The sequence below is a fragment of the Alligator mississippiensis genome, chromosome 4 (genome assembly GCF_030867095.1).
Source record: "Alligator mississippiensis isolate rAllMis1 chromosome 4, rAllMis1, whole genome shotgun sequence".
Lineage (NCBI taxonomy): Eukaryota > Metazoa > Chordata > Crocodylia > Alligatoridae > Alligator > Alligator mississippiensis.
Genome location: NC_081827.1, coordinates 171,121,599 through 171,365,391, shown reverse-complemented (window position 1 = coordinate 171,365,391; position 243,793 = coordinate 171,121,599). Strand labels below are relative to the sequence as shown.

The following is a 243,793-nucleotide window of genomic DNA, read 5'->3' as shown; positions in this document are numbered from 1 at the left end:
GATTTGGGTCAGAGGAAAGAGATGGAAACTATACAGCACTCATTCCAACATTATAGTAGCTATAGAATTGATTCATTTACTATGGGAAGGGAAAACGAACAATGGAGCAGCCCTTGAGAGAAGGGAAGGATAGGACAGTTACCTACTCACTTCAGAGTTTATAGCCACCAGGATTATGGAGCAAGAGATGCCTATACAGAACAAGTGCTTTTCAACTATGGCTAATTTAAGTGAAAGAAAATGTAAACATGGATGGGATTTTTGAAAATGCTTAGCACTGACCCCCATGGAAGCAAATTTACTGTCAATTTAAATAGGAGTAGAATTAGGCCAACACTGCATGCTGCTAAAAATTCCCAGAAGCAAATAGCTTGACAGAAAGATGCCCTTTTAATATATAGGTGCATATGAAACACAATGCATGAGAATAAAATTGCTATTTGAATTGTAAAATCATCTAAGAATGGATATGTTACATTTTCCAAGGAAGCTTCTGAGGCTGCTACCAAATAGTCTTTTGGTTGTATGAAGATAACTCTAACAAAAATTCAAGAGCCTCTCTTCATGTTCAAGTTTCACTTAAAGATAATCAAATGCAGCAGAGTCAGAAGCAGAGTCCTGATTTTTTTTCACTTTATGAACAACACATCCATTATGCAGTTGTATGTATGTGTATCTACATATTTTTAATAATTCTAAGATCTATAGTCTCTTTTTCACAGTAGTATTTTTTTGTGACTGAAGGCACCACTGGTATTTGAAGCAATGTCCATTAATGTATCACAGAGCAAGTCTAGACCAGGGGTGGACAATTATTTGGGCTGGAGGGCTACTTAGAGGGAGTTTAGGTAAGCTGTTGTGGACTGGGTCAGGATCCCCACTCCCACCCCATAACCATGCACCAAAAATCCCTAAGTGGCCCTCTGGCCCAAATAATTGCCCACCCCTGATATAAGGGCAGAGAGAACAAAGCTTAGGGGAACCTAACCTTTGTTTCCCACTTCCCCCTGCACCCTCTTCCCTACCCCAAGTCCCCAGCATGCGACTGGGCCAGTGCTATGCTGTATTCTTGTGTACTGCCTCAGGCCAGATGGGCACAACTGGCACGGCTGCTGCCTAACCCAGGGACTTGGGGCAGGGGAGGAGGTGCAGGAAAAGTGGGGAAACAGAGCATGGCACTGGCCCAGCTGGGCTTGGATGACTTGCAGCTATTGGCCCCCTTCCTCCACCTTGAGTCCCTGGTACACGGCTGGGTCAGACAGGAGCCATGCCAGCTGTGTCCACGCGGCACAAGAAGTGCACAGGAACACAGTGTGGCACCAGCTCATCTGTGCGCCAGAGACTCAGGGCAGGGGAGGGGGTGCAGGGAGAAGGGGGCTGGGAGCTGCAGGTTACCTGGGCCTGGCCAGGCTAGTGCCATGCTATGTTCCTCCCCACTCCCCAATCTCCCTGCACCCGCTCCCCCACCCCAAGTCCCGGGCACGTGGCTGGGTTAGACAGGCAGAGCTGGCTCCTATGTGGCCTGAGGCAGTATGCAGGAACATGGCATGGCAGCATGTTAGCAGCACCCACGTGCCTACCAGGCCCCAGACTGGCACAGCTGGGATAACCTGTGGCTCCTGGCATTCTTCCTCTTACACCCTCTCCCTTACCAGTAGGGGGAACCTTACCTGAGCTTTGACTTGCCAGGGGCCTGCTGTCTGGTCTGCAAATGGCCACAGGATTGGAGCAGTGCAGACAGTCTTGCCAGGCAGAAACCTGGCCAACAGCTCAGCACCCCCTACCCTGGAGGTACACTGGGGGTTGGGGGGCAGGACAAGGCTGGTTGGCTCAGGAAGGGAGTGAGTGGCTGTTGCTGCTGCAGCTGGTTGAAATGGGGAAGGGAGAAGGGTGAGAGGCACCTAAAGCCAGGGCAGCCAGATACAATTTTCCTTCCAAGGAGCAGCTGCAGGCTGGATAGAATCATTTGGCAGGCCAGGTTTGCCTTATGGGCTGTATTTTGCCCACCCCTGGTCTAGAGTACTGTAGAGTATGGTGAAAATGGTTATGCAATACTAGCACTCCTGCTTGCTAGCACCATTTCCCTTGCTTTTCTCTGCCACCAAAGGCAACACTAATAGACAAAGTCCCAAAAGACACTACACTGTACAAAGTTAAGATGCATTGGGATGAAAAATTGCTCTGGATAAGACAAAGCAAGGACCTGAACACAAGTGGACCTCTTTTTAGGCCAGCCCACACAGTATGAGTGACACGTGCACCCAGACATGCATTTCCCAGAACAGTTTGAAAGGTTGTTTTCATTCCATGTTGTGGTAGAACAAAAATGTCTAGAAGTCATCACAAAATGGAACTGCTGCTCTTCGGTCAGCTCAGATTTGTTTTTTCCAGAGCTCCCAGATTAGGTTAATTGAAAACTAAGTTGTCTTTCTTCTATCAGTTTAACTTTATATGATGCTTGATAAAGTTACACAGCCAAACTTCACAGACAATAGCCCCATCAGCAAAATCAAGTTGACACTTCCTTAAGCTATAATGGATCTACAGCCCTAACAAGGTGGGGGGAGAACCTTGTTTACAACATTATAGTAATGGGCCAATTATCTCAAGGGAAGGGGGGTGGGAATGCGAGGACCAAGCAAATGTTTAGTAAAATCAGCACTATTTTTCTGGGGTTGTAATTGTATCCTAACTCTTTCCTTATGCCTTGGTACTAAAGACCAAGTAATGATGTTATTCTCAGGATACTGAAAGAGAAGGGACAGAGCCACATAATTCCAAGCTTCTTTTCTGCGTTTTCCCCTCTCACGCAACTTTTACAAACTAAATTTGAAAAAAACTTCCTGTAAACTGAGTCATTCTAATAGAAAGGAAAACATCTGGGATTAATTTTGGACAAGTTCTAGCGCTCATGAAATTGGCCAGAACAATTCTCTATTAGAGAGGAACAATGTATTCATTTTCAAGTGATATGACATGACAGAGGCATCAGCAGTGCAAGCTGGTTACAGGAAAAGGGATCATTGGTTTATGTCATCGTATCCCATTGGCATCAGCAAATAACGAGAACTTGCTGCAAGCCCCATGTGCTTGCTTATGCTTTCATATCAAAAACAAAGGGGGATATTACAGTTCTCCAGACTTTGGGAAAGACAAAGCAGGAAATCCCACAGAACATACCATGGACATTACCATGAAGTCGTATATGTAGATACCACAGTACTGGGGCTATAAAAAAACCCAAAAGCAGAATAACCTTTTACTGTAAGTCTGGGCTTAGCAATAGCATGAATGAAGGGAAATAAAAAAGGATAGAGAGCCTAAGCTAATAAATGATCCCATCTGTACTTTTTTGAATCTGTACTTTTTTTTTAAAATGTCTTCTTGAGCTAAGGGGAAAAGAGGGCTACTGCTAGCCTATACATAGGATATATCAGGCCCCTACTACGTATTACACTTATGGCATGATTAACCAGTTAATCACATCTTAAGTTGCAAACTAGACACAGGTTAAAGCAGGGGTGGATAAAATATGGCCTGTAGGCCAGATCTAGCCCACCGATTGGATTTAGCTTGTGGATGGTGCCTGCCAATTGATTGATATAGCCTGTGGCTGCCCCAAGGGCAGCCTGCGCTGTACTGCCACCCATGCAGATGGCCCCAGCCCTAGCCTGTGCACAGTTCCCCTGAAGGGCTCCTCCTGGTGCAGGTGCAGCCACCCAGCTGCTGCTCAGCTCCCCCTGCTTCCAGCAACTCCTCCTCCTCCTGCCCCTGCTGCACCACTCCAGGGAGGGGGGAAACTGCAGCTGGGTAGCTCCTGCCCCTGTGCACCGGGCTTCAGCTCCAGACTGCCTTCCACCTGCTTAGCTGCCTGCAGGGGGCTGCTCATCACACTGGGCAGGCAGAGTGAGTAGAAGGCAGCCAGGAGCTGGAACCAGAGCCCTGTGTGTTGGGACAGGAGCTGCCAGGCTACAGTTCCCCCCTGCCTGGAGTGGCGCAGCAGGGGTAGGAAGAGGATCCATTGGAGGTGGTGGGGAGCAAAGCACTACCTGGGTGGCTGCAGTCCCACTAGGAAGTTGTGTGTACTGGACAGGGCTAGGACCATCTGGCAGGAGCGGGCAAGAGCACAGCACAGCATGGGCTGCCCCAGGTGGGCTCAGCCCCATGTAGAGCACCATGAACCAGTTGGAGGGGGAGGGCACAGAACACACCTGCACTGCACTGCCCCAGCAAGCTCTGTTGCATGTGCCCCCTGCCTCCTCTCAGCCCCTAGGTTCTGAGATCCTAGCATCCAGGCAGCACCCCCACATAACACAACATACAAGAGTTAGACTTTATTTTGAGTACTGCAATTGACTCTATATATACACTACTCAAAAAAGCACAATCAGGACAAAAGAGATTTTTTTAAATAAAATTAAAATGTTAGAGTAGATGTTTGATTTTTAGCATGATTTTATCTATAATTTGTTAAAATGGTATCTTCTAAAAGATTGTGTGTACGGCCCTTGGCAGTTCACTAAAACTCATTAAGTGGCCCTCCAGCTGAAATAACCACCCACCCCTGTATTAAAGCACAAATAGCATCATAAAACAAGGAATAAAAGTCACAAAGTCATTCCACAAAAAATATGTAATAACTTTGTGGCTGATTCCTAGGATGCATTAACTGAATGCATAGCCACATGTACTCCCATGACTGGGAGCCCAGATCAGCTGACAGGGCTCCCAGCTACAGGAGCTTAGTACTTGCCAGTGCAGGGGGAGGACAGGATCCTGATTCTAGGCTCCCCCTGCACCAACAGCAATGCATGATAGGATCTGATGTATGATTCCACAATCATGCCTCCTGTGATTGTGTGCATCGCACATCAGATCCCACCATGCCCTGACCATGTATGGGGAGGGAGGGAGGGAGGGGGGGGCTTCGTTCTGACACCTGAATAGGCAGTTACCCATACCTAAAATATATATATTGCCTATTTATTTCCTGCTTCATTTCCCATGTCAATGCTAGAGTAACAAATCCAGCAGAAAGGAGCAGGCCTTGCATCCGTCAAATTTGTGGTGCTAATTCTAGATCAGTGATTCTCAACCAGGGTGCTGCAGCACCCAGAGGTGCCTTGAGATCAGGATGCTATGCAACGTTAGCACTGTTACATGTGCAGAATGGGTCACAAGATAAACCCAGAAGTTTAAAATGGGAATTCATAGTGTTAAAAACATTCTGACCTGTTGTAGTCTTCCCAAGTTCTTTATAGCAAAATAATTGCCCTATTACTTTTCCATAAAGTTAAACTAAGAGATGGAATTTTCCAAGGGGTATCTGAAGCCTCTTGAACAAATGAAGAAGGATGCAAGTAATTTTGGGTGCTTTAGTTATTTGGGGAAATTAATTGCAGAGAAAAAAAAAAAAAAGAAGCAGAGTTTGTATTTTCCAGCAGGTAGAGAGAATATATTTTCCATGTTGGGTAGATAGATAAAGGATTTTCATGTGAAGAAGTTGGCCACCAATTTGAATAAATTGAGTTTTAAAGGGTTTGCCTCAACTTATTTTAAATCCTAGGACAGGGCCACATATGGACAAGAGAAGCTAGCAAGTCTCCCCTAAGTCATAAGATTTCATTTGGCTGCAAGGCAACAGCATGTTAGTGTACAGAAATCAGTTAGTCTAACCTAAATCAGAATTCACTTTCAAGGTTGCTTGCAATCGCACTGAAAACTGCTCCCCTCTCTGGGGCAGCTGACGCTTTTGGGTCAGTAACTTTTACTTGTACAATTTCTTGTTGTGATGATACCATTAGATGAGACGCAGCAGCTCACTCATGACACTTTCAAAAGTAAATAATTTAACATGGTCCTTCATCCTACGTAGAATAGCCTGCATAGCAATTAGGATTGAATAGGCTAGTGGGATCCCTGCAAATTGTTATCAATTTAGACAGGTACAGAGATGCAGATTCTGTACTGAGGTGTACCTAGTCCATGTTATTAGTTTAGTTTCCTTTTACTTTATAACACATAGACAAGCTGAGTGGCCCATTTTCTTAAAAGAGAAGTGGCTCAAATCCCTTCCCAGAGACTATATAATTTCATTTAATTATCTATAATATGGGCTCTCTATAAAATGCGATTACCCTGCTGCATAATTCCTCTTAAAATTGCTGCAGAATTAAAGCTTGAGGATTTGATCTTTCACTGTAAAAAACTGAACGGTTCAGTTCTTCACTGCCTTGCACCTTAAAATAGTTACCAACACCCCTATAAATCATATACATACAGTATTACCAAACTACAGAAATAAACCATTCTACCAGGTGCTGGACTGTGTCAATTCAGGTCTTCAGTCCCCCACACTTCTGCAATTATAAACACAATCTTAAAAAAACCAAACCTTCAGCAAACAGGTCAGTTATCTGTCTGTACTGATCAACACCTTCATTCAGGTATGCCAACTCTGGAATATAATGATTATAGGTTTGGTGTCACTATTAGTTTCACTGACCATTATAGAAGAACTATCAAGCTAATGCACTTATCCAAATAAAAAAAATTATGTAGAATGCTGTTTTATATGGTTACATAAAAACCTGCAGCATTTTTTAAGATTTAGGGCAGTAGTTCTCAACCTTTTTAGACGCAAGGCATCCCCTGCATACCTTTTGTGAAGTGAATAGCACTTCATTTCAAAAACTGATTTATTAGTGTTTATCCTTGCAAAGGGGCCTGGGTGATGCAGGCAGGGGAAAGGCCAGGAAAGGAAGCCCGTATCTGTGCTTCTTCCCTAAAACCTGCTCATTTCTTGTGGTTATCTCCTTATCTCAGGGCACCCTTCAAAGGATCTGGAGGCACCCTGGGTGAAACCTGGATTCAGGGACAGATTAAGGTAAATTCTATTTAATTTGATTCACCATCCTAGGAGGAAAGGCAGAGCCAAACAATTCCAAGATTTTCTGCATGACTTGGCAGTAATGTGTTGTCTTGGATGGTGGAGCCTGGCTTTTAAATGTTTCACTGAAACATGTTAAATAAAAGAACACAGATAAAACACATTTTTGCTTATTATAAAAGTAATAAGATTTAAGGAAAACAAAAAAAATGTAGCAGCACAGAATAATCTTTGTAAAAATCCTGATCTCTTAGACTTCTATTTAGCCACTGAGATGTTCATAGCATTTTTCTCATTGGGATGAATTATCTAGGACAGTTCCTGAGCAGCACATACATAATTTATCTCAGACTGTTGGGGAAGTGATTATATTAATAGTGAAGAGGATATTGAAGCCTCATGCCTGTAAAGATTTGTATTTGAAAATACATTTTTAATAAAAGAGACTAAGGGCATCATAACCAAGATTTCCATCTTGTCATGGATAATTGTACCTGTCTGCTGATTCAGGTTTATTATACAATTTTACTAGGCCAGCAAGAGAACAAATGGCCTGTAAATTCTCAGTATTTGTATTGGCCAAGAGTTCCATTTGCATTGAGGTCTTGACAGTGAAAAAACAGCATGGGCTACACCAGCTTCACAAATACCCACCAATCCTGACCTACCAAGGAAAAGCAGTGTGCGCCACACAGGAATATGGCCAAAAATGGGACTCTGATATACTGAATCAGAGCATCTCTTGAGCAGCTCTGTCCAGTAGGGGCACCATACCTCTTCCCATAGTGGAACTTTAAAAGGTGACTATGGTGTTCTCCAGACAGTGAGGGGGAAGGGAAAGGAATACATTTTACCTCTTCTATACCAACATGGTGAACTACAGCAATTGTTTAACATTTTCATTATAGAGAGTCAACATATCTGTTTACATTGAACCAATTAAAATGTATGAATGTAGTTAAATGGGAAAAGCTGGACAATAAATTATCTGATGCAGAAAATCATTATAAAAACCTACAGCTATCATAAGATAACAAATGTCTTCCAAGCCAGACAGAGCACCTGTCATCTTGGTTAAGAAGAATATAAAATGGCTTATAGAAATAATAAGAAAAAAGAATGCATCAGGTTATAAGCAAAAGTAATCTGTACTAAGTGGTGGGAAAAAAGATTAAGTTTACTTATCCGTTGTAAACTCCATATTTCAAGATCAACTATTAGTCTTCTGAAATCTCATGCTAATATATCTACTACCCAGAAACAATTACATTTAATAGCAGAAATAACTCAAGTAATAATTCTATAATAGGAAAAAGCTTTCCTTTTTTAGCTTATTCATTAGGCTGTTGATGAATATGATCCTTTGTATTTAAGTGGCAAAAAACTGAGTTACTCTAAGGCTTGGTCATGACAACAATGACAATCTGGAAGGTAACTCCTATTACTTCAAAACACATGCATCTCAATTTTGTCAGTCATTCTGTAATCATCACTTCCAAATTCCAAACGTTTATCATGACCATTGCACTGTACATAGCTGAGAAAGTAGCTCATCCATTCTATACATGCATTTTCCCAAAATTCTTATAAATAACTATTTACAACGTTAGAGCAGGAGGAGCAGTATGACAGGTTTTGAACCCATCTTTATAGACAATCACTATAAGAACATTTAAGCTTAAAAAAAAAAAAAAAAAAAGGTTGAGAATACCAGATTTTCTTTTCTTTTACTGGTTATAAACTGAACATAATTCAATGAATGTAGAAATGTTACAGAAATGAGTTACGTGCCAACAAACTGGAATAAGGTAAAACAAAACTTGGCTCAAAAATCTATACAAAAGGCAAGTTTTTTTATTATCACAAGAAATGACTGTAAGAGTAAAGGACATATTGTGACCTCATCAATTAGAGGAATTATAAAAGGTTAGTGGCCTTCCTAGGAGCAGAGACAATTGAAATACTCTGTTCTAGGAAAACACAGGAGATGGCTGTCAAATTCATCTTCCACTTGCCCTCCCTCTCAGTACAGGAAGGTTCTGAAGAAGAACTTAAGGGAAACTGTTCCAGAGAATAGTATGAGAAGCAGAGACCAAAAGGGTTCAATTTTCCCTCTTAGTCTTCTTGCTCTTTGATTTTCTTCTTCTTCTTCTTCTTCTCTGAACTCTGAAAATTAAACAAAAATATTGATATAAGCAAACAATAATAGAACAGATAACAAAGCACAGCAGTATGCACAAGCAGGAAGAAGGCTCATGTTTGAAGGGGCTTAGTAGGCATTAACAGTCATTAGGGACACACATCACATTAATTTCCTTCCTTAAGACTTCAAAAAGTATGCTCACAAAACTGTTAACCTTGGGTTCATGTAATGCAAAACAGGGCATGATGAAGCCTGGAACCAAATCAGGGCATTTAACACTTGCAAAACAAGACACTCTCCTCCTAAACCCACATGGGAGTAAACTGCCAGCTATAACATCAATCTGTCATTTAGGTTTTGCCACATATTTCAGAACTTGGCAGAACCAGAGCTGGTTTGTAACTCAGGCTATGGCCACAGGAACATTCTGAATGGTACCATTTACAATTCTAGCCTACACTGTGCATTACGTGCATTTACATTTAGGTGGCTGCATCATCAACATTCTCAAGCCTTCTGATCCACAGCGCGCACACAACGATTTTAAAAAAGTCATCTTTTCTCCAGTTGCTGTTCCTCCATCCACTGAAGTACTAGAGAGCTGTGGGATTTAGGCCACAGAAAGAAAGATAAAGAATTTTGGGATTCAGGGTTCCATTGGGGGCTGCAGTGGAGTTGGAGTTGCAGCCTCGGTGGTGCTTCTCTTGGCTCTGCCCCTGCTTGACACTGGGATTCAAAAGTGCTGTGAAAATGGTCTGGATGCTGTGCCAGGACTGCAAAAGTGGAGGCAGCCTCCATGATTTAGGTAGGTCCCTACTTATAGCTCTCAAAAATGTCTTATCCCCCACGGTGGGAGAAACTGCTAGCACAGGGGTAGGCATGGCACACAAAGGCATTTTGCTTGGCATGTGTGCATCAGGGTAAACAATGGGGGGACCTGCAAGCGGCCTGAACCTTGTGGCAGTGCAACCCCAGCCCCATTGGTGATGCACAGGGGGTGCACACAGGTGCATGTGCACCCCTTGTGAAAAGGCACAGCTGACACTGCCAGCAGCGCCTGTGGGCTGTCGCTACTTGCCACCCTCTGCCCCCTCACCGGGTGGTGGAGGGGTGTGTGTGTGTTTGCCACTGGCTGACGCTGCTGACGCCATCTGTGGGTGGTCGCCAACCGCTGGTCAGTGCTCCCCCCCACCCGCCCCCCCAACAGTGCCGTGGCCGCCTGAGGGAGCTTACCGTGCCCCCCCCCAGTCTCCAAGGGCACTTGGCATTCATGCCTAGCCCCTTCCCTGCCACGACGTACGTACACACTCACTGCCAGCAACAAGTGCACCTCAGGGCAGACAGTGGGCAAGGGGTCAGGGCTGCACTGCCACAACAAGGATTGGGCCTCTCCCAGCTCTCCCCCGCACCTGCTCCTGGCATGCCAACATCTTACAAGTTGAGGATGTGGATGTTTTTGGAGCTTTGCCCAAAAACGCTGCTGACCCCTGTACTAGTAGCTCACAACTTTAGCTAGCATGGGTGCCCGAAACAGATGGAAGGAAAATCCCCTTTTAAAGAACATCATCTACTTAGTACTTCAAAATTCTGCAGCTAGATCCATTCAGTGGCTGCACACAACTACCATTTAGGAGACTAAAGGATTCACAGCACCATGTACTTGCACTCCAGCTTGAGGGGTGCAGGAATCCTGACTAATTTAGAGATGCCTCATTTGTTCTGGAGGATGCCCTGCCCAGTCATCTCAAAGAAAGGTGGCCATTACACCAGGCTTAGAAGGTGGAGTTGTAAGTCTGGGAATGGGATGTAATTGTATGGAAGAAGAGGAAAAGATGTTTTACTTGGAGACGATCTTGAATTTCTTATATTTTACTTTCTAACTTGAGCCTTCTAGTATGCTACAAGACCGAACATTACAAAATAAAATGAACAAAGGAACAAACAGCCCTCTCCACAGAGCTATGGGTATTCCCCCTCTTCCCCATGTTTTGGGAAGAATATCTTCCTGAATTGTACCACAGTAAGCATTTAGAATAATTCCCATCTCACCTCAACTTCTGTACTAGTGCATGGCTCCTCAGCCAAAGCGGCCTCTTCCTCAGCTCTATGTTTTTTCTCTTTTTTCTTTTTCTTCTTTTTCACAACTTCGCCTTCTTCTGCATTTGCCTGTTCTGTACCAGGGAGAAAAGGAAAAGGAGATGATATCAGTGCTCGTGAATATTTTACAGCAGAAGGATAGCTTGCATTCTCTGCTTGAGGCTCAAACACCCCAAATAGATCCGCATGCCTTTACCACTTATCAAAGTACTTCAACTTGTTTTTGAATTATCCTGGGGGCACAGTCCTTAACAGGAGAGGTCTTCCCCAGCATTAGGAGTTTAAGACTATTTTGACCACAACTATAATCAGCTGAAGGACACCAAAATCCAAACACAAATTCACTGAGCCAGTAGCAGATTTCAACTGAGTCCAGCATCAAGATATAAGAAATATACCAATGCCTACACATTAAAGATAGACAGGAATACTTTAATAACAGGTGGACTTACACAAACAGAAGTATTTGCAATTAACATTTCAACATTTTGCTAATGTGCAAGACTGAGCAAACCTAGAAATACGTCCCCTGTTCAGACAGAATAAAGACAGGGACATATACTGGATATATAGTGAAAATTCTATTTACTAAAAATGACCTATAGGATGCTGGCTAGCCCAGGTACACTCTTGCCTCTCTAATTTAACCTTTCATAGTTCATGACACCAGACTCTGGAATAGACTCCCCAGGGGTCGGGAGTGAGGATGTGTGCAAGCACCTACCCTGAAGATCTTCAAAAGGAGACTGCTGGGTCATTTGACCCCAGCAGTCTTTCCTGCCCAGAGCAAGGGGTTGGACCTGATGATCTCACGAGGTCCCTTCCAGCCCTAAACTTCTGTGAACCTTATTATTCAGACCCATCTTCCAACAGTTATCTTATCAGAATACACAGGCAAGTACAGTATAAGTTACTACTAGTGACAACAGAACTTTAGGAACCTGCAGATAAGCAGAAATTATTGCTGATCTGACACCTTATGTGGCACTTGTGCTCCAACTGGCACCCTACCAAATCACATGTTTTGCTTAACTAAATCAGACTTGAATACTAGGTTCCATAGTGTCACACCTTGCTATGCATAAGTTCAGGATGCATCAATCAATTCTTCATCATCCACAGAACTGGCATGCTGACACCAGCAGCATCTGTGATGCTGTACAGATGCTGCCAGAAATGCAACTTGAGGAAACAACACTTCTCACAACACTCTCCAAAAAGTAAAAAGAGAATCTATTTTGAAAGCATAGGAGAGCTAACACATTAACACCTGCAAAAGATAAAAGCAAGCCTCACACACAAAAAACCCAAGTGATAATACACGACCTTCTATTAGTTCTGCTGCAATTTCACAAATTTAGATCCTCAGAGTAACAAACAAGACACAGAACTCAAAAAGACTGCATCAATATCTACCTCAAGTCCAATCTTAAGACAAAAATAGCATAGGTAAACAAAATGTTTGGCTTTGTCTACAGCAGAACACAGTTAATATCTGCACTTTTCCAACATAAAAGATGTTTAAAGCCACATTGGTTTTAGAGGGTTCCAGATTAAGGAATTAGTATGTACAATATATTAATGTTATATTGTGCGTCAGCCAGGTAAGTCCAGCATGCAAATACACGGCTTCTAATACATGCAAAAACAATCATAGGATCACTTGTGACTGTTCATAACATGCACAAAGAAAAACCTGAAACAAATGGTATGTGTACAATTATTTTGGTATACATTGGGGGCATACATTATTTTCTGAGTCACCATTGCTGTACTGCAAGTTTTCATTCATCTGGACTACTAAGTGAAAGAGCGTATTTTCAGACACAGTGCTGGGTGTTACCTTGGAAAATGAGCCTGTACTATTACTGTGCGTGTCATCAGCCTGACATACTAGGCAAAGGGAACCTGTCACACAAATTACTATGGGAGCTAATATATTCAACACTCGTGAGCCTTGTCAAGTTGCTGGCGGAAGGCTGCCTTCATAAAGGTTTAAACTACTTGTTTCCAGCAGAGCTCATCACAAGATTTCAAATGTTTGTACCAGGACAGAGTAAAGATAAAGGCTCCTGGGACTCTGTTCTTTCCCCCCAGTCCAGCACTTAAGTCATTCAGCTCAGTGGGGTTTCTTTGCAATACACGGTAGTTGACAAGAACGCCAAACACCTTTTCCATCAGGCACTGAAACTCAACAGCACTGCAATAACTGAGCTTGACTAATGTCATTACACTGTGCTGGGACTGTACCCCAAGTTCCATTCATGCACGTCCACTGTTCAGTCTTTTAATAATACCCATTTACATACCAAGCTTTTGTATATAGATCATTTCATTTCTTCCAGCATGCATGACAGGTCAAATGGTATATGGCTAAGTACACAACACTATGATATACAACCCTGTCATTTAAAGCTGCATACCCTGCAGGGTTCACCCCATTAATTTCTTTAGGATGACAGTTCTCTCTCAAAAGTCCTGTCTTGCAAGCAGAAGTCATACCAGTGTACTATATGAGCTTTAATGAAAGCAAAATGCTTTACTGCAAGTGCTGGCTAGCCCTAGTGCTAGCAAGAGCCTCAATTATTCTGTCTAACCATGTAAGCTTCTAAGGATTCATACCATTTTCCCCCCACTGGTTTAAAAACAGGCTGGTGTTAAAGGGACAATAACAATTAAAAAGTATTAGAATTTAGCTCAGGTATTGCCCCTTCCCCTGAATATCCCTGCCATCCTTGGGGAATTTAAGAGACTTTTAAAAAAGGTTCTTCCCAGTGTGGGTTATTAAGAGACAAGGACTCAAGTTGGTGTCTGTATAATGCTGGAACACAAGAGAAAAAGAATTAGACTACTACATTTAAAAAAAAGATTTGAAAGCCCAGAGAACCCTAAATGAACTTCCTGAATGTGCTCCAGTTTTGTACACTTTATGACACACAACTATTTGCCAAAATTGTGAAACTGTTCTCTACTGGAAGAGAGTTATGTCAAAGTCGGTCTAGAACGCCAAAATTACATTTTAGTGGATGGTCAGATGGTAAAGTAGAGAGAATTTACAGTGGATATCTAGTTGAATAGACTGCTGAAAGGAGTAGGATGTACATTGAGAAAACAAGAATACAGGTACTTTTCTAAGCAAAGATCTATTTTGTAATTATACACACAGAGAAGACAGTGATTCTTAGTTTCTAATAGTTCAACGGTGACTTGGAAGTGTGCATTGTGAAATAAGTAGACACAAAAGGTGAGTATTAACATTATGAGTGTGAATTTAAGAAGCATAAGGCAGTGGTTCTCAACATTTTTGAATTCGAGGCACCACTCGGAAAACACCAGCTTTTAGCTTTCACTAATTTTTTGACTATGGAAAAAAATAACAGAGCAAGTCTGTTGCAACGAAGAAAAAACCACAACAGGTCAGAATGCTTTTGACACAATGGATTTTTATATGAAATTTCTGGGTTTATCTTGTGAATCATGTTGGCATTTGCGCACCTAATGGTGCTAATATTGTACGACACCCTTGAGAGAATCTCATGGCACCATTAAGAGAACCATTGGTATAAGGGGACAATGAGAAGGGACTGGTCTGCATAAAAAAGGTAAACAAAACCTTGGAAACTATGACTGCCTTGGTTTGTACAGCACCCAGCATTTTAGGGCCTCAGTTCTCATCTGAAACAAGAAAATAAAGACAGCTCGTCTAAATGGAGCTGACAAAAGGGTTAGCTGAAAATGGTAGGCTTGTAAACATTAGTGCAAAACCTATACACTGCTAATACTGGCCGTTACAAGAGAAGTACACCTTTATTTTGGTGAAGGAGGAGAGAAATAAAAGGATGGCATGAGACAAGTTTGAAATGCCCTCCACTTTGTGTTCCAATATCTCAGACTCTTTGTCTACCTTAACTTTTTTTTATTTACTTTTAAGAACATTTTAAAGAAATTCTTCCTAAAAAAATCTGTCTTTAGTTCTTGTTTAATAAAATTTGCCTGGGGATCATCCTAGCTTTTAGATTGTATATCCAGCTATTATTTCCCACTTCATTGGGAACAAACAGAACTCTCTCTGCCTTGTACATGGGATTATGAGAAATCCAAGGGCCCTGGTCAGCACAACTTAACTTTGCCAAATCACTCAATCAGCCTGAAGTCACTCCTGCCCAGGAAATTCTTGGTGGTTCAAGTTTTCCAGTGGCTATAGTTAAGCTCTACACACTCCTCCAGATGCTGAAAGAGGCACCAGTACTCAATGAGCCTAAATCAAGCTGACAGATACAGTGTTTCTAACTGAAGGTATGACATTTATTAATATGCTTGTGAACAATAAAACTCACCTTCCAGAGCCCACAAATATTTACACTAGAACTGCAAATATAATTCCAACCCCCAACCCCCACGAGGGATTATATATTGCAAGAAACATCTGCAAGGCAATACATTTTCGGAGGAAGTCTTGGGGAAGAGGTATAAGGATGTATAAAACAGGTTTTTATACTATAGCATTATTTCCATAATCTGCCTTTACATGAAAATAAGACTATAATCAAGAGAGTTAATTTGACACTGGGAACACATTCAGAAGGATCTTAGAAACAGCAGTGAGCAGAAGACTCATGTACTTCAAAAGCAAATCAGAGTACATCCTTATTCTATCACAGGGGTCAGCAACCCCTGGCACATGTGCCAAGCATGGCACGCAAGGCCATTTTGCTCGGCATGCCATGGCCAGGCCTGGCTCTGGGTTGCTGCCGCCAGCAACGGAACCCAGGCTGCCAGCTGGCAGCAGCTACCCAGAGCTGGGGCTGACTGCAGACGGGAGGCTCCAAACAGCCGTGTCGAGCTCCAGCATCAGCTTCCTACTGGCGTGTGCGTCCATGCCTCGGTGCGGGTGGTAGGGGAGGGGCCTGAGGCAGTGCAGCCCCAGTCTCTCCCCTGCTCCCAGCACAGAGGTGATGGCAGGGTTCCGGAGCCCGGCACAGCTGTTTGGAGCCTCCTAGCTGCAGCTGGCCCTGGGTAGCTGCTGCCAGCCGGGAGCCTGGGCTGGGGGATAAAGAGAAGCATCTCTGTGCTCTGGCAACACTTATAGGCTTTGCCAGCTGGGACGAGCAGTGCAGTTGCTAACTTAACTTGAAGCAGCTCACAGCCAACCTTAACTCAAACACATGCAAAAGTGAGTGGGGTTAAAGAGATCTCTTTCCCCTCCTGAATTACTGTGTTCTCCTTTGATACAGAGAGGATTAAAACATCTATTTTGAGTCTTTACATGCATATGTGCATGTCTGCATCCATGCACGCCTGGAGAAAATGAGAACTTTTTAGTGGCACCCTGTAACAGGGAGCCTGGGGCTCTTGTCACTTTAAGAGGAGAGAAAGCTGCAGTTAGGACCCAGGGCAGCTGAACAGAGTCTAGCTGCAAGAGGACAGGCAGCCAGGAATGCCGGGAGCTGCATTAAGGGGAGCGGAACACCTGCAGCCAGTCAAGAGACTACCTAACTATTAATGAACTGGCCACCAGCAAACAGACAGGCAGCAAGCTGCAGGCAGACCTGCCCTCAGAGGGTAACTTCCTTGGGGAGAAGCAGCAGAGTAGCAAATTGTACCCAGACAGACAGGTAAGGGCCCAGAAGCAAAGGACGGCTGGCTACTGAGCTAAGCCCTCACTGAGAAAGCAGGCAGGTCAGACACAAGAAGGGAATGCACCTTTTGGGAGCTGCAGAGTTGCATGACTGGTCAGGGCAGGGCTCAGCAGGTGCATAAAGCCAGTGCTTGACAGCAGACAAACAGTCTGGCCCTGCAAGCTACTATGCATGGAAGAAGCTGTGGACCAGGAAGTCTACAAGGGAGTGAGTGCATGGCTGGCTGCTTTGGAGCCATCAGTAATGCTCTGAGGACTTGCAGCGAGGGGAAGCTGCCCAGAGTAAGGGAAGCTTTGTTCATAGAGCCAGCAAGCTGGGGGTTATGCTAAGAGTCAGTGAGGGGGACTGTTCTGGGTTACAGCCCAAGGGCTTTTAGTTTAGTTACTGCTGGAAGGCTTGCCTTTTGAATATATTTAGATGTTGGTTTGGGCTTCAAACTATTGGGGAGGTGGAGATCCCAGCTGTGCCTGAGGGGCACATGACTGTTGTGAGCCCAGCCAGCAAGAGTAGTGAAGAAAGGGCTAAGGGTCCAGTGGCCAAATAGGGTGAGAACTAGGGCCAGTGACCTGTAGCCCGAAAGGCATGAAAACCAGGGATCAGGGACCTGCAGCTCAAGAAGAGCAAAACAAGTGCCCAACAGGGGTGAGAACTAGGGTCAGGGGCCTGTAGCCCAAGAGGGGCAAACTCATAGCCCAACAGGGGCAAGAACCATAGCCCAGGAAGGAAGAGATCAGTCGTCCAGCTGCTCAGAAGGGCAAATTCTGGGGCCAGGGGCCCACAGCTAGAGAAAAGGGCTAGAGGCCCAGAGATCCCACCAACTGACAGGGCTGAAGGCAAGAAGGCTGGACCTGAATCACTGGGCCAGGGCTGAAGGCTTGCAGCCAGAGAAAAGGTGGAGGCTTCTACAAGGGACAGAATGGTATTGAGTAAAACCTACAAGGCTTGGGCACAGCTGTAGCGGAGGTTTCATAGTAGCTAGGGTCAGGAGGGACCCAAACAGATCATCTAGCCTGACCCCCTGCCACAGGCAGGAATGAATGCTGGGTTCACAAGACCCCGGACAGGTGATCATCCAACCTCCTCTTGAATATGTCCAAGGTAGGGGCGAGGACCACTTCCCTGGGAAGTTGGTTCCAGATTTTGGCCACCCTAACTGTAAAATATTGCCTTCTGATCTTGAACCTAAACCTATTCCTCCATCAGCTTATGACCATTGTTCCTCGTCACTCCAGGTGGTGCTGGGGAGAAAAGAGCTCTGCCTATTTGCTGTCGATCCCCCTTGATGAGCTTGTAGGCAGCCACCAGGTCCCCCCTCAGCCTCCTCTTGCTGAGGCTGAACAGGTTCAGGTTCTTCAGTCTCTCCTCATAGGGCCTGTCCTGCTGCTCTCTCACCAAGCAGGTGGCCCTCCTCTGAACCCTCTCCAGGCTGGCCACATCCCTTTTGAAGTGCAGTGCCCAGTACTGGACACAGTACTCCAACTGCGGCCTGACCAAAGTCGCATAGGAGAGGGAGTATCACCTCTCCGGACTGGCTTGAGATGCACCTTTGGATGCATGACAAGGTATGGCTGGCCTTGCTGGCTGCGGTCTGGCATTGGCGGCTCATGTTCATCTTGGAGTCAATAATGACTCCGAGATCCCTTTCCGCCTCTGTGCTTTCAAGAAGGGAACTCCCCAGCCTGTATGTATGCTGTAGATTCCTTCTCCCAAGGTGCAGCACCCTGCAGTTGTCTACGTTGAACCCCATCCTATTCTCATCTGCCCACTTTTATAGTCTGTCTAAATCTAGTTGCAGCCTCTCTCTCCCTTCAAGTGTGTCCATCTCGCCCCACATCTTAGTGTCATCAGCAAACTTGGACAGCGTGCTTTCCACCCCCTTGTCCAAGTCGCTGATGAAGATGTTAAACAGTACAGGCCCGAGGACCGAGCCCTGGGGTACCCCACTGCTCACACCTTGCCAGGCTGAGTACAACCCATCCACCACTACTCTCTGGGTGTGCCCCAGCCAATTTTTTACCCATCCAACTGTGCAGGCATCAATGGCACAGTCACTTAATTTATTGATGAGGATGGGGTGAGAGACAGTGTCAAAGGCCTTCTTAAAGTTTAGAAAGACTACGTCCACAGCAACACCATCATCCAAGGATTTAGTTACTTGGTCGTAAAAGGCAATCAGGTTGGTCTGGCAGGACCTGCCTTTGGTGAACCTATGCTGATTGCCCCTGAGCATGATCTCCCCTGCAGGCCCCCTGCAGATATGCTCCTTGATGATCTTCTCCAAGAGCTTCCCGAGCACCGAGGTGAGGCTTACAGGCCTATAATTACTTGGGTCCTCCAGGTTGGAGGCCCCGAATAGCCATTAAGGTAACAGGTGCCCTGAGGCACGTATGGGCCAGGACAGCTCATCTAGTGAAGGGCTGAATTTGGGCTAGCAGGGTCCAGGAGGGGAGTTGCTAACGAAGGTAGGACAAGGGCTCTGGGGCAGCTTTTCTTTGAAAAATCAATTATTACATCAAAGTGTGGCAGGAAAGTGTAAAGGGAGAGTATCTAGAGCTAGTGCAGAGCAGTAGCCTTTGGGACACCAGGGGCATCATGGATTTGGGACACCGGGGGCACCTTTATTATAGAAACTAATGGTCCCACAAAAATTAGAATCCAAGGTCTTTTACCTGGTAACTCATGACAGAATGAACTGGTAACTGTGTTTAGATTTATCACTGTACAGTAGAACATATATATTTGTTCATTTTAAAACACGTCTAGGTGCAAAATCTCCTTATAACATTTTTATAGGTCCTTTATTTTATCTGAAATTCTATTTTTTCTCTATTTTGGACATAGTCCCCTGGCCACTGGATAATATTTATCCATATTAGTAAAAAAAACACACCAAAAACAAATCTCCCACATTAAAACCTATAAAAAGTTAGCACACTGATGTAATTCTGTAACTTACAGTCAAGGCCAGAGTTTTAAATCCCCTCCACCCAAAAACACTTCAATGCTACAAAGAAAGTACAGTTTTGTATGAGCAATCTAATTACAGTCCATTTTTAGACCATATTTTGGTTTTTCCTTTTCTTAAATGTAATGTCTATAGACTTTGGAAAACAAATGCAAATACTGACAGGCTAAACATCACCCTAAATCTCATCATAAAATGCATACACCAGAGAGATGCAGACACCAACCTTTGGGTTCCAGTTTGATCTTCTTTGCTTTTATTTTAACCTCTGTCTCCTCTTCTTCCACCTCCTCAATTTTGCGCTTCTTTGCAACAGTAGGAAGCGTAGAGTCACCAGATGGGTCAAATGTTTTCACTTCACTGGAATGAAGAGAACAAAGTCAGTTGTTAAATTAAAAAGGAAGGAAGAAAGTGACAGCATAACAGATGAGATCAAAGAGGTGACATGCTCACTTTCTACTGCCTATCAACATTATCTCACTGGAAAAGTCTCAGTGAAAATGGCATAACTAAGAGTCAGAAGGACTAGTGGTAGCCAGGTCTGTTTGCAGAGACAGGACAGCTACTGGGATTATATTCTACAAAACACAACTTTCATTTGCAAGGAAAGGCCCAGTTCAAATTAAAGTAATTTTTGCTTGCATTAGAAGGGTCAAAGATTTCCAATTCTACTCTGATCAAAGAGTTCAAATGACCCATTCAGTTGATTTCTAAGTAGTTAAGGCTTTTCCCTTCACATAGATTTCTAGAGTCGGAAGGGACCTGGTAGATCAGGTCCTCTGCTTGGTAGCGTGCACAAGCATTCCCAGAAATACAGAAAGGACGTGCTGTTGTTTAAACAAGGGAGAGATATGCAAAGTACAATTAGATAAGCCATTCCAATCAGAGCCCAGAACTATCCTCCCAAATACTGCAGGTCCTCCCTCTGACAGCCTTTGCTTAGTTCCAGCTTCTTTTAGAACCTTCCAATACAGCTACCCACATTAGCGCATGTCCACAATTCTCTACCCTTCCCACTCCTGTTGTCAGACATCTTCTATATTACAACATCTTTTCCAACCCTTGGAGCAATCAAAGGGTTATCTTAACTAATGGCAGGTACTTGCTAAGGTGCCTCGTCTGAAGACAAATCAGTTAGCAGTAATTTCTACTGACTGACCTGTGGTTTAAACACAGAATCCCAAATTACATAAAAGGAGCTATGTTAAGAGAACATAATGCGTACAAAGTCACGCATTCTAAAGTAAGGAAACACTGGAATTAAGGTACAGTCATAATTCAGGCTCTTCAGGCATACACATTACAATACATTTATATGACCACAGAAGTAAAGATTGTTTTTTCAACCTGTTCTGGAGACCAATATAAGCTGCATACTGAGGAGGCTCTGGCCTCAATAACTGCAGAAGACAGAATGCATGCAGCAAATATTACATGGGTTACAGGTACTGAAGGGCAGTCTCACGATTCAAGCAGATGAACGGTGCACTAGAGAAATGGATTCTAACCCATCACAGAGCACATGCTACTTAACTGAAACTTTTCCAAGGCAGTTATGAACTGCACAGCAATTACTGTCTGGCTGTCCATGCTGAAACCCTAAGGAAACATTTGCAGAAGTGCTGAGCACTCACAGCTGCAAATGAAGTCAATGGAAGCTGTGCTTTGGCAATCAAAGTGCTACAAAACAGCTTTGTATTTGGAAAAAAATAGGGCCCCAGGTGTTTCAAACTAAACACCCAAAATTAATACTTCAGGCCTTAATCTCTGTACCTCAATTTTATCACTGTAAAGTGGGAATAAACACTTCTCTCAAAAAGGTGTTTGAAAGAGATTAAGTGCTTCACATATATCTATTACGACACTGGTATAAATTAATGCAGTTCATGAGGAAAACAAACAACCGTTTTCAAAGTGTGGTTTTAACACAATGAGCAGCAGAGTACACATTTTTTCCTCCTCTGTTCAATCCGCTTATTAATTGATGACTCAATGTGTCACGGGTCCTGCTGACATAACAGCATGGTCCTGTGATTAAGGACTACATGTAATGCACACACAAAGGGGATCAAATAAAAGTGGCATTGGAAACCTTGATTCTGGCATTTCCCAACCTCTGACTGCTTGACTTGACAATCATAATTCTCTTGCAGCACTTCTACATTATCCTAGACTTTTAAAAATGTAAAAAGCAGCTTTATCAAATAGCATGATACTGACAGACTAGCAGGTCAGAGAGCTGGGTTCCCCAGGTGGATCTTCTAACCTTAGTGCCGTTCCCTACCCCACCTCCATCTGTCTTTTCAGAGTTCTCTATCAACAACCCAAATACTTGGCATCTTCATCTCTCATAGGAAAGGGAAAGGGAAGATGTCCCTCATCCGTCACCACCCCCAGCGCTCCTCTGTGATGGTCTCAATTTGGCAAGATAAATGTTCCCTTTAGCTTTATCCCACCAGTTAAACAAAATACTTTGGCTGAAACTTTTCCCCCAAAAAAACATCCCACAGCAGACACCCAGCATGGAGAACTTCAGCCAAAAAAGCAGTTTGACAAAATAGTAAGCAACTGAAATCAGGGTCTTACGTTGGGTAGTGTCTGGCAACCTTATTGTGGAGTGTGTAGTGCTGCCTATTGCGTATATCCAGTATATATTTTTTAGATATGTACACCACTTCTGCCTAATACAACCTATGCTTCACTTTGTGAAAACAGGAAGAAAACAGATTAAACTAACCCTCTTCTTGGTCATCACTACAGTGCTATTTACAATCAATGAGCTTTAACCTGCTATTACAGATGGTCAAATTTAACCCCTTGTAAGGCTCCCTCTGTCCTTTAGAAGGACATGCTTGGATGCTTTATCTGAAACCCACCTCAACTAAATACATTAGGACTGATTTTAAGATTCACTGTATGCACATGGGTGCCACAAGAAACAATTATGGATCCACTCTCAAAAGAAACTGTACTCCTACTGCTTATGGATAACTGCACAGTGGCAGTATCATAGCCCATGAGGCTTGGCCGAGGCGCGATTATTGCTAGTTGAACTTTCATATAGCAGAAATTCTTGTCATCCTAAATGAAGTGTGAAAAGGGTATTTCTGAGGAGACTAGCCGTTGCCACCTTGCTCAGGAATTAGCTGAGCATGACTGGGAAGACAGGGGCTCTGTCAGATTATAACAGATGCTCATATCCTGCTTCAACATTGGCTCAGTTGTGATAAGAACGATCACTTAACACTCCCAACACCCAGTATCCAAGATTCTTTCTGCCAAACCCAGATTACTGCAGGGCAGAAGCTGATTTGCAGTTTATGGGCCTTGAGTTCCTGCCATGAGAAATGCTGTTACTTTTCAGGAACATGGCCACCTCTGAAGAAAAAATTAAGGAACACTGTGTTTCAGAGTTTACTCATGAGATATGCTTCTTACAAGCATTTTGAGATGGTGAGACTGAAGCACAGCTGGAAATTATTTTGAGCACCTCCATCCTGTCTTGGAGTCCCTTGGCTAGTGTAGACAAGTTCTGCAAACATATCATGACAGAACATCGAGAGACCCTTTTTCAGTAGGCTATGGTATACTAGGATCATATCATAGGTATCATTCCCCTTTAAAATCCACTGATGTTTCACTACTGCTATGGCTGCATTTTCAAAGGCTTCTCTATACTTCAAGTCCTACCATAAATCACAATATGAAAACCATCACCATCATTAGATATGCTACTGGTGGGGTTTTGGAGGGCGATGGGAGTCTTTTGCCCTGGGTTTTGTTTTTCTGAAGATTTGCAGCTTTTGCAGACAGGACTGGGGCAGCTGCTTGGTGACTGCACATGGGTGTAGCATCATTAGTTAATTCCTAATGGAACTATTCATGCATTCATGCTTCTGCTACACATATGACCAATGGCCACCTGCAACAAATGATCCAACAGAATAAAAACGCAAAGTTTAACATTAGTTTCTATTACTTTTCCTTACCTCGCATGTAAAAATCTATCTAGTGTAAACCCTTTTTCACCATCATTTCCTATATTTAGATGTTCAGCCTCCTGAGCTACAATTTGCTAACATCACTAGATACCAGAAACTGAATGTTTAAACAATGTCGTGTCCAGCTTCCCACCACGTACTGCCAAGGATACAGTAATATTAATTGCAGAGTAAACCAAAACAGAAGACAATGATAAGGGTTTTTTGGAAGTGGTGCCCTGAAAGCAGGTTTCCAATGACACTTTCAAAAGTGGCATGAAGTACAAAACCAAGCATTTTTTAAAGTTTAACTCATTCCAACTTCCATTAAATAAAAGAGTAATGCATTACTTCCCAGAGCTATGAGACTTTCAGAGCAAAGGCCGATAAACCTTAAACGTGCTGTTTGTTCCCTGAGAATGTGAGCAACCTGCACTGAGAGTATAAAGCAGTTACCCTAACCCAGCTGTTTTACGATACTTACATTATATATACATACACATATACATGCGCAAGCACACACACTAGATGGCATTTAACAATGGGAACAAAGTCAGTATTTGGAGCATGGAAAATGTTTCCTGGAACTGAAGTCTACTCAGCTAAAAACCTAAGTCTGTGTAATAAAAATAAAGATTTATACTAAGCCAAGCTGAGCAGAAAACTACCCACCTCTTGTGCTGATATTTGTCTGCCCTGGCCAAGGCCTTTCCTGTGCCACTTATTCTTCTTATCTGAGACAAAAATTTAGAAAAGAAAACAAATTACTCATAATGAAAACAATTGAGAACACAAACTCCACAGCCCTTGAAAGGAATTAAAACTGGGAAGATAGGCATGCAATGCCTGGCAAGAAACTAGATGCTCTCAGCTACAAATAAAGCTTAACACCACTTACTTTTGGGACAAAGGTAAAAAGCAAAAAAAGCATATAATCTGGGTCTGGAAAAGCAGATACCAAGTGCACTTCGTTTCCACAGGGACTAGCAATAATCCAGGACATACTCCTGGAGTGCAGAGGCCTATTTTGCACTTTACTGGTGCCTTCACAGAACTTCTGACCTCTAGTTGGTGTATCCAGTAAAGTTTAACAGGTCCACCACCTTGGGGCAGCATGCAACATTCCACCCAGAAGACAGTGATCTCTGCATGAGTACAATGCTTTGTACAGATATATGCAATACTATTGTGAAGCAAGGTGATTAGTGCTCAGTGGTGGAAGATTACTGCTCAGAAGAAAGGTGATTAGTGCTCAGTAGAGGTCTGCATGTCTTCTTTGGGCAAGAGCTGCACTGTTTATAGGCTCCAGAGGTATGAAGACTAAGTATGGTTGAGCACAATGGAAGATGCTTAGAGATAGGAGAAGCCAAGTGGGAAACACTTGATGAAAAGGTCCTCAAGCTCCAAGGAGCTTCCTTCCTTGAAATAAAAGATGCCACAGACCATCAAGCTGCCCTTTGCAATTTGTTAATAGAGGAGTGATGCAGTGTAATGTAAGGGTGTCTCACTTCCTCTCTTGCTAAGAAATAAAGCTTTCCAATGCATCTAAGTATAGATAAAGAAAAGCTAAAACAAAGAGAAGAACAGGGTCAACTTGAAATTCCCCACCTGCTCCAGCCAGTACCTCAGGGTAAAACTTTACAAAGGAATATACTACAGTCTTACACGGGAAACACATTTGGAGTTTATCTGAAGAACCACAATCTGAACACAGGCAGCTTTAATGTAGTTACCCTTACAATCCTGGCATCCCAGACTCACCCCCTTCTCTTCTAATTGTCTCATTCTGGTCTCTACTTTTAATCTGCTCTCAGCTCCCAGTTCAGCACTGCTGTCTTCTCCAAGGGCATCATACCGAATAGACAAGGCTGTTTTGGCTGCTAGCATTCGAGAGATCTGGGGGGAAAAAAAGAAGAGAATGTTAAATGCTGAGACTGAACACTAGGTGATAATTCACTCTGCACACGGATCTAGAAATCTTGCCAGAAAATAGAAGACTAGACTGCCCCTTAAGCAGGAGTGCTTTGTCCAAGAAAACACGATACATACCATGTGACCTTTACTTGTGTGCTGAGATCCCTGATAAGGTAATTGTGCATTTAAATGCTAAGTTAGGACATAGTGAATGCGGTAAACTGTTTCTAGTCAGGTTGTCTTGATCTGAATGAGGTGGATGGTGACCAATCTGCCTTTCAAATATGACACTGAATAACTTTTTCCACTACGTGAACACATCCTCCCCACTACTGTATTATTAAAAACACCTTTAAAATTCCTTGTGTCCTATAAATATAAGAAGCGAGCTCCAGTAAGAGTAGGAGTCTGATTTCAAGGATTTCCTCTGAAATCAAGGAAGCCTAATGCTCTCACCAGCTTATTTTATATTAAATTTCTTCGGTACTGTTTGTAACTCAGTTCTGATTATGACATAGTGGGAGTATCTACGCATGCCCCTACAGTGATGTTGTTACTGCGCCGTCATTTAGTATGAAATGATGGTGCAGTAACATCCCATACTGACCTGTGTGTATAGCGTGTGGTTATTTTTAGCTGCTACATCAGCCTAGTGATGCAATATACCGAGGGACTGCGTCATTATGGTAATGCATCTGCAGCGTCATGGTTTTTCCCCATGGATGCTACGTCACACAGACGCGCCCACTGAAGGGAGGATCAAGGAGGGAGCGCAGTGGTGCAGCTGCACCCTCCTTGGATTCTTGCTCCACCCAAACTTTAAAACCAATTGCCTGGGAGGGGTAGTGGCATTTTTATTCAGGCAGCAATGGAGTCAACTGAATTCATGGCTCATTATAATCTCCCCAATTCCTGCCTTTGGCTCTTCATTCCAGAGGTGTTGTTAATGACCATCTATTCTTTTTAATGGTCTTAATGTTTCACTAATCAAGCTATCCTTTCATCTGCAATTTTGCTGCTTGCAATGTCACTATTCTATTTCACAGCCCTGTGGACTGTTTTGAGTACTAGCTAAAAACCTTAATTCAGGTGTAGAAATGACAGACAGCAAAGTATTGGAGGTGCAGTCAAGATGTTCAAGACAACTAGATTTTGTTTTACAAATTTGAACAGGAGATGTACATTTAATCATAATGACTACAGGACTAATGAACTCTTGACTTTTGACCATTTTTTGCCTAGTTTCCTGTGTTTTTTAAACTTAATACATAATCAAACAAATTAATGAACATTCCAATAAAGTTATATTTATTTTTGCTTTGATCTTAAAAGAGAATACAGAGCTACACCCACAGCTCTTATTAGTAAAGCTTCTAGTTTCTCTAACTGGAGAAAAATGTGTGCTGTTTATATCTGATGATGCACCATACCATTTATACATACCTTTTCAAAATCCTAGATTCACACATGGACATACCCACCAGTAATATATCCATCACCATCGTTACTCAGTCTTCCATACTGACAACCCAATTCCCTTTATTCCCACAAAAGAGGAATGAATGGCAGCTGAATGAACAAGCTGACCTGCAGGGGATGGTCTACTCATGAAAGAAGCTATAGCAACCCATGGAAAAATCCTCCTTAGAATTCTTAAATAGTTGATCCTTAATCTTTGGAGATATTCATCTATTCAGGGGGAAAAAAGACAATTAACAGAATGAAACATCCCAACAACTCACCTTTCCTTTGTTCTTGGGTGTTGTTTGACCCACAAGGGAAGCATGATAGATGAGGCCAAACTTGGGTGTGTCTCGCTTAGACTTCAAGGCCCGGAAGAGTGCTTTCTCAGCACCCAGAATCTGAACAGTGGAAGCTGGGTGTTTCGCCAGATTCAAAAGGGAACCTAGGGCAGAAAAAGTTACAGCATACTGGAATACAACCAGTCTAAAGAGGGAGACACACATGACAGACACTAAAATATGACTGAAAAATTGGTAGACAAATTTCAAGCTTTGATGGCCATGGTTTTCTGGGCTGATTTACAAGTCTCCTGAGAGGAGAAAATTCCACTGATCCTCTGCTCCTTAAACAAATTCTGTATTTCTGGGCTGGATGGGGGAGGAAAGATTATCTTAACACAAACCAGTCCACAGGATTAATGTTTTGTACTGACAACACTCTGCAGTAAGAATGCTGACACTAGCACTTTAGAAACGTGAGAGACAGATAACACAAGTCAATCTGTCTGACCACACAAACTTATACCCAACCTTCTAATATAATATTTTAACTCTGACATGATTGAACTGTTGGCAATAGGCTCAGAAAGCGTCTCAGAAGAGGTAGTGACTGAAGTTGCCCCTCATGTTTTCAAAAAAGATTCAGGCCAACTGAAACAGATATCATCACTGACAGCTTCTGTGCTCATGCCAACATCTTCTGCCTTTTCTTAAGAGACCTAACAGCAAAGTCCTACAATGCTTTCCACTGACCAGATCCTTAGCAAGAGCTGTTGCTTGACTTCTTTCTTGAAGCTAATTCATATCTAACTTACAAATGTACTTGAATCAATATGTAGCAACCTACCTGCATGTGCAATAAGCCTTGCTCCAACCAATTCCCCAACCATGACAGTGAGGTTAGGTGCGATGGCCATCATTCTGTTCTTCAGATAGTCATACAGCTGTGTACGGTACTCTGAGATTTCAATCACCTGGCACAATCACACAGGAAAATCAGCAACAGGAAATAATAACAAACAAGCAACTGCACGAGCATTAGGACAGTGGTGTCAAACCTACCTGGCCCCCTGGGCTAGCTAAATTGTGTGGGGCTGGATTGGGCCCATAGACCCCCCCCCTCAGAAATAACTGATCTAGTGGCTTTCCCAGCCAGTCTGGGACCTGCACTGCAAATCCTGGGGCAGCTGTAAAGGGTGCTGCATGCAGGATAGTCTGGCCAGAGCAGCAGCAACACTACATGCAGTAGTAGCCCCAGCCAGACTGTTCTACAACTGGTGCCTGCTCTGGCAGCTCCAGGACTGCGCTGCATGTAGCACCTGCTCCAGCCAGTTTGGGACTCGCGTGCGCTTGCAAGTGCTTTGCTCAGCACAGGTCCTAGACTGGCTGGTGCAGGCACCATATGCAGAATGCATCCCAGAGCAGGCACCATGCGCAGTTCAGTCAGGCCACTCTAGAATCCATGCTGCACACACCATGGTTCCCAGACCAGCTAGAACAGTCACTGGATCAAGTATGCTGGCGGAGAGGGAGGGAGCCCATGGACCACATTTGGCCTGTGGACTAGTCCTGTGCCATGAGCATATACTGTGCCCTGGATGGGGTCTGATAAGAACCAGGGGGAGCATCAGGGGCCAGATGGCAGGGCTCCACAAGCCATATATATGACACCCCTGCATTAGCAACTCTGTCAAAAGCAAAAGAATGGAGGATTCTGATAAAAGAGGCTCTAGCTAAATTAAAGAACAGGTTGGGCCACACAACAGGGTATGAAATGCCCAGCAATTCAGGAAGGAGAGTTAGTGGAAAGCTTTATAGAAGCAACTGTACAAAAAGATCTACATGAATGACAGGCTGAAATCCTATACATTAGGTTCTTTATATGACTCATTTTCTCATTAAAACTCCTGATAAAGGATACCTACTCAAACCCCCTAAAAGAGCATAAGGAACATGACCATGAGGAATTTAGAAAGAAGAAAACAGAAGGCATGTTTCCATATGAATGTTCCTGAATCTTATCTTTTCACATTCCCTCTCTTCTTTTTCACTTACTTGCTCATCTCTTCTCCCTGATATCAATCTCACCCTGAAGAATGATTTGATTAAAAAAATTAAAAGAGCAGGTAGTGCTGTCCAGAGAACCACAAACAAGACTACAAGCAAAGAGCTTACTACTATTAATCATCTCAACCTTTTCATCCCTTGAATTGACTTTGATACAGTAGTAAAAACACATATTAAAAACTTATTCCAGTGTCTTCCCAAATAATTCTGGAGGAATGTGGAGCAGGACATAAAACACAACAATTTCTCCAGAGGAAATGCTGTTTCACCTTTCACCCTGGTTATGCAGAAGTAGAGGGTAAATTACTCCAGAATAATTGTCATGCAACAGCACCCTAGACTACGAAGGGGGACTTAGCAATACTGAATTGAATTTTACATCAGACCTGAATTCGAGCAAGACTAGGACCTTGGCCTCTGTTTTCATCCTACAAAAATGGGACTACCATCACACTTTTGCAACGCATGATACTGTCAGTTGAAAAGTGGTGTATAACTAAAAATGTGGTAGTTTCTTCTATGGATCTTAAACCACTTTAAGAAATACTAAATTAATACTTCTGCCCCAAAAATCACACCCAACAGACTCCAATTCATTTAGAAACGTCAGCAATCTAAGACGGCATCAGATGAGGTAGTGACTGTGCACCCTCATATCTGTACATCAGGAGAGCAACAGTATAGGTATCATCACTGCCATCAAAAGAGTGTACTGAAATTGCTATAGAAAAATCTACAGAAGAGGAGCCCCTAGTATCACACACTTTAGATTCAAACTACAAATATGATGCTAAATATTGTCCATGCCTATGTACCTGCTCACAGAGATGCAGTATATTGCTTATGTCTTCTTCTGATACTTCTGTCCCCATGGAGATCTCTGCAGCAGCCTTCACATCCACCTCAATCTCCTCAGGCAAGATGTCAGAGAGGTCAGAGGAAGAAAAGTTTTTTCTGTCTCCTGCAGGGTGAGATTGATGCCAGGCAGAGAAGACGAACAAGTAAATAACAGAAGACAGGGAGTGTAAAAAGCCAAGATTCAAGAGCATCAATATAGAACCAAGCCTACCATATTTTTTTCTAAATTCATTATGTTTAAAATCAGCAGGTAGACCAATGAAACAAGTTCAAATTGAAATGCCTACCTGTAATGATTTAATACATCCATTAACTTTACCTTAAAAAGCTAGCAGATAGTGAAAGACTAAATTATCTTTCTGCCACAGAATTATGAAATGATTAGGAAGTGAACAAATGGCACCAGGATTAAAGATCACCCACAATGACATACTCCAGCATTTTAAGATATGGGCTCAAGCTCTAAACAAGGAGTGAGCAAAATATGGCTCATGGACCACATCTGGCCCCCCAGACTTCATCCAGCCTGTGGGCAGGTGCCCACCAATTAATTGTATCCTGCCCAGCTGGCAGCTGCCCCTCCTGCACTCACATGAGGCCCGAGCCCCACCCACTCCCGCTGGGGCAGAGTGCTGTGTTCCCACCCGTGTGCAGGGGACAGCCCCGGCCACCACATAGCTCCCTGGTGGGGCCACGGGATGGATCCCTGTTCAGCTTCCCTGGTTCCTCGTCATGGCCCTGCTGCAATGCTCTGGGCAGCAAGTAGGGAATCATTGAGGGGGGAAAGGAGACAGGGGCTCCTTACGGTTCATGTGCGGCTCCTGGGACCTGTGTACCACCGGAGGGGGGGGGGGTGTGAGTGAGTGAGTGAGTGAGTGAGTGAGTGAGTGAGTGAGTGAGTGAGTGAGTGAGTGAGTGAGTGAGTGAGTGAGTGAGTGAGTGTAGTCCTGTGCGATGAAGCTGCTGGCCTTTGCTGCTCCCTGCTTCCACGTGCAAGTTCCGGGACTCTGTTGGAAGTTGTACGGAGCCCCATGCAACGGAGCTAGGTCAGCTCAGTCCTGCTCCCTGTACAAGTCTTGGGAGTTGCACATGGTGGCAGGCAGCGGGGACAGGCCACTGGCTCCACTGCATGGGGTTCCCCCTGTGTGGCACATCTGGCCAGGTCCTGGGAGCTGCATGCAACACATGAGGAGCCTCATGCAATGGAGGCAGGGTAGCCTGGCCGCGCTCCCTGCCACCATGTGCAGTTCCTGCAAGGGGCCGGAGCTGTATGCTGCTAGCGGCTTCACCTGCATGGTGCTTGAGTGCACCGAGAGCCTGGTGCTTCCTCCTGCCTCTGGCAGCAGGGGCTGTGCGCCACGTGGGGGGGGATGCATGTGTGCACACCCCTCACAACCACACCTGCCCATACCCCTCCCCCACAGACCATATCTGCTCATGCCCCCCCTCCCATAAACCCTACAGGCACCCACACACATACACACAATAAAATCTTACTCTTGTGTATTTTTGAGCTAGTAGGCAATCAAAGCGCCGCTATATACACTATGCAAATACATGTTAATTTGGACAAAAATATTTTCTGAAATAAAATTAAAATGTTATAGTAGATGTTTGATTTTTAGCATATGATTTGCTTTCTTTTTTTTTCCAGTTCCAAGATGGCAACCCTCCCCTGCTTCCCAAAAGGGGTACTTCTGGGTAAGGCAAGGGACTTCTGGTCCCAAGATGGGAACCAGGAGCAGGGCATGTCAAGGGGTGGGGCTACACTTGCAGGCCTCGACAGCTCACCAAAACTTAGTAAGCAGCCCTTCAGCTGAAATAATTGCCCACCCATGCTCTAGACCCACCAGACAAAAGGAAAATTCCAGGAAGAGTTAAGTCAGTTTACCACTAACCCATTCTACTTTATTTTACTCAGATACCACTATATAAAAGTCTTTTAAAGCCACAAGTTTTTCTCTGTACAGCAAACCTGCCACACTGCTGTAACAATCAATAAAAAATGGTTACAAGTTGCAAAGCAAGTGCCCATAAGAGCAACCATTACTTCTGCTCCAAGGAATAAATATAACCAGCTGTGGTCTCAGTGAACACCCACAAAGAGCCAGCTCAGCTTTTATCTTGACATCAGTTTTAGCTAGTTCATTCCCAAGGTGTGGTCTGTCAACTTATGGTGATCTAAAGGGGACTTGCTGGTAGTCTGCAGAAAGCTGGCATTAGCTGGTATTAACCCTTCCTTGTTTCTGTACCACTAAATTGCATCAAAATGGGAGTTGGGGGAAGGGAAGGAAAACTATATAAAAGCCATTTCTTGAATTGTCACTGGAGCAGATGTGATGAAGAACAGTAGGACTGGTGTACATAAGCAGCGAATAACAGGTTAGCGGATCCACATGGCACTATTACATTGTGGTCTGTACTAATGCTCAGCATTTGACCACACAAGACCAGCATTACTCACCGACTTTCTGCACACATTTACAGTATGTTAAGTTATCTGTAATGATCTTGCCCAGTTCAGGGAAGTGCCAGCCATACCATTCCCTACAACGCATGATATAGTTATTCAGCTCTTTATCCAGATCATCAAGAAGGGCTGTGGAGGACAAAACAACAGACATGGTTTAAACCCCCCCCAAAAAAAACAGAGTTAAAGGAATATGGCAATTCAAGTCAATAGCTCTGAAGCTGCAAAGGAAATAGAGGCGTTTCACAGCACTTCTCTGATATGAAAAACTGCAATTTTAAGATTGGTCAACATTACTCAACAACTTTTAAATTACTTCAGAATCTTCCAGAAAAAACATATTTTAACCAGTCAAACTGCATGCAAAGAGCTATGCTAAAAGAATATTACTCAGGTTGCACTCAAATGTTTGGAAATGGTGGATTTGAAGCTGGACAGGCACATGCATGATAAAACTCTCCTTCGTGACATGATCTCACACTATTTCCACAGGACTCTTGCCTTATTCAACACAGAAGATGGGTGGTACTCCCTTCAACAAGCCAATAGTCAGTATTTTGTTTTCTTCTCATTCTTTGGTGTTTCCCCATATCTTAGCAGTATTCAATTTAAACCCTGCTCTGAAAAGAGTGTATAATTCTGTCCTTAAATGGCAGAGTGCCACAGTAAAGCTGAGTGCTTCACAAGTAGTGCCTTAATTTTCAAACAAATCTGTGAACTGAGAGCAGACTACTACACATTTTACAGATAGGTAATTTAATTTATGGTCAATTAATTTGAGGTCAAAAACCAAGATCTACCAATTTTGGGATCCAATTTTGAAGGCATCTAGCACCTGATCTTTTTAAGCATATACAGCACTATACAGTATTTTACACAGTTCAAATAAAGCTTTAGTTGCAGTCAAGAGCACACCAGTGTTCTGCCAATGAGAATTTAAGGTCTGGATCCAGAGGACAGAAAATAAGAAATACCTACCCCTGATAGATAAAGAGTTTGGTTAAGGATCTTAACTAGCAACACAAAGCTTAAGCTGGTCGCCGTAAAATCCAGTTTGCTAAGGAAGCATTTAACTGCTTTAACCACAACACCATTTTTTTTTCTGCTTCGTTCACTGCATACCTTCCATCTTCTGCAACCAATGAGACAGTATGGGTTCTCTGGTCTCCTTACTACACAGCTCTAGTTCAAAGCTGGGCATTGTGCATCACAGAACACGTGGATCCCATGGAATGAAACAGTGGTGGCTGTTAAAACTACACTGACAGCTGTAATTCTGGCCTGTCCCAACTCCTTACCGCTTGTTTTTGCAACCTTAATAATGTTGATTCAATGTAATTTTTGTTATGTAATTTACTAGATTTTCAACTAGCACACTGAAAGTACAAGAATGACATCAGGTGACAAATATTGCAACCTGCTGGCCATCCAGTACAAATATCTTAGCCAACTGAAAGAGCAGAGCAACCAAGTTCACATGCTGTCAACAGCAAAGGGAAGTGGGGCACACACTTAACCAGAGTTTCAATTAGACTGTTCCTTTGATGTCAACAAGGTTTTGAAACCTAGGCTCTATTCTATGCTCTAGAGAGGAAAGAGAACTCTAGCGAATCAAGTATTTATTACCTGCAACAGCTCTACCAAGTACATGGAAAATGCATTTTTTCAAAGTCTTAAAACTGGCAACATTTGGGTGGATTTTCTTTGGTATAGCAGAAGTTACCAGTGACATGAAGAATCATCTTCCTGCCAAATTCTGCATGCCAAGTCCAACCCAAAAAGCAGTAAACTACTCAAAAGAAACAAAAAGATTATCAGAACCTTCTCAAGTGAGGGAAGGGAAAAAATCCCCAATATTTTTCATTGGCTTCATCTCAGGGAGGGCCAATGGTTCATCCTAAGTAGTATGTTTGGCAAAATTTTAAGCAACTGAAAACAATCAAGCACATTTAAAGGTGGGGCTGCCATGCCTGCCAAGGTAAGATGTCAGTTTGTGAAAAGGAAGCTGAAATTGTAGGAACAAGGAAAAATTCCCAATAATTACTTCATTTGCCTTTCATCTTCAGATAAATTATACTGCTGGAACCAGGTATTTTTTTCCAAGATTAATTTTATTGGGCCATGTGCACTACACTGTTACACACAAAGCTACTCTGAAAGACATTTTGAAAAGTTTAACTGGTGTCAATGGGCTTGGCACACTTCACCTAGAAAGAGTTCCATTTAAATGTGCAAACGGGAATTCAGAATTATGAACTGCATTCTATTCTTAGCCTGTCCTGCTGCGCTTTGGTTTTATACTTCTGAGAACAAATGATCACCAAGATAATAATTTTTATTACTTTTTAATCACAAGGGCTCGGTGGTGGTAGAGTGATGCTGTAGTTGTGATAATCAAAAGAACTATGCAAGAGTCAAGGATTTTTGTGGAAAGAAACTTTTGAATAGAAGGCAGGTAGGTGACCTAATGCAGAATGTCTTACATTAGAAAGCTTGTCTAATTATCCCAACCATGCAGTTGGTCTAATATCACCCACAAAAATCCTTGCCTATCGCAAGGGCTCATCATGCAAATGACAGGTTTTTTCTATGTAGGCTACAATGCATCTCCCCATTGGTGGTAGCAGCAGCATTGAAAATTTTGCTCCTCCTTTCCTTATCTGGCAACTGTCAGGCAGGCATTCAGGAGGATAGACTAGAAGCACCTCAGGCACCTCAGGTGTAAACTGTAACAATTTAATTGCTTTGAAAAAAAAAAAAAAAAAAGGATACAATTGCCAATAGCTACCCTCTTCCACTACTTGATATATAAATTATACTGGCACCTTGAAGCTCAGAGGAGGACTTGGGCCTCTCTGACGTAAGATACTGTACAACCAGAGATAGATACAAACAGTGGAAGGGTATTACAATGTTCAAGTTGCTATAAAATCAGGGGTGGGAAAAGTTTGGCCTGCAGGCCAGATCTAGCCAGTAGTAGACTCTATTTCCCAGCAGCCCCTGTCCACGTGACTGAGGCAGGCTTCCATGAAGACCCCAGCAGTAACCACTCTGCTATAGTGCAGGGCCTGGGTTTCCATGGAGACCAACCCCAGCAGTGCTGGCAGGCAGCTTTTCGGGGGGGGGGGGGGGGGAGGGCGTGCTGCAGGCAGAAACAGGGTGGGCAGCAGTGGCACCACTGGGAGAGGTGGCTATGGGGAATTTTGGGGTGACTATAGCCCCCCAAACCCTCCCTCCAATGCTGCCCCTGCTGGCAGGGTGCAAAGCTGTTCTGCAGCCGGGCTGGGATCTTGGGACAGTGACAGTGTGGTCCAGAGCTGGGGCAGAGTCATGATCTGCAGCCTGTATGCCCCAGGCAGGGGTGTGCAGGCTGAAGATCACAGCTCTGTCCCAGGTCTGGACTATGCTGTCACTGCTGCAAGATCCCAGTCCAGCCGCAGAGGAGCTCCACACCCTGGCCAGCACTGCTAGGGCCAGTCCCCATGGAAACCCTGGCCCCACACTATCGCAGTGCAGCTGCTGGTGGGGCTTTCATGGAAACTAGCCCCAGCCATGTAAGCAGGGGCTGCTGCGAAATGGAATCCGGCCGCCAGCCAGATTTACCATTTTGCCCACCCCTGCTATAAATGAACAGTAAACTATTTCCAGGCATTTGCTTGGCTTCAATGAACCGTGTTCCAGATTAAATTCAAGTCACAATTTGTGTCCAAGGTCAGCAAGAAAAGATCACAAAAGCTTCAAAAATGTAATTATGAAAGTAAGAGCCAATAAAATACTTAGCTGTCAAGATGCCAGGTTTAAGTCCATAGGGGGGAAAAAAGTTTTTAGCTGTGATGACTGAGTCATGTGAACTGATTTAAAATGGTAACAAACAAGAACTAAAGCAACAGGCTCCCTTCTCCATGTAGTGTCTCTTCAGTTAGCAGATGAGTTATATTCTTATTTACATTACAACAACGTAAAACACTTACTGCATATATTCCACCTAACTCCCAAGGCTACAGCATTTTTTTTTAATTCAACACCAGCATTCCCATGTGTTGTCTCAGTGGTAGTGACGAAAGGCTGAATAACATCATTATTTTCAGTTGAACAAGATTCCATCATTGACAACAGTATGGGTTTTGAAGTGCCAAACAGTTTCATTCAACACTGCTTGACAATGCATACTTGTTTCGTGGATAAAGGACAATGGCTCCCAATACTACTCAACTTGTACCTTTGCAAGCAAAAACTTTAGCTTAGTTGAGGCAAAATGCCCAGGTGTACTATGTTAGTAGAAATTAAGACATTAACATGATATGTAGCTGTCCTCAACAGAATCCTGAAACATTTAAAACCCAAATGTACTCACAGATTGCCTGGACGATCATTGTATCCACTTTGTCTGGACTGAATTTCAACTTGTATCGGGAGAGGCTGAGAACAAAGCAACATTTATTAAATTGCATCCTTTACTGCCCTGGCATTCCATTAAGGAGACCATATATTTTCCACCTGTTTCATTTTGAATGAATGAGTCTAGCTGTAAACTGATTCACACTTGCTTAATTTTATACCTTGGATTGGCCTCTGCTGTGCAATGCAAGAAGCTTGGAGAAGAACTGCTGCTATCTGCTCCCACAACAGCTGCTGCATACACACAACAGCCACTGTGTATGGCAGAACCAAGCCTGCCTGTACTATGCATGACAGTGGCAACAAATTTGTTGGCCATCTGTTCCTGCAAATGTTGTCACAAAAATTAACTGACAGCACTATATCCTATTCTGCAACAGCTTGGCTCTATCCACAAGAAAAGGTCTGCACAGTAGTGAAACTAAAAAAGTATGACTGAGGCATTCCAAGACAAAAATCAACATCTAAACTTGTGAGTTACTCTGTAGAAGCCCTCTCCACCACTAATCATTGTTTTCTCTGTTAAAAATCCAAAATTCTCTGATAACACCCCTGTCTACTTTTCTGTGATTAAAATGAAATGCCACCATATATAGAAATATCAGTAAAACCATTGTGTTCAACTGATACATTCACAATTTTAAAGTGATTTGGAAGTCTACCAGTGCCTCCTCAATCATTACAATACAATAAATTCTAAATACCTATATTTTGGCACTTGATTTTCTATTTTTTAATCATGAAAAAAACAAAGCTCTGCCTCCCCCCCTTCATTCAGCAGGATGCGGGCCTAGCTGTGACTGTCTCCTCCACTGTTTTGTGGTGCTGAGTAGCCCTGGTATACTGTTGCCCCTCAGTCCAGACTCAGAGTCCCCCATCCCCTCCAGCCTAACACGCTGCCCTCAGCGTGGGAGGGTGGAATGGGGTGGGGAAGCTCGAAGCTGCCACTGCCACCAGAAGCTCCTAGCCTGACAGGGTGAGGTGTCCCCTGCCCACACACCAACGGTGCACAACTTTAAATGGACAACTTTAAAGGACCATTAATACATTAAAGGCAGAGTTCTTGCAGAGCTGTAGTTTTGCACAGAGAATTACAGGTGACACAGGGTATCTGCTTCAGTTTAAATTTTGAAATGAAACTAATTACCTCTCTCACTGAACCATGGATTTTCCCTTCTAAAGAAGAAAGCCAACTTTTTTCTCCTCTAAAGGAGAAAACTCATATTTTTCCGCAGGAAATGTGTAATAGGCTGGGCTTTTAGGGTTGGGTCTCAGTACTGGCCGCCTGCTTGTTCAGGGCTAAACCTCTGCCTTGCTCGCCTACCATGCCTTGATGAAAAATAATAGGATTACAGGAGGCTGCCCATTGCTCACCCTTGATGCCAAGGGCCCTGGTACATGCTCCAACCTTCCCTTACACATCCCATGCCTTGCTGATATTGATTTTCACATCCAGTCTTCCCATATTACCAGCGATCACATCCAGTATTTCCCTACTTCACAATTCAGTAATTCTGCCCCTCACTAGGGCCACTCATCTTGACTGCCCTCAACTGGGCCACTTCACTATCGCTCGGCCCCACTCTGGATCTTCTGTCCCTTCCTAGGGCCACACAGCCTCACTCCAGGCCACTTCTGTTGCTCAGCCCCTCTGGGCTGCTTCACTGTCACCCTCCTCACTGAGGCCACTTGGGTTTTGCACCCTGTGAGGATCAGGTGGCTGCCGCCATGCCTGGCCCCACTACTCTGGGCTCAGGTGTACCCCTCTGGGTTTGCCTGGCCCAGGTTTCTTCCCTTGTTGGTAACCCGCCCATAGGCAGGGGCTGAGGTTTTCAGGAGCCCCTCCTTGCCTTTCACCAGGGAGATAACTGGCCTGGCATTTCCTTGGGACTCCCCCACCACAGGGAGTCCCACCAGGCCACCCTTCCCTGGCAGAGTGCAGTTTCAGGTCACGCCCAGGACCAGGAGCCTCCAAACCATCCCCATAACTCCTGCCCTTACCTCCAAGGTCTTCCAGGAGCAGCTCAGACTGATGTTGCCTCCTTGCCTGCTCAGCTCAGACTGCTGCTTCTCTCTCTCTCTCTCTCTGAGGGCCTGGGTTAAAATGGAGGCTGCTCCACCCCCCTCAGCCAAACCCAGGGTCGTGTGCTAGCCTTGATGAAGCTAGCACCCACCTGCCAGCTGCTCCACTGCCAAGTACAAACCTTCAAGTGTCAGGCACTGCAGGTGCCCTGCCACAAAATGGAAAACCCAGATCTCTGCTCATCACATATTTGGGTTATGTGGAAAAAAATCAACTAAAGCAGATAGATACTAGGTCTGTTCGAGCCGGCAGCAATCCGATCTGGAGCTCTGGACCGGGTTTCCGCCTCCATCTGGCTGAACTTTCGGAGCCACGTCGGAAATCCGGCCATAGGGTATAATGGGGGAATCAATGAAATATCTAGAACTTTGTTGTTTTTGTCCGATTTGAATGAAACTTGCAGGGATGGTAGCCTCTGCTGAGAGCACGAAGCCTGCCAAATTTCAAGAAGATCAGTGCAGGGGTTTGGGGGGAACTGTACCCCAAATTCTTGAAAGCCAAACTCATGTCACGGCTGTGTGTTACACCACAGGGGTGTCAAAGCTGCAGGGCTGGTAGCTCTTACTGAGGCCACAAAGCCTGCCACGTTTCAAGGAGATCTGTGCAGGGGTTTGTGGGGAACTGCATCTCAAACTGCAGACAAGCAAAACTCGTGCCATGGGTGACCCTGTGTGTGTTAAGGTGTAGCGGGGTGACAGCTGCGGGGGTGGTGGCCCTGCTGTGACACCTGCCAGCTGTGGAGATCGGTGCAGGGGGGGTTCTGGGGCCCTGCACCCCTAGCTGCTGACAGGCAAAACATGTGCCAAGATTGTGTCCATCTTGGGGCAGCTGATTGTCTGTACTGATTCTTTCCTCTCCTTAGCCTGGTTTTGTAGGTGCTATTTGATGCTTGTTAAGTCATTATGTAGTAGCTAGGTCCTGTGTACTGAGCTGGTCCCCAAGTGAATCATGATTGATTGACTGGTAACTGGTAACACAGCAGCTTAGCAGCCAGGACTGCAGCAATGTCTCCCCTCCCCACCCCAAGACACAGTCAGTCCCACAAGCACCCATGGCACCAGTTTTGCTTGTCTGCAGTTTGAGGGGCAGTTCCTCCCAAACCCCTGCACTGATCTTGAAACTTGGCAGGCTTTGTGGTCTCAGCATAGGCTACCACCCCTGCAGTTTTCACCCCACTATGTTGTAACGTCTAGACGTGACAAGAGTTTTGTTTTCAAGAATTTGGGGTGCTGTTCCCCCCCCAAACCCCTGTACCAATCTTCTTGAAACTTGGCAGGATTTATCCTCTCTGCAGAGTCTACCACCCCTGAAACTTTTATCCAAATCGGACAAAAAAACAACGAAGTTATAGGTATTTTATTGTTTCCCCATTATACCCTATGGCCAGATCTCAGAGGTTGCTCCAAGGCGGCTCCAAACCACTTTGGGAAGCCTAATGAGGCCAGCGCTTTGACCCCGATGTGCTGCTTCAGATCCCGAAGCATCGGAAGCTTCTCCACATCCGAAGCCTCACACAGCCCTAATAGATAACCTGTGCCACCTGTAATTCTCTGTGTAAAACTACACAGCTCTGCAAGAACTCTACAGAAAATCATACAAATTAAAAGAAGATATTTTGGGTTAAGCCTAAACAAATATGTATGGGCCATGTATACACCCATGGGCAATAATCACCATTAATGGCACAAGCACTTGCTTCCAGAGCATAACCCTATATATCAATGGGCTTATATTTAGGATCAAATCCCATGCTCATCCCATACCCAAGATTCACTAATATCTAAGGAAGCTTTGGGTACACAAAGACGTAGAAGTGGGGCAAAGATAGTGGAAGGAAGCAAAAATTGCCGCCACTGGCAACTCACCTGTGTGCCAATCCTAGGCACATTGCTGCCATTTCCCGTGAAGGAAGGCCTGTGATAAGCCCCTCAATTTGTGAACGTATGCCCCTCATCAACTCTGTAACCATTGGACTATGGATACAACTTAAGTTCAGTTTGTCCTAAAGAATGAAGGATAGGAATTAACCAAATGAAATCCTGTTAAAAGATTTTCCCTTTGGAGCAACATTAGATTCTTACAGTTGTTCCCCTACTGGAGTACACTGGTTACCCAACTACACAACAATTTCTCTGACATCAGAGACAGCAAATAAACAACAAATATCAACATTCCCAGCCCTGTATGTGCCAATGCCTCAGTAGTTACCAAATTTTCTGGACAAGTGGTGGCCCCTTAAATTACCTGGGAATCATCATGCGCCCTTCTCAAACTTCACTGAAAACACTAGAAAGGGAAGCAGGACCCAGTGCAATCACAGACTAATTACCATGGCCTTGGAGACCATCAGCAGTTGTGGAGCAGTTTAGAAATACTTTCCCTTCCTCACCTCAAGATCAGATTCCAGGAACAAGATCTATGACCAAGGTCTTAGGTATTCTGCAGATACCCAGAATACTGTAGCCGATTAGAAATTTTCTGGCAAGTTATAAAAGAAATCAAAGGGATTTAATTTTTAATGGATTATGAACACATTATTTCAGTATTCCTTGTGTCACTTGATTCACTGCCTACAATTCATGATAATTTTCGGTTTCTACAGATTTTTGTTTTGACAATTTGTGGAACCGTTGCAAACCAGAATAGATCAGATAGCAAGCACAAGGCTTGGGCATCAGGGTTTGCTGCTCAGTAAGGCACAAGACAGTCTGAGGATCCAACACCAAGAATTTTAGAACCAGGAAACCAGTGCATCTCCCTTTACTTCTTCCATTTTGTGGGCAAGGATTGGAGAACATATGATATATTTAGCAGTTAGGTAAGGAGGTGAACTCCCAGTAGACCTTGCCATAGCTAATCAACAATGAACAGTGTAAATATCCAGGCTAATGTTCTTAAAGGATAAACAGAAAAATAGTTCATATTGACATTTGCTAGATTAATGAGTTGAAACCATAATACAATGGCAAGTTCACTCACATCAATCCATTTCCAGGCTATTCATTCACACACAAGAAAACAATGTCTTATCCGTCTAAATTCAGTTCACACATGGAAGTTTCTCTCTCCAAACAGGCTGGAATTTTCTTTACACCAAAACCTAGCATCTGTAGCACATTACATGGCTACATTATTGCCAAACACAAGGGTCCTGTTCATAAGATCTCAGTAGCACAAAAAAGGAATATTACAGTAAAGCCAATTTTCACCTTTATGACACCTCCAAGTTTGGCATCTGCTATAGCCAGTTGCTCATGGGCATCTTTTGCTACTATCTTCTTCAGAATTTTCTTCAAGTTCTTGCTGAGTTTGCCTTCTACCAGAGCTGTGGATGCTGTAGAAGGGGAAAAACGTACAAAGATGCAACAACAACAGCTTTCTAAAATCTGCTAAGAATAAGTAATGAAAAAAAAAATTTCAGATACAGCTTGACACATTCCCATTCACCCTATTGCAAAACACAACAATCAAAATCTCAGCTGTAATGATTTTTGCCCTGTGGTGGCTTAAATGGAACAAAGAAAAATAAAGTAAGATGCTTGCATGGCTGTACTTTAATTCAAGAATAGTTCTCCCCCACATCCTTAAACTATCTATATAAAAAATCATGCTTACATTCCAATTCTGCCAAAAGTTTGTTAAAGGGATTCTACAAACACTTCCAATATACTTTAGCTAGATCACGAATATTCAACGAAACCAGTCTGGGGTATCAGCAAGTAATTTAATTGCCCAAATCCTTTCCTGCTCTTTAAAGTCATGGTCATAAACTCCCATTACATAAGATCTCAGTTAAAATTTTTGCTGCTTAATGTTGCATCCTCCATGAGAGTTTACTGAAGCGTGAAGTTTAATTGTGGTAGAGCAGAAAACAATCAGATATAGACCTTGTTAATGTATGTTGTGTTGATTTGAAAATGAAAGGCTTTTTTAAAACTCTACAAATATTAATAGAACTGTAAAAGCTTGATAATCCCACACTATATACTTTAAGAAGGCACTTACACAACTCCCTTGACAGGTGAGCTCCATGCTCCAGTGAAGTTCTTTGGTTGATGTGACACCCCCAACATAACTCATAGAAAAGTTAATGATCTGTGATTTCAAAAAACCTTAAAGGAACAGAATAAAATCGAACTGCTTTGATCAATGTCCCGCTGACCAGTGCTATTTGGGATACTGGCAGTGCAGCTTTTATGCTGACCAGCAATTCTTAATGCACTTAATAATATTTAAGCAGTGCTTAACTGCATATATAATATACCTAAAAAGCAGTTTACAAACTGAATGCTAACAATATTTCTGTGAGATAGATAAAACAAGTATCCTTTATTTCACAAAAGTAAAAAAACTGGAAAAGAGGAAGTGGATAAATTATGCAAGTCAGTCTGTAGCAGACTAAATGATCGGAACCCTAGGACTGCTGGTACCATTCTGGATTAGGTACATCCAACTTACCCCGTCCAAACCTTTGGGGGCTGGATCCAGATGCAATGGCGATTGTGGAGGTTAATGCAGCTATCATTCAACACCCTCCTCAGGTCCCCACCCCGCAGCATAGCCTCCCGACTGGCTTCTATACCCTGCCCCAAATTCCAGACCTCTCTGAGCTCCATGCATAGCAAATTCAACACCTCTGCTCTAGATAGTCTGCAGAAGGATACGCAGGAAAAAAAGAGCAACTTGAGCTTCTTATTTCCTTGCATCCCAAGTGTAAAGGCTTTTTAATATACTTCCCTTGGTTTATTTTTTTAAACTTATCCCAACTACTCCAGGGCAGTGAGGACTCACTGCCAGATATGCCATTTAATCACCAAAACATTTATCAACTGAATTTACATAGCACCACATACTATTCAAACAAAAGTCAGGCCACAACTAAATGATCGTTTAGCCTGTGTTCTTTCAGGACTTGATTATGCAGTGTCTGTAATATAAAATTCCCCAATTACTAAGAAACAACGAAGTGCCAGAATTTGCGCGTGGCTACAAATAATTTCAGAATGCAACTACCTGAAGAGAATTAAGCATTTTATACACTAGCCTAACCTGTACAAAATGTACTCCCCTAACACAATGACATAGCAGTCCTATTATATTTAGGACAGTATTTATCTGTTGTCTCAGTGGTAGTGACGAAATGTTGAACCAAATCATTTAGAATCAGTTGCAACAATAATGCATCATTAACAACAGAGTATAGAAGAACACACAGAACATAGTTATCCAAATGTTCTTTCATTGATTGTCTGTGTGCTGCCTGGGCAATTGACACTGGAGCAAAAACTAGACTTCAGTATTGTTTATCTAGCTCCCAGAGGCTTGAGATTGGCCTCATAAAACACAAAAAGAAGAAACAGACTATTTTCTAAAGAGTTGCAACTTAAAATTAAACCTAGACAACATAAGGGGATAAGAGGAAGAATACCTAATGGGCATTTATTTAAAAAGAACCCACTGAAAAGATCACAGTCAATTCTCTTATCTGTACTTACCAGCAAGTGCTTCTGTTGTATCCTGAAACTTTTCAAAATGTTTCAGCTTCACTCTAGATCAAAAAAAAAAGTTATTTTAATATTATAGTTGACAGACTAATCTCTATTTAAACAAGCTGCATCATCTTTCCTATCCTATGCATCATAAAAGAAATGGATGAGGTATCAACTTCCCTGATTCCCATCAAATATGTGGGATCCTACCTCCTTCTAAAAGCACAGGAGGTAGAAGTCTGAGTTTTGCCATCTCCCAACCACCAATTAAGGTGGAAGGGGTGCTCAGTCTTGACCTTCCTGATCAAGCTTCAGACTTGTATGTTTTCATCACCCAGGTCTCTCCAAACAACGTCCTCAGATCTCCAAATAAGAGACCTGCGATCAAACATTTTTATTGGAAAATCACAAGGAAGCAGGGGGGAGGGAAGGGGGGGGGGAGAAAAACTTGAAGCTGTGCTTTCTATTTGATAGTTCACAATGAAAGACAGGCATCAACGATTTAATTGCAACACTGGTCCTTTGATTAACTTGCACCCTCATTGTTGACTGACAAGTGACATTTCCTATCTCCCTAACTTTTAAACCGAATACTCTGCCTCTAGAGCAATTTAAGTATCAGGTAGCAAAGACACAATGTAAATTCTGACTGGGTTTATTTTCACCAAAAGATTTTAAGCATGAACTACATTTTCACACACAGATGTCCCAACTCTTCCCAGCAAAATAGATGTTTGAATGTATTTTCAAACTTATAGCTCAAAACTGGGGACACACTTTGAGTTCATGTATAGAAAAGATTTCCTATCTTCTCATCCATTTACTCAACCCAGGCAACATATGAACAACAGTTCTTAGCTAAATTACCTCGTTAACTCCCCAGATTCAACCTCCTCTCCCTGCTCCTATAATCATCTTCCTCTTCAGTATCTAGAGAATTGCAGTTAAGAAGCCATCTCGACCCAGAACAATTTTATCAGGGCTCTAAGCCAGTTGTGATTAAACAGTTCTTTCTGAGACAGATATCCACAACAGAAGCAAGGTCATACCCTCTAGAGTTACACTTGCATCAGCTCAAGGATTACGCTAATGCTCTCTCAGGAACATAAAAAAGACTGAAATCCTTAGTGGATCAGACCTAAGGGCCATCTAAGGCAGCAAGGGATGTGGTGATAGCTCAGTGGATAAAACTGCTTTCTGACTTCAGAGGATCTCCTAGCTGGAAATATAGCAGATCTGATTAACGAATGGGCACCTGGAGACCTGGTCGGTCTGTTCAGGGCTAAAAACCCCAGAAGACCCAGCACCTGCTCTGTTAAATTGATATTCACTATTGGTATCAGCAATGACACTTTGGGAAGCTTCCAGTTCACTGCAAGTGTGATAGGATCTAAAACCAAACAACTAAAGTAAATTTCTTGAGAAGCAGAAACCTGGCTTTTTGGTCAGCTCCAACTATAATGTTGGATATTGTTATCTGTATAAATATCTGCTCCCTTTTGGAACACTCTTAAGTCCTAGGCCTCAGCTCCTCCAAGTGGCAGCAAGTTCCACAGTTTATTACATGTTGTTGGGAAAAGTATTTCTTTTTATGGGTTTTGAATTTTTGCACTTATTTTCTCATACACCCACATGGTCTTGTTTCAGATCATTTCTTTCACACTGAAGAACCTCAAACAATACTGGAGAATATAATAAGATCTGCCCCACAAATCTCAGATGTACAGACTTGCTTTTCCAAAGCCAGGATGCTACTGCCTCATGGAAGTGCTTACATTTTGTTTGCTTTTTCAGGAGTTTCAAATTCTTTCCATAAGCTGTCAACTTCTTGGAGCTTCTTCTCATCCAGGACCTGCAAATAAAACAATTCTATTATTAAACTGATTTTTTTTTCAGACTTTGGGATCAGCATTCATTATAGAAGCCCTTTTCCTGTGCCTAAAAGCTATCATTAATGGAGTAAATAATAATTTTCATTGCTGATAAAGGCTGGGCCTCCTCTCAACTAGAATGTTAAAGCAATTTGATTTTCTTAAAAAAACCCCCAAAAAACTATACTCAGTTCAGTCTCTTTTTGGCAAAGCCTTCTACCCAATGTCCTGGAAACAAACTGTCTACAGATTCATGAATACTGGAACTCAAAACAAGTTGTCTTCATAACAAGAGAGGCCATTTTTAATAACACATCTTCCTCTTAACAGCATAATATAGATGTTAACACAACACCCAATCTGATTTCTGAAAGCACTTGATTTAGGTAACCAATACCTCAGTTTAGTTTTTGTACAAAAAAGAATTCCTCTGCCCTTTTACTACAAGAAAACTTTATTAAATATCTGTAAGCTCGCTTAATTTGTAGCATGCTGTCAATTCCTATACCACCACTATGGATCACAGCACTGTTTATTTTTTCAAAAATTATCAAAATACAACTCCTTAACATACTGTTTAAAACCTCTTGAGGTTTGTCCCCACAACTAAAATACAGAATAACTACAACTGTCAACTACAACTTGATTAATCAAGTCTACTGAAGCATGTTAATTTGCACGCTCCAGCAGTCTTGCCGTCACATGTATTCAGTGCCCCCGTGCTTCAAAGTGTCCACTCCTCCCACCCTGAGCATGTGTAAAGATGCCCAGAGTCTGTGATCTTTCTTACAGACATACAAAGAGGTAGCAATAACACAATGACAACCTAAAAAAGGAAGCAGCAGCCACCAGGAGAAAATTCAATAAAATCCAAATTAGAGGCAACTCAGAGATTAGTTGGAGAAGCTTTGTAGAGCTACAGTTGTGATGCAGGGTGAACTGGATACTTCTCTACCTGACCCCTGTGAGATCCCATAGGAAAGCAATAAATAACCCTGAGCCCAGCCTCACTTCACAGCTGCACTCTCTGGAGTGACTCATTGGATACCAGGGGTTTTCTTGCCACAGGTGGTGTCAGCAGTCAGGTGGAAAATGAATGTGATCTGTTGATTTAATGGAAGCTAAGTAAAAGTACAAGGGTAGGTGGCATCATGTGTATAAGTCACCAATCCTATATTGCCTTACTTTCAGAAGTTTCAGTTTTGCCAAACTCTTGAGATATCACAAGGGACCATACTTCTGCATTAACAGTTGTTTTAGTAACTATTTTTTCTAGATTTATTTTTAATGATATATATTTATTATAGAAACTGTCATTTATTGAGATGTAACTATCACACAGGTTTGTAGTTGAGGCACTAACACAACTAGGTAAAGGATACTCCGCAGTTCAAGTCCTCCTGACTATCCTAATGCTTTGCTCTGACAATGTGGGTGGGCCTTGTAGTCATGCACTGGGATGCTTGAACTGTGCCACTAACTAACAGAGCCAAGAAGAGAAACTGTTTTGTCATATTAAAAAAAATTTGACCAGTTCCACTAGGCCATACTTCTCAAGCCACAAAAGTCTTCAACTTTTTGCTCGCAGTTCTTTGTAGAACAGGTTAGCATTTTTTTAACTACATTAATTGCACTGTGTAAAGAACATGAATAAGATCATGCATTAGGGCTCCTCTGTTATAACTCTGTCCAACAACCCTGTAGGGCAGCGTTTCTCAACCTGTGGGTTGCAACCCAGAAACGGGTCACAAGAATATATGAAAGGGTTGCAAATAAACCTTAAAAATGGAATCTCCTTTAAAGGAGAAAAATGTGGGAAACCATGGTTTTTTCCCCCTTGCAGGCTGGCGCACTCACCCACCTCCTGCCTCATACATGGGGGTGGGGGGCTGGGGCCAGGAGGCAGAGAGCAGCTGGTTGGGCTTAAGGGGCACTGGCAGGGCCAGGGGGCTGTTTTCTACTTATTTACTGGCTTAGGATTGGCCACTGATGTTTACAAAGGAGTCTTAGTACAAAAAAGGTTGAGAACCCCTGCTCTAGGGTGTGCTATTCCACCCCCCTCCCCCCAGCTCTTAAACAGGAATACTTGTACTGCAGTTCACATGAGAGCATATATGCTGCTGTGGCTCCTTGGCTAATACTGACAGCTTGCATGGCTCCTGAATCATGAGTTCTTGAGTGTTATAAAATGGTAGTTACACTTGCTTTAAGCAGAAGATTGACATGCTTTATTTTCTCTGCTTGTGCACACTCTGCCCCATCCCCCCTGCAGCAATTTCTTTTGACAGGTCAGCCTCCTCCCCTTTCCATCTATATTAAACCACTAGAAAGAAAAAATCTGGCGCCCTCTGCTGCCTCCTACAGATATCAAAGACAACATCTTACCGGAAGGGCACACATACATACACTTCCTTGGTTGCACAGCTCAAGCATAAAACCAAGCCTTGAATCTCCACCAGGCCCCTTAAGATGAACTCTACCTCTGATCCCAGTTTCAAAAAGCCTTTTCACTCTCTCCAGACAATTCACCCCACTATAAGCCAGCATGACACAAACCATATAACTGTACTCTCTCGCAAACAGAAATTTATATCTGAGCTAAGATGCCATGGATACTGGCACTCATGAGGGAGGATGGAGTAGGGGTGGAAAGAGAGGCCAGATCTTAAGCAGCAGGCTTGCAACAATTTGTAGAACTCAACTCTTTGCTGAAAACAGTCAAATATGTCATAGCAGGTGCTATGAACTGGCTAGGCTAAGTGTTGAATAATCAAGACTCCCAAGGTCCCAATCAGAGCCGTTATCCAGTTTCCTAGGTGTGTGCACCCCCCCCCATAACAACAGAACAACACACAAAACCCCCTAACCACAAATGTCAACTTGAAAAAAGTGTGCTTTTTCTAGGGGTGCACCAATAGAGATTTTTGGGCTGATACTGATAGCCAATATTTAAATAGGCATATCCGCGGATACTGATACAATTTCTGATACAGCTGCCTCCAGCTGGTCAGTCCAGTGTGGTGGAAGAGGGGGAGGGAAAGGGAGGGGTGTGTGTGGGGGGGCATAGATCAATGGCCCCCATGGTGAGGGAGGGGGCAGGGGCTGCCCAGGCAAGGCAGGGGCACACCAGAGCTGCAGCTCTTTTGGGGGGAAAGGGGGGGGTGGAAAACAACATGCAGCTCCTGCTTTTGCTTGCACCCTGGGAGGGTGTGGCATGGGCCCCCCAGATCCACGCAGGGGCTCTTCTTGGTGGGGGCTGGACTCTGAGTGGGCACCGACAGTGCTGGGAGGATGCTTCATCTATTCCAAATTTTGCTGCCGCTCTGCTCCCAGTGCCACTGCCACCAGCCATAGCCCCGGCTCTTCCCTGCACGTGGGTGGAGGTGAGATGTTGGGGCAGGGCTGTGCCAGTTAGCTGGCAAAATTTGGGGTGGATGCAGTATCCTGCCAGTGCTGCCAGCACCTGCTCCAAGCCCAGCCCCCACTGAAAAGAGCCCTGCACAAACCCAGCTGCCCCAATCGGGAGGGGTGGGGGGGAAGGAGGACATGGCCAGGACGGGGACAGACATGCCCCTCCCCCACAGCCCTCCCAGGGTGCAAGCAGCAGTGGGAGCTGCCTCCCCCTGACAAGCTGTGGCTCTGGTCCCACCCCTCTCCCTCACCACAGGGTAGGGGTGGTGGTGGTGGTGGTGTTGATCTGCCCCTCCTGTCCTTCCCCTCCCTTCCCCCTCTCCTTCCACCACACTGGACTTCCCAGCTGGAGGCAGCTCTCCACGCTGAGGGCTCTACTCCTCTCTACTCCTCGCTGCCTGAGTGCTGTTCTGCGGCTGCGAGCAGCACGGGCATTTATCAGCCAAGTTATTGGCCCCATCAGGCCAATATCCAATAAAGTACCGATCCAATATCAGACTGATGTATCGGTGCACCTCTAGTTTTTTCGTCTGAGAACACTTCATCTTATTCAAATGGCCTACAGTTTGGATCAGCATGGGCATATATCTACACTACCTCTGTGACAAACCTGGGAGTCCTGCTAAAGAGGATTACCTATCCACTTGCTCTCACTCGCCATGCACCAAAGACCAGAAATTATGCCAAGCCTAGCTGTGTTAACAGAGCCCGGAGAATAAGCCCAGAGCTGCTTTCAGGTTCTGTCTTGGAGGAGCTTCTTGGTTTATGCTCATGCAAAGGCAGAGCAGAGCTGCACCTTGTAGATTAGTTAAACCAGAGATGCATAAGCTTTTTTAAACAAAGGATTTCCTTCATCAGATGATATGAACAGACTGCAAAAAGCAGAGCTTCTAAATAGAAAGCAGTGATTCGAATAAAACAGATACAAAAGAGAGGAAAATGGAGAGGGCACTGCTGTAAAAAAAAAAGTCACAGAATAGAGAATAACACAAAGCAGTTAACTCATTACAGGACATGGGGTTATAAATGCTAATCCAGGTAATGGGACAACAGTCCCTATTTATGCTACCCAATCTCTGGGCACTGGTGCTTTCTGAGCAGGTTGGAGTGGGAAGGATTTGATGGACAAAAAAAAGAAGGTGGTTGAAGAAAAATTTAGTTTTCTTCCTCTTTTGAGGAAGAAAAGAAAAAAAACCTGTTCTTTAAACAGAAATAAGTTTCTCATTTCAACTTTAGCAGGAAGCCAGCTCTGCTCTGAAGGGGTGAAGGCAGTTACCAAATTCCACATGAGATTAGCTCAGGAAGACCCTAACGCAGGTCTGAACCCCTGCCCAGGATCACAACACAAAAAAAGATCCAGCCACCCAGGAACCTTGGTTATCCACTTAGGAGCAATGGTCTCCCATCTTCACTGACCCTTCTCCAAAGGACATCATTTGTCTCGTCATCTCCTCAACCTGTTTTCGCTTTTTGACTTTTTGTAGCTGTCAGGAATATCGGACAGCCTTGCAGGCTCCCATGAGGTATGGGTTAGGGCCCACTGCTTATACACCGAGATACAGATGAGGCCACATGCCAAATAAAATAGAAAAGGGAAATATAATCTTTTCCTTGAGTGTAACAGCAGACTTTGTCACCACTACCCCAGTTTTTGTGTACCATTTTAACAGGCACAGATACTTCTCCCAAGCCAAAAGCCTTTTATAGATCATTCATATTCAATCTGCTCTAAAAGTCAACATGCCTTGTAAACTTGTGTTTTGATACCACGCGTGCCTTACACTTATTTAAAGACAACAGGTGCAAAATATCCCTCCAGCCTTTTTAAGTGCCAGAGGCTTGCTACACCCAGGCTAAGAACATTGCAGAAACATACACTGCACGGACTTGGGGGAGCCTGCAACCAAGAGAAAGAGAGGGAGAGGAAACAGGGGGAGGACAATGAACCGCACTGGTTTTGTAAGTACTGCGGGTCGGGGTGGCGGCCCGCGGGCCCGGCGGAGGAGGGAGCGGCTGCGTGGAGCGGCGCTGCCCCGCGCGGGACCCCACGGGCTGCGAGCGCGCCGGGGGGTGGGGGCAAGGCCACCCCTCAACGGCGCTGCCTGCCAGCCAGCGCCCTCGCGGCGGAGCCCAGGCCTGGCACAGACACCATGGCCACGTGCGCCCGGGCCTGGGCCCGAGCCCGGGCCCGCGCCAGGCCGGTCGGAGCAGGGCCGGCGCAGCAGGCGGAGAGCGGGAAGTGGGCGCCGGCGCCCCGGCCTCCGCCCACACGCGGCGCAGGAGGAGCTCGCCACGCCGGGGCATCAGTCAATGCGGAGCCGCCCGCACCCCACGGCAGAGGCCCCGGCCCGAGCGCGGCGACAGCGCTCAGCTCCCGGCTCGCCTCCTGCTGACCTTGAAGATAGCGTAGCCGGCCGCGGTCTCGAACAGCACCAGCATCGTGCGGCCACGTGTCCAGCCGCTGCGGGCTCGGCTGCATGCGAGCCACAGTCCGGAAGTGCGACGGCCGGAAGTGAGCAGCGCGCGAAGCTGGGGTGGGGGCGGGGCTGGGTGTAAAGTGGGCAGGGGGTGGGGTGGGGAAGATGCATTTCCGCTTCTTCCGCCTGGGCCTAGGCTTTTCCCAGCTTACGTGGCGGGAGGTGGAGGGTGGTGCTAACGTCACGGCCCTCTGAGAGTCGTTAGTCTCGTTCCCCTGAAGGCGGGGCGGGGTTTCGGCGCCGCCTCTGCAGCCGGAGGACGAGGCGTTGTCCTTGCTTGTGGCGGCGCCCGGAGGGCCCCGCGCAGCTCTCGCCCTTCTCGTCCTGGCCGTGGGAGTGGGGTTTGGGTCTCCCCTCATAGCCGTCTTGGCCCACGCGCCCGCTGCCTGTAGCTGAGACCAGGGCAGCCCAGCCCTCCTGCCCGCCCCCCTGCTCCCCCGGGTGGTTTTGCTTTAACGCGTTCAGATAAAAATGGCTCATTTTGGCTAAGATCAAGTGTACTCATTCCTGGCCTTTTATAAGCTAAGAGCACGTGTAGTCCACGAAGGCTCAGGACAAGCCTAGCGGCTTCTTAACCTGGCAGGGGAAATACCACGTAACTGTTCAAGTAGGCAGCTTTCCTGGACTGCTTCACAGGGGTACTGCTCTTCTGGCATGGTCCAGTCCCTGCCGAGCTGCAGCAGCTTTAAGCCCACTTCATGGAAATGGGAGTCTCCTCCTGTTTGCTCTGAGGGATTTACGACTGAGGGCAAGCGAAACTCAGGGGCATCCGAACCCCAAGCCTCGGGGCTTGGGCCTGCAAGTAGGATGCCCGCTGCAGGGTTTGGAAACGTCTGAAGCCCCAGATGGGGATGGAGGATATTTGCTGGTAGTAGGGCCACTTATGGTTTTGGACTCTTGGATTTGAATTTGGTTTTGGCTAATTCGGCCTTGGATACAAATTAAATAAAAATAAATAAATAAATAAAAAAATTCTTACCTGGCGGAGGAAATATAATCACCAGGCCTCTTGTGGGCTAGCAAGTGGTTTTCCGAGGCCTGTCCCTTGTTGCACTCCAGGCACCCCCAGACCCCTGTGAGTTTCCCTAAATGTAGGAGACTTGACTGCAGAATCTTGTGGTAAAGGGGGACTGCTTTTTTGCTTTCCTCCTGGTTTGCTCCTTGACTTTTTGGCTAAGAGCAAGCAAAACTAGGATGCATCTGAACCCCAGGGTCCCTGGGTTGGCACATACCATGTTGGCTACAGATTTGAGGAGTATCTGAAGCCCAAGATGGGTGATGTGAGGCTAGGAAGGAGGATACTTGCCCAGTGGTAGAGCCACATGGACTTGAATGATGGCTCTGCTCAGTTGAAACTTGGAACTTGACTCTTGCGTTTTGTCCAATAGAATTTGGAACTGATTTGGCTCTTCTTCCGTATGGCTTTAGGAGCAAGAGCTGTCGTCACCATTTTAATTCCACATTTCCCAACCAGACCAATGCCCTGCTGGAAAGTAAGTGCAACTCCAAGACGTCTTCCTCAAACTTGTATCTGGGGCAGGATGTTATTATGTGCTCCATGGTTTGGTCAGGGTTTCCAGTCTCAGCCAGGGGAGGTTTTGAGGTGCTTCTACTTCAGATGGCCACACCAGCCAAGTCTAGTGCATATCCTATTAAGGGTTGTCCATGTGCTCTATGGAAGGTTGAAGCTTGGTTGTTGCATTGTTGGGTTGGAAATGAGGTGTTTGTTTAGGAAAGTGTTTTCTGCCCATGCTTTCCTCCGAGGTTCTTCAGTGTTGTGGTATAGCAGGTGCTCGGTTAGTGTCCAAAAGGGTTTTTGTGAGATCATGTGACAAGTTGGGGGATCTTGAAGGATGATCTCTGTGGATGGGAAGCTCCAGATTACTATTGATACACATTATTTCCCTGTATATTGCTGCATCCCATTGAACAGAGGGAGGAGTAATGTATGAAATTACTGGCAGCCACTGCACTGGAGTTGATATCAAAATTCCAGAGATGGTCCTCGTTACTGAGAAGAGTTGTGTGTCGGTGAATTTGGTATGTCAACTTGAGGCCCAAATGGGTGCACGGTACTCAGCTGTTGAGAAGACCAGGGCTTTGGCAGAAGTGCAGAGGGTGGTGGCTTGTGCACCTCAGCTTGTGCTTTTGTTTTCATGGCAGTCTTTCAGAGATGATAATGGTAGGTTAGGAAGCAGTCAAGGTCTACCCAAAGGTAGGTAGGAGTCAGGTTGTGACGCACTTTTTCTTTACAAAAGGTGACATTGAGGGTGTTATGTGCCTTGTGATTGTCAAGATGGAATGTGGAGACAATGAACTTGGTTGGATTTGGTTGTAATCTGCACTTGTGGAAGTATTCAGCCATTATTGATAAATCAGAGTTCAGTGTGGCTTCGATAGCCTGAAAAAAATTTGCTTGTGTGGTCAAAGTGATATCATCGGCTTAGGTACATTGATGATGTGTAGGGCATATCACTTGTATAGATATTAAAAACTATCGGTGCCAGAACACTACCCTGTGGCAGGCTGTTGTTGAATATTCTTGGAGTCAGGCTGACCTTATCTCATAGGTAGATCTTCATCCTTCTGTTGCTCATCAAAGTCAACAGCAGCCGAAGTAATTTGTCACATGGTAGTAGCAGAGACAGTTTGAGCATCAGTCCATGTTCCCACACAGTATCATAAGCTGAGGAAAGATCTGTGAAGGTGGCCCCAGTCTTTAGCTTGTGGTGAAAACCAGTCTCAATGTAATGATGGCAAGGACTTGTTCGCAGCAGCTACAGTGGGGTCTAAAGCCAGCTTGCCTGTTCTTGGGGGAGAAGTAGGTTGATGATGGGGCTGATTCTTAGAAGGATGAGCTGCTCCAGGAACTTATAGGTTGTGCAGAGCAAAGAGATGGGCCTGTAGCTCCCAGGGTCATGTACTAGCTTTCCTAGTTTTGGCAGGGCTATCACCATTGCCTCATGCCAGATTTGTGAAGTATGGCCATTCTCCATCACAGTTGAAAAGAGCCAGAAGCCATTGTTTTGCCAGTGGGTCAAGATGGTGGAGGAATTCTGGTGGAATACCATCTTTCCTAGCAGCTTTGCCCTTCTTTGTGGATGCTAGGCCAGCATCCAGTTCCGCAGGAGTGAAACGGGGTGGATAGTGACAGCCTTGTTATGGCCCACCCTATTAAGCAGTTTCTTGACTTCTTTAATTTCTTGAATCTCTGAATTTTTTAATTCCTGAGTCCACAACTAATGTCACTGGAACAGCAACTGAATGCTTTTAACTGGCCTCCTGGTCAGTGAAGCAAAACTAAACACTTGACATGATTACAACAATCCCTTTCAAGACTAAGCACCCCCAAATTTTGGCCCTTGATCCAAAAAAAAAAGAGAAACCCATTTTCTTTGTTTAATTGAATGCTCCTGTCATGCAGCTGTTTAGTTCTTAATTATTTCTCCTTTTAAAATGTTCAAATTGACCTTCAGAATATCTTGTGTCAATACATGCTCTTGGGCCCCTGCAGCACGTAACATTTGTTGCACAATAAGCTGGTGAGTCAGTCACGCCATAAATTTATACCAGATACACAGGCAAAATAATTCTCACACCAGAAAAATGACTGTCCCATTATAAAAATAGCTGACCAGCTGAAAAGCTAGTGCTTGAAAATGTCTAGCAACTTGATAGCTGGTTTCTATCCAGAAATAATTTGAAGGTATAACAGTGCCCTGATGTATGTGCTTGTGTGTGTGTGTGTGTATTACACTGCAGCAGTCTGGTTCAGCTTCATTGGATGACCAGATTGGCATGTCCTGAGTTGACCTTTTGGCTTAACAAGTTACTGATATGGAGTTGCACTTCTCTTGTTAACAGGCAATCCAGGTGAATTTGTGTATGGACTAGAAATACTTGTCCTAGTTTTTTTTGCTTGGACATGGTTACATTTATGCACATTCAGATCTTGAGTGTTAAGTTGTATGTGAATGTATGGCTGCTCTTCCTGCACAACCTGTAAAATCAACATGCTTTTTCAGTACAGGGGAATGTGGCCAAATTGGATTGCTTTCAAATGTTCATTTGTTCCACCTAATGGTTCACTGTGAAAGTGCATCCTTACTATGTATGATGGTACTTGACCTACTTTCCTATATGCGTTGAATAATTTAAAGGCTGAGTATTAAATGATAAAATAGAAGGGGCCTAAATCAGCCCTTGCTTTAGGTTACCTCCCTTGACTTCATCTTCAGTATTACCTGAATAAAGGAAAAGATTGGGTTCCCAGTACAAAGGGAAAATGAAGGAAGATGGGTTGGGGAGGGGGAAGAAGTTAAGAATCTTAAGAATTGGGTCATACTAAAGGTTGTGTAGCTCAGTGGCCTGTTTCTGACTATGGTGAATACTGGATACATTAGAGGAAGTGTATAATAAACAGCATAGAGCAATCCCTCCACTTTCATACCTTCCAGTCACCTTAAATAGGTTGTGTCCTTGACTGTTCTATTTAATAGACTCCAATGAAGCTATCATCCCTAAACTCACCTGTTCCCTTTGCACTATTGCCCCCCCTCCATCAATGTGGCAGTGAGTTTCACATGTTAATTATGCAGTATTTTTTAAAACCTGTTGCCTGATGATTTCACATGCAGTGAGGCATAGTAAATAACAGTTCCCTATTTACTTCTTCCATACCGTTCATATTTTTATATACCTCTTTAATTTCTCTCCTTGGTCTTCTTTTTTCCAAGCTGAAGAATTGCAGGCTTTTCAGCCTCTCTTCAGATCCTGTTTATCTTCGTTATCTTTCTTTTTTACTTTTTCCTGTTCTAGCATGCCCTGTCTGAGATGACGTGGCAAGAATTGCATGAAGTATTCAAGAGGTGGGTGCACCATGGATTTATATAATGGCATAATGGTTTTCTGTTTTGTCTTCCATTCCTTTCTTAATGATTCCTAACACTTTATTTGCCCTTTGGATCAACACTGCACACTGAGCCAATATTTTTAGAGCACTCTCCACAATGGTGAAGAGTTCTTTCTGATCCTATGATAACTTAGTCTCTTTGCTTTTAGTTAGTGGTCCTCGTCAAAAAAATATGAAAATCTAGTACATTATATAAACTAAGTGGAAGTGCTCCCACCTCCAAGTATCTCTGTTGTGAAGGTAAGTTAATGGATGTTTGCACTTCTTTAGCAGCTTCCATATCTGAATTCCAAAGTGCCTTAATAAACTACTGCTGTTTTTGTATGCATATGTGACAAGGATAAGAAACTTCTGGAAGTGTTAACGTTTTAATCATGACCTGTCCATTTTACTCATACAGGTAATGTTGCTGGAGGTAGAGCTCTCTAATTATTCAAGCAACCACGATCTGTCTCCTCGTCAAAGGGGTTTTAATCACTCCGGGTATGTTAATTACTTATTATCCAGAAGTCTGAATTTGAGTGAAAGAAAAATAGCTAAGTATGTGAAAATAGTCTGAAACAGCTTCTCCAGAAAAGATCAATCCCAAGGTTTTAAAGCCAAATAACTGATAGTCCTCTAGGTCTAGGAAGAGAGAGGTAGTTAGCCATATTAATTTCTTATGTGCCACCCTGCCCTACCTTCTTAGGTCTAGGAGAGGTGTTTCGGTCAGTTGCAAAGAGGATTCACCATCCTCCAAAGGTACACAAGGTGTTTCTATCCCTGATGATTCAGAAACTTTTTAGTGTAGCCCTGCCAATAGGTTAGATCTGAATAGTTCTCATCTCTGTCACCTAGTTTTGTGCTGCTACCCAACACTGTAGTGTTTAAGCTCCTCACTGGTTAATAGGGTGATATGTTAGCTACCACTTGCATAAATGGTGCTGAATCATATGGCATCAGACAGTTGATTTGAATTGAAGGTGAGGAAGGAAAGGTGATATGAAATGCCTTAGAATGAAATGGAAGAGGGGTCATAGGTAGAAGTATCTTTGGAGAAAAGATGCTGTCCTCTTTGGAGGGTTATTTTGCTCTTGCCTGAAAGAAACCCTCAATAGGTATACTTGGGTCTTAAAACACAGACTATTTCTGTTGTATTTTAGTTGTATTTTATATTACTGAAGGTACTTGAGCTCTAGCTAAGGTTTATACTGGTTTATCTACTCTGTTTTATTTGTATCATTGTAGTTCCTAGAGACCCAACTGATATCCAAACCCCATTGTATTAGGATTGATAAATATATGGAAAAAGGCAGTTTCTGCTCTAAAATATTTACTTTGTGCGAGCAAGATGAACAAACATTAAGCAAAAGGGAGGTGGTATTATCACTAATTAAAGGAGAGCAATTTGAGATACAGAAAGACTGAGTGACTTACCCAAGGTTATACAGATGGTAAATCTGAAATGAATTTAGATAATCTCAGTCCCAATCTGGTCCCAAAATAATAACAATCGCCCCATAATAATAACCATGATAACCTTGCCTCCACAAGGAAGAAAAACTGAATATACAGGGCCACACTGAACTTTTCTTCAGACTTGCCCTTGCAACAGTCAGGGCCACAATTAAATAGTCTTTCCTTCCCTTTTAATTTTTCATCATATAAGCAATTTTTTTGGAGGTGACATACTGCACCCTCCTCTTGACTGATGGATGGCTGTCCCTTGGTGCAGTTATTTATAGCAGACATGATTAGTGAAACCTAGCACTGCAGATGTAGAAACAGTTTCTCTGTTGCCCTTCAATTTTTGTGTTGCACCAAGGTAAAGAAAGGATTATACAAAGGTATGCTGCATCAAACTTCTTGTCCATGGTATTTGCCTCTTCAGTAAATAGTTGTTTCAGTAAAGTTAAAAGTCTAGCCAAATAGGAGAGATCTATTCTTATTTTTTTAATAGGAAAAAATTTGATATCTAATTTATTCTAAAATGCTTCCAGGGTCCCTTCCCAATCAGTTCTTCCTACATGTAGGCAGGACACAGTAGCATCTTAGAGACAAGCTGCTTCAGAGATGCACAGATTTTTGTAGGCGGTAGCCTACTTTTATCAGATGCATCTGACAATGTAGGTCAGTGGTCGACCCCTACTCCTGCGTCCAGGCGTTTTGTAACCTGGTCATAAAAAGGGACTAGATTAGTCAGGCATGATCTACCTGCTGTGAACCCGTGCTGGTTTCCCCTCAGCATAATTCTTCCTGCCGGGCTCTCGCAAATGTGAGCCTTGATAATTTTTTCAAAGGCTTTGCCAAGGATGGAGGCGAGACTGACTGGCCTATAGTTGCCCGGGTCCTCCTTCCTCCCCTTCTTGAAAATGGGGACCACATTGGCCCTTTTCCAGTCCTCCGGGACCTGGCCCATGTGCCCCGAGTGTTCAAATATTCCCGCCAGTGGCTGCGCAATGACGTCAGCCAGTGCCTTCAGTACCCTCGGATGGAGCTCATCCGGGCCTGCCGACTTAAATGCATCCAGTTCCTCCAAGTGACTCTGCACCATCTCAGGGTCTACGCATGGTAGTCTGGCGTCCTGCTGCTGCCTCTCTACAATCCCAGTGAGAGCCTTGTCTTGCCCCTCACTTAGGAACACTGAGGCAAAGAACTCATTGAGGAGTTCAGCCTTGTCCCCCCTGTCCGTCACCAATTGCTTCTGCCCATTTAGTAGGGGTCCTATTCCACCCTGGGCCTTCCTTTTACTCCCTATATATCTAAAAAAACAATTTCTTGTTATCCTTAACTTGGGATGCCATCCTCAGCTCCATGGTAGCTTTGGCCCGTCTAACTGCCTCCCTACAAGCGCGAGCAGAGGAGGTATACTCCTCTTTAGTAATCTCTCCCTGTTTCCACTTTTTATATGCTCCCCTTTTAGTCTGTAGGCTGCTCTGGACTTCTCTGGTCAGCCAGGGAAGCTTTCTGGCCCCTTTCCCTCTTTTTCCTTGCATCGGGATCGTCTCCCTTTGTGCCTGAAGGATCATTTCCTTAAGGCACAGCCACCCTTCCTGGGCTCCCATCTCTTCAAAACTCCTACTCTGCAGTGCGTCCTTGACTAATCGCCTGAGTTCATTTAAATCAGCTTTCCTAAAGTCTAGCACTTTCACCCTACTAGTTACCTTACCCACTCGGCATCTTATGATGAATTCTATTATTTGGTGATGACTGTCCCCCAGGTGACCACCTATCTGTAGGTCCCCTACCATGTCATCCCCCATTGCCAATACCAGGTCCAGTAAGGCATTCCTCCTAGTGGGACCATGTACCTCCTGCAGCAGGTGGAGGTCCTGTACACAGGATAGGAACCTGCGTGAATGGTGGGACTTTGCTGTCTGCATCTCCCAGCAGATGTCTGGGTAGTTTAGGTCCCCCATGACTACTGCCTCCTGTTTTTATGGTCTCTGAGAGCTGCCTCAGGAGCCCCAAATCTAGCTCTTCCCCTTGGTGTGGGGGTCTGTAGCAGACCCCTACCACCAAATCCCTTTCTCCTTGACCCCCATGTAACCTAACCCACAATCCTTCTACTTTCTCCTCCTTCGATTCCATCTTGATAAGGGTTGATGTGTATTGCTCAGTGACAGATCCTAGTGTCTGAATCCTAGAGAAGCAGTGCTGCAAAGGGACCCCCAGAGGCATGGGCGACTAGCGCAACCTTAGTTGGGAGTGGGGTGGGGGGGTGGCGATCAGTCAGTGACTGGGTGGGGGGAGGGGTCCCCTGTGGCAAAACTCACTGACTGGGAAGCGGCCATGGCGCTTCCAGAAGTTGCTGCGGTGCTAGAGCGATACCAGTGCTCTTGCCTGCCCATTGGCTAAGCGGAGAGCATGGCTAGTCAGGGCGTGCACCAGCGCTCTCAGGGGATGCAAGTGCACCCCCTATTCATTGCCACTGCCCAGAGGTCATCTAGTCTAGTAGCTCTCAACCTTTTTTTGGCCCAGGACCCATTTGTAAACATCAATGGCCAGTCCTGACCCGGTGGCCCTCATCTCTGACCTGCTCCCCCCCCCCCCCCCCCCCCCCCCCGGCCCCAGCCCCCCAATGTGGGGGGAGACATGGGGTGGCCCTAAGCAGCCCCTGGCAGGCTGGACTGCTGTGGTTTCTCACTTTTTTCTCCTTTAAAAGTGATTCAATTTTTAAAGTTGATTTGCAACCCTTTCATGTATTCTTTTGACCCACTTTTGGGTCACGACCCACAGGCTGAGAAATGCTGATCTAGTCCAGGACCTTCCCTGTCCAAACCAGCCCCGACAGCCCTCATTTGCACTGTAGGGAGGGCTGCCTTTGGCCCTGGGAGGTTTCCAGGGCATGGCGTCTTGTGGCAGTCCAGGGCGCTGTTAAGTCTCCTCTGGGAAGCTCGGTGCGAGGCCCAGCTCTGCGCCCGCTCTGGCGGGGTGCCGGGTTTGCAATGCACTTCACCATCACTAGTGTCGTTGTTTATTATGGCAGCCGCGAGGCCCTTGGGACAAGGTATTCGTAGTTCTGGCAGGCGTGGCGCGTGAGGCCAGGCTCCCCCTCCGCCAGCGGCGCGGGCAGGGCTCCCCCCGGCCCCGGGCGGGCTTCCTGAGCCCCCCTGCAGCCGCGAGGGCGGTGACTGTAGGACATGGGGCAGCAGGAAGGCCGCGCTCGGCGTGTGGAAGCGCGCAGAGAGGAGAGGGTTAACCCGCGGGGGGAACGTTGGGGGCGGCGGAAGTGACGTCAGCCGCGCCGGAAGTCCCGGTCCTGGCCTGTGTTGTGCTGTGGGGGACAGAAAGGAGCCGCGATTCCCGGGGCCGCCCGAGCTACCGCGACTAGGGGCGAAGCCATGTCTGATCAGGTGCGCGCGGGCCCGGCGGGGCGGGGCCAGGCCGCGGGGTCGGCGGGGCGGGGCGGGGCGGGGCGGAGGAGCTGGGCGAGGAGGCCTGGGTCAGGCCCGCGCCCCAGCCTCGGTGGCAGCCGGAGCCTCGGTTGTTCCGGGCCGGCCGGGGAGGCGCGGGCTGCGGCTTGAGCCGGCCTGCGGGGTCGCCTTCCCGGGCTGCGGCTGGGTGCGGCCGCGGGGGGCAAAGCCCGGCGGCGTTGGGGACGCGTGGGCGCCTTCCTCCTAAGCGGATCGGGGAGACGGGGGCGGTGGGTCTCGACCTCTTTACACTGTGGGTTCCCCGTTTGAAGCCCTCGTCAGTGGACTTATTCCCCACAACCCTCCCCCAGCCCCGTGCCCCTTTCCCTCTTCAGTCTTTTTCTTGTAGCCAAAAAATAAAATGACACAAAAGTGGTTTTCTTGCAAAGAGGTGGGAAAGCCCACGGCAAGGCAGGGTGGTTTTAATGCTCTAGATTCCTATTTAAAATCTGTGGGGTTCGTCTTGGCCATCCTGTTAGTGCAGTGTGCCGGGCCAACATGGCATAGTCCCGTGCCCTCTGAGAGGGTCTGAAGGCATCCCTGGGTGCTGCAGTCCCTGGTTGGGAACCACTGCCTTGGAGACTAATTTGTGTGGAGAGGCCTGAGCTTTCACCTACAAAAAGCATATAAAAGCTCAGGCCTCTCTGAACTAGCTAGTATATATGGTGCCATCCTGCCCTGCCTGTCTTCCAAAAATTTGAGAAAAGTAGGGAAGGAAAGCACGGGACATCACCTAGTTCCCTTCTCTAGGCATAGTCATCTCTGTCTAAACCAGAGATGTCAAGATGTAGCTCATGAGCTGCATCAGACTTGTGGAGCAGTGTCATCAGGATATGGGCTGCTGGAGGGGCTGGGACTTGGGGGTGAGCCTACCACTGAACTCTGGCATCTGGAGCTCCTTTCAGGATGCATTTCAGCAGTAGTCAGGTGAGTGACAGCTGTGTTAATCCCTGCGTCTCCCTAGCTGACACAGCAGTTCAGGAACGTGTGCCAGTTAACACTGCTGTTGCTTTACTGCACTGCCAGAGTTGGGTCTGAATCCAGTTTGCAAGGCTCTTCACAGCCCAGATCAGACCTGAGGACCAAGAGAGTTTGACACCCCTGGTCTAAACCATCCCAGATAAACATGCGGCTAATCTGTTCTTAAAAACCTGTAGTAAAAGAAATTCCACAACCTGCCAAGGTAATCCATTCCAGAGTTTCGCCACTCTCATAGGTACAGCTCTTCCTGATATCTAACCTACATCTTCCTCCTTGCAGTTTAAGCCTGGTATTTTTCTGTCCTGTCTTTTGTGGCTGAAGATCTGATCATCTTAATAGGTTTTAAATAATAATAATAAAAAAAGATAATCTAATGAAATACAAAGAAGTGTTATAAAGAGGATGGTGAGTGAAATGGAAAAGCTTAGAAATTCTGTTAGCTTGATTGTCGGAAAATTAAAAATGGTCAGAAATGAAAAGTGAATTTACCAGGCACCATTTTCTGGATTGAGAACTTGTTCCAGTTATTGTCTCTGCTACCGATAGTGTAATGTCCCTGTTGTGGATAGGGAAAATGACTATTTATGTAAGTTGACTTTACCTTACTTTCAAGCTGAAGAAAACTCATCTACTACAAATAATGGCATTCCTTGTCTTTGTTAAATGTTTGTGCTGGTACAGCTGTGTTAGGTGGCTGTCTGTCAGTGGTTGTGGTGAGAACAAATTCCCTATCCAGACAAGGCTCAAAGAAAATGCCGGAATATAAGATAGCATTATAAAGGGGCAAGAGGGGGAAAGGGCCAAATTTTGTAAACTTGTTTTCTCATTTTCTTTACTTCTGTAAATCGTTCCACTGATGCTGATTCCACTGCTTTAATGAATAAGAGCTATTCAGGTTGTTAGTAGTTTCCAGGATTCAGCCTTATTTTAAAGATTTGTTTTTTCATTTTTAATTTAAGGCTAATAAAAACATGGATAACTTGCCGGAGGTTTTAGTGTCTCAGTAAATCACTATGCTTCATTCATTAGATTCTAACTGTATCTGCTCTGAATAAAGCTTTTGTTGTCTTACAAACAGCAGCCTTCAGTAGGTATTCATTTCTAAGGCACAGGTCTTGCAAAGACTCATGTGTGTGCTTAATGAGTAGAAGTACTTATAGTGCATAACATTTTAGAATGCATGTAATATTCTGCAATTTAGGGTATGTATGACTTTTCTACATGGTAAACTTACTGTATTTGGGATCAGTGCTCTCAAGCATGCAGTTTTGCTCCTGTTGGGGTGTCTCCAAATAAAAGTGATGAGCTATGCCCACATGGCACATAAGGTTTACTCCTTAGAAGAGCCAGTTAATCTTCTTTCACACTAAGTAACTTGTAACTGGTACCTTAGAGGTGTGGCAGCACTAGTTTTGGTCCAGAACAGAATAGTGTGCTTGAAGAATCTGCTGCTGGACATAGTAAGTTTACTATGTGGGCATGGTTTAGGGCCTAAATCCTACAGACATTTAAGCCTATGCTTAATTTTACTGTTTTTAGTTACTGTCATTTAAACCAGTGACCACGTGGCCGGAGTAAAGCCTCTTCTTGATGACAGCAGAAATACGGTTAAGTTGTATTACATTTTCTTGGAATTAGCTACGTTGCTTGAAAACTTACAGTTATTCCCTTCATTTGGGGAGTGTGTGCACATGCTAGAAATATTAAAATGAACCCCCCCCCCCAAAAAAAAAATTCTGACTTGTATTTTTGAATATGCAATAAAAATATGAAGTACAAAAGTTTAGTGTGTTGGGAACTAAGTTATAGGTTGATTCTGCATATAAATCGAGTTCATTTTTTTACAGTTCATTTTGAGGAAAAAATGTAGGCTTAGAATAATAGTAGTTAGTGTTTTATGGCCTGCCTTAATGTAAACAATAGGATGTAATTGGCTTAAAGTTATTTTTGTTTTGCTTTTTTTGTTGCGGGGAGGGATTGTGTGTGGATTTTTTTTGTTTTGTTTTTTGTACTGGGGAAAGAAAAGACCTCTTTCCTAAGAAAAAAGGTTAAGAGCAGACAAAAAGTAATAAATATATGGATCTTAGCTGTGATCCCAGAATAGTGAAAATAAAGTTCTAGGGGATAGGTTTGGAGACCACTAGTTCCTAGTTTTCCCAGGCCCATGGGCAACAATACTGAGCAAGGTCTAGTTTACCCAGCAAAGTTTTGCCACTACAGTTATGTTGGCTATGGGGTACAGAAAGATTGAATCCTCCGGTGTGATATGCTGTACTTCTTTCTGTGGGATGGGGGTGGGAGCTTTGTAAAAGTGGGAAAGAAACCCTTCTGGGCCTCCACTAGGGGGCTCTGCTGACATAGCTATGCTAGCATTGTTGTAGTGGCAGTAGCTCCATAATGTAGACTAGGGGTGGTTAACTTGTGGTGTGCGTGTCATAAGTGGCACAAACAGCCTGTGTGTGTGGTACCTGGTTCAAATCGGGGAGGGGATAGGCAGCAGCAGGTATGACAGGGAGCAGAAAGCAGAGCAAGAAATTGGGCAGGGATCACAGGGAAAGGAACAGAAAGCAGAGCAGCTGATTGGGCAGGGGAAGGGGATTGGAGTGGCATTTGGGGCGGGTGTGGGGCAAAAAAAGATTGACCCTCTGTGATGTAGACAGGCTTCAGGTAACACTGCATCCCTGTCCCTGTCAACCTTAGTTTTAACTTTGCTCACAGTCACAGGAATCTGTTTTTAAGGGCTCTGCAGGTTTTGTACTGTCTGAGTTCTGGACTGGGGATTACTTGGGCAGAGGTAATTAACAAAGGGAAAATAAGGATTTCAGAGGATCAACAAAAGCAGCTTTATTTCTAAGAAGAAATGGATGAATCAGCAAAATGCTTGCTTCAGGGAGCATCTTTTTACCTGTAATATAGCAGACTGCTAGGAGGATAAGTAAAATGCATAAATTAAAACACGTGAGCTAGTTTAAGTGCCAGCAGTTGCAGTGTGGCAATCAATCTCTTTATCATGGTTAAAGAAGAGAGTCTTTGTTGCAGATGTTAATTTTTAAAACCAGAAATTGAACCTCAGATATCTTAAAAATAAACAAACAAATCCAACATCCCCTTACCAGATGAATACTTTTTGTTACTGGCAAATTAAGTTACAGCATCTGGTAATGTGTTTGTGGTTTTATTAGGTGCAATAATAAATACTTGGCACTTCAATGCCTTTCATTCAGTGACCTTAAAGTGATTTGCAAACACTAATTAATTAAACTTCAAGATCTAAGTCTAAGGTAGGTACTGGACTACTTATTCTTGTAGCCATTATTTTACAACAGCATAAAATTTCATGACCTTATTAAGAGGTAGGAGTTTGATTCAGAGGGTTGTATTTTGGGATCTCTCTTGCCACTTTTTAAAGTTTAATATTTAAACATAAACACTTTTTTCAATAATACAGTGGAGAACACCTGGTTTTCTAACCTTTCAATTTGAAGTGATGGGGACTTGGATATAAACCACTGATTGTATGTATGAACAAAGATTTAACTGGGTGGGGATAACATGGAACAGTTGAAGCACTTGTAACTGTTCATGTGCCTGGAAGGATCTGTGATGAGTAAAAGCTAAACTGGGTTGCCTTCATCCTAAGTGAAATGCCGGTAAGTTCCCCAAGTTCAACAGTTATGTTGTGATTGCAGGGGATATGAAGAGTTATCCCACTTCATTCATTTGGCAGTAAGTCACTGTCTGTATTAACTCACTTGTTTATATTAATTGTATACATCTTGTGAGATGTTAATATGCAAATGAAGCATATTTTTTGGTTACCCTCAGTTCTAAATAACATCACGTCCTCTACTCAGCTTTTCTACCTTTAAAATTCATGACAGGTAAATGTCTTCCAGATTTTCCTGCTCTTGTTTGAAGCATTTAATGCCATTATTGACTACCCCAAAACTTCATCTATGCTATGGCTCTAATTTGATGGATTGTGTGGTTGCCTAAGACTTGAGTCTTCCATTCTTTGTGTCAGACTGGTTTAACACTCAGCTTCCAATTCTTACTCATTCAAAGATGTGAGTTTTCTGGAAAATTTTGAATTGAAAAATTTTCCAATGCCCTAAATAGTGCGTGATCTGATTTAACATGTTTATTTGACTTGTTTGGTAAAAAGAACTAAAAAAGTACCCCCATGTTAATTTTGTCCTAATAGCCGCAAGTATTTGAACTGAAATATTCGATTGGGAAAAAATTAAATATAGCACACTTAATGTGGTTTAAATGTTATATTCAAACAAATTCAAACCTTTATGTGGAAAGAAATTATTTTTATTGGAATACTTGTAAAAATGTAAAGACAGTATACAATAGCATGTACTTCTCTTACATTGTTTGCTTAAATTTAAGAACCCTCCCCCCCCCCCGAAGGCACTGAAAACTGTTGACACACTAATTTTAGCACACTCAAAGAACTGTGCATGATATGCCGTGGTTGCCCACTCATCTACTCCACTGAGGTCATTGCAGCACCTCCAGTTTCACTGTCACTATCTGGAGAATCACTTGCATTACTTATTAGTTCCATTTCAAAATCAGGTTGAGGCAAATCTGATTCAGAACTACTTGAACCACATTGTCTTTTGCTAAAGGATGGTTTTACCAATGAGTCTATGGGCAAGGGCAACTTATCTTCACACTGTATCTTTTTCACTAATTATGCTTCTGACTGATTCTCCAGAAGCAAGAGATTCTGAGACTTAGAAACAAGTTTAGCAGTACGTTCATTTGTTAGTCTATTCCTCTTTTTTGTCTTGATTGAGCTGAAAGCTCTCCAGTTCCGTTCACAAGAGGCTGCTTTTGGTGGAATGCTTAGGATCCTTAGAGCAATCCTGGACAACAGTTGGATGTTACAGTTTCCCTTCTGCCATGTGAGAGGAGACATATTCTCTGCTGCAAATGTCTTTGCTCCAAAGTTTTTTGGGGTTTTTTTTTGTGTGCGGTACTCGGCAATGTCAGTCATCACAGCTATTGGTATCCATTCATTGTTACTAATGAATTTTATGAAAAAATGAATTTTTAGAAATGGAAAATTTCCCACAGAAAAATAAAGCACTGGAAAATTTTCTGGAAATCTCTGCTCTGTTTGCATTTTGATTTACGTCGCTTTACTTTACTTTACTGTAGCTGTGGCTGGGTATTGAGTCTCTAAAGATCATTGCTTTCCACTTGTATCATCCAGAGAGGGCTGTCATGGTGACAACAGTACTTTATGATACTTCATGCAAGAGCTCAGACACTCTGAGGAGAGCTAAATCAGTAGGCTTGTTATAAGAGTTAACCTATTTTGATCCTCTGTCTGGTGATAAAGTCCTATGTTACTAGGACAGAAGTCTGATTTGTCATTAAGTTTTCCTCTGTAGTAAACAGAGGTAGTATTATATACAGCCTGTTAAATGTGATGAGCAGTTGGATATAAATAATTTTGTTAGGTTTTTGTTAGCGTAAATGACAAATAAGCATGAAGACCTAGGCTTTAATGGGAATGTAGAGATGATTGTCTCCCTTTTAAAAAATGTTAGGGTCACAGGTTTCTAGAATTCCATAGCTTGCAAACACTCAGAACACTCTATTCCTGAAGGAGAACGGTTGTAAAGGATATATGTGATGCACATTTGTTGTTATGGTTCTTTTAGAGCCAAAAAAGAGGGGGGAGGGCACAAGAGCCAAACTATCTTGTGTCTCCTATAAGTAGTTCCTTGAAATGAGAGTTGATGCACATTTCCAGTGTGCACAGAGATGGGCGACATGTTAAAGAGGACAAAGGAGGCTTTATTTCTGAAGAGGAAAAATCTGGGATGGATCTTGTAGATGTTTTTCTTGTTTTTCCTACACTGCTAAGTAGCACCAGACTGAAGGAAAGGGTTTGAAATATGATCTAGAGTCTGAGATTTTCTTCTCAGACACTTTTTGAGGCATTTCTCCATTAGGCATCTGATTGAACTTATTAGGCATTGAGTAGGGGTGTAATTGTTTTCAGTACCATGTTAAATTGCACTGACAAGAATGTGCAAATTTGCAAGCATCATTCAGTGTATGCAGTGATGTGCAGGATGGGACTAGATGTAAGGAATTCTTTGACTTGTATCTAACCTGTCAGTAATTAATGTGAAAACTTCTGCTTAACACACTTGGTAGAGTTATTTACCTTTTCGCTTTTGTTGAAGAGCTTATTGCTTGAGTTAATTCATCAGACTTGCCTGTAAAATGTCATACTTTTATCGAAAGAGAGATTAAAAATATTTAATGATTAAGAATGTTAAGTCTGTTTTAAAATATATAAGTTACTTAGCACAAAAAGTCGTAGGCAAGGTTGCATGATTAGCTTATAATGAGCATGCTATGACATGCTATGACATTAGCTTATAATGAGCATGCTGAGTTAGTTGGGGAGAAGGCAAGTATTCTTAGTGCCACAAGATTTAAACAAAATTGGTGTTGGTCTTACACTGCTGTTACTGCATGCAACAATTTTTTTTTCTGCTGCTTGCTTAGTTCTTTTTTTTTTTGTGTCAAACAACGGAGGTCTTCTAATACTTTCTCCACACTTCTGTTTTCCGAGTCTTTCTTCTGTGGGAGTTATACTTGGCTAAAATTGCACTTTTTTTTTTCTCTCTATTGGATTTCTCCCTCCTCCCCCCAACCTTTTTCCTTTTCTCTTGTTCATTCAAAGCTGATATGGCTATAGTCACTGTGGTGTTTCCCCACTCACTGAATTAATATATCAGAGTGAAGACAAGCATCTTTTCATGGTATTTTTGCTGCCAATTTCATGGATAGAAGGAAAGTTTTTTGTGCCTTTTTGTAATTTTGATTTATTGTAGTAAGAGAGGTTGTTGGGTTACTGTCCAATGAAAATAATGAAGAACTAGAATTTATCACTATCTTTGTGGAATGTTTTGTTTCTTTTTTTTTTTTTTTTTTTTACAGGAAGCAAAACCTTCTGCTGAGGAGTTGGGGGATAAGAAAGAGGGAGAATATATTAAACTCAAAGTCATTGGACAGGTGAGTTTTTACATAGTTAGTTACTGGTGGTATTTGGTAGTTTGAGAATGTGTAGATGAATGATTTCCTTGTTTTACATGTGAACACAAATTTTGACACCTACACTATTTTAATTTGTAGTTTTTCCCCAAAATTACCTTCCTTAACTTACCAGTGATAGCTGTCATCTGAGGGCATCTCAGACTAATAAATTTATTCTTGCAACTTCCTGGTTGGTTTAGTATTAGCCTTGTCATACAGATAGGGGCACTAATGCACAAGGCCATTTGAGTGGTTGTCTCAGATTGGCCTTGTGCCTTAGGACAGGAATAAGATGCAAAAATGATCTTGACAAATTGGGAAAAATAGACTTATGTGCAAAATATAGCATATAGGAGGAATGTAGAAATGGAAAACGGAGAATGGTTGACTAGGCTGTAATACTGCAAAGAAGACCTGAATGTTATAATGGACAGCATGAGTCAGCAGTAATATAGCTTAAAAACACTGCTATCATACTGAGATATGTTAACAGGAGTCCTTTATGCAAGACATTGAAGGTGTTTGTGTTCTTCTGTTGAACATTGGTGAAGCATCACCTCATACTGTGTCCAGTTTGGGGCTACTGCATTTCAAAGAAGATGTGTAAAAAAACGTGGAGAGTCTCTTGAGCGTAAGTGAGCAAGATCAGAAGCCCAACAAACTTACAAGGACAGGTTGAAGAAATTAGTATTATTCTAGAGAGCAGTAGTTATGTCTAGAGGACATGACCTTCAAATAAAAACGGGAATGTTACAAAAATGATGTTGATCGATTATTAGTACCCACAGGGGAAAGGAGGAAGCACAACTTGGAGATAGGCGTTAAATACTAGCAAGAATTTTTCTAACTGTGAGGATGGTTAAGCAGTGGAATAGACTCCCTAGAGAGGCTGTGAAATCTCCATCACTGGAACTCTTTAAATACAAATTAGGTAAACATTTTGTTTGGATGTTTTAGACAGCTATTCCTGCCTGGTGTAGGGAGTTAGAATAGATGACCTTCTGCAGTTTCTTTGTTTTTTATGATGTGCCCAGTCACTTCCTCCTTTTGTCCTTGTGACAAAATATATAGTAGAATTTGCAAATTTGTTGGAATCTGACAGGACTGCACTGTGAGCATTTCTGATACGGCCTTGTGTTTTCAGCCTCTGGGCTGTCAACCATGTGCCTTAGCATCTGTGCCACCCCCACCCAGTCACTTAGGAAGACCAAAGACAGTAACTCAGTTCCAGATTTCTTCACTCTGTGTAGGATGTTTAACCAGAATGTGTTCCTATATGTGGATAGAGAGAAGCAGCCGTTTGTTGATTACCAGTTCTGGGGAGAAGAGTCTGTAGGTGGCTATTCTTTCCTCTTGAAGAAAAGCCTATAACTTTAAATAGTTCAGGCAATGAGAGTCTTGGGATCCTTGAACTGAAGTAATTCTGCACAAAGCCACAGAGTGCTGCTTCACCTGCTAGTTCATTTAAGGTCTCTTAATATTGTCTGTGTTAGACTTGTTAGCTGGATAGCTTGTGGGCTGGAATCTGGGAACCAAATTTAGTTCTGGCATAAGCTGCCTTAACTCCTATTAATATAATTGGAAATTACCATTGCATATCCAGCAGCTGAATGTAGCCTGTCGACCATAAGAGCAAAAGGTTTTTTAGATGTTTGCATTTATAGGCATTTTTTCAATCTTCAACTTTTCAATGAGGGTTTCTAGATTTGTGGAATAACAAATCCTTTCAGGCTTCCCTTTAAATTACTGTTGTATTACTGAGTCGGCCGGTATCTTAATTTATTCTAAATAAGCAGGGTTTTAGTTACATATTTTGGAGTGTGAGTTTTAATTTCTCTCTTGGTACCTGAGACCAGAGATCATTTGTGCCTCTTTCTTCTTTAGTAGGTGCATCGGCTGATAAATATGGAAATAAAGACTTATGAACTCAAGTATGGTGACATTTAATATTTAAAAATTCAGAATGTCTGATGAACCCCAGGCCATATCATACTATCTGTTTTAAAAATAGGACTCCAGGTGAATGGAGGGTTTCACTTACATCTGTCATAATATAATCCTGTAATAGGACAACTTGCTGTGGGTTAAGATAAACACATCAAACTGTCAAACTGTAATAAAGTTGGTGTTGGGCAGGTTTTGTAATAGTAGGTAAGTGTAAAAATTAACACCTATTTCAAACAAATAAGTTATTAAAAAGGAGGATAACTTCTTTCTGCTCTGTTCTTAGGACAGCAGTGAAATTCACTTCAAGGTGAAAATGACGACGCATCTCAAGAAACTCAAAGAATCGTACTGTCAAAGACAGGTTTGTGGAAGAAATGGCTAAATCTCATTACAAAAAATAATTTGCTTTCCATGCCTTTTTCCTAAAGTAAAAGCATTTTGGCAGGCTAGGAAGACTCTTAGGAGCATGCATGCATACAATAGTCCAAGTATGGTGGTTTGCCTAAGTAAATTGACATACTGGTATTTACACAGGACAGCAAGGTGTGATCTTGTCCAACTCCAGTGGGGTTGACATTTATTAGTTAAAATGATCTGGCAGCTTTTAGAAACAGCAAATATTACCTTTTTAATATGCTCATACATGCACTTATGGCTACTGTTAAGGTAAAATTTCCTTACAGTTGTGAAATACTTAAATGGCCATGTAGGGGTAGAGTTGGATATGTACCTACTATCGTTAATGACATGGCAATAAACTAATACTATGTAATTTGATATGTGACTCCTAAGTCCATTGCATTAAATGCTTACTTTTGTTAAATAGGAACTGCTGCATAGTACATGATCAGATTTTGTTGAAATTACTATTGGACCACTGGAAAAGTATCTTGTCTCATTTGTGGTTAGCTTTTGGATTAGCTGCTCTTCCACTGATAGTGTTCTTCAGGCTTACTTTACCAGCTTTGACCTTAATGAAAACTTAGTTTGTTTCAACAGTGAATAGAAAAAGGTAAGTGTGGAATAGCTTTTCTTTACTTCAGTTATCTAATGTTTTCATTTCTTTGTGCATTTGGGGTCAGTATCATGTACTGTACATATATGATGTACTGCTACACGAGCTAAAAAGAGTATCCTTAGTTTGCTGCATATATAGCTTCAAAAGTATTATAAGTAATTTACAGGCTAATGTGAAAATCTTGCCAGGAGGAGCTTAATTTTAAGGCATGGTTGGGTAAATCTTTTCCATGAAATAACCCCACTGAATCTCTAGTATACATGCACAAATAATGTAAAGCTGTAAAACAACTTTTTGGTTTTTGTACCAGCTGAGCTAAAACTTGGCCCCATAACTGGAGTCATTTTCAAGTTTCTTTATTCAGCTGCAGTTGCAGGCCCATGTCACCATCCCATTTCTATGGCAAGAAGATTTTTAATATAGTTTCCTCTAGGCCAGAGGTTCTTTGACCCCTGGAGCTATGTTATCCAGCCCAAGGGGCTTCCCATAGGTCCTGAATTTTGGAAGCAAGTGAGCAGCACTGGGGGGTCTGAGGCCCGATCCTGGCACACGGCTCTGGGACTCAATCCCGGTATGCTGGGTTGAAACATTGAATACCGCTACTCAAAGCAGTTCAGAAGGAATTTTACACTACAATGACTGTAGCCTCTTTTGAAGATAACATTTCAAATTTTATAATCAGAAACTACTTAATATTTTGTTGATGGCCTAAAACAGAATATTGGAATGTGTGTTTGGTTATTTGGTAGCTGCATTGGCATAGTTACAGGAGAGTAATAATACAAGGAAGGTTGGGTTCAATTTTGTCGTTACTGTTCAGCCCACATGGAAAAGCGCAGTGCATCTGCCCTCAGTTTTCAGCATACATTCTCCATAGGAAGCTGGGATTTTTAAAGATTTTGAGGTAATTCTGCTAATTTTATATGTCCCAATTGTTAAAATTGGCCTTAAAAAATTTATAATCTAGTCCATGATTTTATTTTTTGTCCTTCTCCAGCTTAAAGACTACAAACTAGAGGAAAACTGAAAAAATATAGATAGTATAGGTTTTTCTCTGGACCCATGTAATTTTTTTCTCTTAATTAGTGCTAAGCACTGTAACCAGCCCATTATGCTTCAGGTAGCAGATAAAGCACACCATTTGTCAGCTCCTGTACTTTAGTATGATGTGACAAAACATTTTTTTGAACAACTGAGGAAATGCATCCATAACTAGTACAAATAAGTGAACAAAACTAGATTTTAGTACTTTTAGGGTAGTGGTTGGCAGCATTTTTGAGTGGTGGGCTAGAACAACCAAACTTGGGTCCAAGGCAAGACAGCACTTCTGACCCTGTGGCTGTTGCTTCTTTTGTGCCATGGCCAGGCAGCAGATAGAGAGAGCCCCCGGCTGCTAAAGCCTCCCAGTTTTGTGGGCTGGATCCGATGGGTTTGAGATCTGGACCCAGCCTACAGGTAGGAGTTTGGTGCTCTGCTCCTCTCCTCTCCTCTCCCCCCCATTCTAGAGCATTTCATTACTGAACTTTCTCGCTTTGAGAAGGCAGTGGCTTCTCTGAACAATGGGGTGTCACAGTGGGTGTGTCTACATGAGGTGCTTTACTGCATTAATCTAGTCTGCACAGTAAAGGGTCACTGTCTACTTATGTGCAGCAATTACTGTGCAGCAAATTAGCCTAATGCACAGTTCGCTAGTACCTGTGGATATAGGTACTAGATTAACCGCAATTAGGTACTACTGCGCAGTAGTGTATGTATAGACAGCTGACTGGCAGCAAATTGCTTCTGGTTAACCCGGGCAGCATGGGATGGGGAGCTGCTTCCCAGCTGCATGTCCTGATCTGCATAGGGACAGTCCCAACAAGGGAGGTTCCCTGCCCCATGCAGTTTGGGGTATGGGTCTGGGAGGCAGCTCCCAGGGAGCCTGGTTAGCTCCCTATTCCCTGCCTCATGCAGGGAATATAGGGGTGTGGGGCTGGGAAGCAGCTGCTTGGGAGACTGGACAGCTTCTTCCTCCCCTGGGAGCCCAGGGCTGACCCCTGTGCCCCCTACTCACCCTGGCTGCTGTAGGGGGACAGAGCAGAGCAGGGCACAAGCAAACCTGCACAGAACTGCTCCCACAAAAGTTCAAAATAAGTGACCTCTAAATAAAACAAGCCCAAAAAATCGTAACCCGTGACACTCAAAAAATTAAAGTGACTTAAAAAAAACAAGCCCACTTCCGCTTATAATAAGCAGACTTGGCAACCTTGGTTGTGCTGTATCTAGCTGATTTCAAAAACTTAACTTAGATTTCCAGAGCAAACAAATTTCTATTTTTGAACCCGGTAGGAAAGATGCTGCCTATGCCTATTCTTAATGCCCCACTGATGCCATGAATCATCCTAATAGGAGTGTCAGGTTTTCCAGTGCAGGGAGCATTTATGTTCTGTTTTAGGTGAAGACTACTGACCAAAACAGAAGACATGAAGACCTCTTTCTGATACAGGGTCTCTTGGGATGCTTGAAGAGTTCTTCTGTGAAAGTGCATAGCTTGCTGCAGAACAGAGGTCCTGAACTAATTAGGCACTTACACAAAGATCAGGCTTTATGAAATTGCCAGCTGCTTTGTTGGAGGTTTTGATTTAATCCTGGGGGGGTGATGGTATTAGGAAACTCATGCAGACAACTGTTTTGTATTTCACTTAAGGTTGGTTTGTGCATAACATATCAAAATCACAAAAGGAAAAGAAAAAATAACATCTTTAACCATTCATACCTTCTGCTCCTACAGTCATACACTTAACCACTACCACAACCACATTGATTGGATGACTTAACTCGAGTGGCCTCCCGCACTGTTTTCTACCAAAACTGTGTGCAACTTCCCCCTCTAGGGGAAGGCAGAGGGATATATCTAGTCTATTTGTGCTGGTTTTGAGCTGGGAATGGGAGGAGTGCAGGAAAGCACATCATTGACATAAAAATCCTGCTCTCATTTCTTATGGGTGATATGCAGGTCAGAAGGAACCCAATCCAACCATCAAATCCTAGGCTGAATTTCGTGGGGGAGGGTGGAAGTCTTTAAAAAAGCCAGCTTGTAAACTGAAAAAAACATCATCTGGTAATAGAGAGGACTTCAGAGGTCTAGTTTGATTTTGGAGTAAAGCTGTGATTTTAAAGGTAACATTCAGCTTAACCAGTGTATTTGGTGTGCAGTAAAACACAAATATTCGAGACCCTTGCACATCCAGGGGTTGAGGCCTCATCTTCAACTTTCATTAGAAGCAAGGACTTGGAAAACTTATTTATGTACCAGATGGGCTTTACTAAGGCTTATTTGTTTGTGTTTTGTGCGTGTGTTGTTTTTTAGGGAGTTCCAATGAATTCACTCAGGTTCCTCTTTGAGGGTCAGAGAATTACCGATAATCATACCCCCAAAGAGGTGAGTTCCTTTTCTTTCTGGAAAATGACAGGGGACAGTTTAAAAAAAATGCTCCCCAGACATAACTAGAAATAAAAAAGGTACTACTTATCTCTAGGGGTTTTGCTTTAGCTAGTGCCTTCATTCTTTTGTTTGTTTGTTTTATTTATTTTTAAAACAAGCAGATGAGTCATTTTTATCATAAAGAAATGTATACAAACACCAGCTCATTTTCTATTCGTTATTCATATGATTTGTATCGTGATTGTTGCAAATGTTTTTTTCTGTTGTTTCAATATTTATACCATAACACTGACCTTTGGGGATCAGAAATGGGATGATATATTGTCAATATAGTCATTTTAAACTTTCAGTTCACTTGGGGGAAGAGTTGGAAACAAGTTATTAATTGAAAACTTTAGATTTCAGCTGAGGCCCTAGAGGTGAAAATGCTTTGTTACACAAGTTAGCCAAATGGCTCTGTAACTTAATGGTTTACGTATACAACAGTTACACAAGAAGAATAAAATTAAAAAAGTAAATACCTATATATTGCATTAATAGGTAGCAAATGTATGCATATAGCAAATGTGCTCTTGGATAATGCTGTTTACTGCTCTGGAAATAGATTTGATCTCCCTAGACAATGTTGCTGACTTTGAACTAGATGTACTGCAAAGATGAAACATGGGACTTAGGGAAGAGGACTAAATCAACTCATTAGTTTTGGCTAATGAGATACTGATTCAGGATTATATTTTTTTTTCACCCTTTTGTCCTTTGAGGAAATGTTTTCTTCCTCCATCCAATCATTTAACACTCCTACCTTGGTTCAGATTGTCTGTAGCTCCTTGACATATATGATTGGTAACCATTTTTGTGTTTTTCCCCCCCCTTACTCTTACAGCTGGGGATGGAGGAGGAAGATGTGATTGAAGTCTATCAGGAACAGACAGGAGGTCATTCAGCAGTTTAGATCCTTCTGTTTTGTTTTTTCTTTCCCCTTAATCCTTTTTTATTTTTAAATAATAGTTCTTTTGTAATGTGGTGTTCAACACTGAATTGAAACTGGCATCCCATCTCTGGGAGTTTATTTGCAAAGTCTGGTATTTTGAATTCTCGTGCTCATTATACACTATCATTTCTGTTTCTCATTGTGTTGAACTCTTGTGATCCGGCTGCAGCCCTGCCTCCTCCCCCCCACCCCCAATCTGCCCACCCTTTTAAAAATATGCATACACACATGCATTTGTATATTCACTGGGAGCGTGCGTTTTGGGCACGATGGTTGTAACATCTACCAGATGTGCAAGTGTTCTTAATGACTTCTGTATCGGCCCTGAAGTTTTGATATGTGACTGTTTCACTCCTGGACTATAACTTTCAGTGGGAGATGAAGTTTTTCAGAAAATCAAATGGCGAAGAAATTGTTTCCATAATTCAGCACTGTTTTCCTTAAATTGTGCTGATGGCCCAGGAAAGAAGACTGTTCAGTTGGAAATGGAAAAGTAAGAACTGGTGTCATCTACCTTATTCCAGAGATGGCTTCACTGAAGACAAAATTGAAAATCCTTAATGTTGACAGAGGAGCCCAAGAAAGTTCTAACTTCCATATAGCAACTAATACACAGGCATTCATGCAAGAATGTACACAGCAGACAACTGGTATTATTTTAGATGCTTGTGTTTGTACCTTTTGGCCTGGGACATGGGTTTTGAATGGACATTGTCTGTACCAGCTTCATTAAAATAAACAAGAAAAAACAATTTTATAAACAGCAACAATTTGCATTTTCTTTTCAAATATTTGGAGATGAGAGAGCAAGAGACTAAGTGGAAAACAATAAAAAGTGGAACATGGCTGTCTAGTAAATGAGATCAGAACCAGAAAATAATACAACCAGAAAAATTTACCCTGTAAACTAATATTCTTTTGTTCCCTGCTCTCTCCAAGTATTAACTTCTCACTAATTGTTTTAAACAGTAATCAGCATTCCTTTTTCTTGAAACTAACTGTTTCTATACTGCTCTGATGTTAAAAACATATGTAAATATACACACTGCAGCTTCATGTTAAATTTTAAAGTTTAGAGGTTAGCTTGTATCCTGTAACTTGGGAAGGGACTATTAAACACATCATTAATATCTTACCTCTAGGTCATTGCATCTCCTGGCACAAGTCAGTAGTGTCCTAAATTAATTACTGTCAGATGAGTGAATGTCTCATCTAAAATGAGATGTGAGCTTACTGCAGTTTCTAACCAGGTATTCATCTTTGAAGAGGTACCACCATAGTGGTTACTCCTATTGGTACTCTCAACAGCTAGACACAATCATGACGAGGCATAGCCTGAACTGACCCGTATCAGAATGGGTCCTAAAATTCAGGAAGGTGGGTTGGCTTGACAGTGCAGGAAAAAAGTGCACTGCTGTGCTTCTGCTTAGTATATCCCACAAATAAATGGGACTTATTTAGTTTAAAAAACAAACGTATTAATAGAATTCTAAACTCACTTTAAAACATGTATTTTAGCAGTGGTAATACTCATATATTAGAAGTGGGTTTTGAATCAAGTTTCTTACAGTGCTCATTGTAAAATTATAAATGGACTTCCTTTCATGCTTGTGGTTTCAGTGTCCCATTTCTTATCTAGTATTACACTTCTTTTGTACACATAGTCGCACTAAATCATTTTTTTAAAAATTAAAATTTTTGTTTACAAAATTTCAGAGAATATGGGATTTTTTAAGTGTTATGTTTAACCAAAGCATTCTTACAAGGGAAAAAGTATGTATTTGCAACAATTGACCACCAATATTACACATGATGGGGCAAAATACCATTTCCTTGGAGGATTCAGTGTTTGTTTTACAGAATACCTAAAATAGATACATTTGTCATATACACAAGTCATCCTTGCCTTGGGATTTGAACACCTCTCAGTTTGTTTAATGAATGTATCCTCACAACATTGCTCTGAAATGGGGTGGTGGTGAGATCCATATGTAGATGGGCAACTGAAGCACTGGGGATTAGACCTGTGTCTCAAGTCGCTGGCTGCCTCCATCACTACTAGACCACCATACTTGGTTTCTCCAGCTTCCCCCTTCTCTTCTGTTTTACATGGTGAAAAAGGATGGCATGGAAATCTCTCAGTAGTTTGGTGGCTGGCAGGCTTACTGTTGAGGTATTTATGGAATTGCAACTTCAGTGGGATGCTTGTGAGAATGCCAAGGTCCTTTCTTTACTAGAATTTTTTCCTAAAAAATTGACTGTTATAGACATGCTGGTGGCTAACCATAATTTATCCACTCAACTTGCTCTGAACTGTTGGATAGCCTACTATTTAGATCTCTACTTGCTGCTCTATAGTAGTGCATCTTTGAGGATTAGTCAAAGTAATGCATCCTATTTTTTTTCCTCTTAGCCAGGTATTACTGAAAAACATTTAAACTTGCATGGAACATTTGTATGTCATCAGCCAGGGACATATTGAATTCACAGCAGAAGTGGGGTGCTCTGTGGCTCTTATGCCCCCCAAGGCTAAAACTGTGGTTTTAAATATGACACCATTTTTGCCTCGTGCCACTGATGGGCACCATATGGCACTGCTGTTTGTTGTTAACTGGCAGGGAGGCAGAAACAATGCCATGTTAAAAGTCACAGTTTTAGCTTCCCTGATGAGCAGGAGGGAGTGGTGGGGCCCTCCATTAATCAGCATGAGGGGAAAGGGCGAGGTGCATATGGGGGAACATGCAAGATTAAAGGAGCTGCCATGCACTCTACTTCTGCTGTGAATTTAGTAGGTTACTAGAATCATCACTGACCATACTGCTGTTTTTCAATGCAGTCTTCTCCTTAAATTATCGTTTTTCCATGAGTGAACAAGAGCCTATATCTGATTTAAAAGACCTTGTCCTTATTGTGTAGCCACTGTCCCATTGCTCAGTCACCCCCAAAATGTTGTCTCACAGTCTGTCCTTCATTCTCCAGGTTGTACAAAAGATGGGGTAGTACAGTCCATCAAGACAAAGGTATTACCTCTGTTGTATGCAAACTGCTGTGTGGGCAAGTGTGTGCAGAAGCAACACCTCACTCTTGGAGCAGGTTCTTTGAATATGATATTTTAGCTCCTTCAGAAACTGATGGAACTTCATAGATCCCTGAGTTTACTTTGGCCTCAGACAAGAAATGAAGAAAAACACACTCCTGTCTATGGCTGGCTCTGGAGATAAAAATTAGCAGGCATTACTTTCTTACTGTCAGACAATGTTGGGATACATGCCCTGGTTTGCAGGTGGAGGGGCGGGGAAAGGCCGTTGAGGGAGGAGACTAAATTGAAAAATAGATGTGGGCTCAGTGATGATGTACAAAGAAGGCTCAGATCAAGTGTTTTCTCAGTAATATTGGTTGAGGCATTACTTTCTGACATGCTGTAACAGTGGGAAACTTCAGGTAAAAGACATAACTGGAAACTGAACTCAGACTTCTTGGAGAATAATAGGTTGCACAGACCCATGACTAACTTTAATGGTGATTATCCTTTTAAGTATAGTGACAAAATCTGCATTTCCAACACCTATGACATATACCTTATGCAGACATTTGAAATCTCTTTCTGGAAGGAATTAGTGTCTGGATAGAAGCATTTTTTGTCTGAAAATATGATTCAGGCAGTCCTGTTAGCTGAAAAGAGGGGCTGGCCTTTGCAAATGCATTCTGTGGGCAGGAACAGAGGGGGGGGGGGGAAACAATTTTAATCTGACCTTTCAAAAATGTCTATCTTGATATGTACAAGATATGCATTTTTCTTGTAAGTCTGTAACATATTGCATCCGTAGTAGAATATGAATGGCGCCTGTGTATTAGCAGAACTACCAGTGAATCTGATGGAATAGCTTGCAGTTGTATATGTTCTTTTTCATTATAATTTAGTTGAATTGAAAATGAGACCAGAGAGCTATCCCTACTGAGTTTGCTCCACAAAGGAAGGAAGCTAATTTTTCTTCGCTGCCATCTGTTAAGTTCTATTAATAATTACTATAGTAGCACCTAAATGCCACATCTTTCAGATTGAATTGCATTGTTAGGTGCTGTACAAAAATAATATATCAGCTGCTGCTCAAAAGATCTTATGGTGTTAAAGGATCTATAAGTTTTTATCATTTTGTGATTAAAGTTTGACCTTAAATGTGTCTCCTTAAAGTAGTGCAGTTAAGCACATGTGAAAGTTTGCAAGGTCTGAACCACTGTTAGAACAACATCCAACACCAACTCTTGGATGCTTGAAGTAAGATCTCTTTCTACCAGTTGTTTATCTTTTGGAAATGCTCTGTATACTTGCTGCACTTCTCAACTTTGCCTCAGGCATTTAAAAAAAGAGGGTTTTTGTGTATGTATATTTGTGCCAACCTTTGTGTCCACTGCCCCTGTACTCGGAGTTACCTGTATACCACCAAGCACATGTTAATGAGAGGAGGTTCAGCTGCAGGCAGTCCATGCGCAGAGTTGAAGGAATTATGTAAATTAGGACAAGTCCTATAAATCCATTTATTTTGCTTCTAGCACCACTAATTAGTGCATATTTAATTTGAATTAAAATGAAGTCCGTCTCCAGTTCAATAACAGCATAAAAGACTTAATGATTATAATATGTAGGTTTTTTCTAAATGTTTTGAAATTGTGCAATATGGTTTGCATTTAATGTAATACTCTCTGACAGCATGTAGCAAGAAAAATAGTACAGAAGAAAACATGACAAATGTGATTGTGGGAGCAAGAACTTGTCTCTCTTGGCACTTTTCCAATCTTTATTTGGAGTCTTTGTTGGCTTCTTAAACATTGCATGGTGCTGATAGGCATAAACATTTAAACTTTTGAATCAGTAACAGCACAGGTAAATCTGTAGGCTGGGGATCCTTCAGAAAGTAAATCCTGAGGCTCTTGTGCTTCTACAATTCCTGTGTGGAAAGTTTCCACACCGTCCTTCTACTGAACGTGGGAAAGAGGAAATAACACAGGGTAGAAGAGGCCCACTTACGGGTCTCACATAATTGTATGGCAAGTTTGGACTGCCAGAGAGATTTTCTACCGGCTGATGAAACATCTTGTTTAAGGTTGAATGTTTGTTTGTGTTACTGTTTGTAGGAAAGTGGCTTTATGAGAAAAAAGAGCATTTCCCAAGTAAAGGAGTGGGGAACCACTAGGTTCTGTTTTGGACTTCTCCTTAGGTTACATTAACAGAAACTTCTAACTGGATTTGAGGAATTGCAGTGGGCTCTTCCAAGAACTCCCCTTCCCCCAAGTATCCGAGTATTATTTGTTCTCTTCTGTTGTCTCCAAGCCTAGTATTTGGAGCAGCTGAAAATAAGAATAAACCCATGGCCGTGATATATCCTGTGTATGTTCTAGTCCAGTGGCTTCCATTAGCAGTTTCTGCTGGAACTGTAGGTGCTTCTCCAGAGCTGTTCTTTGCCTACAAAGTGAGAATTCAAATATTTAAAGATGAAAAGCCATTACAAAGGCAGATAATATTCCTTATCTGTATCTTGACAAGGAATACTATATGCCAAGAAGTCTGACAAGCAGCAGGTGAATACACTGCAGTCTAAAACCACTACAAAGTAAATAGGATGAAGTCCTCTAAGCTGTAATTTCTTTGATATCATATTAGGGAAACCTGGTTATTATGTTCTACTTTGTAGTAGGTGGGATGTTAATTGTGCTCTTGAGGTGTTGTAAAGTCTTTGATATAAAGCTTGCGGAGCTTTAGTATAGGTTGGAGATACAAGAAAAGATGGTTGAATTGGGTTGGTCTAATAAAAGAGATCAAATTCACCCAAGGAACCTTGTCTGTGTTATAACTTGGAGTTGTTAGGAAGATCTTCCAATTAGTAGTGTGAGTCACTGAAGGTAACTCATGCAGAATAAAATGGATAGGAAATGAGTTGCAGCCTTATAAATATTTTTTGTTTGCATTGGCACCATGTGACTAGTATTAACTATTAACCTGTTGGTGTTCAACAAGAATAGTTTCCTTTTCTGAATAAGTCTATGTACCTGGCTAGAAGTTGTGCTTGTTTCTTGGCCTCCTCCAAAGCTAATTTAGCTTCTTCCTCTGCTTTCCTCCTCTTCTCCTCAGCATCACGCCTTGCCTGCTCTTCTGCCTCACATTTTCTTCTCTCATACTCTAGGCGTTCCTCTTCTGCCATCTCTGCCAGTCGTTGGCGTTCTTCTTCAAGCCACATTTCTCTTTCTTTCTGTCTACATTTTTCTGCCTCTAGGGAACAAGTAATCAGACAATTATTATCTATTAACATTTCCTAATTGAGAAATGAATTGCTAATGTGCTAAAACTAGAGATATCGCTGTCATAGTAATGTTGCTCTAAACATTTTAAAACGTCCTAAAAAAAAACCAACCTCACCATGCATACCAATTTAAAAAATGTTTTGGTGTCTTTAGCTGTCAGCTGGTTGTTCAGCATTTAGGTTTTATGTTTTTCAAATTTTTTCTGCAAACATTGGGGCTAGAAAGTCCCTGCTGCAGCCCCCTCTCCTTTCCCCGAAACAGATTCTCGTAGTTATCCCAGAGTAGAGAGAGCTAGTTAGCTATGTTAGTCTGAAGTAAGACAAGAGTCAGAGCAGGGTGACAAATTATAGACAAGTTCGGGGAAGCATAAGCTTTCATAAGCAACAGCTTGCTTCTCATAAACTTTTGTAAGCAACAGCTTGCTTCATCAGATGTTTAACTTCATCACAGCATTCTGACGAAGTAAGTTGTTGCTTATTAAAGTTTATGCTTTCTGAATCAGTTAGTCTACAAGGTGCCACTCTGCCCTGCCTTATGTAGTTATGTTACTGTTTAAGACAAAATACCAAATGTCGTGTGAACTGCAGTGAAATCACAATGCTTAAGACTGCTATTATCATTGGGATATTAAATGACTGTCACTATGCAGTTTTGAAAGTCACCTGCGGCAACTTCTGTGGAGACAACTAACAGGATAGAGCAGGGGTGGGCAAAATGTGGCCCGGGGGCCGGATGTGGCCCACCAGGCCATTCTATCTGGCCTGTGGGTCTCCTAAAAAAATTAAAAAATTAATATTTATCTGCCCTGGGCTGCCTGTCATGTGGCCCTTGATGGCTTGCTGAAACTCAGTAAGCGGCCTTCTGCCCAAAATAATTGCCCGCCCCTGGGATAGAGCCTTTATTCTTTTTGGCTGTTTCCTTGTTGTTTAGCTTGTAATGGTGGTTGTAGGTTTTTCTGATGCTTTATAATATCCGGGATCAAACCCAAATTCTCTGTATTTCTACATTGTCTTTCTTCCAAGCATCTTAATATTTTACACACTTTAATTAAACATATTACTCTTTATAATATTTTGTGTAGCAAAATATTAATTTTCTTCTATTTGTCTAATGGGGATGAGGAGACATGGTTTAAGTGAATTGTGTAAGATTGTAGCAAATGAGTGGCAAACCCAGGAATAGAATCCACACGTTTTGATGAAGCTCTAGAATAATTCCTTCTCATTGTCATGGTAAGGACAGAACAATGGGCTCAAGGACATAGTCAGTAGAACTGAACTTATGTCCAGTTCTTCATATGTTTCTACAAGAACCTACACTGTAAAAAGGGAAGGCCTATGTGGCAAAGTTTCTTTCTTTACCATTTGTGATCCAGGAGTTACTATTAGCTACATAAAGTCCTCTCAAAAGCCATCACTTCACTTTTTGTAGGAAAAGCTGAAGTACAAACAGAAGGCAGGGCTTTTTTTGCCCCTCACCTTTATGCTGTTGGCAATTTCTCTCACCATCAGAACAGAGACAGGGAGAGTTTCCTTGGAATGCAATATTCTGAGAGGGAGTTTGTAGCATGTTGTCAGGTAACACTCCACAGTCTATTTTTCTGGGGCAAGCTTGCCCCACAGGAATCAACATAAAGTATGAAACAACAACTATGTAAACAATAAATGGCTAAACCAAATTTTGCAGTCTTTCCCCAGACCCTGAGTAGTTGGCTCAGTGCTGCAGCCTCTCGCCATGCTGCCTTCCCTCTCTTCCCTGGGAGCTTTTAGCTTCCTCTGGGCCAGCCAATTATCCTAATCAACTGGCCCAGTTCTCCTAGACAGGCTTGGCACCTTATTGTTGGCAGTTGGGCTGCAACCCCTGAGGTGTACAGCCTGCTACAGAGTTAAACGTTGGATCCTAACTGGTGGCTGAAATAATTGTATTGAACCAATGTGGGATTTTATGTCTCAGCAGGCTCTACTTTATACTTACTAAGTGGGACTGCTTAAGAAAGCTCCCTGCAATGAGACTGTAAGCTATTCCTGCTGTGGTTCATTCATTACAATAACTATAAAGATATTTAAAGAAGCTTCTAAGTATTTGCCTTACCGTAGGATCTAAAAGCCTGAGAGGAATTAATTTATTCACTCTCACTGTGTTTGTGTGAAGAAGGGGATTATCATCATCATCGCCATTTTACAGATTGGGATGTGAGCCACAGATATATTAAGAACTTTGTCTGGGGTGTCAAGAATTCTATGACAGAACAAGGAACTTTGGAGTCTGAGTTGAGTGTCTTATTCTGGGTAAGTTATTTGTAGATACAGTAAGCACCTGCCCGCTCTTGCTCCTCTTGCTGCTTTTTCTTCTGTAGTTCCAGAAGTTTTCTGCGATATTCCTCTTGCTGCTGCCGAACACGTTCCTGGGCTGCCTTCTCCTCTTGTAACTTCCTTGCTGCCGCCTCCTCCTGGCGCTGGTGCTCTTCTTCTAGCTGTTGTTTCAGTAAACTAAGAAAAAAATAATTAACTGCAATAGTATTGAAAGTCTGCTGAGTGCTTTATAGACCAGATGAAGAGTTGGTTTCCAGCCCAAAGATCTAAGTAGCCTGCACAAATGAAGATGGGATGGAATTAAGAAATAGCAGATAGGGTGTTTAATGATGCTTAATTTGTATCCTGTGTGGTTTGAAAATTTTATTTTATTTTGAAAATGTATTTTATTGTGCAATTTTATCTTTCCTTGAGAGGTTGCAGGACAAGGGTTTTAAGTCTTCTAGACATAAGTGTTTTTAAGGGAAGGATAGGAAGCAGACAGGGCTAAGGAGGTAGTTGCAGATGCATGGGCAGTGTGGAATGGAAGGCATAGAGGTACGTGTGAGGAAGACACCTGGGGCAGGTCCCAACGTGCAGAGATGTGTGCTTGTAGCCACACCCCTGCACATGCACTTTGGCATGCAGCAAATTGCCCCGGACAGAAATAGGGGAGGCTGGGGCCAGCACCTGTGCTGGTCCCAGCAGTACTACCTGGTGTCCTGGTACAGCAAGCGTGTAGATTTGGTAGCTCAGAGCCTGGCTAGCAGCCAGAGCATTGCAGCCAGCCCTCCATTTGTTCCAGTGCGTGCTACTGATGTGTACTCTGCCACTTTTTTCCCCAGAGTTGTTGTTTTTGCTCCTGGGATTTCCTAGTAGCAATTTTTTCCACCATATTGCAAATTTGCATGTCGTTTGTGGTGTCATAAACCGCACACCCTTGTATGTGGGGACCTGCCCTAGGAATCGGTTAGGTATATATCACAGAAATCTCAGCAGGGGCAATGATTATGGAAATAGATGGAGCAAACAGAGACACAGACAGACTGAGTTGTGTAGGTGCTTGAAGACAATTAAATTAGGGCTTTAAATATGGTGCAGAAGGCAAAAGGATCACAGTGAAAGGATTTGAAGAAGATTTGGGTACAGTTAAAGCAACAGACAAGCATTTTCTGCAGCAGGATTTGGATGAATGTGGGAGGAGTTAGATAGAAGTCCAGAAGGAAACTTCACAAGTCAAGGTAAGAGGTAGAGCTTGGGCAAGGGCTTGGACTGCGCAGGAGGAGAAATGGCTAATGGACAAAAAAAGCAAACAAAAAAAATCACTGTTAGGGAAGAGACCTGTGGGGGTTGGTTTTGTTCAATATTTTCATCAGTGATCTGGAAGTTGGGATGGAGTGTGCCCTCAGCAAGCTTGCAGATGACACTAAACTGTGGGGAGTAGTAGATGCACTGGAAAGTAGGGCTAGGATTCAGAGACACCTAGACAAATTGGAGAATTAGACCAAAATAAATCTCGTGAAGTTCAACAAGACAAGTACGAAGTCCTGCACTTAGGACACAACAATCCCATGCACTAGTACAGGCTGGGGACCAAATGGCTGAGCAACAGCTCTGCAGAAAAGTGCCTGGGGGTTATAGTGGACAGTACGCTGAATATGAGCCAACAGTGTGCCCTTGTTGTGAAGAAGGCTAACAACATACTGAGTTTCATCAGTAGGACTTGCCAGAAGATTGAGGGAAATGATTATTCCTCTATTTGGCATTGATGAGGCCACATCTAGAGTACTGTCCAGTTTTGGGCCCCGACTACAGAAAGGGTTTGGTCAAATTGGAAAGTCCAGTGGAGAGCAACAAAAATGGTTAGGGGACTGGGGCACATGACTTCTGAGGAGAGGCTGAGGGAACTGGGCTTATTTAGTCTGAAGAAGAGAAGACTAAGAGAGGATTTAATAGCAGCCCACAACTATCCAAAGAGGATGGAGCTAAACTGTTCTCAGTGGTGGCAGATAACAGAACAAGGATCAACAGTCTCAAGTTGCAGCAAAGGAAGTTTAGGTTAGATATTGGGGAAAAACTCTCATGAGGAGGGTAGTAAAGCACCGGAACAGGTTACCCAGGGAGGCTGGGGAATCTCCATCCATTTAAGACCCAAGTAGACAAAGCCTTGGCTGAGATAATACAGTTAGGGGTAGTCCTGCTTTGAGCAGGGGGTTGGACTAGATGATAACCTGAGGTCTCTTCCAACCCTAGTTTTCTATGATTCTATGATATTGTAACTAGTTATTTCTGATAGAGGTCAGTTCTACCTAACTGAAGAAAATACAAAACCTATATGAAATCCCCTAGCTAGCTATGCAGTACCATGATGGTTGCTTGGGAAGGGGGAAGAAAAAACAGTTGTTAATATGTACTGATGTTTAGACATTCATACACTTAATCTGCATTTTGAGTTCTTATAATTGCAGATGATATTCAGATATTCAGTTCCTAATCAATTTCTGAAGCATATTACACTATTTGTCTCAACTTCCTACCATAGTGAGTTCCACAGGTAATCATATATTGAATTTAAACATGTTCCCTTTCCCTTTTTTTTTTAAGGTACCTGTGTTCTCTTGTTTTTGCATTATAATGATTTGCATTGTAACAATAACCATTTGTGGGGAGAGGGGAATGAGTAATAAGAACAAAGCCAAGGGTAAAGATCTTTCTCGCTCTTATATGGTGATTTTTTTTTCATTGCCCTATTATTTGGCAATCTGGAGTACAAGTCAGTTTGCTGGTTCCCTAGCACTGGGCTAGCTGATTATTTTCCTGATGTCACCAGGAAGATACTTGCTAGTTTATCCCCAACCTACCTCTGTTTCAACATGAGAAAACATAAAAGTGCTGGATGTAATGTTTCTTACACAGTAAATAAGCAAAGCAAAAAACAGGGCATTCTATGTTTTCGTTTCACCCAAACATTCCCCTGTCCGGCTAGACTCTTGTTTCCAATTACCGCATCTCCTCAATTCTTCTCTGTTGTTCCTGTTCCAGTTCTTCCTTCATTTTTTCCATTCGCTCCTGCTGCTCTTGCTGTTTGCGTTTCTGTTCCTCCTGTTCCCTTCTTTTCCGCTCTACCTCTAGCCGTCTTCTTTCTGCCTTCTCTGCTCGCATTCTTTCCCGTGATGATTTCTCATGCTGGTTTTCAGGCAGATTCTGACCATATATAAAGAAAGGATGGTTACTTAATGAAGTCTGGAGTCTTCTAATAATTTATGGCTTGAATCTGGTCCACTGTTGTCAACGAGATTCACAATCCTTGAAATGGAGGCACTTACAGAGGTATGAAATGGATGCATCACTGTCAAAAGTGATGGACTTTACCTATGCTCTTTTTACAGTAAATATACTTGTCATTCTCTTTCTAGCAGATGCTTGCCCTTGGGACATTGGAGCATTGCAATGCTCTCCCTGGGCGCATTCAGACAAGTACAGTCATGCAGTATGTGGCACTACAAATATGTATGCAGCGACACATACCGTGTTCTCCATGTTGGATATCCAGGGATCAGAAAAACCCATGGAAAAAAAAATGGTGCAGTGCACGCTTGGGCAGCAAGCACTGCTGAAAAGCAGAGCCAGGCTGCCCAGAGCCACACTGCTGCCAGCCAGGCTCCGCGCAGCAGAATCACTGTGCCTGCAGACCCAGGAGGCCCCCAGGACTCGAGGTAAGGCTGCTGGGGCCAGCCCAGTGCTGCTGAGACCCCACCCAGGGCAACTTTATCCTGACTTTTTTTCTGCACTGTTGTATACTGAATCCTATGACGTTTTTCTCAAGCTCAGATACGAACTTTAGTACCTTCTGAATGCTTTACCTGTTTAATATGTCGAGAAGGAGCAAAAGAGATAGTAAAAGTTTACTCTGAGACTCTAACATTGTCTTGCAATGTGGAGAAACTGGTAGGAATGGTGTTTCATTTGCGAGGCAAAAAATGTTAATAAAAGAGCAAATGTAGTAACTAAATACAATCATTGTAATAAAAGTAGGAGGACATAAATATTTTCTGTATAGAAACTCTTCCTGCTTATGCTCTTAAGTTACAGGATCTAGATGGATTAAGCACTCTGCAGCAACATGGAATCCAAGGAGTCACAGTACTAGATGGGACCGTTGTCTTAGTCTGCTAGCCCATTTCTGGCAGGAGCCAACATCTAATGCTCCAGAGAGACTCCCTCTCTTTACATAATACACTTCCCTTTGTGCATTTCTGTACATGCTCAGGGAGAAAGAAGGCTTTCCTGAGCCTGTGATAATGTGACTCTTTGAAGCATGATATCTATTAGCCTGGGGCGGAGCAGTTCTTTTGTGGGCTTGAGGTTCAGTGTTGGCTTGTCTAGGGGCCATGTGCAAGTGCTTCAGAGGAGGAGATGGAGAGGCCATCCAAATCTTGAAAGGAGAAACTGAGCCTGCTTGACCCTGCAGGAGGGGATTAAGGGATTTGGCTTGAGGGCCAGTTTACCTTTCTAGCCTTAGGAAGGGCATCTTGAAGCAGCAACTGCCTCAGCAGGCCCTGCTGTGGCTAAAGTGTGACCGATAACTTACTGCTTTGCTAACAGACCTACACATGTTGCAGCTGGCCACAAGCACTCGGACATTTTAAAATCTCATCTTACACAATTTAAAACCCTGGCGCCATGTGACCATAAGGGCCACAGGCTGACTATACTGCTGCAATCTCCTCTACTTGTTTATATCAACCGTATAACTGCTTGTGCTATTAGACTGGGATTGCTACCAGGCAAATGACCTGCTGAATTCATGGTAAATTAAACATTCTTGTCAGAGGATGATATGGTCCTTGCAGCGGATTTGGGATCAGCTGCACTGGTGCCAAGCGGTGTGAGGAGCGAGGATGAGAACTGTGGGTGGCTGTGAGGAGGCCCGCAGAGGCAGAGCAGGGCAGCTGGCACTTTGGTCAGATGGGGAACCAGGGGAGTAGGCAGGACAGCGGGGAGTTTCGAAAGAGGCCCTGGGAGGGAAAGTCAAGGTGGCTGAGTGTACAGTGGGGCAGCAAGCCCAGTTGTTCAGGGCTCCCATGTGCAGGACTCCACTGACAGCCCTGAGCCCTTCCTGGGAGGGCTGAGAAACTGCTTCTGCTGCCACCTAGTGAGGTGCTGCAGTGAGCACAGCTGAGGAGGGAAACATGGAGCCAGCGGTCAGGACCCAAAACAGCTGAAGCTGAGCTGAGGGCTGTAGGAGAGTTGGGTGACGGGGGCGCACGGAGAGCCCAGGCCCTCGGGAAGGAAGGGCTGGGACTGTCTGACCAAAGAGCACTCGTCCTGATCCCTCGCTCTGGGCTTTGCCACCACAGAAGAAGCCAACTTGTGGTGTGGCTGGAGGGCTAGGTCAGCAGAGCTGCGACAGCTGAGGCAAGGGGCGGACACACAGCCAGACCAGGTACGTCCCTCTGTCAGTCCTACAACATAAAAGGCAGTTCAGTATCTGTCCCTCTCTCCAACCATAAAGGAGGACTCCAGTTCTTACCTCTGAGACCTCCCTGCTTTGGCCCCCCATAGATTCAGTGTCACACACTTTGGTGATCAGAGGAGGGGCTGGAGTAAATCTCTTGTCAGCAGGAGCTGAACCAAAGGCAGGAGGATAGCTGCAATCCTCAGTAGAAAGCTGGTGGCCATCAGGAGGATGTTCCTGGTCTTTAACAGAAGAGTTGGAAGGAGAAAGGCTGCTGTCATCTCCTGCCTCTTCATCTCCAGCAGTAGCAGCACTGCTCTCATCTGTTTGCCCTCCTGCTTCCTGATGCGACTCGTGGGTGGTCTTTGGTCTTTTGATTCCTGTAGCCTTTTTCTTAAGAGAGACTTTTCTTTTCTCATCAGCTTTTTTCTCTTTTGGTTTTCCTGTAAAAACACAGTCCTTTACAACTCTAGATTTGTTTTTGCTGACGTAGCCAAACCACTGCCACCTGATTATCACTAGTCATAGGGTGCATCTACACAAGAAGCTTTACTGTGAAGCAGTGTTGTTTATGGCACAGTAAGCATGCAGTAAGCAGGTGTGTCTACACATGCGCATGCTTACTGTGCAGTAAACCTCACTAATCGAGTAAATTTGCTACCTGCAAAGGCAAGTAGCAAATTTACTTGTGATTAGTTACTGTGCAGTAGACCTCATATAGATGCCTGACCAGGAGCAAATTTGCTCTTGGTCAGCCAACCACCAGGGGGTGAGAGATTGCTCCCTGCCCCCAGGAGCTGTCTACTGCTGGGGTGGGGGTCTGCCACTGGAGCCCAGGCAGGGACCGTGTCCCTCTGCCCCAGCAGCAGGGAGCACCAAGCCCCCTCTCTGAGATCGTGATCAGGGAGTGGGGGCTGGGAGATCCTTATCTCCCAGTCCCCACTTTGTGATACTGGGGCTGGCACTGGAAAATCCTTATCCCCTAGCCTGAGCCCTGTGACCATGATCTCAGAGCCAGGGGCTTGGTGCTCCCTGCTGTAAGGGTAGGGGGACATTATGCCTGCCCAGGCTCCAGTGGTGGCAGCAGGCAGCTCCCTAGGGGCACAGAGCAATGTCCCAGCCCTGACCAGGACGCAGCTATCTCCTGGCCCAGTGCTCCCTGCCAGTCCCTGGGCTAGTGCTCAGAGGAAGCCTAAAGCTCCCCCTGGTGGTGGCAGAGGCCCACTGTAGGGCCCCAGGAAGCAGAAGCAGTTTGCTGCCAATTAGCATCAAATCTGCTCCAACTTCCCTACATGTATAGGTGCCTGCCCAAGAGTGTTTTTCATGAGTAGTTTACTCATGAGTAGTTTACTCATGAGTAAACTGCTCCCGGATCTAATGTTATGTGTAGACACACCCATAGAGAAGCAGGGCTGGAAGAGATCTCTAGAGGTAATTTAGTCCAACCCCCTGCCTGAGCCAGCATCATCCCTATCAAAAACATCCCATACAACCATAATTTAAACTCTACATGAGACTACCATCAACCCTGATACAACATAGACTTAACACCCTAACCTGCCACAGGTAAAGCTGGGGAACCATGGCAGCCAGGGTCCTGCTTCTATAAAATGTTGTCAAGAGGTATATAAAATATATGCTCAAGAGGTCTCTGGTAGAGGGCCATGTCCCACATTACAGAGGAAGGCAAAGCCCTCCACAGTCCACGTTAACCTGACCATGGGATAAAATTCCTTCCTGAACTCAAATATTGTGATCAGTTTGATCCTGAGTGGAGGGGAAAGATCCTCTAGCCTGAAACCTCTTTGTTCCTAGCAGAAGAATCTGCACACCCCAGTTGAAGTCCCTTGCTTTGCTGTAACCAACACCTAATGCCTCTGGGAAGGTTTAAAAACACCTGACACATTTGCAGTGGTACATCACTTACACTGTAGGTAGCTGTACAGACATATACAACAACATCTATCTCCCACTGTCTGAGTACCTAAATATAGAGGTAAATCTGTTCCTTGTATTGATACTGTAATTGTGGTAGTTACAGCATATTTGTGATGGGCAATAAACATTGAAGTTGGAGAACATAGTAGAAATATTAGGTATAATAATTTTATCAAATAATACTTATTCTAAACATGAAAATAAAACTGCTTATCCAGAGAATTTGGTGAATCCAAAAATAAGAGTTTGGTGCTTTGCCCTTTTTTTGGTCTGTCTTGGTTCCTGCTTAGCTTAACTTAAGCACTAGGACTGTGCAAAGCTTGTCGCTGATTTGATTTGGTGGAGATTTGGCCCAATTTGGTGGCCAAATCTCCAAATCCAAATCAAATCAGGAGACCCTTTAATCTGTCCGAATCGAGTCGGAACCCTCCAAATCGATTCGGAGAGATTCGGCAATTCGGACATAGATGTAGCTTTAAATGTTTTTTCTACATACCTCAAGGTAGCAGATGGCTTATGATCGCTGCGATGCTGGGCTGCATAGCGCATCCCACAGGAGTGCAGGGGGCTTCTCAGCGTGGTCAGCAGCAGACCTGGAATGGACCAGAAGGACTTCCGGTCCACTTCTGGGTCTGCCAGAGAGCATGCTGGGAGTGCCCACCACACTCACCTGTCTCGGCAACTAGTGTCTCTTAGCTCTGGAGCACACCTGGGGTCCCCCCATGGCTGATTGCTGAGCCAGGGGGCATGGGAGTGGGGGGGCCTGCGCACTCCCTGGTGGACCTGGAAGTGGACTGGAAACACTTTCAGTCCACTTCTGGGTTCACCGCTGAGCATGCAGGGTCCCCGTCCCCCCTCCCCCCCCCGTGCTCCTGTTGGGGACGCTCCAACCCCCTCACCATTTTAGCATTCATGAGCTGTGCCTGGTACCTTGAGGTTTGTAGAAAAAACATTTAAAGCTGTATCTATGGCCAAATTGCTGATTCTCCGAATCAGCATCAAATCTTCAGATTCAGCTGAATACAATTAGGGACAGTGATCTGAATCAATGAATTGAATCACTGTCCCTGATTTGGGCTAAATTTGAATTGAATAGGGCCCATTTTGCACACCCCTATTAAACACCCCAAACATTATGCCTTTCTTTGACTAATACAATTCGTTTGAAAATTAAGCTAGCTCTGGCAATGATTAGGTGAATGTCTACAAAGTCTTCTAGATTTTGAGACTACCAACTGTAATTTAATATTTAATGACAAACTTCATACAAAACATAGAGCTGGATTTAGGTTTTTCCCTCCTCTCCTCTCCCTCTTCTTCTCAGGATAAATTTGTGGCCTTACTTCTCTAGGTAAAATGTTACAGGAGATGTTGAGATTGACTTGTTTTTCAGACGTGTTCTCTTTTGATGTCAGAAAGCAGTGTGGTCTGGTGGATGGGACATTGGACAGAAACTCTGGGATCCTGAGTTCTATGTCCAGCTCTGCCAATGACCTGTTGGGGTGCATACACACATACTAAGTCAACTTAAAATAAGGTGACTTTAAGTCAACTTAACTAAATTGACTTAAGTTAAGCTTCTCGGAACATACACACATACAGCTCCTTGACATGATGGTGACCATCTTGTGAGCTAAGTTGACTTAACTAATATGACTCAGTATACCTCGGGGGTGCATTATCTTGTGCCACATGTAAGTGCTTCACATGTGTGTGTATGCTCTGATAGTTAAGTTGACTTTAAAAAATTAAGTTGGCTTAGCTGTCAGAAAGTTAGTATGTGTGTACACACCCCTGGTTAGCTTTAGACAAGTCAGTTCATCGAATCAACTTGAATCGTGCTGTGTTACATCTGTCAAGGCACAGGGTCAGTTTCTAAATGAGTTCAAATTTTTCCCAGGAAAAATAGGGCCCTTGGCTTCTAAGTACTACTGGAAAACAAGCAAGCAATAAAACAAAATCAAAACAAAATGTCTGTTGCTATATGTGTACATATTTCATGTGTCAAGTTTTTGGTTTGGGGTTATTTTTTGCTTCACCAAAATTATTTTTAGAGGGGAAAACTTAGTTACAAACCCTGCCTATTCATATAACTACATATAATTTTTACTTACTTGCAAACAGACAGATTTTCCTTCCAGGCAAGCATAATTACAATGTATCCATCTATTACTACACTAACTACTGCCCATATTTGATTCCAGGCTAAATAACAAAGTAAATTAATACAAGCTGATCACACATTTAAAACTAACACCTGAATGCCAGAATTTCTCTTGGACTTTTGATCTTCTGATACTCTCCTGGTAATACTTCTATTACATCTCCCATTGATATAACTTAATCTGTGGGTGTGAGGAAAGCAAGTTAAAGAAGTTAAAGCTCCTCCGGCTGGCTTTAAACTAGGCTCATCGGGGGGAGGGGAGTACGAGGGCAGGGGAAGCTGTGGACCACCAAACCATGTGGCACCCACAAGGACAGCCCAGCCTGAAGAAGGAGAACATTGGAAACCTGAAAGCCATGGGGAGACCAGCACTACAGAACAGGTAAGAAACAATGGGCCCCTTGGGACTCAGAGTGGGGGGGCAGCAAAGGCACCAGTCGCAGGGCTCAAGTGCCTATATACTAATGCTAGGAGCATGGGGAACAAGCAGGATGAATTAGCGCTCCTGCTTGCACTAAACACCTATGACTTAGTGGGGCTAAGAGAGACCTGGTGGGATTCATCCCATGACTGGGCAGTACATATTGAGGGCTATAGATTGTATAGAAAGGACAGGTCGGGGAAGAAAGGGGTGGGGGGGGTTGCACTTTATGTCAGTGAGCAATATACATCAACCCTCATCAAGACAGAATCCAAGGTTGAGGAAGTAGAAGGATTGTGGGTTAGGCTACATGGGGGGCAAGGAGAAAGGGATTTGGTGGTAGGGGTCTGCTACAGACCCCCACACCAAGGGGAAGAAATAGATGCAGGGCTCCTGAGGCAACTCTCGGAGACCATAAAAGCTAACGAGGCGGTAGTCATGGGGGACCTAAACTACCCAGACATCTGCTGGGAGACGCAGACAGCAAGGTCCCATCGCTCACGCAGGTTTCTAACCTGTATACAGGACCTCTACCTAACACAGGAGGTGCATGGTCCCACTAGGGGGAATGCCATACTGGATCTGGTATTGGCAACAGGAGATGACATGATAGGGGACCTCCAGATTGGTAGCCATTTGGGAGACAGTGATCACCTAATAATAGAATTCTAACATAAGACGGCGAGTGGGTAAGGTAACTAGTAGGGTGAAAGTGCTAGACTTTAGGAAAGCTGATCTCAATGCACTCAGGCGATTAGTCAAGGAAGCACTGCAGAGTAGGAGTTTTGAAGGGATGGGAGCCCAAGAAGGGTGGCTGTGCCTAAAGGAAATGATCCTTCGGGCACAAAGCAAGACGATCCCCGAGCGAGGCAAAAAAGGGAAAGGGGCCAGGAGGCTTCCATGGCTGACCAGAGAAATCCAGGGCAGCCTAAGGGCCAAAAGGGGAGCACATAAAAAGTGGAAACAGGGCGAGATCACTAAAGATGAATATACCTCCTCTGCTCGTGCTTGTAGGGAGGCAGTTAGGCAGGCCAAAGCTACCATGGAGCTGAGGATGGCAACCCAAGTAAAAGACAACAAGAAATTGTTTTTTAGATATATTGGGAGTAAAAGGAAGGCCCAGGGAAGAATAGGACCACTGCTAAATGGGCAGAAACAATTGGTGACAGATAGGGGGGACAAGGCTGAACTCCTCAACGAGTTCTTTGCCTCAGTGTTCCTAAGTGAGGGGCACGACAAGTCTCTCACTGGGGTTGTAGAGAGGCAGCAGCAAGGCGCCAGACTTCCATACGTAGATCCTGAGGTGGTGCAGAGTCATTTGGAAGAACTGGATGCCTTTAAATCGGCAGGCCCGGATGGGCTCCATCCGAGGGTGCTGAAGGCACTGGCTGACATCATTGCAGAGCCACTGGCAGGAATATTCGAATGCTCGTGGTGCACGGGCCAAGTCCCGGAGGACTGGAAAAGGGCTAACGTGGTCCCCATTTTCAAAAAGGGGAGGAAGGAGGACCCAGGCAACTATAGGCCAGTCAGTCTCACCTCCATCCTTGGTAAAGTCTTTGAAAAAATTATCAAGGCTCACATTTGTGAGAGCCCAGCAGGGCAAATTATGCTGAGGGGAAACCAGCATGGGTTTGTGGCAGGCAGATCGTGCCTGACCAATCTAGTCTCTTTCTATGACCAGGTTACGAAACGCCTGGACACAGGAGGAGGGGTGGATGTCGTATACTTAGACTTCAGGAAGGCCTTCGATACGGTATCCCACCCCATACTGGTGAACAAGCTAAGAGGCTGTGATGTGGATGACTGCACAGTCCGGTGGGTGGCGAATTGGCTAGAGGGTCACACCCAAAGAGTCGTGGTGGATGGGTCGGTCTCGACCTGGAAGGGTGTGGGCAGTGGGTCCCGCAGGGCTCGGTCCTTGGACCAATACTCTTTAATGTCTTCATCAGCGACTTGGATGAGGGAGTCAAATGTACTCTGTCCAAGTTTGCAGATGACACAAAGCTATGGGGAGAAGTGGACACGCAGGAGGGCAGGGAACAGCTGCAGGCAGACCTGGATAGGTTGGACAAGTGGGCAGAAAACAACAGGATGCAGTTCAACAAGGAGAAATGCAAAGTGCTGCACCTAGGGAGGAAAAATGTCCAGCACACCTACAGCCTAGGAAATGACCTGCTGGGTGGCACAGAGGTGGAAAGGGATCTTGGAGTCCTAGTGGACTCCAAGATGAACATGAGTCGGCAGTGTGACGAAGCCATCAGAAAAGCCAATGGCACTTTATCGTGCATCAGCAGATGCATGACGAATAGGTCCAGGGAGGTGATACTTCCCCTCTATAGGGCGCTGGTCAGACTGCAGTTGGAGTACTGCGTGCAATTCTGGGTGCCACACTTCAAGAAGGATGCGGATAACCTGGAGAGGGTCCAGAGAAGGGCAACTCGTATGGTCAAGGGCCTGCAGACCAAGCCCTATGAGGAGAGACTAGAGAAACTGGACCTTTTCAGCCTCCGCAAGAGAAGGTTGAGGCGCGACCTTGTGGCTGCCTTTAAGTTCATCACGGGGGCACAGAAGGGAATTGGTGAGTATTTATTCACCAAGGCGCCCCCGGGGGTCACAAGAAACAATGGCCACAAGCTAGCAGAGAGCATATTTAGATTGGACATTAGGAAGAACTTCTTCACAGTTCGAGTGGCCAAGGTCTGGAACGGGCTCCCAAGGGAGGTGGTGCTCTCCCCTACCCTGGGGGTCTTCAAGAGGATGATAAGCATCTAGCTGGGGTCATCTAGACCCAGCACTCTTTCCTGCCTATGCAGGGGGTCGGACTCGATGATCTATTGAGGTCCCTTCCGACCCTAACATCTATGAATCTATAAGAGTTTTGTGTATCAATGCCAGTGTGTTCTTACATACTTACCTACAACAAATTCTTCCCTGATGTAGTGTTTATCTTTGTTACTACTCTCTTTCTGTGTAGTGGATTCTGGGTTCATCTTCATGAACTTATTTCTCTCTCTTTTCATGGGTTTGTTCTGTGAAACTTCTGTATCCTGGAAACAGAATTGAAAGTAAGAATTTACTTTTTTATGAACTAAATAAAACTTGAAAGTTCTCATACCTTGGAAACCCTGTTCAAAAAGCAGTCATAGAAAAAAGCCCTTTCCTTAATTTTGGTGGGGACACTGGTACTTCACTACAACTGCAACAATAACATATGTTGTTCTTGGAGCATCCCAAATAAAGGGATTTCCTATGTCACTATTCAAAAAAAAAATCATACTTTAACCAATTTAAAAATGGCCTTACCCTGTAAGTTTTACCTGTGTGCTGCTGACAGTTACCCAGTAGGATCTAGGGGAAAATCGGTTCCACCACAAGTTGTTTCTTGCTAGTGCTATAAGCAAAGCCATATACTTATTATTTGGGTGAAAACTCTGTCAAAAAAGATGGATTTACTCTCAATAGTCTCATCCAGAGGTGACACTGGCTAGTACTGTGCCCTGAGTGGCAGCAGCACATGCTGCAGCAGCCAAAATTATGCTGCTGCTGGGGGGAATGTCACCTCCTTTTTTGCTCCTGAGATGCATGTTGAGACACGGTTTTTGGGTGTCAAAAAAGGAGGTGCCATCTTCACCAGCAGCAAAAACCCTCCATCTGGGTGCCATCGTCGCTTCTTTGCTCTCCTTGCTGTTGGAGCTGCTGCGAGAAGGTGCAGGGCATTGGGAGGGAGGAGAGGGTGAGTGAGGTGCACCACTAACTTTATTCTGGTTCTGCCCCCCTCCCCCCACAAACGCTTAAGTAGTGCTGAGGGCTTGTGCCCTGCTTGCCCACCCATCATTACACTAGTAGCCTCCTCATGGGTGATTTCCACTAGTATTAGTAACTTTCATCATCCCTGGTACTCTGCCCCTGATGTTTTACATCACTCTGCCCTCTTTCAACAGCTTCCTAAATCAACTGGAGACAGTATGGAAAAAATGGAATTTTTTTTTGAAATGTTGGTTCATAGCACTCACTTGTTTCTCTTTGTAGTATTTTAACCAGGTTGCTTGGCCTCAAGCAGTGCACCTAGACATTAGTGTTGGATTATAGGGCTGGAAGAGGGATTCTATGAGGTCCTCTAGTCCAGTGGTTCTCAACATTTTTTGTACTAGGATCCATTTGTTAAACATCAATGGCCAGTCCTGACCCAGTGCCTCTCACTCTTGACCCACTACCCTCTACTCCCAGCCCCCTAGTATGTGGGGCAGAGGGTGGGTGTGTAGGGCAGGGGATGTGTATGTGGAGTATGGGGGGCCCCAAGCAGCTCCTTGCAGGCTGGAACTCTGTCAGCCTGCAAGGGAAAAGCCCAGTTTCCCATGTTTGTCTCCTTTAAAGGTAAATCCATTTTTAAAGTTTGTTCATAACCCTTTCATATATTCTTGCAATCCACTTTTGCGTCACATCCCACAGGTTGAGAAATGCTGCTCTAGTCCAGCCCCCTGCTCAAGACAGGATCATCCCAGACTAAAAGCCAGCCCAACCAAGAGTGTGTCTAACCTTCTCTTGAAAATTTCCAGAAACATGACATTCCACATCCTATCTAGGTAGCCTATTCTAATGCTCAATCACCCTCACAGTGAGAAAATTCTTCCTAATCTCTAACCTAAATTTCCTTTGCTGCAGTTTAATGCCTTTACTCCTAGTTCTGTCCCCTATGGCCACAGAGAATAGTTTACCTCCATCCTCTTTTATAATCACCCTTCAGGTATTTGAAGATTGTTATCAAATCCCCCCTCAGTCTAGGTCTGAGTTCTTCTTGTTTGCCCTTTGTTTACAGTGGAGATAATCTGGAAGTGGGCTAGGTTGGCTTTCCTGATTCCATTCTGCAGGGTGTAAAGCAGGGTCTTACTTGGTGACATCAGTCAGAGACCACTTCTTATACTACAGTCTGTTTCTCAGCTATCCTGTAAGAAGTGAAATCAGCGTATCTAATTTAGTTCTAATATAATTAACTACAGTTAACCACATTAACTCTCTTAAACCCATTCCAGGAGGATGGTGCAATGAGTTCTGCTACTGGAACAGTGGCCTGTGATACTTACAGAACTGAAGCTGGCAGCAGTTTGCTCACCAGGCTCCTCTGGCAGGGTTGTCTCTTCTATCTCTGTTAGAAGCTGTTTTTCAGAATGACTCTCACTTGCTCCAGCCTTCTCTTCTAGCATCAACCCATGGCTGGGAGGTCCCACGATTTGGTTTCCAGATTCAGAGGCTCTAACCCTCTTAGAGGTGCTGTTGGGGAAGCATTCAAATAAACTGGACCAAAAGACTTCAGAATCTCAGTGATAAGATCTCTCCTTGGACTGGAGTAGGAAAAGCTGGAGGTTTTTCTCTTTTGTTCCTCTGTAAGCCCTGAAACCTTTACAGCAATTTGTCAGTGCCATATAATGAAGAACAGCTCATGTAATTGTAATGGCCCCAGCAGGTAGCTGCTTTTCTCCTCAGAGGTCTCATCTCATTACTGAGGAAAGCAAGTACTATTTTCTCTCATGCTGCAACAAAGATCCCAGAACTCATTGGCAGGTGTCTTGCATATTTAATAATAAAATCATAATTATTAAATTATTCTGTGTTTCTGTAACACTTATCATCAAAGGTTCTCAGAGCATTTTACAATCATTAATGGCCTGACATTTTTAGAAGTGCCATGCACCCATAACTTCCACTGAAGTCAGTGGTAGTTGTAAGTACTCAGTTCCTCTGAAAAAATAGGACACACAAAACCTCTTAGTATTTCTGTGACAGAGGTTTTTGTATATATTTTCTGAATACTTAATTTTGTTTGTAAAACCTTATTGTATTTGATGCATTTGGCTACCCTGCAGATAAGTAATGCTGCACATATCTGAATTAACAAATTAAGGGAGAGTTAAAACTTTGCCTAGAGTCTCATAGATAAGATTCTCGGCTCTCACACTGGTTCACCCAAGACACATGAATCCAGTCCATTTTCTGAGCAAAACTTACCTAATTCCACATTTCAGTCACAGAAATTACTAATGACCATTTCTAACAGATGTAACAGTTACAGCTCAGCATAGGTGTTCCATGTTTAAAAATATTTTTTTTATAAAGGTGAGGGGGCAGGGCAAGGATGAAAATACATATTAGAAAAATGACAAGCCATAATGTTAAATTGACATACATGCAGTGCAATCTTCTTGAGGCTTTTTTCTCTGAGCAGTGAAATACTGCCCCATCTTTGCAATTTTATGTATCTAGATTCTTGACAAAAGGCTAAGTAAGTATCTCAAGCCTTTTCTTTTTAAAACAGATTTATTGTTGGTTCCATGTGGTTTTCACTACTTCAGTGATGCAAAACAGCCCTAAACCTGGTTTAACTGATCTGCTAAGACTAGTATATAGCCACTTTGCATTACCAGAGCTGTATGATTCAGACAGAATGTACTGAAGTATTTCGCTTTTTAACTAAGCTTTTTATAGCACTACTCAAAGTTTTTGGTTAGGTTCCAGTAACATATTTTCTGCACAATCCCCCATTGTTTTTGTGTGCTCTCTCTTATTTATGAGGTTTGTCTAGAATCTGTGGTTTTGTCTTAGTCAATCAAGTGACTGCATCTAGACAAAGACTCTGACTTTAGCTGCAGCATATTATGCGGACTGGAGAGAGGAAACTGGATACCAAAGAAGGGGAGGCAGCAGCAGTCTACCTCAATGCTTGTAACTTACACTACAGTAGGGGAACAGTCATCTTAACCAGGAAGTCTCAAAATTCTCAGTTCTGCTTAAGATAGTTCATTGCAAAAGCTTTAGAAACACATTTCCAAAGCATATTCATTATGCAAAGATCTGCTTGTACCTTGCTTACTTGGATAAAGGTAAGAGTGAACCGAAGCTCCAAAAATCTATGAGGAACACTTTTTTTCAGTCTGACAGCAAGAGAGTTTGCTTTAGTGTAACCTTGGATGATACATTAGTGTCACAGAGGCAAAGGGTTAAGTGCAAGAGAAGAGTAAGGGGTGTTGGTGTCTTAGGTAACTCTATAATCAGGCAGGGAGGGGACAGACAGGGGCAGCAGCCCTGGGCCACTGCCTTCGTGGAAGGGCACTAAAAAAATAGTTACACCGGGAAGCACCAGCCAGTAGTATCACAACTGCCTTGCCATGCCTCTGGCTGTAATATAGTTGGTCAGGAATTTAGCAACATAATGTGTTGCACTGCAAAATGTTGATCTGTTGAAACTGAAATTTTTGTGGAAATCAGCAGATTTTCACAAAGCTTTCATTGGAAAGGTTTCTAAGGTATAGGATGGAATTTCTGGTCAAAACAGAAAAGAGACCTACCTAAGAACAGCCAAAAACCTAGTAGTTAGCTGAGCCATTTCTCTGAGATGTAGGAGATGCAGGTTTATGTCCCTGCTCTGAGTCAAAGGCACGATAGCCTGGAAGAACCATTAAATATTACCATCTACTGCAGGTAGAGTAGAGGCTATACTTGTGTTTCCCATATCCAGGTAAGGACATGGACTATTTTGGGACAAATGTCTCTCCTCTGTCCTCTCCTCTTTTTCATGAAAAACGTTTCAAAGGTCTGGCATTTTTTCCAGTTTAGCTTGAAAGTCAATGTTAAAAGGTTTGTTTTTTTCACAGTTAAATTTTTGTTTTCTGAAAGCACTGATTTCTAAGACTCCTATTGCTTTGGTATTGAACTGCCTGAACTTTAATATTATCTGTCTATTTGTGGCTGACAGGTACCTAGAATACCCAGTAACTGTTATCTAAGCACTTCTGAGTTAAATTAAATCTGCATATGAGGTAAACTTAATGGATTCTCCTACTTTTCTCCCAGTACTAGTTATGGGACAGTCATATAGCATGCCCTAAAACTTGTCAAACCCTGCAGTAATCTAATAGTTTCTGGGTGTGTCTACATGTGCATTAGATCTGGGAGCAGTTTACTTGTGAGTAAACACTCCTGGGCAGGTGTCAACACATGCAGGGAAGCAAGAGCAGATTTGCTGCTAATGGCAGCAAACTGCTTCCACTTCTTGGGGTCCTTCAGTAGGCCCCTTCCACCACCAGGGGAAGCTCTATGCTCCCCCTGAGTGCTAGTCCATGGTCTGGTAGGGAGCACTGGGTCAAGAGACAGCTGTCTCCTGGCCAGGGCTGGGACATTGCACCCTGCCCCCAGAGCGGGGCTGCCTGCTGCTGGGGTGTGAACAATGTCCCTCTGCCATGGCAGCAGGAAGCTCCTGGCCCTGGCTCCCCAGTCAGGAGCAGGGGACTTGGAAAGAGCTGCTGGGGTGAGTCAGGTCTTAGCCCCCTGCCCCATTCCACTGGTGGGGCAGCTAGCAGCTAGCTTGCTGCTAGCTGCCCCACCAGCAGATCAGGGCAGAGGACTGGGACCTACCCCACCCCTGTAACTCTTTCCAAGCCCCAGTTCTTGAATACCCAATTGGGACATAGGGCTAACCAGGATAGCCTCTGACCAGGATAGTTTCCAGGCCCTGCTCTGTGATTGTGGGGTGGCAGCTGGAAAGTAGGCCTGTGCAAAGCGGCAAGTATTTGCTTCAGATTTGGATTCAGCCATCTCAGAGGGACAATGATTTGATTCAGAGATTTGAATCAATGTCTCAATGTCCCATGGCTTTATGAGCACTCATGGTGCTCTGGTGATGTGCTGCAGGACTGGAAAAGGGCCAATGTGGTTCCCATTTTCAAAAAAGGGAGGAAGGGAGGACCCAGGAAATTATAGGCTTATGTCAGTCCTGGGGAAGCTTTTTGAGAAAATTATCCTGGTGCATGTCCACGAGGGGCCAGCAGGGGAGACTATGCTTGGGGCAACCAGCATGGGTTCATTAGAGGCAGGTCCTGTCAGACTAACCTGGTGGCCTTCTATGACCAGGTCACCAAATCCCTGGATGCAGGTGTCGCAGTGGATATAGTCCTTCTAAAGAACTTTAGGAAGGCCTTCGACACGGTCTCTCACTCCATTCTTATTAAAAAACTAGGAGACTGTGGGGTTCGTGCCTCCACAGCCAAATGGGTCACTAACTGGCTGAAGGGCCTCACCCAGAGAGTGGTGGTGGACGGGTCATTTTCGACCTGGAGGGATGTGGGCAGTGGGGTTCTGCAGGGCTCGGTCCTCGGGCCCGCACTGTTCAACATCTTCATCAGTGACTTGGACAAAGGGGTAAAATGCACCCTGTTCAAATCTGCAGATGACACTAAGATGTGGGGATAAGTGGGCATGCTAGAAGGGAGGAGTAGGCTGCAATCAGACCTAGACAGGTTACAGGGGTAGGTGGCTGAGAACAGGATGGGTTTCAACACTGACAAGTGCAGGGTACTGTACCTGGGGAGGAAGAACCAGCAGCAGACCTACAGGCTGGGGAACTCCCTTCTCATCAGTGCAGAGGCAGAGAAGGATCTTGGAGTCATTACTGATGCCAAAATGAACATGAGCCGACAGTGTGGGGACGCGGTCAGAAAGGCCAACCGTACCCTGTCATGCATCCACAGATGCATCTCAAGCAGGTCCAAGGAGGTGTGACCCTCCCCCTCTATGCGACATTGGCTAGGCCACTTCAGGAGGGATGTGGACAGCATTGAGAGGGTCCAGAGGAGGGCCACCCGAGTGATCAGGGGGCAGCAGGGCAGGTCCTACGAGGAGAGGCTGAGGGACCCAAACCTGTTCAGCCTCCACAAAAGAAGACTGAGGGGGGATCTAGTGGCCGTTTACAAACTAGTCAGGGGGGACCAGAAGGCATTGGGGGAGTCCCTGTTCCCCTGAGCACTACCAGGAGTGACAAGAAATAACAGTCACAAGCTGGCAGAGGGTAGATTCAGTCTAGGTATCAGGAGGTGCTACTTCAGTCAGGGCAGCTAGGATCTGGAACCAACTTCCAAGAGAAGTGGTGCTGGCTCCTACCCTGGGGGTCTTTAAAAGGAGGCTGGATGAACACCTGGCCGAGGTCATTTGACCCCAGTACTCTTTCCTGCCATGGCAGGGGGGTCAGACTTGATGATCTGCTCTGGTCCCTTCTGACCCTACCAACTGTGAAACTATGAATTCGATTCAGCTGAATCGGATCTGAAGATTTGGCATCGCTTCGGAGATTTGGCCACAAACTAAACAGGCAGCAATCCTCACCATGCTGGACACAGCTGCCTCCAGCTGGTAAGTCTGTTGTGGTGGGTGGAGAGGGAAGGAAGGGGTGTGGGGAGGGATTGGGGCTGGGGCTGGGACAAGTTGTCCAGCCAGGGGTGGGGGGGCATGGGATGCAGGTGCAGCAGTGCTGGGAGCGAGGGCTTTGCCTTGCTGCCACTTGCCCCCTTGTGCCTGGAGTGAGCTGTGCCTGCATCACACCCCCTTGCCCCAGCTGGGCAAGCAGCAGCAGGGCACAGCCCCAACACCCAGCCCTGCTAGACCCACATCCTGTGCCCCCCTGCCCCAGCTGGGCAAGAGGCAGTAGGGCATAGCTCGCTGCTTGCCCAGCTGGGGCAGGGGGGTGTGCAGGATGCGGGTGCTGCTGTTGGTTGCCCAGCCAGGGAGCAGGGGTGTGGGATGCAGATGTGGCAGTGGTGGGAGTGGGGGCTATGCCCTGCTGCTGCTTGCCGCCTCCTGCCTGGAGCAAGCTGTGCCTGCATTGTGCCCCCTCATTCCAGCTGGGCAAGTGGCAGCAGGACATAGCCCCCACTCCTACCATGACCATGCCCCAGCTGGGCACCCTGCCTTGCCCCGGCTGGGCAAGTTGCATAATGGCATAGCCCCCACTCCCAGTGCTGCCGTGCCCGCATCCCGTGACCCCCACCCCCCTCCCTGAGTCCCATGCCCCCCTGCCCCAGCTGGGAAGCCTGTCCCAGCCCCATTCCCTCCCTCCCCCACACCCTTTACTTCCCACCTCTGCCCACCACAAAACATTTACCATCTGAAGGCAGCTGCGTCCAGCATGGTGAGGACTGCTGCCTGTTTAGTCTATAGCCAAATGTCTAAAGCGGCGCCGAATCTTTTCTGAATTGATTCAGAGGCTTCCGATTCAATTTGGACCTTTTAATTGGTGTCCCAATTCAATTTGGATTCAGAGATTCGGCCACCAAATTGGGCCGAATCTCCTGCATTGAATCGGCTTTGCTCAGCCCTACTGGAAAGCCTGTTTCCCACTCAGCTCTGTGATCACAGACCAGGGCAGGGAACAGGCTCCCCAGCCCTCATCAGCAGGGAACTCCCAGCACCAGCTCCATGGTCATGGGGCTGGTGCTAGGAGATAAGGATCTCCCAGTGCTGGCACCCTGACAGCCCCCTGCTTCTCAAATGTGATGGTGAAGTGGCAGTTGGGAGATAGGAATCTCCTAGCCCCAACTCCTTTGTTGTGATCTTGGAGCAGAGAGATTGAAGCTCCCTGCTGCCAGGGCAGGCGGACATAGTCCCCAGCCGGGCTCGAGTGGCGGAGCCCACCCCGGTAGCAGGCAGCTCCAAGGGCAGGGAGTAATCTCCTGCTACCTGGTGGCCAGCGGCCGGGAACAGATTTGCTCTTAGTCATGTGTCTACACAAGCGCTACTGCACAGTTAGCAATCGCAAGTAAATTTGCTACTTGTATTTGCAGGTAGCAAATTTAGTTGCAATTAGTGAGATTTACTGTGCAGTAAGAGTGTGCATGTTTAGATGTACATACTTACTATGTAGTAAAATATGCTACTGCACAGTAAAGCATCTTGTGTAGACACACCCTCTGAGTTCTGCAATCATCTCTCATCTCAGGAGAGCTTGCTATACAGGGGGTAGGGTGTGTCCCTTATTGCTTCCAGCACAGGTTTCACTAACTAATACGTTAAAGTCACAACTGTAGAAAAATTCTACCTTCATATTACATTGCTTGCTGAAAAGTAATTTAATGATAAGTGTCCAACTGTAGATAGTTTTTAGCTTCTTGCATTTCTCTTCTCAGAATAATGGAAAGGATACTTCACTGAAATCAAATTTAAGATGCAGAAAGAGGAAACTTAAAAAAAAATTTCTTATCTTATGAACTTACATCTCTTCAATAGGGTTCACTGCATAGGCAAAATCTGACCCCAGGTGTAATATACTGTTGGATGGAAGTGCTCCATCCATCTGCTTATCTGGATCTGTGAAAGTAAAGAACATTTCTTTTGTGCATGTCGGACTGGAATCAGGCTTACACTGGCTAGTTTCCCCATCACCATTATCCCTACCTCTCATTTTCAAACTAAGCATTAGCATGGCTTGAAGTACCAGTCATAGTATCAGATGAATTCCCAGTGGACAAGTGTCCTAAAAACACTGGGGAGAACTAACTTTGCCAGACTTAGAACCTACTTTAAAATAAGGAAATACACATTTAGAAGAGGACTATGAGATGTCTCTCACTGCCCCCTCCCCCCATCCTCACTCCCACCCCTGCCCTTACCTTCCATTTTCAGAACAGAGTGGGATCTTGTTCTCAAAGAGTTCTGGTCTGTTTCTTCCCTTCTCAAATGTTGTTCCCTTTGCAATTCTAGAAACAGAAAAAAATTCTTTCAAATGACAGCTATTACTGTTTAATAGTAAATAACTGAACACATCCTATTTAGTTAAAAATGGGAAGATCAAGCCTGCTTTCACACAGCAGTGTAAAATTTTAGAGTAATTGCACTAACTGGTTTGGATCAGGGGGTTTAGACTTGACCAGATGAAAAAGTCATACCAATACTCTGAATTCCCCCAAAGCTTGGAATTGTTTGTGAGCGGTAGTTGGAGGAGAGCTTAGATCCAAAGGCCTAAATTCAGACAACTCTCCAAGTTTGAGTCTTGAAAGTCTTAATACTTTTGTGAAATCTAGAAGCCAACACCAAAACCTGGCATCTACCTTTTTGCTGCATACTGTTTTAAAACATACAGAAGTGTAAGAGTGATGTAGTTGTAACAGTCCAGAAATTACGAAGTATGAGTTTATTAAAGTGATATCTCCATTGCCACTACTATCAACACTCCCCATCAAAGAAAACATCAGAATCTATGGTTCCTGCACATGCCCTTTCCAAAATGTGATATGCCTGATCCAATGTACCAAGTGCTCTCATGACAACTGTGTGAGTGAAATTAAACTGCAGCTATGCACTAGAATGACCTCTCACAGAAAAAATATAAAGGACAGAGACATACACCCACCATTAGGAGCATGTTTCTCACAGAACAACTGCTCCCTCTCTCACCTCACTACTCTCATGCTCAAGGGAATCTACCTAACTTTTAGAAGGTGACTGGGAAACAAAAATTCATAAACTGGCTGGACCTAAGAACAAAGGTCTAAACATTGATATTGGGTATATGGCACATTATAATTTATCCAACTCCTGAATTCTTTCCACACAAGGAAGGTGAGATTGATCTTCTTTCCTTTTGATAGATCTTGATCTCCCAGGAATCAGCTTCTTTTCTTCTGCTGGTTGTGTCTGCTTTCCTGAGAATTTCTCAGTCCCTTCTCTCTGCTGTGTTTCACTATGCTGTGCCTTGCTTCCTGTGATCAGAGTTACCTGAGGAAGAATGCTTTGCATTCAAAATCTTGTCTAACTTTATCCCAAATACATAGTTGGTCCAGTACAAGATATCACATTACAAGATTCTTGCCTCACAAAAAATACAGAAGCATTTTGCAGCTGACTGATTTCTCTCTGTCTCTTTCCTTCCCCCTTCCCCTCCTCTCAGGGGCTGAAATTAAATTACTGTATCCACATTTTGAATTAAACCTAATGAAATCCAAAATCTTACATATGTAAACACTGCTGGAAGTTTTGTTGGTAGTATCAGCAGACAGCTTAAGGACAGAATGGCTAACCAAACCCTCCTTTTCCCCATGACAGCTAGTCTCTCAACTCAGGGTTAAGGCAGTTGAAAAGGATAGTCTTGGGAACCATATGGTTCTGCCTCTACTACAGGAGGACTCTCATGTCTGCAGAGGGAGGGACAGGATTTTTTTCTGAAAAGAATAAGCTGGTGTAGCAAAGATCCACAGCACATTTCTCTGTAGAGCTGGCCCTCGCTACAGGCTGTTAAGGCACCAGTAGAGAGAGCCCTTGTTTCAAACATGCATGAAAAGTCAGACACTTGTACTTGCAGTGACTTACAGCATTCTAGGAGGCTGTGTGGTTGCAAAAGGTTATTTGTTTTAAAAAGAAATAAAAGTTATTCTAGAGAAGAACCTTCCTTGCCTTGGGTATCTTTCACAGAAATATCTGGGGAAATTTGATCCAGGAGCTCAGGAAGCAGATATGGATGCCTGTGATACAGTAAATCCACTCCCTTGTTCTTCTGTGCACACCTCTGCAATTGTAGCCTGTAGTGACTTACTGCCTCATATAAACAGAAGGGAGGCTAGACAGTGCCTAGTTAGTCTGAAAACAATCCAATGGGCCAATCTCTCATCTCAAACAATTCAGTGTGTCAAAAGCTTGTAAACAGTTTAATGTTTTAGTCTTTTACTAATTTATGTTCAATGGATGTGTAGCTTATATAACTTACAAGTGCTGAAGGAAGCACATTCAGCCCCAGCACTGAAGGTTGCAGTTCCATTGAAGTCAACACACACAGACCAAACAAATGCTGGGAGGACCCCTGGATAAGGTACAGCCGTCAAGGAAGGGAGTTGGCCTGATTTCATTTTCAGCTTTCTGTTTCTGTTTCAGCTTTCTGTTAAACCTTCCTTTTACAGCATCTAAGTTGGGATCATTTTGCACATCCACTAAATACCAATTACTTCTCTCTGCCAATGGATCTTGTGACCAATTTATATTTGAAATCTAACTGGTTCCATCCTGTCACTGCTGCATGTGGTCCAATGATTTCCTTGAGTGATTACCTCAAGCTACACTGGGCTGAAGTTATCTTTGAGTCTGCTGAAGATTAAAGTCTCCAGTCCCAGTTCTCATGTTCCTTGTGACCCTTTTCAAGACTGAGAAATGTAGTGTTCTGGATGAATGCATGTTTTGGCTTTGTATAACGGGGAATGATCAAAACTTTGAGGCTTTCAGAGCTTGAAGAAATTTTAAAAAATCAAATGAAATCTCAATTAAAACTGAAAAGTCTTGCCTTACTTTGTGAAGAAAACACACTTAAAGATTAATTTAATGCGACTGATACAAATCCATAAACTGGGACAGGTTGTCTTTCACCTTAGGAAACCTCTTGATGAGCTTGATGTTAATGAAATCTGAAACCAAGTGAGTTTACGCAGTTCTGAATTTCACCATAAAAAGTTCACTCAGTTCTCATTCAGTGCCTTGGGGAACTGAGCTTTGATAGCTTTGTCTATAAAGAAATGCAGTGTCTGCTAAACTCCCATATGCTGGCTAATCTGCTATTGGCTGATATTTTGACTTAATCATATATGATTAAATCTCTACAGCGTGTGAGTAGTATGAAGAGTACATGGCAATCCCAGTGGTAGTACTTGAAGGGTATGAGGGCTGTTTGTAACACTAGTGCTAGATTGTGGTCAGTGGGGGATATACAATGGTTACACCTACACTCAAGTTTTTGGGAGAAGTCTCCCACCATTGTAGCTCCATTGTAGTGATAAAACAATAGGAGATTAGCAACCTTCTTAATAGTGTCATCTAAACCTGGATATAGCATAGTGGATATAACAATGGTAGCCCCTGTTAGCTGCTGCTCCTGCTGTTTCTAAGAATGGTGAAGCAGCAGCAATGATGGAAAGCTTCTTCCAAGTTGTGCGATCTGGTTAAGACCACTGGATCATAAAACATCTTGTAAAAAAACACTCTTTTACTTTAAAAAAAAAAGAAGATGCTCTAATTTCATTACAAAGATCCTGTAACATATTGGGGATTGCTAGCCCTGAAATATATCCCATCTTCCTCTGTCTCTTCTTGGTAGCCTCTGAGACTTTTCACCCCTTATGCAACCTTATTGATTTATGAGTTAAAACCTTCAGGAAATTCAGCTCCTTCCACAGCATCTGCACTGCTGGAAGCAGCACTGTGCATTGAAAGATCTAGGGATTTTTGGTAGGTGGTTGTAAGGAAACGAAAAGAAAAAGAAACTAACATAAAAATGAGCTCTATGGATTCAACTCCAGGGGGAGTTTTCACAACTGGGATCGTATAGTCCTTATAGGCTTACTAACAAGAAATTCCATGTGTGTGGAGTTCAGAAGGAGAAATCAACGAAGAGATAAAACCCATGCTGAGTGAAAAGGTGTGCTTTAGGAACTTCCCTGGTGTGAGCAATGGGTAGCTGGGGGAGTTAAGAGGTTTAGCTAACAGATGCTGGAGAATCACAGAGAAGAGAGTGGAACTCCCCTACTAATGCACTGCTCTGTTTTCTTTAGTGTTACAAACAGCAGGAAAGAGCTGGTATTGCTCAGTTGTAGCAGTTATAGTTTGGTACGTGCAAGGAGGTCTTGTACTTGTGAAATGCAGAAGAGAAAAAAATCAATGCCTCCTATCATTTCCCTTTCTTAATCTATTTTTTCCAGGGGACTTCCATCTACTTGATGCCAGGTCTACATTACAACATTGCCAGCTTCTAGGAGTGCCTGTATAGGAGAAAGGAGAACACACTATGACCAAACTTCAGTGTGGGGAACTGTACCTGTAAGGCTTGGGCATAAGCCAGATAGCACTGACTGGCATATTATGTAGAGGGTCATGTTAAGCAATGCCAATCAGAAAAATTCAGACACTGAATAAAGTTATCCTGTCAAATTCCTTGGCTCTGAACAACCCAGCAAAATCCATCCCATAGACATAGCTTGTGCCAGGAAAAGACATAGTTTTGTTAGTATAATGTTTGTGTTTAGAGAAAAAAAGTTTACTTATACTAGCAACAAAATTGTTTTTGCTGACATAAACTGTGTTTCCATTGGGTGGTTTTTGCAGGTATAGTGATACCAGCAAAGCTAGTCTAGGGCAGTTCCTGCAGTCAGCAATCCTGATCGTGGCTGGCCTCTTCCCACTGGGAATGCCCGTTGTGCTCTTTGCTCTCTTGTGCACCCATATGCACCCGGTCATAATCTGGTACTTTATTTTAACTGAATTAAATTGATTAAGGTCATTACTTTTCTACTTGATTTTCCCCTGACCTCTTAGGCCCTGGTATCTTGTGTTATCAGGCCTGATTCTTCATTGACATGCAGGTCTGTAATCCTTTAAACCTCTGCAAATTTATAAAGGCTGACCAGATCCAAATGGTAGTTCTTTATACCCAACTGTCATAAGATTAAAGGGCTGCACAAACTGGAGGGCAGTGAAAAATCAGAGCCAGATTTCCTTGCCATACATTACACTAAGGAACTGTGAACACATGAGAAGTCACAGAGTATCTTTGCCATCTCTGTTCGGTGAGATTCCATGCTGGAATGTTGACCGACCTTGCAAGAAGTAACGGTGACTTGAAGTTCCGGACTGGAAGATACTGAGAGAAAAGTTAGGAAGATATTTCCCAGTTTTTAGTTCACTGATGTACATGCTCATCTGAAAGCAGCTGGCAGTCTAACAGTCCCTATTTGTGCACTTGAATGACAACTAGTGAAAGCATAGCTCCAGGAAGAGAAGCCAATGTAATGTTAGCTCCATCCACTAACTGTTTACCCCAGCCAACCATTCTTATCCAGACTAAGCTTTCAAAAGCTCGTTATCACCTGATCTCTAGCACAGACACTCAAAGCATACTCGGAGTTGGATAAAATGGAGATATAAAGCTGTCACAGTCAGTTCATTTAGTAAGGATCAAGATAGGACATAACCTAATGTTTGTTATTGAACCATTTGATGGGGTTCATTCAGACAGGTGGTATTAACTGCAATGGCTGCATTCATTCTTACTACTGATAATACAATAATAATGCACAATACTTCTTGTGCTTGCTTTTCAATCTGTTCTGCTGGCTGCCTTTTGGAGAGAAGGGATTCTTAGTGCTCCGTTGCTCTAGGCTCAGTCAGCTAGCAAGGATGTTAAAGAGCTCCCCACTGTATCTATCAAAACATGTTGCCGGTTGAGGCTACTCCCAACCTTGAGAAGATGAAGTGGTGATATTGGGTCAGTGTTTTCACTCTTGCATTATACCTACTGCTTTTACATCATGGCTTTTCCCTGTTGTTATACTGGACTCTGGATGCTGCCTCCTTTTCACAGCTAGCTAGTACTGCTCCCTGGGGTTTGGATGCTATCTACTCTTCCTGCCTCAGGGGATGCTACCCCCAGGGCCTCCTCTGGCACTGTCACCACCCACTCACTGCACGTGGGGAAATTCCAGAGCTATGTGGCCTGGTTTTGGATGCTATTGGATGCTACTATCTTTTCTTCTTTCTTCTCAGTGGGCACGTCTACATGTGCACACTAGTAATGCACAGTAAATATAGTGACTTATGCTGACTTGAGCATAAATTTGATACCTGCATCATGCAGGTGTCAAATTTACACCTCATTAATTACTATGCAGTAATGCACATGTAGATGCCTTACAGTGCAGTAACACTGTGTGTGTGTGGACTGACTTGGAACTTGAATTCCTAGTCACTCCACACACAGCATTAATGCACTTTAATGCCTGCATGTATAGACAGCGGCTTATTCCTGCTTACTGCGTAGTACATTTAAGCCAGCATAAATGCATGTGTAGACATGCCCAGTATGACTGTGTACCGCTCGCACTGGAAATGGAATTTTGGACTCACATGAATAGGTCTAAAAGGCTTGAACCAATATTCACTGATTTTGTTCTGTTACCTCTGTGGTGCCGTGAATCAGACTTTGCCAAGTTAATCCATTTTGGACAGTGAACACCTCAGAAAATGCTTTTTAGTGGAAAGCTCTGAACTATGTATACTGAAAATTGTGGAATACTTGTAACTTTGATCCTGTCTCTGAGGATATGTAGCAGGAGGATGGACAAACATAAGTGAGTAGAATTCTAGGCAGAAGCACTAGAAACAAGGGAGTTAGAGAGAATAGTATCTTATGGTTTAATAATGTATTCCTTATTTCTATTAAAGCTCTTTCTTAGAAGAAAGTGACTCTTTCCGGTATTCTTTATCACTATCACATGCCAGATCTTTTATTTGATCAGGCTGTATAGTAATGACACTCAGGTTTGTGACAGTGAACAGTTAATAATATAGCACTACATGGCACCTTAGGCAAGTGGCCCTCCGTCCCCCCTTCAAGTAAATAAGACTTAATTTCTCTGCAACAAGAAAGAAGTCTGCCTGAAGAGTTTTTAGTCTTGTCCAGAACAGCACTGAAATAGTCATATAGTAGCAACTTTCTTTGGCTTTTCTATAAAACGTCTATAAATGGACTCTGGGGGCCAAAACCAGCCTTGGGGTAAGAGACTGCTAATCCACTGATGAAAGAAGAACTGCACCTATTTCCTCCTGGTCTAAATTTTGCTTTGAGCATGGCCTTAGAAATTCAAGGAATCTGGGGAGAGGGATGAGAAAGAATTGTATATATGAAAAGGGGATAAAGTACACTCTATTATGATCCAAGAATCTGGGAAATGAATTGAGTATTAAAATAGACCTGTAATGTCAGGCTCTCCAGACATACATGAGTGCTACGAGGCTTGACAAGAAAAAGCACAGGAGCAGAATGACAGTTTCTCACTGATTCAACAAGAGCTATAAAGCTATTTCTACACTGCTTTCACTTGCTCATTAATGACCTCTTGCACTATAAAAAGAACTTCCCAAACATTCTAAGCCCTTGAGAGAATATTTTATATGGTCTTTTAGAGATTAAATACTCTGTTTGCAGAAAAGAAACATTTTTTTGAAATACTAATCAGCAGTTCTGCCTCACCCACATGCCTAGACAAGAAGATATGCATGGTTAAATTGTCCACTTCAAGATAAACAACTGCAGGTGATACACTGAGCCCCAATCATTCACATCTGCACTTGATGCCAGACTGAATCCAAATCAGTTTCAAAGTAATAAAGTCACAGCTGTAAGTAGCTCAGAAAGAAGATAAAGCTGTCAAGTTCTCTACGAACGCCACCATAAGTAAGTGAACTGTCTGGAAGGAAAACGTGTTTGTCATTGGCCCGTGGTTTTGAATAAGAAACTGAAACTCTGCTGGAAGGAAGTTAAACAAAGTAAAATGGATCAAGCAATTCTTTTCTTTATATCCAGGCTAGAAACCCTGAGGGGGGAAATGGATATCCCTGAGTTAGAATCTGAATTATTTTGTGCATACACAACCAATTTGCTAACTTGATGCTTAGTTCTGCAAATATCACACTGACCAGTACTTACTCTAACAGTAATCCCAAGTAGTAATCACAGGGTTACTCACATTACTGCTGCTCAACATGAGTAGGGGGACTGTAGAATAGGAGCCTAAACTTTTCACAGTAGGTTACAGTTATCTCTACTGTAACTTTTCTGAATTCAGTGGAGTAATGCCAGCCTCACTACCATTCAGGAGAAACAAATTCAAAAGTGACTTTAGTACTGGAGTTGTGTGCAATGACTGCAATAAAATCCCAAGTCATGTGTCTTTTTCTTTTTAATTTTTTTGATTTGGCGTGTCATTACAAATTCAAAACTTGACAAACTGTCAATGAATGTTACATCAAGACTCAAACTTCTTGGTGGTTCTCAGCTCTGCCACTAGTGATCCAGAGTAGGGTTGCCAACCCTTCAGGATTGTCCTGGAGTCTCCAGGAATTAGATATTATCTCCCAGGAGACTGCTGAGAGTCACCTGGGAGATAAATGATAGGGCATTCATTAAAATAAATATTAAATGTTGAATCTAATTTATACAGTAGTCCAGTGGGTTTTTAAAATGTAACAGTAATGTACATTTGCCTTCCTGAGCGCAGTACACTAGATCAGTCATTAATGTCATTACATTATGTGACGAAACCTCCTGGAATAGATTCACACAGAGTTAGCAACCCTAATTGAGAGCCAGTTTATGATTTTGTATCAAAACAGTACAAATTTTGAATGTTGATTGCACTTTACTTTCAGCATTTGGTTTGTCTGAATCAGGAACTCAGGAGCCAAATGTTGCTTTTATACCTGTACAGATCCATTGGGCCAAATGGTGTAAACACACTCAGAATGAAACCAAAAGAAATGTACGTACAACACCCCCATTGAACAGAAGCAAATGGTTTGGCCTAACTCAGATCTCTTATCTTCTAAAATGGAAAGTTTGCAGGTATAAAAGAAACAGAATGTCATAATAGACCAAAACCTGATTTTGATGGGAGAACTCAGTAAGGGCTGAGTTAGGACATCAGGGCTTGGTTCCAGAGCAGCAATAAAAGAAATCAAACTTTTTATTTATTGGGCACTCAGACTTGAAGACTCCCAGGTGCCTATGAGTCTAAGGGCTTGTCTGCACAGGAAAGTTACAGCATAGTAAGCAAGGGTGTGATTATCAGCACACTAACTACACTGAACTAACTCCCTGTGTGGATGCTGTCCATGCCCACTAAGAGTCCCTTTGTGTGTGGTAGCTTACTCTTTTTTCAGAGTGAGCTGCCTTGCACTGTGTGTGCAGTAAAAGTCTCCACATGGGCAGTAATGGCTCTGTAAATTCACACACTTGCTTCTTGTGCATTAATATTCCTGTGTAGCTGAGGCCTGAGGATGGAAAATGATAGGTAATGTGCCAATTTACTGTCAGCAAAGGGGAAGATTAAGTTCTTTCTTATTTTAAAATGGAAAAAGACAGAGGGCAATCTTTTTAAAAGCTCCTATGTCTCATTTTCAAAACTCTCACAGTCTTGGACAGTTTGGAGCGTGTCTAATGCACTTGGGCTCTTTTAAGAACTTTACCCAGAATTCCTGTCATGTAACATCTTCCCACAGAGACCTGCCAGTCTGAGGAGTTTTAACATATGGATTCTTTTACATTTATAACCCTGGAAGAAAATAAGTCTGCAATGATCTTCAAGCTAGCACATATGATACAGAAACTTTTAGTATTTCGTCTAACTCTTAGCTGCCAACTGTAAGAAAAATCCTGACAACATATTGCTCTAAGCAAGAGCCAGTTGTGGACCTCATACCTTTCACAAAGTCACCGTCATCCTGCTGCTTTGCTCCAGCTGTCTGTGTTATGATGTCGGAATACAGCAGTGAGCTAGTTGGTTTATCTTGTGTTACCCTGGGATGTCCAGAGATAATTTCTTGTCTTTGTTCCCCTTGGAATTCAGGCACCATACTCCTGCATCCTAAAAGAAAAATGGAGGAGGGATTACTAACAGTTTTTACTCACACAGCAAATGGCAAATCAAAAATTAAAGTGAGTCAAAAACGAACTTTACCTTGATCATTTCGTATGCAGAGTCTGTCTTCTTGCTCTGTTCTAATTTCCTGTTTTTTAAAATGAGAAACAACTTTTAATACAAATACTAATGACTAGAGCCTTTCTATACATATTAGAATTAGTATAATATAGCTAATTATATTGACAGGTGTGTAACTTTCTCCTTAGTATGTTAATGGGAAAATCAAGGCAGAGAGTCTTGTAGATACATACTGCTTTCTTTTGTGGCAATCATACTAATGTTCTGCTGCTTGGTGGGGAAGGCAGGTTTTCTGGAGACATGTATGAGATCCATACATCATCCTTTATCTAGAAAGCAGTTTTCCAGGAGCTCCCTCTTTGTCTCAGCGGAATGAGGTTGTGGGGTAGAGAGTAGGAGACTGCAGGAGAAGCATGGTTCACTGTGACCATGTCTTCATTAGATAATTTCATCAGGTCATTCTGCATTATTTCTTAAGGCTATGTTATAACATATAGGGAGGGTGTGTCTACACAAGACAGGGTCTACACATGCGTGCCTTTAATACGCATTAAAAATGGTGAAATTAAGCTAATCATGCCTACATTTGATACCTGCAAATGCAGGCGCAATTAGTTAAAGTGCATTAATGCATGCGTAGATGTGACCCAGCACTAACTTTAGTGCCTGGTCTGCCCAGCCACTAGGGGCACATAGCAGGGTTGCAGGGACTTGTCACTAAAATTAGTGCCAAGTTCACTAACTTTAGTGCCAAGTACCTGCATGTGTAGACACTTGCCAAAAATTGTTTAATATATATTAGTTTAATGCATATTATATTTAGTCATGCTTAAATGCATGTGTAGATGTGCCCATAGTGAACTCTGACTAATTCACCTTTTCAAGGGGAATACAAATAATTGCAAATTATTCAGTAGTGAGCAATTATTAGGCATTGATTGCTGGGAAGAAATTCTGTCAGAACATTAGAACAATGGTGAAATAAACCATAGTAGTGAATTATTCCACAGGCAAATTAACCAGAGTTTACTGGGGTGTTGACAGCCACTTTGCAATCAGTGCAGAGACACACAAGTCAAGTCCAGCACTGACAACTGGCTGTAAGTAAACCTTAGTCCACTAAGATTTACCCAAAACTAGCTGACAGTGAATGTGGCTTGTCTTGTCTATGGGGACAGCAAGATCGTACTTTTGACTGTGTTGATTAACAAATTCTCAGGCTTGTGTTTTAACTTACTGTAAGTGCTTTGTGAAGATCAGCCCAAACTGACCGTTGTTCTCTGCACAAATGTGGCACAGCTGAAGAACAGGATGCTATGCAGTGTTCATAGAGCAGTATAGGAAATTTTCTTCCATCCTCATGGAACATTCCCTGTGCTAAGCCTAAGTACTTGGGATTTGGGAGGGAGGAAGGGAAGAAGGATTTGACCTTAAGTGACATGTGCAAAGGCAGAGAAAGAAAGATTGTCAGGTTATGTCTTGAGTTTCTGGCTCCCAATTCTGTGCTTAAGTCAGCAGACATTAAGTCTCTCCATTTCATGTTGAATGAATTCTCAGATAGTACCAAATTTCCTTCCTTGAATAATAACCTTTAATGAAAAGGAAAAATGAGCAAACAAGGTAGTGATAGACATTGCAGAGAGACGTTGGAAGGTGAAGAAAGAAATGTCTGGGAGCAACATCAGTACTGGTATTCCTACTTAATGATTCAAGAGCTTTCTGACATCTACAAATGCACAAAGGGCTGGTGCTTGCAGCCAACAGAGATTGAAACAATACATAAAACCAAAAACTGAACAATAATGGCAGGTTTATTGTTCAATGTGGCACACAGAGCTCCCTCCTGCAAGGTGTGGGCAGTCTGTGGGGTGCTAGTTGCTCTCAATTCCCACCTTGCAGGTTTGAGCCTGTGGGTAATTAATTTGAAACTTTCATATCTGAAATTAATGGTTAAAGGGGTCTTAACAATATCCAAAGCGCCTGATCCTGCAGACAACAGACAGGCAAAGTATCTATTAATTTCAGTAAGTTTGAAATTAAGTGCCAGGACTTCAGGATCAGGTCCTAGGCTTTAATGCACCTCAGATTCTGCTGCTGTTTACACCCAGGCAAGTAAGATAAAATCTATTCTTGCATTAACTACCTTCATATTCTTTGGCTGTGTGCTAGCTATTCTCACCTTGGACGCTCTCCCTCACTCATGAGATCAGCAGGAATCTATTGCCCATACTGTGTTCTACCTGGGATGGGCCACTGAGGGCTGCTGATTGGCACACGGGGTTAATTGGCTTGCTTCCTTCCCTCCAGTTGCTGAAGGAATCTAGCCTCAGGTAGAATTACTTAGTCATCATACCACTGCTGATATTATTGTGCAAGGCAGAGTTCTAGTTTTGTCATGGTAAATTGGAGAGAAAAAAATTGCTCTTTATTGTGGCAAAATTAATGGAACTGTGGTTACAACTAGTAAAAAGTAACATGGACAAGTGTTTTTTAAACATGTGCAATATACAGGCATATCCTAAAAAAGAGAAGTTGGGAGTCTTTTCTAGGTTTGTCTGAGTTAATTACATTATTTCAACTTTTTTTGTGATGGGATGTCATCTCATTTTACCTCCCTTCTGACTTGCTTAGGAATTCACACATACTCTATCATCCTGAGTTTCCCCTAAGATCCTTTATATTTTTGGATTTTTCTTGTATCAGTTTATGTACATTTAAACACAAAGCAGGCAGTTGTGAAGGGAAAGAAGTGGTACAATGGGGAGATGCTGTTTAAGACTGTTAAGAGCCCAAGGCTGGAGAAGGGAAAATTGGACTTTCCTTTTTCCCACTATTAGCTATCGTGATTTTTATTTGATTTGATTAAACAAAAAATTAAAAACTAGGACCATGAAACAGTAGAGAGGAAACCAGTCTGCTCATTTGCCTTTAGTGGTGCATACTAGGAAGCACAGAAGCTTTGGGTCCTTTATAACATAGGCACTTTGATATATCACTCGGTGCTAGAGAAAGCAGTATTGTAAAATGAGTTGTCCCAAAAGCTTGGGTAGCTGCAACCTACTGGAGATGTACATACAATTGCAGTCTTATTACTAGGCATCTTTGGGGAGGGTGGCTTATTTTTAATTTTGTGGCTAGGGACAGAAATTACACATAAACCAGTATATGTGATTGGAAACTAATTCATGTCTGTAATACAACGCAAGTTCAGTGCACTTTCTGAAACTGGTTTAAGATAAACCTGGATGGATGTAGTATCTGACTTAACTGATTTAGGTTAAATCGGTTTATTGAACTTCTGTTCCAGATCTCCTCTGGACTCCAGATTCAAGTTAACTCACAGCCCCCCACCATCCCAGGATGCTTTGTACCTCCCCTGAAACCCTTCTTGCCCCCCCCCCCTGCCTTGCAGGGTGGGCAGGCTAGCCTTGGCCCAAGCTGTCTGCTCCAGCTGAGCAGGGAGGTGTGCTTTAGTGCTCCCCAGCTTCTGGCCTGGGCCAGTGCAGGCATGTGGCTGCATTTCCAGAATCAAAAGTGAATGTCTATTTACCTGCTTGTCAGTTTAGTCTATGCAGCTTAGACTAACCTGTGAAGATTGAAGTGATTCAGCCTTGGGCTTGTTGACTGTTTGAACTTAGCCACATGTCTGCTGATTCTTTTCAATGCTGTCTGCAGTGGTCTATGCTGTACCCCGCTCTCATGCTGTGACCAGTTCAGCACAGTTTTTTTACAATGTAGAGGACACTCTAACTATGCTTGTACAGTATAACTGGTTTGACCAGTCCTCCCCCTCCTGCCCTTGAGGAGGATTCATTGTGTAAGTTTGTGAGTAGCCAATGGGTTAATTCACAGCTAAATCCACTGCTGAGTGGATCAGGGCACAGTAAGTCATAACCTTATTCCTCTCCAAAATTCTTATGTCAATCTGTGGAGCCATCTCGCTCATATTTTTGCGTGCTGAGGTTGAAGACCATGTTCCTTATTTCCACATGTATTTTCCTAAGTGCACAGCCCATTTACTTGGTTTACTTGACTTGCTCAAGGCCTTGTTCCAAAGCCTTTAAATACATTGTGGCAAAAATTCATTCTAGTTTAAATTTACCAGCCTTCTATCTGTACAAGCTCCAGAATCTCCTTTTTGGGGGGTTGCTGCTTTCTGCAACTGACTGGCCTCCTGTGGAAATAAATCTCATCAAGCATTTCATTTACACTTAGTGCTACAATAGGTATTTAAGCTATTTGACTCCATATCTCATGATTTCAGCTACTGAAATAAGAACTACGCTAAAGAAAGGAAAAGCTGTCATACATTGTGTGAGATTAGGGATATTACAGTTTATGAAACAATATAAGTGTACCTGTTATCTTAGGAGCAAGTTCTATTCCAAAGAAGTTAAAAGAAAAAAATCATAATGCTACAAATCTTGTTTGGGAAGTTCTTGTCACCCAGATAGTGCACCAGGGAAAGAATGGGGATATGGTTACTTGACAATTTGCTGTTATAAATGCTGAGGGCTTGCAGGGAAAGTAGACTGAGGGTAACAGTAATAAAACTGTGAGACTGTTTTGTCTGGAAATACAAGTCATAGAGGTTTTTAAAACTCTTTAAATTGTATGCATGTACAAAACTTATTTTTTGAGAGAACATTAGGGCTTGTAGGTTTCATGGAACAGAGATTGTTTTTATTCTAGGAGAGGGTAGAGCCATGGGGTTGAACTAGATGACCTCCTGAGGTCCCTTCCAATCCTAATTTTCTATAATTCTATGATAGATCAGTTTAGGAAGGTAGGCCCAGAGTCTATTATCAGGCGTAGCTAAACTACAAAAAGAAAATATTATTTGTTATGGTCTAACTCAAAGGGCAATAATGTGTGTAACATCTTGTAGAAAAGTACGGTAACTTTTATGTCCATGGCTCCATGAACTTTATGGCTGAAGAATTTACCCCATGCCACGGAATTCTGTCTCAGAATCACAGACTTTGCTTTTCAAAACTGTTTCTAAATGTAATTATTTTTACAAAAATATTAAAAATGTGAACTATTATAAAATAGTCCAGAGATGCCTACTTGAGCCTACAAACAGCCTGAAACCATAAGCTGCCTTACTCATGAAATGGTGAGTTAACTCAAATTTATTTATTGACCAATTCCAATCTCAACTTTTGTCACTTCAGCAGAAGCATCCAATAGACTGGGACTCCCAGGTGGTACAAAGAAGACATGGATTCACTTCTGCTTGATGCTGTTTCCTCCCTTGTAAAACAGGGATACTAATAAAATGGTCAAACTAGATGATCTACTCATCCCCTGTGGCTCTGCAATCTAATACCCTTTGCAAAACACTTTTTTGAGATTAAAAATAAAGCAGCACTTAGACAAGTGCTAAATATCATTATCTCTTGGGAGTTTCTATATGTTTTAGGCTATCATCTTCAGTCCCAATCTTGCAATGAGCTCTGTGTTCACACAGGGTTCACTGCAGGGTTGAATTCCCTTAAGCCATAAGATTTGCTTAGGTCAGGATGTCATTCCTCTTGTTTTCAGTGTTTAATACACTCTGGGTGTTTAACAGATAATAATCTAGCTACAGCAGGACACCAAGTTACCTCGAATTAGCAAAAAATTAGTTTGGAAATGAAACAATGGGATTGTTGCCTGTCCCACTTCACCTATTTTTGTCAGTCAGCATTCTATATCTTTATATAAAGATTTTTTTTGTTTCATGACTTACATAAAGGGTTTGGTCACTATGAGGATGCATCAATGGTGGCATATCATCAGGAACCTGGTTGCAACACAAATATCCAGTCAGACTGGTTAAATGCATAGTGAGCTTTTGATATCTTTTGAACATGTCAATCATGGATGCTTATGAGTACAAAGTCTCATAAGCATCCAAGTTTCCTTTGCTTTATGCTGTACATGTGGTCCTGGAAAGCAGCACATAACTTGAATTCACATAAAGGAAACCCACTTTATAACATAACAAATAGGGATACGTTCCAAGACCTCGACTGTACTGACCCCCAGACCTATTTCTACCACTGTTACAAGACAATTTTGGTACTCACTAACAGCAGACAGTATACACAAGCACAGAGTGATGGTGAATGTTTAGTTGGTGTGAAGAGAGGGTGGTGAAGTGTCAGACTCCACATCACTGGCAAGAGGTACAGGCAGGGTACCATCTATAGGATAATCAACAGGCATGGGACCTTATCACCCTCCAGCACCAGTGGGGTGGGGCTGGGGGTAGCTGAGTGAGGCTTCAAGAATTGGAACCTGGTGCACTGCCTCACCAATCATTGGGTCTGGGCATACATCTCCTTGTAGAGACCAAGGAAAGAGTTCAAATCATGCTTGAACTACAGGCTCCTGGACAGGCTAGTGTCCATATCCAGAGCAAACTGAGCAAGTCTCTCAGCCTGTGCAAAAAACTCTGCCAGTGTCTTCATTGTCATGTCCTTGACCTCGACGACCACCTCTTGCTCCTGTTCCTCCTCTTCCTCATCAGCAGCTGCAATCTCTATCAGTTCATCAACGCTTAATTCCTCATTGTGGGAATTGATGAGCTCCATGACATCTGCCTCCTCAAGGTCTGCAAAGCCATCTCCTTCCACCTTCCATCCAAGATCAATAACCTCTTGGACAGTTGAGCACAGTTTGGGGGGAGCCCTTAGCGTCCATAACACATTCCTTTCAGAGAGTCTTCCAAGCGCTATTTATGGTGTTGGGCTTCACTTCATCCCATGAAACCTTAATGTTGTTGATGACATCCCTCACATTGTATGCCTTCCACCACTCATGGATTGTTGGGTCTGTCAGTATCCTCCAGCACCTGGGAGATGCTCCTTCTTAGGTAGTAGGCCTTGAATGTTGATATCATGCCCTCATCAAGAGGCTGGATTAGTGAGGTCATGTTAGGGAGCAGGAATATGATTCTTACATTGGGGTTAATAGTTTCCATGTGTTTAGGGTGTCCAGGGGCATTGTCAAGGATGAGCAACACCTTAAATGCAAGGTTAGCCTCCCTGCAATAGTGCTCTGCCTCCACGATAAAATGTTGAGCAAACCAGTCCTCAAAAACTTGGCCTGTCACCCATGCCTTCTTGTTTGCAGGCCAATGTACAGGCAACATGTTCCTACTCAGTCCTTTTAATGCACGTGGGTTTAGGGAGTGATAGACTATCAGTGGCTTGCACTTAAAACCTCCAGCAGCACTGCAACACAGTAAGACAGTCAGCCTGTCCTTCGCTGCCTTGAACCCACTTGCAACCTTCTCTTCCTTGAGATGTACGTCCCAGATAGTATCTGTGCCCCATCTCATCTACAGTGAAAACTTGCTTAGGACTGTAGCCCTCAGCAGCTATGATTGCTTGAAGCACCTCAGGAAACTTTGCAGCAGCTTCATGATCAGCACTTGCAAGTTCCCCAGTCATCTTAACATTGTGCATGGTCATATGCTGAAGGAACTTGTCAAACCAGCCCTTACTAGCCATGAAGGGCTCTTCAGGGCCACCATGCTCTTGAAGCAGACAGCCATAAATTTGCAGGACCTTACACCTTATTGCAGCAGAGGAAAGATTAATTTTCCTCTGGGTCTGATCTTCCACTCACACCCCCAGCATCTTCTCCAACAGTAGGTTCCTTATGTTCATTGCTATCTTGGCAGCAAGTGGTGTAGAATGCATCACAGAACTCCTTATGCTGTCAGCATTCTTCTTGATGGCATGTATGGTTGATTCACCCAGGTTGAATGCATGACCCAGTGCAGAGGGCCGCTCACCATCTTCTGCATGGTTCAAAATCTCCACTTTTGTGTCTCCAGTGTTAGCGAAGTTCTCTTGTGCTTCATTGATGGACCAGGGAGAGGGGTAGGAGATAAGCTAGTGGGATGCTTTGAAGCCATAATGGGGATGGAAACTACAGAAACATGTCATAGACAATGAGCAAGGAGCACAGATCTGCACAGGAGATTATATTTTGGTGTGCGTCACTCCCACAACGCACTACACAAAGCAGCTGACTGCAGGCTTCCACCACACCAATCACATAAAAGTGAATTTACCTCACATATAATGAATTTTTGGTATAAAAGGGTCATTGCATAAGAGCGATTTTGCACATACAGAACCCACATAAAGTGAGGGGAACCTGTACTATCAATTTACAAATGGTAACAGTTAGAATCATCCCCTCCCTTCTTCCCCAAGCGAGTACATATTACAGTGTAGATGGCTCTAAAGTTTTCTCTTAAAACTGAAGGACTGTCCTGTCTTGTCAACTAGACAGCACAGCAAACTATTACTATTGGGTGTTTAAATTTAAAATATAAAACAATGGGCCAAATTAACCCTGGTGTAAAAGCTTGCAATTCTGACTACTATTAGCTTTGACTAGTAACTTAGGATGCCCAACAGGAGGTGTTTTTAGATGTCAGTCTTCTGAGGAAAACAAAGCTTACAGGGAACATAATTTGTGTTGCTGAGTGACCAAACCATTAGATCATCCACAGTACAGCACAGACTTGGTCACATTCCTTTCAGTTGGAGAGCTGGTTCATGTAAAGCAACATGGTGTATTTGAGGGTGCCACTTCTGGACATGGAAAGTTTGCCATCTGGACATGGCCCAAGAGTTCTGTGACCCAAAATCTCTGCATAGTTTTTGCCATCAAGATGCAGGGGTTGGCAACATTTTGGGGTCATTTGACACAGTTTATATCGGACTGTAGGCCACTTCCAACCTGGCTCATGCTGCCACTGATGCAGCTATAATCACTGCTCCCCCCTGCAGTGCTGCTGCCACTGCTCCTCACTGCTTTCTAGCCACTCCTGTGGGTGAAGCCCTCCACTACTGAAATGCCATGCAAGCCCCCAGCTGCCAAAATGTTGCAGAGGACTTCTTGCTCTGCAGGCCGGATAAAATGCCTTCAGGACTGAGTTTGGCACACGGACCATAGGTTGCTGAACCCTGGGTGTTATAACTTGGTTAATCAATTGATCTGCTCCAGTGGTGCCCAACCTTTTTGCCCAATGGGTTGGATCCAGCCCCCAAGATGGGGGCAGTGGGCCCCATCTGGCCATGCAGAGGGGTGCGGAGAGCAAGCTAGTGAGGCCCACAGGGGAAAGGAACTTTACCTGGCCCTGCAGGGATATGGGGGAAGGGGGAGAAGGGGAAGGGGTATGGCCTGACCCTGATCCAGAAGCAAGTAAGAGGGCATAGCTCAGCCCCAGGCTGTCCCTGCAGGGGATGGGGAAGGGGGTGTAGTCTGGCTCCAATCCAGAGTCTGAAGGAAGGAGGTGTGTCCCAGCCCCTACCTGGCCCTATACGGGGTGTGTGGCCTGGTCCCAATACAGAAGTCAGGGGAAGGGGGCATGGACTGGTTCTGTAGAGGAAGGGAGTGGGCTCAGGGTTTGAGGTTTAAGAATTGGGCAGGGTGTGGTGGTGGCTGTATTAATGGCCACCACTCCCCTGCTGGCAAATTTCTGAATCCCCACAGGCCAAACAAGATAGCTCTGTGGACCACATTTGACCTTCAGGCCAGTGGTTGAGTGCCCCTGATTTACACTAATTATCACCAACTAAGCCTCTTACTTTCTGGATTACAAAGCTCAGGCATGATTTACAATTAGTTTCTGGTAACCTCCCCACAAACTACCTTAACTATGTAAATATCTTCAGTAAGGTCTGAAAAATTATTTTGAAAAGTCAAATTTGTTTGTATTCCTCTGTTGGATTCTGCCCATGAACTTGTTACTGAGAAGTTAAATAGCTTAGAAGATTTTTTTGCACAACTGTACAACTAAAATATTATTTTTTTAATACCATGTTAAGTAATATCAGTAATAGCATATCAGACATTAGATGTGGAAACCTTTTTCCTGTTTTAACATACCAGCTTTTTATTTATAAAACTCTGAGGCTCTCTGTTCTTCAGGGTAGCTGCCTCCAAGAATTGTGCAGTTTTCTACGTAGATAAAATGAAGAATTTCAGAGGTATGCCCTACAACAAATACTATCTGATACTGCAAATATTCCAAAAATAATTTTTATAACTGAAAATATTAAATGTCAACTCCTGAGTGTAGTCTTAAAGTAGCTAAAACTGCTTTTTGCTGTGTTTTGGACCAGAGGTGGCTGTTTCACTGATGGGTAAGGCAATCCCCATATATTCTGCCTTTTATCACTGGTGATGTCATAAACAATCTTTGTAAATCATTTTTAGACTTTTGAATGATAATTCCTAGAACTGCAAATTATACTCTACATTTTAACCTCTGAAGGGGATGCCTAGCTTGTTTATGCAGGAGAATTGAACGGGCAGAATTGCACAATTGTAAACCAAAGGTGTAATGTGTCTATTTTAAACAGTGCATGAATAGAAAAACCCAGTTACTATTTTGTTTACCTTCATATCACAAATCCATCCATGAGGTATCCCCCAGACCTCAAGTTTTTCCCTGCTGTCCTGCTGCTTGTCCCAAGGGACAGACCAACATTTGCCCTAGGATAATTCCTTATCCCCACAAACAGCTCCACTGCCCTTACACTAGACCCCACAGCTGCAGCAAGGGAATCTTTGCCAGCTCCCAGGTGAGAAAAGAATTTCCTTGGGTTGTGAAAAAAATGTAGTTCCCTCACTTCTGTAGAAGGGACTAGCCTTCACTAGCCCCGAGATCACACTTTACCACAGGTAATCATTAAGGTAACAGAATAACAAAAGGAATCATTGCGTAGAAAAGAATTGTACATGAAAAGTTGACCACATTGCTTGAAGACAAAACAAAAAGACAATTACTTACCCTTTCATTTGGCTACAACCTAATCCTTCTGGGAGTCCTGCCAGTATTTCTAGAGATCAGACTTTCTGTTGATCCTGCCAGCCCTGACTGCTGAGGATCTGGAATCATTCTAAGGCCTGAGATCATCCAAAGACAACCACTAGCTCACTGAAAGCTCCTAAATACCTCCAAGATAGCTTCCTTTCTCCCCTATTGCCCAGCAAGCCTTGTTCACTTCTTTGGAAAGTCTCAGAATTCTCTAGAAAACCCCTTCCTTCCTGGGTCACCTGGAGGTTCCCTAGCACATGGCCCATTTTCCTGACATGCCTTTATTACTGTGAGACTGAGTTTTCCTATTATAGGCAGACAATACCTTGGGCACCCATACCAACAACAGCCCTTCCATCCAGTGATAAGAATTATATGAATGAATACAACTTATTACCAGTTTTTAAATGGGGCCAACATGAAATCCATCAAATCAAACTTGGGACAGATGTCTTTATGGAAGACACTTTAAGCCCCCAATTCATTCCTGCTTTTGGGGTGTGTTTGGGACAGTCCACTCAAGCTCTACATTGCAAAACTGTTCTGAAGTTAATAGATATCCAGGTTGTAGCCGTGTTGGTCTAAAGGATAGGACGTTTATCCCACAGATCCTGGCATAGCTTCCAGAAGTAGTAGTTTCTGGGAATTTTGAAAGCCTTTGTGTGATACTTCAGGCAGTCTGTTATAACTGGGATGAAGGACACATTCAGTGTACTGAATTTCTCTAATGTAGAAAAAGACATAAAAAGGTTCAGGCCTCCTCATGCTTGTTTTAGCTACACTTTTTGTTATGGACACACTTTTATTTATCCACACTTTTGTTACTCTTCACCATTGTTATATCCACACTTTTTCAATCCTGAGTTGGTGTTTTTACTTTGTGTTTTATAAAGTGCTGTGTTTGTAGCATGGGTACTAACTTGCAGAAAAGTAATTTCTTTGCCAAGTGATGCTTTCACATAACAATCATCACTATTTATCACAGTGTTTTTAAAAGCATTTAAATATAAAACTACCACACAATCTGGATCCACTGTTTATTCAAGCTGACTGGCAGCCTTTACTTAAAACAGGGCCAGAACTGTTGCACATTAGCTAGGTTGTTGCACATTAGAATTGAGTTGGATTGGCATATATTTATGAGAACTTGTTTAATACAAGTTCTAGCTGGTGGTACCAGCAACTTATTTTCAGGAGCATACAGCTTAATTTCTCTGTTATCATAGAAACTTTCCATTGTGTTACTTGGATAAAGTAGATCTGTGAGATTGCTTTAGATTTAGCCATGCAATTGTTCTTTCCCATACCTTTTATTAGTTTATCTCTTGTATTTACCTGTCCAGTCAATGAACTTTTTAACACTTCCTTTTTTTTAAAGAGACAGTAAGGGCTTGGCCTTTGATAGCATTTATGAAGTCAAAACCTTCCTGTGGGGAAAAAAAATGTTTTTCAGCTGTAGAATTAATTGCCTATTTGAGACTTTCAAGAATTGATTTTTGGTTTTATATATCACATCCAGATGCCTCTGAATCCATGAGACTAAATAATAGTTGTCTAATCTTAGCTGACTACTAAAAAGATAGAGTCAAAATTTTCAGAAATGACTAATGGTTTGGGAAGCCCTACATAATTGCCCTTATGGTTGCCAAACTATCCTAAAACATCTTGATCACCTGACTTCTGAAAACAAGGTTCCTTCAAGGTGCCTTAAAAGGGCATGCAGCCTTTTAAAAAAATCTTGGGGATCAGAACTGAAGGACAAGATTGTCCTGTTTCTGAAGGACAAGATATAACCTCTGGACCTCAGTTTCACCTAGTTAGTTGTTTTGTTTGTTTGTTTTTTAAATGGCATACTTTCCAACAAAGGCTCTGGACAACTTACTATGAGAGACAAAATAATTTATAAAAACAAGCAGATAAGGTATGAAACAAAAACTCTTTAAATGATATCACAGCTTAGCTTGCTAAATGCTGCCCACATTGAAAGGTCTTGCAGCATTTCCAGAAGATGAGGGTCTCAAGAGGGAGGGAGTTCCAAAGCTGAGGACTGACTACTGAAAACAGTCTCTCACATGTTTTCATCAACGATCTCTCATGTTTTGGTGTACTCTTGGTACTTACAGGAAGTTGTTCTTAGCTGACCTTAGGGATATGGATGGGGCATAATGAGACAACAGGATTGGCTACACAGCAATCTCTTCAATGAACTAAAACTCAAAAAGGAATCCTACAAAAAAGTGGAAACTTAATCATAGTACTAAGGAAAAGTATAAGAGCATCACAAGGGTGTACAAAGAGAAAATTAGGAAGGCCAAGGCATGATTTGAAGGGCTACTAGCAAGGGACACAACAGGCAATAAAAAGGAATTCTACAAGTATGCCAAAAGGAAGAGGAAGGCCAAAGAAACCATAGGTCCCTTATTGAATGCAGAAGGTAATCTAATTATGCATAATGCAGAGAAAGCTGAAGCGTTTAAAGTCTTTCTTACTTCAGACTTCATGAATAAAGTCAGCTATCATATGACAAGTGCAATTTGCAACAAAGAAAGGGAAGGAGATAAATAGTCTAGAGTAGTGGAAGAACACATTAGAGATAACTTAGATGCTTTCAAGTCAACCGGTCCTGGGGTACTGAAAGAATTGACTGAGGTCATTTCTGAGCCATTGGCTATCCTGGCTATCCTCTTTAAGAACTCATGGAGGTTGGGTGAGGTCTCCAATTATTGGAAAAGGGCAGATATAGTGCCCATCTTTAAGACAGGAAAGAAGAAAGATCCAGGGAATAAAAGCGCAGTCAGCCTGAACTCAATATCTGGAAAGATTATGTAGCAGATCCACAAAGGAATCTATTGTGAAGCACCTAGAGGAGAATAAGGTGATTAGGAACAGCCAGCATGGATTCACCAAGGGCAAGTCAGGCCTGACCAACATGATTTTCTTCTGTAAGGCTCTGTGGATGGGGTAAGAGCAGTAAATGTGATATACCTTGATTTTTGCAAGGCTTTAACACTGTCTGCCACAATATTCTCATTAACAAGTCAAGGAAATGAAGACAAGATAAAAGTATTGTGAGGTGGATAAACAACTGGTTATTTTATTATGCTCAATGAGTAATCATCAGTGGCACTGTGTCCAGCTGGGAGGAGTTATCAAGTGAGATTCCCCAGGGGTTTGTCTTGGGTCTGGTATTGTTTAATATCTTCATTAATGATTTGGACAGAAGGATTAAATGCATGCTTAACAACTTTACAGATGACACCAAATTGGGTGGAGTTGCAGATGCTCTGGAAGGTAGGGCTAGGATCCAGAATGACCTGAACAGATAGGACAGATGGTTCACAATCAACCAGATTAGATTCAACAAGGACAAGTCCACAGACCTGAATTTGGGATGGAATAACTGCATGCACAAATACAGAGTGGGAATGATTGGCTAGGCTGCAATACTACAAAGACCTGGAAGGTACAGTGGACCATAAACTGAATAAGAGCCAAAAGTGTGCTCTTGTGGCAAAAAAGGCCAACAGCATACTGGGTTATATTAACAGGATTGTCACTTGCAAATCAAAGGAAGTGATCCTTCTCTATTCAGAACTGGTTAGGCCTCATCTGGAGTCCTCTGTCAAATTTTGGGCCCCACATTTCAAGACAGACGTGGATAGACTGGAAAGAGTCCCGTGGAGAGTAACAAAAATAATTAGAGGCCTGGGGAACAAGATTTGTGAGGCGAGGTTGAAAGAACTAGGGTTATTTAGTTTGGAGAAGAGAAGACTGAGTGGGGATTTGATAACAGTCTTCAAAAACCAGAAGGGCAATTATTAAGAGGATGGAGATACCCTTTTCTCTGTGGCCATAGGGACCAGACTGGTAACCACGGGCTCAAACGTCAGGAGAGGAAATTTAGATTGGAAGAACTTTGTGACTGTGGAGGTGGTCAAACATTGGAACAGGCTACCTAGAGATGTGAAATGTGCATCTTTGGAAGTTTTCAAGAGCAGGTTAAACAGACACTTGGCTGGGCTGGTTTAGCCAGGGATGATCCTGCCTTGAGCAGGAGGCTGGTTTAGATGACTTTGTGAGATCCCTTCCAACCCTACTTTCCTATGATCCTATAAGGGAGAAGGCAATCCCTTAGGTATTTAGGGCCTTATACATCATAACCAATATTGTGAATTGCATCTGGAAAACTATTGGAACCTAGTGCAGACTCTGGAGCATGGGAGTTAGGTGCTCCTGGTGACCTACCCCTGTCAGAAGGTAGGTTTCTGCATTCTTCATGACCTACAGATTCTAGAAGGACATCAGGAGCAGTCCCACATCAAATGCATTGCAGGAGCTAGACTTGAGGTTATGAAAGCATGGATGATGGCAGCCAGATCCAAATCTAAGGTTAAGGTAATAGCCTTTTCACCACATAATGCTGGTGAAAGGTACTCCTAGCCACCAGTACCACCTGAAGATCCAGATGCATCAGAGGATTCAGGAACACTCCAAAGCTGTGAACCTGAGTACCAAGGGGAGGCCAAACCATGTCACCAATAGGTATCTCAATCTCCTTCTCTAGGTCAAGTGGTCTGCTCACCACCATCACCTCTGTCTTGTCTGGATTTAGCTTCAGTTGGTTCACCCACATCCAATCCTTAACTGCAGCAGGCATTGAGAAAGGACTGGGATTGTGGGGCCCAGGTCAGAGCAGAAAGAGAGACAGAGATGAGTGTCATCAGCCTACTGATGACATCTCAATCCAAATCTCTGCATGACCTTGCCTAGTGGCCTCATATAAATGTTGAACATTAGTGGTGACAAGATGGAGCCCTTGGGGATTCCACAGGAGAAGAATTAAGGGGGAGACAAGCACTTAGTCATCAATGCCTTCTGGCATCTCCCTGATAGGAAAGAGTAGAAACAATTTAGAGCAGTTCCACAAATCCTTACCAGGTCAGGTAAATACTTTTATTGATATCTCATGATCAACTGTAGACAAGGATGCTGAAAGATCTAGTAAAATCAACAGGGCAAACTTTCTCCTGTTTATCTCCAAGTGAAGATTGTTGATCAAAGCCTTAAGTGCTGTCTCCATGCTATGCCTATTATGAAAGCCAGATGGATAGGGGTCCAGGAATCCAATAGCATCCAGATGTCCGGGAGCTGTTGGATGACCACTCATTCAGTGATATTACCCAAGAAAGGGAGGAGGTTGGAAATAGAGTGATAGTTGGCAGGGGATTCAGCATCAAGAGATGGTTTCTTGAGGAAGATCCAGACAGTTGCTGATTTAACATCTCCCCCCCTGACCTCCTGGAGGGAGTCACCGACAACCTCCACCATCAGTGACCCATCTCCCCTGGCTGGCCTTTGCAAATGAGGATGGGCACAGATCCAGTTTACAACTGATTGTTTGCATGCCCCAAACATCCTCTGCATCAGATGATGTGTTTAGGGGAATCTGGTAGATCAATTATGAACTGGACCTGTGCCAATTGGTTGTATAACCAGTGTTATACTTCTAATATTATAAGAGCCTAAGTCTGTCTATCTGTAACACTTCAGTCGTGCACTGACTTGTTGATGGAAACAGCCAATCAGAGTGCTCCAAGCATGGGGGAGCACCGCCATGATTCTGAAGCCGTGCTGAGGACTGGACAGAGGGTGGGGGAGATGAGATCAGCAGCGCTGGCCTTGGATCCCCCACCCTGCTCCCTGAAAGAGGCAGAACAGCAGCAGCATGGGGTGTTAGGTGGTGGCACTCCATCCCAGACCCCTCCCCCCCTTGCTCCCCATCATTCTTGATGGGCAATTGGCTAGTGGCCCAAAACACACTGAATGGATCCAGTCCATGCCCTGACAAGAAATGTTAAACTTGCCAACATATCTCCACCTCCCTGCACCCCCCACTCCACCCCCCCCCCCCCAAATTACTACATCCCACAACAGAACCATCACCATTTCTGGATCTTATAGCTGCACCTCCAGAAATGTTATATATCTCATCCAATGCACTAAATGCCCTGATGGAAAATATATAATAGAGACCAAACAACAACTGCATACCAGAATGAACTCACACCAGAAATCTATCAAAGACAAGAATACCTAATTACTGGTGGGGGCACATTTCTCACAAGAAAACCACTCTCTCTCTAATCTCTCAGTTCCAATCCTCAAAAGGAATTTACAAAACACTTTTCACAAACGAGCCTACAAACTTCACTTTAGCAATCTACTGGACACAAAAAATAATGGACTAAATATAGACATTGGATTTATGACACATTACAACCTGCCTAACATCTGACTCCCCAGGTACCTCTTCACTATTTACCAGCTACATTCATTCTCCTTCCACACTCCACACCCCAACTAGTCTTCTACCCACTGACTCCTCAATTTACATCTTCACTGACTGACTTTCTTGCATGCTTATCAGCCTCTGGCTTCTTTACTATTCATTCCATCCAGGAAGAGCACACACCAACTGCAGATGCTTTGTCAGCCTGATGAAGAATATTTTGTACCTGAAAGCTTGCAAAGAAGAATTTTTCCAACTATTTCAGTAGTTCTAATAAAAGATATTAGATTTACCCAAAGGACCTTGTCAGCTCTACTAGTGATAGCCTACCTTTACATGATAATTCAGATGACTGATGGATCAGAAAAAGCCTACAGTAAAAATGAGGTACCCCTGATGATTGTTTAAAACATAATATATAAAAATGTTTTTTTTCTGTTGAAATGGAAAGGGAAACAAATGTAAAGTGAGCAACTACTCTTACTGGAATGATCTGGGGTTCCCTCTCATCCCCTATGGTCTCTATGGGTTTTTTTACTTGCCTAAGGCAACGGGAATTTCATGGCCTTTAAATACCTACTTAAAACACCAAGCAAATCTTACTGTGTTTCCATTTTTTCTTATGACATTTACAGCTTTTCTAATTAATGTATTTTCCTGAAAAATTGATCTTAAATATAATAGAAAAAAAAATGTTTCATTAGATAAGACAGTTGGTTCAGCATAGTCCTGGTCCCAGTGGTGGCCTGTGTAGGGTATGGCAAAAGAAGGTGAACCCTTTGATAAATTGTACAGTACATTCAATAGGAAAGCTGTACAAATCATAAGAGATTCTAGGAAAATATAATCTAATACTCTACTCTCTGAATGTGAAGCAATGAGCTTATGCTTAGCCGAAACAAATATTTTGTGTACTTCATCCTGCTTTGGTATAAATTTGTATAAAAATATCATGGATCGCACCTTATCACTTCTCTCTTGAGTCAAGGAGGTTTCATGGGGATTTGTGTGAAGATTGGTTCCTGCTTCAAGGGGTAATCCACAGTCCCCTGCAATGAAAATGACAGAATCTTGGTCAGGATATATTTGTCTTTCAGTTTTTAGAGTGTATTTATTGTCCTAGATTGACAGCTCTGAAGTCCAGTTTTCTCACTATGACAATGTAACAGCATGAGCAGCCCACATCTCATCATATACTGCAACTGTATATCAACCTGAACCATTTATTGATGTAAAGATGATGTGGGGCCCATACATATTCAGTCCTGTGCTCCTTTTTTAAAAACTATTTCTAATAGAGTCAATTGTAATGGTGATCCAATGGCACAAATATCTAGATACTGGAAAGCTAATCTAGCACTGGTAGGTTAAAAGTTACATATCAGAAGTCCATGGAGTCTGTAATTTTGATCTCTTGCTCTCCTTTGTTTATTTGCTTGAGCAGCATAATGTGGTAGGATTTTTATCCTTTGTGGGTCAGTGTCATTTGGGAGGCAGATTCAAGGGATCTGGTTATCAGGTAAGAGAAAGCAGCTGTCTCCTGTTCTGACTCCTGTCAGTTCCTGGGTACAGGTACTTAGACAGGTAGACTCCACAGTTAAAAGACTGCTGCACAAATGGTAGCAGCACAATCACAATATCTTGCAGAAATGTCCTAGAAATGTAGAGGACTAAATTTGCATGTGGCATTCCATTGTCAGGAGCTGACCCTCTATCCTTTTCTGCTGAGAAATCCTCACTTCTCATCTTCTTGTTTTCATCTATGGCATCTGGTGTGGTGATTTTGAAGGGCCGTTTTGAAATCCCAGAAATAATGTGTAAAACACACATAAAGTTACCCACAGTGTTTGCTGTTTTACTAGTAAATAGTTTGCATAGACATGTAGCCCTTCAAGTAACATACTGAGACTGTCTGGCTTTTTATTACCTGAATTCTAAACAAGAAGGTGGAGAGGTTTTTAATAGTAATAAATGCAAATAACTTTATGTATAGTTTTGTTCCTTTTCAAGTGTTTATACTTTCCACAATGTCCCAACATAAATGATTATCATACAGAAAGTACCCTCTGTTCTCATTATAAACATTTTACAATTCAAAGGACTATTCTAGTAACCTTGAAATCTCCCTCCAGAGGATAAATGCTAAAAATATTTCACACGGTTTTGCTGTAATACCCAAGATGACTATATAAGTGCTTGTCCTGTAACAGTAAATATCAAGTTTCTATTTTATGGGAGGGAAATCCTTGATATTCTTACAGACCAATAATGTGTATATTTTTGTGTCATGGGAGCCAACTTGTTCTTCCATGACTTCAGGTATTCTGCTTGTTTTTAAAACTTCTCATCCTGAATCTGTGGGCTTGAATGGAAGAAAGCTGCAGCAAGATGCAATGAAGTCTTCTTGAAATTCAAAAAGTATTGTGTAAAGATTTTCCTATCCCAACTTGGAATAGGAAGACTTGTACCTGGATTATGACTAGTCTGCAGCTCAGCTAATCTTAAACCATCAGATCATGACAATCTGTCACAAAACTCATGTTAAATATATAAACAAATCCCTATTTTTCCTGACTAAATACTGACACAAGCATTCAGGTCCAACAGGACTATGCTTAATAAGGAATTTTTTAATTTAAAAAAAAATAGTTCATGTTCCCTTTTGCCATCCCTCAGCTTCCACGCCCCCCCCCCCATGCTATAATTAATCAAAAAAGCCAAGGAATCCTGCCAAACACAAAACTTCATTCCTAGGGAAGGGATAGGTCCCAAAAGATTCTCTGGTGTGAAAACTGCTCTCTATCCACATGCAAAAATTCCTAAATTAGTACACTGAAGTGCTTTCTCTTGGATAATGAAATTTTTCTTCTCCTTGGGAACATGTCCAGTAGAAAAGGCTTCTCTGATTTAAAGAGTTTTTCACCCATGAAAACAATCACACTTTTGCTCATTAGTCATTGGCTCTTGCAAGTATGAAACAACCTTTTGCTGGAGAACATAGTGGGTACGTCCACATGAGACACTTTACAGCAAGTAAAGCATCACTATTTAACCGTGCACTAGACTACTGTACAGTAACATTTCATAGATTTCATAGATTTCATAGACATTAGGGCTAGAAGGGACCTTGGAAGATCATCGAGTCCAGCCCCTCACTCGAAGGGCAGGAAATCAGCAGGGATCATAGGATCCCAGCAAGATAAGCATCCATTTTGCTCTTGAAGGTGTTCAATGTAGGTGCTTGAACCACCTCCGATGGCTATTCAGACAGTAAAGGGGGCTTGGACAGTAAAGAAATTCTTCCTTATGTCTAGCCTGAAACGGTCTTGCAGTAGTTTATAACCATTCAACCTCGTCATCCATTGGGGCGCTCTGGTGAACAAACGTTCCCCAGATACTGATGGGCACCCCCGATAAACTTATAGGTGGCCATCAGATCACCCCTGAGCCTGTGCTTTTCCAGGCTAAAGAGCTTCATAGATCTCAGCCTGTCGTCGTAAGGTCTGTTTTCCTGACCTCTGATCATGCACGTGGCTCTTCTCTGGACTCTCTCAAGCTTCTCCCCATCCTTTTTGAATTGTGGGGCCCAAAACTGGACCCGGTACTCCAGCTGCGGCCTCACCAAGGCCGAGTACATGGGGAGAATGACGTCCCGGGATTTGCTTGAGAAGCATCTATGGATGCAAGCCAGCGTTTTGGTTGCTTTACTAGCTGCAGCATTGCTTTGAAGGCTCATGTTCATCTTGTTGTCAATGATGACCCCCAAGTCTCTCCTCTGCAGTACTAGCCAGCGTAGCACTGCCAAGCCTATAAGGATGCTGCAGGTTTTTCCTCCCAAGATACCTGAGGTTTTTTGATAGTTTCTAGTGACAGTGACTATGACATCTTGGAATGGGAGTGGTGCCCCTCAGGCTTAGGATAAACAGTTGCAGAGTAAGAAACAAATCTTGTCATGACTAAGAGAGACACATGCGCATGCACACACATAGACTCTCCTTCTCCCTTAAAGTCACTGCAATTATCATACAAAGTTAAACAATAAGTAATCTGATGAGAAAATAAATATTTACACATTAACCTTTGTCTATTTTATCTGATTTTGGTCTTATGTAGTTTAACTAACTTGTGTGAGTTTGAATGGCAATATTTGTCATTCTTGGAATATGAACAAAGATAATCATGCTTAAATAGCAAGGGACATAGGAAGAAAGAGAATCTGAATCAACATGTTAATTTAGGATTCTGGGAACAAACACCATGGAATGAAAACTTCATTAATGTTAATTGTTGCTTGTAGAGTTCAAGGGTGAAAGCTTTAGAGAATGAAAAAAATGAGAACGGGCATTAATTATTAAATATGGTGCCTGAAGACATTTTCTAGACCAAAAAGTGAGATAAATTGCATAATAAATGTTAATTTTCTCTTTCAGAATGAAGAGAATCCTTTAAGAAAAACTATGATAATGAAGAGGTAAATACGTATATCTATAATATATATATATATGTGTGTGTGTGTGTGTGTGTGTGTGTGTGTATATGTGTGTGTGTGTGTATGTGTGTGTGTATATATATATGTATAAACCTAATAATCCCTGTAAAGAGTATTACAGTTGTACATATGCCTAGCATTTTTTTGACAACTTAAGTCTTGCCATATATTATGTTTCTGTTAAAACTGCAGCTCATGGTTTCCGGTGAACATGAGAATTTTGACTTTTATAGTACTAAGAAAAAAATCTAGCTTTCATGACTCTGCAGAAAACTTTAAACACACAACCTGTGATAATTCCAAACACAACCAGGCAAATAAAAAGAGGCCAAATGTATTTTTATTTATAACGCTTCATAAATAACCTCCACCCCAGAGTGCTGAGGGAATTAGCAGAGGTCATTGCGGGACCCCTGGCACGGCTTTATGAGCACTCGTGGTGCTCTGGTGTGGTGCCAGAGGACTGGAAAAGGGCCAATGTGGTTCCCATTTTCAAAAAAGGGAGGAAGGCGGACCCAGGGAACTATAGGCCAGTCAGTCTTACCTCGATCCTGGGTAAGCTTTTTGAGAGAATTATCCTGGTGCATGCCCGCGAGAGGCCAGCAGGGGAGGTTATGCTTAGGGGCAACCAACATGTGTTCATTAGAGGCAGGTCCTGTCAGACCAACCTGGTGGCCTTCTATGACCAGGTCACAAAATCCTTAGACGCAGGGGTAGCAGTGGACGTAGTCTTTCTGGACTTCAGGAAGGCCTTTGACACTATCTCTCACCCCATTCTCATTAAAAAACTGTGGTGTCGACACCTACACAGTCAAATGGGTCGCTAACTGGCTGGAGGGCCGCACTCAGAGAGTGGTTGTGGACGGGTCATTTTCGACCCGGAGGGATGTGGGCAGTGGGGTCCCCCAGGGCTCGGTCCTTGGACCCGCACTGTTCAACATCTTCATCAGTGACTTGGACGAGGGGGTAAAAAGCACCCTATTCAAATTCTCAGGTGACACTAAGATGTGGGTGGAAGCGGTCACGCTAAAAGGGAGGAATAGGCTGCAATTGGACCTAGACAGGTTACAGGGGTAGGTGGATGAGAACAGGATGGGTTTCAACACTGACAAGTGCAAGGTGATGCATCTGGGGAGGAAGAACCAGCAGCATATCTACAGGCTGGGGAACTCCCTTCTCATCAGTGCAGAGGCAGAAAAGGATCTTGGAGTCATTATTGATGCCAAAATGAACATGGGCCGACAGTGTGGGGATGTGGTCAGGAAGGCCAACCGCACCTTGTCATGCATCCACAGATGCATCTCAAGCAGGTCCCGGGAGGTGATCCTCCCGCTCTATGCGGCACTGGTCAGGCCGCAGCTGGAGTACTGCATCCAGTTCTGGGCGCTGCACTTCAGGAGGGATGTGGACAGCATTGAGAGGGTCCAGAGGAGGGCCACTTGCATGATCCAGGGACAGCAGGGCAGACCCTATGAGGCGAGGCTACGGGCCCTGAACCTGTTCAGCCTCCACAAGAGAAGGCTGAGGGGGGATCTAGTGGCCTGTTACAAACTAGTCAGGGGGGGCCAGCAGGCATTGTCGGAGTCCCTGTTCCCCCGAGCACTACCAGGAGTGACTAGAAATAACAGTTGCAAGCTGGCAGAGGGTAGATTTAGACTAGAGGCACTACTTCACAGTCAGGGCGGCTAGGATCTGGAACCAACTTCCAAGAGAAGTGGTGCTGGCTTCTACCCTGGGGGTCTTTAAGAGGAGGCTAGATGAACACCTTGCTGGGGTCTTTTGACTCCAGTACTCTTTCCTGCCATGGCAGGGGGTCAGACTTGATGATCTGCTCAGGTCCCTTCCGACCTTACAAACTATGAAACTATGAAACTATAATCTAAACTAGGGCTGTGTAGCTGAGAGGTCATGGGCCACATGTAGCCTGTGAGTGGTTTAAGTGCAGGGGGCTGATCAGTGCAGTTGTCAGAGCCACTGTGTTGGTGCAGCTCTGGAACACATGAAATAAATGTCGCTGCCACTCAAACTATACCCTTTTGCCTGCCACTGAATTTGGGGTCTTTGACCGCGGTTGGTGACTACAATTGGCAGTAAGGGAAAAAGGAGGGCAAGTGGCAGTAGCATTCACCCATGGGATTCTGGAGTTACAACAACAGCACACAGCACCGGACCTAGACTCCTGGCAGCACTGGGTGAACTTTTAGTATTGAGCCCCCCTTTGCCAGAGATAATGGTAATAATAATTATTATTTTCAACATTTTTAGGCCCCTGTCCAGCTGGGCCCTGGGTGGATGCCTGGTTTGCCCATACCTGTGTCTGGCCCCAACAGCACAGTAGCTCCAGCAGCCACACCAATAAGCTGCTCCCCTCCAGCCTGTGAGAAGACCCATGGTCTACATCTAATGTACAGAGCCAAATGAGTTGGACACCCCTCATCTAAACTTGGGTTTTCTGGAGGTCTCATGATTATTTTGGTTGCTTACAGGTATTGCATTTTTTAGGAATTACTTCTCCAAAGTTACTTTCCTTAATTGTCCCCCACCCCGCTATGTATACGTAAGGTGATTGTTTTAAATTAAATGAAGCAATAAGCCACTGCAGAGTGTGTACCTGCAAACAAGCAGTGAGGATATTCTGCTTCTTCCTCTGTGCCTCACAATACACCTAGTATTTGGTTCTATATCCAATTAAATCCATAGTAGTCCTATCCTGAGGGATCATATCACTGTAGTCTCACATTTGCACATCCTCTTGTGGCTTATGGCTCTGATTTAAAAAACATGAGCGTGAAATTTTAATTTTATAGGCTCTAGTAAAACTAAGTTGGTTTGAGACAGGACCTCTGGCAAAGATTCAACAATAGCCTTATTTAGTATCTTCAATCAACATCACATTCACTGGCTATAAAATGAAATTAGTAAACAAATTAATACAGTGGGACCAAGCTTTTTGGCAAGTGCCACTAATTAGCCCTGTATCCTCCTCGAGTGCCATTCCGATCCCCTTCCCCTGTCCAGTCTGCTGCTCTGCTTTCTACTTCCTGCCTTATTTCCAACTGTGCTGCCTGTCCCCTACGTGGTCTACCATGTGCCACACACAGAGGATGCCTGGCCACCCCTGAACTAATAGGTCAGACACTCAATCATACACCATTCTTAAGCATGGTTTAAAGTCAGTGTAGATGGGGCCTTGGGAAAGTAACTATCCTGGAAACAAAGTTCAAATTTTTTTTTTCCTCTCTTTTTTGAGTAGTCTGGTTTATATAGTTCACATACATGTGATATGATTACACAGTGCATTATATCAGCTATATGCCTTTTAAAGAGGATACTCTAGCTCTAGCACTTTCTAGTATTTTAAGCTATCATTTATGAGGCCTTTTCTTCATAGCAAAAGAGACCAAATGAATCTTGATCTAGGCTAAAATCCTTTCCTCTAATATAATTATAGAGCTTTGTTATCTTACCCTATGCCCAAAGGAATGCTTGGTGGTCTATAACATGATAGGACTGCACTCTGAGCTTCTTTCCCAATTATGTGTTAGGCTTCTTCTACATAAGAGAAATTACTTTCTGGTGTGATACCCTCAGCATAACAAGGTATAGATAAGAACAGCATCTCATCCTTTGTTCATTGCTACATCAGGCCTGCAAACTCAGGGCTGAACACTAAAGGCAAGTTGTGAACATCCGTCCTTCTACCACAAAGATTCTAGAATCAAACCTAAAACTGCAACTCTGACCTCAAAAGAGGTTAAGTAAAAATGGCACCTTTGGAATCAACAATTCTGCTTTCTATGCATATTCACAGCCACATTTGCTTTGTTAAGTGATGTATTTGTGCTGCCTCTTGAAGCCCTAAAGAGCTAATATAGCTAAGAGAGTATGACTTGGATTCCATTCCTTCTTGTATAGAAACTTGACTGTTTAACTGCAACCTGTTACACCTGTGCAAACTCACTGGTGACTAGAGCTAGATGCATGTAACTAAAGGCCTAACTTGCCCTTCAGGTTTCTATATTATTTATGATGATGTGAGAGGATGTAAACCCAGCTTGACTTTTGGCTGACGGTGAATTTGCAGGATGGGCAATCAAAGGAAGCATCCTTTTACTTAGAACAGTGGTTCCCAACCTTTTTAGACTCGAGGCACCCCTTGGAAAATGCTAGCTCATAGTTTTTGTTTGTTTTTGATTATAGAAAAGTAATAGACCAGTTCTTCTGTTGCAAGGAACTCAGAAAGACCACAACAGGGTGGAATGTTTAACACTATGAATTCCTATTTGAAATCTCTGGTTTTATCTTGTGAATTATGTTTGCACACCTAACAGTCCTAACACTGCATGGCACCCTGTGGCACCCTTGAAAAGGTCTTAAGGCACCCCAGGTTTCTACAGCATCATGGTTGAGAATCACTGACTTAGAAATATGCAGCTGGCTTTTGCTGTATTGTGGACTTGACTGCAATACTGTTAGGGAAAAAAAATTGTTTCTTCCAGTAAATGAAGTAGATGACACAATGAAAGCACACTGATGCGTTAACAAGCAAGTACAAGAGGGAGAAGAGAAAGAAACAGGAAGTTCAGTACCATCTTTGATGTTGCCTTCATTTGGGATAACTAAAAATGACTTTGGCACTCTGTAAGCTAAGAGCATCCTGCCAAGTACCCAACTGCCTGTGGCTTCTGGGGAGAATATCTGAAGTACAGCAGAAGAAGGTGTCCTATGGCAGGGAGATTTTCAGTATATGGACCCTCTACACCAAAGATGGGAGCACAAATAAGTCAGCAGTGAATTAGGCCATTGAGGTAAGAAGCTGTAGTACTTTCATTGTAAGAATTAAGAGATAATGTCTTAACTGGGCAAGGTATGGAGCCCTTCCCCTAGGACAGGATCTAGGTTTTAAGATAAAGATTAAACAGGGGACCAAAGGCTAATGTATGGTATTTACTGGTCAAATGGCTTGGGTCCTTTCTTTACTGATATGGGCCAGCTGCTTCTGTAGTAACCTTCAATTTAACACCCCCTCAACTCTCCCTTCAACAGATTGTATCAGTTTTTTTTCATTAAACACTGCTTTGTTGCTGTACACTTTGCAGTGGTTGTTGGTTTGGCAATACCATCTTTGGACTTCTTTCTTTTCCTTCCTTTTTTTCTTTTCTGTGAGATGGCCCTTTCCCAAAACAAGCCATTCTTCTTTCCCACAAGTTAGCATGCCAGTCAGTTTTTCAAGATTGCATAACATGTCTGTCAGAAGATGATTCACTTTGGCTGGCTGAAGCACATAACACAAATACCTGAGCAGATTATAAATTAGCTGCCTCCTCCTTTTGAAACTCACTGTAAAGGAGAGAAATATATTGTTTACATTGGGCAAATTCCAAAGCAGCTTTGAAAACCTTTTAAAAATGCATCTGCACCACGCAGTACCCCCCCACTCATAATACACATTTCATGATCTCTTCTATTGTAGAGCACAAGTAAACTTGCTGTGCAAATATTAGCTATCCTGTCTGAATGAAGAAAAATGATACTGTGTCAATAAGAAGAGGGAGGCAGTGATCTGGGTCTAATTTTTTTATTTGGGTTGTCTGAACCTTTGAAAGTTATAGATGCAATTCCTCTGTCTTAGAAAGAAAACTGCGTCAGATAATGTGTTCTTACCTTCACCTGGAGTGAAGTTCAACTGATTAGGAACATCAGCATTTTGGACAGATTCCAAGAGAGACAGACATATGATTTCTCCATCCGGACCCATTATAAGGCTGCCTAGTGAAGTGCCATTATGACACTCTGGAAAGCATAAAAATGAGCAACATTACTGACATGCTAATTCACCTCAAAATCCATTGAAATAGAGAAAATTAGAGTTATGATATTTCTATGAAAATATATATACAAAGCTACTGAAAACTGTGACCATATTGTCATAGTATGATTCAGGGTAGGCTGATGCTAATGAATCATTTTCCACTACAGGGGATGGGACAGAGCATAAAATTAGGTCTAGATTTTGAAAGTCATCCCCACAGTTCATATGCATTATTTCAGGATTTTGGTTGTGCTCTACATAAAGACAGTCCTCAGCTGTGAAATTCAGATCGATGTCAGGAGTTGGGTTCTGAACTCCATTCCCACAAAGCCCGTGGGTGATCTGATCAAGGGTAATTATTACACAGTGTTCATATTTTCTGGACATGACTATTTATACTGAAGTGAAAAATAGTCTTCAAATAAAAATCGCTAAGAGTATTTTCCTTTTCCCCTTGCTGCTCTATTCTATACTCTGTAAAGGGAATTGTACTTTGGTGACAACCCATTATCTTTACTCTTTCTGATATAGCAGTAACTTTAGAAACTGCTGCTACTTGGTCATTGCTTTTGGATGCTATCATTAGCTGGCATATAGACAAAACAGTGGATTAGTAAAAGCACATGTTTAATTGGCATGGGATCAACTACCTCTTTGGTATAAATGAGTATTTTTTCATTGGCTTCAACTGAATTGCACTTTCTTACAATAGGTCTTTCGAGATTAGTGACTTTTCTCTGTGAATTATTAACTTCATATTTAGCCAGCATGCCTGTGAACAAGCAGATGGTATGCTGGCTTTTTGTCATGTATATTTGTTGCTGAGGGTAGCTAACTCCTTCCCACTGGATACATCATCTATATGATTTGTTGTCTCTTCCCTTTTTTGTGTCTTAATAATCCATGTTATAGTGCATGCTTTTCTAATGGCATTTTATAATGGGACCTTTCTTTTCTCAGAAACATACCCATCAAATATTAAACAACTCCTGAAATTCACAGTGCTGCTGCTAAAAGCAGCATGTTTATTTCTGGCTTTAAAAAAGGAGAAAAGATCCATTGTGCCTCTCCAGTATGTGCCATGTGAACAGAAGAAGATATCTGCAGATTCCATGCATAGTACAAACATATACAGTTGTGACTGTTACCCCTCAGCTCTTCTGGTAGAGCACCATGAATGGTTCCCATGGGGAGAGCCTGAGAAGTACTGTTTGTGAATATGCTGCTGCTAGGAGTTTTTAAATTCTCTCTGCTGCTCTGCGTCACTGGAATCTTCTTCCCATATATGCAGGACAGCAGACCTAGTGTTGGGGCTGCATTTTGGGTAACTGAATCATCATCTAGGAAAAAGCATGTAAAAAGTACAATAAGAAAGGCCTGCATAAAATATAATATTCTGCAGAGAAACAGATACACACACACACACACACACACACGCACAAATAGAAGGGACGGGTCAAGATGAACGTGCATGTGTGGTATGCACTGCAGACCTGTCTGTGATGCTGCACACTGCATGCGTTGCACATGCAGGTGTTCCCTGTGCTGCTAATTTGCAGTGCAGTGAGGGGAGAGGGGGTTTGACACTGGGAGATCCCAGTGTCAAAAAAGCCTGGGCAGTGCATGTGGCAGCAGTGTGCACTGCCTGAAACCAGAGCATGGCTGGCCAGGCCCCCTGCTGCTGGATTGCATGGCTGCAGCCCCCAGAGGCCCTCAGGACTCCAGGTAAGGCTGCTAGTGGGGATGTGCCCAAGCAGGGCCGATAAGTACAGAGAGGGCCAAGGTTAAATAGTGACATTTCTTTTGCCTATACTGTCAAGTTATTCTTTCTAATCTTTATCTTCAGTGTCAGGATTTATAAAATGCTACATATGCTACAACATGTTGATTGAAACAGATAAGCATTTGTATCAATGTAAACAGAACTTCATTAAATGTTTATCAGCCCATTGGTACTGAACCAGAGAGTCTGCTACAGAACTTAAGTGAAAGGTCCTATACCGGAGGGCATGTCTACATGTGTGCTTCAATGCACATTAGCCTATTTTAATGCACATTAAAGCTTAAAAAAAAAGCATGCTCTTTACTTAATGTGCATTAAAATAGGCTAATGCACATTTTTCTAGTACCTCACAATGGAGGTGCTAGATTTAATGTCCACTACCTGAATCGCATTAATGAACATGTAGACTTGCCCAGAATTACAGTGATTATGACTAAAAAGGTCCCCTATGGCATTATAATTGGGAAACCCTGTCTGAGAGGTTTTTTCCCTTCTGTACCTAGAATAGGATATAACTCTTGTATTTAAGATTCCACTGGACGTCAATGCATAGTGTATAAATTTTGAGTTGTTGATGATGAGCACTGTAAACTGTAGTAAATATTTTTAGCCCAAATGGTTTTAATAATATTAAGATATAAAGTTCATAACTATGTTTTCTACTGCTACATGATTATTTCCAGTTAGCATTTGGGCTTGACGAGTTCCAAAAAAAGCCCCAAAAAACAAAAAACCCAGCTGCTGCAGAAAGGCAGCACTGATTATTCATTAAGGAGCACTCTTTCCACTTAGGTTATGTGTACTCTGGACTCACAGGAGTGACTGCAGCTCAAGGTAGACATAGTCAAGCTCTCTCAGGTAACTGGGAGCAATTTAGCTGTAGCAGTACTGAGCTCAACCTGAGCCAATTTACCTAGTCTCAGTGTCACAAATCGTGTTGTATCATGATGCTAAAGGAATGATGTATTTTTGAAGGTGCCATCTTTCACATAACATATAAGGTGTAGTTGATGAAGATCCCACTTTTATCAATTTTCTTTCCTGGAGGAGTGAAACTGGTAGAGTTCCAGTTATATAAGTGCATTGTGTATACCCAGAAGTGCCCCTGAAGTTTCTGTAGGTACAGATATACTTTTGTCTCACTCCTAAATTGTGTAGCAATAGTATGCACTGTTTAAAAGCTGTGATGTTTTCCATATCACAGAGGCCAGGCTTCAGTCAAAGACTAAATTAATTCTGTTAGAAAAAATTAAAAATCTTTCAAAACTCTTGGGATCCTTGAATGAAAAGTGTTAAAAAATGTTAGTGGTTGTGAATTAACAAAATTCCACTATAGCAGGTCTCTTACAGTGTCTTCCAATGCTATCAAACCAATGACAATCAGATATGTTTATGATCATATTCTGTTGCCAGAGAGACCTTTAGTAGGCAAATAGCTAGGAACAGAATTAGGGTTATAGCAGAGATTATGTTAAGGGAGTTAAAGTATGTGTAGAAACTATACACATTTGATTTGTATTAACTGATCGCTCTTACAGTGGCCTTCCTTTCCAGCATTAACTCTGCTTATTCCTGCCTTCCTCCCTTCCAGAATGAATTTCTGATTGCTTATTGGAGGTTGGGAACAGCTACCTTGATGTGACTCTGTGTTTCCTTCAATGATCACCTGGTCCTGCTCAGTTGCACCTTCTGTCCCAGAAATGAGATTATTCAGTGAAGTGGCCAACAATGTCTCACAGCTAGCTTCTGATTTGGGTGCATAACAAGAAGCTCCTGAAATGAGAGAGGTAAATGAAATGGAGATATCAGTCAGTTTTTGCATGACTTTTTTTTTTTACCAGTTTCTTTGAAAAAGTTTCCAATTGGCTTTATGTCTACCTGTTGTTCTTTTGTATTTTGAGACCAGGCTTGGCAAAGGCTGGACACACAACTGCTATGAGCAGCATTTTTAAACTCTTTTATTAATGTCAAGAAAGTGATAAACTTACAAAGGTAATCTATTACCTTAGCTGAGAGTCTGGTACAATCCCAGAAGGGGAGAAACTACACTACTAGGATGAATAAAAAAAGTAGGAGCATGCTGTATTGTGGAGATGAATAATTTCTTCCACTACTGTCTGATCTACATTTGCCCTTAAAGTAATGTAAGGTACCTATAGATGTACTTCGACGCACTTTAATTAGAACGCATTGGAGCAGACTCAATGAATCGAGTCTGTTCCTCATTCTAATTAGAACATTCCAGCATCGCTTCACTGTCATATGTATTAAGCCCCTGTGCATTTCACAATGGCCACGGGGGCACTTTATCTAAACCTTGTCAAATAAACTTTAGGTAAAGTGTCCTGTGGCCATTTTGAAATGTGTGCAGGGCCAGATTAACCCTTTAGTGGGCCCTAGGCAAACAAACTCGTGGGCCCCATGTTGGTTGAGACTCCCCTTCCTACCCTAGCGCTGCCACCTGCAGGGAGCAGGGCTCAGAGCTGCTGCTAGGGGGTGGCCACCACCAGTGGTGGTATTAGGGTTGTTGGGGCCTTGGACAAGAGAGTCATTTGGGGCCCCTTAGAGGCTTAATTTTGAGGACCTATAAGCAAGTAGGACATTTTTAATTTCACTTTCACTTTACCTTATCTATGAAACGGCGATGAAAGTATCTTAATACAATATTGATAATACAAAGAAAGAGTTTTTTAATATTGAGCTATATTCTAGGTTCATTCTAGGTTCAAAATTTTGGGGCCCCCCCCAAAGTGTGGGGTCCCGGGCAGTCACATGGTTTGCCCTCCTCTAAGGCCACTACTGTCACCATGGCAGTAAGGCCAGCAGAGGGAGGGGAAGGGAAGTGAAGGGAAGGGAAAGAGAGAGGGCCATTTGCATCACCACAGAGGGAAGGACCAGGACCCCCACATCCCACAGCGCAGGTCCCTAGGCATATGCCTAGTTTGCCTATGTGTTAATCCAGCCCTGAATAGACGGAAGCTTAATACACGTGATGGTGATCTGTTTTAATTAGAGTGGCTGTCCAGGAACTGCTCTAATTAAAACAACCCCGTCCCCCTACAAGCCTTGACCACATGCATAGACAGGCATAGAGCCTATCTGCCTGATGATGATATGAATGTTTTAATATAATTTAATTTCTAGACTCTCCAAATAAATTATTTTCCCATCCCTCAGGTATCTCCAACTAGTGCACAGTAGAAGAGTATCTCACTTAAGCTAAGATTCTAGGCTAGGGTTGGGCAATTATTTGAGCTGGAGAGCCACTTAGGGAGTTTTGGTAAGCTGTTATGGGCTAGGTCAGCAGTCCTTCTCCCCCCAACAGCTCACTAAAACTCCCTAAGTGCTCTGCCCTGTGCTTAGCCAGGTGGATGGGATACGGCCACGGGTGGGTGGGGAGTGGCATCCTGAGCAAGGTGGGTGACTGGAATTGGGATTATGGGGCTATGACAGCATGAGGATGGGGCCCGGGGCAGAGCTGTGATCCACTCCCCACACGCCCACTCACAGTAATGTGTGGGGAATGGATCGTGGCTCTGCCCTAGGCCCTGGCCCTGCGATCCTGATCCTAGCTCAGGCCCTGGCCCCAGCCCCAGCCCCAGCCCCAGCCCCACCCCCGCCCACCCATTCAAGCTGGTCTCCACCCAGCCATGGCTCTGTCCATCCACCCAGCTGAACACACCTTGCCTGTGGGGGTCCTAGGCTGGTCTCCATGGGGGCTCTGCTCGCCTGCTCCATCCAGTTTCCCTGGTGGTGGGTGCAGAGCAGACAGGCCAGAGTGCCCAGACAGTGGGGCTGGGGCTGGTAGTGGCAGCAGAGACTGGCAGCAGTAGCTGGAAAAAGCTACCACTGAGGGGGACACTGGGAAGTGAGTCTGGCCACTGTGCCACCCCAGACCTGCTGTGTGCTTGGGGGTGGCAGGAATGGCTGCATGCGCTATGGCCCAGGCTGTCCCCCATGCCTGGGCTGGGGTGGGAGCCACCATGGGCATCCTGCTAAAATCCTTTAGCAGGTCAGATTTGGCCTGCAGGCCATATTTTGTCCTAGCTAGAATCTAGGTTTACGGGATTGATATTTACCCTCAGATACTGGTATGTAACTCCAAGAAACTTAATTGGGATTTATGTGCACTTATACACATGCCCCAGGAGTGGGGGGAGGGAGGGAGCGTTTTAATTAGCGCAGCTCCAAGAGCCACTTTAATAAAAGTGCCCAGAGTGTCTTGTGTATCAGCATCCCCGTGCTGAAAAATGGTGGTGGGTGTGCTTTATCTAAAGCTCATCAAATGTGCCTCTGCCACCATTTTTCAGCATGGGGACGCTGAACATGAGATGCTGGAGTCTAATTATCGCAGTACTTATTGCGCTCCAGCAGACTTGATTAATCAATAACACAATTAAGCCTTGCTGCTTGTGTATAGGTGCCCTATATATTAGCAAAATTTGGCCTTAAATAGCTAATAACAATGCTTATTTTTTAATGAGAAAAAATAATGTACTTCTAATCCTTTCTGCTGTCCTGAAATGCAGTTTAGTTTTTATCTCCTAGGTTTTCCAATTTGCACAGGAAAATTATTTGACTGCAGTAGAAAATGATATTTTTATGTGCAATACTACAATGATTTTTTTAAACCATGATCCATATGAGGGTGTTAAAATCAACAGACAGATAGAAAGCAGTTACTGCTTTTTTCAGTGCTGAGTCAGTCTGAGCAAACCTCCTGGTGACAGAAGAAACCTTGTGAAAGGCACAAGAAAGGAGGATGACCAAAATACTATGGATTATGTTACACAGGTCAGACTGGGACTAGGTTCTAAAATCTATTAAAGCAAACTCATGGAAAAGAAGAATTGAAAAGGAGGTAGATAAAGGGTGAAGCGTGGTAAACCAAGAAGGGAAGTTGAGAGCTGATATAAATGGAGTGGTAGAAATATATGGAAATATCATCCTTCTGCTTAAGCTTTGCAAAGTCTTTAGATTTTGCCAAGGTTTGACATCTACACCTCAAGAGTCACTTTGGTGAAAGATGAGCAGTGCTGAAAGCTGCTGCCTTTTCAAATTCTTGATAAATGGAAAAGTTTCTGAACTTTCTTCCTTCCCGTTTAAAATGTATTTAAACATAGAAATGGATTCAGACAAATCTTTTAACATAGTTCTATTATTCTCTGACTTTTAAAATACTTTCCATATGGGATTATAATTTCTAAAGCCTGTTTCATACTAACCATTTGAAATTCAGGTTAAGGGACTAGCTGTTACTGTTGAAGACAGTGGGACCAGGGGAAGTAAGAACTGCAGGAGTTGCTGATGTTAACCAGGATACTTGTGCTATCTACATCTACAGACCATATCTTATTTAGTTAGTCTATAATATAAATGTGCATATCTACCCTGCCTTTTTACCAGCATGATACCAGTTGACAGTGTTTTCAGATGCTGTGATAAGTCATGTTGAAGATTGTTGTGGATCACGGTGACAAAGGATGGTCACATGCTCATGTTTTTCTAAGGGGCAGAGGAGAAATTCTGGGAACACTTTCTTCCCACATTTCCCATTTCTCTCCCTAACATTGTGAAAATCCTCTTTTCAGGCAAACATGGTGACTATTTCTGTATCTCTCTGTATGCATCTGCCATTGGGCCTTATTCCATACATCTGCCAGAAAGCCTAGGTATTTATATTGGGTATTTCTTTCTCTATTGCCTCTGTAGCATCAAATCACAGAAAGTTAGGGTTGGAAGGGACCTAACGAAGTCATCTGGTCCAACCCCCTGCTCAAGGCAGGACCAGCCCCAACTAGATCATCTAGCCAAAGCTTTGTCTAGCTAGGTTTTGAAAACTCTCTAGGATGGAGCTTCCACCACCTCTCTGGGTAACCTGTTCCAGTGTTTTACTAACTTCCTAGTGAGAAAATTCTTCCTAATATCTAACCTAAACTTCCTTTGTTGCAAATTGAGACAGTTGCTCTTTGTTCTGTCATCTGCCACCACTGAGAATAGCTTAGCACTATCCTCTATCGAACCCTCCTTCAGGTAGTTGAAGACTGCTATTAAGTCTCTTCTCAGTCTCCTCTTCTTTTGACTAAATAAGCCCAATTCACCCAGTCTTTTCTCATAAGTTATGTCCCCCAACCCCCTCACCATTTTTGTTGCCCTCCACTGGGCTCTCTCCAATTTGTCCACATCCTTTTTGTAGTGGGGGGCTGAAAACTGAATACAGTACTCTAGATGTGGCCTCACCAGTGCTGAATAGAGGGGAATAATCACTTCCCTTGACCTACTGGCAACACACCTACCAGTGCAGCTCAGTATGCCATTAGTCTTCTTGGCAACAGGGGCACACTACTGGCTCATATTCAGCTTATGGTCCACTGTAACCCCCAGGTCCTTTTTTGCAGAGGTGCTGTCCGGCCAGTCAGCCCCCAGCCTGTACTGGTGCATGGGATTGTTCTATCCTAAGTGCAGGACTTTGCACTTGTCCTTGTTGTGCCTCGTGAGATTTCTTTTGGCCCAATCCTCCAATTTGTCTAGGTCACTTTGAATCCTAGCCCTACCCTCCAGTGTATCTACTGCTCCCCCCAGCTTGGTGTCATCTGCAAACTTGCTGAGGGTGCACTCTATGCCATCTTCCAGGTCGTCGATGAAGACATTGAACAAAACTGGCCCCAGGACCAACCCCTGGGGGCCCTCTGTCACGGCGGGGTCCTTTAGGAGGGCCGTGATCTCCTCGAGGTCCCTTGCTCCGTGTTAAGGCCGGCCCAAGGCACCCTCTTATTCTCGCCTGCCACGTCTTTGATGTTTGTATATATAGTTGGGAGGCTGCCTATGACTCCCTGGGCATGGCTACTCGGGACCTCTATCCCCGTGTGTTCCTGGACCCCCCCTGGAGGTCTCCCGGTGTAATGGGTGCTCCCCCGGCACCCTAGCCTTATGGGCTGCGCGTGGCTCCTACCACCCCTAATACCATGCCCCAAGCCTCGCTGATGTGAAAGACGTTGTTAGGTCAAACTACACGCCTGCTCTCCCGGGCCTCCTCTGTGATCTAGCCCGCTCCGGGCTCTCTCCTCGGGCTCACCGCACTGCTATCCTCTCTCCTCAGGGACAACCGCAGCACCCCGCCCTCGTTACTCTCTCCCCGGGTCTCCTCCTCTGATATATAGCCCCTCACTGGGACTCTCATCAAGCCCGCTCTGGGCCTTCTCTAAAATAACCCAGCCTGCTATGGCACTCCCTAGCGAGTCTCCGGTCCTTTAGGCCCACCGCCCTGTTACCCTCTCTGGTACGGGCTCACTGCGCTGCTATCCCCTTCTGCTGGGGACAACCGCAGCACCTTGCCCTTGTCCTGGGGTTTTTCACAGTGCTAGCTTGTTACCGGACTCGCTACTCCTGTCCTGGGTTCCTTAAATATTGCCCCTCTTGGGCTCCTCAATATTGCTCTGCTCTAGGGCTCCTCAGTATGGCCCCTCTCGGGCTCCTCAGTAATCGCCCCTCCCTGGGGCTGGGGTCTATGTACCCCGCAAGTAACACCCTTGCTGGCATCTGCTGCGCCTGTCCTGGGCTTCCTAATATGGTGCTCCCCCTCTTTGGGGCTCACCGTGCCCACCTTGGGCTTCTCAATAGACCAATATGGCGCTCCCCCTCTTTGGGGCTCGCCGTGCCCACCTCGGGCTCCCTGATAAAATCGAGGCTCAGCTGCTCCTCTCTGAGGTTAACTGACCTCACGACTCTGCCCTGTAACTCTCAGGGCCTAGCGCGCCCTCACTGGCACCGGGGCCTCACACACCCTTGTGAGTCCCCAATGAGGCCTCCTTCAACCCCTACAGCCTCACCCAAACCTCCAGTTGTAATACCAACACTAACCAAACAAAACACAAGCCTCCTGGCTGTAACTTAACTTAAGGCCACCTGGCTACAATAACATAGCTCCTGCGCCACAGAGCCACCATCCTTCAGCCTGCTCAAGCATTACTCATATCTTAGCCCCTGTGAGCTCCTGCCTCTCTGACTGCTGGCAGGGAACTGCCAGCCTGGCCTCAGCCCTGGGCTTTATAAGGGCCAGGCCCTGCCCCCTACTGGCAGCTGGCTCCCCTTAGTTGCTCCGGCAACCCGCAGCTGCGTTTGTTACCCTGGCAACCCTCAGCTGGGCTCGTTATAATGTGCCAGGGCTCTGTCTCTCTCTCCCTGGCAGTTTCTCCTCTCTAGGAGCAGGCACTGAGGTGCCCTGCAACACTCTCCATTTAGTACTGGCTGCCAACTAGACATTGAGCCATTGATTACTACTCTCTAAGCCTGAAGTTCCAACCAGTTTTCTATCCACCCTACAGTCCATTCATTCAGCCCATACTTCCTTAGCTTGCCTATGAAAGTTCTGTGTGAGCCTATATCAAAAGCTGTGCTAAAATCAAGGTACACCACATCCACCAGTCTCCCCACATCCACAGAGTCAGTCACCTCATCATAGAAGGCAATTAGGTTGGTCAGTCATGGCTTGCCCTTGCTGAATCCATGCTGACTCTTCCTAATGAACTTTTTCTCCTCCAAGTATTTAGAACTGAATTCCTTGAGGATCTGCTCCATTATTTTTCCAGGAACTGAGGTGAGGCTCAGGTCTGTAGTTCCCTGGATCTTCCTTTTTCCCTTTCTTATATATGGGCACTATATTTGCCCTTTTACAATCATTTGGGACCTTTTCTGATTGCCATGATTTTTCAAAGAGGATGGCCAATAGTTCTGCAATCACATCAGCCAACTCCCTCAGCACCCTTGGGTACGTACATCCCATCTGGCTCCATGGACCTGTACACATCCAGCTTATCTAAGTAGTCCCTAACTTGTTCTTTCACTACTGAGGACTGCTCACCTCCTCTCCAGATTGTGCTGCCCAGTGCAGTAGTCTGGGAGCTGCCCTTGGCTGTGAAGGCTGCGACAAAAAAGGCATCAAGTGCTTTTCTGCATCCTTTGTTACAAGGTTGCCTCCCCCATTCAATAAGGCAGGGTTTCCCAACCTTTTTAGATCGAAGACTGGCAAACTGCAGACCGGAACTGCTGGTCCACCGTATATCGGTGACTTCCAGTCCACAGTTTGCCGGTCTGTGGTCACTTCTGGTGACACTGCGCAGGACCCCGTGGCCGGAACTTCCAGCTGAAACAATGGTAAAGACACCTTCACATGGTGGGCAGGAGGGAAGGACCAAACCTTAACCATGGCAGCCACCACTGCAGGATAGGATGGGCCAGCCCTCCTGTGGACCGGCAGCCAACCCTTTGTGGCCCAGCACTGGGCCATGGCCTGGGGTTTGGGAACCCAGTAAGGGATCTACACTTTCCCTGATACTCCTCTTGCTACCAACATACTTGTAGAAACTCTTCTTCTTACCCTTCACATCCCTTGCTAGCTGCAACTCCAATTGAGCTTTGGCCTTCCTGACTTAATCCCTGCATGCCTGAGCAATGCTTTTATATTCTTCCCTAGTTATCTGTCCAAGTTTCCACTTCTTATAAGCTGCCTTTTTGTGATTTAATTTCATTGCAATTACATTTGTGATTTAATTTCATTGCATCCCTTTCTGCTTTGGAAGTGCATATTACAAATTTGTTCCTTGTTTTGGCAGTACATGTTTCAGACAAATGATGGGAGGACCATATATGATCTATATATCATGTGCCCTGTAGTAATCTTCACTTTAATACAGAGATATGGCATTCAAGAACTACAGATACCAACAGGCAGTGCTCCATCTTGATTTGATAAGAAAGCTCTGGGATCTATATGTGCACTGCATGTTACAGCCTGTAGTCTATATGAGCCATGTCTCTACAGTCAAAGGGAGAGTGGCTGCTATCTGTTCCAACTAATGCAAAATAGTCGCAGCTCTCTAGCTGCAGGCTGATTCCTCCTTGGCCCATAATTTTAATTAACTGTTTTTATTTTAGATCCAGTTTTGCATGTCCTTGATTGATATTGACATAAAACACCTTAACCTTCATTTTGAAAATGAAGCTCTGTATTGTTTTCTGGGTGCCCTCAGACACGTTTTATTTACATTTACTAAGTTAGCCACTCTCACAGGCTGAGCAGGAATGAACCTTGTAGAACTGGCAAAATATTGTAAGGTCTGCTTTTGTGAGATACCCAGCCTTGTTTTCCCATATCAAAGTGGCTGGCTCATTCAGATGACTTTGGGTAAGCAGTCTGAATACTGGGGTGTTTATCTGATCCAAAAATGTTGACATTTAGAATCACAGAAAATTAGGGTTGGAAGAGGGACTGCAGGAAGTCATGTCGTCCAACCCAACTAGATCATTCTAGTCAGGACTTTGTCAAGTCGGAACTTAAAACCTCCCAGGATGCAGAGTACTACTTCTCTTTGTTGAGTACTACTAGACATTCTGCCTAGCTCTGATGTTGTACTGAAATACAGGGCTCTGACTCATCACTGGGGCATGAACGTTGTGGAATCCAAAAGGAAACTGTCCCAAATTCCTTCAGTGAGAATGCAAGAGTCCAGGAATGGAAAATTCCTTTTTTCTGCAATCCTCATTTAGTTCTTGTATTGTATAGTTCTTAGTTCTTGTACAAGTACCTTGAATTACACAGATCAAAGTATCTTCCATCTACAGCTGATAGTACCTCTTTGTTTCTTTGTTTTGCTCTTGGTGTGGTTCTGCAACTGAACAAGCAAAGGAAGGATTAAAAGTTCTTCTGGAGGTTTTCTGTGGGTCCTCTGGGTTCTGGGTGTTTCTTCTGAAACTGAAGGTAACTTCAACATCTCTGACACAAGCTGTAAAATATAAATCTAAGATAAAAAATGATGGAAATATTTGGGTACTTACATTTTTATTCCATTCCAGAAGCTTACCTCCAGGTGGCTTGGTGGTTCAGTAATGTATTATAATCTCCAAATCCGAATTGAATCAGGAGACCAATTAAAAGGTCTGAATCGATTCAAAGCTCTCAGAATCAATTCAGAAAAGCTTTGGAGAGCTCCAGTGATTTGGGCAGTCCCTGCCTACTGCAGCAGGAAGCTGGACCCAGACTCTATGCTGGTAAGTAGTGGGCAAGGGAAGGGGGGGTCTGGAAGAGCAGGGAGGTGACCATGGGGGACCCCTGCCAGGCCTCATCCCTTGCCTGTTCCCCCAGCCCCACCAAGTGCCCCCTGGCCCCCACCTGCTCTCCCAGCCCCACCATGGCTCCCCCCTGCCCCAGCTCCCGGTTGTTTAAAAAAAAGCCCCTACTCACTGGGTGCTGCCACCACTGCCCCACGCTGCATGTGGGGCTCTGCCACAAACCTCTCAACTCCCCCCTGCTCCTCCAGCCCCGCCCTCATGGCTGCCCTGCTTGTCCCAGCTCTGACCTTTTAAAAAAACAAAAGAAAACCAAAAAAACCTCTGGCCTCACCAGCTGCTGCAGTGGCCTCAGGGCTTCTAGGGGCTTGTGCAGAGCCCCTGAAGCAATGCAGGGAAGTGGAGGGCAGCAAGGATTGCTTCCCGCTGGGCGGGAGCCAGTGAGTTTGGGTTTTGTTTTGTTTTTTAAAGGGCTGAAGCTGGGGCAGATGGGGCACCATGGCGGGGGCTGGGAGAGCATGTGGGGGGCTCGTGGCAGAGCCCCTCACATGGTGTGGGGCAACAGGGGACAGTGGGGATTGCCCCCCCACCTGGCAGCACCCGGTGAGTGTGGGCTTTTTTTTCCCAAAGAGCCGGAAACTGGGGCAGGCGGGGCAGCCATTGAGAGCGGTGGGGGATGAGGCTTGTGTGATTTTTGGAGATTCAACTGATTTGGCAGCAGACAAATCTCTGAATCAGATTTGGCCAAATCGATTCAGAACAGTGATTCGAATCACCGAATTGAATCACTGTCCCTGAATTGGCTGAATCCAAAGTGAATACTAGCTGCTTTGCACAGGCCTACCATCCAACCCCAGCAGGGTGTAGTTTTAGATCATTCCTGAGGACTAGGAACCTCCTCCATCCCCATAGTTCCTACCCTTGACCTTCAGGTGTTTTGGGAACAGCAGTACTCTGGCTGGGAGATGTTCACTCTTCAACTCCCCAGTTGCAACCGGCTGGCCCTGGTTCCTGGGCCTGATTCTATACCCAGGGTTCCCAGCCCTCCACTAATCAGGCGGCCTCCTGACTATCATGTGACCTCCTGATTGGGCCTGCTCCCACCTGCAGGCTCCTCTACAGCCTGCTTCAGCTCTTAAAGTGGCAAGCACCCAAAGGTGATCCACCACAGCCACCCACCAGGCAATATTTCCTGTTGTGGAGAAGTCTAGTGTTTTGATAGCAAGGGTTCTTCTGGCTAGGATTGAGGCAGTAAAGAGAAAATCAAAACATCTCTTGCTTTATGTTAAGCCTGGCTCCAAATGGTGGTGTAAGTTTGTTATTTTTACAAATCATGCTTCAGTGGTGCATTCTGTTTTCCAGTGAAGTCACAACCAGAAGCAGAAACTGTTTTTACAGTATCTCTTCACATATAATGTAAACTTCAATTTCCAGCAGCTGTTTTTTTTTAAAAGGTGGCTGCATCTACACCAACACTTACTGCACAGTAGCTCATTACTACTGTGTAGTAGCGTTGTGTGATATGAACCATGACACAATGCTACTGCGCAGTCAGCATCACCAGGATGCTGTGATGCAATAATTTCTATGTATCAATCACTGACTAAATTCATATTATGACCCAAAAAGTGAGACCACTTTATATACTATCCCAGCAACTGCTGTGTTTTTCTAAAAACTGACCTTTTTATGCTCCCCCCTGACTGTATCTTGCCCTGAGTTCATGCCAGGTGGGAAAGGAGGGAAAATGCTAGTTTGAAGAAGGGATTCTTGTTCTTGGCCATCCTGATTCTTCAGATGTCCTCCTTTTACTATGAAAAATGAGAGACAATATAAAAAGAATATGAAATAACACATATTAGTAGCATCTGATAAGGAACAGCACTTAGGCTATCACTGAATCTGCAATGGGGGAGAAAGGGATTATATTCAATGACTGATGCACCCATGTTTCATAGGAGAAGAAATATTTCCCCATGTGTTTTGTAAGTGCTACATTGCTTTATGGTTTTATTTCCAATTAAATTAAAATGTGGCTTAAGTGATAATTTTTTGTGGCATTTGTCCAGAGGTGACCACGATAACCATGGTCATCAGTGTAACATTTGCTTATAGCAGCTCCAGCCCCCAGGCCAGATCCAGCTGCTGCTACCACTACCCTGCTGCCAAATTTCTAAGCCCCATGGCCAGATGACATAGCCCTGTGCACTGGATCAGGCCAGATCTGGGCAGTGGGCCTGATCCAGCAAATGTAGAGCTGGGGTGGCAGCCCTGATCTGGCACATGCAGGGCCAGGGCTGGGGCCTGATCCAGTGTGCTTAGAGCCAAGACTGGGGCTGGGGTAGCAGGCCTGATCTAGCATGCAGAGTTGGGGCCCCATCTGGCAGGGCGGGAGCCATGCACAGGTCTGCAGCCATGCTGGATCGGGCTTATGGATTCACCCTGTGCCACTCATCTGGCCCACAGCCCAGAAAGGTTGGGCAATACTGATTCATACAATAAATCTCCTAGGTACCCTGTCATTGCCGAAGCATTCCAGAAACTCAGTAAAATCATTCCTATGACTTAGCATATAAAGTTAATGTTAATTCTTACCATTGTAGGACTTCTTTCTTCTAGGGAAATAGCCTCCATAGAAAGTCATGTGGGATTTCTCACTTAGAAGCTGAGAAGAATCAATAGCAGCTTTCCTAGAAGAGTTCTCTGCAGTGTGGTTTATCTTTATACTGTCCCCTTGACGGCCTATATGGTTTGCCTTTTCCCTGTGCCACTGGCCCTCCACTGTGGAGATGCTATCTAGCTGACCTTCTGCCCCTGTGCTCTAGGAGACAGAAAATGAAAACATTTATGGTAGAATGGGACTGAAAACTTATTTTCCCCACCCTGTTGCTCATGTCAACAACATGGGGGAAAATTAATGGAAAAATTAATGATTTTGTCCAAAAAAACTAAAAGCAGGATTTTTTGTTTATTTTGGGGGTTTTGTTTGTTTTTGACAAAACTTTCACTTTGACTGAAAACTGGAATTTTGTCTAAACTGTTTTTCAGCAAAAAGTTTTTCAACCATCTGTTCTTCACAGGTGCATACTTATGAAGAGCTTTTTCAATCTATCTTCTAAAATGAAACAACAAAGTCGGGATCTGTAAAGGCAAGTAGGAACCTAATTCTTACTTTGAAATCAAGGCATGTAGGGCACCCTTGTGGATTTGGTCCTCAATCCTGCTCTTTGTACTTATCATATGTTCTTTCAATGTAGTATCTAAATGCTTAAATATATGTTCTTTTCTTTTCTTCTTTTTTTCATTTATATTTTGTTATTTCCTGTAGTCTAAGGGCCTGCCCTTGCTCCCATTGGCTGGATGTGGAGCCATGAGCCACTAGTGTGGCCATGAGGTATGTGGTGCCGCAAGCACGTTTGCGGGGCCACACTGCACATTTAGATGTTCTCTGTGCTGCAAGGGCACCCTGCCCGTGTGTGCGCTGCTCTGCTTTTTCCCCCCCAGGCTTTTTTAACCGCTGGATATCCTGCGGTGAAAAAAAAGCAGAGCAACACACATACAGGCAGCATCCGTGCTGCTCAAAGGCGGAGCTGGGCTGCCCAGAGCCAGGCTTCAGCTGCTGGCCAGGCTCCATGTGGCAGAATCGCCATTGCTGCAGCCCCAGGAGGCCCCCACGACCCCAGTTAAGGCTGCTGGGGCCAGCCCAGTGTTGACTCCAGCCTCCCCTACCCAACTGGGCGTAACTTGCCACGTGCCAAAATGCGCATGGCACAGGTGTTTCCCGGGAACAAGTAGCTGCGGTGCAAGGGTGCCGCTGCTCCTTGTCCCTGGGAAACAAATGTCCACACTCATCTTGACACGACCATTGAGATCAGTGCTAAAACTTTCACTGATCTTGGTGATGCAAAATGAAACCTTAAAGAGACTGAGACCCTTTAACATGCATAACTCTTTTGGCTACTTCTCTTCAATTGTGTCTTTGTATCTGCAATGATTTTTGTATAGTTTTCATGATACTCAACAATTTTTATGTAATATAGATAGGTATACTTTTTATTATAATTAATTTTATTCCACAAATCTATCTTATGCTCTTTCATAAATTTTAAGAAAAAGACATATTGCCAAGAGGGTCATGCCTTCACTTGCATTCTTTGCATCAGTTCAGTACAATACACACTTTGTTCTGTTTTGTAGAGGCTTGTATAGCAGGATTATCACAATAGAGCCTGAGCATCTTCCAAAAGTATGTTAAGCAATATAGATTGTAAGGCTTGAAGGGACCTCAGAAAGGTCCAGCCCCCTGCACCAAGCTGGAAAGACAACTGGGGTCAGGTGACCCCAGAAAGGTGACCTCCTAGTCTCCTTTTGAAGATTTCCAGGTTAGGCAATTGCACCACCTGTGGAGGGAGCTTATTCCACAATCTGAACACCCCAGTTGCAAAGTAGTTTTTCCTAATGTTGAGCCTGAAATGATCTTCCAGAAGTTTGTGACCATTACTCCTAGTTTTCCCCAAGGGTGCTCTGGTGAACAGCTGTTCACTGAACCCTTGATGTATGCTTCTGATGTAGCAGTAAGCTGCTACCAAGTCCCCTCTCAGCCTTCTTTCTTCTAGGCTGAAGAGTCCCAGATCCCTCAGCCTTGCTTTGTATGGCTTGCTGTGCAAGTTTCCGATCATATGGGTGGCCCTTCTCTGGACTCTTTCAAGATTTACCACAACCTTGTGAAAGTGGGGTGCCCAGAACTGGACGCAGTAGTCCAGCTGCAGTCTTACCAATGCCAAGTAGAATGAGAGAATCACTTCTGGCTGATATCTGTCACATGTGAAGCCAGAACTCACACTAGCAAAACAGTTGTAAGAATAAGCATCCAACTAGTCTTGCACCAGTCCCAAGGGGAACTAAGGAAACTGACATCTGGGCCAGGTACAGACATTACACTTTTACTGGTATAAATGACCAGAAATTGGTCTATAGGTGTAACAGAACAGAAGTTCAGCATATAAAACGGGTCTGTACCTGGAATAGAACAGAATTTTGGCACATGTAGACTGGATTAAAAATGGCAGAACTCAGACTAAGATGCCCCTCCGCTCCCCATCACAAGGGCAAATGTGTGTTCTGTTCACTACCAATTTAAACTACACCACTTACAGAAAACTGTGCAACTCAGATTGATTCTGCCTCATGTTTGTTCAATGTCTGCACCTGCTGGGGGAAAACTGTTCTGAAGATATAGTGAAATGTGGCAATAAAGAGTTGGTACCTGTGGGACCCATGTGCATGCTGCATGATGGCTCCAGGTGGTGTCCTTTGCAGGCTGAGGTCTCAGTTTCATACCTAGCTTTCTTACTGAAACCTGAATGGGTGCTTGAGCTCTCCTTCTGCCATGTATTTCCACTTCATAGTTTTCTGCCAGCTTTCTTCCCTTCTCAGGCTCCTTTCGAAACAGGTAATTCTGCCCTGCAAAACAGGCTAGTGTGTCAGAACTGGAGCTTTCTGTGAAATGACTTTCACTTCAGAGGGGTTCTACCTTATTTAGTGCCAAATTGTGACGTTGAACCACTAAGCCATGTTGGGAGCTGTTCCATCCCAGCAGAAGTATGGTTTTTGTGATGGTCTCCCATGCTCTCACTGAATGGTCTCATGACGTTTGAATAACATAGACTGAACCATCCTTTGGGAGCAGACTGGTGTGGAGGAGAGCAGTGGAAGATTAAGATTTCTTGAGGCCCTGGACAAACAGAAAATTGGAGGCCCTCCCCCCATGCCCCATTATAAACATGAATGTATCAAGCCATTCCTCTCCTGCAGCCAGGCCCCAGGTCCTGGGACCTGGACTCCAGCTGGGGAAGGGGCCCCTTCCCCTCCTGGTGCTGCCACTATGAAGGCCTGGGCGAGCCTCCTTGCCCTGCGAGAGAGGCAGAACAGACCCAGCTGGGCTGGGAGTGGGGTGACATATGCCTTCCTCTCCACCCTGCTCCCCACCGTCCTCCTCCCTACCACAGCCAGAGCAGAGCTAAGTGGGGTGAGGTGGATGTGGCCTGCCGGCCATGGGCTTGGGGCTCTCCACTCTGCTGCCTTTGCCCTGGTAGCCCCATGCTGGCCATGCTCTCCCTGCCTGCCCGGCAGGACAGGACACAATTCACTGCCTCCACTGCTGCCAGGTGGGCAGGGAGCATGTGGCCAGCATGGGGTTCCCGAAGGAAAGGAAGCAGAGCGGAGAGCCTCAAACCCACAATGGGCAGCCCACATTCACTAAACATACAAATATGGGCAAGGGGACACATAGCCTCCCCATGCCTCCCTTGGCAGGTGTGCACAGCAGTGGGGAGCCACCCTCCCCCCCCAATGTCCCCTGGACAAGCTGCCTATGGCTCTGTCCCACTCCCTGCCCCAGCCTCAGGACCCATGCACTGCCCTAGTTGAGCAGTGTCCCCAGCCCCTGCCTCACCCTCTCTCTCATTGTGGGGGCCTCAATCTGTGCCCCCATGCCCCTTCTGCCCCATCAACTTCCCTGTAGGGAGCTGCTTTTCATGCTGCCTGGCTGTTTTCCTGGCCACATACAGGTGTGAACATATATGGGGCGCCCCCTGTATCTCGCTCCCGGCAGCCCCAAGCAGGACCCCTTGCAGGCTATAATGCTACAAGGGGAAACCTGCCATTTTCTGAGGGAACCCAGGCATCTGGGGGCCCCTGATTGTCAGGGGCCCCTGGGCCCATGCATTAATCCACCTCTGGAGGAGAGTGAGGCCTTGACCACCTGCATGCCGGGATAGTGATTGTGAAAGGTCCTTGTGCACTGCATGGAAAGGGGAAAACTGCCTTGTATGCTCTTCATGTGTCTGGGCCTGTGCCTGTAAGTCAAAATTACCATATTTACTAGCATACTATAAGCAACTTTTCCCAAAAATCAGCCCTCCAAAATTGGGGTTTGTCTCTCAAGGGGAGAAGCTGATTTTCTTTGCCATAACTTCACTATATGGAGGTATAGAAGGACAGACACTGTGTGACCAGATGGCTGCTGGCTTCTCTGTCCATTCCCAGAAGCAGAATGGGGTGCAGTCAAGTGTTAACTCTTTCATAGCCACTCTCAAATTGCCACCAGTTTTTGGCAAATTTTATTCCATAACAAAGGTATGGGGAATATCTAGTACTAAGGTGGCAAACAAGCCCCAATAGTCCTAGAATAGTCCTGACAGAATAGTAATCACCATCAGGGCAAAGGAGAGACAGCTATGGATTGCTTAAGTATGTTAAAAGAGTATTCAGAAGGCTGATAATGAGATATAGAACTTTTCTTCTCTAAACCACTGATCTGAATCCAGACTGGGAAGTAATGAGTAAAAGTCCCTACCATATGAGGAGTTTTCAGTAACCTGTGTGAAATGACTTGTTAGGACGTTTATTGAAAGCTACCAAGCATGCCTGACAACAAATATTGACCTTGCTGATATGAATATAGAGGCCATTAACAATAAGGAAACAAGCATGAAGAATGCCCTACTCTCTCATTCCTACATCTGGCTCCTCATGGGCAGGGTTGAGCCATGTTTTTGCAGTTGCTTGTGCTGTAGCTGCTCATGCTTTGAATAAAGGCAGCTCCCTTCTCTTGAGACTCCCAGTTCATGCCTCTCTCAAGAAGCACTAGCTTCAATTTAAAAAGTTAACGTTTTAAAGAAGAGCTTCACATTTTCTGGGATATATCCAGTTGTGGCTCCACAATTAAAATTGACCATTGAACAAAAATCAGTTCAGGGGCTGACATAGCAAGGGGACTGACCCTGACATATTACAGTCTTTACTAATTTCAGTGGGACTTCAAGGTATTTAGTACCTATTTGGATCAGGCTTTAAATGAGTTTTGGAACCATTAGGGCAGGATTCAGAAGCGGGTCACCAGCACCACAGAATACCATGGAAGCAATGTTACATATGTCACAGTAATAACATGGTGCTTCCTCCTTCCTTTTATATAGTGAAATAAACATTAGAGACATGCCTGGGTTCTTGTAGCTGCAAATGTGTTATGACTGTCTTGGCACTAAAAAGAAGACTAAAGAAGTGAACTTTCAATGTATAGGTCCCTTAATTGTAAGCAAGGGTGTGCATGTAAGTCCTCCTTTCTCACTCCTGGTAGTACTGCTTAATCATTCCTTTATTTTATCTATGGATCTCATTGAAGGATTCAGTAGGTTTTGGTTCTGTTCTTAAAATTCTGATTATTAATCTTTGAAGTATATTTCTTCTATGAAAGCTCCTAGAAAAGAAACCTATCTCAAAGATGATCATTTTAACAAAAACATATTCCTTAAAAAAAGACTTCAATATTTACCTGATTTGCCTGGAGGCATACACTGATGCATAGAACCTAATATCTTCCCAAAGTAGTTAAAAAAATACATTACCTTCTACTGTATCTGGATGGGTATTTTGGTCTAGTTCTGCCCAGAAAGATGGGAACTTGGGCAGCAGGTGATATTCTTCAGGTATAGCTGACAAGTTCTGCTGTCTCTTTCTGCAATCTGGGAAATTCTCCTGAAGCAACAAAGGGTCCCTGATATAGCCTGAAATGTAAAAATCGCAGGGAAAAGATATCACCTGGCAGAGGACAAGAAATTATTTTAAATATATTGAGTAGAACTAATTAAAAATGAAGAATTTGAATGTAAGTTTTAATAGATTTTGAAAATGAGTTTTTCATCAATTTTTTTCACAAAAGGTGTTGGGTTTTTAATTTTTCTATTTCAGTTTGACGTTGTTTCTCTTTTTTCCTCTCCTGCTTTTCCTTTTCTCTTCTGCTTGTGAGAAAGGGGAAGAGGATAATTGAAGGGAGAGAAATCCCAATGAAGCAAAAACTAGAAAAAGTTAATTTTTCCATGTATTGTAAAATAAAATTTGATAAAATGAAAACTGCTAATGAAAATGTTCTTTTAAACAAAACTCCATTCTACCATAAATACTTTCATTTACACTCTCCTATAGCACATGGGCATAAGATCACTTTTTTTTTTAGAAAAACGTATCTGAAACAGTTTTTGATTTACAGGAATATTTAGCATCTAATACAGTCTAGTTCACACTCCAAGTTGATATATTGTGTATCAGCTATATATTAGATTATTCAAATATGTTTGGACTGAAGTGTTAAAAATACATATGGAGCTTGGATCTCTATCTATGGAAGGTAATATAAAATAAAGTCTAGATTAGAGTTTAGCCTAGACCAAGCTTGCAGATCTGTATCACCCTGCAGTGGTAACATTTAGTCTGGAAACTTCTGGATCCTGATCCAAACTTGTAGGTGTACTCTTTACGACCAAACCAACAGCCCCTAATTTGGAGGAAGCTGATACCCGAATCAAGATATAAATTTTGTAGTTTGGGTCCGGCTCAGTTTTGACAGGTTTGTCAAGCAAGGGGGAAGGGGAGTGAATTTTACAAGTCAGAACAAGAACATATGTTATTTTCTCATGTTACATATTATATGTTTTGAAGTTATGAGCACATCAGACCTTATTATTTAGTACACAACACAAGAGTTTGGACCTGATCCAACTCCTGTTGTTGTCAATGTATTTCCTTCCATCGTCTTCCAAGGAAGTTGAATCTGGCACTTAAAAGTTAAGTCCTTGATTTTAAAATAAGGTACATTCAAGACCTTATTTTAGATATTTATGCTATTTTCCTTTTGTTTAGCATTTAGGAAGATCTTTTCCTCTTCTTTCCAGGAGTAACAGAGTGAACTGAATCTGTTCAATCTCTGAATGGTTAGTTTAGAAATATTATAGTAGTTTTGTTTAACTTTAGGCACTACTGACCTGCACACTGGAGCCTGTATATTATGTTAGGATCCCAGGTTTCAGAGAGTTTGAAGAGGTACCTCTTGGCCGAATAGCCTGGGCGAATCTGTCGCTCAATCTGGTTATCTGGTTTGTTCAGGAAATGGAGGTATGGCTGACGAGCTGTCTCTCTGCGATCCTTCTGCAGTGATAACATGCAGGGCAAGACATGAGTTGCTTTAATTTTTAGATCTTCCTGAGGCTGATGAGTTGGAGTCAACAGATGCTAATCAAAACTTGAAAACTCCCCTGAAGATGCCTGAAGGCATAGTAGAACAGGCATCTCAAGTCAGTAGATTACATGGGGAAATCTTATTGTGGTGAATTTAAAGCAGTCAGGAGGCAAGGAGCAGGAGAAAATCTGGAAATCACTGCCTCACCACCCCCCAAATCTTGAAACAAAACTATTCAGAACAGTTTTTGCTAGCTAAAACTGAATAGGCTAAAAAGAATCTGTCCAACAAATAAGTGTTGCTCACTGGGCACATCTACATGGGATGCTAACTGCGTTGTAGCCTAATAACACTGTGCAGTAGTGTCTCACAGCATGGACATTGCTAATACGCAGTTGCACAGTGTTATTAGGCTACTATGCAGTAGTATCAATAAAAAAATGTTCGCCAAGACTACTGTACAGTAAATCTGGTTATTGTGCATTTATTTAGTACTTGATTATACAAGTACTAAATTAAATGTGAAGTAACCACTGCACATTATTGAATGAGTAGACCCACCCACTGGAAATGGGTAAACTAATCCTGCTTTTTGATGTTCATAGATTCCTATTGATTTCACAGACAGCAGGACAAGGCTTTGGATTTTTTTTTTAAATCTCTCACTAGCTACTGGAGGAAAAAAGATTGCATCAAATACAAGAGAAACAAAAAGGACCTGAACCTTAACCCAGGTGCTCAACCAAACTCAAGCTTTGATGGTATTTTGAAACTTGAAAAATGTAACTAACTTTTTAGTCCTTTCTAATTTTAGCACTCCTTTCTACTGCTTGATATTCTCTGAGGCTATGTCAGTATGCATAATGTAGCATAGTATAGAGCTACCTGAGTTGGCTCTAAATGAACCAGCTCAGCTACTGAAAGAGCCCAGCCACTCTGGAGCTCTGCCTGGACTTATTTATCCTGCTGAGAAGAATAATTTACCCTGAAAGCCTTAGGCTAATGCAGTTAGACCCTTTTCAGTACCCAAACTGGCTCATTTAGAGTTAGCTTGGGTATCTCTGTATTGAGCTGTGTACACATACCCTCGTGATGTAAGCATAACTGCCACACTGTAATATACTGTAAGAAATGCAGTTATTCACATATTTCCAATTTACACAAACTTACAAACTACCTGAAACTTCAGCAGAAATGTGTGTTTTCATGGGACTTCCAACCCAACTTACATTTGTTTGTATTTGATGGGACATCTAATGCTATAGGGAGTCATGTATGGGTTTGAATGAATGAGAAGTTTGGTCTTATGGTATTTCAATGATTAGAAAGTGGAAATACTAAGAGGAGATTCTAACTTAGGTTATTTTAGCCCAATAAATGGCTTTCTGAGCAGAAAAAAAGACCATTAAAACCTTAAATGCAAGTACAAAGGTATTTTGGCTTGTGAGTTCATTTAAAGACCCCAACATTTTGTTTTATTCAGCTTCCTGTAGAAACAGTCACAGCTGCATTCCCTTTTAAAGGTGATTATTCAGGTAGCTTGTCCTTTCTTCCTTCTACCATAATGCAAAGCTTACAGAGAAACTTCAGTGACTCTGACCTAAAAAATATGTAAGAAAAAGCACATGTAGCCACTGCTATATCATTAACCCCTTCACTGGACTTCAAGAACCATTTTGCAATAATCAAATCTGGTTAAGTCAAAATGAAAGGGTATTTAAAAATACTTTTGTTAATTAAAGTCCCTATGTGCCATTTAGATTAAATATAATGAAACCATTGTTTACTATCAAATAGATACTGATTGTTTAAAACATCTCAATATATGCAGGCCATACATAATACTGAGCTGTCCTGTCATTTGCGAAATCCATGTTTAATTTTTAACTCCATTTCTGTTTTTCTAGAAAAAAATGCCATACTCCCAAAGTTGCTAAACTTACATTCTCACTGACATCCTGTCACACAATTTTAGCTTCTCTCATTCTTGTTTTCCTGATCTCCTACTATTTCCTTTTTTGCAGACCACTCTCTTTTACCTCTTTCACACTCTTTTTTACCTTGTATTCTACCACTGTGAATGGTAGAATACACCTTTGGCCTTTTTTCCCCCTGCTTTCTTTCCCCTCCCTTCCATACTTTACCTTTTGTCTTTCTAATGTCTACCTATTTACATTTTGACTGACATCCTACCACACTTTTAGCTTCTCTCATTCCTTGGAGTCTCAGAACACCAGCCTCTCCCTATGCCTGAAGAAGAGTGACTGCACCCAAAAGCTTGCTAAGAACCTTTTTTCCAACTACTCAGTTGGTCTAACAAAAGATATCACATCTACTCAAAGAACCTTGCCTGCCTATACTCCCTAAATCTATTTTAAGACAGAGGGATTTGGCTTCAGTGTGTTATAGTTCAGTGTAGTGAGGTTGTCAAATATCATGGTGTCAAAATACCACAGTCCAATATCACATTAGGATGCTGCAGCAACCCTGAAAACAATTTTGTGATCTCTTTATGACTTATGAGCACAAAGTACCTGAGGAGGTGCCATGCTTAGTCTCTGATTAGTGATTAGGCAGGGAAGATGCTCTTCCTTTTTCTACCTTAATCACTCTGATTAGCTAAGAAGCACCACCATGAGGCCTATTGTTTCTCCTGAGGTGGAAAGATCTGGTTACTCCACATCACACCAGGAAGGAGTGCGAAGTGGAAGAAATGAAAATTGGAGCAGCTCTGCAATAGCAGCTCTGTAGCAGATAGTCATCTTGTAATATAAACACTAAGGATACAATTCTGGTCCTTTGAAGTCAATGGCAAAAATTGAATAATTAAGGAATTGTAAACAAAACAAAAAGTAGCATTATGACCTTTTATAAGTCTATGGTGGGTACACCTTGACTACTGTGCCAGTTTTGGTCCCCACACCTCAAAAAGAATATAGAAGAATTAGAAAATGTACAAAGTAGGGCAACAAAGATGATCAGGGCACCCATATGAAGACTAAGGAGGTTAGGACTTTTAGCTTAGAAAAGAGAAGCTTGAGGGAGGACATGATAGAGGTTTACAAAATATTAAATGGTTCAGAAAAAGTAAATAAGGATTCATTATTTATTCTCTCGTGATACTAGAAATAAAGGACATATAATGAAACTATTAGGTTATAGGTTTAAAATGACAAAAGGAAGTTTTTTTTCACACAGCATGTAATTAAGTTGTAAAACTCATTGCCACAAAATGTTGTGGAGATTGGTAACTTAACCCAGTTCAAAAGGAGATGACACCAATTCTTGGAGGGAAAGTCTATCTGTATATATTGAATATAGTAGATAGAGGTGCAACCTCTGGATCAGAATTGCCTCGACTGCTGAATTCTGGACATGCACTTTTCACTCTCTCCTTCAGCATCCATTCCCTACCGCTGTGTGAGACAGGATACCAGCTAGATGTAGCAGTGGTCTTTTCTAATATGCTTATGTTCTCTTCTTTTGGCTTCAACAAAGCTGGGATTCTAATTATGTTGATATTTTAGAATAAATAATTTAATTGATTTATTATTAATTTTAAGGTAAATTAAATGGAAGTTAGGGATCTTAGTTTAAGGTATAAACATGGATACCATAACAATTAGCACATTAAAATACCTATGTACATAGCTATCGATTTAGCAGTCAGAGGGCACATCTACAGATGCTATTAATGCACTATGAACCTACTGCACAGTAAAATAAGACACAGTAAGCTTTCCCCTGCAGCTTGTCTACACATGGGCCTGAGATGTTCAGTGCAGTGCTACTCCTGCTTTGTTCTGCCACCCTACAGCAGCCAGGGGGAGCTCTAGGCTCCCCCAGGTGCCAGCCCCAAGCTGGCGGAGGGCACCAGAGTCAGGCCTAGGCTCCAGAGGGTGGGGGGAGATGTTCCATCTCCAGGGCAGCTTCCTCCCAACCCCGTACCCTGACTGACTGATTGGGGCACAGGGCGGGGAAACTGTCCCCTCCCCCAGCAGCTCTTCCAAGCCCTGTGCCCTGATCATAGGATGGTTACAAAGAGGAAGGAGCTAGACTGTTCTCAGCGGTGGCAGATGACAGAACAAGGAGCAATGATCTCAAGTTGCAGGAAGGGAGGTTTAGTTTGGATATTAGGCAAATCTGTCACTACGAGGGTGGAATGGGCTACCTAGAGAGACTGTGGAATCTCTGTTCTTGAAGGTTTTTAAGGCCCAGTTCAACAAAGCCCTGGCTGGAATGATCTAGTTGGAGATGGTCCTGCTTTGAGAAGGGGGCTGGAATAGATGACCTCCTGAGGTTCCTTCCAACCCTAATTTTCTGTGATTCTATGAAAATAATAAGCAAGTAAATATAGTTCTTTGTAATATGCTCAGAGGAAAAGTGAAAATATGGGGGAGAAACGGGGGAATATGTTAATGAATGAATGAAAACACAGATATTTGGTAAGATGAGAACACAACATACTATTGCTTTTCTAGGCATAGTCATTGCAATTTAACTAGAGTATATCAGAAACTCCACTTCCCTTCAAAGCCCTGCTTTAGGCTGAAAGGCTGGGGTTTTTTTGGAAAACTAGGATGGCATTAACTTTGTCCATGAACTCAGCAGAGCCTTGGGTCCCCAAGTACTCCTGAACTGCAAAGAAGCAATTCATCAGATTTGAGATATTATAAAAACTGTGATAGAAGCTGAAAAAGGAGATATCCACAACTAAGACCTCTGTCCTTCTCTCTTTTGAAGGCAATGGCTAAACTCCCATTGACTTCAGAGGGCAAGATTGGCCTTAAATTCAGAAGAACTGGCTACTCTAATAGTGTGATAGCAAAACATGCTAGTTAGTCAAAGTTGATAGTTGACTTCATTTCTTCATTTTCACTTCACTGAGTTATTGGCACATAGAGTAGTCTATTAAGAAAACTGCCAAATGCTTCATATAATAGTAGGCAGGTTGAGACCTGTCTGTTCTTTGGCACCATAGCTAGTTCCAATATGTGATCACTCTGTTCCTAGGTCCTTGTGCACACACTTCTCCTCAAGACTGCTTGTGCAGGCATTTCTTCTACCAATCATAATGAAGCCAGGAAAAGGAACAGCATCACTTTTTTCTTCTTCTTCTGTAGGTTACCTCCACTCCATACCAATACCTCCACCATAGCAATGAAGTTTGGCACCCAGGGCAAAGCCCTCAGTGGCAGCCCACCCCCGCCCCGTGCACAGATCTGGGGGACAGATGTCTCCCCCATGCTTGCCTGGGAGTGCACACAGTGGCGGGAGCTGCCCTCTGCTGTCCCCACAGCCCCCCAGTGAGCCACTCATGGCTCTGTCCTGTGCCCCACCCCAACTGGGCAGTGCCTGTTGGCACACCTTCACTTTGATGCCCAGGGTGGTCACCCTGCTCACCGCCTCTTGCTACGGCATTGCTTCCACTCTTACTTAAACTTGAGGTTTTATTATTATCATTATTATAGAGTTGTCACAAGAATTCTTTGTGTGCCTCTGGCCCTTTAGAGGTCCTCCTTGTATTCCTTCCTGTATTATGTATCAGCTAATAATGCTGTTTTCAAACTGTATTTTGTAGCGGCATGCTTTTTGAACAAAGAGAATAAGACAGGCCTTCCTTTGAAGCCCCTCAGTCCTGTGTCCTTCAATGCCACCCCTAAATTGCACAGAGGGATTGATATAATGTTACATGAGGAACTCCCTTCCTCAGAGAAACAGAGTATAGGACCTCCGTGCTATCAGAGTCCTTTGCTGGGCAAAAACTCGCATGGAGGTCTCCTAGGTTGAGCATTAAACACAAGTTGCTGGCTATCTGTACCTTTCATATTCCTCTTCAACTTAGAGCAGAAAAAAACTTTATATTGTTGGAGGGTCACAACTGAACATTTTTCACTAATAGAATGTTGCTATAGCTGAGGATGGCACGAAGAGTTAATCACAGCCCAATTTCCTGGAGTCTCCTGCGGCCACATGATTTGTGAGTGCCTGAGCATACCCCTGCTCAATTCTAATTTTTTGTGGCAGTCAGTACATGATTTTGTGTGCTTGGTCACAGCAGTATTCATTTTCTGCTCTTTTAATCTTTGATGACTGTTGCACCTGGTTTCACTGATGTAGCTCATGTCACAGTAGGCAGTGATTTCCTATAAGATGTTTTGTCTTGACTCTAGAGGTGTGGAGTCATTATGGGATGGCCAATATTTATTAATGGCATCCCAGGGCTTTGTAAAGAGAAAGCTATATCATAGACTATTAGAATCAATTTAATCTATTCCAAAATGCCAGATGCATTAGGTAAGAGCAACCTAGAGTGTACCGATGTTTTCCTCATTAGTTCAGACTCGTTTGGAAGTTTACTGAGGGTTATTTCACTTTTTTATCCCTAAAAGATATTTTCACTCAGTCATACATGAGGGATCTGGATTACAGCTGATCTTCTCACATTAAGGCTACTACTGAAGTAGTGTTTATACACAGGGCCATAATCGGAAGCGAGCAAAATGTTCATTTCTTAATAAGAATGGATTAAATTTCCTGGGAATTTTCTAAATATCTAATGGGGCTTATCAGTATCTTGTGTCTAAGGCTACACTTTCATACTATATGCAAAGCAGTAGGATTAATGTTTTAACCGTAATTTTGGGGCTAGGGATCACAAGGGTTTTGAAAGTTCTTTGTAAAGAATACTTTGTATCTGAGATAATTTTAAGAAGACAAATTGCTTCATATTCCTTAAATCATCACTCTTGCTATTTATTCTGTGCTCTGTTGAGTATAGAAGAGTTGCAAGATTTGAGGTTTCTCCTCAGCTTTTATCTACTAAAGTTATTAAGCAATGGCATGTGTTTTATGGTTTTTTGTGTTGTGTATACAATGCACGTGACAGTTTTATAAATAATTGTGCAATAAGACTATAAGCTTTTGGGTGTATTTTCATTGTGTTTGTATAACTCCCAACAGAATGAAGATGATGCCTCTAGATGCTAATGTAATCTGAATAGTTAATAAGCGGGATTTATTAAAAATAAACTGTAGACATCCATGAGACAACTACTGGAGCTTCTAACATTTTTGCAAAATATTATTAATAATGATTTGACACTTTTTTTCTCACCAGTGTACTTGTAGTTAACTAAGTATGAATGGCTGTATACATTTGTTGTATAATTATAGTAGTTATCAACTGAAAACAGCATGTAATAGAGGACTGGATGGCAATCAAGACACTAGTAAATGGGATCTAAAATGTTTTTACCTGTAGGTTGCTGTTTCAAATCAGGATTAGATTAATAATTACTGGGAGTTTCCATAAATTGATGGTTGTTCAGGCATGTGTGTGTGAAATAAACTGGTGATCTTGGTCCAGTTCCTCCTAGGAGCTGACTTGAATGCTTATTGACAGACACAGAGTGGCCACACTTTGAATGGGAGTAAGCTCTACACTACTTTTTCCAAAGTTGTCCTTCATGTCCCATGGGTTTCTTGGATCTTTTGATATGCTGAGAATAATTTCAGGTTTATTTTTTAAACAACAACAGAAGTTTTAGGTTCATTACAAACTCAACCATGCAGATCTGGGCTGGTTGCATGGCTGAAAGGTTAATGATAGTGACTTTTTCTGGCCATGGCTGTTCCCACCACAACTACCTTGAGCTGCCCTTTGCAGTCCACAGAGTGAGTAGCCAAGGGTTCTCCAGGGGGAGCTCCTGGACTGATGCAGAGTTGGAGATTGGGCCAGCTGGGTTGTCATGAAGGATACTTAAATTTCTGTGAGCTCCCTTCTGCTTCCTTCACTTAGCTGCATGTGAGCTCTAATCATAAGGCAGGGGGAAGATTGCTTTTTTTCTGGTTAAGACACTGAATCAGGAATCAGGAAGTCTAGCTGTAATACTCAACTCTGCCAGTGACTCCACATGTGTCCTTGAGCTGGTCACTTCCTCTTTCCATGCCTCAATTCCTCATCTCTGAAAATGGAATAATCCTGGAATCATAGGGCTGTGGGGAATATCAAGGGACATCAAGCTCAACCCCCTGCACAGATTCAGGATTTTCTGTTCTTCAGCCTTCTTAGGTAGATGGCCATCTGGCCTCTTCTTGACTAGCTTCAGTGAAGGAGATTGTACAACTTCCCTAAGCAATTATATTTCCTGTCTGCCATCCATTATTGTTTCTTTTTCTACTTATCCTGTACTAAGCTCTTTGGGAGAAGAACAGTATGTGTGTATAGTGATTAGCACAAAGAGGCCCTGATCTTTTTCAGGCTTCTACATGCCATTTAAATAATAATAAACTCCAAAGGCAGGTAGGCAGAATATGAAGGATGACAAAAAGACCCTGGCCCTTCATGCATGTGCCCTCAGTACCCCTATATATACAAAAAGTGTCAGATTGTAAGATGCCCAAGGACTATTCTCATTCTTCTTTTCCAAAGCTCAAAGCCTATCCTCACACTTGCAGTTGATTGTTTGACAACAGTGTTGAGGCATACTACTAGTAAGGGAAGGGAGTTTGCACTACTGGGATGCGTCCAGATGAGCACTTATGTGCGTTTCCCCAGGGACAAATAGTAGTGGCACATAGTTGTGCCACTACTACTTGTTCCTGGGGAATGCCTGTGCATGCATGCTCTGGCATGTGGCAAGTTACCCCAGATGGAGTAGAAGAGGCAGTACCTGGGCTAGCCCCAACAGCCTTATCTAGAGTCCTGGGGGCCTCCCAGAGCTCTGGCAGTGGTGATCCACAGGGCTGTGCGAAATGGCATTGTTCCGTTTCGACTTGCGTTTCAACATTTCAACAGAACAGAGTTTTGAATTTTGTTTCAATTCAAAACTGCTCTTCTGTTTCGTTTTGTCAAAACAGTTTCATTGTTTCAACGTTGTTTTCACATTTCGCCCATGGGCTATAATGGGGAAGCTCAAAACAGCCTATAACTTTGTCATTTCTGGCCTGATTTGGATGAATCTTGCAGAATTGGTAGCCCCTTCTAAGGGCATGAAGCCTGCTAAGTTTCAAGGAGATAGGTGCAGGGGTTTCAGGGAAACTGCACCTCAAAGTCTTGAAAGCAAAGAACTCATGTCACGTGTACGTTAAGCCACAGTGGGCATCAAAACTGCAGGCCTGCTAGTCCCTGCTGAGGCCACGAAGCCTGGCAGCTTTCAAGGAGATAGGTGCAGGGGCTTCTGGGTTCTGGGGCCCTGCACCTCTGGCTGCTGACAGGCAAAACCTGTGACATGGGTGCTTGTGAGACTGTATCTGTCTTGAGGTACAGGGGGGTGAAAACTGCAGGCCTGTTAGGACCTGCTGTGGCCACAAAGCCTGCCAGCTGTCAAGGAAATAGGTGCAAGGGGAGTCTGGGTTCTGGGGCCCTACACCTCTAGCTGCTGACAGTCAAAACTCATGACATAGGTGGGTGACAGTGTGTGTGTGTGTTAAGGTGCACCTTCACTCAACTGACACCAAGGCAGAAAGCAGGGCAGTTCAGACAACGTTGCCTTTTATGCAGTTTTTCCATCCCTCCCCCAGAGCACTGGGGTTGAAAGGGACCTCAGGAAAGGATGACAGTCACTGGCCAGCTACACAGTCAATAATGAGACCACTCCTTCCCACCCCCCCTTACTCTAGTTTCTGTTTCCCTGCAGGCAAGCTCAGCTTGAGTTTCGAAACTCGAAATGTTTTGAAAATTTTGAAATGTTTTGACTTGCCTCATTTCATTTCAAAGCTATTTCAAAGCTCTCTGTTTCACTTCAATTTCACTGGTTCAAGCTCAAAACAAGTTGAAACAGCATCAAAGTAAAACTGCTGGTGAAATTTCGTACAGCCCTAGTGATCCAGTGATGCAGAGCCTGGCCGGCAGCTGGAGTGTAGTTCTGGCCGGCCAGGCTTTGGTTTTGGGTGGTGCATGCTGCCACCATGTGTGCCATCCCACTTTTTTCTGCTGCAAGTTTTTTTGACACTGGGATCTCCTGATAAAAAATCTTGCAGTGCTGCAAATTAGCAGTGTGGCAAATGCCTGCATGTGCTGCATGTACAGTTTGCAGTGCCACAGACGGGTCTGCAGTGCCACAAACCGCAGGTGTGCGCTTGTCTGGATGCGCCCCGGATGACTAAGATATACTCATATGGTGGATAAGCAGAAGGTTTCAAGGTTTCCAATGCTGTGTATTTGCTACTTCTCTGCGGGCAAGAAATTTGTGTTATTAGAAACACAATTTATTGTAAAATGAAAGAAAACAAAATAAATCTGTGAAAAAAGTAGAGGCTGGGGGAAAAAGTGCTCATGGGAAGGACTTGTGAATATGGGATCCAAACCACATATTGTGACAATGCCTTAGACTCTATGAAGTGGGTTTATCTGAAGTGTTTTATTTCCCAGTTAAGTGTCATATTCTGTCTTCTGAGACACATTTTCAAGAATTAATTGCTTGCCAAAGCTTGATTTTCAAAAGTACTGGAAATCATCATGTGCCATTGACCTTAGCTGGAAATGTGACTGTTCAGCACTTCTGAACATGAGGCCTGAATGGAACCTGAACAGTAACAGATGTGACAGCTGGAACTTTTGTGGTCGTCACTGCACTCCTGGCATGGAGAGACATGGACTATTGATCTATTATATGGATGCTGAATTTGTAACATATTGGGCTTGATCTTCAACTGAACCAAAGCAGCATCCAATGCAGCAGAAATGAAGTGTTTGGTAGCAGATAGAAAGTGTGCAGGAGGCTGTACAAAGTGGTGTCTCTGCTCATTCCTTCATACCATCCCTGACTCTAAGTTCATCCTCCCAGAATCTATTCAGCAAGTTTCCATCCACACCTTATGTACTTGTCTCTACAGAGGTACTCCTATAGCATTACCTGCAGAAAATAAACATGTTTGCCACTTAGTGAACTGAAAACTTTGGTGTATCAAGACACTGAATCAAACCTTTGGCTCCACTTTGCCCTTTTTTGCATTGCTCCAGAGCCACAGGGGAGTTGGCCTCCTGATGATTTCCTCCTGATGTTCTCCCCAGTACACAGGAGTTGCCAGGAGCTATAGAGCCTGGGTAGGAGTTCTATGTCCATGCAGGCCTTCTCCTCCAAGTTTAAAGAGGATTAGCCTAGTAAAGAGGACATGACAAGGAAGTCCCTTCACTCCACCAGTCCTCAGGTGCTGGAATAGCCTCCCAAGGCTACACGTGAAACCTACAGTGACCTCAGACAGTTCTAAGTCATGTCAAGGGCTGAACCAGCCTCTGACTAGCCTCAGGATCAGGGAACCACAAAGGTGGAATAGTCAGACTTACAGTTCTCTCTGCTGCACTGGATACTGCTCTGGTATAGCTGGCAATCAAGCTCACTATGGATCAACTCAGCATCCATAGAATAGATCCATGATCCACAACTCCCCATGCCAGAAGAGCAATGACTGGATTGTGACTAATCCAGGAGCAGAAGGGCAGAACTGAAGAGGAAAAGCTTCCCCCCTTAACTACATATACCTTGGAAACCTGCCTATACACAACCATGGAGCCTGCTCCAGTGAGCTGTAATTACATTGGAGCAGACTCAATTAATCGAATTACATTGGAGCATGGTTGAATGAGCTGGTTGAATGACATTAGTTCAAGTGCCCCCACTGCCATTTTGAAGTGCAGGAATGCTGATACATGAGACATTGTGTCACTTTAATTAAAGTGGATGTTGGAGCAGCTCTAATTAAAGCACTTCTCCACTTCCCCCCAAAGCACGTGTAAAAGTGCTGGTAGTTGCATAATTGAGGCCTAAGTATAAATCATTCAGTTTCCAATATTTAGCACTATAGCAGAGTACATGGAAAGCACATACTCAACCACTTCTTGGTTTAGCTTGGTCAGGTCTGACTCCTTTTCCAAGGAAAATACAAGTGGTATTTAAATCTTCATCAGAGAGCATGAAAATATACATTGGACGATGATCTCTGCTATCTGATCTTCACTTATTAATAAGCTGCGTTGTGAACAAAGTACGGTAATATAGCACGCGGGTGTTAAATTTGAAAACCTTGTCCATACATACAGCAATACATATTGCTGTATAGTTAGAATTTGTGCTATGAAAATTTTTATTTCCACAAGTTTGGGATGAGCTCACTACTTCATGAGCAGTGGAGCCTAGAGTGAATTACATAAGTTTCCCCAGACAAGTGGTAGTAGCAACTACATGGTGCATCATAGCACTCTGGCACTCTGTTTTTTTTTTATTGCCAGCTACTTGAAGTGTTTGTTCTTTTAAGAACATCTGTCTGTTTTTAACTCTTGAAGTAGCCTGTGTCAGTTACAACATAGAGATGTGTCATTGGCATGGGTATAACTTAGTGGTGTTTAAAAATCAGATTATAAAACTTTGAAATATACCATCTCTTGGGAAATACAAGTTTATGTAAAGTGGGATGAGAATGGCTAGCTGATGCTTTCTTTTCCAGTTCAAAGATGAAAAATGCCATCACTTTAGCATGGCACTGGAGTATTTTTTCCACAGAAAATTAATAGTGGATGTTTGCTCCTTGCTGAGGTTCTTAGACACCAACTCCTTGGATGAAATCCTGACTTCACTGATGTCAATGACAAAAACCTATTGATTTAATGGAACCAGGATTTCACCCTAGGCTGGCTTTAGGGAAAAGCCTGCCTCCTGTCCTGGATTACAGATGTATGCAGTAGTTGACCCTCTATGATTTGCCCAGACAGACCTCAGGAACACTTCAGCCCCATTTAATCCTCAAAACATGCACAAGTAAAAATATAAACCAATAGTTACATACATCAGTGACAGTTTAAGGGGAAGTGCAAAAGAATAAGGTAGGAATGTTGTTTGTAATATTGCCTGAATATAGAATCTGGTTTAATTCTACTGGCAGCTTTGTTTACTTCAGCCAAAAAATAGCAGTTACCAATTTATTGTCAGGACTCCTGGAGTCTAGAAGAACAGAATTAACTTTTTAAGGGACCTCATATAACTGAAGCTCTGGGATTGAAAGCATCATCTTTTATTCTCTTACCTGGTTGCCTCCATATGCCAAGATGGCTCTTGTCAGATCTTGGAGAGTGTGCAATTCTATCTGTAATTTCTTTCTTCTGTGCCTGTGGCCTTGTGGGCCCTTCCTCCCTCCTCTCTGTTTCCATGAGGGTTCAGCCAGATCTTCAGAATAGAGCACCAGTGCACCTGTTCTCGTGCTGTAGGTTTTCGGAAGATACAGACCCCAACCGTCCTTCATGACACTCCTCTCAGTCAGTGATTTGCTAACATGGCGATAACTTTCACAAGCCTTCCAGTTCAAATAGTCCTAGCAAAATAAATAAATAAATGAAAACGTAAGATGGACCCTGGAAGGGGGGAAAAGTCACAGATCTGGAGTTTAGAGTTTGTGGTATACCAAATATGCAGGAAATTATTCTTTGCTTACTGGCTTTCACTGCTGTGGCTGTATCTGATGTCACCAGAAAATGTATCAAATGTAGCTTTGTCTTCTGTACCTAAGAATTACTGCACTGCACAGCTAGGTTCTGAACTAATTACATTCTCAAATAATCCACTGATGTCAGGAAATTCTCCTGAAAACTTAGTGTTCACAGTGAGCCAAACCTTGAATGGCTTACAAAGGTTTTACTGAATTCTTACTCAGACAGAACTTTCTTTGATTTCATAGAGAATGTTCACTGGCTTCTCATTTCCTTTATGGGGATTTAAGAATGAGGCCCAGAGTCTTTCTTGATTCAGGTTAAAGGAGGTTCCCCTTCAGAAAAGTGTGGGGACATTTTAGGATATTTATCTTTAGGCTAGCAGATCTATTGGGCTGTAGGTTATGCTCAAATGATGGAAAACCTCACTTAAGACTGCTCAGACTGGAATCGACAAACACACTGCCAAATGTCCTGGATGAACTGTTAAGACTTCTCCATCTCTAACTTTTTGATTCACCACAAGACATTTTTCTTAGTGTTTATACAAAGTAAATAATTAAAGTGACAGTACAGTACAGGTTTCCCTCACTTTATATGGGCTTTGTATGTGCGAATTCGCTCTTATGCAATGACCCTTTTTATACCAAAAAATCATTATATGCAAGGTAAATTCACTCTTATGCAATCAGTGTGGTGGAAGCCCGCAGTCAGCTACTTTGTGCGGTGCATTGTGGGAGTGATGTGCACCAAAATATAGTCTCCTGTGTGGATCTGTGCTCCTTGCTCATTGTCTGTGACATGTATTTCTGTAGTTGCCATCCCCATTATGATAGTGCCCTGTGCTTGTGTGTACTATATGCTGTTGGTGAGTACCAAAATTATCTTGTAAAAGTGGTAGAAATGGGTCTGGGGGTCAGTACATTTGAGGTCTTGAAATGTATCCCTATTTGTTATATTGTAAAGTCGGTTCCTTTTATGTGAATTTGTGTCATGCACTGTTTTCCAGGAATGCATGTACAGCATAAAGCGAGGGCAACTTGTATGTAGTGTACTGAGAAAAGTGACAGATGTCTGATGATAAATTATGAAGCCTAAATTTTATTTATAAACTAAAGGTGTTGCAATGTGAAAGCTACTTTTTTGTTTCTTAACTTCTTTCCTTCCTTCTTGGCACATCTGCATATACATTAATGAGTTTTTCCTAATGCACATTAAATTTAGTACCTCCAATGTGAGGGCATCTATACACGAGTATGGAGGCTGCTCCGACACGATGGAATTCCAGTGTGTCTGAGCACACTTGATTGAGTCTGCTGGAGCATGGTAATTACCATGGCAGTGGGGGCACTTTAACTAAAGGTCCCCCCAAAAATGTCTTTTGTCTTCCTCTCTGTTACTGCAAGTAAGTCTTTACTGGTGGAATAGTAAAGCAAGAATTAGTTCCCTATATGTACTGTAGTAACTAGGCTAGGGACAGAAATTACACATAAACTGGCATAATCTGTAACACAACAGAAATTCAGTGCATGTAAACCACTTTCAAAATGGCTAAATCAGACTCAACTGATTTAGGTTAAATCGGTTTATTGAACTGCTGTTCCAGGTCCCCCCCCAGATTCAAGTTAACTCACAGTCCCACAGCATGCTTTGCACATCCCCGCCACCCCCATAGGGTGGGCGGACTAGCCTTGGTCCATACTGTCTGCTCCACCTGAGCAGGGAGGCGTGCTCTGGCCTGAGCCATTGCAGGCATGTGGCTGGATTTCCAGAATCAAAAGTGGATGTCTGTTCACTTGATTCCTGGTTCAATCTATACAGCTTAGATTAATCTGTAAAGATTGAACTGATTCAGCCTCCGGCTTTCTGACTACCTGTACTTAGCCTAGACGATGGTCTAATTTGGGGATTTCTTCAAGAATGGGTATCTCTCTTAAAAACATCCATTGGCTGTGTGGCAATGCAGACCGATATTCCAGAACAACAATTATGATCATCTTCACTGGAGGAATGTGTAAATGTTGTGAACACTGGATGTGTTTAAGTTGGCAGGCCCGGATGATCTTCATCCAAGAGTACTGAAGGAATTGGCCAGTGTCATAGCAGAGCCACTGGCATGGCTGTTTGAGCACTCTTGGTGCTTAGGTCAGGTCCCAGAGGACTGGAAAAGGACCAATGTGGTCCCTATTTTCAAGAAGGGGAGGAAGGAGGATCTGGGTAACTATAGACTGGTTAGTCTCACCTCTATCCTTGGGAAAACCTTTGAAAAAATTAAGGATTATATTTGTGGGAGTCCAGCAGGAAAAACAATGCTGAAGGGCAACCAGCATGGATTCATAGCAGGTAGATTCTGCCTTACTAACCTTGTTTCTTTTTTATGACCAGGTCACAAAATGCTTAGATGCAGGAATCAAGGCAGATGTCATCTACATGGATTTTAAGAAGGCCTTTGATACAATATCTCATCCTATTCTCACAGATAAACTGAGCAGCTGTGACGTAGATGATTACACAATCAGGTGGGTGGCAAATTGGCTTAGGGGTCACACCCAGAGAGTGGTGGTGGATGGGTCAGTATGACCTGGAAAGATGTGGGCAGTGGAGTCCCACAAGGCTGTCCTTGGCCCTGTGCTGTTCAATGTCTTCATCAGTGACTTGGATGAGGGTGTGGAAAGCACTCTGTCCAAATTCAGAGATGATACCAAATTATGGGGTAAAGTTAACACACTAGAGGGTAGGGAACAAATCCAGGTGAATCTGGACTGGTTGGAAAAGTGGGTGAAACAGAATAGGACGCAGTTCAACAAGGACAAATGCAACGTACTACATCTAGGGAGAAGGAATCACCAGCATGCTTACAGGCTGGGGGAGGACCTGCTCAGCAGCATGGCAATGGAAAGGGATCTTGGAGTCATTGTTGACATCAAGATGAACATGAGTTGTCAGTGTGACCAAGCGACCAGTAAAGCTAACTGCACTTCATCATGCACTAGCAGGTGCATGACAAACAGATCCAGTGAGGTGATACTTCCCCTCTATGCAGCACTGGTCAGGCCGCAGTTGGAGTACTGCATCCAGTCTTGGGCGCCACACTTCAAGAAGGATATGGACAACCTCAAGATGATTCAGAGGAGGACCACTCGTATGGTTTGGGGCCTGCAGGCAAAGCCCTATGAGGATAGACTGAGGGCCCTGGATCTCTTCAGCCTTTGGAAGAGAAAGCTAAGAGGTGATCTTCTGGCCACCTGCAAATTCATCAGAAAGGTAGAGGAGAGCAAGGTATAGGAGATGCTCTGTTTACCAGGGAATCCTTGGAGTAACTAGAAACAATGGCCACAAACTGACAGAGAGCAGATTTAGGTTAGACATCAGGAAGAACTTCTTTACAGTAAGAGTTGCCAGAATCTGAAATGGGCTTCCAACGGAGGTGGTGCTCTCCCCCACCTCAGGGTCTTTAAGAGGAGGCTAGACATGCACCTGGCTGGGATCATCTGACCCCAGCACTCTTTCCTGCCCAGGGCAGGGGGTCGGACTCGATGATCTGCTAAGGTCCCTTCTGGCCCAAACATCTGTAAATGTCCAGAAAATCTATGCTTTTCATTCTGAGATACTTCCCCAAGCATTCCGATCCTGCTGTGATGGATGCCCTTGAAAGCACAGGTAAGTTAGATAACAGGCTCAAGATTTCTATCCCTTAGCCTGCCACATATGGAAAACACTGTTTTATCAGAAGTCACAGGTCATTCAGGGAGACCTGGAACACAACCGTGTAGCCATTTATCCAGCAAAAACTTTGACTGGGGTAAAGTAAGGGTTTCCAAATCCTTCTCATAAGAACAGCATTCACATGATATTGTTGATGTAAAGCTACAGTTCCTTGCTTTGGCTCCAACTACAAACATTTTCATCAGTCAGTAATTACACTGAACACTTTACTGAAAGCATAAGAGTTCTTGATTTCCCTGGATTGTACAATAGCAATTTGAAATAGCAAGATCAAGTTATTCTACACAAATAATCTTATATAACGCACAGATAAGGTAATTTAATCAGACTCTATTCTGAGTCTCTCTGGTCCCAACTCTGCTGACAAAAAGAAATGAACTGATATAACTGAGAGGGGAGTTTGGGACAAATTTTGAGCCAAATCATACAGGTGTAAATCTAAAGTAACTCCACTCTACCATGTGAAATCAGAATATAGCCCCCGCTCTTTAAAAATAATTATCCAGTTGTAGTGGATCATGCCCAATTAATTCTGAAGTCCTGGAGCCATTTTGTTCACTACTACTGAAATATATATGCTTCCCATTACAAAAAGAGTGGTGCTCCTTATTAGCCTGTCTAAGTGCTCCTCATTGCTCTGGCATTGGTTTGGAATGTGCTATTTCTATATGCTACATAAAATATTATTTCAAATCAGTGTAGAAAAATTTAGCAATTATGATTTAAGCTCACAACTGCTCCATACAGATGCCAGAACTGTGTATACCCAGGAAACAACTCTTCTAAGAACTAAGAAACAAAGAAAATGAACAATAAGTATTTCCCATCCAATCTATTTCCTTGTTGGATTCTTTACAGAACCAAGAATCCTGGTTCAAGATTCTCCACTTTTAATTACAGCACACATGTGCCTCTTACATTACTATGGCAAATTTAATTTTAACTACTAATGAGCTCCTGAAAACAAAGGTGACTGAACAGTTACTTTTATAACAGTTAAAATGATAGAACAGAAAACAATTGTGCTGTAGAATCCTTAATAATTTGTTTGCCACATATTTGTAAATGTGACTCACCTCTGGTTCAAAATGCACCTCCAGTTTCTCCTGGGTTTTTTTGACCACCTGCCCAATACCACGGCTTAACAGCGAGAGATTAGGCATTTTTTGTTTGTGACTGAGCAACTTCAGTGACCTATCATCTTGCCTCTAAAATTGTAAATTTGTTTTCAGAGCAGTCAACCAGACAGTTTTGTAGACATGATCTTTGTTATGAAATATACTAAATCATAAATCAGCTTCTTATCAATGCACAACTCCAAATAGCAGAAGAGCCGGGTTAGGGTCCTGGAGTCCTGAATCTCCTTCACAGTTTTTAGTGGAAACAGTTACTTTTTCTCCTGCTTGTCCTGCGCACTTGTTCTTTCTGTTCTGGTTGCTTTGCAACATCTACTGATATGTGAAACACCACCATCCTTTTTACTGTGATCAGAGGTTGTTACTCGGTTGCTATGGCAGCAAAGGAAAGTTGCTTAAACTAGCAAGAGGGAGATAGTGTGAGAGAGCAGAGATTCAAAGGGCCAGGCTCAGGTTTCATTATTTGTTAACCCAATCTGACAGAGACAGACTGGTTAGTGCTGGAAGGGACCATTACCTGGGCCATTTTATATAATACTCATCACTCACATATTTGTGTATGTGTCCATGTACAACTCTGCTAACTTCATTTTTTGTGGTTTTCAGCTTTTTATTTATATAATGCTGTAATGTTAGAATAGGAAAAAATTCACCTCTACATTAAGCCATAGAAGAGGGAGGGACCCCCAATGTGAAAATTCGTTTTCTAGACTAGAGCCTATAGTTGTGATCTGTCTGCTTCTTCTGTGTGTACATACACAAATTTACATACACACATTCTTAAATTCTTTGTCCTTCATTCTGGTGCAGGTTTCTGTTTCTTTGACTTGTTTATTAAGGTACCCAACTTACATTAGGAATTCAACAGGAACCAGAAGGCAGGGAACAATCATTGGGTAAAAGTAAATTCTACTTGTAGGAGTTGGACAGTGTACATATTGAATCCTCCAACAAGGGACTAGGGCATAGGAAAGGGAAATGAAACAGGTACCTGGAGCCAGTAAGTGTGGTAAAGATCAAGATCAGAGGAGGGGCCTGAGGGGCGATTTGGACTGGCTGGAGTGACAAAGAACCACAGGGTAAAGGGAAAGGACTGAGGGTTGAGGAGAGATCTAAAGAGGATCTGATGAGGTTCTGGGGGAGAACTGGGAGTGGCTTGTTAAAGAAAAGGATCAGGTAGAGATACTGGTGTGGAATAAGGAGTCTGAGGAGGAAGATTGGAACTGGGAGCTCTGGAGCAGAGGCAATGATAAAATTCACTTCCTCAGGTCATCTGTCTCAACCATGAGACCATCCTTTCAATTCTGCACACCCGTGCCTTATTCACACCACTACTTCTATTCTCTTCTATTATCAGCAACAGTGGGTGCATCTATATATGCATTAATGTGCTTTTCCTAATGTGCATTAAATTTTGTACCTCCAATGTGAGGTACCAAATAAATGCGCATTAGGCTGCCCTAATGCACACTACCAAAAGTGTACTTTTTAAAGTGATGCTTCATGCACAGTAGCCTATTTTACTGTGTATTAGCATAATTGCATGGTTTTTATGTGACACTTTAATGTACAGTAAAATAGGCTACTGTGCATTAAAGTGCACGTGTAGATGCACCCAGTCTCTTTCACTATACCATCCTGGTTCATTTTCAGAGAACATTTGCTTTGTGTCCTGAATGAGGTCTATGGAAAAAGCAGTATGTGCTTATATAATTGAAGATGGTATCATAATGCCCACATACAAGGGGAATTGAAACAATATTAGAGGGATTATTATAATTCTGACATTTTCTATCACTTGATTTTGCAACTTTAATAGTGTTCTTTTAATTTGGTTTTTATGCAAAATAATTTATACACTATTAGGTATGTGCTTAAAGTCTTTGACCAAGAGCAAAAGAATATTTTGGGAAGTTGATAGGGCCAACTCTTACCTCACTCTTCAGTCAGACAAGTATAGCATCATTTGTGGCACTGAGGCTAGATAATTGGTGTGTAAGATCATCTAACCCACTGAACAGGATGATGTCTGCTCAACACCCTAAACACAAAATCATCCTGAGGTCACCTGAAGTGTTATTCATTCAATAAGTGGCATTTTTCCACTGAGATCCCCCTAAACTGAGATCCTGTAGTCATTAAGGGTTGTGTGGGATCCATGACAAGGCTGGGCTTTATTTCTGATATGCTGCCAAATTCTGCCAATTGAAATTCCTTCTGTAGATGCAAGCTAGAATAGTCCTCACTGCTTAATCTTAACTGTTTTGCAGCGTATAGTATTCACTGTTTTATTGGAATCACATAATGACATTCAGCTCTGGAAAACAGTTCTTACACTCCACTTTTGAGATGATTGTGCAATAGGGCTAGGTGCAGCAATCTGTGCACGTGCATATGTGTATTCACCTGAAGGAACTAATCCTGTGGTTAGACCTTAATCAGGCCACTCCAATTGCCTGCAATAGAAGTTTTCTTAAATTGGAACTGAGTAACAACTCAGTATAAACTGCAAGAGTTTGGTCAAACAGTTGGAAACTGTACGGGACAGAAGGTGCTCAATTTTAAAGGGTATGTTGTTTAGTACTACAGTATGCTGTATGCATTTTGCCAACTAAAAAGTTGTTCTACTCCTAGAGATGCACAATATGGCCATGAATAATTATTAACAGGAATTCAAGAGGAGTCTGACAAATGACAATTAATATTATAGGCCTCACTAAACTAAGAAGCACTCCACTTAGAATGTTGAATGGAAACATTGGGTTTGATTTTCTGTTCTCTTTTTGTGCAGGAATGACACAGGGCTTTAAATTCTTACTGTTCTGTCCCTCTTTTGAGGTCAACTCAAGCCATGCTGAATCCCCAGAGTTGGTTAAGATGGCCCACAGGGTACTATAGGTCCAGATTGCTATAGTCACAAGGGGATTTCTGACAGCTGGAGCACAGCTGTGATCTACATGTGCCCTATATTCTTTTGACCACAACCTCCACATTTACGGACTGTAAGTACAGCTGTTCTTTTGGCTTCTTGTATTGAGGACTCCCTGCAGTGGTAGAGATCTCTAGTGGCCAGATACTCTGGAGCAGAACAAAGGAGCAGTAATAGAATATGGAACCCGGTGTTGGTCCTTTGGGAATTCTGCTGTTCTCACCTAGGCTACCAAATGGGAGCATCTAACAACCTGTACTGGCTTTGAACTGGCAAGCTGGGGGTGAAAGTGTCTATGTTTCATCCTTGCCCCTCCCAGAACTCACCAGACTTCCAAACGTTATTACTTTAAAAGAGGACAGTTAGGTTCCTGGATCTGAAAAAGGTTTGATTAAATGATGCTCATTTAATATTAGTCCTTATGAACTGACATATGGTAGACATGATTTTTAATCAAGACTTTTAGCTCTGTTTTACTGCAGAGCACTATGGAATTTACATTAAGAAAAAAATGTGCTGTCAGTATAGTACAGGACTGCCTAGTAATCAGAGTGGAAAGTCAAGTTTGAAACAAATTGGCACCTGATCAGATAAAAATTCAAATTGGTAACATTTGTGCTGGAAAATAAGTCAGATCTGGGATAAATGCGATCCAAGTTATTCTATTTTATTCCTTTTGCAAAGGAATTAAGTTTAAACAGAGCATTGGACTTAATCTAGGCCACCTTTACATGAAGGTTTATCTGCACACTTCTCTGATCGATCATCCTCATAGCTATATCTGTTTAAAATGAAGAGTTACTTGGAAGAGAGGTCACATAATGTACATTTTTTTCAAAATTGCTTTGCAAATCAAATACTGGAGGTTAAAATGTTTTCTATTGTTGTTCTTCTGGCTCAGTATGGTTTAATATTAGTAGGTGCTTTGATCCTCAGATGTTTTTGTAATAGATTACCCCCTTTCTGACTCATTGTGTGAGCTCTATCAGGTAATGAAAGAGTTAACAATATGTTTCAGGCCTCAGCCACCACATGCACTTAATGCTCCATCCAGCTCTCACATGGTTTGTATTCTTGCACTGCGGAGCAGTGTGTTCATGGCATCTGGTTCCCTGGCAACAGCTTTCATTAGCTCAATCAAAGCCTTTTCTTCTTAAGAAAGCTCCCACTGTGACACCCTACTACCACCACTAATCACCATCTTAACCAAGTGTTTAAGGTGCAGCTGGTACAAAAAATAGTGCTTGTACATGTGAGAAGATTAAGAGGCTACCTTAGAATACACCTGCCCCAAACAGTGCACACACTGGCTTGTCTGTACATACTGGAAGATATTTGCCTTTCTGCTGGAAGTGTTGGGGGCCAGGACACAAAGTCTCCTTAGACATGATCTGAGGCACAAATCCATAAGCCATTGTGTTTAGTGAATGGCTGTTTCCTGTTTTAGTTGGGTGGGGTTTGGGCCTCTGCGGACCAGTTTGGACCAGTTCCAACTGGTTTGAACCGGTTCCAACCGGTTTGAACTGGTTCTGACTGGTTCCGATCAGTTTGAACCGATTCTGACCAGTTTGAACCAGTTTTGACTGGTTCTGACTGGTATGAACTGGTTCCGACCTTGTTCCGACCAGTTCTGATCCAATTTGGACTGGTTCTGACCTGATTTGAACCAGTCCGAATGGTTCTGACTGGAACTGGTCCTTTCTGGTCAGAACCAGTCTTTACTGGTCGGAACCGGTTCAATTAGGTTGGAACCAGGAAGAAATCTCCCAATGTGTGAACCAGAGGACGATGGAGCCTTTCACATGTCAAAGAGGTTGGAAAAGCTTTTATTGGTGGCACAAACAAATACCCCATCCCCTTTGTGTAGAACTTGGGGTTCAGATTGGAGGCCCAATTAATAAACAGAGAAATTAACACTCCCTTTAGCATGCTTCCCTCAGAAAAGTTCTCTCTGTCTAATGGGATAGATGCTAAAAAGTGATAATTCCCCTTTTTATTCCAGGCTTGACTGGCAATCCAGGAAAGTGACTCATCTTCTGTGACCCCAAACAGAGTTGCACTTTACAGGACTGACCCGCTGGAGAGACCTGGCCTCACACTGAAGAGGTAGGCAGGGAACATTTTCAGCAGGGTGGCTCCAGTTCTGAGACTCCCTGCCAGAAGCAATTAGACTGGGCCTGTATCTGCTTTGACTGTTTCTAAACATAAACCATGCCTTCTTGAGAAACCGTCTGCCTAGGACCATCCACCACTTCAAAAAGTAAAATGAATCCACATGCTCCTTTAAACCTAGGGAAAGAAAGGAAGAAAACTCATTTTAGAGTGTTGTACGCTTTGTTTTCCCTAGTTCTGCTTGGCCTTGGGATGTTAAAATGATCAGTCCCTGAGAGAAGAGAGGAAGACCAGTTTTGAGGTTACATTACTAGATTGAGGCTTAGGAATTTGGGGTTAATTTCTCAAACTTGCCACAGGCATTCTGTATGACCCTGGAGAACTCCCTTAATTTGTCGGTTCCCCATTTATCCAGAATATAAGATCTTTGATTAAAGAACATCTGGGTTTTTTTTCCTCTTTGTTCTACCAGCACCTAGAACAACAAGACCCTACTCCATAACTGAGGGTCTCTAGATATAACAGTATTACCCAGCTAATTTCTCAGTGAATCAATTTTTGATAAGTTTGAAGAAACATAATTTGCAAAGTTATAAATGATTGAAAAAATATATTTATCATATGCAGTATTTAATTTATTACTGCTGTCATTCCCAATTTATAACTTTTTATTTTCTTCTCCTGAAATATCTGTTTGGCACCCATTGATCCTTCTGGATCATGGTATATATATGAGAGGTCACCCAGACCTTTGATGTATATGCTTAGGAAGGAGATTTTTTTGGATGAGCAGAGGCTGCCCAGACTTTCCACCCCTGCTTAGGCCACTGAGACAGAATCTAAAGGCCAGACTGAGTCCAGATGTTTGGTGCTTCCATGGCTGTATTTGTATATATATTAACCTAATAAGATATTCAGGGGAGTCTGTGGTAGAATCCTTGCCTGTCACAAAGGAGACACTGGTTTGCATTCCCAGATGCTTATACAAATACATACACACATACATATATTATGGAGAAGAAATTAACAAGTTATACATTGGGAATAACAGCAGTAATGAATGAAATACTGCATATGACAAATGTATTGTTTTCAGTCATTTATAACTTTTTAAATTATGTTTCTTCAAACTTATACATTACAATGTTGAATTTGATATACCTGCTTTTGAGGCTTGGAACAATTTTTTTCTGAAGATGTAACTGCTATACTTTTTCATCACTTTCCAAGCTTCTGCCCTGTGGGAACACTGTGAACATTTTGCTGAATATATCCTTAATACATCAGGTACTCAACAAATTAACAAATGTCCTAGGAAGGAGGCAATTACCATCCCTACTTCTAAAAGTGCTAGCAAGTATCTTTATATGATTAGTGAAATTTATGCACAGCAGCACTGATGGAGAAGCAAAATCAATTTTCTCTCCTGTCCTTAGGCAAGGCAAGAATTTATAAATTAAATTTAGTTTTATAAAAAAAGTTGTATTTCTTTTTTGAAAAATTTTTGGACTACATAAAACTCCTACTTCCAGAGACTTCAGTTGTCTAATTTTCTTTTCAAAACATTTCCTGTTCAAAACATCCAATCTGTTCTTTTTGCTGCAGAAAAAAATGCATTTCGAACCTACCAACGTTATTTATGAGCACATCATCAGTTCTCCATTGGAATACTTAATAAGCCCACTAGCACTCTGAAATGGCTAAGCCTCGGCATGACACTATGCTGCCTGCAGCCAAACCATGAGAACTGCTAGGACTGAAATCAAGCCTACATCACAGATGGAGGCTGCAGAGGGAAATGGCCTCCATGAGTTGCCTCCAGTATCTGAGTTCCTATTGGAACTTTTCCACCCGTCATTTTAGAAAACAGCAGGAATTGAGTCTTTCACACTAGGAGTCAATTAAAGAAACCCAAATTATTGCCATTTGAATAAACAATTATTTCTTTTTCACTCTCACAGAAGCTCGGTACAATAAACTAAAAGCCAGAACTAATTAAATGATCTGATAGTATAAATCCTATTAGAAGTGTTTCATCTGGCTTAATTAATTCTTGCCTGAAATCATAGCTACTTTTAGTAAATGCTAGATGATTTTTTTAAAAATGGATCCAATTTATATCTGTTTCCAAGACCGTTAATTTGCTCAGTCTTGGCAGATAATGTGGAATTATTTGCAGGATTGTTTACTCCTAGAAAGAATTTCTACCCTACAGAAGGTCCAAATCCTAATGCATGAAAAATATCTTACAGGTCACAAAAGTAGACTTAAAAAAAAAAAAAGAGTTCAGCAGTAAGATAAACCAAAGCTGGAAAATGCATTGCAGCCAATTAATTCATGGTAGAGTCACTGTGGGCTGACCCTTCTCATTAACAGTTACATTGCTGGTCATGAATGCATTTATGTGCCTCATGTCAACTAGAATAGAAAATTGGTCCTTTCTGGGGGGGTTTTGGCCAAAACTTCATTCAAAACTGCAAGTGTATCTGGATTAAGAGATTTGAATGTGAACCTGTGAAATTGGAAGAGGTTTGGATGCAAGACCCTATCTTTTAGTCCATCCCTTGACATCACATTATAGTAGAAGTGGTACTCATCACTTGTTTATATTCAGAGACTGGAATAACTGTAAATCCTGGACTGAGGCTTATGACCTTTTTGTAATTAGGTCACCAAAAGAATGTAAATCATTTAGGACCTATTTTTTATTTCTTGCTTACCAAAGATTCCTACTCAAGTTGAGAGGGGCTGTAAGTGCTCCAGGAATGAAGACATAATACACAATTATACATGTACTGTAATGGTAAAGCTACAAGTAGCTGTGTGCAGCTGAACAAAGACAGTGAATGTGTATTCCTACCAAGAGACCTTAGGTTTGCTTGAGGGCTTGCTGCTGCTTTGGGAGTTAAAATGGAAGTAAAAAGATTGATATTTTCAATCTTACAAGAAACAGGTTTTAAAGTCTGTAGCATTATTAAAGTAGTATAAAATGTACCAGTAAAATAATAGAATTAGAGGGTTGTTGAAAAGAACCTCAGGAGTCCTCTAATGTGACCTCCTGCACAGACATAGGATATACTGTTCATAGATGTCAGGGGGTGGAAGGGACCTCTTGAGATCATCAGGTCCAGCCCCCCTGTGCTTGGGCAGGAAAGACTGCTGGAGTCAGATGACCCCAGCAAAGTAAGCATCCATGTATTTTTTGAAGATCTTAAAATGCACGTATATTATGTACATATTTATGTCAGCAAGATGACACTGCCACAGAATAATGGTTGACAGCTACTCATTATTGAAAGCTGAGGGAAAAAATATGGAGACATCAATATAGTCCTCAATTTCTCAGGCAGTAGAAAATGGGTGGGCATACACTAAGAAGGGCATGTGACTTATAAGAGAACATCTCCGGGTACACTGTTACATTACCTTTTTGCTCCAGTGAGCCTTGTTTTTTGTACACAGTGCTGTCCTGCTTGGGCTGAGACTGTAACTCGTTATTCATTAGTTTGCAAAGGTTTGAGTTTTTCTGAAATCATTGTTCTGGACAGATAACCATAACTACATTAATGAAGCTCTTTGTCAGTGAATTTACTAGAGTTTTGAATTTTGATCAGAAAGATTTCTTGTAGCAGTTAGTGTGCACTTAGGCAGTTCTTGTTACTAAGTAACTTTGCAGTTGAGATGCTACTGTGACCAGGTACGGGCAAAGTATTCCTCCTATACACTTTGTTATTGTGAAATGAGATAATTGTTGTACTTTGAAATGTTTGGAGGGTGGATTTTCTGACAGGGTAGGGAGAGAAATCACAGACATGGTCTATGTCACCAAATATTGGCAACTTATTAAATAGTATGTATAGTAATTTTAAGCATATGAAAAAAGACTGGTATCTCTCTTCTTCTCAGCTCTTCTTCCCCATCCATCCAGCTGCAATTTAGTTTTACCAGTATTTCCACCTAACCTTCCACTTCCAGCACTATTGAGCCATTGGCACGTTGAAAATGTTGCCTTGCTATGTAACACTCTGCACATGTACCATAGGTAGCATGTTACTGGATGGCTGCACATACTTTCCCTGCCTGACACCTGTCAATCTCTCTGCTCAGCTAAGCCCAGTACCCCTGTTCCCTCTCCATCCAAGTCCTTGCCCCATCCAGTCTGTTCTTCCTCCAAGCTGGACCTCTGTACTACACCCCACAAAAATCTTTTTCCATTTTCAGGTTTTTAAGGGGGGGGGGGGCACTACTGTTTAAAATCCATTTTAGGTACATTTCAAAACTTTTAATTTACAAATATCAAAACAAAATTCTTTCATACTTTCCATCCCCTCCCCATATTTTTTCAGCTGAAACAATTGAATATGAATTTTTCAACTTTTGCAGTTACCATGAATAAGCATTTTATTAATAAAAAGAAAACACTGCCCAAAAACTTTTCCCAGCTCTACTGTTTAACCTTACCTCCAGTAGAATTGGTGCTCTCCCACAGTTATAAATAACAATTTAAATGTCTTTCACTGCTGATCACTTAGAAATATCCAATGAACTGTTTTCTCCTTGTTGAGGAACATATTCCTTTCATGAGCAAGCCTTCTAATTGCCTGTTTTTTTGCTGAATGGTAGGCCAACCAACAGTCTGTCCCACCTCTCTTCACTGCAGGTATTTTTCAACACCTAGGATCACTCGGCCCATGTACATTTTTTTTTACAACCAAAAGAAACAGGCAGGGGAGGTCATGCAATTCCAACACCCATCATATGAAGAGGCCTACAGAGTGCATTGCAGTGAAGTCTTTAGAAATGGTACACAAAAGCCTAAGTGGAGAGAAGAAATACGTCTGCCCAGAGGCAAAACACTGCAGCTGGGCACTCAGGCAAGGGGCAACTTCTATTTGCAACTTTGCCACTGGCATAATCATGTAGCTGTGACAGATTTTTTTTCTGCCCCCCACCCTGCTTCCCAACACTGTAAGCACCTAAGGCAGGTGCCGAGTCGTGGTCACTTCATCTGAGTTACATCACTGCCTTTGCCATAGGTGGCAGGAGAAAATATTATTTGGGAGGGGCTGAGGAGCATGCGGTGGGGGTGCTGGACACTGCACTGCAGTGGCGAGGCATGGCAGTGGCACTGGAGCAGTGGAACCGTGTGGAGCTCAGCACGCACGGGGCACTAGCCTGGCTGCACGCCTAGCAGAGCTGGGCACTGTGGTGCTGCTGCTGTCACTGACCACTGTGAAATTAGTTGGAAGAGGGGCTAAGCCCTATTAGCCCCAACCTTCCACCACCTTTGATCTTTGCCCCTGCCTTTGCCCTTGCCCCTGCCCCAGGAGGAGGATGAAGGGAAACACAACTTAGCCATGTCTCCATTTAGCCACTAGCATTTAGTAAGTTCCACAAACAAATTAAATTAATTTGTCACCCAGGCCTGTCCTTTGTCTCAAAACTGAGACACTATTGAGCTGGAAACTGCATATATATACACAGAAGAGATAGTAGAGGCAGTCTCTGCCCAAAGGGTATGCATCCTAAATAGACAGGCAGGAAGGGACAGAGAAGCACAGATAACTGGAGTAATGTACAGATCAAGAGAAGATATGGCAATAAAATCTAGGTCTCTAGACTCCCAGTTCAGTGTTCCATCTACTGGACCATACTGCATCTCAGCTACTAATATTATTTATGCAAAGCTAAATTTAAGGACAAATTAAACTGACTAGTTACTGTTCAGTGAGTTTATGGGGGTAAGACTTAACATAACCTGGGATAAGAGTGAGGGAAGGCATGGGACAGGTCTTTGATTTCAAGGGTTCTAACAAAACCATCATCCCCTATACTTGGTTTTATATGTCCATCTTGTTAGCTCCTCTTAATAGTTTTAACTGATTAAAAATATTAAAACTTGAGGATGGTTGGCCAAATGCAGGACAGGTCAGTTTTGTTAAGGCAGTTGTGAATTTGATTTGTATAAAGTTGGAAGATGCTAGACAGAAGCATGAAAATGGAACTTAAGTATCCTGAGATTGTTCTGTAAGAGTATGTTGAGTTCTTTTATTATTTGTTTAACTCCATCCCTAAGATCTTTAAATGAAACAAAAGACTAGAAATAGAGGAAAAATGTTAAAATAAATACAATGGCAAAAACTTCAAGGTGCACTGAAGACAGAAAACAAAATATGTTTCTTAGCACAGATATAAACCTTTGCATCTTGAAAGCATAGCACATTAATCCACCCATTAATCCACCTGTACAAAGGGGTGACTTCTTACTGAAAAAGGGAAAAGTTTTCTTAGAAAGAATGAATGCAAAATATAGATCTAGATCTGGACTTCAAATCTTCTAAAGTTCAGATCCAGGATTTTGATTTAGCCCATCATAGAAGTAGAAATGACCTGTGGAATTTGGATCTGGATTCTGAAAACCCTGCCTACCTTCCTTCTCCACCACCCCACCTCTCAATTAGAACAAGACCATTTAGATCAGGGCACTGCTTAATGTCTTCTATTAGTAGCCAGATTATGAACCAAATTTTGCCTTCAGCTACTTTGTGCACAAGTCTTTTTGACTTAATAAAAGTTGTTTCTTCATATCCAATGGTTCTGTTACTATCTTTAGGTAAGAGAGTACGTAAGGAAAAACAATATGAGTAAATTCACTTTCTAGAATGGCTTTCTATCCACTCACATAATACCACTCAGTTTCTGACTGGTATGTGTAATTGTGTAATGGTATCAAATGACATCTGTTTTACTGGCTGTTGGGCTCAGTGGAATGTTGCTTTGTACATCTCATACAGTAAGTACAGGAAATGCAGCCTGAAATTTTACAATTTGCTGTTAATTAAAAAGAATTGAGAGAAAGGGGGAGACAGACAAAAGACCATTACAAGAAAGAAATGCTCGTTTCATCATGGTTAAAATAAAAAAGATTCTATCTTTACATTTAGTTTTCATGGTTTCTAAAGTCTGACTCTTGCTTTAGATAATCAAAGCTGGCTTTGAACTAGCACACACAAAAAATCTTTTTTTTCTTTAAAAATAGCCCTATAGATGTATATACATATCACAGCCTTTCATTCCTTTTATAGATCACTTCATTTTCTGCAAGAATGTGGAAGTTCTGAGCAAACCAAAGCTCACACAGGCGCCACAACAAACACAGGGAATGGGATCCAGACACATTACTGCAATTAACACCAATGTTTAATTAGCAGCCAGCTGCACTGGGTAAGAGCCTTTTGATTTTCATCTCTTTGCTGTGTTTTTGAAGTTAGATTTACCTACTACTGTAGCTCTCTTAGTTGTTATACTAATGCACATGCAAAAAAAAAGCCTCTCTCGGAAATTTTTGGAAGGGGGCCATAACAGACACTTGATCTGGTTCATAGCTTAGGTAAATAGTTAGGAAGCAGTTTGCTCTGACTATTCATTGGGAAAAAAAAATAAAGGCTTTATGGCCAGGAACATGCTTTGATACGTTTAAAGAAAAGAAAAGAAAGGAAAGGAAAAGAAAAGAAAAGAAAAGAAAAGAAAGCTATTCAAGGATAATTAAAGAAAGTGAGTGCTATAGGTGCCTTGGTCCAAAGAGCTATATCAAGGTAACATGCAAAATTTTTATCCAAAACAGCTTTGATTTCTCTGTTTTATGTCACAAGCAAAAGAAATTTCACCGCTGCATGGTTTTGCCTGTTGCCAAGGCAGGAAAATGCGTGAACACACTCCTAATTCTCCTTAGCCATTTCTGCAAGGGAGAAACCAAGAGGTGACATTAACAGTGTTGCTGTAAGTCATGGTAATATCTGTATTACAAAAAAAAGTGTTCTGCGAGACCTGGTAAAACAGCACTAGCACAGAATGTAAACAACATGTATAAGAATTGTGCTAAAACCTTGGACACCCCTAGGGCTTCCTAACTGAATATAATCACACAAACCATAGCTAAGCTTCTTCTAAACTACAAGTTAGAAGTTTTAAGACATTTTATAGGACAAGAGAAGTGTAATCAGATCCTTTGGTAGTCATTCATTCTGTAACAGAAAGGACCTAAGACTGAGGCATACAGGAAGTACTGTGTACCTCCAAACTAGCCCACACAAGTCTGAATCCTTATCTCAGTTACACATATACAAACGTGTAATTGAAGACAGAAATTAGCATATTATACTTGACTATAACCAAGTGATATATGCCTCTCATGATGCATGCTTCAGTTCAGCTTACTTTTCTAAATTACCTCGCTCAATTTTTCATTTTTATTTTTTACCTTCTAGCACTTTTTATTTGAGTCCTGACTCTCCTGTGCTCAACTTGCCTAATTTAGATAACTTAATGGAAAAGGCCAAGCTGGAAGTCTTAATTTGACTCTCTCTAGAATGGGACCTATTCACAAAATGTGTAGCCTTTGAGCAGACAGCTACCTGAGGGGCTTATGGGTCCACTACTCTTTTTCCTAGATGTCTTTCTAGCCCTGTGATCCATCTTCCATAATGATTACTCCCCTAGCTAGTGTACACTGATTTTCCAGCTATAAGAACAACATGCTTACACAAAGCTAAAGCTTCATTGCAACCCAACCAAGTTCTGACATGGCTTGGCCAGCCAGCATGAACGTGTTGTTGCTAGTAGAATTTCCTGACTAATATAGAAAGGGATTTAAAAAAAAAACTATTGTTATTAAAAACATGCTGCAGGCCCTGCCTATATATAAACAGGCAAGCTCTGTTGTTTCCTGGCTCAGTTTGGCTGGTGTCAGATAGAGGACCAATCTATGTTCAAATAGTATGGACTCACGACACAGTTTGCCTGTCTGATTGGGCCAGCCATAATTAATTAGAATCCTGTTTGGCTGCAACCATAGTGAAATTGTGCATAAGCACAGTCTTTCAACACAGTTGAAAAACTAGTATAGAATGTACCCATACAGCAGACTGGCTCTAAAACACATGCAATCTTTCCATACTGAACAAGGAAACCCTACTTCCACTAATCATGTTTAAACAGGGTTGGAGTCCTCTCAGTTCTGTTCCATTATGAAATAGTAACTATCTGAGGATACCTAAAACCTGACAAACATGGTTTACTTTCAGAGCTTTTATATTTTGTGTATCACTTCAGTTGAAGTGTATCAGTTTTAAGTGGGACATTTGGGATCTTCCCCCAATCTATATTTTTTCCCAGTCCTATATTATACAGCATCAGAGCTAGCAAAACCACATACACATATTAGCAAGAAACATTATCCTCATTTATCTAGAGCAAGATCTTGGCAATAATCTCCCTCAATAAAGAGTCATAATACTGCAAGATTGCCTTAAAACCTTCCCTTCAGATTCTTACCTCTCCAAGAAACAGATTGAATTTTCATCAGTGCATGGTTGACAGCTCAGAGGTTGCAATCTCAAGGCCCTGCCAGATTCCAACAAATCTGTGAATTCTGCTAAATACCTTCTCACAAGGACATGAAAAAGGAAAGGAAAGCTAGATTCCTGGTTTTAAATAACAGGAATAGGTAGCAAGTGTGAAAAGTATGCAGTATACAAGGTTCATATAAGGGACTGAAAAGGAAAGAAAATGAGATGCAGAAAGGAGAGACTTCCAGGGTACAACCAAGCGACTTTGTTTCTCAGCCCATGAGAAATTTCAAACAACGTTTACTGTTGCCAGTTGTGTGGGTTTTACTTGCATGCACAGCTCTTGGTTGTGGATGGAACACTTTGAGAACCCCCTCTTTCCCCCCCCCAACCCAACCCAACCCAACCCAACCCAACCCAACCAAACAAAACAAAAAAGAAGCAATCACTGGTATGGTAATTTACTAACAAAGCTGGCACATTATAAAAGCACATTTTTACATGTAAACAGAGATACCCTGTTGCTCCTGCTGTTTTTAGGATTAAAAAATGTGGAAGGTCTTCCACTTCACTAGTGCTTCAGGCATATTCTTATTTTTAGTACAGCAATTCTGAGAATTCAGGGAAAAAAAGAAAATATTTTGCACATCATAAAAAAGCAGTATTCTGCACCTACAGGTACTTTGGGATCTTTATCAATGATAATCATTACCTGCTAAGGTCTTAAGGGAGGCATGAAATCCTACCTACGTGAAAACTGAAGAGGATGAAATAACTAAAATTTCTACTGGAAGAGAAACTAGGAGATGAAAAGTGAAATTGCAGGTCAGACACATTGACAATGACTAGCAAAGGACTCCCCCACTGCTCCCCTCCCCTGCTGCTTTCCAGGTCACTTCACAAAATATCCAAGTTATTTTTAAAACCCCTTTGTTTCCATTACAGAAGCTAATGCTGCTTCACTATGGCAAAACTGAGAATGTGTTCCTGTTTAACAACATCCTCATTGCCAGATTACAAGGTAACATTGTAACACTTTTCCCCCCCTCCAGCATTCAAGGTACCTTTACTGCCTGAAATGTTCATGGTTATTTCCATTATGAACCAAATTCAGTCTTGATGCTAGTCGCATCTATTTAAAAGGTAACGGGAGCTGTCATACAATAGTGTTAAATTTCAGTTTTAAAAAATCTCTAAATTTAGGGAGCAAATGAAATCCAAGGGAATGCCTGTTTAGAGGGTTATAGGGCTTGCTGTAAGCAGATTCAAAGCAGAAAAGTGTTTAATAAGAAATAAACAACTGCTTTATTTGTAATGGTTTCTAGAGATTTTCTTCTGACAAAGAGCTAAAAAAACCTGTTACCTAATGCTTGTGTCTGTTTATTAAATTTTCCATCCAGTTTCTGGACAAAGAAAGTTTTTGCCTCTTACTGCAGTTTCACATGTCTGAGTAACAACTTAAAGGTTGGCCAGTCCTCTTGAGATCTTAATTGGAAGAGAGGAGGAGCAGGGAGCTAGTCTAGGTATTGGGCCTGTTGAAATTGAGTCATTAGCTGTTTGACACATTAAAAATTAATTGCATATTTTGCACCAGAACTATGAAAGAGCATGCCATAGGTGTCAGTTGTAACATAACTAAAACATTCCCAGTTTTTCAAAGTCCTGACTGCTGCAACCATTACATCAGACAGTAAGTAATGATGGATTAATGGGAGGAAAAATGTTTATAGAAAGCGTCAGGTTTCCTTAGTGAACAGAGTGAAACCACCTTCAGCAATTATCAATGAGTTCCTGTCATAGGAAGAGTTTGAAGAGGCCTGACTGAGCTATGAAGCAAAGGTCTTTTAAAAGTAAATCTGACAGAAGTGAATGATTTTGGTGAGCAGTTAGTGATGTCAAAAAATGATAAAGGTGGCCTTTGTAGAAAAACAGCATAAATGGAGGCTGCTCTGAAAATGATTTGAAATCAATATTCTGTGCAGAAGACTTTAAAACTGTTTGAGAGTACAGTGTTCACATAAAAAAAGTTTAAACCCCCCCCCTCAACTGTATCTATCATGGGACAGTCAGTAAATAAAAGATCTATCCTGTAGGGCTATGGGGCCTACAGTGTGAGGTTAGAAGATGAACTCCCATCATGAGAAAAATCAAAAATCTAATTTAAGAATAACTGGCACTGCTAAAATCTCATCTTTGATCATGGACAAAATGAATCAAAATGCAGAAGAATCCAGGTTGGCTGAAATTCTCTACTTCGTTTAGAAAAAAAAAATTGATTTAATAATTAGTGACAAAGTTGTGGCTGCAAAATCAGTGTCAAATCAACTTGCTTTATCAATTTCCAGACAAAGGCCATACAGTTAGGGTTCTGCAGTGTTCAATTTAGTTAAAAAAAAGTTTAGATAGCACACATTTAATCTTATAAATGTTCATATCACTGTAAAGAAAGAAAGCAAAACAGAAGCCTGATTAGAATATCAAATAATTAAGTAAACTCCTGCCCCAAGAGTTTTGAAAAAATCAGAACTGAATACAGGGAAGGGTGTGGGGAGAAAAGGCAATTCAAAACATTTCCAATATGAAAGATATTCAAAAGAAATGTCTTTTCAGCCACAGGTTTCAGAGTGCTACATGGCTGGGAAAGTATCCTCCTCATCAGCCCTATTTTACATATAGGGAAACTGGGTAATCAGCTTGCCCATAGACAGGAGCAGAGCCAGGAATAAGATCTGGTTGGGATACAAGGAAGCACCTCAAGGAGTTCAGGGACAGCAAAGATGCTTTTAATCAGCCTGAACAGGTGATATAAGATGCTAATGCTTCAGAAATACTACTTTCTGAGCCATATTCAATTTCTGATTAATTTCGTATATATTTGCCCAGCTAAACTCCCTTCTACCCATAAAACCAAAGCATAATTTGAGGGATGGGAGAAAAAGTAGAAAATAAAAAGAGCTGTATTCCTCTACACATAACATTAAGAATATACAAAACAGAATATATAAATCAGTATATATACATGCAGAATATACAAATAAATCATTTTTGGAATAAATAGCTTTGAATAAAAAATCATTTATTTACGATCTGTACATGGGATAAAGTGGGGCCTCATACAGACCTTCAAAACAAACAAAAAAGTAAAAACATAAATATGTATTTTCTTACAAAATGAGACATTTACAATATATACATACTGCATTGCCTTACTTTTCCATGTGCACATTGTGAAAGACAAAAAACAAACCCTGCGTACGTTTGAGATCAGGAGAACTGAAAGATTTGACTCATGGGGCGTTCTTTTCCCTGGCCCCCCCCCCCTCCAATTGCTGCATGCTCTTTAGACAGCAAGCTGGCTATCCTCACCCTAAACACTGTTTTTTAAAGTTTCCTTCCAGTTTACTGCTCTTCATTCAGGGAAGCAAGAGATGAGAGGGGAAGAACAATTTATGGCAGGGGGTGGAAAATCTTATAAAAAATCCAGAACATCATTATTTATCTTTAGGGAAGAAACAAAATCAAACCCTTTAGATCATATCAAGCTAAAAAGTAGTAATTTCAGAAAGAAAAATATTTTAAAAAGTTACGTTATAAAATTTAGCATGATTTAAGAACAAAAAAAAATCAATCACAGTTTGGAAGGAATATGGCACTTAGAAGTTTAGTTTTTTAATCAGTTAAATCAGTCTGAAAATGTGTCACTTGTGATCGCTGGGAACTTCAGTGTTTGCACTTTTATTTAGAAAGTACAAAATTCCTCACACCCACAATAAATTGACCAGATCAATTAAAAAAAAAAAGTGTGTGGGGGGGGGGGGAATCACTGTACCATGATGCACTAACGTGCCCTCTAGGGAAATAGGATAAGGCAAAGGGGCAGTTCCCAATCTAAACTCCTGTCCTCCAAATTCAGCTGCTCTTTTAGTGGACCCAGGGCATCCCAAGAAAGTGGGCTTGTAGGGAGACCAAGTGGTATGAGCCTATCTCAGCACAGCCTGGCCTGTCAGGTGTTCTGAATTACGATTTCTTTTTAAGTCTGGCTTTTCCCTCCGCTAGAAAAAAGCAACCCAGACTGAGGAGCGTGGAAACACCCCGCCACCTCCCTCTCTCATGAAAGGAGCCTGCATCTGCAGGAGCTAGTCCTCACCCCACCCCCCTCCTCCCCAGGCTGCACCCCAACGACTTCTTTTTGTTAGCTTGCCTATAAAAACTGATCTCCTGCCCATGCCTTTCCACGGAGAAAACACTTTTGTTTCCCCTTTGTCTCCTGTAACAAAGGCAAGGGGTGGAGGGGCGGGCTGAAAAGCAACAAGTCATTTCTTTTCAGGATGTTAAACACCAGCCCGCTCCCCCCCCCCCCCAAGCAGCATGGACACCCCACGCGAGTCGGGATGCGGTGTGATCTCCGAGGCAAAGGCAGCCCCGTCCCGAGCAGGCGTCCAGCTGCCAGGGGATCGCTCTGCCGGGCTGGGCTGGGGATCGGCCAGGAGAGGAAAGCCGGCCCGGCCGCCGCCCCCCTCGGGAGATCCGGCTTCACCTCCCGCCCAGGCAGGGCTGCCCGGGAATAAAACAATGCAGGGAGCCTGGAAGGGCACTTAGTCCGTAAGGCCGGGCCTGAGCCCCCGCGCCGGGCGCCACCAGGGCTTCCCGGGGCGCCCGCAGGGCAGGGCAGGGCAGGGCAGGGCAGGGCAGGGGGCAAGGGAGGGAGGGAGGCAGGCTTGCCCTCATACCGCCGTCTCCCCTTGGCTGCCGCTGCTGAGCCGGTGGTAGAAGCGCCGCCAGGACTGCAGGGTCTTGCCGGACCAGATCCAGAAGCCGGTGGTGATGCCCACGATCATGGTCATGAGGTACTTGATCATGAAGACGGTGAAGTCGGGGCTGGCGGGCGCCACGTGGCCGGGGCAAGGCACGGCGTAGGTCTTGCAGGTCTGCAGCAGCCAGGTGCGCTCCCAGGCGGGGCGGAAAGCCTGCTCGTAGAAGTAGCAGGCCAGCACGATGGTGGCGGGCACGGTGTAGAGCACGCTGAAGACGCCGATGCGCACCATGAGCTTCTCCAGCTTCTCGGTCTTGGTGCCGCCGTGCTTCATGATGGTGCGGATGCGGAAGAGCGACACGAAGCCGGCCAGCAGGAAGGACGTGCCGATGAAGAGGTAGACGAAGAGCGGCGCCAGCACGAAGCCGCGCAGCGAGTCCACGCTGTAGAGCCCCACGTAGCACACGCCGCTCAGCAGGTCGCCGTCCACCTGCCCCATGGCCAGGATGGTGATGGTCTTGACGGCCGGCACGGCCCAGGCCGCCAGGTGGAAGTACTGCGAGTTGGCCTCGATGGCCTCGTGGCCCCACTTCATGCCGGCCGCCAGGAACCAGGTGAGCGACAGCACGACCCACCAGATGGAGCTGGCCATGCCGAAGAAGTAGAGGATCATGAAGAGGATGGTGCAGCCCTCCTTCTTGGTGCCCTGCGCCACGGTGCGGTAGGCGTCCTCGGCGAAGCGCTCCGCGCAGGCCGCGCGCTCCTGCAGCACGAAGCCGGCCACGTGCGCCACGGCCACCATGAAGTAGCAGCCGGCCAGGAAGATGATGGGCCGCTCGGGGTAGCTGAAGCGCCGCATGTCCACCAGGTAGGTGAGCACGGTGAAGAGCGTGGAGGCGCAGCACAGCACGGACCACACGCCCACCCAGAGGCGGGCGAAGCGCACCTCGGCCTCCTTGAAGTACATCAGCCCGTCGGGCCGGCCCGGCTCGCACGGCGCCCCGCAGTCGCGCTCGCCCAGGAAGCGGTAGCCCAGGTAGGGCGGCACTTTGAGCTGCCGCGGGCACGAGAAGGCGAAGCCGGCGGCGGGCGGCGGCGTGGCCGGGGCCGGCGGGGAGCCGGCGGCGGCGGGCGGGAGCCCCGTGGCGCCCGCCCGGCCGCCCCCGCCGCCGGCCTCCGACGTGTTCTGGCCCACGCAGATCTCGCCCGCGCCGTGCACCGGGAAGTGCTCGCAGCGCAGCCGCTCGGGCCACTGAAAGCCGAACTTGTTCATGAGCGCCTCGCAGCCCTGGCGCGCCCGCTCGCACAGGCTGCGGCACGGCGGGATGGCCTGCTCCAGCACCGTGCACACGGGCGCGTACATGGAGCACAGGAAGAACTTGAGCTCGGGCGAGCACTGCACCTTGACCAGCGGGTAGAACTGGTGCACCTCCAACCCCGCGTCCTCCTGGCTCGTGTGGCCCAGCAGGTTGGGCAGGATGGTCTGGTTGTAGGCGATGTCCGTACACAGCGGGATGGAGATGGGCTGGCAGAACCCGTGGTCCGGCACCGAGATGCCCTTCTCGCCGTGGTACTGCTGCGCCGCCGGCACGGCCAGCAGGGCGCCCAGCAGGGCGGCCAGGCCCCGCCACATCCTCAGCGTCGCGGCGGGGCCGGGGCCGGGGCCGGGGCGGGCGCGGCCTCGGCTCCCCCCGCCGCCAGCGCGGGGCGCGGGGCCGGCGCGCTGCGGGTCAGCGCTCACGTCCTCCCGCCCCAGGCAGCGGGGGCAGCAAAAGTTCCCGGGGACGTCACCGCCGCGGGGAGGAAAGGCACGAACCCGGCAGAGTCTCCGCGCGGCGGCTCCGCTCCCGCCGAGCCCGGCCTGCGGGCAGCCGTCTCTTCCGCCCGGGGGCTCCAGTAACTTTTACAATCCGGCGGCGGCGCGGCGCAGCGCGGCGAGGAGCGGACGGCCGCCGCGTGTCTGCCCCCTCTCCCGGCGATAGCGACAGCTCCGGCCCGAGCTGGGCGCACAAAAGATACACACGGCTCCGTCTGCCGCCCCGCCCCGCCGGGCCCCATTCACAAACCGCGCGGCGGGCGGGGCCCCGCGGCCCAGCCCCCGCCAATCGCGTCCCGTGTTGTCCCCGCAGCGCTGCAGCGGATTGGTGGTCGCAGGGGGAGGGGGGAGGGCAGGGCTAGAGGAGGGGGCTGGGTTGCGATCAGAGGAAAAGTTGAGGAAAAGTTTTCCCCGGATCTGATGAGCGGCGGCGCGCAACTGCGCACCCGGCTGCGCGGGGGGGCCTTGCGCGGAAAGCTTTCTCTCTCCGCTCCCCAGAAACACCCTTCCTGCGAGCGCCGGGGGTGCGGGGCTTTCGGCGAGCTCCTTCTTGCAGCTGTGGAGCTGCGAAATGAAATAGGAAAAAGACGTCCTCTGGGAGCAGGATTCCGAGGCTGCCCTCAGAGTAAAGTACCATTCATTGGACAATTCATTATATATATATTAATGCTGCTGGATAAATTATCTTGCCACAAAAGAACTGAACTTCACGCTGTAATAGCAACTCCAATCCACACTTATAAAACACAAGGCGGCTTTTTAAATAGGAGCAAAGATTACTCCATAAATGAGCAGGGGGTGTTGAGTTCTATTTTAATGATCCTGGGCATTTATATATATCAAAGGGATATATCATTTATATCCCCTTATATCAAAGGCATAGATAGATATAGATACATATCGAGATATGTATGTGTATATATATATATTGGGCCACTAGAACACACACACACACACACACACACATACATATATATATATATAACACCCAGGATCATTAAAATAGAAATCAGTGGTGTTGATTTCAGGGGGTGTTGATTTCTATATCTATTTGTATATATACCTTGATATATATATCAAGGGTGAGTATGTGTGTGTGTGTGTGTACCCCCTAAAATCAACACTGTCATGAAGAGGTAGACAAAGATGTTTATATATATATATGTATCCCTTGATGTTTATATATAAATGCCCAGGATCATTAAAACAGAAATCAACAGCCCCTGCTCATTTGCAGAGTAATCTTTGCTAGGATTTTAAAAGCCACCTTGTGTTTTATAAGTGTGGGATTGGAGTTGCTGTTACAGCATGAAGGTTAAGTTCTTCTGTGGTGTGGCAGAAGAAGTGAATTTATCCAGCAGCTTTAATTTTAAGACAGATTAAGTTGGTTTCTAAATGCTCCGCTCTTGTTATGTATCGCTCAAAAATGGAAAAGCCCAGTCAGTCCTGACAAAGTCTTCCCCACGCCTGCCTTGTATGGTGAGAACAGCATATAAAGCCCCAGGATCTTTAAGGAAAGTAAAAGTTTCTCTATGGAGAAGTTTAGCTTGCCCTTCAGAAAAAGGGTCCAGTGACTTAGAGCATGGGTATTATTAGAGGGCCAAGGGAAGCTGAATACTTGCAAAATTACTCTAAATGTGTGAACATCAAGGGATAGGTTATTACTTCTACATCCATACTTGTGTTTTGAGGTGTGCTGCCTTAGTAACAGTTGCTGGAGATACCCTACCCCTAATGGGCCCAAGAATAGTCTTGTCTTTGCACTTTGAGAACCATTGTATGAATAAAGGGCAGGAAGAGTGCTGCAAGTGACCTAGCCACACTCTGGTAGGATTTGAACACTCCTCAGACCCTGCAGTTCAACCTATCACTTATTTTCCTAAAGGGAATGTGTCTGGTATAAATCCATCAACCTTGATTATTTTATTCTGGATTTATATATGATTACGGTAGCAGAAGTTGTCTCAAGTGGCTCAGATAATAACATTTTGACTGCCACTGGATGGACAGGATGCACTTTTTAGGAGAGGTGGTCCTTTGCCTTTTCCCTCACCTTCTACACAGGCTTAAGAGAAGTTACAATATAGCCCAGCATTGGTGAGGTAATAAGGAGTTTACCTTTATTACATTATATAAGAAAATTAGATACTGTAATAAATGGACATTCAAATAGGGATTTGTTTGTCCAAAAATGTTTGGTTTTTTAAATATGGTGCTGTCAAAAACACATATGTGGCAAAATTGTTTGTTTCATTATTGTAAGAACTATTTCTGGAAAAGAAATCAGTTTTTCCTGTGTTATAGAAGTTTGGGATCATCCCAAATAACTTGAATTCTTTAATTTGGTATAGTTACTTTCCTGGATTACTTATTTTCATAAATCACTGACCAAGCATGGTATTTCAGTATCCTTAATTTAAATTTATTCCCATAACAAAACTTTCCTACAGACTTTCCTATGGCATCATTTGCTCCTTGACTATAACTGTTATTTTTTCTTCTTCTGTCCCATCTTTATCCCAATCCATGAGCTACTCAATCACTTTAAAAAAAAAAAAAACAACTTTCCCTAAAACCTTCTTTTTCTCTTTGGCTTATTTGACTGACTTCCTTTGCAAAGCATTTGATGACAGTCACTGTGAAGAATGCTGTATAAAAAGAAATGTTTCACTACCAATAAATGACAATGCACAGAAAGAAGCTAACTGCAGACTTCCTGCCCCCTGCTTTGCCCACTCTGATTTCTGGACATGAGAAATCGGGGATTCACAGCTGGTGAAATCATTTTGCAAAAGATCCTCTTTTTGTAAAGAAAATGGTTTCAGGCTTTATGGAAAATGTGACAGAAACCAATGATAGTGAACAGCTTCAGAACAGAAATGGACACTTGGTGCTTGAGTGTTAGCATTCTGCCTAGATATGCAAGTCATATGGCAGTTACATCATGGACTAATGTGAAGGTCCTGCTGTACTTTCGAACAGCAGGACAATTTAAAGATCTGGGGTCCATGAATCACTAGGGCAGGAAGCTGTAGAATCCATTGAATTCAATGAAACACCACGCATTAACACCACAGCTGAATTTTATCCAAAGTATTTCTTTTCACATTGAATTCTTGTCAGTTTGCTTGCGATGTAAATTTACAGTTTTTAAAAAAATATTGTAACACTTTTATAAGCTTAAGGGTGGTTTTGGAGGGGTGAGAGAAATGGAAAACAGGAGGCTTAAACCATGACTTGCTGATTGGACCCTTAGATCCTCTTTGCTTAACAGATGTACTTATTAGGCCGCCGCTTCTCACTGTCATGAACTTTGAGAGTTGATGAGGCAACTGATGTTTTGCATAGGAGTCATACAACATTACTGTTATATAGGTTTTACATGTAGGTGCAGACATACCATATTGAAAGCCACTTCAGAATTCAGTACTAAAGTGCCGGAGCTAAGAGAGAAGAAGGAAGGAAAACTGGGGTATAAGTCAGGAAGACAAGAGATCTAAATTATTCCATGAGAAGAGATGAAAAAAGAGCAAGCTTATCATGTGGAAAGATACTGAAAGGCTGTTCAAGAACGTGTGACAGGATATCCTGTGTCCTTAAGACTGAGGAGAGAAGTCTTGAAGGCATGCTACCCCTTTTCAAAGCTTCCCCCCCCTGCAAACACAGATCCTCAGAATGAAGGAAACTACTATTGAGGGAGAAGAATTGGTCTCAGGATGGCAATTTTATTTAGGGAGAAGCCAGGCTGACAGCTGTGTCTGAGGCTCAGTACCAGAGTTTGGAAGTATGGGTAGTTTGAGGCTAGCTGGCTTCACATCCCCACCGCTCAGCCAGAGAGAATCTTATATAGCATAGTCCTAGAGGTGACTGCTATCTGTCCTACACGAATCCTCAGGACAGAAATTTATTACCCTACACTACCTTCTGAGAGGTCTCTGGAGAAACAGAACAAAGCTACCAAAGGAGAGAGCCTTCTCCACCCCCACCATGGGCATATATCAACAGCACTCATGATACATAGCATCAAAGGCAGATGATTGATCCAACTCCTTTAACCAGGGCATCTAATCATTTTCCAGAACCAGGAGGACTGGTCAATCAAAGCGACAAATACCATTTTTCTTCATTCTCAACAAGTCAAGTTTCAAGGAACTCATTATTCAGTTCCTTCTCCACCGTGTTAGCTTTCGCCATCCATGGAAAATGAAGATCTAGAACAAATGGTGGTATGTGGTTACCCCAGCACATTTAGAACCTTATTAAGTGATGTTGGCTGAAACTGAAGTGAGGAAGACTTAGTATCTGCCCTGCCAGACAGTCTACTTTCAGTGATACAGATAGCTCAATCCAAATTCACTAGTTTTAATTTGCAAAATAGCTAACATTGCTTCACAAATGGAGGTATTCTCATTAGCAGCTGAACACAGGCAGCTAGTATTAGCCAAATAACCAACTGCTGAGAACACGTTGCTGAAAAAAACTTTACAGATGCTGAGAAACTGGCCTTTGCTTGATGCAAAAATACAGAAAACCTTTTGGTACAATCATTCATTCAGTGCTCTGTCTTCCCGCTCTGATTTTATGTGCTGTTGTTCAGCCATAAAACCTCAAATCAAAGGAAATATTGATTGGCCCACGACACAAGAATAATTTTCAATCATCTCATCTTTAATGTTAGTGCAGATACAAATATGTGGCCAGTATTGCAATGTGGTCTTTTTATTGTGTGCTAAGGCCTCTGTAAACACTGTAGTTTCCCTTTTGTTGTCTCCTATCCCCTCTGATGCAAAACTCTTCATGCAGGAAAAAACCCCCAACTTGTCTCTCAGTACTTACTTTGGATGCCTCAGGGTGAATGTTCTTAAGATTATCTGGTTCAGGATTTTCAGTCATCATTGCCATTTAAGATAACAAAGACCTCTATTTCCTCACTCTCCATTCACAGTTTGGCAGAAACTTGCTACTATTCAGTGGCTCCCATTGTTCTTATTGCTATTTGTCTTTCCAAAGCCTCCAATTTATCTAGCTGAATTAAGTACTGATTTAGTAAAATAAAATAAATTCCATGACATTTTAACCTTAACATTTCTGAAGCATTTTTTGTGCATTTATACATGGTCATTCATACTATAGAGCAGGGACAACTTGCAATACCCAAATGTAAAACCTACCAACACATCACCACCCCCACAATTACTATACCACACAACAGAACCATAAACATTTCTGGATCTTACAGCTGCACCTCCAGAAATGTAATATATCTCATCCAATGCACCAAATGCCCAGATGGAAAATATATAGGAGAGACCAAACCACAACTGTGCACCAAAATGAACACACACTGGAAGTCTATCAAAGACAAGAATATCCAGTTACCTATACAATCATATTTCTCACAAGAAAACCACTCTCTCTCCAATATCTCAGTTCTAATACTTGATGGGAATTTACAAAATACTTTTCACAGATGAGCCTATGAACTTCACTTTATCAATCTACTGGATACAAAAAATAATGGACTAAATATAGAAATTGGATATATGACATATTACAACCTGCCTAACATCTGACTCCTCAGGTATCTCTTTTTTGCCCCTGCCCCAACCCGTCTCTCACCCACTGACCACTGACTCCTCAATTTACATCTTCACTGACTGGCTTTTTTGCATGCATATCAGCCTCTGGCTTCTTTATTATTCATTCCATCCAGGAAGAGTACATACCAACTGCAGATGCTTCCTCAGCTTGATGAAGGGTATTTATACCTGAAAGCTTGCAAAGAAGAATTTTTCCAACTATTCAAGTTGGTCTAATAAAAGATATCAGATTTACCCAAAGGACCTCGTCCGCCAAAGCTTTTTTTTTATAAGATGCCTTGAGCATGTGGTGATGGTATGTATGCCTACTTAGTATAACACTTTACATAAATAAAGTATGTATGACTATAATATTTATTTCCATGTATATTAGTCTTGATATATTAATCCAAGTCAGTTACTGTTTGTGGTCCCAGTGAGGCCTAGCTTTCATGTAGTGATCCAGGAGAGCATGCTGCTTCATAGAGGGGGAAAAGGATGTAGAAAAGGCCATGTCCCTACTCCTGCCTGCCCCCCAAGGAACTTGATTTGAAATTAGATTAAAGACATGACAAACTGAATGATAAAGAGCATATGGGGAGGACACAGGTGACAAAAGGATGAGGATGCTTGTAGAGTGGATGTGGTTTCCTGTAATTAAATAGTACAGTGCAGCCTGCATCATGGATTTATAAAATATGTTTTAGCCCATGGAATAATACCTTGAAGGATGCAGGGGAAGCTCCATTGCCTCAAAGTTCACAATGAAAGTGGACAAAAACATAGCAAGGGGAACAGCTCTGTGCTAGGGAAGAGATGGATTAGCTGGCTTCATATTTCATTCATCCTTGCAATATGGGCATAAAAATCCCTGAATTTGATATACCTATTCTCGTTCAGTAGTTCAGTGAAAAAGTAAACACAAACTGCATTTAACACTAGAGCAACATTTTGGGTGCCTCTAGTTTTAACATAAATTTAATCTGTTTAATAATTAATCCATTTTTTAAGCTACAATGCCTTTGATATCAAATAACATATAGAAGGTGTGGTCTATTTCCTTGTCTGTGTGCCTTATTGATCACTATATATATGTTCTCTATTGTCTATGGCCTCAGTGAGCATCCTGTTTAGGTCTAGCTGGGCCATGATGTGATGCAGGAATGGCATTCAGAGCCTGTGTAAAAAATGGTGTTCATGACTGCAATTTCCTTTTCATCAAAAGGGAACCTTTCTGTCTGAAAATCCTAATGGTACTTTCACACACAGCTTCCCATCTGCCTCTTTCAGTCACAGGAGGTGTCGCAGGCATGGTAACGCTTCCTTGTGGTAACGCTTCCTTGGCTGGACAGGCACCAGCCTTTCTCATACACTCCCTTGGTTCAGACTCAGGTGCTCCCCCTTCCCAGAAATGGAACCTCATGATCTGGCTTCTGCAGGCTCTAAGGCCAGTGCCCCCCACCCCCGACCCTGATCCACTGAAATTGCTTATGCAGATGTTTTACTGGAGCTCTAGCTGGACTTGTCGCCCCTCTGATCTCCCATTCACTTTTTCAGCGACATTTAATAACATGTATTTTACCAAGATTTCTAGTACAATTACTTTTTACTTCAGATTACCCAAAAATGCACAGTTCCAGATAAAAACAACAAAGCACTTATATATCACTTCCCTGCCTCCCTTCCCTCAATTCTCAGAATGTTCTTCAGAAATCAAGTCAGTGTCATTTTGGGGTTCTAGTGTCTGTTTCTAAGACTCTTGGTCCTGCTGTCATATGTCCCTCTGCCTTCAAAAGCTGAGCCTTTGTTCCACCTGTGGCTCCTTCCTCCAAGTTCCTCAGGCTTTGTGGCTGAAGACTTAGTGCCAACACCTGATCTCTTCATTCTGCTTTGAAATAAATTCTGTTCCTTCAGACCCCAGTTTCCTGCAGAGAATTTGGAAACAGCTAGGTCATGATGCTTACAGACTTGAAAAAAAAATTAAGCACTTCACTTTCAGCTCAGTGTGCCCTGTCACCAAGCGCAGCACATGCCCAATAGAGGAATTGCATCAGTTTGACCTAACTTGCCAGTGTATGTATAGCTCATGCACTTCAGCAGGGGTGTTGGTTGTAGCCATGTTGGTCTAAGGACATAGGCAGACAAGGTTCTTTGTGTGAATCTGATATCTTTAGTTGGAAAACAATTGTTTTCCAGCTATTTAAGTTGGTCTAATAAAAGATATCAGATTCACCCAAAGAACCTTGTCTGCCTATGCACTTCAGCAGGGCTTTTTGGTGCTTTTATCTAAGAGCTGATTCAGTTATTAATTAAAAGCACCAAAAAGCCCCACTGTAGCACATAAGCTATACAGACACTGGGGAGCCAAGTCAAACAGATGCAGTTCCTCTTCCAGTAAAGTGGTTTGTTTTTTTTCCCCAGGTCTATCAGTGCCCATGATGTGATTGTCCTAAGGTATTTCCATTGAATGGGCAGATCATCAGTGCTTAATTACCCTCCATCATTCCTGTGTAGGAGGTATGCCACACGTCACTAACAACAATATTGTGAATTCCTCATGTAGTGGTACTCTAATTTCATAAATCAATCAGGATTTATAAGTGTAAATAGATTCCCCAAGCCATCACAGAAGGCATCACAGCAGTTAGTAGATGTTAAATTATCTCTCACTTTGCATGGTTCCTGAGCTAATGAAAACTTGAGTGATTGACTGATTTATATCATTCATCACATACCTGTTGGACTTTCATCTTATTCCTTGTTACTGTCAGTGACAGAAAAAAGGTGTATTTTCTTTCTCATTTGCTGAATTAAGTAGACTATGTAAGTACTAGACTGCAGACACTTTAGCAAGAGGATAGATGAAATGATATGATGTTGATATTGGGGGGGGGGGGGGGGGGGGGCTGGGAAATAGCACCAACCTTATTGTGCACTAGTATTGGCAGATTCTACAGTGACCAGTGCATTAGAAATCTCTAGATACATATGTCAGGAGGTAGAAAGTAGTTTAGATTTTATTAATAAAGGGCACTAGACACTTTTTTGTTCCATGTTTATATATACTCCCAGTCTCAGTGAACATTAGTTTTCAGCATTTATTATTCTCATTTGTTTGGTAGTCTATTTTAAATCCTAGGAATAAGGTTCTTTTTAATGCGCAGAATAAAGGCATCAACCTGTTCCTTTTTAGTCAGACACTTATACAATGGGAGCAGGACTGGATTTGTCATGAATCATAGAACCCCTCTTCCCTTAAAAGCAGAATTGTATTTGAGTTCAGTGCTCCTATCTGCATGGGCAAAATAATCAGGATTTGATCCTAATAAAAAGATAGGAAAGATCATCTAGTCCCCCGCTTTACTTGTTCCACTGTTTTATCTTGTCCAGTTTTAGAAGCCCTCAGTAGTGGGGCTGCCACCATTTCCACCAAGATGTTTTTCTACAGTCTAAAGATCACCCTGTTAGAGGGCTCTGCCTGATAGTCAAACAAACGATTTCCCTTTGCTTGATTAAAACTTACCAGAAATGCTTGGTTTCCAAAGCCTAGAAAAGTAGCATATATTGTTACTTGATACAGAATTAGCCAGATGTTTTTTAAGGAACTAAGGCATTCTTAAGCTTTTGTTTACTAAATAATCTCTCTCCTCTCCTCAATCCTTAAATTACGAATTGCTGCTACCCTTCCCTGTTTGAGATTAAAACATCCTTAAACAACTATAGTTCCGAAAATTGCAGTAGAAAGAAAACAAATATTTTAATTACTTTTATTTTCCCTCTTCCTGATCAGCTCATCTTTATTTTGGGAAATTAACCTTTGAACTTCACAATCAAGAACAATTAAAGTATTTACTAAATAAACAGATGTCTCACCCTTACATTGATGTATGCCATGCCCCAAAGATGTAACTGCAAAGGGGATCTTCTGTGTTATGGATCTCCCTTCTGTGCAAATAGGGAAGAGGATTGTCTACCACTTCAGGTGCAGTTTTTTTGTATTTATGTTTTTTGTATCCTTCTATCCTGGGATTTTTCTTCTTTAATAGAAGTCCAAGGACAATTGTGATAGGGGGTCCATTGCAATAGGGTTTCAAGGAAATCATTTTGCCATGGACATGAAGGCTGTTGGAGCACACTACTGACCCAAGAAATATGTAGGTGCCATGCAGGAGCTCACTACTTCTTTGTGGATTCTCCTGGAACTGTATCTATAGGGTTTGTGGATAGCAGGAGGGGATCCTGTTTCCTAGAATGATTGAGGAAAAACTCCACAAAGGCTTGCATTTTCATGGGGATTCCATCCTTTAGACCCTTTCCATGGGATTTGCTGCAGGCCAAAGATCCTGGTCCTTTGTGATCAATTTTCAAGAGTCCTTATCTGCAATGTAGAATATTGGGATTATGTTAAGGAGACACCTGTCTGATCAAAAAATGGAATTTGACACAGATGGATGAATCATTGGGATGAGTTAAAGACAGAAGGAGAAAATTACTATTTTCTCCTGGTAGAACAATGGAACTGGCAGAACAATGGAAAATGCCTTTTCTTTAATAAGTCATTGCTTAAACATCACTCATCTCAGTCAGTCTATGTTGACTCCACTCCTTTAGAACTGCCAATGATGAGTCTTGAAGTCATTAAACTGATTTCCCTGGGAGGGACCAAAAGCAACATCTTAAGTAATCTTTTTCCTCTACATTGACTCTGGTGGGAATGAGGGCCCATTTTCTTAATTATATGTTCACTAATATATTTAGTGCTCTCCTCCCTCTCTTTCCCCAGCTCAGCCACCAGGGAGTTTCTGATATGTTACTGGAAAGCTGCAGAGGATTATTTAAATGCCACATACTCTGCTTGGAATGGAGAGCCATGCAGCTTTTCCTGTTTAATACTTTTTGAAATTATTTATGGGCCACATTTCTCGCCTATATAGAAGGTACCTTTCAAGGCTCCTGTGAGTGGTTAAAGAAATAGATTTTTGAACTGAGCAATAATTAGAAGCATATGGAGCAATGGAGTGCATCACAGAACAAGAAAGAAATCCCATTTTGGTATGGAAACACTGCTATCTGAAAAAGATTTCAGCTGTATGTAAAATTCACTCACACAGACTAAAATGAAATAACATGTCTGTTTTGCACCTATTAAAGCCAGAACGTTTGGAATCATGGCAGAAATTCTGTTCTTGACTCAACCTAATAGGGCTTGGCATTTACAATCTGTAATCTTTGAGATACTGTGGCTCTACTGTACCTTGAAGTAGAGCCACAATCCTTACTATGCTTGAAAACAATGGGTTGAGAAATTACAAAGGAATTCAGACTTGGCAGTAACATGTACATATGTGTGTGTGTGAGAGAGAGGGCACATGTGAGAGTGTGTGTGTGTGTTTAATCAGTTTCTCTCAATCTCTCTCTCTCTATATTATAGAATTAGTATACAAAGTCTGTTAGGAGAAGTATATGATTTAGGACTTTTCAGCTCCTTAGGATCTACTGTCCAAGGGCTCAATCCAGTGAAGTGCCACCTACATGCCCTCAGTTCCCTGTTACTCATGGGGGTGTTAAGTGTGCCTTGATGTGATAACCTGTTATGTTATTGACTTGTAAAAGTTCTTACACCATCTCCTGCTCATTGTATTCACCATAGTAGTCCCTTTGAATTCAAAGATAACTGAGAATTCTTAGCATCTCAAAGGAGGTTCTCAAGATCTTATAAAATCAAATCCTAAATCTGGATTTCTGGCTTCTTTTATTCACACAAGTATAGCAGTATCATTATAATGGGTTTGCTGTGGAAATTCTATACAAATGTCTTGGACCATGTCTGCAGGTAAATAAACAGAGTTATGGCCTCTGGACTTTTAAATATAATTCACTGACTTGACATCTACTTCAGTTCATCATAGGAAGCTGTACTTGGCAATTTTTAAAGCCACAGTTTGTTTAGCTGCTGTATAGGTAGTGTGGTAAAGCTATGGATTTAATAAATTCATTGATTTTTCCTTTTCTAAGCACACAAATCTATGCTATCAAATAGTGGGGCTTCAATTTTCAGTTCAAATGAAGAGAATGTGTTTTAAAATTATAGGTGTATATTGTATAACATATATATGAAATCACTAACCTTTCAACAGTGTCTAAAATGTTCAAAACTTGCACTTCTCAATATTTTTTTACACAATTACTTGGTTTTTTGTCCACCCCAAAGGTAATATCTCCAAGAAAAAACAGATTATGATGATTCAATGTAGGGAATAGTAGTGGCTCTATACTGATGTGCAACTGCAAACCCTTATAAAATGTTCAGCTGTTTTGCTTTCAAAACATACTGCTTGCAACCACGCTCTCTCTGGTTGTTATCTCATAGGAATATTGTAAGCTAAGATGAGACTGGTCTAGTCAGCGCTTTTGAGAAGAGTGGTCCCAGGAAAGTCCAGGGTGGCATAGGAATTAGTGTGATAAACCAGTAGGTAGCACACTTATGTCTGACCACATAGCCCAGCATATTTTTATGGGTATGTGTGGTGAAATGTCTTTTAGAGCAGATGTAAAATGGATATAATAACAGCTGGTGGCAGTTTTTGCAAAAGCAGGGGCATTAACCATAGTGTCTTGGCAAAATTTTGCTTATTTTTTTGTGAGAAGGTAAGGCAGGGTTGTATCTTAAAGACTAATTTTTTTCTATGGTGCCTGTTTCAGGGGCAGGCGAATGTTGCAGTGGTAAAGATAAATATTGTAATTAGATATAAGGAAACTAGAAAAAGCAAGAATGAAGAATAAAGCAATACCATTATATACAAGGTAAATGTTTCTTAGATTGCATCTGTATCTGCAGCTAGAAGGGGTAAATCCAGAGGGGATACAGTGGCGTGGCCCAGCCTTCCTGTTGGATCACACCACTGGAGCAGCAACCAGGGACATTTTAAAGTCCCCAGAGCAGGTAAGATTCCTCCCCTACTCTTACCTGCATGCCCAGTGGCACATCCCTTCTCTTCCCATTACCCCACTCACTGTTGCTTCTGTCCCCAGTGTCCCTGGCTGACCTAAGGACAGCGGATGCTCCAGAGCTGCTCCTGTCCTGTTCCAGTCATGTTTGTGGAAGGTCTGGGCTCAACTAGGGACAGTGGCAGCAGCAAGCAGTTTCCCCCTCCCTGCCTGATCCCCCGGGGTGTTCTCCACCAGCCCAGGAGCAGGCACTGGGAGTGGGAATCCTCCCGCTGCCATTGCTGCTGTCCCCAACTAAGCCTGCTTCCCTACTCAGCCCTGCTAGCCTGAAGCAGGATCAGCTCTGAAGTCACCCCCCTTCCCTCCCTCAAACAGCTGGAGGCAGCAGGGATAGCAGAAGCAGTGGGTGGGGAAGGGTGGAATACAGGGGGAATGGAGGGGGTAAGGGAGCGGGGGTGGGCTGGGTTCTTACCTGCCTCAGGAGGACTTTAAAAAAGTCCCCAGCTGCCACTTCTGCAGCACAGTCTGTCTGCCCCTGGAAGCAGGGGTACAGCCATCCCACAGAATTGGTTGCTGATCTTACAGCCCCCTTTACAAAATCCTGGGTCCACCCATGATGGCAAGTGCTAATTCTGTATATCTTCTTGTTTCTGTCAGACATGGACTTCCCTCAGTCACTGACTTCATTGCCACATCAGGTTTTTGACAGTAGTCCATAATGTGTTTCAATCTGGTTTTAGTTTAAATTGAACCAGAAAGCCTGACCTTATGTTCTATATCAATATAGCACTATTGGCTCCAGCACACAGAGTCAATAAGCATCTTATGGATGCATTATAGGTTCATAGATTATAAGGCTGGAAGGGACCTCGGAAGATCATTGGGTCCAGCCCCTTGCATCACGCAGCAAAGACAACTGGGTTCAGGTGACCCCAGCAAGGTCCAGTCTCCTCTTGAAGATTTCCAGGGTAGACAATTTTACCACCTCTGGAGGGAGTTTATTCCACAGTCTGGACACCCTAGTTGTGAAGTAGTTTTTCCTAATGTTGAGCCTAAAATGGTCTTCCAGGAGTTTGTGACCATTACTCCTAGTTTTCTTCAAGGATGCCCTGGTGAACAGTTGTTCACTGAGCCCTTGTTGTATGCCTCTGATGTCGCGGTAAGCTACTACCAAGTCCCTTTTCAGCCTCGTTTTTTTCAGGCTGAAGAGTTCCAGATCCCTCAGCCTTTCTTTGTATGGCTTGCCACGCAAGTCTCTGATCATACAGGTGGCCCTTCTCTGGACTCTCTCAAGCTTTACCATGTCCTTGTCGAAGTGCAGCGCCCAGAACTGGATGCAGTAGGCCAGCTGCAGTCTCACCAATGCCAGGTAGAGTGAGAGAATCACTTCTTTAGTTTTGCTGGAAATGCATCGATTGATGCATGCCAGGGTATTGTTAGCTCTACTGGCTACAGCGTCGCACTGCCAGCTCATGTTCATACTGTGGTCTGTTATTACCCCCACGTCCCTTTCATTCGTGGTGCTGGTCAGGTTGACGTTGCCAAGCCTGTAGGTGTTCAGGGGATTGTTTGTCCTCAGGTGGAGCACTTTACATTTCTCAACGTTGAACTTCATCTGGTTCCGGTCCGCCCAACTTGCAAGCCTGTCTAGATCCACCTGTATCTGCAGCCTATCTTCAAGCATCATCACGCTTCCCCATAACTTGGTGTCGTCCATGAACTTGGTCAGTGAGCTCTTCCCCCTCACATCCAAATCATTGATGAAGATGTTGAATAGCACTGGACCAAGTACCAACCCCTGTGGGACACCACTGGCCACTTCCCGCCAGATGACACAGCTCTGTTCATTAGAACTCTCTGGGTCCTATCCTGCAGCCAGTTTCCTATCCACTTGACTGTCCCACAGTTAAGCCTACAGTCTTCCAATTTTCTCACAAGAACATCGTGGGATACCAGATTGAAAGCTTTTTGGAAGTCAAGGTATATAATGTCAACCTCCTCTCTCTTATTCAGGTGGCGAGTCACCTGATCATAAAAGGAGATGAGGTTGGTAAGACAAGACCTGCCCACAACAAAGCCATGCTGGCTGTCATTTAGAATCCTGCCTTCCACATAGACTCCTTAATGATTTTTTCCCGGATTTTCCCTGGGATTGAAATTAGGTTAATTGGCCTATAGTTACCCAGGTCCTCTCTCCTCCCCTTCTTGAAGATGGGCACAGCATTGGCCCTCTTCCAGTCCTTGGGGACCTCCCCAGAGCACCACAAGTTTTGGAAGAGCTTCGCCTGGGGTTCCATGATGACTTCGGCCAGCTCCTTCAGCACTCTCAGGTGAAGTTCATCCAGTCCTGCTGATTTATATACATCCAATTTCTTTAACTGATCGCACACCAGTTCTATGGTAATTGTAGGAAGGTGGTCATTTGAACCTCGCTCATTCTCTACCCTAGCTGGTGTGATTTTCCCCTTGGCCAGGTGAAAGACCAAAGCAAAGTAGTCATTCAGGAGTTACGTTTTCTCCTGAGTGCCAATAACTAGCTGTCCTGAGTTGTTGAGCAATGGCCCCACCCTCCCATTCATTTTCCTCCCATTCCCTACATACCTAAAGAAGGACTTGTTGTCCTTGATTCCCATTGCTAATTTTAGTTCAGTCACCACCTTAGCTTTTCTAATCTGATCCCTACAAGTGCAGGCCATTGCTATACGGTCCTCCTTGGGGGCTGTCCCTAGCTTCCATTGAGTATACAACTCTTTCTTCTTTCTTAAGAGGACCATGATTTCCCTGTTTAGCCAAGAGGGCTTCCCAGCCCTTTTGCTACATTTCCTCCACATGGGGATGAACTTCCTTTGTGTTTCGAGGATTGTGTCCTTTAGGAACAACCACTCTTCATGCATTCCTTTCACCTTAGGTCCCTGGTCCCTCAGCACATTCCCTACTAGTGACTTGAGCTTGTTGAAATTTTAATTTTTGAAGTCCAAAACTTCAAGCCTGCTGTCCGATTTGCCTTGCGATGGACCATGAATGTAATAGTTTCATGGTCACTATCGCCCAGGCTGCCCTCTATGTTTAAGTCAGTCACCAGGTCATCTCCTTTGGCCAAGACCAAGTCTAGAAGAGCGTTACCTCTGGTTGGACCATGCACCTCCTGAGTCAGGAAAAGCTCTTCGATGCGGGTCAGGAAGGAATGTGACCGATCCAACTTGGCCAAGCGTTCCTCCCAAGAGATGTCTGGATAATTGAAGTTGTCCATGACGACCATGTTCCAAGCCTGCACAGCCTCTGTTAGTTCTTGGGTAAACTGTAGATCAAGTTCCTTGCCATGGTTTGGTGGTCTGTAGTATACACATACAGTTAGATCTCTCTTGCTGTGCGCCCCCCACCCTCCCGCAGCAGCTTGACCCAGAGGGTTTCCAAGCCATTCATCTTCGGAGCCAATGTTGGCCTCCAAGGAGGTGTACTGCTCCTTCACATAGAGAGCTACATCTCCACCTTTTTTCCCTACTTGGTACCTTCTCTGCCTGACATAGTCCTTTATGGCTATGCTCCAATCATGTAAGGAGTCCCACCAGGTCTCTGTAATCCTTATGAAATTGTAATTAATTTTATTTAGGTGCCAGTATGGTGCTTACCTGCTTGGTGCTTTTGTAGACATAGCAATAAAGACATTTACTGCCCAGCAGATCTTGTTCATGCACTAGGTCTTATTCATTAATTTGTGGCCTATTGAGGTCAGTAAGTTTTGCATGAGTAATGTCTTGAGGATTCAGTCCTAAGGTATTACACAGGCACCAAGAGTTATTGCTTTATAACTAATCCAAGCAACTGAGTAATAATTTATTACTAATAACTAGTCATTAGCCTCCACATTTATTCAACAAACTTTCAGAGTAAGGCTCTTTTAAGTATTTTCCAAAGCCATTATTGTTATAGCATCTAAATGCCAAAGATGCGAAGAGGAAAATATATGTTTAGAAGAGACAGGGCCTGATTCTTTAATCAGTTCTCAGATACTAGGTGCATGAAGAGCAGGGTGATGGGAATGCTGGAGACACTGAGCCGTATTCTGAATGTAGACTGGTTTTATGTAAGTGAAATTCAACTGACTTCAATGGAGTTATTCCAGATTTTACACCAGCGCAAGTCAACTGAGCATCAAGACAGTTTATATAAAATATGATGCTAATGTTACTGTTTTGGTATCAGTGGTGTTCCTTTTCACATGGGGAAATATCTATGTAAAATATCCAAGGTATTTCATTTTTACCACATTTGACATAGACCCAGTTATTCCCTCTTCACTCTGTTTTTATCATTATCAGTTCTAAAACATGTTGTTTACTGAAAACCCATTGGGGGGAATTCCATTTTCAACAAATACATTTTTTCAAACATTACATCAAAGGCAATTTTGATAATTTCTGTAAAGTTTTATGTAAAATGTCATAGAAAAAAACTAACATGGAAAATGCAGGTAGCATCTACAATGTTTAATGCAAAATATTTTTTAGAAAACTTTTTTTCATGAAAAATGCAGGCCAATTCTGTTCCAATTTGTGCTAGTGTGATTAAGAGGAGAATCAGATTTATTTTAAAAACAAAATAAACAATTGAAACAAGTGCCTTTCTTCACAAGTCAGAAACTGGACCAAAGCAGGGTGAATCTAAATTGAACAATCATGGCACATATCAAGCTTTGCTTGCCTTTAGTACGAGTTAGTTGCCTGCAGTAATATCACAGCTGCATAATCAGGCCTGTGGAGATCATTTTGTCAGAGCAGCAGTGGTGCAGCAGTGGGGGGATTCTGTAAGCACCAACAATGAATTCCCTTCACTTTTCCAGTGGAGGGCCTGAGTAGAGGAAATGCAAAGCCTTTTTTTCCTCCCCTCTCTATTGAGGTTTTTAAGGAGGAGATGAAAAGCAGTCTGCAGTAAAGGAGCCAGGTTGACACCTGTATCTGTGACAGCTCGGGCAAGGGAAATAGTAGGAAAGACTTTCCTGGCAGCAATTTGAAACTATACTCCTTCCTGACTTGGAAGCTTTGACTGATGCTTTAGCTTTGCACAGCCATATGGTTGAACATCTTGAAGGGGCAACAAAGAGGTGCTGGTGCCAAAGCTGGGAACGGAAATCAAGTCATTATCAGAAACCAGATCTGTGACAGGGAGAAGCTATTAATTCATGGTTTTCCTTTGTGTTTTAATGTCCTGCCTTTCTATGATCAGAACTCAGAGGGACACTGGACAGAAGGTTAAATTCTTCCTTGCAGTTAGAAAGAGTCCTTGTTGAACAGCGGTTAAAAGGAATAATTTTCTTGGTACTTACTGGACCGCAAGGTGTGTTCTATTCAGATGGGCCACTAAATAATGCAAAAAGGGAATGAAGGGCTCCAGGACTCACAGGGGCTTTTTACCATCCTGTTTTCATTCACTAAGAGACAAAATTTGGCTTTGTCACAAACCTGGACATTGTTCTTGCCTAATAAGAGAGACCATGTAATACCAAACAATGTCTATAACATCTGCTTTTCCTGGAATTCAAACCCAGAGGGAGCAGAGAATTGTCTTCTTTAGGCCTCTGTCAGCGTCGTTGAATGATTAACATAATACAACATCAGGCCCATCAAGATAAGAATTCTACGTGCCACAATGGATTCTCTCTTACCCTTTCATTACTTGGTATGTTACAATTGTTTCCAGCAGAGAAGAGTTTGTATATGAGTGGATATGCTAGTAGTGTTGGATTCAGCTCCCTGCATGGTTACGTGGATGGGCTCCAGGGACAGAGATACACTTGCCTTTAATAAGCTCCTCACACCACATTAAAGATAAAAGGAGAAGGGAAATATTTATATTCTGACAAAGCAGCTCTTCCCTTCAGGCTCTTGTTTTATTTATTAGCTTGCTCTGTCCCTCTTTTGTGGTTTTTCTCTCAGTTACAGTGTCTGTAACTTCCCTCTCTTTCTCTTTAATTCACCAATTTTTGTCCCTGAGTGACAATGGCAGTGAAACTTAACAATTGTTGTCAAAGGGATATCATTCAGATTGTGTGTATAATTCCCAGTTGATAAAAACAAACCTTTCTCCCATCTGTGTTTTTAACACATAACACTGATTTACAGCATTTAAATAACTGAATATATCACAACTGGCTTATCCTGATCACTTCAAATGAAGATGTAGGAATATAGTAAGCTATTTTTTTAAGAGTACACAGCAAGTCAGCTGCCTGGATATCCTCCCACATCTGTAAAGGCAACAGTAACCACCATCATTCTTCTCTGAGGAAGCCCTTACTGAGGCATGACACAGCTACACTGAGACCTTTCTAACCTCATTCATCAAACACTTCCTTTCCTCTGAGAAACTATCTCAGGGGATCATTCATTTCTTCCAACTAGTATGCCCAAGTGAAAGGAATCATGAGCACATTTTTTGTGTCTGAAACCAACTCCTTGTAATTGACACAAAGATTAAATAAGATATAAGAAATGTAGAAATATATGTTATTTTATTTCTATTCTGTTTTATACATTTGTATATTCATAATTTGTATATTATATAGAAGTATGTACATGCAATCTAGCCAGTCAGAATGCCCACAGTAGAATGTTGATTGATTTCAGTATCCATGTTAACAACAGTATATTCAAAATTAAGAACAATACTAATATGTCTTCCAGCACCTACGCTTGAAATAACTTCCTTTTTGACCATATTAAAAACACTGCATACAAATTCAAAAGGATTGCCCAGAAATGTAGTTTACAAATATTATTATTGCTACTGAATTGCAAAATATCGGTAGAAAAATAGTGTTTGTATTGCCATTTAAGTGCATTTAGTACAAAGGGATGAACAAATTCGATCTAGCTCTCACACAGAAGATCCCATTTTGTCATTCGTCTTCCCAAATAAAAAAGCTATTGCTCCGTTTCTGCCCTCTGATCAGGAAGCCAAGCAAATATTTTAATTGATTATTCTACCTCCCACCAGTAGCATAACTAAGTGGGGTGACTAGGACAGCAGCCCAAGGTGCTGCCTGTGTAAGGGGCGGGGGGCACAGAAATATCCATGACTGCAGCAGTGGCTAACCATGCCACTATGATCAGCACCATGCCAGCATGGCTGCCCAGGCACACCTCTGCCTCCCAGATCATTTAATGAAGCCATTTTAGGGAAATGCATATCTTCTTTTTCATTTCATTATTCCTTTTGCTTTATCTTAACAAATCATGGCTTCATTTACGGATTTGCAGAGGTATGGAACAGCCACAAATTCCATTGCCGTACCTGGAACTTAAACAGTCAGTCCTTACTTAAACAGAATGGGGTCCTCCTTCCTTTGTGACACAGGTGATAAAAGTCCTTCCCCTTCAAAATACTAAATACATAGATCTCTTCCCCAAAGCACAATTTATGAGTTAACGTGACTTTTGCTGCTGCTTGCCATGATTCAGTGGAGCTTCACTGGAGCAAAAATATTGTTCCAGGGTTGGAGAGGTGCGAATTCTATTGCAACAAGTGCTGGCCTCCAGTGCAAGCCTGCTGCTCTCCCAGCAGGTGACTATGGCACCTTTGGCAGAAAACTAAGAGCTCATCTACATTATGGGTTTTTGCCTGGCATGGCAACAGTGCTGCAAACTCCCTATTGAGATTAACTGCAGCCGTGTAAAGTGAGACTTAATCCTAGTGTGAGGATGCAGCACATCTGCATGAGACATTTAGGCCAGGACCGTAGAGACATTACATTTTACCGATATAAGGAAACCAGTTTATACCTGTTAACAGAATGGAAGTTCAGTACATACAGCCTGATTTAAAAATGCCAGAACCTGGTCTAAGATTTACCATCCCTCCCCCAGCAGAGGGTGGGTGTGTGCTCTATTCAGTACCGATCTAAGCTACACCAGAAAACCACATAACTTAGATTGATTCCACCTAGGGCTTTTTGAATTCCTGTACCTAGTCTTATAAGTAGCACAGCTACATAGGCAGAGGAGCCCACTACAGATAAGCCATACTGGCAGTATGCTATCTCTCATCCTTATCAGTGGCTCCCTGCCAGCTTGACTCCAACAGTATTCCACTGCCTTTCAGGGCTGTAGTTGCACAATCGTTTCCTGTACTTCATGCATATGAGCATCCCATCAGTTTTCCCACTACAGATTAGTTTTGCTGTAACTTCAGAACTACTGGCAGAAGTACAGTAAAGACTAAGGGTACTCAATCCCTAGCCCCCAGGCCATGTCATTTGTCCTGCAACCATCCCCTAGGGTCCAAAAATTTGGCAGCGAGGGAGTGGTGGCTATTCCCTGCATGCTAGATAGAGGGTGCAGGGGCCAGCTGAAGTGGTGTTGGGCTCAATTCAGGTGCGCACAAGCCAGCCAAGGTGGCATGGGCAAGATCTGGCCTGCAGACCAGCTCTGCACCACTCATCCTGCCCATCAGACCAAAAGGTTGAGCACCACAGATTTGAGCTTAAAGTGAGCAGTAGGAAAACACTTACAGTAACAGCTGATTTATATTAGTGTTCTTATCTAATAGAACTGAGTCAAAGTGAACAGGGGGTTTTCTCCAGCCCTCTGTATGTCTACCAGCTTTGGTCGCTCTCAGCTCTATGCAAGGGTACCCTTGGACAAAAAAAATATTCTTCTGATCCAAAACAGAAATAGCAGAAGCTCTTCTGCTCTACTTCTGGTAAGTGTCCTGTAGCAAGGCTTGGAGGCCCCAAAAATGCATGTGAACTCCCCCTTGGAGCAATTCCTGAGAATGAGGCACCTGGCCATTGATAAAATAGGGAAACTGCCTGTGCACAAAGCAAGTCTGGTAGATAAAAGGCTTCAAGTAGAAGTGTCCCTTTAACTGTTTAATTTTATTGTAATGAAGGTGTGTGACTGTACCATGCACATATTCAGGTTACTTCTAGCCTCCTGCTACAGATCAAAGAAGGTTGCTTGAGTTAGGGTCCATACAAAGACCTCAGGACTCAAAGGTCCAGATTCTACTCTATCTATGAAGTGCCTAAATGTGATCCTATTTTACCTGGCTTAAATCCCAGAAAAACTGTTAATGCAGAAGGTTGGTGAGTCCTCCTCCTCATTGTTTTTTTGTGACTTAGCGTTAAAGTTAAGTTGACAGCCTGTTATAAAAATAGATGCATTGGCAGTTTTTCAGATTTGAGGTGGGCGGAATAGGATCATACTCAGGCACCTAGTAGATGGTGCAGGATTTAGCCCAAGGTGTTTTGCAAGGGATGGTTATTCAAGTCAGCAAGGTGAAAGGGAGCTGCAAGACCCAGGAAGGTTTTATGTGAATTCTGGTAAATTTTTGCTCTTATATAGTGCTATATAAACACTTGTGGCCATGCTGACTGTTCAACAGGGCAAATGGCTTTGAATAGCTGGCTTATGGGTGCTTATGTTAACAGCCTGGGTAACAATGAGCACGTCTACACATGCATTAATGTACCGTAATTATGGCACATTAATTTTAGTACCTGTAATAATAGGTACTAACAATGCGTTGTAACTGGTGCTACTGAGCAGTAGCACTGGCACACATCTTTTACTAATTCTACTGTGCATTAGCACAGCTTTCGCCGTGACGTGCTAATGCGCAGTAGAATTAAACTACTGAACTTTTAATGATTAATGTAGATGTACCCACTGACTATTACATGTGTGATCTGTCTGGGCCTTTCTCAAAAAAAATTAAAAATGGGTATATCATATAGTTACATATTCAACAGGTGACAGGTCTCATTGGGCATGTCTACATGTGTTGCTATGGCAACATTGTTACTTCACCATGATTTAGTACTTCCTTTTGGAAGTACTAAATCATGGTGCAGTAACAGCCTGTACTGTGCTGTACACACAGCACATGGTTATTTTTAACAGCTACTTTGCTGTTGTGGTGCGCTATGCCAGGGGAGCGTGTTGCTACGACAAAGTACCTGCTGGTCATGTGCAGATGCCCACCAGTGCTATGTTGCCATAGCACTTTGCTATGTCACTGTAGCATCACATGTAGATGTGCCTATTGTATAATATAAGAATCTTTATGAAATATTTGGAATGACAAGCATCAAAATACACTTGAAATGTTAATGGCGATAGGAAGTGTCCAGAAATCTGAAGTTCAGCATGTAGTTTGTGAATGGAAATCATATTGCTAAGTGTTACCAATAAGTAATCATATATATTTTCCTCTAAAAAATATTCTGAGATGCTTTTCAGACATGCCTTTCCTGATAGAGCTGCCAAAATGCTGATTGATACATTTTCTTGCACAGGTCAGCAAGATTGGAAAATATGTCTGAAGTGTTGTGGGACTCATCACTTCATCAGATCATTTTCTCCAGTACTAATAAGGTACATCCTTTTGATACACTGCACATAATAATTTTAACTACACGGCTGCTGAATATGTCTGACTTGGGTCAGTCCTTGTTTAGAACTGCCTTTTTTCCTCTGTTCTTCCTTTTATTTTTGCCTAATTACTTGTTCTTCTCCTATTATGCTTAAGGGCAACCAACATGGGTTCATTAGAGGCAGGTCTTGTCAGACCAACCTGGTTGCCTTCTACAACCAGGTTACAAAATCATTGGATGTAGGTGTCGTGGTGGACATAGTCTTTCTGGACTTTAGGAAGGCCTTCAACACTGTCTCTCATCCCATTCTCATTAAAAATTTAGGCGACTGTGGTGTCAGTGCCTACACAGTCAGATGGGTCACAAATTGGCTGGAGGGCTGCACCCAGAGAGTGGTGGGTCATTTTTCACCTGGAGAGAGGTGGGCAGTGGGGTTCCCCAGGGCTCAGTCCTCAGGCCCACACTGTTCAACATCTTTATCAGTGCCTTGGACGAGGGGGTGAAAAGCACCTTGTTCAAATTTTCAGATGACACTAAGATGTGGGGAGAAGTGGGCATGCTAGAAGGGAGGAATAGGCTGCAATCGGACCTAGACAGGTTACAGGGGTGCGCGAATGAGAATAGGATGGGTTTCAGTACTGACAAGCGCAAGGTACTGCACCTGGGGAGGAAGAACCAGCAGCATACCTACAGGCTGGGGAACTCCCTTCTTGTCAGCACAGAGGCAGAAAAGGATCTTGGAGTCACTACTGATTCCAAGATGAACATGGGCCGCCAATGTGGGGACATGATCAGTAAGGCTAACTGCACCTCGTCATGCATCCACAGATGCATCACAAGCAGGTCCAAGCAGGTGATCCTCCCCCTCTATGCGACATTGGTCAGGCTGCAGTTGGAGTACTGTGTCCAGTTCTGGGCATTGCCCTTCAAGGGCGATGCGGACAGCATTAAGAGGGTCCAAAGGAGGACCACTTGCATGATCAGAGGGCAGCAGGGCAGGCCTTACAAGGAGAGGCTATGGGACCTGAACCTGTTCAGCCTCCACAAGAGAAGGCTGAGGGGAGATCTTGTGTCCATCTATAAACTTAACCAAGGGTGACGAGCAGAGAACAGGAGAGACCCTGTTCCCCTGAGCACTACCTAGAGTAACTAAGAATAACGGCCACAAGTTGACTGAGAGTAGGTTCAGGCTAGACATCAGGAAACACTACTTCACAGTCAGGGCAGCTAGGATCTGGAACCAACTTCCAAGGGAAGTGGTGCTCACTCCTACCCTGGGGTTCTTCAAAAGGAGGCTAGATAATCACCTAGCCAGGGTCATTTGACCCCAGCATTCTTTCCTGCCCATGGCAGGGGGTTGGACTTGATGACTTGCTCAGGTCCCTTCCAACCCTACCAACTATGAACTATTGCTGCCCCATTTTGTTTAAAATATAAGCTTTGATGTGCCTTTATAAAGTGACAATGAGGGAATATGTATGCTCAGTGTGACAGCATGTATGTAGTAGATGCATACATGTGCATGTTCTCGAGGAAGGAGTCATCCTGAGACCAAAGATGATGACCTTTAGTCTGCCTCAAATTTTTAAAACCCTTCCCTTCTTCTGAGGTTAAACCACTAATGGTGGATGAATAAAAGTACTGCCATTTCTTCCTTACTAAATAAATTTTGAGTTAGCTGTGAAAGGATGGGGAAGGATAGCAAGGCTCAGGTTTGTCTTCAGGTTCCTTTCACTTGGGTGATCATGTGGTGTCTACAAAAAACAAACACCCCCCTCCTCCCCCCCCGCCAAAAACCCCAACCGAGATGTTGCAGCATTTACTTTATAGCAAAAGATGAACATTTAAAAAAGCATTATTTCTGTTCCTGTCCAGTTAATAATAATTAACGCCCCCCCCCAAAACCCAAGGTTTAGAAGAGTGAATTTTTGCCCACTTTGTAATGATATTTCATTAAAAAAATGCCATGAGTGAAAGTATACTTACTGCTGGTGAAAAACACTAAATTTGCAACACTACAAAGTAAAGGCCCAAGACAAGAGTACGGCAGTACTGCCCCATGACATCTCACTCCTGACTTCAAGGGACCATCTCAGAGGCCAAGAAGATGTTCATTTAGCAGAGGTATGAGAAGCTGGCTGGAGGAAATTTGATCAAGACATCAGGGTCCTGTTGGAAGCACTATTGAAAATATGGAGACCTTGGATGGAATTAAAAATCAGTGGGTCTAATTCACCTTATTGGCAGAATTCAACCAGAAGGTTCCTGGCAATGACAACACTGCCTAGAGCTGGGTTATATGAACAGCAATGACGCCATATGGAACAGTAACTTTTCTTGCAGTGGGGATGAGTACCTTCACTGCGTTAGTTGCTCTGCTGACAAATTACACCCTGTAGACTTTGTGTCCCCTAGATTTAGAACTCAATAGCAGGAAATATACCAAAGGTTTTCCGTTACTCTAAATGATTGTGTAACAAATAGGCAATAGAATTTATTATTGCAGGAACTTAGAGGCTCTTACTGGTATTTGGGAAGACCAGGGAATTCTGTAGTTGCTAATTCATGTGTGTCTTACATCTAAAGCACAGAATAGCAAGTAAAGAAATATGGGTTCTGCTCCCAGCTCCATACCTGTGAAACTACTACTGCTGCCTCAGTGTGAAATGTGGTTGCAAATTCTTATGTATTTTGAGTCCTTTGAGATCCTTGTATGGGACATGGTTGTCAGGGAACAACTGGGCACAGGTGGTCAGGGCTTGACTGTAGAGGTCCACAAACCAGGGTATTAGAAGTAGGAAAGGTGAGGGAAACAAAGGTTTGGATTAGAACCAGGGAATCAGGTCAACCATCCAAGTCTAGAAGGCTAGGGACAGACATTACATATAAACCAGTTTAAGTGATCAGAAACTGGTTTAAACCTGTAACACAAAAGAGGTTCAGTGCACATAAACCAGTCTGAAAATGGCTGAAACTCGTTTGAGATAAACCTGGTTGAATGTATATCAGACTTAAATGATTTGGATCAACTGGTTTATGCAATGTTTGTCCCAGACCCCTTCCTGGTTTAACTTAAACCAGAGTCCCCCAGCATCCCAGATGCTTTGCAGCCCTGGGCTGCAATCTCTGCTCCAGAGCAGGGCTGGCCCCACCCCTCTGCCTCCTAGCTGCAGCTCCCGCAGAGACTGTAGGCACAACAGCATCTGCCTGGCTTCCTCCAGTCCCTGCCCTCTGTGCTTACCACTCCCTGCTCAAGCAGGGATTCCCCCCTCCCCTCTCCCACAGCATGGACCATAGCCAGCATGTGGTATGATAGCTAATGCTGAGAGGTGTCTCTGTAAGGCAGTTAGGACAAAGGCAGACAGGACAGTGTCCACTTAGGGCTTTTTGGAGCTAGTCAACAGGTAGCTGGTAACAACCCTCTGTTTCTTCCTTGGAAAAAAGTTGTTTAAGAAGAGTTTGAACTAATGAGAGAGGCTTTTGTTTTCTTGATGGAGTGCTAAATGCTGTGTTATCAACTCCCTGTGGCTGATCAGGAACAGTGAGGGAGGGGAACCCCTCCCTAATCCTGCTGGGGCCTGACCATGCCTCCCCTCAGCTCAGTACTGCCGAAAGGAAGAGAAGGCTGCTGTAGCACCCCTTGGCTTCTAGCTTGAGCCACTGCAGGCATGTGCCTGCATTTTCTCAGTCCAGAGGGAATGTTTGTATGATTGCAAACTAGTATAGCCTAGCCAGATTAGACTAACCTGCAAAGATTGAATCGATTAAGGCTCAGGCTTTTTGAATGTCTGTCCCTAGCCGAAGGGACCAGGACTACGGTAGTCAACTTGGGGAAGAGTCAGGAATAGGAGGCAGGAATTAAGACTGGCGTCACTAGCCAATGAAGTACAGAGGAGGCCAGCTATCACTGTCCAGGACAAGGATATGGGTGATTGCCAAGCCAAACCACAAGACAGGAGCTGGCCATCAGAGGACAGGGGTCTGGAATAGATTCTGGAAGTAGAAGTAGTCAAGGAGCCACCAAGGCAGTCTGAAAGTGCCAGGGGTCAAGGTTTGCATCTGGAACTAGGAACAGGCAGGCAGGAACCAGTATAAAGCTAGGAAGCCAACAAGCAGGATCTAAGGGATAGGAAACTAGCAGGACCAAGGAATCAGACATGCAGGACTAGCCCAGAGGCATCTGTCCTATTGAGTAGCCAACTAGTTACTGAACGGGCTGCTGTGTAAAGCTGGCACCCATACCCAGCAGGCAACAGGAGCCGCTGTCGGTAGTTAAGTCACTGACAGCCAAGCCCACTCAGGTAACTAGGGCCAGCTGGTGGTAATTTAGCTAGCCTGCTGCCCTGGTTCCTGCCAGTGGTAGAGAAGTACAACATATAAGCATCAGAAAATACATTTGAAGGCCTAAATAAGTCAATAGCTTGGGAGAAAAGTATTCTGCCTTCATGTAACCAAGGTCCCCAACCGGAATACAGTGCTCAGTTTCACACATGCGTCATTGTTTAGTCTCTTTCTTTTTCCATAATATTGCTTTTTCTTGCAACTGATCCCTCTCAGCTCTTGAATCTGCCTAATAATTGCCTTTAGGTGCAATGGCTATGGAAATAGGGCTTTGGTTTATCAGATTTTTCTCTGTGCAAACTGGAGAAAGAAGTAATTGTGGACCCACATAACAGAATAATATGGAATGGTGGTGATTAAATCATTTATTGAAAGACTCTCTCCAGTCATAAAATCAAAGTAGGTAGTTTGATCCCCATGTTCCTGTTGAACTATTATTTTTATAATGTATTGGGAGAAGGCAAGATACTATTCTTTTCTCTAAACTTTGGGTAAAAAAGGTATTAATAATTTACTTCCCATATTGAAACATAATTTTTAGAGTTCTATTTTCAAAGTCCTGTTACTAATTGGTTGATCCTAATAGGTGTTAAGTCTTCACAGCATAGATAGAAATCAGCTGGACTTGTGAACATCTAGTGCCAGTTGGAATCAGACTGTATGGTGTAGGGACATATTTATGCATTTCACCTCTTTTAAGTGATTGTGTGTAGCTTAATACAATGGTGTCACCAATTCTCTAACACAAATGAGAAAGGGAAAATTTTCCCTGTGATGCCCCCAGATGGTGGTGCGAGTATCTCCCACTCCCTGGGCCAGGCACCCTGACTCGCCTGCCATGACTTGATGGAAATATACTTGAAGGAGGGGTTCAGTGGTGTTCCTACACTGTCCTGTGGATGGTAATAGTCATGGGGTTGGTGCCATTGATTCTAGGGTTCTGCCTCCTCTACACCCTAGTCCACTCGCCAACTGTGAGGGCTATTGGGCCTCCGTTCTTAATTATGGGTTCTGGCTCCTTATGGCCTCTCTTCGGGCCTCACCCTGTCAGTCTCAGGGGAGAGTGCAGGCTTGTGGTGCAGCCTGGCACTCGTCCCTGTTTCTTGCCCCTGCACCGTCCCTTTGTCAGGTCTGGCACAGCCATGCCCTCTGCTGGGTTGAGGATGGCTGCAGCGACTCCAGGCTCCCACACCAGGATAGCCCAGAGCCCCCCCCGGGTGCTCTGTGTGGGGAAGTGCATTCTATCTTCCCTACACTGGTCCTGCCCTACTCTGTCAGATCAGTGTTGAGGGGAGCCTGTGCTGGCTGGGGTCCACCCCGACGAGCTGGGCATCTCCCATGCTGGTTTCCCTCATACCCGGATTCCAATGGGGTTTTTAAATCTCCCATGGTGGTGGGCATAGCTGACGTTATCAGCCGGCTGCCACCCAGCCTGATTACCAGCTGCTTGAAAAGCTGGCGCAGCACCAGCTTGCACAGCTCCAGCCCTGGTTCCAGTTCCCTCCTGGATAGGTTCCCTGCAGTGTCGGGGTCCCCAGGGCTACCTTTGGGAGTGCTGGGGTCTGTACCCAGCGCCTCCAACCCCTGTGAGCGGCTCCAGCCACTACTTCCCCCCCCACAAGTAAATCACTTTAATAGGAGTGTCATGGTGCTGTGACTCTAATGACCTCTGTCATGGAAATGAAGCTACTGAAATGTGTGATAGAAACCAAGAGTATAACAGACAGTCATATATAACAGTGATACCTGACCTTTTTGGCTCGTGGGCCAGATGAATGGTGCCAAGTCTATCTGTGGGTCAGATCTGGTTTGTGGGCCTGGTCCAGCATGTGGTGCTGTTCCAGCTGTGGCCTGATCCAGCTGCATTGAAATGGTCTGGCAGGGGGTTATGCAGCCACATGATAATGGCTGCATTGGGTTCTGCCTAGGCTGCTCTCACATGACTATATCAGGCCCTGACTTGATTCATCTCCATGGGAATGAGACCTAAACTCTCTGTGCAGGCCTGGCCCAGCTGCATGGGTCTCGAAAAGTTGGTGGCAGGGGAATAATAACTACAATCACTCCCCCACTGCCAAATTTCTAGACCCATGGGGAGGCTTGTGGGCTGGATTACATGGCTCTGCAGGCCGGGTCTGGCCTACAGGCCAGGAGTTGAGCACCCTGATCTACAATATACTGTAGCAGAAAGCCCCCTTTTCCTCTTGCCTGCAGTTGCTCTCCCCTCCTTGGATATGTTTTTCCTCTTCTACCTTTTCTTCCTTCCTCTTTCTTTCACTTTAAGATAAGGAATTGTGTTTTGAGTATGTGTGCATTTTGTATCTCCCCTTGTATTTTGGTATTTTTATCTATTTGTGTGCCATGGCATTACATTTGTAGCTTATATTTTATACTCCTCACCTTTCAACTTTCAACTAAATATGTTTAGTTTCATAAATAAGTTATACATTGTAACAATGTTAACAAGGGCAGGAATCAAACTGCCCTTCCCTGTATCAGGCTGGCCCCTGAAAGAGTGAGTGAATCAGTGATTGAATGTGTAACACGGTAGCAGGTAGCAATTAACACCTAAGAAAACTGCAGATCAACCAACGGAAGAAATCAATAGAAGACAATGTAACAACCGGGAAATCTTTAAACCTCACTGATCAAGGGCTAGAAGCCCTGGCCTGAGTTAATCAACTCTGGGGACCAACTTTTGGGCTGAATATCTCCAAATCGACTGCCCCCAGAGCCCTATTCAAAATTCATCAACGGACTCCCAAACCTGCACGTACATGTGGACGGCCCCTGGGGCTGACAGATGCCATCCAGTAGCCACCGAGGGGGGAAGTCCCACGAGGGTCAATGACCCCTGGATTGGGCAAACCTGAAAACTGGAGAGTCACCAAGGTCTGCCAAGGACAGATAAAAGTCAGTGAAAAGTGACCCTCAATGGTGCCGTCTTGATCTCCAACTCGACCAGACCTGTCCAGCCAGAAGGACCAGCTGGCGACCCCCTTCTGGAGGATAACACCACGCTGAAAGAAGCCTTGACTGGCCATCGATGGCAGACTCCAGAGCTTGTAGGATAGGTACACCGGACTCTTGTAGCTTGCTACTGTGTGTGTGTGTGTGTGTGTGTGTGTGGGTGTGTGTGTGGGGACCAGCCCCAAGGTTTATGAGTTAACTTCATTACAGTGTTTCAATCCGCCTAATAAACCAGAATTTTAAGGATCCCGAGTTGGACATTTGTAGCCAACAATATAGTGTTCTTATTCCCAGAGAAAAACCTGCCAAAGAAGTTACACTACAGTAATGTGGTAAATACAGGGCACCTTGAGAAGAGTTTAGCTCTTAGCAAAGTTTCTATAATAAGACCAGGACAGACAACCCCTAGGGAACAGTTTTATTCTTGTGGTGGGCATGGGTGCTTGTATTATATAAACATGTCATACATGCCCATGGAAGATGTATCACATGCAAAAAATATTTGTGGGCATGCTTTAGTGCTTTTTATTTAAAGGAGGTTATTTATTTTATTTACATAATTATCTCAAATCTTTCAAAACCCCTTTAATATGGCATATATATATAATAGAAATTGTGTGTGTGTGGAGGGGGTGGGGAATGATGATCCTTTCTGCCAGTCAGCAAACCATACCACATATCACAAGTCTGATGTAGTGGAGTTACATTTTTTGGGATCGTAATCCCAAAATGGGATTTTTAAAAAATGCACTGAGGAGAGGTAAATTAGCCACATTCACAGCATTTTAAGTTACAGGAGTACAGAATGCCCACAGGAGTAGAGAATGTAGATTAACTGAAGATAGCCATTATGATGATTGGCTAAATTACTTTTGATATACCAACATCCCACACCAGGATGGCATCCAAACCTGCTTTACATATCTACAGGAACAAGATTACAACTCAGAATACAGACCCAAAGATATCACTGAGTTTATACACTTCATCCTCACACACAACAATTTCACTTTTAATAATCAACACTTCCTCCAGATGATGGGAATAGCTATGGGCACCAAAATGGCCCCACAGTATGCCAACCTTTTTATGAGCCACCTGGAAGAAGACTTCCTCAAGAACTGCACTATCAAACCCTTGCTATACTTAAGATATATCGATGACATCTTCATCATTTGGACTGAAAACCTGCAATCTCTGATTGAGTTCCGTCAGAAATTCAACAATCACCATCCCTCCATCCAACTTTCTCTAGAATACTCCAGCACCAACATCTCCTTTTTAGACATGATGATCAGTATCCAGAATGATAAAATACAGACCATGTTATACAAAAAACCCACAGACCAACATACATATCTGCACAGAACCAGCAATCACCCTAAACACACCAAAAAAGCTGTGATATACAGCCATGCCCTCAGATACCACCGCATTTGCACTGAAGAGAACACCCAGGATTGCCACCTCACCAATCTTAAAAAGGCTTTCACCCAGCAAGGACACTCCTCCAGAGAGACAGATCACACGTTTGAAAGAGCCACGCAGATACCATGTGAAGAACTGCTGCAGTACAGAAGAAAACCCCCCACAAATCACACACCGCTGGTTATGACGTATCACCCCTCCCTTGAACCTGTACAGAAAATTCTCAAACAATTGCAACCCATACTAGAAAGAGACCCTATTCTTAAAAAGATCTTCCAAGAGCCACCCATCCTAGCCTTCAAACAAGCACTGAACCTCGCTAACCTCATCACCAGAAGCAAACTTCCTCAAGCCCAGAACACACCAAAAGGATCCAGACCGTGCCATGACAAGAAATGCAAAACCTGCCAACACATCTCCACCACCTCCACTATTACTACACCCCACAACAGAGCCATCAGCATCCCAGGATCTTACAGCTGCACCTCCAGAAATGTAGTATACCTCATCCAATGCACCAAATACCCTGATGGAAAATACATAGGAGAGACCAAACAACAACTGCGCACCAGAATGAACGTACACCGGAAATCCATCAAAGACAGAAATACCCAATTACCGGTGGGGGCACATTTCTCACAGGAGGGCCACTCTCTCTCCAATCTCTCAGTCCTGATCCTCAAAGGAAACTTACAAAACACTTCCCAGAGACAAGCCTATGAGCTCCATTTCATCAACCTCCTGGATACTAAAAATCATGGGCTAAATATAGACATTGGATTTATGACACATTATAACCTGCCTGACATCTGACTCCCCAGGTCTCTCTTCACTTTCATCCCCCTTCTCTCTCTTCCCCTGCTTCCCCAGCCTGTCTCTCACCCACTGATTCCTCAATCTACATTTTCACTGACTACCTGTCTTGTATGCATACCAGCTCAGCCTCTGGCTTCTTTACTTTTCATTCCATCCAGGAAGAGCACACACCTGTGCGGGCCGGGCCCCAATCCCGCTGCCAAGTGCGAGTCGGGAGGGGCGATCCGCGGCCCGTTTTTGTGCATGCGGGCTGTGGCCAGCAGCCCGGGCACGCGGGGTCAGAGAAAACTGGTGGCGAGCTAGAATTAGTCACAAACGTGTAGTGGTTGATTGAAAAGATTATTTACTTACACCCAAAGATGGTAGTGGTGTAGGCTGGACAGCTTTCCAGGTGCAGCTCCGCTTAAATCCTCGTTGGAGGACTACGGCAAATTCTTTCCCACGGAGTTGTTTAGGCTCCGCGGGTTCAGTTCGGTTCCCTGGTCCCCCAGAGTTGTTAAGGCTCCGTGGGTTCGAAAATTGGGTTTACAGGAAAGGGATACGTCTTGGATTGCGCTCGGCGACGGGGAGAGGCTAGAGGCGGTTCGTTCTTTTGTTCCCCCCTCCGGAGTAGTTAAAGCTCCGTGGGTTCGATTGTTAAGCCTCTATTGCCTGCTTGAGAAAAGCGTTGGGTCCATAAGGATCCGCAGCGCTTAGAGATCTTCACACTGGGTGAAGTTTCCTCCTCCTGGTGTTCGTGGAGTCCTCCAACTTGGGCGGAAACCACTCAAGCCTTTTGTACGGCTAGCAAGCCAATAGCTAGCCGCCACGTGTGCCTACATTTAGAACCGGCCAATAATGTGGCGCGAATCTAAATACAAATGGCGGAAACTCCTTTGCACCGTACATCTCTGAGATGCAAAAGAAATGCACCATGCAAAGAAGCTGCAAATTGGCGGGAAATCTCCCGTTGCACCAGAGTTCTGTCCCACAGCAGAGAACTCTACCATGCAAAAAAAGCTACAATTTGGGTGGGAACAATAATTTAGCGGTGCCGAAGCACACACAAACAAAAACCACAACTTTGGGTTGTGACAACACCAACTGCTGAAACTTCCTTAGCCTGACGAAGGGCTTTTGAACCCGAAAGCTTGCTTAATAATTGTTTTCCAACTATTTAGGTTGGTCTAATAAAAGATATCAGATTCACCCAAAGAACCTTGTCTGCCTTTTGATGGCCCTGCATTCAGCAATGAGCTGTTCATACATGTTTCAAAAAATTCAAGTTTTTAAAACTTAAAAAAAATTCTCTGTGCATCTCTCTAAGACAAGGTGATAATCATCAACTACATAAAAAGCCTAAAATATATAAAAACAAAAACACAGGAAAATCCATGAAACAATAACATTATTCTAACCTAACTGGGTGTTGAAGGAAATACAGCCTGCACTGATTGTGATTATTGTACTATCAGAACGCCTTGGGTGCATGTGAGGCATTGACTGTATAAGTGAAAACCATCTGCATCTAAACTAGTTGTTTTTCATTTTGCTCCATAGTCCAAACATGAAAACTTCTATATAATTGCTTATCTTCATTACTTTTACCCACATCATGATAGAATATTGATTTATCTATTATAACTTGGCTGACAACATTTATTTTGGACTGAAACAACAGTGCCTCAGCTCTGAGCCAGGGAGCAGTATTTGCTTGGCTGCTTTTGAGTCAAAAGGGAACAAAACTAAAATAAAAAGCATCATTTTTTCAGACACTTCTCTTTACTTCTATTACTTAACAGTTGACTTGTGTTTAAATGCAGCATTGGAAGTGATTTGCCTGTCACAGTTTCGATTTTTGAACACAGCTGCTTTTTTAATATATAAGGGTCTGTTTTTCCAGTAAATTGTATACATGCAAACACTCACCCACTTAGGGCCAGATTTTTAAATTAGCTCAAGGCCATATTTTTAAGCACTCAGCATTTCCAATTGGGATCAGATATTCAAGGGCTCAACTCCCATTTAGGTATCCAACATGCTGAGCTTTTTTGAAAAGCTGGCCCACAGTGCATGTCCACAGGGTTTTTGTCCAGATAAGAACCTGTCAGGCCATGTGCTTGCACAGATCTCTCTGCTGTGTCTGCATGCATAATAAGGGACCAATCAAACCTTGACTGCAGGGGGAGCTGAATCAGACCCTACACACCTGCCCTACTGGAGTGGCCGCAGTAACCACACAGTTTTGTGCCGGTGCCTACTCAGTAGTCATCTGTGTTGTGAGAGGAGCTAAAAAGCCTGTCTGTAGCATGTGTACAACAGTTCTCTGCACCTCATCCTATATTCAGGGACTTGCCCAGGGCCCATGAGCTCTCAAACTAGAGCTTGAGGGGAGCATGGGAGTAGAAATCAATTCTAAGAGTTGTCAATCCCAAAACACGGTTTGCCCTCTTCTCCATCTGTCTCTTTGTAAAGTCAGTGTAATTCTTGGTATGTAATATGCACCCCAAAATAAAAAAAATCCCCTAAGTGCCAGAAGCCCAGCCCCTATGAGCAATCAAGCAGTCTGCACTCATGATGGAGGAAAGAACATTTTGCTGAAGAGATAGATTTCAGTTTCAGGTCCTCAAGGGGTTATTCTAAAGCAGCATGAAAATCTTGTACTATCAGAGGTGATTTCTTACCAACAGGCATGGAAGTAGCCCATTCAGCCTCTGTGATCTAAAAACAAAACCATCCTCTTCCATCAGTGGATGTATTTCTTTTTTTATAAAGAGCACATGATAGAGCTTATGGGCCAAATCCTACAGCCTTTCTTCAGTATTTTTTCAGGCAAAGCTCCTATCAGTTTCAACTTTCGTAAGAGTAGAGACAAGAAGATTGGTTTGAGCTCATCTCTTTCTTTTCTTAAAAATATACCTATTTCCCCACCACCTACTACGCTCAGTTTGTGTGTTAAATCTTTTCAGACATGCACCTCATTATATGGACATTCAGTTTTGGAAATCCAGAATTTTTATATAAGTGAGATTTTCATTGTGATTTTTGTACAGGAGTGAAGTTAATTAGGTTGAATCCTTACTCCTCCAGGAAAAGGAGAAAGACCTTTCTATTTATCCCCTTAAAAACAAAGTAATGTTCTTTAGGATTCTAAAGGCATTTGTGACAAATTCCAATACTGGGCTCTGGCAAGCAGCTTCTTTTGTTCATCTCAACATCTGGCTTGCTGTTACACCTGA

General features: G+C 43.2%; 4 protein-coding genes and 5 non-coding genes across 15 annotated transcripts; 2 read left to right on the top strand and 7 right to left on the bottom strand.

Annotated features, from left to right (window-relative positions):
- Positions 1 to 8,590: 8,590 nt before the first annotated feature.
- Positions 8,591 to 52,494, bottom strand: NOP58 (NOP58 ribonucleoprotein). The gene is made up of 15 exons (XM_006273500.4): positions 52,411 to 52,494; positions 46,510 to 46,586; positions 44,741 to 44,793; positions 42,455 to 42,579; positions 41,111 to 41,247; positions 37,119 to 37,183; positions 32,759 to 32,893; positions 30,252 to 30,397; positions 28,217 to 28,343; positions 27,370 to 27,533; positions 25,475 to 25,609; positions 24,386 to 24,447; positions 19,960 to 20,093; positions 11,082 to 11,203; positions 8,591 to 9,055 (listed from the first exon to the last, which is right to left on the bottom strand). Exons 1-15 carry the CDS (start codon positions 52,453 to 52,455, stop codon positions 9,005 to 9,007), a joined length of 1,578 nt encoding a protein of 525 aa, XP_006273562.1. The 5' UTR covers positions 52,456 to 52,494; the 3' UTR covers positions 8,591 to 9,004.
- LOC132250477 (U4 spliceosomal RNA) lies at positions 22,721 to 22,855 on the top strand. Its single transcript, XR_009462203.1, has one exon. It is a non-coding gene; the product is annotated as a U4 spliceosomal RNA (small nuclear RNA).
- LOC132250452 (small nucleolar RNA SNORD11) lies at positions 27,959 to 28,046 on the bottom strand. The gene has a single exon (XR_009462192.1). It is a non-coding gene; the product is annotated as a small nucleolar RNA SNORD11 (small nucleolar RNA).
- Positions 30,054 to 30,138, bottom strand: LOC132250453 (small nucleolar RNA SNORD11B). Its single transcript, XR_009462193.1, has one exon. It is a non-coding gene; the product is annotated as a small nucleolar RNA SNORD11B (small nucleolar RNA).
- Positions 36,799 to 36,884, bottom strand: LOC132250447 (small nucleolar RNA SNORD70). The gene has a single exon (XR_009462187.1). It is a non-coding gene; the product is annotated as a small nucleolar RNA SNORD70 (small nucleolar RNA).
- Positions 44,357 to 44,445, bottom strand: LOC132250446 (small nucleolar RNA SNORD70). Its single transcript, XR_009462186.1, has one exon. It is a non-coding gene; the product is annotated as a small nucleolar RNA SNORD70 (small nucleolar RNA).
- SUMO1 (small ubiquitin like modifier 1) lies at positions 52,176 to 79,445 on the top strand. Of its 4 annotated transcripts, none has more exons than XR_009462027.1 (5): positions 52,176 to 52,528; positions 53,922 to 53,986; positions 57,312 to 57,361; positions 57,806 to 57,888; positions 70,260 to 70,298. XR_009462027.1 is itself a non-coding variant. In XM_059727077.1 (5 exons), the coding sequence occupies exons 1-5, from the start codon at positions 52,327 to 52,329 to the stop codon at positions 72,253 to 72,255; spliced, it is 441 nt and encodes a 146-aa protein (XP_059583060.1). In that variant the 5' UTR covers positions 52,221 to 52,326; the 3' UTR covers positions 72,256 to 72,579. The 4 variants fall into 4 exon arrangements, 3 of the variants coding, with proteins under 3 accessions (XP_059583060.1, XP_059583061.1, XP_019347521.2); XM_059727077.1 differs by lacking the exon at positions 57,312 to 57,361 and adding an exon at positions 72,240 to 72,579 and having other exon boundaries at positions 52,221 to 52,528; positions 70,260 to 70,334; XM_019491976.2 differs by lacking the exons at positions 52,176 to 52,528; positions 53,922 to 53,986; positions 57,312 to 57,361; positions 57,806 to 57,888 and adding exons at positions 62,118 to 62,240; positions 72,586 to 72,663; positions 76,670 to 76,741; positions 77,628 to 79,445 and having other exon boundaries at positions 70,260 to 70,334.
- Positions 79,446 to 82,257: 2,812 nt separating this feature from the next.
- On the bottom strand, positions 82,258 to 187,517 carry KIAA2012 (KIAA2012 ortholog). Of its 4 annotated transcripts, XM_059727072.1 has the most exons (26): positions 187,105 to 187,517; positions 181,903 to 182,187; positions 168,686 to 168,848; positions 167,273 to 167,431; positions 164,131 to 164,327; positions 161,460 to 161,685; positions 160,548 to 160,675; positions 158,431 to 158,581; positions 149,433 to 149,573; positions 147,166 to 147,357; positions 145,870 to 145,998; positions 136,680 to 136,765; positions 128,494 to 128,565; positions 124,328 to 124,381; positions 122,696 to 122,767; positions 118,612 to 118,660; positions 118,354 to 118,518; positions 108,736 to 108,822; positions 108,340 to 108,433; positions 101,389 to 101,575; positions 99,222 to 99,354; positions 91,857 to 92,224; positions 89,328 to 89,527; positions 86,349 to 86,521; positions 83,781 to 84,000; positions 82,258 to 83,196 (listed from the first exon to the last, which is right to left on the bottom strand). In XM_059727072.1, the coding sequence occupies exons 1-26, from the start codon at positions 187,189 to 187,191 to the stop codon at positions 83,037 to 83,039; spliced, it is 3,978 nt and encodes a 1,325-aa protein (XP_059583055.1). In that variant the 5' UTR covers positions 187,192 to 187,517; the 3' UTR covers positions 82,258 to 83,036. The 4 variants fall into 4 exon arrangements, with proteins under 4 accessions (XP_059583055.1, XP_059583056.1, XP_059583058.1 ...); XM_059727073.1 differs by lacking the exon at positions 122,696 to 122,767 and having other exon boundaries at positions 187,105 to 187,516; XM_059727075.1 differs by lacking the exons at positions 122,696 to 122,767; positions 124,328 to 124,381 and having other exon boundaries at positions 187,105 to 187,516.
- Positions 187,518 to 206,197: 18,680 nt separating this feature from the next.
- On the bottom strand, positions 206,198 to 208,370 carry FZD7 (frizzled class receptor 7). The gene has a single exon (XM_006273509.4). The coding sequence runs from the start codon at positions 207,936 to 207,938 to the stop codon at positions 206,277 to 206,279; it is 1,662 nt and encodes a 553-aa protein (XP_006273571.2). The 5' UTR covers positions 207,939 to 208,370; the 3' UTR covers positions 206,198 to 206,276.
- Positions 208,371 to 243,793: the final 35,423 nt, after the last annotated feature.

Coding starts and splice junctions, on each gene's coding strand:
- KIAA2012 (XM_059727072.1), bottom strand. CDS start 187,191: ATGCCTAATCTCTCGCTGTTAAGCCGTGGTATTGGGCAGGTGGTCAAA. Junction 168,849..181,902: donor TGGCATATGGAGGCAACCAG/GTAAGAGAATAA, acceptor TTATCACTGCAG/AAGGATCGCAGAGAGACAGC. Junction 108,434..108,735: donor CTCTGTTCTGAAAATGGAAG/GTAAGGGCAGGG, acceptor TTACTTTCACAG/ATCCAGATAAGCAGATGGAT.
- FZD7 (XM_006273509.4), bottom strand. CDS start 207,938: ATGTGGCGGGGCCTGGCCGCCCTGCTGGGCGCCCTGCTGGCCGTGCCG.
- NOP58 (XM_006273500.4), bottom strand. CDS start 52,455: ATGCTGGTGCTGTTCGAGACCGCGGCCGGCTACGCTATCTTCAAG. Junction 30,398..32,758: donor TAAATGTGTGCAGAAAGTCG/GTGAGTAATGCT, acceptor CTCACCCTGCAG/GAGACAGAAAAAACTTTTCT. Junction 11,204..19,959: donor GATCAAACTGGAACCCAAAG/GTTGGTGTCTGC, acceptor TCCCTGGTACAG/AACAGGCAAATGCAGAAGAA.
- SUMO1 (XM_059727077.1), top strand. CDS start 52,327: ATGCGGAGCCGCCCGCACCCCACGGCAGAGGCCCCGGCCCGAGCGCGG. Junction 52,529..53,921: donor CGGAAGTGCGACGGCCGGAA/GTGAGCAGCGCG, acceptor GTATGGCTTTAG/GAGCAAGAGCTGTCGTCACC. Junction 57,889..70,259: donor AGGGGTTTTAATCACTCCGG/GTATGTTAATTA, acceptor TTTTTTTTACAG/GAAGCAAAACCTTCTGCTGA.